Below are 288,358 nucleotides of genomic sequence, written 5' to 3'. Positions count from 1 at the left end.
CAAAACTATTTTGAAAACTTAAATCAAACCGCAAGATGTCAATTAATTGTTCAAATGATTACAAATTTGAATTTTAGAGAGACAGTGAAAATTCTAGGCCTAAGATCATCTTGAAGTAACAGTGAAAGAACTATTGTGAGAAATATATTTGATGCATATCAAGCTATTGGTTCAAAATAACGTACTAAATATTCTAATGCTACTCGACGTGTCATTACATCAACCATAATGAGCAAGAAAATAAAAAAAGATAGTTTGATAAGAAAAACAAGTAAATCATTAAATGTTAGTAGAACAACATTAAGTAAAGCATTACAAAGGTGAGAAAAAATAGAGGGACCTAACAATAATTCTCTTTGGGCATTCTTGGGTAGACTACCATGCAAAGACAAGGTTGTTGTTGATGCACTAAGAACATTAATTGAAATTTTTTGGCATGACAACACAAGAGTTTCACCCAACCAAAGAGATGTTGTTAGAAGGTGAATCAGGTCTACAAATCATGAGCCACATGCCGAACACTATTTGGATATGACTCAAACTAAATTTTATGAAAGATTCATTCAAAAGTTTCCTCAAATAAAAATTTCTCAAAGATTTTTTGAAATGGCAAAACCTTTTTATATTAAGATTAATCATGTACGCACCACGTGTTGTTGTAGGATGCATATTGAATTTTCCATGCACTATGATATTTTTCATCATATTTGTTCTACTTTGCACACTAACGATGTTTTGCAGGATTGCAATATACAAGCACCTCCTAACTCGGTAAGCGAATTTATTTCAAGTGTGCTATGTAATAGACATGATGGTTGCATTTATTATAAGATGCCTTGTTTAGAAGGTTTTTGTGCTATATGTGGTGGTTTGCAACATTTACCAAGATGTGTACATTTGGAGAGCACACATGAAATTGGTAGAAAACTAGTTTCTTTTGGAAAATACAAGACAATCACATATTGAGTTAAAGATGGAAAAGATTTGAAGAGATGTGAGCTAGTAAAAAATGATATATGTGTAGCTGAATTTATGAAAATGTTTCAAGAGAAATTAGTTTATGAGTACATAATGCATACACATAGAGCTTGATGGTTAGATGGGCAATTAAAGTTATGTAAGGACACATTTCCTCTTGGCACCATTGTCTCTATCATTGATTTTGTTAAAAATTATACAGTACAACCTCAAAATGAAGTGCAATCTATGTATTATCATTCTACACAAGTTTCTATTTTTGTACACATAACATTTATGCATGCAAATGATAGCACAAAGGAAGATAGAAAGGTTGTAAGAGATTATCACTTCTACATAAGTGATGATCTTACTCATTCATCGGAGTTTGTGTGATGTGATAAGGTCAATCATGAAAAATCTTGATTCTTGTATAATCATGGAGAATTATTTGAGTCATTATCAGGTCATAGGGGTCATAGATTGAGTCTAGATACAATTTGAGCAAAAATTATCATTATTGTCAAAAAAGTTGTCAAGCAACTTGTACATCGCGCTGATGGGTATAACTCTCGACGTTCCGACGCTTTGGGATGCACGAGAGGAGCATGTCTAGCATAAAACTGTCCACCTAGACACGCTCGTGATGTCGGTTTGTGCACATGGCAAACCGAATCAATTCTAGCCTATTCTGCAACTTTGCATTGCATGTAACTGACAGTTTTTGCAGCAAGCAAAAAATGCTACCAATTGAAAATGGCTCCGAGTCATAAAAAAATGAGATATGCCATTGTAGAGGAGCCTCACGTGCCCCACAGGTTCAAACAGATTAATCATAGGTGTCATGGATTGGAAGAAACAGTCCGTCAACGTTTGAGAATTTTTTGTACTTAGGGCACTTGAGAGATCGCGCCGGTAGGGTATGACTCTCGACGTTCCAACACTTTGGGATGCACAAGAGGAGCATGGCTAGCATAAACGTACCCACCCAGATGCGCTCGTGATGTCGGTTTGTTCACACGATGAACCAAATCAATTCTAACCTATCTTGCAACTTTGCATTGCATGCAATTGACGATTTTTGCAGCAGACGAAAAAATGCTACCAATTGAAAATGGCTCTGAGTCGTCAAAAACCGAGATAGGCCATTGTAAAGGAGCCTCACGCAACCCCATAGGTTTAAACAGATCGATCACATGTGTCCTGGATTGGAAGAAACAATCCGTCAAAGTTTGACAATTTTTTGGACTCAGGGCACTTCTGAGATCGCATCGGTAGGGTATGACTCTCGATGTTTCGACGCTTTGGGATGCACGAGAGGAGCATGCCTAGCGTAAACCTTCCCACTCGGACATGCTCGTAATGTTGGTTTATGCACACGACAACCAAAATTTGACCATTGCGAGCGTGAGGGTGCTCTCGCACCACACACATTATTGTTTATATTCATATTGTTGATTTTTGTTATTTATATTCATATTGTTGATTACATAGGCAAATATTCATTTAAATTTATAAAAGGGCAACCACCAAATACAACGAATACACAATAATGAACTAAATACAAGAAGTTTTGTAGGGTTAATTCAACATTTTAAAATTTTTATCAAATCATATTCCACGATTGAAATGTTTTATATCATAGATTTTTGTTGTTTATATTCATATTGTTGATTACATAGGCAAATGATCAATTAAATTAATAAAAGGACAACCAAAAAATACAACAAATACAAAATAATGAACTTAGTACACATTTATTGGATCGAATATCAACATTCATATATATCAAAAAAAGGCATGTCTGCCAAGTCAATACGAGTATTACAAAAATGTGGCATATACCATGTCCAAATCGATATACAATAAAAATGTAGAATATATCTACATGTATTGGTCATTCTATGATCAAAACTAACACTATATGATCCTAAACTTGTGGTGGATCATCAAAATCAAGCCTCTTCGAAGCAGTACGTGGCTTTGTAGATGGCTGCAAAACCACAATTCAAAAGCCAAGTTAAAATTATTTTGTTGAAAATAGTTCACAATCAATAACATAACTATGCATTTAACTATAATTCCTTTGCAATTGAAATGTAGATTACCTCATCGACTGGTCTAGGAGCTAATGTCTTTGCTCTCCTCTCCTTGTCACTCTTAGGAGTTTTCTTGAAGATATACTTAAAAGGATCCACGTTATGGTCGTACCACGAAGGGGTCTATTGTAGATTAAATGTACAATTAATACAATGTACTAACATAAAGATATCAAAAACACTTAAAATCTATAATATAGAGAACAATGACGTACTGGTCCCTGAGATGCTTCTCCAATGGATTGAGGATGGCTCACCATCGATGGAGAAACTGTTGCTATTACCTATACAAAAAATGATCAAAGATTAAATACAATTAATATAATGATAATTATTGTAGGTGAAAAACAATTAATGTAATATATCAAACAAAAGTGTATCGGATCCTGAGATGCTTCTCGAGTGCATAGAGGAGGGCTAGCCATTGATGAAACAACTATGGATATTTCCTGTATGAAAAAAATATAAGATTATAATATATCACAAGTTCACATGTACGTATGCATATAATCATGAAATCAAGAAAATAAAGTAGAGATACATACCTCCGCCCTCTCTTGATCCACGAGCGAATCAGGTGCACTCAACAAATCCACATAACTCAATGGCCGCTGTACATGTAAGATAGACAAAAAACACTAATCAATCTACAAACCCAAACTAATACTTGAAGTCAACATTTTCAGACAATTGTACAACTAAAAAAGTGTTCAATTACCTTCTTCCCATGTTTTGGCGTCTTCGAGGAATTCTTTTTCTTAGGACGAGGCCTAGACACGGAGGGGGTACCCTAAAAAAAAAAAATTAACATGAGATATTAGTACAGATAATATATTAAACATAATTTAAAAAATCTAAAATCAAATGACTTGCATATTTCATCAAAATAATACATAAAAAGGGTTGTACAAAATATGATACCGTATAGCCTTGTAGGCCAAAATTGATTACTAAGAGCATGATGTCATCAATTTGGAACATTTGGTCCCCTGTCAACACCTACAAACCAAAAATTGGACCAAACATTAAAGATAGTTAGTATATCTTGTAATATTTTTGAAGTCAAAGTGTACTATTCTATTTTAACATGTTACAAAATTTATACCTCAGGCATCGAAGTTGCAGCTGTAGTAACTGGGGGAGGAGTATGGGATACCGCTGCTGCATCCTAAAATGCATATTATTTGTCTTAATTTAAATTGATGTATAAATGAAAATTCATTTATGTAATTACAAATTTAAAGTGACAAATAAATAAAATGTTATGTGTATGCACCTAAAAATGGTCTGAAGATAATTAATTAAATAAGCAATTATTTATTTAATCCCCCTCCGCAATTTAATTGAATTCATTAGAACTTTGATTAAATTATCCCATTCATCTACTTATTAATAAATCTAAGGATTTATTTAATAGGTTCATTTCAATGGTCTCCTTTGATTAATTAATTCAAATTAATTAATCCTGCCCCATTAAATTCATTCCTTCTAATTCTCTAATTAATTAAAACAAATCAATTTATGAGTTGTTGATAATTAATTAGTCTTTTCCTATTATTTGAATTTTTAAATTTAAATTGCCCACATGTCTCCTAACTTCTAACCACTTGACCTAACCATCCCTCCAACCTAACCCATTCCACCTAACCTCGGGTTTACCTAATCCTATCCTATCTTGCACATTCTAACCTCCTTATCCTAACCTCTTATGGTGTGGATATTCTTCCCTTGAGACACATGGCACTTTGGCCACATGTCTCCTCCCTTGGACACTTTCCCTCTCATGAGCAAGGATGCTTGACACTTGTCACCATAGAGATGACAAGTTCCTCCAACCTCTTCTCCAACCTCCTCCAATTTCACCCTTGATATCTTCAGACTCAATCTTGACCGTTGATTCCTGCCACCTCATCCCTAGCCTTGGAAATCCTATAAATATCCCCCATTTTGGAGCACAAAGGATCCCATCTCATTTTCATCTTAGGCATTGTTACTATAGGCATATCATTTGAACATTGTTGTTATAGGCAATTGCATCTTAGATTTAGCTTAATTTGATCATTTTCTAACATAATTGTTGAATCATGTAGATTAATCAATCTCTTTTCTAGCTTAATTGCATCATCATCATAGCTTAATCATGCATATCATTGGCTTAATTAGTCTCTTGGATCAATCTAGCTTAATCAATCTCAACTTTGCATATCATTATCATTTCAAATCCTCCATCTAGGTGTAGTCAAGTCACTGGGATTGCTTATCCAAATCTGAGAGCAAATCCATACTCGCATCTCTTCGGAGGCGATAGGTCGCTTTGTCATGGTTTATCTTTCTTTTGCTTTTAATTTGCTAACCATGCTTGTAATGATCTATTGAGTGTTTGTGTTGCAGCTACTTGGTATCACACTTCATAGGCACGACATTTTGGCACCCACCGTGGGGCGGGAAATATAATTTTTGGCCTCTTAACATCATCAAATTCTCAATCTAGCAGGTTTCTGGCCGGATCTGATTCATAATTTCATATGAGATATTTTTTGCCCTCATACGAGAAGGTGAGAATTGTCGTATGATGAGGTGAGAATCATCGTACGAAATTCTACTTCTGTGTTTTCAAAACAGATTGCATTTTAGGGTTTTCATGCTTCAATTTGATTATTACTAATGATAACCGTGGTCTGTTTGTGAGTTTTTCGGTAGCCTAACTGGTTTTTGCAGGACAATTATCGAAGATTACGCTTGTCAAAGGTTCATTTCAACAAAACACATCATGACTACTAATGTATCTATTTTGCAGGTTGCCTAGGAGGACTCAACCAAACTTTATGTATTCTTTAAATTTTCTAGGCACACTTGTTTTGGCTAATAGAAATGAACAAACATGTCTTATGTGTTTTGATGATAGGCGAGTATGCTCTCACCTTTCTTAGATGATTAGAAAGCCAGACTCATCTTTTTCTTTCAATAGTGCATATGTTTAGTGGGCCTGCCCTCTTGAGTAGCCTATAAGGACAAAGCCATTAAGGCCGGTGAGAGGGGAACAACCCAAGTGGGAACGATTAACGTCAAGTACTCCAACCCACTATAAAATAAATGTGATTTGATGAAAATCAAGTCAATGCCAGTGCTCGGGAATAGCTCTCCTCTGTACTTTTGGGTATATCAAACCTTCATTTTCAAGGCTGGGAGACCTCTTAGTTGAGTTTATACCCTGGCGCGCTGAACGAATCCCTTACTAGTTCCGATTAAAATTAGAAGCTACCCAATTCACCTCCGAAAGGGGGACAATATTTGTGCAAGAGAGGTAGTAACTCTCCCAAGACACTTGCCATATCATGCCCCCATTAGCGTTTGGACTCGGATAATACGACGTTGATAATCCATTGCGTGAGACTCAATGACCATATTCTGATTAGCTATTGGGTGTGTACCTAAGTTTGCAAGAAATTTTTTTCTCTCTCAGCCAACTTCCTTAGGTAGCATACTGTGCTTGAGGTCACTTATCATATCACGTGTTTGCTGTGTCTTCGTCCCTAAAATAAAAAAAATCAGACATCTAAAAAACTGGAAAATAGAAGCAAAACATCAAACTTCATTGATAAAAAATATGTCCAAACAAAGTTTTTGTCTTTGTTCTGTCCTCTGTCATATGAGCTTGTTAGTTTGTCGTACGAAACATTTATTTCATCATCTGGTCCAGTGAGAATTGTCATACAAGTTAGTTTAGCAGAGAATTTTATGTCATCTTTCATCGTCTGGTCCAGTGGGAATTGTCATACGAGGTAGTTTGGTAGAGGATTTTGTGTCATCATTTGTCGTCTAGTTTTGTGAGAAAGATCATATGAGTTTATGTCTTGTGTCGTACAAATTTTTTGGTTTGTCGTATGAGCCAGTCTAAATTGTCGTTCGGGGTTGTATAATCCGTCGTATGAATTTATGTCTTTGTCTATCCAGAATTGTCTGTAGACACTTAAAAATAATTATTTTAATTATTTTTTAATTCCTCACATAATTAATTAATTAATTATGTTAATTAAAATTCTTCTCAATATTAATTAAATATAATTAATATTGTCACTATAGCATATGATTGATTTATTTAATAAATCAATCCCTTTCTTTATTCTTCTAAAAAATCAAATCCTCACAAATATTCCTCTTAGCTAATTAATTTCAATTAATTAGTTAACCTACATGATTCCTACAAATCATCTTCTTAATTTATCATTAACCTAATAAATTCTTCTAGAAACTCCCTAAACTCACTTAACATTATTCTTTTAGTCAAATTCTCCTACAAATATAAATCCCACCTAACATTTCCTCTAATTCCCCTCCTAATGAGTCGTTAATGGCTAATCATCATGATTAGCCACAAAGTCAACTCTTTGTCCTTTCATCCAGCCACTAGCTTTAAATGCTTTTTTTTTAGATGAATGTAAGATTTTCGAAATCTTACATTCCTCTAGGCATTTCCCTCTCCCAAGGAATTTTTAATTCCTTTTTATTCTTCTAATCCCCATAATATCTATTTTTGGAGAATTTTTAATTCCTCCAATGCATCTTGTAGAGTGTGGAGATACGAAATGCCTTTAAGGCATATTTCTTGGTCTCCACACCCTCTCTTGGACCTTGTGTGACCTCACAAGTAAATCTTAGCCCTTCATCTCGAATTCATCCTAGCCATCCGTTTTCCTCTCCTCTTCCTATAAAATAGGGTTCCATCCCTTCATTAAAAACATCTTGAAATTCAGTAAGCTTATGCTGCCCTTTTGAGCCCAGGAGATCATCTTGGCAACTTGATCATCTCATCCTTATCATTTGTGCACAATATTGGAGAGCCATCCACATCTAGCAATCAAAGGAAGATATCAAGTGGAGCATTATCAAGGGGCACCTTCACTTCATCAAGCTCAATCCGAAGGAGAAGGTAAAATAGCCAGGTGAAATGGTCTTTTTATGATATTTAACATTCTGCATGTTTATTTCGTTATGTTTTGATCAGTTTACCTTTTAAGACTATTTTTTTCCCTCTTCATTTTGGCACGCCCTGTGGGACTCACGTCCCTGAGAACTAATGTTATTGTTTTTTTTAAAAGGTTTTTATGAGTTGTGAGACACAGGTTCCAGAATAGCGCGACAGCAGAAATAAAAATATATATATATCTTTTTCGCAGGTTCCAGAATCGTGGCTCTGCATTTCTGCGCGATAGCTCCTTATTCTGTTCTGTTTCTTTTTTTTTTTTTCTGTTTCTGTTGTAGCACGACAGCTCTATTATCTGATTTGTTATTGGATTTGTTGTCTATTCTGTTTTAGTATAATCTGTGCGAAAATAGGAGAGTATGCTCTTGTCTATACAGACAATCAGAAATCCAGACTTTTCACTTTTCTATTCTATTTAGCACGACTGTATGCTCTGACTACAAGAAAGTGTGAAAATAGGAGAGTATGCTCTTGTCTATCTAGACAATCAGAAATCCGGACCTTTGACACTTTTCTATCTGTGTAGTGCTACTGTCTGCTTTGTTAATCTGTCTGAAAATTGTAGGCGCTAACTGTAGTCTGCATTTAATTTATTTATTTCCTGTTATCTGCTCTGTTTAAATATAATCTGTCAGTCTGTAGGAAAGTGTGAAAGTAGAAGAGTATGCTCTTGTCTATCTGGACAATTAGAAATCCAGACCTTTGACATTTTTTTTATTCTGTTTAGTGCGACAATTTGCTCTATTAAATTTAGGGTTTCTGTCTACTCTGTTAAATCTAGGGTTTCTATTCTGTTAAATTTAAGGTTTCTGTTCTGTTAAATATAGGGTTTCTATTTTATTAAATTTAGGGTTTTTGTTCCGTTAAATCTAAGGTTTTCCAAAAAAAAAAAGAAAAAGAGTAAATTTTTTTTCTGTTTTTTCACCATATCTTCTTTATCTTGACTCCATTTCCCTTCAAACTTCACCATATTCTCTACATTGCCATTTTTCACATTTTCTTCCCTGGAGGCCTTATCTCAAAAATCCACTTTTTGAAGCCCAAAATCTCATATTTCTCTATTTTTAGGGTTTGCCATAACTTCTTCCCTTTTCATCCAATCACCTCCAAATTTTTCCCATATTATCCATCTTCAACTTTTGCTTCTTTGTCCCTCTTGGACAAATTTTCCCATTCCTTCATCTCTCCTCCAAAATCCCCATTTTTTCACTTGCGTATCCCTTAGAAAGTGGTAAAAACCTAGTCAAACCCCATTTACCCATCAAAGCTTTCTTCAAATCCACATTTGTCATTAGTAAAAAAGTTTTTATTCATGTTTTTCTATTTATTCCCAAAAAATTAAAAAAAATTAATATTTTTGTCATTTTGTTGATTTTTTGCAGGATGCTTGTTGAAGACTATTTTTTCCAAACTACTAATCAAGTTGTTTTGCAGAACGTTTTTTGAAGACTCCATTTTTCAAACTACTAATCAAGTGGTTTTGCAGGTTGCCTAGCTGATTCAACCAAATATTGTGCATTTATTTAAATTAGGCACCTAGATATTAATTAAAATGGAATGAACCATTGTCTTATGTGTCTTTAAGAAAAGCGTAAAGGTAGGAAAGTATGCTCTCGTCTTATTAGACGATCAGAAATCTAGACCCTCCAACCTTTTCTTGTTTGATTGTGTGTTTATCTCTAGCGGGCCTGCCCTCCCAACTTACTCTTTGAGAAGGTAAGAGGGGAACGACCCAAGTGAGTACACCCGGACCTGGGGTTCCCAACTCATTATAATAAATAGGCCATTGACTACGAAAGGGTTAATGGTTGGGGCTATATGAGAGTTCACTCTCACATTGGGTGCTTAGTAGGATCCTAGAGATCTCAATCATGCTTGAGTGACTCCTAAGTTCTTGGTGCTTCGTTGGGCTATAGGCCTCAATTGCGCTTGCGCAACTTCGAAGGGTAGCTCCTAACGGGAAGACTTACTAAACACCGTGTTCATAGTGGCCAAAAACCCTCTAGTCATTGGTGCAGGAGGTCGGACCTCTGAAGCGGCCCATATTCTTACGGCCCTTAGTAGAGACACAAAGTTCGCCATGAAGAGTTTTCATGGGAATTGATGCTTGGCTGCCCCGAGAAGTGAGTGTCGTGGAGGGGAGCCAGTGGGGTCAAGCATCTAAGTGTCCGCTCTGGGTAAGCGTAGATGGGAAACCAATTGGGATTCAATGACTATTGTCCTTGCCAGCCTTAAGAATGTTGTATATGAGCATGAGTGTCTTTGAGATAATATGCATTTAATCATTGTGTTTGCTTTGTTTGATACATACTTGCCAAGAGTAGACTAAAAACACATCACTATCCCCCCAAAAAAAAAAAAACTTTGCAAAAATATTTGTCAAGACACAAACAAATTGTCCAAGTTATTATCCACACCAAGTTCAAAATTGCGTCAAAACTCTGTCCGTCCCATTTTTCATAAGCCTGAGAGAGAAGCTAAAAGTTTATCCTCTACGTCAACATTCAAGTTTGTCCCTTGAAACACCTACTATCATCCAAATCAGGGTGGTCATATCCCTTCATACAACTTGCCATTTAAATAGATCCTTCATGTTCATGCCAAAGACAACCTAGTCATCAAGTTTTCTTCTAAAACCATCACTACCATACCTTCTTCATCAATCATCCTCAAATTTCTTAAGTTCTTTCATCCACAAATTTCTTAAATCCTTTCATCACAAATTTCTTAAGTCCTTTCATCCTCAAATTTCTTAAGTCCTTTCATCACAAATTTCTTAAGTCCTTTCATCCTCAAATTTCTTAAGTCTTTTCATCACAAGTTTCTTAAGTTCTTTCATCCACAAATTTCTTAAGTCCTTTCATCCTCAAATTTCTTAAGTCCTTTCATCACAAATTTCTTAAGTCCTTTCATTCTCAAATTTCTTAAGTCCTTTCATTACAAATTCCTTAATTCTTTTCATCCTCAAATTTCTTAAGTCCTTTCATTCTCAAATTTCTTAAGTCCTTTCATCACAAGTTTCTAAAATCCTTCCATCACAAATTTTCTAAGTCATTTCATCACATTTTTCCTAAGTCTTTTCATCACAAATATCGTGTATGGTCGCAACTCGATCCCAAAAGAAAAAGATGGTTGATCAACAATATGGCATGCCAGACATTGGTGTCCTATATGAAGATCCCACGCAAGATCATACACAAAGTGGGCAACCAAGTGATCAAGATCAAAGCCAAAATCTTGACATGGTTAACCAAGATGAACTTTGTTCGGAAGTGCAAACTTTCCTAGCGGATTCTTATAACCAAGAGATGATAGAAAAATTTATTAAACACAATCTTACTACACTTCTGAAAACTCTTCTTGAACATGGAGCTCAACTTCCACCTGAATTTAATAGATCCACTCTTGTCCAACAACCACAAGGAGACCTCGCTCCCACACAAAGTGCTACACCTACTATTCAAACTCAATCAATTGCAGCCCCATCAATCATCCAAACCCAATCAATGCCACCTGCGACACCTCCCACCACGATCTCCATCCCGTCTTCTTTCTCCTTACCATCCATACCACTATCAAATCCAATCTTATCTATTCTCCAACAAACTTCTATACCACCTCCTTCTATTCAACCACATATTTCTATTCCACAAACTTCCCTTTCTCCCAACAATATCGCAAATTTTATCCAGACCGCATTCAATCCCGTCACAACAGTTGGTGGATCACAACCAACTATCACACGAACCCCAGCAACATCGGTCATCACATCCCACGTTCCCACTTCCTCATCATATCAATATATTGGTGGTGGTGCACCTTCTTTAGTTCATCCAATGCTTGGGGCAGATACAATTCATCAATATCAAAATCTACAATAAGACCTCATCAAGGAAATTCAAGACATGAAGAATATCATCAAAAACATGAAAGAAAAGACTAATAAAAGGAAAGCTTACTCATTCGAAGAGTTTTGCCCTTGTCCTTATGACCCATCTATATCAGTTGCACCGTATCCCCCCGGATTTGAGATCCCTAAATTCACCAAGTATGAAGGCAAAGGAGACCCCCGCGACCATGTCCGCGAATTCCACATCTTATGCCAAGAAGTCTCCTATAGTGACCTTTATCTTCGCAGACTCTTTCCCAAGAGCCTCACGGGAGACGCCCTGGCATGGTTCTCATCTTTACCACGAGGTTCCATTGTCTCTTTTCCAGACTTGGTGGAAAAATTTGTGGCCCACTATGCATACAACATGGGTAATGATGTTTCTATGATGGACCTATGTAATACAAAACAAAGGCCTGGAGAAACCTTTGCCAATTTCCTACAAAGATGGCGACATCTTATCAGAAAATTCTAGTGGGACATACCAGAACAACATCAAATTGAACTATTTCAAAAGAACTTGGTGCCTGAACTTTCAAGACCTTTAATATCTCAATGTATCAAATCCTTCCAAAAATTGACCGATAAGGGTGTCGCCCTCGAACGTGTCTTGTTGGAGGAAGGAACCTTGAAACATTACCAGAAGTCATCGCAAAGTTCTTCCTCTTATCATAACGACAAGCCAAAATTCTGGGCTAAAAATAAAAACATGGTCAATGATAGTGTAACTGATGTGAAGCGGGTCCAAACCGTGGCCACTCCCCCAAAATCCACCACCAATATTCATCAATTCAACAATCAAAATAATTCAAATCAATCTCAAAAACCTCACAACAATGTCTCAATCAAAGGACAACCACCCCGATCGAATAACAGGACTCCAAGAGATTTCACTCCTCTTGCTGAGCCTATTGAAGCAGTGTTTCAAAAACTTGTCTAAGCAGGTATAGTGGTTTTTCCAATCACTCGCCCGTTTGATCCCAATCAACTTAAACCAAGATGGTATAATGAAAATGAGTATTGTGAATACCATCGTATCAAGGGACATGATACACGAAAGTGTATGAAACTGAAGATCTACATACAAGATCTCATTGATAGAGGTGAGATTGAGGTAGCAAATGCAAAACCTGGTAATAACAATGACAAACTCAAAATATACCAAGAACCCTTCCCAAAGCATGATAAAGGAAAAGGATCATCATCTAACGTAATGGATTATGACTATGCTAATCATGTAACCGGTTTTGATTTTTTAATAAGTTGCATTGAACCTGCAAACAATCATGTCAATGTCATAACCATCCAAGGAGTTAATCCTCCTTCTTCCCAAAGCAGACCAAACCTGGCTAGAATAGTCATTCAAGGTGCCACGCCTTCCACCTCCCATTTCCAGAATGACTGTAATGCAACTACACGCCAAGGAAGAGTCACCATCCAAGGAGTTCCTCCCCCACCAAACCCTCCACCCATGTCTTCCACCCGCCGATATGACCTCCTTGATCAACTTGGGAAGACACCCGTGCAGATCTCCATTTTGGAACTTCTCAAGACTTCTCCAGTCCATAAAGAAATTTTGGAACAAGCCCTTCTCCAATCACGCGTTCCTGATAACATCAATGCCACCCAATTTCAAACCCTCATTGGAAACCTTGTTGCCCAGCAACACATTGTATTTAACTCCAAAGATGCTCCCGCAGATGAGGACCATAACAAACCTTTGCACATCGAAGCTCTCATCCACAAGCACAAGGTCAAACGAATCTTGATAGATGGTGGATCCGGGCTTAATCTGTGTACATACAAATTGATAAAACAATTGAGACTTTCTGAGGATCTGATAGACACATCAGGAAGGATCACAATAAAGGCATATGATGATGCAGAAAGAATTTCAAAGGGCGTGATCACCTTACCTCTTCAAGTGGGCCCCATTACAATTGAAACCCCTTGCCAAGTACTAGATCTTGATCTCCCCTACAACATTCTCCTCGAGAGGCCATAGATTCATTCCTTGCAGGCCGTACCCTCCACCTATCACCAGTGCATCAAATTCCCCTATAATGGAAGAGTGATCACTATCAAAGGTGATCCCCAACCTTTTCAATATTGCAAACTATTAGAGGGGAAGCATCCGTATCATTGCCCACTAAATAGACCTTCGCCAACGCTTCCATCTGACACATCAAATGTTGCCTCCACATCATCCCAACCAAATAATCAAATCAAGATCTTGGATAATGGCTGTGGAGAATACAAATTGGAGGACGTCTTATTAATAGGAAACCTCCCTCTTTCTCCTAAGTCATTTGGCAAACCAAAAGAGCTAAAAAAAGACCTGAAACCAGTCATGCATTGCCGAAGCACCACCTTCCAGCAATGGGGCCCACTTGATAATGAGAACCTCGAAGCAGATATCTCTTCATGGCTGTACCGGGAAGAGGACGATTATCCAACAAGAATATCCAAAGAAATGTATCTAAAAGCATTTGCCATAGTTGAAAAAATGGGTTACAAAGGACACGGTCTGGGACCAGAGGAGAAAGGAAGAAAAGCACCCATAAATCCTATCTCCTATAGATACAATAGAGGCTTGGGGTACACCCCGATGCCTAAGATTACTATCGTTGGTGCCCCTTCTAGTCCTTCTTTGGATATTGAAAGCGTTGACGAAGAGGAATTCCATGAAATGCCTTATGAATACGAGAAAGATACCTTTTTCGATGCTTACATCAATACCATCACCCCTGTAACCCCTCCCACTTCACATGAGCTACATCTTGTCCATCCTAAACTCATTGACTGGGGCCAACGAGACAAACCCAATTTAGATATCTGTGTCGACGATAATGCTCTCGTTGCTCTCCTAACAACGCAAAATATGGAAGATGGTAATAGAATTGAGGGTATTCAACTACACGAAAAGGGATACTTTGGTAGTCAAGTCAATGCCCTTATCCACAAAAAAGATAATTAAAGAAAAAGATAATAAAAGAAAAATATATGATTTCCTAGGTGAAAACCTCCCTGAGGCGCCTTTGGATGAACAAGAAATAAAAACAAAGGGCATATTTGAAAGTGAAAACCTGGAAAAGGCACTTGATGATGAGGGATTTGACCTCCCTACCATTGGTTACCTTCCACAGGACAAATCAAATTTGTTGATAGAAGAAACAGACAGCATCAACATGGGCACTGAAGTCATTCCAAAAAATGTGCTCATTGCCAAATCCCTCACCGAAATCGAGAAACAAGACTTCATCAACTTCCTTACAGAGGTTAAAATCAATTTTGCATGGTCCTATTCCGATATGCCAGGGTTGGATCCTGCCTTGGTGGTTCACAATCTCGCCATTCGCCCAGATGCAAAACCTGTAAAACAAAAACTCCGCAAAATGCACCCGCATATTGCTCTCTTGGTCAAGGCAGAACTTCAAAAGTTGTTAGACGTAGAATTTATAAAACCCATAGACTACGCTGAATGGGTCTCCAACATTGTGCCTGTCGGCAAACCTGCTGGGGGCATCCACATTTGCACAGATTTCCGAGATCTAAATATAGCTTGTCCTAAAGACGATTTCCCGCTTCCAAATATAGATATGATTGTGGATCTTACAGCAGGACATGAAATGCTATCGCTAATGGATGGGTTTTCTGGATACAACCAAATCAGGATAGCAGATGAGGATCAACATAAAACTGCATTCACAACACCATGGGGTACTTTCTGTTACCGGGTCATGCCTTTTGGCCTTAAAAATGCTGGAGCTACATATCAACAGGCAATGACAACAATTTTTCATGACCTCTTGCACAAAATTATGGAGGACTATGTGGATGATCTGTTAGGCAAATCCAAGACAAGACAAGAGCACATCCCTATTCTAAAATAGATCTTCGAAAGATTGGAAAAATACAAGTTGCGCCTAAATCCTAAAAAGTGTGTGTTTGGCGTCACATCAGGAAAACTACTAGGATTCATTGTTTCCCGCAGAGGCATTGAGGTTGATCCCGCAAAAGTAAAAGCTATTATGGAAATGCCTCCACCAAAAACTCTCAGACAACTACGTAGTCTCCAGGGAAAACTCCAGTCTATCATGCGTTTCATTTCACAGCTAGCCGACAAGTGCCATCCATTTGCACATTTGTTACGTAAAGACACAAAATTCAAATGGGATTGCCTCTGTCAAAAGGCCTTTGAAAAATTAAAAGAATATCTAGCATCACCTCCAGTTTTGATGCCACCTACCCCTGGAAAACCCCTCATTTTGTACATATGTGCTACTACAGTGGCATTGGGGGCATTGCTAGCGCAAACAGATAATCAAGGGAAGGAACACGCCATTTACTACATCAGTCGGACGCTAGTAGGATATGAACTCAACTACACCCACATCGAAAGAGCATGTTTGGCATTAGTATTCAGCACACAGAAACTACGACACTATGCTAAACAACAAGACAAAATTAATTGCTAAAATTGATCCACTTAAATATCTCCTGTCAAAAGCTGCTCTCATTGGCAGAACGGCTAAATGGGTCATGCTCTTAAGCGAGTTTGACATTGAATATGTAGACAGAAAGGCAATCAAGGGACAAGTCATTGCAGATCAACTGGCTGAAGCTCCACTTCCAGGTGACCATCCTCTTCTCACAGAATTACCAGATGAGTTCATTATGACTGTTACCACATCCTCCACATGGAAATTGTATTTTGATGGCTCCTACACTCAAAATGGATCGGGGGCAGGAATATTATTGGTCACACCTCAAGGAGATGGCATCCCCAAATCATACAAGATAGCCTTTGCATGTACTAATAACATAGCAGAATATGAGGCCCTCATCACAGGTTTACGCTTGGCTATCCATTGGAAAATAAAGGAATTACAAGTCTATGGCGATTCCCAGCTCGTCATAAAACAAGTCAATGATGAATACCAGACAAAAGATGATAAACTCCTTCCCTACCGTAACATGGTTGAAGATCTTAAGCAACATTTCATAGCAATCAAGTTTGATCAAATCCCACGAACAAATAATAGGGTTGCAGATGCAATGGCCACCATTGGCTCCCTCCTTCAAATGCCAGCACATAGTCAGAAGTGCGAGTTCTTGGTCGAGCAATTGTTTATACCAGCATACGAACTACCAGAATCTGAAATGGTGTGTGTTCTCGTTGGTCCAGAGTCCCCTTGGTACCAAGAAACCTTCGCTTTCTTCAAAGACAACACCATTCCCCCACATCTCACCAAAACCCAACAACAAACTTTCATCCGCCGATGTGCCCGTTACACCATCCTTACAGACACCTTGTTCAGAAGGCATTTTGATGGTTCCCTCCTAAGGTGTTCAAATAAACAAGAAGCCGAATGGGCATTACGCGAAGTACATGAGGGCATCTATGGGGCACACTCAAGTGGACTCACATTGGCTAAAAAACTTTTGCGAACAGGATACTATTGGCCTAAAATGGAAGAAGATGCATACAACTATGTGAAGAAATGCATCCCTTGCCAGCAACATGGTGACAAGATTCATGCATCGTCACAAGAATTGCAACCATTCATTACACCATGGCTCTTCTCGCTGTGGGGGCTCGATCTCATTGGGAAAATCCACCCTTCATCTTCCAACGGACATAAATTTATTATCACCGCCACCGAATACTTCACCAAGTGGGTAGAGGCTATCCCTCTTACTTTCACCACCAGCAAGCAAATATCCAAATTCATCTTGAATTACCTAATCTGCCGATATGGCATCCCAAAAGTTATCATCACAGATAATGGTAAACAATTTAAAAACCAGGGTGTCAAAGAACTCTGCCAAAAATTCAACATCCAACACCGCTTCTCCACTCCATATTATCCCCAAGGCAATGGCCAAGCTGAGGCTTCTAATAAAACCCTAATAAAAATCCTCAAAAAGACAGTCAATGAAGCGGGCCGTGATTGGCACCTCCAAATCCATCCTGCATTATGGGCCTACCGCACCTCCATCCGCACTCCCACAGGCGCCACTCCTTATTCCCTAGTATTTGGTTCTGAAGCTATCCTTCCCCTTGAGATCGAGATCCCCTCTCTAAGGGTATCGCTGCAAAACATCCTACCAGAGGAAGAATACAGAATTGCCCGCTTACAAGAGCTAGAATTGTTAGATGAAAGGCGCCTCAAGGCCTTGAATCATCTCCGGGTATATCAAAACCGTTTGCGCATGAGTTATCATAAAAAAGCCAGAACCCGAGAATTCCAAGTTGGTGATCTTGTCCTCATGGAGAATCAGAAAAATCTACAAGAACGAGAAAAGAAAGGCAAGTTCGAGCCTAACTGGCTTGGACCATATGTAATCACAGTGAAATATGGATCAGGAGCTTATCAATTGGCTACTCCTGAAGGCGATCCTTTGGATGATCCGATGAATATCATGCACCTCAAAAGGTTTTATGCTTAGTCCTCAGAAAGTCTTAAATTGTCAAAAAAAAAAAAAAAAATCATAAAAGAAAAAAGAAAGAAAAACAATTCGTGGCGCTATGGGCAAGTATCTTGGTGAAAACCTCTGTGCGGGTGCCAAGGTACATAACCAGATCCACTATCTATCAGGTCGATACTACAAATCATCTGCCATCCAGCCCACCCATGCACAACATTCCTTCTTTTCTGCCTCCCAATAAAACATGCGTATGATGATGAGTCTTCGCCTAAGTCATGAACAAGAAATGTCCCAGTGAAACTGAGCTTTCATGCCTTTGTATAAGCTTCAAGAAGTCTTGAGAAACAATCCCAAGTCCATCCTAGTTCTACTCTTGGCAAGAGGTATCATTTGGTCGCAAGGAAGAGACTTATTAGATTTTGTTAGATTTTTTTTTTCATATAGGCTTGCATCTTTTGCCCTACAAATGCCACTATTTACAACTGCCTGGGTTCTTCCATATCTAGGTATGTTCTGATAGGTGCATATTGGGGCATATTTCATAGTATGACATGTTTCGGATCCTTCTTGTATAAACCGCTGACCTGGTACTAGTGTTTATCAACATTTACCTTCTCGTATACAAGAGGTATCGGTGTGTTTGAGGGTTTCCTTGCACAAACCCACAACTTTGTATTAGTGTTTCTTAACACTTGCATTGTTGTGTGCAAGAAATTCCCGTTTGTCTACAGAGTCAGTCCACGCCCTGAGTTTCTCATGGCATCTTGATTTCTATAAGCAGTGGTGCAAGTCACTCAGGGCAACATCAAACTAGGTTGGCTCTCCACATTTGTTGTGCACAAAATCTCACCATCATTCCATCAAATCCTAAACTCAATAATCTCATGGAGTTCTCAATTGCCCCCATTTTCCTCCGCGGTCTCACATCTCTTATTCTTCTTTCCAAATACCTCACGACTACTTCATATATCTTCCTCATTTATCCCTTCCACCCTAATTTTTCTTCCTCTATTTTTTTTTTCCTCACATAATCAATTCTAATTCTAATCATGTCTTATACAGGATGAATCCTTCCTGAAACCAGACACTGTGATCGATCATGTCTTATATAGGATGAATCCTTCCTGAAACCAGACGTTGTGATCGATCATGTCTTATACAGGATGAATCCTTTCTGAAACCAGACGCTCTTATCATGTCTTATACAGGATGAATCCTTCCTGAAACCAAAGGAGCTGATCATGTCTTATACAGGATGAATCCTTCCTGAAACCAGACGCTCTGATCATGTCTTATACAGGACGAATCCTTCCTGAAACCAGACATTCGTTGTGATCGATCATGTCTTATACAGGATGAATCCTTCCTGAAACCAGACGTTGTGATCGATCATGTCTTATACAGGATGAATCCTTCCTGAAACCAGACGTTGTGATCGATCATGTCTTATACAGGATGAATCCTTCCTAAAACCAGACGCTCTTATCATGTCTTATACAGGATGAATCCTTTTTGAAACCAGATGTTGTGATCAATCATGTCTTATACAGGATGAATTCTTCTTGAAACCAGACTGAATCTAGATCTTATCAATCGAATCAAATCAAATCTATCGGGATATCAATTTCGCAAAACTCCAAAGATCAAATACCTCAATTGATCTCCCGAGGGGGCATCACCATACCGTAATTTATAAATCAAGAGTCAGGGCATCCTATCAAACCAATATCAACATCAAAACAAGATTATTCTTTGAATCAATGCGTCATCACACCTCGCTTCAAAGAGAGGCAAAATGTAGACACTTAAAAATAGTTATTTTAATTATTTTTTAATTCCTCACATAATTAATTAATTAATTATGTTAATTAAAATTCTTCTCAATATTAATTAAATATAATTAATATTGTCACTATAGCATATGATTGATTTATTTAATAAATCAATCCCTTTCTTTATTCTTCTAAAAAATCAAATCCTCACAAATATTCCTCTTAGCTAATTAATTTCAATTAATTAGTTAACCTACATGATTCCTACAAATCATCTTTTTAATTCATCATTAACCTAATAAATTCTTCTAGAAACTCCCTAAACTCACTTAACATTATTCTTTTAGTCAAATTCTCCTACAAATATAAATCCCACCTAACATTTCCTCTAATTCCCCTCCTATCGAGTCGTTAATGGCTAATCATCATGATTAGCGACAAAGTCAACTCTTTGTCCTTTCATCCAGCCACTAGCTTTAAATGCTCTTTTTCTAGATGAATGTAAGATTTTCAAAATCTTACATTCCTCTAGGCATTTCCCTCTCCCAAGGAATTTTTAATTCCTTTTTATTCTTCTAATCCCCATAATATCCATTTTTGGAGAATTTTTAATTCCTCCAATGCATCTTGTAGAGTGTGGAGATACGAAGTGCCTTTAAGGCATATTTCTTGGTCTCCACACCCTCTCTTGGACCTTGTGTGACCTCACAAGTAAATCTTAGCTCTTCATCTCGAATTCATCCTAGCCATCCGTTTTCCTCTCCTTTTCCTATAAAATAGGGTTCCATCCCTTCATTAAAAACATATTGAAATTCAGTAAGCTTATGCTGCCCTTTTGAGCCCAGGAGATCATCTTGGCAAGTTGATCATCTCATCCTTATCATTTGTGCACAATATTGGAGAGCCATCCACATCCAAAAATCAAAGGAGCACATCAAGTGGAGCATTATCAAGGGGCGCCTTCACTTCATCAAGCTCAATCCGAAGGAGAAGGTAAAATAGCCAGGTGAAATGGTTTTTTTATGATATTTAGCATTCTGCATGTTTATTTCGTTATGTTTTGATCTGTTTGCCTTTTAAGACTATTTTTTTCCCTCTTCATTGTCTTCTTGCATGTCTTTTTTAGATCTGTCATATTTGCTTGGTCAGTTTATAGTAAGCATAAACACTTGTTATCTGTCATTCTGTGCTTAGATTGTCTCACTTGGTCAAGGTATCATCTGTCAAATCAGATTCTAGAAATAGACACCTCAATATTTTCAAGTATTCGCCTTCAACAAGTTCAAGATCTAAACACGTCAAAGTGCATTATCACCCTCTTTGATAAACCGATCACTCAAAACATAGTTTCTCATTAGGATCTATCATCCTCTATCATGAAACTACAACGTTTGGTCAGGACAACGTTGTCCCACATCGTAGGATATATCATTCCTATTTGACTTGGTTTTATCAAAATCATCATTGTACTCCATAACCAAAGATCGAAAAACTTGCAAACTTTTTGAACACTTGAATCATCTTTTCGTGTCATATCATTTTATCACATTTACATTGATAGTTGATCACTCATCGAAACAACTTTTGGACAATCGAATCCTAGCACAATATCTAACGCACGTGTATGCCCATTTTAACTAGAGCGTAGAGACATAAGATCGCTGAAATAGAAATTGAAACATTCAAAATAGCTGAAGAGCATAGAAACATGGAATACCAAAGAAAAATACAAGAAGAAGACATAACAAGTAAGCATATCAAAGCAATCAAACAAGTCAAAAATCAAAATCCAACTATGTCAAAACCTCAGAAGGATTCAAATACATCTCCAAAGAAAGGCGGCTCTTTTATGCAACTCTTAAAGAGATCCCTAAGGGATCTTGATGAGAAAGATCACAATCGCACACCTATGTCTAACAATGGCTCATCCCCCCATATGAAAATTGATTCTCCAAAGGCATCTATTCCTACACCTCTTGAAAACTTGCAAGAATCTTCCATAGCATCCTCAACAAACAATACATCCAAAGATGAAGTTTCCCAAGGGATATCCATGATTGCCATCAAACCTATTCCAGAGGATGATATTCAAAGTCCGTCTCCTTCATATCCAAGCATTGATTCCTTGCAACATCCCCATAATACTCTCTTGCAAATTGAAGTCCTCATTCATAGAAAACTCGTTAAACGTGTCCTAATAGATGGGGGAGTTGGTTTAAACATTTGCCCATTGAGTCTTGTCCATGCTCTAGGTTATTCAGAAGATGCAGTTGATCCCCGAAAAAAGATCACATTCAAAGCATATGATGAAGAAGAGCGTTCCTCTAAAGGAATTGTGATATTATCCATCAGAGTGGGACCTTTGCAGAAAGAAACAACATGCCAAGTTATAGACTTGGACTTATCATACAACATACTCTTGGGAAGACCTTGGATACATGGCGTACAAGCTATTCCATCAACATGTCATCAGTGCCTAAAATTTCCCTATAATGGGGAGGAAATTACGATCTCAATAGACTCAAATCCGTTGCAGTGTTGTAGTAATCTAAAACTAGCTCAAGAGGTCATTGTTCCACATAACAGAGAGGAAACATTTTCAAGCACACAATCCAAGGAACAATCATTTGCATCAATTTTGTCAAGCATGGAAAAACAAATGCAGCTAAGAGATTGAGGTAACCGAGAATATTTGCTATCATGAGAAAATAGACAAGAGCAACTTGAAATTGAAAGGGAGGAAGAAGATGTAGGTGTCGATATAATTCACACGTATGCAGGGCAAACGTTAGGAACTATCCTACTTGAATTAGAATCACATTCAGTTGACTTGGACTTAATCGAGGATGATCAAGAACTCCTTGTGCGAGGTCATTCTGATGAGAGTACCATTCTAGACATTGACATACATATCGAAAACTTTGACACATCTATCATGACCCTTGATACCATCGAAACATCTCAACCTGAGGACTCTTTACCTCTAATCCACCCTGAAGCTATGGACTGGGAAAATGAAAGACATACTGTCATCGATACCTTTCCTAATGACCATGCCATATCCTTATATCTTAATGCAATCAAACCCACAACAAATTCAACCAGGGATTTCACTAACGTATCTTCGAGTCAAGTGGGTGCCAAATCTCCTAGTCGCAAAAAGAAAAATAAAGAAAACAATATCAGGTCTAATGCTGAAAACCATTTCTTGGCAACATTAGATCAGGAAAAAGTAAAAAGAAAGGACGCATCTAACAGTGAAAACCTCCTCGAGGCGCCGAAAGATGGGAGATTTGACACCTTACCTAAATTTTATCAAGAGAGGTCATCTATCCTAATAGAACCAACAGAGGCAGTTATCATGGGCACAACTGATCTACATCCAACAATCTCTCTATCAGAGCATGAAGTACATAAATATTTGAAACTCTTCAAAAGAAGGCAAATCAAAAGATGGTCATATGCAAACATTCTAGGGTTAGATCCATATCTTGTAATACATCACCCGAATATTAGTCTAGGATCAAGCATCAATAATGGAACACAATATAGATCAGGAGCAGACATTCTATTCATCACACCACAAGGTCATACAATTCCAAAGGCATATAAATTAAGCTTTCCATGTACCAACAATACGACAAAATATGAAGCTTTGGTTACAGGTATCAAAATGGCTATAAATTGGAACATTACACAACTCCAAGTCTTTGGAGACTCTCAGCTCATCATCAATCAAATTAAGGATGATTACCAAACAAAGGATGAAAATTTAATGTGTTACAAAAAGATGGTTGATGATGTCAAGAAATACTTTGTAGAAATAACTTTTCAGTAGATTCCAAGGAATGACAACAAAGCAGTAGATGCTATGGCAACACTTGCTTCTCTACTTCAGACACAGGAAAATCAATAGTGTTATGAATTCCTGGTGGAAGAGTTGTTTTACCCTACTCATAATTGTCCTAATTCCCAAACTATCTATCACATTGTTGGGCATGATTCCTCCCACTATGGCCAAACTTACACATACGTGAAAGATAATATCCTCCCTCCTGATTTATCAAAAAATCAAAAGAGAAAATTTATTCGCCAATCCTCCTATTATACTCTTGTCATGGATACCCTTTTTAAACGAGGTCTAGACGGTACTCTTTTAAGATGTCTCAAACAAGAAGGATCTGAAAAAAGCCTTAAATGAAGTCCATAACAGTATTTGTGGCACTCATTCAAGTGGTCTTACCCTTTCAAAAAAACTCATACACTTGGTCTATTATTGGCCAACTATGGAACAAGATTCTTTTCAGATAGCTAGAACATGCAAACAATGTCAGATCCATGAGAATTTGATTCATGCACCAGCACAAGAACTTCATGCTTTGGCAACATCTTGGCCTTTCTGCCAATGGGGTCTTGATCTAGTAGGAAAGATAAATCCTTCTTCATCTAATGGTCACAAATTTATCCTCGTAGCTACAAAATATTTCACAAAATGGATTGAGGCAGTACCTCTCACAAATATCACAGGAAAATAAATTGTTGCATTTATCTTGAACTACATCATCTGTCGCTATGGAATACCCATGACCATTATCACTGATAATGGGCGACCGTTCAAGAATCAGGATGTCCAAGAGCTATGTGAGAAATTCAAGATACAACACAGATTTTCCACACCCTACTATCCACAAGGAAATGGGCAAGAAAAAGCATCAAACAAAACTATTTTGAAAATACTCAAAAAGACAGTGAATGATGCTGGCAGAGATTGACATATTCAATTGAACCCTACTCTATGGGCCTACCGTACTAGTATCCGCACGCCAATAGGTGCCACCCCTTTCTCTCTTGTTTATGGATTAGAAGCAATACTGCCAATAGAAGTAGAGATGCCTTCTCTACGAGTATCATTAAAAGGTCTTATCCCAGATGAAGAACAATGAGTATCTAGATTGTAGGAGTTAAAATTGATCCATGAACGAAGACAAAATGCCTTTGATCATTTGAAGGTATATCAACAAAGAATGTGCTGAAGTTATAATCATAAGGTCAAACCACAAGTCTTTCAAGTTGGAGAACTAGTATTAAAGGAAAATCCACGAAACCAGTCAGATCGAGAAAAGAAAGGAAAGTTTGAACCAAACTAGTTAGGTCCGTTTGTGGTCACAATAGTATTTGGGTCATGAGCATATCAGCTATCAACATAGGATGTAGATCAACTCGAGGAACCCATCAATAGCATGCATCTGAAGAAGTTTTATGTCTGAAAAAGAAGAAAAATTCAAAAACACTAAAAAAATAGAAAAATCCAAAAACAATGAAAAATAAAAAAAAATCCCAAAACAGTGAAAAACAATGAAAAAATTAAAAAAATTCAAATATGAGAAAAAGTGCAATAAAAACAGATGGTGAAAACCTAGCAAACAGGCGCTCTCTATCAGCTGGCTCTTCCATCTATTGGTTCATGCATCCTTCCTCTTGCATTCATTCTTTTCCATCAACATTGTTCATATCCATAACAAAGCCTTTGTACATACGCATACATCCCGGGTGGCTTCTCGTCATTGTTTAGATCATTGGGTATATCATAATAATTTGTTTCTAGGCTTGAGGCAAAATCCTGCACCTAGCTGGGGGAAAAATTATCGATCATTTTTGAGCTTAATCAAACAGGAAGAACAATAGTCAGGCAACTCTTATCAAGCGAAAACTGAGACACATCCAATGTTGAACACGAGATCAAATTATCAACCATCAAACTATCACATGTTAGTCCAAGCACATTCACACACCTTTCAATATATGATATCTTTTGGATAATGATGTTAAAATGACTGTTCAACTTTTCTATCTTGATTTTTGCTATCATGATTTCTGAGTGACTCCAGGATGTCTCTGACTAGAGGAACAAGGAAGGAACATGATATATTTTTCTTGTCTCTTGTCTATAAATTAATCACTAAAATGTGTTCAAATTTTTCTGAGGACATGATCATTGGAGTATCATCGAAGACATTTCCAATTTGCGTATTGAAATGGTTAATATTGCCTGTTTTACGCAAGCAACACTCAGGTCATCTTGGTTCAATTATACCTAGATGCTTGTGCTAACTTCCCATATCAAAATCCAGGAAAGTAGTGCTTAGGTCATCATGGTTTAATTATACCATCAATGTTTGCACTCACTTCCCACATTTTAAAAATCTCAATGATGACAAAACACAATAGCCCAATGACTGGTCCGGTCATAGCTTTGCATTTCTTTTGCATTTTCATTCGCATTTAGCTTGCATCTCACTCTTACATGGGATCTCGCATGCTCATTTTATCCAAGGTTAAATCTATCACAAGAATCATTAAGATATCATCATAAGTGTGTACACAATCAGACTAATGACTCATCTCTCTCTCCAGATATTGTCCACCCAATGCAAATTTTATGTTACCCTCTCAACCAAACCAACATCAACATATCTGAATCTTCCTGCAACTGGATATCAACAAATCTGTTAGTTCTTTGCTCAATCAACCTTATAAATTCTATCAATCGATCGCTTCTAAATCAATTCTATCATGTCTTATACAAGATGTATCTTTTCTGGAACCAAATGTTCTGATCATGTCTTATATAGGATATATCATTCCTGAAACCATATGCTTTGATCATCTTTGTCTTATACGGGAGGTGTCATTCCTGAAACCAGACTGAATCTTGATCTTATCAATCTAATAAATCAAGCTTTATCAATAATCAAGAACCACATCACCATGATCATAGAACTCACATTTTCATCAACCAGAGTTGCAAGAATCAAATCATTTGTAATCGGGATATCAATTTTGCAAAAATTCAGACACTCAAAAAAATCAATTATCTCTGATGCTCCGCAAAGTGGAAGGATTAGTTATGATAACCAAACACAAACAACAACAAGAAACCAATTTGTTAGTGTCAGAAATCACAAGTGAAATACTATTTTAAGCAAGCATATCAAGAAAGATACTACAAAACAAATAGAAAGCTTAATGAATCTACAAAATGTAACTAAAAATCTCCATATGCTCTCTACCATCTGGTAGCTTCTCCTTCCTTGTTCCTCTCCTCTCCAAGTTCCAAATAAGTATAGCTCTCAGTAGCTTTTTGGACTATGGATGCCTTTTGGAGGTTCAAGATGAAAAATGATTTACTTATGCAATGCAAAAGCTAATATTAGATGGTATGGAGTGAAAATGATTTATTTTAATCCAAAATAACAATATATTGATGATTTATGCTAAATGCTCTCTATAAAAATGACTATAAGGTAAATGCATACAAGTTTTCAGGATCTGGATTATGAAGAAATGAGCTCTATTTATAGGAAAAATGGAGCAATGGATGGCTGAGATTGAGTAATCTCAACAAGGGTCAGGATCGAATGGTCTAAGATCCATGTAAGGACTTTCAACCCAATCCCAAGATGACAAGTGTCAACATGAGATGGGTTGAGAGGAGAGGGAAGAAGCATTAAATGCTTGACATGACCTGAGGGTTAACTTGGGAGGTAAGGTTAATGTGAGTTGAGTGAATAAATTTATTATTCAAAGAATAATGCTTTTATCCAATGGATAAAATCTTGTGCAAGAGTTAGTGAGGATAACCATGGTCAAAACAATAAATGCTTGAGGAGACACATGGGTTATATGAGGGTTGAGTTAGGGGTCAAAGTCCCTAACCATAGGTGCAAGTGGATTTAACTATAAATGGTCACGTAAGAGCCTTTAATAGTTTGGAAGATTTTAGAGGTTAACCATTTGAAGACTTAAAGCGTTAAATGCATTTCAAAGACTTTGAGGGCTTTGAGAAGTGACTCCAAGTTGCTTAGGAATGTGACAATATTTAGGGGATGGATTAGGCTAATTAGGAAGAGGTTAGAAGAGTCTAGAAGGGGTTTAGGATTGCAAGTGGGTTTGGTGGGTGAGGAAAAATAATTTTTTTATTACAATAAAATTCATTTATTTCAACAAATAGGTGCAAGCTGCATTTTTAGGAGAATGCAAGTGGGGGGATTTAATGATTTAAATAAATGTTTTATTTAATTTATTTAAAAGAGGAAAGGGGGTTAAATGAAATAAATATGATTTATTCATTTAATTGATTGTGAAATTGGTTTAATGAATTAATTGAAATACATTGAATAATTTATTTAATTAATAGGAGAATGTTTGAAGAGGAATTAATTAAATGTTAATTTAATTAACTGATGACTAGTGGTTTTTTAATCAAATAAATATCAAATATTTATTTAATTAATCTGGACAGATTTATATGATTACATTTGCCCCTCTTTGAGATGGTGTAGTTTTATCTCATCGTTTCAAAGAAAGAAAAATAGGTGTGAAGAAATATGCCCTATAAAATGTTAATTTAATGGGTGGTATTCCCCCTCAAGAGATGGGCCGAAAATTTCGAAAAATCGGGCGATCTCTCAAAAAAAAAAGAAAATTGGCTGAGAGGTAGAAGAGAAGAATTGAACAATATCAGCGAAAGAATGGAAGAAATCGGAGATAAAACGGAGAAATGGGAGGCACTGGAAGTTTACGGGGACCACGGTGGTGAGCAGGGTAAAATTAGGGTTAGGGCGGATGGTATATATGGGGGTGAAGGGATAAAAACAGGGTCATTTGCATTCACCTTCATAGTGTGTTTAGAGCTCTGATAGTGACCTTTTTGAAAGAGTGAGCAACAGTCAGGATGCCGGTACCAATAGAAGATCATCAGCTAGAGTGGGTTCATTGATTCTAGCGGCCAAATGACTACAGACCAGTGGTATTTAAAATTTAGATTTTCATGCATTTTTTATATGTTTTTTGCTTGGTCCAAGTTGAGTCAAAACAATAGCGCTAAAACTATGTTTTGGTGATGTTATCAATTTATTTAGCGTTATTGTGCCGCTATAGCGCTTTTGCATAGTGTTTTAGCGCTTTTCCAATGTGTAGCGCATTTGTATAGTTGATTTAGCGCTTTTGTGTGTTTAGCGCTATTGAGCCCTGCTTGTAGCGCTATTGTTTTTGATATGGCACTATTGCATAGTGTTTGTAGTGCTATTGGTTGTTTAGCGCTATTGTGTAGTTGGTTTAGCGCGATTGTCAACATAGTAGCGCTATTGTTGGTAGAGTAGCGCTATTGTTTGCAGAGTAGCGCTATTGTTAGGAAAATAGATGCCCCAGTGTTTTGCAAAAGAATCTCCTGATGCCAATGATGGATGGATGGAGAGGTGAGTTGTTTTGAACCATAGCAGCCCTGTTGAGACTTAGGTCATTAGGATAAATACTTGTTGGTAGTCTAGGTGTACCATGATTGTGTACCTATTGAGACCCAAAGATACTGGATCAAAGTATCTGTTGATAGTCTAGGTTTAAACTTAAGAAAGTTTGAAACAAAACAACTGATGATGATGGTTGATGTGCGTTTGTAGGAGGATCTTCCCGTCTTATAGATGTGGGAGAGACATCCAACCACACAAGTGCTACGAGATCGATTGACAAAGGCCGAGGTTGATTGCATTGCAACGACAAACCTGTACGATGTGATGTATATGCCCGTGATTCAGACGAATCGCGGTTTGATTACAACATTGGTAGAGCGGTGGCACAGTGAGACGTGTACATTTCATCTAGCACAGGGGGAGATGACTGTGACACTGGATGATGTGTGGAATATCCTACACATTCCCATTCGAGGAGAGCTGGTGACATATGACCGAGCCTGGGGGACAACAATAGTGCAATGGTTTTTTGATGAGGATGTGTTTATTCATGATGGCTCGATAGCCTAGGAGGATATAGCTGCTTGATATGAGCCACTACTGGCTGTGTTATCAGGGATTCTTGGGGGCCTGTTATGCCCAGATCGATGATCGCATGGACTGGCTGTAGGTTGGGGCTAAGTTATAGAGAAGATGATGACAGAGGGGACCCGCTTTGCACGGGGACCGTGCATTCTGTCGCACTTATATTGAGAGCTGCATGAAGTAGTATACCGAGAGGTGAGCTCATTGGGAGTGGGGATCACTCTGCTACATATCTGGGCATCGAAGCACTTACCTATGACCTGACCAGTTAGTCTGAGATTTAGGGCAATGGACCAACCCTATGTATATATGTACGGTGGTATGATGAGTTAGCCCCACCTGGGGAAGTTAGAGTGGTGGCCGCGGGCGCTTGATGATTTGGATACAGTGATCTGGAGGCCGTATATTGAGTGCGAGCCCTGTGAGGATGATGCAGAGGCCTTGCCTTATGTATTTATGACACGATACTTGATTGGTAGGACAACCTACAATGTGGAGAGATGGGTACTTGGTAGAGTATTGAGATAGTTTGGACAGAGGCAGGGATTGCCAAGTGGGTTTGGAGAGTATGCACAGGTGGTTTGAGAGAGGTTCTAGTGGGGGATAGTATTACCTTATGATCAGGCTTTGGCAGAGTTTGAGACTCTATAGGCAAGACCATGGGATATGAGGCCGGGGATTGTAGATGCAGGTGTTACTGAGGAGTACACACAGTGTATTGCGACACATCCGATTCCTTGTATATTAGATCCAACATAATATATTCCATCCTTCGAGGTGGAGAGGAGATAGAGATGGAGGAGGAGAGGAGGTCGCAGAGTGGTAGTAGGGGGACGAGGGAGAGGTGATGGAGGTGGTGGGGATGGAGGAGGTAGTAATGGAAGAGGAGGTGATGGAGGAGGAGGAGGAGTGCGTGGTGGATTTGGAGGGGGTGGTGGATTCGGAGGTGGAGGTGGGGGTGGTGGACGGTTACAGTGGAGAGGGAGAGGTGGGCAACCATTGCAGCTATCATAGGGACCTTTGATGCAGAGAAGAGTCAAATTAGGTGGCAGGGATGGAGGAGGTGGTGAGGCACCTATGGATATGAGGGAGGGAGCTACAGGTGGAGGAGATCTGTGAGATCATATGATATTAGTTTTGCAGAGTCAGCTGGAGGATATGGAGGCAGAGGTTGTAGCTAGAGATTTGCAGCTATTTGCATGAGAGTCAGAGTTGACTGTAGTGCTGGAGGAGAGAGATGATGTGGTGGAGAGATTGACGGAGCTGTAGGAGAGAGTATGGGTTGTGGTAGGAGCACAGGGTCCTACTGGGGAGGTGATGAGGGAGATTCAGCGAGCACAGGCTGAGATAGAGTATTGGCAGAGTTTATATGAGCAGGTGGTGCCAACTAGTCAGCGAGCATTGAGCTATTCATAGATGCATTGGGCGAGATCAGAGCGGTCTCAGAGGATGTAGAGCAGTGGTGGTGTGATGGGTCCTCCATGATGAGGTAGTGCAGGCGGTGCAGGGGGTAGTGGGGGAGTAGGTGGTGATGGTGGTGCAACATTTGGTCAGAGTGACATTTGAGAGAGAATTTATGTATGTTATTACATTGTCATTTTGGACTGTGTCTTGGATGGCTCTTGGTAGTTGATATTTTTGACTTCATTGTACTCTGATACATGTATGTTTTTGTGATATGATATGATATATGAGGAGATCCCATATTTTGTGATGATATGCATGTTGATGATATGTATGGATTTATGCAGGATGATGATCTATGATTTATGCTTTGATGGATACTTGTACTTTCTATATGTGTGTGTTTAGGAGATGATTCATATATGCATGTTTTTATGATGATTATTTATATGATGTCTATGTGCATGATTTTATGAATGTGATGCTAACATGTGAATGCAGGTTTATATATGCATGATGTGTTGGTGTAATGCTTTATGTATGTAATGCCATGATGATGATGTATGCATAATGAAATGATGCTAATGATGATATAGATAGTACTTGTGCTTTATGTTGATGAGATGATGATATGCAGTGATGTTTGATATGTTGAAAATGTAATGAATGGAATGATTTATGTAAATGCATCTAGATGATTTGGAATGAATGCAATATGGATAAACAAATGTATAATACAAATGTTTATGTGATGATGTCTAAATGAATGCACGGGTAAAATGTATAAACCAATGTTGAGACAAATGGTTTTTGTTATGAATCTAAAATGTTGATAAAATATGATTAAATGAAATGATATGTGATGATAATGCAAGGAAGGGGTAATGAACAACTGCACCTTAATGCAATTTAAAAAGACAATGAATGCTTTTTTGATGAATCCTAAATGAAATCGTTGTAAGATGAAATGAATGAGTATAAGAATATACTAGATGGATAGATGAATGCACTTAACTAATGGATAGGTAAATAAATGCATGCAACTAAGGAAATCTAAACACATGTATGGTAAACAAGCTTTAATGATAGTGAATGATGATTTTAAAAAGACATCTAACTATACATGTATATGGTGAAAATGGATAACAATAATAACAAAATTGAAAGGCTAAATGAATTCAACCACCAAACCCTAGCCTAACAACAACAAAGATCCACCATAACATATGAAGATTACCTAAGACAATGAAAATCAAATGAAATCACAAAGATTATACCATCACATGTCCAATAGGGTTTTGATCTCCATTCTTCCTATCTCCATTGATCTTGCTTGATATATTTGCTCTCAAATTTTATGTGCACAAGAACTCAACAAAAAATAGAATGTGGTTGCAAGTAGGATCATAGTGTAGTCAATTGATCAAGTAGTTAGCGATTAGGGTTTGATAATGAAGAAGGCATCTCCTTAAATAGAAGACACAATAAGAAATGGAGGGATAAGATTAAGAGGTGTAAAAAGGAGGTCGGCTAGGATTAGAGGGTAGGTAGAAGAAATAATAAAATAATGAAAGAGGTAAGTAGTGTAGGAATTAAGAGATGAATGACATGTGTCATGTGTAGAAAAAGCTAATGAATTAATTAAATAAATAAAGATTTATTTAATAAATAGAAGAAGTGGGATAATTAAATAAATAAAATATTTATTTAATTTAGGAAAAGGATAATTTAAATAAATAAATGTATTTATTTAAATGAGAAGTAAGGCTAGAAGAGGATAAATGAATTAATTAAATAAATAAAGATTTATTTAATTAATAGAAGAATTAGGCTTAGATAATTAAATAAATAAAATATTTATTTAATTAGACTGGACAATTTTGGGTGTCTACATTTTGCCCCTCTTTGAGATAATGCGGCTTGACGCGTTGTTTCAAAGAAGATAAGATGAACTGATATAGAGTTGCCCCAAGATGGGAATGATATGCCCCCTCGAGAGATTGGATGAAAATGTCTGAAAAGAGTGCAGACAATCTCTCGATAAGAAAGATGGGATAGAATGGACTGACCGAATAAAGTGACAGAGTCACGGGATAAAGAAGACTGACTCAGGAAATGAAGGCTAAGGCTAGGGTAGGCTATAAGATAGACCACGGGGGAAAATACATCCTCATTGTCATCTACACCTTCACGAGATCAAAGTGTAGAGTGAGAAAAGAGCAGTAGTAGTCAGCAGTGATGGCTTTCGTTCATAGATTCGACCGTGTTCGCCGATTTCAGAGGCCAGCAAAGGCAGGAGAGTCGGTAAGTACCACCAAACCTCCTTGTACTTTGACGCATTTAATTTTGTCATTAATACATGTCAAATAGGGTAATAAATGCGCTTAGACTAGGGTCCAAAAAGTGTCAAAAAATGTTTAGGCACGTCTGCGTTGGTGCCAGGCGCGTCTGTGTTTGTGCCAGGCGCGTCTATGTCTAGACCCGCGTCTGTGTCAAATGCGGCCGCGTCTGTGCTGTTCAGGCATGTTTGTGTCTCCCCGGCGCGTCTGTGCATGGCATAGGCATGTCTGTATCAAGAAGGCGCGTCTGCATTTTTCAGGCGCGTCTATGCAGTCTTTGAGCGCGTTTATGTCATGTAAGCGCGTTTGCGTTTGAAAAGTGTGAATTTTTGTCTTCTAGGTCAAATCGGCAGTTCTGTGATGAACATACGTTGTCGATTGGATAAGCTGCTGAGAGGATACACTCAAGCAGGTCCTCTAGGGAAGACTAGAATAGATCAAGGCACTTTGTGATGAATAGTGAGTACCAAGAGAGAGTACTTTGTGATGAACAAGGAGTACTGAAATATGAGCAGCACTTTGTGATGAACAGGGAGTACTGAAATATGAGCAGCACTTTGTGATGAACAGGGAGTGCAAATGTGAGCAACACTTTGTGATAAACAGTGAGTGTCACATACGTAGTACTTTGTGATGAACAGGGAGTACCACTAAGATATATAGCAACACTTTGTGATGAACAGTGAGTGTCACTAGGATAGATAGGCATAGACATTTAGATAGCAAGTAGCATTTTGTGATAAACAGTGAATGCCACTATGACCGACATGATTTGATTTGTTTGACTGCAGGAGTACTTGCCGATGCTGGAGTTATGGGAGAGATTCCCGTTGACGCAGAGGTTGCGACCTGAGTTTTTGTTTGAGGACAGAGCTGCCATCGAGGAGATGGGGTTGAGACATGTGCTGTATGTGCCTGAGTTTCAGGCAAACATGGGTTTTCTGACTGCGCTGGCTGAGAGATGGCACTCAGAGACGTGCACATTCCATTTGCCGATGGGTGAGATGACCGTCACCCTTGAGGATATATACAGGATACTGTGGGTGCCAATTGATAGGGATCTAATCCCATACGATCGAGATGGAGACCAGGAGGCATTGAGACGGGTATTTCAGGACCCTGGATTGGAGATGCGGGCAGGACACGTGGCATGGGACACCATGACAGTCACAGGGTTAGCATTGCCGACAGTGATCGGAGGAGCTATCAGTGGATTCCTGTGTCCGGACAGGGCGACACGGGGGTTGCTGTGGGCTGGGGGGAGCACTGGAGACACTGGTGACGCAACACACCAGATATGCGTGGGGACCATGTGTGCTGGCCCATTTGTATTACGATCTTCACCAGTTTGTTTATCATGGATTAGTGGGATTGGGCTGTGGAGTGACACTGCTGCAGGTATGGGCCTACGAGCATCTGTCGATTACCCGACCGATACACTTTAGGGGCAGGGGTCATGGACACAGCTTTGTACATTTGTATGACATGATCACATCACAGCCACGGATTGGTAGGTTAGAGCATTGGCGGTGGGTGATTGACGACATTGATGTGGTCATATGGAGACCATATCTAGGCTATGAGGAGTGGGAGGATGATGCAGTTGAACTGCCTTACACCTTTCGGAGTAGGTATCTGATTGGGCGGACGCCCTATGTGCTAGAGAGACAGCTTGTGGACAGGGTTTGCAGGCAGTATGGCAGGATCCAGAGGATGCCACGAGGCTTGGGCATGTATGCCCACACAGTCAGAGATCAGGCACAGTTTGGGCCGTTACTGTCATATGATTAGGCAGTTACGCAGCTAGTAGAGATGGTGCCCCTACCCTGAGACATGTGGCCTGAGATCGAGGACGCCGGGATGGATGCTGAGTATACAGCATATTGGGCAGAGCATCCATTCCCCCGATCGATAGATCCAGAAGAGGCACTGGAGGGAGATGGTGGTGGTGAGGAGGATGATGATGGAGGCGATGGGGGTAGAGGCCGACAGAGGAGTAGTTGGAGAGAGGCGGGTTGCACCTCAGAGGGAGGGTGGAGAGGAGAGGCAGGCTCGGGTGGTGAGGGGTCACGGTGGATTGCCTTTACAGGTGCCAGCAGCATAGGGTCCCAGGTAGGTACAGATACAGGGACAGGGACAGGTGCCAGTACAGGCACAGGAGTAGGGACTGAGACAAGTACCCGTATAGGCACCAGTATAGGTACAGGTACAGGCACAGGGGTAGGCACCCGTAGAGGGGGAGCCGCAGGCAGAGGCAGAGGGGGTTGACCTAGTGGAGGCTGAGCTGCTGGATTTGAGAGAGACCTGCCAGGGTCAGGCAGATGAGATTCAGGAGCTGGAGAGGGAGAGGGATTGGCTCAGGAGACAGCTCAGAGATACTGAGTGGGAGAGAGATCGGGCGATTCAGCGCTACACAGAGGCTGAGACAACGCTGAGGGCGGGGAGACAGGCAACTGAGGACATAGGGGCAGGATATGCTTATGTCCTGTAGGCAAGAGAGGAGATAGCCTACTGGAGGGACCTCTACTATGGTGTAGTGCTAGTAGATCAGTGGGCAAGGAGCTTCTATAGACCGTCGCATACATCGACAGCTACGGGAGGGAGTCGGAGGAGGCAGACATCTAGTGGTGGGGTCATGGGTCCTCCACCAGCACCAGATAGAGGAGACAGGCAGGATGATCCTGGGGCAGGTCCTTCAGGGGCTTAGATTCCATCGAGGCCAGGCGGTTTCGAGGGAGGGAGTTCATCATAGCCATAGAGGGCTCCCCTTTGTATCAGTTTTGTACCATTTTTGTATTGTAGACACCTGCGGGTGATTGCAGCCATATGATAAGTGGTATGATTTTGGTATAGAGTCGCCTTGAGGAGTTATAAAGAGGATACCAGCTCCTGCCCCATGCTGTGTGTATGAGCCGTCAAAGTACAGTTGCCATGGCTTTGCATGTGATATTGTTAAAATGGATTCATCTGGAAATTCTGAATTTAGAGGAGCATCATCAATCATGGGGGCATCTGCTAACTGATCTGCGATGGCTTGTCCTTTTATTGCCTTTCTGTCCACATACTCGATGTCAAATTCACTCAGGATCATTACCCATTTGGCCAGTCGCCCAGTAAGTGTTGCTTTATTGAGAAGGTATTTTAATGGATCAATTCTTGCAACCAACTTAGTCTTATGAGTGAGCATGTAATGTCATAATTTCTGTGAAGCAAAGACCATGGCGAGACATGCACACTCGATTGGTGTGTAGTTTAGCTCATATCCCACCAATGTGTGACTAATATAGTATACGGCCTTTTCCTTGCCCCCAGCAATTTGTTGTGCTAGGAGTGCCCCCAGTGCTGTTGGAGTAGTTGATATGTATAGTAATAGAGGCTGATCTAGAACTGGTGGCATCAAAACTGGCGGATTCAAAAGATAATCTTTGAGCGTTTGAAAAGCCTATTGACAGTTATCATCCCATTTAAATTTGATGTTTTTATGTAGCAAGTGCTGAAAAGGATTACACTTATCTGCAAGTTGTGCTATGAATCTCCGTATAGACTAGAGTCTCCCTTGTAAGGATCGAAGTTGACTGATATTTCTGGGTGGTGGCATGTCCAAGATGGCCTTGACTTTTGTTGGATCGGCTTCAATTCCTCTTTTGGACACAATGAATCCTAGGAGCTTCCTGGAGGTTACTCCAAAGACACATTTCTTGGGGTTTAATCTTACTTTGTATTTTTCCAACCGATCAAAGATGACTGAAAGTATGTCCAAATGTGTATTTCTGTCTATTGATTTACCCAAGAGATTGTCAACATAATCTTCCATAGTTACGTGCATGAGATCATGAAAGATAGTAGTCATTTCTCTTTGATATGTAGCACTTGCATTTTTTAGTCCGAAGGGCATGACATTCCAGCAGAAAGTTCCCCAAGGACAAGTGAATGATGTTTTGTGTTGATCCTCGGGTGCGATCCTTATTTGATTATAACTAGAAAATCCATCCATCAATGATAACATTTCGTGACCTACCGTGAGATCGACAATCAGGTCAATATTCGGTAATGGGAAGTCATCCTTTGGACAAGCTTTATTGATGTCTCTGAAATCTGTACATATTCTGATGCTGTGATCTGGTTTACTGACAGGTACTAAATTGGAGATCCATTCAGGATAATCAATGGGGCGTATGAATCCGACATCCAATAATTTTTCCAGCTCTGCTTTGACTAGTAATGCCACTTGTGGATGCATTTTTCTTAATTTCTGTTTCACTGGCTTTGCCCCCGGTTTGATTGTCAAATGATGCATTACCAAATCCAGATCTAGTCTAGGCATATCAGCGTATGACCATGCAAAGTTGATTTGTCGTTCTTTGAAGAAGCTTATGAATTTTGACCTTTCGGACTCTGTCAATGATTTAACTAGGAATATATTGTGCGGAACCTCTTCTGTACCAATGTTTGTCTTGATAGTCTCCTCTACCAACATGGATGACTTTTCCACATATGATGCTAGGAGAATGTCGAGCCTTCCATCTTCGGGTGCCTCAGAGAGGTTTTCGCCCTTAGATACGTCCTTTCTTTTTACTTTTTTGGGATCAGATAGTGCCACAGTGTGGTTTTCGCCATAAGACCTTTGGTTTGTTCTTATTTTCACATTTTTGCGACTGGAAGGTCCGACACCCTCGCGAAAATATGCCATGTTGTTGAGTTCTATAGTGTATCCTGCTTTATGGTCCCCAGGGGGGAGATCATATCGTATGCCAAGATAGTCAATAACAGCTTCATCATTTTGGAATGTGTCAAACTGTGCTACTCCTTCATGATCCCAGTCAATGAGTTGGTGGTGAACAAGCGGAAGGCCTTTAATGTCTTCAAAGTTTGCGGGACTAAGAGTGAAGATGCAGTTATATTCGGGTATGTCAAGGTGATTATTGATGTCATCGATGGCACTCTCCTCATCAGTTTCGATCGTGAGCGAATCCAAATTGTCATTACTAGTAGCGCATTCTGGGACAGGTGTTCTCATCCTATGTGATTTCAACCTAGAACCTTGAGACAAAGACTATATGGAATCCTCATGGGTTGTTTCTTGACCAACTCTGAATTCTTTATAAAATTCCTCTTCTTCTGTGGGTTCATCTGGTTCTCTGAATGTCTTGGTGAGCTCATAATCACTAGAGGATTTGTCTGAACCCCATTCCCATTCGTTGGAGTCTGTAGAATAGCTATCTTCTTGTTGAATTTTGGCAGTTTTGATTTGTAATGCTTCTTCTGTCCTTTTAGTGTGGATCTTGGAAGTCAGAAAACCAAGTCCCTTCGAGCGTTCCCTTTTTACAGTCAATTCAGGTTGTAAAGGTTCTATGATGCCTTCCTTTCGTAACCCAAGAGGGCTTTTTTCATCATACCCGAATTTTTGTAGAATCTTGAAGCCTTTGCCATATTTCTCATAGGGTATATTGATGTGATCTTGTGTGTCATCTTCAATGTCTTTGTATAGCATTTTGTATAAACCTTCCTCTTCTAGTTCGCCCCATCTTTGAAAGGTAGTAGGGTCCCATTTGAATACCATGATGGATATTTGCTTGTTAGGATGTGGTCTTCCATATTCTTTTGGAGAACTCATGACTTGTCGTAAGTACATGGTCTGATTTAAAGTGTATTCTCCCATGCCTTTGTCCTGAAATTTGCCCTTAAGCTCACCTTGTTTTGATGTCAAAGGTTTCAATGACTCAGGATCAATGTACGTCGAAGAAGGAACAGCTTCACGATTACTGGGAATGATGGTCTCGGTATGTGATCTCAGGTTATTGCAATATATGAACAGATTAGGATCACCGTTAACTGTTACTTCGACTCCATTGTGAAGAAACTTAATGCATTGGTGATATGTCGATGGGACCACCCTCATTTCATGAATCCAAGGACGTCCTAGCAATATATTATAAGTGAGGTCTAGATCTAGGACTTGACAAACCACATCCTTTGTAACTGGTCCAATTCTTAGACACCATTAGTGAACTTCCCACATAGACACCATTAGTACATGCCTTAGAACTTCATTGGAATAATTCGCAGAAGACATACAAACAATGCTTAGGAACCATCCCGTCCACTCTAATCACTTGTGGATATCCCAGAGTAGCGTAGGAACATGATATAAATGAACAAATAACCTACAAATCAACCAAGTACTTGATAGCTTAAACAAAATTTTCTTGTCAAAGAAAATGTCATCTTGTCTTTGTTTTGGTAAGGAAGGATGCATCCTTGTTAAGACAGTTAGCCTGTCGATGTTGAGTGTTTGGTTGATGTGATAAGTGGTCGTCGTTTGAGTATTTCACAATGTTTGTTTGGTATCTACTTAAAAAGAATATGTACAAAGGCGTTGCCATGTTTTTGTTTGATTTTTCATGTTTTCTGACATTTTGTGGATTTTGTGAGTGTTTTTGAATGTTTTTGGTATTTTGTGAAATAGTTTTGAATGAAGAACTCAATAAATCACAAGTAATGCAGAATCCACTTCCATCAAATAGGTTCAGGGCATTGCCCCCAATTTAGATATGATTATGAAAAAGCAAGATGCAAGATGCATGAAGTACTACCCTTGATTGTAGATCAATAACAAGCCATGGTTTGGACTGATGGATGTGTGGATAAAATAAATATGATCGCAACAAGTCGGAAAGACAATGGAGCCATAACCTTTACGAGTGGCACCTGTTTGCCAGGTTTTCACCATCACACTTACCCAAGGTGCCAACAGAGTGGTTGTTCACCGTTTGGATGCATGATTTTTCTTTACTATTTTGATTTTTTTGTATTTTCTTCAAGACATTTATCTTAATGTTTTTGGTGTTTTTTCTGATATGTATGGGAGCCTAATGCTTTGTACAACTTATGTGTAAAATTGTTTGAGGTGCATGCTGTTGATTGGTTTTGCTAGCGGTTCTCCTTTTGAGGTAGCCAACTGATATGCCCCGGACCCAAATACAACGGTGATAACATATGGACCCAACCAGTTTGATTCAAACTTTCCCTGATGTTCTCTGTTTGGTTGGTTACGGGGATTTTCTCGAAGAATAGGATCTCCTACCTCAAATTTTTGAGGTCAAAGTCCCTAACCATGGGTGCAAGTGGATTTAACCATAAATGGTTTGGAAGACTTTAGAGGTTAACCATTTGAAGACTTAAATCGTTAAATGCCTTTCAAAGACTTTGAGGGCTTTGAGAAGTGACTCCAAGTTGCTAGGAATGTGACAATATTTAGGGGATGGATTAGGCTAATTAGGAAGGGGTTAGAAGAGTCTAGAAGGGGTTTAGGATTGCAAGTTGGTTTGGTGGGTGAGGGAAAATAGATTTTTTATTAAAATAAAATTCATTTATTTCAACAAATAGGTGCAAGTTGCATTTTTAGGAGAATGAAAGTGGGGTGATTTAATGATTTAAATAAATGTTTTATTTAATTTATTTAAAAGAGGAAAGGAGGTTAAATGAAATAAATATAATTTATTCATTTAATTGATTGTGAATTTGGTTTAATGAAATAATTGAAATAAATTGAATAATTTATTTAATTAATAGGAGAATGTTCGAAGAGGAATTAATTAAATGTTAATTTAATTAACTGATGACTAGTGGATTTTTAATCAAATAAATATCAAATATTTATTTAATTAATTTGGACAGATTTATGTGATTACAATCTCAATTGATCTCTCGAGGGGGCATCATTGTACCACAATTTATCAATCAATGTTTGGGGCATCCATATGGAACCAATATCATCATCAAAATGAGATTATTCTTTGAATCAACACGTCATCACACCTCGCTTCAAAGAGGGGAAAAATGTATGCACCTACAAATGGTCTGAAGATAATTAATTAAATAAGCAATTATTTAATTAATCCCCCTCCCCAATTTAATTGAATTAATTAGAAATTTGATTAAATTATCCCATTCATCTACTTATTAATAAATCTAAGGATTTATTTAATAGGTTCATTTCAATGGTCTCCTTTGATTAATTAATTCAAATTAATTAATCCCCCCATCAAATTCATTCCTTTTAATCCTCTAATTAATTAAAACAAATCCATTTATGAGTTGTTGAAAATTAATTAGTCTTTTCCTATTATTTGAATTTTTAAATTCAAATTGCCCACATGCCTCCTAACTTCTAACCACTTGACCTAACCATCCCTCCAACCTAACCCATTCCACCTAACCCTATCCTATCTTGCACATTCTAACCTCCTTATCCTAACCTCTTATGGTGTGGACATTCTTCCCTTGAGACACATGACACTTTGGCCATATGTCTCCTCCCTTGGTCACTTGCCCTCTCATGAGCAAGGCTCCTTGACACTTGTCACCACAGAGATGACAAGTGTCCCTTCCTCCAACCTCTTCTCCAACCTCCTCCAATTTCACCCTTGATATCTTCAGACTCAATCTTGATTGTTGATTCCTGCCACCTCATCCCTGGCCTCAGAAATCCTATAAATATCCCCCATTTTGGAGCACAAAGGATCCCATTTCATTTTCATCTTAGGCATTGTTACTATAGGCATACCATTTGAGAATTGTTGTTATAAGCAATGGCATCTTAGATTTAGCTTAATTTGATCATTTTCTAGCATAATTGTTGAATCATATAGATGAATCAATCTCTTTTCTAGCTTAATTGCATCATCATCATAGCTTAATCATGCATATCATTAGCTTAATTAGTCTCTTGGATCAATCTAGCTTAATTAATCTCATCTTTGCATATCATTATCATTTCAAATCCTCCATCTAGGTGTAGTCAATTCACTAGGAATTCTTATCCAGATCTAAGAGCAAATCTAGACTTGCATCTCTTAGGAGACGATAGGTCACTTTGTCATGGTTTATCTTTTTTTATCTTTTGATTTGCCAACAATGCTTGTAATGATCTATTGAGTGTTTGTGTTGTAGCTACAAGTATCACACTTCACAGGAACAACACTATGAATTCAAATCAACACACTTGTGTGTGTCGCTAATGGGCAAACACCATGTCCATCAACTCATTTGTCAATGCAAAATCCTCAGTCGTGTGGGCCTGACATCTACTCCCGCAAATAGTGCACAAACAAGATGTGGATCTATCTGCACTGACCGCATCATCTATCCCTAAGCATATCTCTGAGAAACTGACACACATATGCTGAATGGGCTCTCTGTCGCCACCTAGAGAAACTAATGGCTCATCATCCAGTACAATAGGGTGTGCTAACGAAGTCCCATGTTGGATGATGGCACCAGTCAATTCTATGGTTGCCTGAAGAGTCTGTAGCTCCATCGACTCTTTCAGCTCTACTGGGACAACCTGATGCACCTTGGGTTGGGTGCTAGGGGGTGACAACTCTCCGGGGCTACTCGCCTACGGGCTCTAGGTCTGTCTTGGGTAGAGCCACCACCTCTACCATGGAACTCTTTCATGTCAAAATAGTTTGGCCGCACATTGAGCACAAACTCACAGTATACTTTTCTCAAAAAATACAATGGCACTTGATAATTATTACAAGGTGGATCATCAAAGACCATCCACCACCTCTACCAAAAAAGATTCTTCATCTGCACATTGGTACACCAATGTATGAGAAACCTCTTTGCTTTAAGAGGTAACGACTGACCAGTTTTAGGATCAACAAAAATGGCACATATTTGTTGTTTACTAATATTTTTGTTTTTCACTCCCTCGTATGATAACCCATCAGCATAGTATTGACGACACCTATCCCTAAAGTTTTCCCATTTTATAATTTGTGTGGAAACAACTATGACACCACTAGCTAATGTCGAAACAACTATGACACCACTAGCTAATGTTTTTAGGCTAGTGGTGAGGGATTTATGATGCTCAAGTTCAAATGTTTTCAATTTATCAATCAATCTATTGATTTTAGATGTATTTTTCCCTAACGGATTAATTAATTGCTCTTGTGTTTCAGGTGTGTAGTCAAAAAGAGGAATTGGGGGTGTATCTTGTGGATTTTTAGGAGCCGTATTTTGTTGTTCTTGTTGTGGATTATTGGAATATGGTTTTTGAAACAAAAAATGAAAAAACCTAATCAAAATTAATGAAATTAAATTTAAAATGTAAAAAAAATTAAACAAACGGGAAAGAAAGACAAAAATTAACAAAAACTAACCTTGATCCATAGTGTCTGGAGGAGAAATGAGGCACCCCGTTCACGGTTTGGCGGAGAAAATGAGGAAAAAAACATGGTTGTCATGGGAAAATAAGACCCAGTTTTTTTTAAAAAACTTTTTTTGACAGGTAATGCGTATGCGGTCCTTTAGGGCTTATTAGTGCGTACGTGCTCATTTTCCTAAAAGTAGCGCGTACGCACTCACTTTCCTAAAGCTAGCGCATACACGCTACCTTTTCTAGGCTCGAAACAACGGACCTAAGCGCGCAAGCGGTGATTTCAAATTTTATAACCACGTACGTGCTACTTGTTTTTTCATGTTTTTTTTGGGTGATGTCCACTTTTATGACCACCATCTTTGTGCACATACCCTGTTAGATTATTAATTATTTACAAATGGGAGTTATTGAAAATGTGTGACTAGTGTAGCCACCCTTCCTCTTATATTTAAGTAGGTTCTCTCTCATTTGAGATGTGTATGATTTTGGAGATTTATAGTGAGTTGTATCACTATTCACAAGAGGTATTATTGGCTAGTAGATGTATTGGAGGAGTATCCCGAGGCTATACAAATCATTTCTACAAGTTATGCTAGAAGATATATAAAACTTGTTGAAAAACTAATTTATGCAAAATCAACATATGTGCAAGGCCATTTGAGCTATGTATCTAATGTGCCTTCTCTATTGTTTTAAAATCAATTCATCAAGGCCAAGTAAGACAAATTCTAAGTATTCCTTTTATAGGTGATATTTTCAAGAATATTTCATATTTTTTTCTAAAATATTTATAATGCATAGGATCGTGATTTGACAACCATTTGATTATTAGGTGATTATGATGTTTAAGTATTAAATTTTATAGTCTCATTAACTCAATAATTGTTCTATTATAAAATAACTATATCATCAAAAACTTTTTAGTATCAATTCTATAGAATGTTATGCTTATTTTAATATTTTGTTATCCGTTATTCAAGTAAAAAGATGAGCTTTTTAAAAGACATAAGTCATGACCTTTGTCGCCCTCCTCTCACATGAATTGAATGTGTTGCCTTAATCAATACATTAAAAATCTTCAAATTATATCCGTATCATCATTCAATTTAGATCCTTTAAATGAACAAATATAATAAGAAATATCCAATCAAAAAATTAATGATTTTAAATTCTACACAATAAAATTAGACAAAAGTTACGAACTATCTCATAAACTAGTCTCGTAAATGACTTTGATTTTATCTGTATTTTTTTTTCCTCTATTCATAATCATAACCTTATCTAATTTTAAAAAATATAAATATTCATTTAAATTAAAATCTTAAACCACCTTTGATATAAACTCTCAAATCAACAAATATCAAAGTTAATATCAATTTGATGAAGTTAATATCAATTTGATGCAGACTAAATGGACTACTAAATTGTAATGATGACATCAAGATGTAGTCCAATCCATTTTCTTATGGCCCATGTTATTTCACAATTGATTTCTCTTTTCTTAAATCCAAACATCACTTTTCTCATTTGATTTTGATTGAGCTCTTATGTGATGTTGTGGCAATTGGGACTAGGTTTGCCCCTGATGGCCTAAATTTATGGCTTAGAATTCATTGAATTTTTTTTATGAAACTCTTAAAGAAAGTGGCATGTAAATTTAGTTTGAACAACACGATAGAATACCTAAAATGTTTTGAGCACATAGGAATCGAGTGCATATAATAAGTCATCAGTAGTTCAATTTAATTTTTTCCTTCAATATATCTACTGTTTTCATTGGCACTGAATGCCGATGGTAGCTTCTGAACTTAATAGAATTTTGGTTAATAAAGAGGCTCTAGATTTATTTGGTTGTATGCAGCGCACCTATCTCATAAAGTTCTAGGGGAATCGAGAATTATACAAGGTGTATTATGTTTTATTAAAAGAAAGAAATTAAGTATCATAGAAAATTTAATTTATTCATACGTTTTTTAAACTTGAAACATAAAGTATATTATAGTTTTGATTTTAAGTTTTTTTTTTTTTGCTTTGACATCAACTTGAAATCTCTTATTATGATCATAGGTGAGATAGTTTCTATTGATTTGAGAATTAAATGAAAACTCAAATATTTCTAGTTAAAGGGAAAGTTAAAGGGAATCTATTAAAGTAGCCTTCAATGAACTGGTCGAGGCCAACGTGTTTACCTACCCCCTCACATAATCCTCCTGACAAAAATCAACCTAAGCCCTTGAAATATAAGGAGGATAAATATTGTGATTATCATTGAATCAAAGGTCATGTCACAAGAAAGTGTGTGGAATCAAAATATTATATCCAACAACTTATAGATAGTGGTGACCATCTGCCTCCTCACACAATAAATACATGGGGATCTATCAAAACTCATTCCCTAAAATAATTCAATAATGCACATATATAAAGCAAAATCAAGGATATGATTCCCACACACAAAACATCCATTGGCATAAGATCCCTAACAATTACAATTTGGTTGGCTACATTGATAAATCTAATGAATGGGTTCAAACCATCAAAATAAATGTCATCACTACTCAATGTAGCAAAGTCGCCATCCAAGGCTCATCTACCATTCTTAAAAATAAATACAAACTTATCAACCATATTGAGTATAAAAATACCTAGATATCTATCCTTATATAACTTCAAACATCCCTTATTAATAGGGATATTTTAAATCAAATCCTCCAAGAATCTAATTGTCAATGACATTGATTCTTCATATGTCCAAGCCCTAGTCAGTCATATTTCTACTAATCATTACCTCACTTTAACTCATAATTAATTTCCTTCTATTGATTCATCATTCAACCATCCCTTTCACACTAATTTTTTTATACCCAAACATAAAATAAAGTGAGTGCTCATAGGCAACAAGCCTAGCCTAAATATTTTTAAACGTTAGTTGGTGCGACATTTGGGATATCTAACAGAACCTTTGGGCCTCAAAATATTAACATCAAAGCTTGTGATAATTGAAAGAGAGAATACATTAAAACTTGATTCATGTTATTGAGGTAGCAACCTCATTCCAACATACCTTATATCATATACTTAAAACTTGATTTTTCCTTACAATCTCCTCCTTGGTCAACCACATCTTTATATCATACATTTCATCCCATCTAGTTACTATTAGTGCCTCAAATTTTCATATGATGGTCTGCAAGTTATTATTCTTGGTGGCCCGCATCTCTTCTAGTACTTTAATATATTGAAAAGCTAATATGAGGAATTCCACTCTTGTCCAAGTTTTGAGGTCATTCCCAAATCTACCTCCAAAAAATTTGATTCATACATTGATTGTAATGATCTACCATGTCCCCTTCCTCTTCTCCACCTACACAATAAAAATACCTCAAATCTACATTCAAATACCTTATAAAGGATGTGGAGGGTATAAGATCCATGAGTTCCTCCATGTCACTAAATTACCCATCTCCCTCCAATTATTTCGTCAACCTAGACCTAAAATCTACGATCCCTTTCTTTTATTGCAATGTGGGCCCATTATCTTTGTCTTTAGTGGGTACTTTTTTTTTATCGATAAAAGTTTAATTTTATTAATAAACTTGGGTTTTGAACTTGGTCAGAACTATATGGGGCTACAAGCAGGGAGCCTTGTCCCCATAAAATAAAGCAAAAAAAGAAAAAAAACCCTAAAATAGGTCACGAGATTACAACTTCTACTATGGTCCATCTAGACTGTGCATGAAGCAACAAGTTGCAGGGGTCCTCTTGCTTTAGCTTTTTATCTTTTTTTCCTTTTACCACTTTCCAACCATCCTCCACCTCTGTTGCACTCTACAATACATCTTGACCACAAAGATGTTTAAATGGTGCTCCCTCCTTTGTTACCTTTTCCCTCATCCTTTGCTTCGCATCCCTGAGGCCCACCTGCTCTGCTTCACCTTGTACCTCCTTAATAGGTTTATGGATCATCTCCCCATCAACTTCCTTTTGCATGATGCCATAGCTAGAAACATGACCCATTGTTGGGACACACCCAACATTATCTATTTTTCCCCCTTTGGTCTTTGAGGAATCTACTCTCTTCTTATCCTTTGAATTTACATCCTCCTTTCCTGGAGCGGCCTCTTGTAAATTCTCCTCACCTTTCTCCATCGAATAATGATTAGGGGAGGCATCCCTACACCAAGAAGTCTACATGCTCTGTCCATATTCGTCAAAATTGGCTACCATATGCCCTGTTTGATAGCATCTCCTACATCGAAAAGGCAAGACTTCATAGTCCACTGGCAACACTAAAGAACCCCTTGTATATTTCAATACTACTTCCGCTAGAATGGGATTCTTCAAATCCATCTCTACAAGGATGCGAGCATAGGTAGTATGCATAAACTCTAATGATCCATCATCTATCCCCAAAAATTTACCTAAAGCATTACCAATAGCTTTAAAGAAGGATTTAAACTAGTACTGTAGAGGGAGGTTGGGGAGCCTTACCCAAATCAGGATCTTAATAAGACCAAATGATCTAGTGAGAGGATTGAAGTCTAGATGCCATGGCTTTAGGAAAATAATGTGCTTCTCCAATTCCACAAAAAATCACACAAAATTTTCTTTCTATCCTACAAATTATCAAACACCACAACAAAGAAACCACTAGCTCTAGGCTATATCTACACACCCTCTTCCAAAATAGGGCTCCAATGTTCTGTAATCCATCTATGCAGCTGACCTAGACTAGGACAAAAGCCTTGAAAGCACCCTATTAAACCTAAGTCTACAAAAAATTCTCATTTACCAAAACTCCAATGCCATCCCCCAAACTCACCATAGGTCTATCAACAACTTGCACAAATTGAAGCAAGTCTTGAGCCACTAAACTAGATTCACTAGACTGTCCATGTCCAACCACATGTTCCCTCCTTTTTACTTCAACCTCCTATTTCAAATGTGTCTTATTCCAAGCCATTTTATTCCAGCTCGAATTTTCCCTCAATCCAGCTTTAGATGAAGAACGCCCGTCGTAGTCCCCATTGCCTATTGTTTTCTTCTTGTTGTTTGAATTCTTGATAACTGAGGAGTAGGAGGTGATTCCTAGAGCACCTGCAGCCAAATGCAGCTTAGTCTTGGGTCACACACACCACCAGTCACCTCATTGAACCCCATTGTTCTATAAAAATAAAATCCTAGGGCACAAAGACATCTGAAGCGATGACATCGCAACAACTCCATCTTTAGTGGGTACTTAGACGATGAAGGCAAACAAATTTGATCCTCCATGCTTATATAAATATGAAGAGTAGGGATCCTAATTCAAGAAAACATTTATCATATTCCATTATGTTTGTGTCATCACATGAACTATAAAGATAAATGTATTAGCCTCCACAGGAAAGGCATCCTTGACCTTATAGATCAGCCAAAAAATGATGGTACCACCAACCTAGGCTATGGTACCTATTATGAGTATTAAAATTCTCTTGTTGACTTTCTTGATGAATTTTGGCACACCTCTTCTAGCCTTGATAGTAATGAGATGCATGACATTACTAGTACTTGTAAGGAGCCTTCTTTGAGCTTATTCCATGGAAATGTTATCCTTTCTATCTCTCTTGACCTACAATTTCCCAAAGGCATTAATTGGGACCAATATGAGCCTTCCACCTTTAACACATTCTAAAATGTAAATGGCATCCTAAAAATCATGCAATTCCACAACTATACACCACCACGAGACAATAAAAAAGGCTTTGAGATCCTATTGAATGCATCGGTGTGCTTTGGCAAACAAGAAGAGTCTTCCAATCCTAAGGAGACATTTGAGCCTATTCCTAACATAAAAATACCTATCAATGATGAACTCCAATTTTTTTAAGCACTTGAACTCTCTAATATGAGTTTTCTTCCTTAACGGAAAAACTAGAGATATCAATTTGGGATTAGAAGAAGACCCTATATTCACACAGCTAAATACCACTTTGCAACTTGAAATAAACAAAAACATCTCTATATTGATTTGATAATTTCTTGATATATTTTCATGTTCTTATATTGTCATGATAGCCTTGGACCAATCCTTAGCCATTCACCGCCTTGTGTTGTGATTTGTGTTAGTTTTAATGTACCATCTACCTTGTAAATTCTATGATATGATTCCAACATCCTTGGAAATTTTACTAAGGCACTTAGGGTGTATTTGAAAAATAATTTATAATACATTCATAAGGGTTGATGAGTTCCAACGATAAAGGTGACTTGTGGATAAAAATATTTAATATTATTTTTCTTACATGTGGATGCCTAGAATGGGATTATTAATGACAAGGGAAGTGGACAAATGAGTGACCATTGGTCTTCTTCAAGTGGGCACTTGGAAGAGACAACAATTGTCTCTTGGAATTCAATTATTTATTGCATTTCATGTAATTTTTATCTTCCATGTTTGGGTGCCCAAGTTGGAGGGAAAGTATTGGAGCCAAAATTGGCATCCTTTTGCATTCCAAGGAGGCAACCCAAGGGAGAGGAACAAGGACATGCTGAGATATAAGGAGGTTTTTCACAGGTATATAGGTGCTTTCTTGCTAGGGAAAAAGAGGAGAACATAAGTGAATGCAAAGTAATCATATTTATTTGTTGATAATGCATACTTTGCCTCTCTTCTTGGTGGAGTTTTAAATTCCTAGAATGGATTCTCCCCGTGATGCTCTTATGTTGACAATTTGTGCCTCTTTGTTACTATCTTATGGTGATGTTATGATTTATTTATTTATATTATAAGTTTACATAAGGTTTTGTTAATAAGAATGATATGTATTGGATTTATAGCATTATAAAGAAGAATGATCTAAGCATGGTATTTCTATATTAAGGAAACTTAATTTCAGATTTGCATATATATGTTTCAAATTTTCATATATAAGTTTCAAATTTTCGTGTTGCAGTAGTTGAAGCCTTCTATCTCATCCTTTGATTGGTTATTTGGATATATATGAATTTTAAACCTTTGGTATTAGAAACTATATATTTCTCATCATTTGATCTCAAAGCTAAAGGTTAACTAGTTCTAGGTACTCGTCTATTGATTTCTTATCCTAGCAAGCTCATGGGAATTTGTTAGAAGGAATTAAAGGCTGTTGAAGACTTATGGATTTGCAATGAATGTTCAGAGTTAACTTTGTTTTGCAATTTTGTAGATTGGTGTGAGATTAGCTAAGAAAACTAGGCATAATGGAAACAACAATGAGACATGAATATAAATGAAAATTAAGAGTGATGTATTGAGGTGAGTGGATACATTAGGAGAGGAGTGGAGGTGTATATAAAGGGCAAATATCCTAACTACCACCATACCTAACTTCACACATGGGCATAAATACCTTCCAACTAGTAAGATGCCACATAACCTAACCTAACAATGATTACACACCATCACCCTCTTCAAAATAGCTTATGTGAGGAAAAAGGGTGGATCCTAGCATCAAATCCTAACCAAGTACCTGAGTATAATTCACCTTATAAAGAAGAGGAGAAAACCCTATGGGAAAAAAAATCCCCCTAAATAAGGGAAAACATGCTCTCTAATGCATGAGGAGTAAAAATCCCTATATGAGGAAAAAATTCCTTCCCATAAGAGAGAAGAAGGATAGATGTCATGCATAACCCCTCAATGTAGAATCTTCTAAAGTGATGATAGATTCTTGATAATGAATGTTGAATTTGATCCAATCCTAGCAAACAACATTCCTCCCCTTAATAAGAAATAGAACCATGGAAGTATGCAAGTTATCTCCCCAATCCTTAAAGGAATTTGAGGAAAGAAAACTCAACATGAATGAAGCATTGAAACTCTACTCAAGTATCTCCATGTCGATGCCAAAAGGTACCATAGTCAAATCAAGTCTTCTAGACCATGATAATGACTATGGAAATATAAAATCTAATGAAGGTGAATGTTTATCATAGCCCAAAGAAAATGGCGACACATCCAAATGCTGCTAAAATGTCTCCACACCAATGCCAAAATGTGACAAATAATGATGTAGAGAAGAAACAAGAGGGTTTGAAGATGCATCCAAAATAATGGAAGAAGACAATTTAGCTCCATAAGAGCTATCAAGAAAAAGGAAATAAATATCCTCAATGGTGTCCTCCAAGTCTATAATGTGGGACTCTACAAACAAATATGCAATGTCTAGTAGAAATATTTCCCAATGAGTTGTCTCTAGAAGGTTAAAATGAACCTGTATGTTGAAACACTAGAAAATCTCAAAGAAGCATCATTGAACTCAGAAGTAGAAATAGTAGATGTAGAGTCCTCAATTGGAGGAGATGAAGTGTCATCAACTAGAGGAGATGAAATGTCTTCAATTGTGACAATTTGTGGAGGAGCAATGTATTTCAATTGATCACTCCCTAAGGATGTGTCCACATAATCTAGGACAATAAGTGTCTCAGTGAAGGGAACGTCATGATTAGATGAAGATTCAAGATCTCCAAACAACTCCTAGATAATGGTCTAAGAAGTGAAAGTGCACTCAATGTTCTCTATATGATGAAGACATCCCTCTTATACTATAATACCTATTAGTCCACAAACCTTTCCATATTTGTTAAACCACTTGTTCTTCTCATATTCATCATGTGGATCAAGAACGAGTCTAAGAAGATAGGGTAGTAGAACACACTCACAATGGTGATCCAGTATCCCTTGTTTCCAAGCCATATAGTTCTCTAAATTAATTTTGACAACAAAAGGATGAAATTGTGGTTTTGACATGATGCACCCCCAAAAGTGGAAATTTATCTTAGTTTATGATACATAAATCATATCCTATGATTGTATCAATTAGTTTGAAACTAAAGAAATTTAAGAAGTGTGGATGAAAATAAGATGCAACACACATTACACCCCCTTAATTCAATGTTAGAGACCCCTCTTACAATAGACACTATATAAGTGTAGTGCACATGCATGACCAATTGGACCAAAAAATGACACTTGATAATGAGAATGCAAAATCTTCTTCATTAGATCGGACATGAAAGAAATCCATTTAACAAAAAATGACTCTCAAATTCAAACTACCAAACAAAAGTTAGCTAATTTTAATTTTTCCCTCTATACCTAATATAGCATTACAAAAAATTAAAATGCTTTTACAATTTCAATTGAAGATGATGAGAAAAATAGATAGAGTATTGTGACAAGTCAAAACAAATTCAAATGCATAGGCTGTCCAAATTTAAAATTTGAACATTCTCTCTTCCCCCAAATTGCTCATGTATCCAATCTAGCTAAATTGACCCTAATGAAAAAGAAAATTTAAATTTCCAACAAATATTTTATCACCCAAGTGCCCAAAATTCTGAAGTTCCACACAAATTTGGCAAATTTTAGACACCATTCACAAACTGGCATGCTACCAAACAAAGTGGCAAAAAGTTAGACAAATTCAAGACAAATCTAACACCAAAGTGAAATAATTTGTTGAGATTGTGCAATCAACTGGCAAGTCACCCTCAAATAACTAGAATTGAAGATCAACTTATTGCTTGTCCTAATTGTAAACAAATACAACTTGTTGGTCACTAGAAACTTTGGAATTTATCTTCCCATCCAAATATAAATAAAATAGATACAAATCCATATCCTTGGTTCAAACCATAAAGTTTTTAGTTCCTCATGGCGGTTTCGAACCTAGGCTAGATAGGGGGTTTGGTAGGCCATGGAACCCCTGAGGATATTCCCAGAGATCCCTCGTTAGTTGTTCAGAGATCCCATAGAAGTCAAGGCTTTCAAAAATCAGTGCGGTTCCAAAATCAACATTTATATCAGGCCCCCTCTAGACGAAAGACTTATTGGACAGATACCCAAATGCCCTTGAGTGCTTAGGGAAAGAAGAATTAGACTTTTCAAAGGCATTCCTGGTTGGATACTCAGACAAGTTTCCCCCCATTGAGAAAAGCCCTCCCTCGCTGGTCTAGCAAAGCTCAGAATGTAAGCTCTTCAAATCACTTAAACTTAGATTCCTAGGCTAAGAAAGTGGCAATAGGCCCAAATAACATCCCAATTTCAGCTAGGGCTCAGAAATGCTCTTCATCCAAGGCATCTTTGTTCTATAATCATGATGGTCACCAAAATATGCAAGCTTGTCCATTAGCTACACCCACCTTGTCTTTTAGGGGCACTAAGGCATTGAGTTTCAAAAAATCATCTTCTCATCAACCGACTCCTAACTTTGTTTGTAAGAAGTAGAAATGGAGCGGGAAATCCATGGGTAGCAAACTTTTTGTTCTACCTTTGAAATCAATGAACCCCATGATTTCTCGACTCAAAGAAAATGCCTTTTTTGCTCAATGGTGTGGTATAGGTGGGAATAGCAAAGATATAACCTCATGGTGGTTGTCTTCGTTTCCAGGCTTGATTTCAATCAGACAACTTGAGAATGATTTCTTTCTTCTAGAATGTGTTGATTCATCTCTAAAGAAAACAATCACAGAGGGCTGCCCTTTGTTCTTCCAAGGGTCGACATTTCTCTTTATAGACTGGAAACCAGGCTTTGACCTGACGAAACATAGATTTGAGAAATCCCCCGTCTGGTTGTATTTAGTGGGCCTCCCATCTGAGTTCTAGTGCCTGGAGGCTTTGCTGAAAATAGGTGATGCCTTAGGATCCCTAGTGGGTATTGAGGCGGATTTTCTAAAAGGCCTTAAAGGAGATGTAGCAAATATCTATGTGGAGATTGACCTTAAAAAAGGCTGCTATAGCGATTTAGAAATTATTTAAAAAATGGCTAGATGGAAATAGAAAGTGAGAAGGATGGGAAAGGAAATCCCTGGCAAATGTATCCTTCAGAGTCAAATAGTCAAAAATAACTCAGTGGCAGTTTCAATGGGCGCTATCCACCTTACACACCAGCCTGTAGAACTAACTACTACTGAGCAAGAAGGTCAGAAGTTGGTCAGGGATGAGGAAAATCTATTGGTATCAACTGCAATGGTTGTAGACTAAACATGTAAGAATGCTATTCAACAGTTTCAAGATAGAGATCACGTTTCTACACTTGTGTCTTCAGCTCCTCTACACTCACTGCTTCCATACACTCCTAGATCAAATCATCTATCTAAAGGGATTCCAGGCGAGTTGACACATTGTAGCACAGGTATGGCCTCTCAGTCTTCTCTTCCTTCTCCTTCTAGTTGTCCTCCTCTTATACTTTCCCCGATTATCAAGATTCAATCTCAAAAAGATGTTAGAAGTCTGTTTGGTAAAACAAAATCTCCTTCCCTGACCAGAGGAGCATTTAATATCTTCTCCCAGCCTCCTGCAAAGGTCCCAAAAAAGAAAAATAGCTTAAGGCGAAATAAGCATAGAGGATCCCTACATCAAATTAAGCCCACTAAAAAACCTATGCAAATTGCTAAAATACCGCAGGAAGAGGATATCATTGAAAATGATCTTAAAGGTGATTTGGAAGATGACCAGGATCCACTTCTATCTGATGGTGAGATTTACTCTTCCTCAAATTTACCCACCTCAGAATAGTTTCTTAATCTTTCGGTGGAAAATCCAAATCCATTCTTGTTGTCTGCATCTTTAGCTCCTCATGATTTGGTTTCTTCCTTGGACCAGAATGCAAAGAAACTTCTTCAGGATCTTATGGTTCAAGATGAAGATCCAGATTCCATTTTAGATACCCCTCTAGCAGTCGTGTACTTTGAGGTTAAAGAAAAAAGGAAAGTAGGCCTGCATCAGAACCATAAGGGATTGGAGAAACCAAAATTTGGCTCTTCCCCTCCTAAGAAGGGTCACAAATCCCTTATTGAAGCCATATCTTTAGATGGTGTTGTGGAGAATTAATCAAAACTCCAAGATCTATGGAAAATAGGGAAGGGGAATCTCCTTCCTGAACAACAATGAAAATCTTATCCTGGAATGTCAATGCCCCTAACAAACAAAGGGTGATAAAAAGAAGGATTCTTTTGGTCAGTGCAAACATCATTTTTTTGCAAGAAACTAAACTGGAAAGTAAGCAAGCAGTCACATTTGGAAGTGGAATTAGCCCCCAATTTCATATGTCTTTGCAATTGACAGTGGCTTTAGAAGGGGCTTTAGGAGGCTTAATGATTATCTGGAAGCCTTCCCAAGTTAAAGTTGGGGGTATTGCTTTAAATAGAAATTGGATTCTGGCTAAAGTGTTTGACCTCCAAACTAATAATATCTTCTTTGTTATAAACACTTATGGCCCAGCTTCACCACTCAAAAAATGACTTATGGTCTTCTTTAGATGTAGTCTTGTCCTCATTAATTAAGGAACAACTTTTTATAGGAGGAGACTTCAATGCTATAAGAAGAGCTTTTGATTAAAGGGGAGGATTAATCTGCTTAGGTGGATCTCAACAAGATTTCAATGACTGGATAGATAGGAATGGTCTCTTGGAAATTGACTCAGGTGATTTGTTCACTTGGACAAACAAAAGGAAATGATTTAGTAACATAGTGGAAAAAAAAGATAGATTCTTTTGCCAAGGAGATCTGAGACTTTTTCCATTTTCCCCCTCCTATTTTGTTATCCCTTGCTCAGGATCAGATCATTATCCCATTTTGCTTTCTTTGCTTGGCAATACGAATAATTGTAGAGCCCGATTTAGGTTTGAGAACATGTGGATGAAAGATCCAAACTTTCTCACTTTGATAGAAAACTGGTGGAAGGAAGAATCTTTTGAAGGTTCAAAAATCTTTTACTTTACTGCTAAACTGAAATTTGTAAAGCAAAAATTGCTTCAATGGAACTCACAACATTTCAAGAATATCTTCTCAACAAAAAGACTCATAGAAGAAAGAATGGCATCACTAAATGATAAGATCATCCTAGAGGGAATGGACCAGGAATCCTTTCAGCAAGAAAAGAAGCTTCTCTTGGAATATGATGATATCTTATCTAAAGAAGAAATCTTCTGGAAACAAAAATCTAGAGAGAATTGGCATAGAATGGGAGACAAAAATACCAAGTTTTTTCATAATGTAAAAAAGATTAGAAGGGGTTAGAATTGGATATCAAAATTGGAATCTAAGGATAATCAAATTACAAAGGACCTTGATGAGATAAAGAAAGAAACCACCACTTTCTTCTTTAATCTTTTAAATAACCTAGATGGATCTCAATTGTCTGAGCAAAAAAAGATGTTGGAAATGATCCCCAAGATTATCACAGATGAGCAGAATCAAAATCTTAACGAGAGAATTAAGATGGACGAAGTATTTCAAGCCCTTAATCAACTTCCCTCGGGTAAAGCTCCTGGGCCGGATGGTTTTCCTGTGGATTTTTTCAAGAAGTGTTGGCATATTTTAGGTCAGGATCTTGTAGAAGCTCTAGAATTCTCAAGAAGATCAGGAATAATTCTTAAGGAAGTAAACAACACGTTTATAGCCCTCATTCCAAAGAAGGAGAATGCATTAAACTTAGGAGATTTCAGACCCATTTCTCTATGCAGTACAGTTTAAAAAATCCTTTCAAAAGTCATGACGAACAAAATGAAGCCCCTCATGGAAACTATTATATCAGAAGAACATACAGGGTTTGTTCCAAGCCGCTCAATTCTTGATTGGGCAATAATAGCGCAAGAAGCAATCCACACTCTTCAAAGCACAAAAAGACCAAGTATGATTATAAAAGTAGATATATCAAAAGCTTATGATAGTGTAGATTGGCGCTTCCTTTGCAAGGTTATGCCAAGCTTTTAGCTTTGCAAAACAATGGATTGACTGGGTGTTCGAATGCATCTCCACTCCTAAATTTTCAATTCTGGTAAATGGAAAGCCAAAAGGTTCCTTTTCTCCTTCAAGGGGGATCAGACAAGGAGATCATATCTCTCCTTTTCTCTATATAATAATGGAGGAGGTACTGTGAAGGACAATTAAAAAAAGCCATCTGAATAATCTTTTAGAGGGAATCAAAGTAACTAGGAACTTTGGAGTTACACACCAACAATTTGTAGATGATAATCTCCTTTTGGGGGCAACAAAAATCAAAGAAGCAACCCACCTAAAACAGATATTAGAAACCTATGGGAAAGCTTCAGGTCAAATAAGAAACAAGGATAAGTCGAAGTTCTATTTCTTCTTTACCTCTAAACTCTTGCAGACTAAAATACTTAGAATTCTAGATTGCAGTGAAGGTTCTCTCCCTTGTATCCATCTGGGCATTCCAATTGATCAAGGTGTGAGGAATACTAAATCTTGGGATCCTTTAAAGCTAAAGGTGGATCTGACCTCAAATTCTTGGAAAGGAAAATGGCTGTCTTGGGCGGGCAGACTAGTGATGATTCAAGCAGTGGTCTTGACTCTTCCCATTTATCCATTATCCATCCTATCCATCTCAACAAGTGCCAATGCATTTTTAATTAAGAAGATGATAAACTTTTTTTAGCAAAATACTGAGGAAAAACATAAAATTGCCTTAATTGCATGGGAAAAAATAATCAAGCCTAAGATCCTAGGGGGTTTAGGCATTAAGGGTCTTAAATTGCAAAACAAAGCTTTAGGGGCCAAACTAGTATGGAAGTTCATAAAGAATCCTAATACCACATGGGTCAGAATGCTAGTGTATACACATAAAAATGACTATGAGCAATTAAATAAATATTTTATATTTATTTAATGATTTTTCTTCTATTAAATAGTTAATTTGAAAAGATTAATTTATTTAATTCATTTTCATGTCTTTCTATTAATTAATATTTTATTAATTAATTCATCTATCCTATTCCTCTAATTAATTAAATATCTAATATTTAATTATCCTCTTATCCAAGTTAATTAAATATCTAATATTTAATTATCTCCTCCAATCAATTAACTATCCAATATTTAATAGTTATTCTCCTATCCTATAGTCTCAAATATTAAATAAATTCCTAAATTATTTAATCTTTCTTTCCCAACTCACCTTCCATCTCCACTTCATCTTTCCTTTGCCAACTCATCAAACATGTGGCTAAGGAAATTAATATTTCTTAAATATTAATTCATCATTTATCTTCAACTCCAAACTTAATGAAAATTGAGTACGTACACATATTTCATAACCATTTACTATATTCTCTCCAACACCCCCTACATCTTAGGAAGGACTTGAGTCCACTTGTCCTCTCATGCCTAAATCTTCTCCAACCATCCCTAGATTCTCTCAGTCAGCAACCCAGTCAAGGTGAGATGAGTGACACTTGTCTTCTCCTTCCCCCTTTCTCTCAACCTTCACCTTTGCTCACAACCATCCAAATCTGTAGATCTGATCATGACCGTTGATTTGAGCCACATCATCTCATCCTCTCAAAGTCTATAAAATCAAGAGCTTCAGTTGAGAGAGAGTTAGTCTTCAAATCAACTTTTGTATCCATGAGTTTTACTCTTGAAGAAAATAGAAAATAGCAAATAACATTATCATTTAGCATAATCATGTAGTATTGCATATCATAGTATCAGTTAACTACAAGTTATCAGTCCATTCTTCATATGCCATCTTGGAAGCCATCAATGCATTGTCTGAGAGCACACCATCTGCAACCAGGAACAGTGGAGTTAGGACACAATGAGACATAAGCCATGAAGGTAATATTAGTATTTTTATTTCATATGTATTTCATTTAGTTTCATTGGTTGAGTTTGGATTTCCTGTAGCATTTCCATTTGTATTTTGTGAAACTAACTTATTGCAGGAAGCATTCTGAGGATGAAATTCAAGTCAACCCATTTTGGCACCCATTGTGGGGCTCATGGACCTTCAATATACCTTTAAAAATCTTGCAAAAAGTAAAATTAATGCATTTGTAATGTAGATTCACGCATGTGTGAATTCTGACAGTGCTTTTGTTCTGTAGGTTAGCACATTTGCATCCTAGGTTAGTGCATTTGCACCATAGGTTAGCGCATAAGCATTTTAGGTTAGCGCTTTTGTCTTAAAGTCTGTGCATTTGCATCATAGGTTCACACATATGTGTCCTAGGTTAACGCATTTGTCAAAGAAGTCATGCTTTTGTATCCATAGAGCAACGCTTTTGCAGTCTAGGTTAGCACTTTTGACCTACATGTTAGCGCTTTTGAGCAGGACGATAACGCATATGTTAGATTAGCACTTCTATTTACAAACTGACAAAATTTTCTTGCAGGTCCGAATGTCCAAGAAATCAGATTTTTCAGATGGTATTTAAGGCAAATTTTATGCATTTCCTCATCTAGTTAATTAAAAGCCTTATTTTGGGAAGTAACATATCATATCTTGTTCATTTAGTTTAACTAAGAGGATGAATTGACAGCATGCAACTTGCATTTTTAGTAACTTCTCTAAAATAGTTGCACATAGACTTTTAGGAAGGCTAAAATAAACACCATTCTTGTTGGAGCAACATCTCCAAATAGGACTTAGCCAACAATTGCTTTGAAAGGATTAAAAAGAACACTTATATTCCATGTCTCGAAAGTGGTAGGTATATGCTCTCCCCTTGATTGGGTGACCACAAAGCCAAACCCACTCTTTTATGCTTTTTTTTAAAATTTCAAGCAATTAAATCCTTTAGAGGGCCTACCTTCCCAAGCTACCTTGAGGGGGCCAGTGAGAAGGGAACGACCTAAAGTGGAAACAGGCTAATACCGAGTCCTTCCGATCCACTATAAATAAATCGTGTTTGTGACGAAAGTCCCAAACAACATGTGTTGATAAGTTCATACCGACACTATGTTTCCCCATAAACCCTATAGAGCGTAACCTCTATAGGCTGGGAACCTTCTGTATTTATAGAGCTGAAAGCACCACATGTATGGCCACATGACTGGAAGCCTTTACTAAAAACCACTTGTACTAGTTGCCAAAATCCTTTTAGTTGTTGGCACAGGAGGTCGAACCTCTGAAGTGGCTCACATACATACGGTTCCTAGTAGAGATATAAAGTTTGCCATGTGGAGTTTCATGGAAATTGGTTCTTGGATGCCCCGGAGAAGTGAGTGTCGAGGGTGGAGCCACTGGGGTCAAGCATCTAAATATCCACTTTGAATAGCATAGCCTCGGGGGAAACCCCATGTGAGATTCAACAACTATTATCTCAGCCTGCCATAGGATTTGTACTTGCTTGTGCATTTTTTTTATTAAACATTGTGTCTTCTATGTCTGTAACATGTTCCAAATGGTAAAAAATTGAAGAAAATTATCATCTACAAGTGAGCAAAAATCCAACAAATTGCTGAAAAAGTTTGATCAAAAGAGTAATACAATAGCTTTCCAATACTTGAAACACCAGATCAAAACCAGAGTGTCAAAACATCAGTATCAAAATAATTCTTGAAGTAGGTTTGTCTCTAAACCATCACATATTTTTTCAAACTAGCTCAACAACTAGGTCACTAATCCCATAGGTTATTCCCAAGAAGTTCTATAAACATCAACATTCAACAAGCTATTGATTCAAACATCTTAAGTGCAAAAATTAACATCCATTGTCAAGCCTCTCATTAGGATAATCAAATCCTCTATCACAAAGCTTGACCAATCTATACTAGGTTCCTAATCTTGGATATATCTTTCCTATTTTGAACCTAGGTTATATCAAAACAAAAATTGCACCAACATTGGAATCAAACAAACTTGTAAATTGTCAAATGCTTATATGACTTTTAAGTATCACCTTAAGAAAAGAAAACCCAGTTATAAAGCTACTCAGAAAAGGATAAGATTCTTGTATATCAACCGCAAGATCTTATTGAAAAATAGGACATTCCTACATCGTCTTCATCACTACTTACGTGGCTACGGTATAGAATTTGATGGTGAAATTTTGCAAAGACGTCCTTTTCAACAAAGCAACACTCTATCCCAACGAACAAACAATAGTGGTAAAATCAACAAGGCATATCTTCCTAAACCAATAATCACCTATTGACTTTGTCCTTTGGAAATTTCAAAAACTTTGAAATAATCACATGCCAGTTTGGACTAGAGCCTAATACGAACAACTTAGAAAACAACAAATGGAGGAAGAAGATAACCCTGAATTCCAAACTTTTGGATTTACCGTTGTTGACGAAGAAGCAGTCAATAGCACCATTAGAGACCTCGAGCAAGATTTCAAATTTGATAGGCTAATGGAAAAATTGTTGGCAAAACAAAAAGAAAAATATCTCTTGATGTTGGCAAAATATGGAGCTAAACTACCACAAGACTTTAACATAGAAAGCTTGGAACAAGATGCAGAGGCAACTAACACCCAAAACACAGATGAGCCAAATAATGAATATGTGAACAAAGAAAGCAATGAAGAAGCAAGGAAAGAAAGGGATGACAAAAGAAAAGAGTGTAGTGATAAGAGAAATCATGAAGAGACAAGGAGGAACTATGTGGATAATCCATTGTCAAACCTTACTCAACAAATAAAAACTCTACAACAACAGATACAAGACATGCAAAATGGGACAAGCTCCAAGAAGTATTCATTAGAAGATATATGCCCATATCCTTTTGATAAAAATCTGAATATGATACCATTTCTGCAACATTGGGAGATTCCTAAATATGACAAATACGATGGAAAATCTGATCCTCAAGATCACATTAGGGAGTTTTGTACTATGAGCATGGAATTTGCTCATGATGAAACTTACCTTATGCGTCTTTTTCCTAGGAGTTTAAATGGACAATCAAAGGAGTGGTTTTCAAGATTACCATCTAGAATCAAATCTTTTGAAGAACTTGTGAATAGATTTATTTCACAATACTCCTACAATATAAGGAATGAAATAACGATGCTGGATCTCTGCAATGTTAAACAAAAGAATGGTGGATCCCTTATGATCTTCTTGCAACGATGGAAACACATATTTAATAGGTATCCCTGAGATGTACTCGATCAAGGAAAAATGGACATATTCATTGATAATCTTATCAATGAAATGAGTTATCGACTAAGGATGCAATGTCCTCCCTCTTTTGCCAAAATGATTGAGAATGGTCTGAAAATAGAGAACGCAATGGTAAAGAAAGGGGAACTAAAACTTTACAATAATTCATACAACAACAACAACAACAACAACAACAACAACAATGACAAACCCAAGTTCTGGTCAAAGAATAGGAATGCCAACAATGAAGGGAATGACGATAATAGTACTACAAAACAACAACAACCAATTTTTAATCTATCAAGTCAAATCCCAAGAAATAACAATCAAGAAAACAATAAAGCCAAGTCCTTTTTCTCCAATCCTCGGAGGAAATTCACAAACATTGGAGAACCTTTAGAATCAACTCTAAAAAATCTACTTGCCAACAAATTGATTGTTTTACTAGAAGCAAGAAGTTATGAACCACCGGTCAAGCCAAATTGGTGGAATGACAATCATTTTTGCAATTACCATTGGAATAAAGGACACCTAACAAATGATTTTCAGAGATTGAAACACCTTATCCAAGATCTAATCGATAATGGAACCATCACAGTGGATAGCCATAAGACAAATGAATCACATCTGGCTTTCAAAACTCCACTTCCGAATTATGGCAAAGGTGAATCATCCTAATTAAAAGATGACAAAGGAAAGGCCAAAGTGAATTACACTTATACATATGATGATGTGGTAAATGTGATAATTGTTAAAGACAATCCATCTTCAGAACCAATCAATGTTATTACGAGAAGCAAAGCAAAGGTTACCTTTCCAGGTATAGCAAAAGACCCAACATCCAATTCACAACAATACAATCTAGTAGAGCAATTACAAAGAATACCCGCTCAAATATCAATTCTGGAACTTCTCAAGGTTTCACCTATGCATAAGGAAATTTTGGAGAAAGCTTTAGTGGAAATAACAGTTTCAAAAGATTTGGATGTAGATCAGTTCCAAAACATGGTAGGACACCTTATAGCTCCTCATTCCTTATCATTTTCTAAAAATGATGACGCATCCTTACAACATCCTCACAATGCTCCCTTACATATTGAAGTCTCCATTAATAAAACTCGTGTTAAACGTGTACTCATAGATGGAGGAGCTGGCTTAAACATTTGTGCATTAAGTTTGATAAAAGCTTTGGGATATTCAGCAAATGCAGTAGACCCGAAAAAGAAAATAACCATCAAGACTTATGATGAAGAAGAACGTTCTTCTAAAGGAACTATACTACCAATAAGAATAGGACCCGTGGAAAGGGATACATTGTGTCAGGTTTTAGACTTGAACCTCTATTACAACATTCTTCTAGGACAACCATGGATTCACAAGATGCAAGCAATTCCTTCTACATATCATCAATGTGTGAAATTTCCTCATGAAGGAAAAGAGATCACTATAATTGCAGTTTCCAGTCAATATTGCAATAATTTGAAGCCAACACAAGATACAAGAGTTCCACATAACAGAGAATCAGTGTATCCTACCGAAGAAATTCAAGAAAAGTTATGGGAAACTTTTGAAGAAAAGCTCAAGTTAAATGATGAGGGAATGGGAAAATATTCTTTGCATAATTTTCCAATTTCCCCTAAGTCATATGGAAAGCCTACATATATTCAATCAAAGACATCAGAAAGATCAAAACATATGTTTAAAGGAACATTTGTTAGTGTTGGGACTCTTGAAAAGGAAGATGATGACAAAGACATTCTTGGTTGGTTGTACAAGGATGAAGATAAAACTATAGCAATAGCAGCAGAAGTCAACATTCCCATAAAACAATATGGCAAAGGATATGAAATCATGCAAAAAATGGGATATGAAGTAAAAGGACCAATTGACAAGCAACATCAAGGTATTTCAGAACCTATTTGTCCGCACTCACAATCCACAAAAGATAAATCCAGGCTTGGATATCTCAAATCCACTCAAAGGCGACATAATCATCAACAACAAAAGTGGAAAAATAAATCAGTTTCTAAAGAAGAAAATTGGCAAGAAAAGCTACATCAAGCGGCCAAAATAGTAACCAATAAACAAAAGAAGCAAGAAGAACATGAAAAGGAAGAAGAGGAGATTACCATCAAAGGTAAAGAAAAATCTTGTCAAACAAAAGCAAAATCTGAACAAGATATTCCAGAAGCAGTAAAAATAGAGATGATAGAAATCAAGGAACTTTTTGCACCATACGACATTCCAGTATGGTATAGTGGAGTAATCTTAGACCAGGATTCAGAGATAGATTCAAATGAGTATGAATGGGGTCCAGATGTCTTATCTACTACATCAAGTAAAGAACATAATGAAGACCAAGAAGCTATCACGAAAGAAGACTTGTCTATTACATAACAAAAGATGCAGTTAGAAAGAAGACAAGAAAAAATCAGAATTCAGAGAAAAGAGGCATATGCAAAAAGGAAAGAGAATGAAAAAAATAAAGAAGTGATGCCACAAGAAATACAAAGAAGGACAGATCAAGCATCTAAAAATACAATATGCTCATTAAAAGTGGAACAAGATGTATCCAGATGTGGTAGAATCGTAGAAGAACTAAGAGATAGTCAATTTGGATTGACTATTAGTCCAGAAGAAGTTGAGTTTGAAAGGAGACAAAATCTAGCAAAAGAATCCTCTTTATCATGTACACAAGTATGTCAAATCCAAAATGCAAATGAGGTCAATCAAGAAGGAATTTGCAGTATTAAAGATGTGTGTATTGATATAATCCATTCATTTAAGGGACTAACGCCAGTTGAAGAACCACTTGAGTGTGAACTACAAAATGCTAACATTGATTTTGTTAGGACTAATTCAGAGATGCTTGAGAAAGACAATTCTAAAAAAAAAAAATCTATGACAGTACCTATTCTATGCCAAATTATGATCATTATGTCATGAACGTTGAAACACCTAATGATGACAGTGATTATGATTTACCCCATCTTCATCCTGAACTAATTGATTGGGATAATTTAGACAACCTTGAATTGAATGTCTTTTCCAATGATCATGACTTAGCTATGTACCTTAACGTTGTTGAACCCATCCATCCTAAGATATCTTCCATTGCAGAATCAAGTGATGTTTCTCGTAGTCAAGAGAATGCCAAAATTTCCAGTCACAAAAACGAAATAAAACAAGGAAAGAGACCTATTGTTGAAAACCATTTCATGGCAACACTAGATCAATCAAAAGGGAAAACAAAGGATGTATGTAATGGTGAAAACCTCTTTGAGGTGCCAGAAGATGGAAAGTTTGACATTCTTCCTGCATATTTTCAAGAGAGATCTGCTATCCTGATAGAACCAATAGAAGCCGTAAACATTGGTACATCAAAGGATCCTAAAATACTTCATTTTGCTGCCTCATTATCAGCAAAAGAGAGAAAAGAATACATGGAATTCTTTAAGAAAAGACAAACAAATTTTGCTTGGTCTTATGCAGATATGCTAGGACTTAATCCAGATCTTATCATGCATCATCTGAATGTGGAATTAAAAGAAAAACTAGTTAAGCAGAAGCTAAGAAAGATGCATCCGCACATTGCTCTTCTTGTAAAAACCGAGCTAAAGAAACTATTAGAAGTGGGTTTCATAAGACTTGTTGCTTATCCAGAATGGGTTTCAAGTATTGTACCAGTGTCAAAGCTAGATAAGAGCCTAAGGATCTGTACAGATTTTAGAGATCTGAATAAAGCATGTCCAAAAGATGATTTCCCACTACCAAACATTGATATCATAGTAGACTTATCAGCAGGACATAAGATGTTCTCATTAATGGATGGCTTCTCAGGATATAATCAAATAAGAATTGCACCTGAAGATCAAGAGAAGACAACTTTCAGTTGTGCATGGGGAACATATTGTTGGAATGTTATGCCATTTGGGCTTAAGAATGCAGGAGCGACTTATCAAAGGGTTATGATGACAATTTTCCATGATATGATGCATACATTTATGGAAGATTATGTCGATGACATACTTGCAAAACACATACAAGACAAGAACATTTGAACATTTTAAGTAAGATTTTTGATAGGCTGGAAAGATATCAATTGAGATTAAATCCAAAGAAATGTGCATTTGGGGTAACCTCTGGAAAGCTTCTTGGGTACATTATATCAGCTCGTGGCATTGAAGTAGATCCTAAAAAAGTCAAAGCTATCATGGAGATGGAGTCACCTAGGAACATAAGTCAATTGCGATCTTTACAAGGAAGATTGCAATCAATCAGGAGATTTGTTTCTCAGTTGGTAGATAGATGCCTTACATTTACTCATCTTCTACATAAAAATGTTCCATTTAAATGGGATCTAAAATGTGAAGAAGCTTTCTTGCAAATAAAAGAATATCTTATGAGTCCTCCAGTACTGATATCACCAACCAAAGGGAAACCATTGTTACTCTATGTCTCAGCAACAAGTGTATCATTAGGCACTCTCCTAGCCCAACATGATGATGAAGGAAAAGAAAGAGCAATTTATTATATTAGTAGAACACTTGTTGGCTATGAATTAAATTATTCCTCAATCGAAAAGACATGTCTAGCAGTTGTATTTGCAACTCAGAAGCTGTGATATTATATGTTGGTTCATTCTATGAAACTAATAGCAAAGATAGATCCTCTCAAATATTTGTTGAGTAAGTCAACATTGACAGGGAGACTAGCCAAATGGGTTATGATATTGAGTGAATTTGACATAGAATATGTTGATTGGAAAGCTATCAAGGGACAAGTCATCACTGATCAATTGGTTCATGCACCTCTACAAAATGATATGCCTTTGCACATTGAATTTTCTGATGCAGATATTTTGATAGTAAATATAAACTTTTGGGAATTGTAGTTTGATGGTTCTTATACATAATATGGATCAGGCACATGAATCTTTTTCATCACACCTCAAGGACACACAATTTCGAAACCGTATTTCCATGCACCAATAATACTGCAGAGTATGAAGCATTGGCTATAGGGCTTAAAATAGCCATTGAATGGAATGTCAAAGAACTACATGTCTATGGTGATTCACAACTTATCATCAACCAAATAAATGATGAATATCAAACAAAGGATGATAAGCTTATGCCATACAAACAACTGGTAGAGAAGTTTAAAGAACACTTTAAAGAAATATCATTCACCCAGATTCCAAGAAATGAGAATAAAGTAGCAGATGCAATGGCTACAATAGAATCTCTCTTGCAAAATAAGGAGAATCAACAACATTACAAATTTCTCATGGAAGATATCTTAACCCCTACCATTCAATCCCAACATACCTATCGAATTTGCCATATATCAGGAACCAGTCAATCCTTATACGGTCAAACTTATCAGTATTTAAAAGGTCATATCCTTCCTCTTGAATTATCTCATAATCAGAGAAGAAATTTTATTTACCAGTCCTCTCGCTATACTATTATTGCTGATATCCTATATAGGTGTGGTCTAGATGGTACTTTGTTGAGATGTCTTGAAAAAGATGAATCTGAGAGAGTCCTTAATGACATTCATGCAGGTATTTGTGGGACACACTCAAGTGGTTTAACATTGGCTAGGAAACTTCTTCGTATGGGTTAATTTTGGCCTACTATGGAAAGAGATTCATTTACATATGCTAGAAAATGTAAACAATGTTAGATCCATGGAAATCTCATTCATGCTCCAGCACAAGAGTTATATCTGATGATAGGATCATAGCCATTTTCACAATGGGGCCTTGATTTGGTAGGAAAGATCAATCCCTCATCTTCTAATGGACATAAATTTATTCTGATTGCTACTGAATATTTTAGTAAGTGGATTGAAGCAGTGCCTTTGACAACAGTGATAGGAAAACAAATATCATCATTCATTTTGAATTATATAATCTGTCGCTATGGAGTTCCTATGACCATTATCACTGATAATGGAAGACCATTCAAAAATCAAGATGTGAGAGAGCTATGTGAACAGTTTCATATCCAACATAGGTTATCTACTCCATATTATCCATAAGGAAATGGTCAAGCTGAGGCATCAAACAAAACTATCTTGAAAATCTTGAAGAAAACAGTCAATGAAGCTGGAAAAGACTGGCACATTCAGCTAAATCCTGCTCTTTGGGCATACCGAACTAGCGTCTACACTCCAACAGGGGCAAATCCATATTTTTTGGTCTATGGATCTGTAGCGTCCTAAAATTGTGAAACTTGCAATTTTGACCGCATTTGGGTCTTCACGATGGCGATGCAACACGAAACCTGAATGGAGACCCCGAAACTTGTTCACGACATCAAAAACTGCATTTTTCCAGCACCCTGCCTGATCCCTCCTTGCACCCTGCTGTCCCGGGAGGTGGGACCAGAGCGCCTAGTGCCCTGGTCCTTCAGGACCAGGGTGCCCAGCGCCCTGGTCCCTGGCCCTATTTTGGGCCCGGTCTCCTATGGGGCTTCAGGTCTTTTTGTTTGCAAATTGGAAAATTATCTTTCCTTGTCGGCCCAAGGTCGGAAAAATCAGTCTATCAGCCCTAATTGACGAGTATATAAGCTACTTTTCCTCTCCCATTTGGGTAGATGAAAAGAAGAAGGACATATGTGTACAAGACGTGGAAACGATACTCAAACATTCAAGCATTCAAGCATTCAAGCATTCCTTCAAGCAATTGATCATTCCAAGTCTCCATTCAAGGCTAAGTGTTGCATTCAAAACAAGGATTCAACCATTGAAGAGGAGATCACATACTACAACATACAACATACAACATACAACATACAACAACATCTATACCTTCACACATAAGGATACAAACATCCTTACAACAAGGTATTAGTACTTGTTTTACATTACAATCATTTACATTTACAACATTTCTCATTTCTTGGTTAATTCCAAAACTGGGGTTTGACCTAAGGGCAAACCCCTAATCCCAAACCCCCCAATCATCTTCGCTTTTTTGTGTGTAGGTTGCAGGTACGCGGCTGAAATTGAAGATCTGGAATCCTTGTGCAGAGACGAACAGATCCCCCTTCGTTTCGCGGATTTTTCGGAGGACTGTGTGCACGCCGGGCGCCATCGTCCCGTCAAATTTCATTCAAATTTGTAGGACAGTGCCGTCTTGACATTTTACTGCTAATTCCAGGTCTACAGCTTCATCCTATATCCCTATCTCAGTTTATAAGTGAATCTTTCTCACTTTCTATGCATTCCTAGCTTAATCATTCTATCTACATTCTTTACAAAAGAGGGTAGCCTTGCTGTCTTAACCCTTGAAACTCATTTAGAATCCAATCTTGCATTGTGTGGGATTGGATCTTGTGGGTTTCAACCCCTCTTTTGAATGTAAAGTCTCCCCTAAGTGAAAACCGTCAATCCTAGTAACCTCCCTTCTCTCTCCTCAGAGTTGGAAGAGGGGAGAGCAACTAGGGTTCGATTTTCCGCTTTACATTTTGGTGAACCCGACGTGAACATCCTTTCTGATTATTCATGGTTAGATCTGGAAATTGGATGCCTTGACTACATTTCCATGTTTGATCTTTTGCAAATTTTAGAGGTTAATTGCATAAAAACCCTAAATTTTCTTTTTAGTAATTGAGCTTGCGAAATGTTTAATTATTGATGCTTGTTTCAGATCTACCCTTCTATTGCAAATTGTCAATTCATATTTGTGGTTTAATTCTAAAAATTAAGTGGTTAAGTGTCAAAACCCTAATTTTTGAAACCCTCTTGATTCAACCTTTGTCCGACAATTTCACTGATCAAAACATCTCCAAATCAGTTGTAACTTTGGATTCCGCAACAAAATCATAATATCTTTCATCCCTGAAAATTTGGAAAAAAGTTGCGAGGACCGTGTGCACTCCGAGCGCCATCGTCCCCGACATTTTTTTCAAAATTTCGGGAGCTAGATCTTACTGTATTTTTCTGCTAAAATCCAGAATTTTGGCTGATTTTATCAATTATAACACTTTCAAAATTACAGTCAAAGTTGGTCTAGTGATTGCTTGGATTAAGGCTCCTAATCATTCAAAAATTGTTGAAATTGAAATTTTGTGTCAAAATTGTGTTCTTACTGTCCTAAATCTGAAAAGTTTGTTTGCATTCATTCGAAATTTCAGTGCTTTATTCAGATTCTTGCAATTTGTGACTTTTGAAATTAAGTGCTTAATTACAACAACTTTGATTTCCGCTTTCAAAATTGAATTTTGCGTGAAATTGAGTCAACTTTTAAAATTCAAAACTTGCATTGCTTTTGGTATTCCCTCTAAAATCATAAAATTCAAAATTTCAGTTTCCCTCTCTTTTTCAAAATTCAAATTTTGCATTTTTTGACAATCTAGGTAGGGTTCAATTTTGAGATTGCAACTTTAATTTGGCCTATCTACAGATCGTAAAATCACTCAATTTTTTCAGGTTAGCTTTAAAATCATCATAACTTTCATCCCTGCAAATTTCGAAAAAAGTTGCGAGGACCGTGTGCACTCCGAGCGCCACGGTCCCTGACATTTTTTCTGAAATTTCGGGAGATTGTCGTGATTGCATTTAACAGCTTAAATCTAGGAGATTGGCTGATTTTACTGAAATTTGCTACCTCTAAATTCAAAATCTTCTCTCCCTCTCTAGTGCATGAGTTTTACAACAATAAGTCCTACTTACACTATTCCCGTTAGATGAAGCCCTAGAATTAAGTCTTTCCGAGGTTTAATTACTGAGGAGATGGAACCTAATTTGAATAGCCTTTTTAACGAGGACATGGGTAATTCCTCTAATCCTCCTAATGATGAAGAAGCTCTCCCTGAGGTTTCTGTAGAACAACTTGCGAAATTGGATAACCAATTTGACGATTTTCGACAATGGATGTCTCAAGAATACCCCGATAGTCAAGCTCTTCCTTTAATTGAGGGTCTAAAACATATGCTTCAAAGTGATAAGAATGGAATTGATATTTTGCGTGGTATTGCACACATTGTGGATTCGAATGTGATGCCTATAAAGAGTTGTGCCGAAACTTTAGGTTATACACAACCTCCCACTCAAGTCAATCATTATATTCCTTTGACAACTTCTATTGCTAGCATACCTACCTTTACATCAAACATAATGGCTACTTCTATACAAGACATTCCGCCTATGATCACCAGTCATGGGGGCAATCCTTCCTCTTCAATTAATCCTCTTCTTTCATTCAATCCGACTTCTGCATTCATTCCTTCAATGAGTGTTCCTATTACATCTCCACAAATGAACATGACGCAAGGGGGCAATTCATTCAACCATTCCATTCCTCCTTGTAGTGTTCCTCCTTTCCAATCCTCTCCTATGACTAACTATCATAGTGTCCTGCCACCTTACCTTACTCTTTACCTTCTTTCAATAACATAACACCTCCATCTCAATCTAACACATCTAATATGAATTCTTCAACTGAAGCGACCATTAACAATCTTGCACAAACTGTCTCTTCTTTACAGCAACAAATTGCCTCTATGAATCAATCTAAGTTTAGTGTGCCCACATTTGATGTTGCCAGCCCACTTTCTCTTGACATTTTTTGAGCTATCCCTCCTAAACATGTTGAAATCCCGCATTTGGAGCTCTATAATGGTAAAGGTGATCCTCTAACACATGTTAAGACTTTTCAAACAATCTGTACTGATTTTGCTTATGACCAAAGGTTGCTTGCAAAACTGTTTACTAGAACATTGAGAGATAAAGCCCTACAATGGTATTGCTCGTTGCCTTCTTATTCTATTACTTCTTTCGAACAACTTGCAAATGCTTTCATTCAACAATTTCAAAACAATATAAGTCCTAAAGTTACTTTGATTGATTTAATGCATTGTAAACAAGGTGTTAAAGAAAAAGTGACCGATTTCATTGGTAGATATAAGCATTTGTATGCTCAAATTTCTTTTCCAGTGCCTGACAATGATATTCAAAGAATCTTTATTTCTAATTTACAAAAAGATATTCGAGACAAACTTCTATTTTCTGAGCTTACTTCTTTCCAACAGTTGTGTGCAACTCTTCACAATTATCAACTGACTGTGAGTCAAAGGGAACAATCACATCCTATGGCTCCGAGTGATAAGGGTGATAGCAGTCAACAACCATTTGGGAAGTTTAAAACGAACAGAGATTCCATCAAATTCAATAAAAACATCATCAACAACAATGTGAATGCAACATCAGGTGTGCCTCCTATTTCTAAGTTTTTCAAGAAAGAAAGAAAGTATACTCCTTTGAATGAATCATTGCATAGTATTATGAATAAATTATTGGAACAAAATGTGCTTACTCTTCCTCCTGTAAGGCAAATTGATCCTGCAAAGATTAATTCACCCTATTTTGATAGCAAATCTTTTTGTCAATTTCATCATCAACCTGGGCATGACACTGAAAAATGTTTTGCTTTAAAGGGTAAAATTCAAGATTTGATTGATAATAATACTATCTCTGTTTCTGGAGTGAATGATAAAGGCAACACATCTGTAGCTCCTCCTAACCAAAATCTTCAGATTTTTACTGATCCATTACCTTCTCATACCTCTAATGCGATTGAGGCTAATGATTCCTCTTTCTCATCTGATGGTCTTGTGTCTATGACTCCGAATGTGATTAACTTTGTAGAGCAGCAAGAAAACCCTAAAGAACCTTCCATCACTGTTGATTCTAGTGAAACTATCAGAGCACCTGATGGTCCTTTATACATAGTTACAAAAGTCAAGAATACACCTTGCCGTGGAATGCTTATTGATCCTTCGTACATGGTTAATGTTATTATTGAAGAATTTCTTTTTACTTTGCAATTGAGTCAAGTGATCTATGACAAAACAGATGTGATTGTGAAATTATTTGATGCATTTTCTTCTCCTGCAATTGGTTCTATTACATTACCTATTGAGGTCCATAACAAATCCCTTGATGTGAACTTTGCTATTATTCCTTCATCTGAATAATTTCGTGTGAAGCTTGGCTATCCTTGGCTATCTTCCATGAAAGCTATTGCTTCTCCTATTCATAAATGTTTGAAATTTCCCCATAATGGTGAAGTTGTTACTATCAATCATAGTCTCTTTAAACCAGCTAAAAGAACTTCTAGCGTTCCTATTGATTATTTTTGGCCTAAACAATTCCAATATCTTCCTCCGCGAAGTGATCATCTTTTCAAATCTTATCAAAAGTGGAAAACAGATATGATCCTATCTCTAAGTGAACCTAGAACACCCAAACTTGATATTCCTATCGTTCTTGAGAAGGAAGTTCTTCCTTTGAAAGATAAAACTAATGTCTTTCCTCAAGAAGATTCCCAACCCATCCCTATGGATGTAACCATGTCTATGCCTAATAAACTTTCTAAAAGTAGACCTATACCTCCTCGTCATGATGGACTTGGTCTCCTTCCTAAACCAAATATTCCTCCTTTATATGGAGCAGTTCCTCCTCCTTCCTTTTATAGAGAGAAGAGACCTTCCTCTTCTCCTATTATCCAGCCTAAGAGACCACAACCTAAACACCCAAGTGATAAGGATGAGAACATTCCTCCTCCTCAATCTTCTCCACTTCCTACTAAGACTAGACGAAATCGTTCTGCACGTGAACGCCGACGAAAGCGTCGTCTTAGGGCTCAAGCAGCTTCTTCTCACACTTTACAATCTCCAAAAACACCTTCAACAAGCATTATTCCATTTTCTCCTCAATCAGAAATTGAGCCAAGATCTCCTAAACATAAGATGCATGATGGTCTTGATCCTGTGCGAGTTAAAGATGCTATTTTTATAAATCTTGATGATGCTATAGATGAAAATGTTATTCATGATGAAAATGTTACTCCTCTTGCTTCTGATAGTGAATATGAACTTGTTGATATTGATAACCATTTATCTAACGAATTTTCTAAAGCACTTATCCTAGCTCCTAGACAAGAACAACGTGGCTTGGAACATGAACATAGCCCTTGTTTGGATCTTGTGATAGCTCCATCTCCTATGTTGGATGTTCCTCCTCTAGCGTGTTCCCTGCCTTCCCGAAACATTGATCAGCAAGATCGGGGGGTAGATGACGTGCTAGACTAGTTTCATTAGCATAGTAGATTCTCTCCTCCTCTCTTTTGTTACTTCTTCTATATGTTATTCTCATTCTTCTATTTGTTGTCCTTAGTGTTGTCTACTTGAGGACGATGCAAAGCATTGAGATCTCTTTTGGTCTCTCTCATGTTGACTCAAAAGACACATGTGTTCCCTTCTTCTAGGTGACCTTCCTTGATTGGGGAATGAAGAACAATTATGCATACATACATATGATATACATGACTTATCATACAGCATACTGACCCCGAGGAAAGTGAAGTCACCTCGTTCTTTGTGTTTTGTGTCTATTATCCTTGGGTTTATCTCACACTTGGAGGCTAAATCTTTGTGATAACGTGCTCCTTTCCTTTCTCATTTCTTATGTGTATCACTACCTTAAAGCAATCACCCCCGTTGAGGCGTGTGCGATCGCTTTAACGTAGGGGGGCATACACCCCATCTATCCCTTCAGGATACTTGAAAATTTCTTGGCGAACTTAGCTTTGCCTTGAAAATTTTTGGTATTTCTCTTGCATGACTCATAGTGAGGGAACCTTACTACTGACAGTCATGGTTCTCCCTCGTGATCTTCCCTTTTACTTTGTCAATCGAATTCGTAAGATCCTTAGTCCACTGGGGGCTTAGTGTGTCTTGCCTCCTTGACATGGTGAAAGTCTTTCAATGTTGTTTCCTTGTACTTTATCGGAAGTATGAGCATACATACTCCCGCTAAAGTGGGGGCTAAATGTAGCGTCCTAAAATTGCGACACTTGCAATTTCGACCGCATTTGGGTCTTCACGATGGCGATGCAACACGGAACCTGAATGGAGACCCCGAAACTTGTTCACGACATCAAAACTGCATTTTTCCAGCACCCTGCCTGATCCGTCCTTGCACCTTGCTGTCCTGGGAGGTGGGACCAGAGCGCCCAGCGCCCTGGTCCCCCAGGACCATGGCGCCCAGCGCCCTGGTCCCTGGCCCTATTTTGGGCCCGGTCTCCTATGGGGCTTCGGGTCTTTTTGTTTGCAAATTGGAAAATTATCTTTCCTTGTCGGCCCAAGGTCGGAAAAATCAGTCTGTCAGCCCTAATTGACAAGTATATAAGCTACTTTTCCTCTCCCATTTGGGTAGATGAAAAGAAGAAGGACATATGAGTACAAGACGTGGAAACGATACTCAAACATTCAAGTATTCAAGCATTCAAGCATTCAAACATTCCTTCAAGCAATTGATCATTCCAAGTCTCCATTCAAGGCTAAGTGTTGCATTCAAGACAAGGATTCAACCATTGAAGAGGAGATCACATACTACAACATACAACATACAACATACAACAACATCTATACCTTCGCACATAAGGATACAAACATCCTTACAACAAGGTATTAGTACTTGTTTTACATTACAATCATTTGCATTTAGAGCATTTCTCATTTCTTGGTTAATTCCAAAACCGGGGTTTGACTTAAGGGCAAACTCCTAATCCCTAACCCCCCAATTGTCTTCGCTTTTCTGTGTGTAGGTTGCAGGTACGCGGCTGAAATTGAAGATCTGGAATCCTTGTGCAGAGACGAACAGATCCCCCTTCGTTTCGCGGATTTTTCAGAGGACCGTGTGCACGCCGGGTGCCATCGTCCCGTCAAATTTCGTTCAAATTTACAGGACAGCGCCGTCTCGACATTTTACTACTAATTCCAGGTCTGCAGCTTCATCCTATATCCCTATCTCAATTTATAAGCGAATCTTTCTCACTTTCTATGCATTCCTAGCTTAATCATTCTATCTACATTCTTTACAAAAGAGGGTAGCCTTGCTGTCTTAACCCTTGAAACTCATTTAGAATCCAATCTTGCATTGTGTGGGATTGGATCTTGTGGGTTTCAACCCCTCTTTTGAATGTAAAGTCTCCCCTAAGTGAAAACCGTCAATCCTAGTAACCTCCCTTCTCTCTCCTCAGAGTTGGAAGAGGGGAGAGCAACTAGGGTTCGATTTTCCGCTTTACAGGATCAGAAGCCATATTACCTATAGAAGTAGAGATACCTTCTCTATGAGTATCCTTGCAAGGTCTTATACCAGAAGAAGAACAACGAGTCTCTCGACTCCAGGAACTAGAACTGATTCAGGAATGTCGCCAAAATGCAATAGAACATTTGAAAGTATACCAACAAAGAATGTCAAGAAGCTATAACCACAGAGTCAAGGCACGTATTTTCCAGATTGGAGATATAGTTCTAAGGGAGAATCCAAGAAATCACTAAGACCAGGAAAATAAGGGAAAATTTGAACCGAATTGGCTAGGACCTTTTGTCATAGTAGCAACATGTAGATCAGGAGCATACAAGTTATATACCCCTGAAGGTGATTTGTTTGCTGAACCTATCAATTCTATACATCTCAAGAAATTCTATGCTTGAGATTTAAAGTCCTGAAAAAATCAACAAAAAGCATATAAAGACCTGAAAAAAATCAATAAAAAGCATATAAAATCCAAAAGATAAATAAAAATACAATAAATTTAGATGGTGAAAACTTGGTAAACAGGCGCTATCTAAAAAGTGAGTTCCTCCATCTATGAGATCGCTTTGCACACCTATCTACTTTATCCTATCGCATCTATCGCCTCCATCTATCTTAGGTTATCTATTCCATCTTTCGCATTCATCACTCTAAACCATTTAGCAAGAAATATGCAACTTACCAACAGTTATCAACCTTTGACATACTTGTCGTAGTCACTGCCATATATTTTATCAAAATCAATCATATTTGCATTTGTATCCCGCCATGGTTTGAATCTTGATCAATTCATACATCCATAATAAATTTTTGTTTCCATTGGGGGCAAAATCCTAATTCTTTTTGCTAAGGTGATATTTTAAAGCTTTGAAAATCTCAAAACATTTGGAAAACTTAGAAAAACCAAAAACACCTAGGATTTTGAAACAGATAACGAGCAACAAAGCAACGGAAATCAAGGCATTTCATCAACAATTGAATTGTGAAACTTAAAAACCAAGAATCAACCAACAAGTTATAAAGGATTATCAAAGATCATTAATCAAAATGATTATATCAGTTAATGACCATAAGAACATGTGAATGACATGCAAGATTCAATGTTTATATCATGATTTTATTGCTAATCATGTACTCTATGCGACTCAAGGATGTCCATGACTAGAGAAGCTATGATGAAGCATGATTATTTTCTTTGATTATTGTCTTTGGTTTATCTCTTACTAAAGTATGTTTTTGTCTAAGGATATGATCGACAAAAGATCAAGGAGGACATTCCAAGGCATGCATGAAAGGGGATAATCCTTGTCTGTTCTGCAAGCAATACTCAAGTCAACTTGATTCATTATATCACGTTGCTTGTATTAACTTGATATATCAAAATCCATGTAAGGAATACTCAGGTTATCTTGAATCATTATGTCAAGTTTCTTGTATTTTCTTACAACATTTTAAATCTCAATGATGAAATCAAAGCACTGTTACAAAGATAGCATATGAAGAATGACAGTACAATTTTTAGTTAGCTCATTATTCGTTTGAATTATAAGCATTCATTTGTCAGTTACATTATAAGCATATCATTTTCATTAACAGATCAACGGTCATAAATAAAGATTGAGTATACTTGGACAAACAAAAACAATTTGCATTTGATCATTATAGGTGCATTCATCTTTAGAATCATTTCAATCACCATCCATTTTCATTTAGTTGCATTTTAATCATTGCATTAGTTTGTATTTCAATTAAGTGCATTTCATTCATCGTATAGTGTATCATCATTATTATTTGCATTATCATTCCATTAACGATCATTTAGTTGCATCTTTACACTTAGATTCGTGATCATTATAAGCATTACATATAAACTCAAAAACATTTCATGTAGATCATTTGCATTTACATCATCATAAATAAAAAACAAATCAATCAATCATTCATTTGCATTTCCATATAGATCATTACATTTACATCATTTACATCTCAATTAACTTAGTAATCATTTTCATTTGCATCCAAGATCATCAAAATCGAAAATCAAAGAAGCATTTATCATTACATCATCATATCATCATCTATCTAATCATTGCATCCATATAATCAAAGCATATAGATCATCATAAAATAGAGTGCATAATAAATATCATCATCATATAGAATCCATGTTTGCATATAGATCATCATAAAACAATAAAAGTCCAAGTATATAATGATATCACATCAAAAGTACAAAGTCCCATCAATACAAATCAAGTCAAGAATCATGACTGCCTCTTGATTCTGTGGGTCTAACACCTGGATCACCTAGATCACCTGCACCAACATCATCATCTAATGGAATCATTCTTCACTTTAATATCTTCATCATTCATTCAACTATCATCTATCAAGTCTTATACAGGATGTATCTTTCTTGAAACCAGACGTTTTGATCATGTATCATGTCTTATATAGGATGTATCTTTCCTGAAACCAGACATTTTGATCATCTATCATGTCTTATATAGGATGTATCTTTCTTGATACCAGACATTTTGATCATCTTTTGTTTTAAATGAGATGTATCCTTCCTAAAACCAGACTTGATCTCAATCCAATCAATCTTATCAATCTAATTCATCTAATCAATCTGCAATATATTCACTCATCTATCTTTCATATAACATTATTCTTCTATCGAGAGGTCATTCATTCTTTTAATGCACAAATGATCTCTCGAGGGGGCATCATCATCAAATCGGTATTTGGGGCACACAATCAGGATTTTCAATCTCTATCAGGCGCATTATCGAGACTTGATTTAATCTTTGAAACAATGTTATCTTGACATCATTTCAAAGAGGGGCAAAATGTATACACATAAAAATGGATATGAGCAATTACATAAATATTTTATATTTATTTAATGATTTTTCTTCTATTAAATAGTTAATTTGAAAAGATTAATTTATTTAAATCATTTTTGTGTCTTTCTATTAATTAATATTTTATTAATTAATTAATCTATCCTATTCCTCTAATTAATTAAATATCTAATATTTAATTATTCTTTTAACTAAGTTAATTAAATATGTAATATTTAATTATCTCCTCCAATCAGTTAAATATCCAATATTTAATAGTCATTCTCCTATCCTATAGTCTCAAATATTTAATAAATTCCTAAATTATTTAATCTTTCTTTTCCAACTCACCTTCCATCTCCACTTCATCTTTCCTTTGCCAACTCATCAAACATGTGGCTAAGGAAATTAATATTTCTTAAATATTAATTCATCATTTATCTTCAACTCCAAACTTAATGAAAATTGCGTACATACACATATTTCATAACCATTTACTATATTCTCTCCAACACCCCCTACATCTTAGGAAGGACTTGAGTCCACTTGTCCTCTCATGTCTAAATCTTCTCCAACCATCCCTAGATTCTCTTAGTTAGCAACCCAGTCAAGGTGAGATGAGTGACACTTGTCTTCTCCTTCCCCCTTTCTCTCAACGTTCACCTTTGCTCACAGCCATCCAAATCTGCAGATTTGATCATGACCGTTGATCTGAGCCACATCATCTCATCCTCTCAAAGTCTATAAAATCAAGAGCTTCAGTTGAGAGAGAGTTAGTCTTCAAATCAACTTTCGTATCCATGAGTTTTAATCTTGAAGCAAATAGAAAATAGCAAATAACATTATCATTTAGCATAATCATTTTAGCATAATCATGTAGTATTGCATATCATAGTATCAGTTAACTACAAGTTATCAGTCCATTCTTCATATGCCATCTTGGAAGCCATCGGTGCATTGTCTGAGAGCATACCATCTGCAACCAGGAACAGTGGAGTTAGGACACAATGAGACATAAGCCATGAAGGTAATATTAGTATTTTTATTTCATATGTATTTCATGTAGTTTCATTGGTTGAGCTTGGATTTCCTGTAGCATTTCCATTTGTATTTTGTGAAACTAACTTATTGCGGGAAGCATTCTGAGGATGAAATTCAAGTCGACACAGCTAGCAACCAAGTATTTACTAGATCAAGATCCTCTCAACCTTCTAAGAACAGGTATATTCCCCAAGGGATCGAGAACTTGGAATTTTATTATCTCTTGCAGAAATTTGATTTTAGAACAGATTACATGGGACATTCATGATGGATTATCAAGTCTTTTTTGGGAGGATTCTTGGGGAGGCTATCCATCTATTGTGAGCTTCCTTAACATTCCCATAATAGAGAACTGACTTAAGCATCATTGGGGTGTTCAAGTGAGAGATTATTTGATTGAGGATGACCCACCCAGCTTTCAAAGTTGGAGGTGGAGATCATTGGAAGGAGTACCAACTTCAGGGGAAGATTTAGATCAACTCTCAGAACTCCTAAAAACAAGAGATATCAATCCAAGAAGGGGGAAAGAATCTTTAATGTGGGCATCTTCTAAAACAGGGCAGTATAATCCTAAAGATGGCTACAAAGTGCTAGCTTGCAATCCTGATCAAGATCACCTAGATATTCCAAAGAAGCTATTTTGGAGCTCCAAGGTCATTCCTAAGGCAAAGATTTTTGCATGGCTAGCCTATCAAAGGAATATCTTAACTGCATAAAAGTTCACAAAAATGGGGTATGAAGGACCCTCAAGGTGCATTATGTGTAAAGCTCAGGCAGAGACAGTGGATCATCTCCTGTTGAATTGCCCCTTTGTATCCAAATGCTGGAGATGGCTCTGTGCTAAACTTGGGTTGATCACAACTCTACCTAATGACATTGAATCCCTCTTTCAAAGCTGGCCTCTTCCAAGTAAGGAGAGCTCCTTGAGCATAATTTTGGAAGTATCCCCATCATGTGTAGTCTAGGAAATTTGGAAGGAGAGAAACCACAGGTTATTTGATGACAAATTCACAAGATTAGAATCCATCCTAAATTCAATTGAATTGGTTATAGTGGATATAGTCAACTGCAAGACAACCTTCTCTTTGGAACTACCTAAAGCTTTCTCCTCATGGGATGAAAGCATTAGGAAAAACTGGCATGGAATTAGGATTCTTCCTTCCTTTGGGCAAAGAAACAATAAATGAAATGATGCTACTTGGTCCCCTCCAAATCCTGGTTGGCTAAAACTAAACTTTAATGGTGCTTCTAGAGGCAATCCGTGCCCTTCAGGCATAGGATATGTAATCAGAGATCACACATGATCAATTCTAGGGAAAATGGCAAAGTCGATTCCTTCGGACACAAATAACATAGCAGAATTCAAAGCATTGCAATTTGGATTGATAGATTGCATTAAGCATGGCTTAAAAAACTTTTTAGTGGAGGGTGATTCAGAGATAGCAATACATGCAATCAAGATTAAAAAAACTCAAAATTGGAGATTGCAGGGAATCTTAGACAATATAATAGCAAGCCTGGAAAGAATTGAGCATTATGAAGAAAGCATATCTATAGAGAAGCAAACTCAGAGGCAAATGCTCTCTCGAAAATTGCTGCCTAAGGAATCTACATCTACAGGTGAGATCAGGGAAATTTGCCTATTGGCATAGCAAATCATGTTAATTGACAATGCAAACATTAAATTTCTTCTTGGCAGTCAAGTGAAACGGCTACATCCCATTCCAAATTTAAAATGCAAACCTACCTTTTTTGGGTAGAGTGGGTCCAGATTTAGTGATGTCACCCAAATCGCAGTTCTTAGCTACGCTTCCCCTGAACCACTTTTCGATACCTAGTTGGCAAAGTTGTCAAATCTAGTTAAGGATTGTGTAGCCCGAACAACTGATTTGGCATGTTAGGGACAAACATCTTCTGCCATCATAGTTGGCGAATTAAATGCAGTTTTGCCCCTCATAATTTGACGTAAAAGAGCATGCCCGCCTATTTCTCCGTATTGCCTTCTGCTAGTCACTATCATTTTCTTGCCATTTTCATGCCAAAGCTCTGTTTTTCCATTTCCCTTCTTGTTTGATAGCCTGCAATTTCTTATCATGTCGATAGAGCCTCCATTTGGGAAGATTACAGACCTGAGGCTGAAGCGCCTCCTTCTCCACTCAGAATTCCCTGTTATATTGGCCATGAAGATGATTTTGGGTAGCGGGCATCTGAACAGAGACGAGTATCCCCGTGATAACACTAGCATTTCCTCCACGTTTGTCGCTTCTTTGTTGGATTTAAAACTTGCAAAGCAAGCATTTTGGAACCTCACAAAGAAGCTATTCCCGAAAGAGATTCTCCAAGAGCTTCAAGAAATCCTAAACAAGGCTATCCATGATTCAGGAGCTCCTCGGCCTGGTGACAAAATTTTGTTTAATGCTCATGGTGAGCTAATCAACTACTACCCTTTTTTACTGGATTTGAAAGGAAAGGACCTCGATAGACACAGGGTCTTTGCCGGAGTAGGCCTTGGCTACCTTAAATGGCGGTTTCTGGGGGAAAATTCAGAAGACCTGGGCAGAGAAGATGACCTTATCCAATTTGCTAGACTTAATGGCCTCCTGCCTATGAAAGTAGAAGATGAGAGTCCTCAGGCGGAGCAGGCATGCAGGAGCGGTTCTAGCAGGGGTTGTCGTGGGTCTAGACATGGCTGTGGCCGTCCCCCGAGTAGAGGCCGTGGGAGAGTGAGAAATGCGACTCCTCAATCTGAAGCCTCCAACGAAATAGCGAGCTAGGTTCCCAATTGAGATCTGTTTAAAGTTTTTTCTAACTGTTTTAGACTTTCGAATGAGTAATTTTGGCTTTAAATAGTATAATCTCTGTTAATTTGGCAGTAGAGAATCTGCCACTTAGACTCTTTACAGTTTTTAACTATCTTAAGACTGTATATGTTAGGATTGGAAGGATACTACATGCTTGGTATGGTCTGCTTGTCTGGTTGCTCTCCTTCTTGAATTTTCAGAAGGCTCATAGATGCTCCCAGCAAGAATTTTGATAATTATCTACTAGTCATGACAGCACTGTATTTTGCATAATTAATATTAATATAAATCTGACCCTACCTTTGCTGATAAAAAAAAATAGATACAAATCCAATGAACAAAGGCAAATTCAAATTACTTTCAGGTTAATGTCCAAATTTGGGCACAAAAGAAGCCGCAGGTTAAAATTTACAACAAATATTTCAATGCCAAATATGGAGGCACTAAGGTTGTAAGCTGGAAACGATTTCAATGGTAAAGCATTAAATGCTTAGAATGAAGGTCGCTCTACAGAAAAGGGCCGCCAATGTGAGTTTGATCTGCGAGGGAGGGAGTCGAACTGAACCGTCCCAACAAAGAGGATTTAAAACACCTGAAAGGAAGTCGATAGTGGTGAATTGAAGTTTCAAATGCAAATGAAAATGAACAAAAGAGCTCCGCAAAAAACATAGCAGTAGATTAAAACTAAACATTCACGCTAAACACATCAAAGGATAAAAAACTGCAAGTCAATTTTGCAAATGAACAAAAATTTCTGCCAAATAACTACAAATAAGGCGGAAATATTTTTATATCCACACCAAAAAGGAGGATTATTTGCAAGTTAACGCAAATCTCTAGAAGTTTCTACAAATATAGACTACAAATATTACTAGCGGTGCAATGGTAACAGTGATTACTTGAGTAATATATTAAAGGGTACAAAGTCATATCATAGAAGAACTGTATTTATTAGTGATAATTATTTGTAATATTAATGAATTGGTTTTTTCATTTTTTGTCGTTATTTTGTTGTGTTGCAAATCTTAATTTTCAATTGTCATATTTTTTTTTAAGGTTTTTTTCAAAGAGATTGTATTGACACTCTAGTTTTGTTAATTTTTGCAAATTAATATTAATCTAGAAGGCTTTCTTTTCCTCACTTCTATGAATTTTTTTACTTGTCATGGAATCCAATTATTTATGTTTGGTAATTGGATATAAATTATGGATATTTTATAAAAATATCTTTTTTGGGCATGTCAATAGTTTTGAAATATTTTTTATGATGCTATTTTTGGTAATATATTTGTCCCAGATATTGTTGATAATTGATCATCTTTTATGCCAACTCTAATCATCATAGTCTAAGTGACAATTAGTTTTAAGGAAGTAAAACTTACAATGATTTATTGCTAAATTTTTATGCTTTTAACGATGACAAAAGCCAGTAATGAATAAATATTTTTTTTGTTAGTTATGATTATTCATAGTTTAGTTGTTGCATTGAGTACTAGTGTTGTGTATGTAACGACTTCTATACATTCTATTTGATCTTATTAATATCAGAAGTCATTTCTTCAAGTATGTGATTGACACAACAATAGTAGATTTGGTGCTTAACTTTTTAAAATTTAAATATTTAATGACACTCATGCAATTATTTTCATCATTAGATACCATTGAATATCATCCATATAGCATTTAATTGTTGCACCACTTCATACATATCAAAAACAAAATTGTAGAAAGAAACCTAATAATTTTTTCTAGGGCCCTCTCTCTTTTATTTATATATTATATTGGCATAACTGTTGCGCTTCCCTTTATTACATTCTGTTGAAAATGGCATCCACCATCTTGTGCAACATAACCAATGGTAATGGAAGAGTGGTCTTCCACTTGTAACAATTGTGAAAAAATCTATTACTTGAGAACTATTCTAGGAATGTGTAGTGTCGTAAATTGTACACCCTTGCTAGGGTGGTACAATTTCACACTTAGTTTAGCACTTGCCTTAGTGTGTTTGCATCTTGCATTGTTATTTCCCTTTAAGCAATTATTTAATTTAATTAAATTTAAAGTCACGTTTCATCACTCCCCACATCATAAAATTGGGCCTACCCTAAGCGTGCCCCTTTTCATTTTATTCCTCCAGTAAATCATTTAATCATAGACCCTAATTATGTCCTATTTCGACCTTTAAGGCCTGATTTCGCATATCAAAACATCTTGAAATCAGCTGTAACTTTGGGATTCGCTCTTATATCATCATATCTAACAACCCTGAAAAATTTGGAGAAAAGTTGGTCAGACCGTGGTGGGAGTGCACATGGTCCTCGACTTTTTTTTCGAAATTTCGAGAGCACAATTCTATGATATTAGAATGCTTAAATTCAAAAGATTGGTGGGAAATTCAATTCCTCGGTCGGCCTAAAGACATGATTAAGAAGAAATTAATATCTAGGGTTTCATACATAAGAGCTCTCTTTCTTCATTTGAAGGCATCTGAGATCTATCTAATAAAAAGGAATCGAATCTAGGAAAAAGCTATTGGAGCAAGCATAAGGATCCTTCTATGTAGTGAAAGAGAAGCCTATTTGGAGTCTTCAACAACATTCAACAACATTCATCAAGCATCTGTCAAGCATTCATCATCAATTAGGAGCCTTGAAGACATTGAAGAGTAATATGAGATCTAGTGGCAATACCTCTCCCCTGGGGATCGGTATGATTTCATGTCTTTGTATGAGCTTCTTTACATTAACTTGCATATTTACATTCATGCTTTAGATCATTTAGCATATTTGGTTTGAAGCATTGTCATTTAAATTCACATTTACATTTAGGGTTTACTCTCATGCGTAGGGTAGCTCTAGTTTCTTTCATTTTAGGATCTTGCATACACACAAGGTTCTAGAACACAAAATTTCAGTACAATATCGGTTATTTGTAGAGGTGGAAATCATCGATACAGGGGTTTGAGATAGCCACCCAAACCTTCCCTTTTTAGTTGCAGGTACAGAAATAGGTGCTCGGAGATAGTTTCAGATCAAGAAAAGGCACTGGAACCACCCAAAGGTCTCAAATTTGCAGAAAAATGTCAAGGAAAGGGGCCTGGAAACCTGGTCCCCCTCAAAATTAGTCATTTTCAATAGGTTTCAGCTTCAGGACCTTCAAATTCCATCTCTCCAGGTACAACTCTCTGTCAGATTCTCAGGGACAGTGGCGTGACACCCTGGTCCTGGTCAGTTTGGCTCAGTTTGCAACATTAGGTACACATCCAAAATCCTCCCCCTTTCATTCTTTTAGTATCTCAGTTTCAGATTTGCAGGTTTGTGTAATTTCAAGTTCATTTGTGCTTTATTCTTCGTCTCCTAGTCAAGTTGGTCATTCAAACCCTAGTTTTTCTCATCATTTGCAACAAGAGGAATAGAAACCCTTCGAGATAGTCCTTGGCTCTCTCTTTCTCACAAGAAGTATCCAAAGTTAACTATCTCCCTAGGCTCTTTTGTATTCCCAATGTCTTGGCAAAAGTGGGATTAGGTCCTAGTCACCCGATCTTGCTTTTCCCGCCTCCTCATTTTGGTGAACTCAGCATGAATCCAACCTTCTTCAATTTTGATTTATTTTCTCATATTTGAGTATTTTTTTCTATTTCAAATTCAAATTTACATTTACATGTTTCAATTTCTTGCAAATTTAAAAAATTTAGAGGTTAATTTTGTTAAAACCCTATTTTTTTTCAATTCAAAATTGTACTTGTGGATAGCTTAATTTGGATCATTAATTTCAGATCTAATTTTGGAACATATTTCACTCATAAATTTCATTTTCTAAATCAACATTTAGAGTGCTTGCATTGGTTAAAATTGAACATTTCCTTCTATTTTGCATATGTTATCATTTGAAAGAGGAATTTTTTTTGTCATGATGCATTCATTTCCTAAATATGATAATGAGTTAGCTTCCCTTTTTTCAAATTTTCCCTTTGTTAAAGAACCTTCTTGTATCTATGACAACATTTTAGTGCCTAAGAGAGTTGTTACCAACCCTTCAAAACTCTCCCATGCTCTAAGGATAAAGATTTGAAGAGTGATCTAGACAATTCACCTAAAATGTGCCCTTCCCATCTAGCTATCTTAGAGGAAGAGGATGATATCCTAAACACCTTTCTTAATGTTACCTTACCTTACCTACATGATGCCTCTCTAAGTGAAAAGGTATTAATGGAAATTGACTTATCTTCTCCTAAATTTGGTCTTACCAATGAGGGCATGTTAGTGCAACAAGAGGTTATGAGCACTTCTTTCGAATATCTCCTTTGTAAGAATGGATCTTTGGAGAAAGATGTTCATCTCCCTCCTAAAGAATATTCCCCTCATGAGGATCATTTTGTGCAAGGAAATGGTAATATCCCTACTTTTCCTAGTGATGGCATTTCCTCTTTTGACTTCAACAAAATTCCCACTAGAGATGATGCATTAGTGAGATATTCTTCTCCTTGCCCCGAAGCTTGTCTTACCCATGAAGATGCCTTAGGAAAAGAAGATGAAATCATAATCAATTTCCTTAATTCTCCCTCCCCTAAAGATCTTATTGAACCTATTTTGAGGCAAGAGGATGAGTTAAACACATGTAGTGATGCTCTCCCTCCTAAGGAGGAAGAATTAATGAACAATGTTATCCCTTCTCCCAAAATTGGGAATAACAATAAGGACATCTTTGTGCAAGATATTTCTAATACTTTTTTCAAAGACCTCACTATTTGGGATGAACCATTAGAAGAAGGTGTTGATTATTCTCTACCCTATGAGAGTAACCCCCTTGATAGCATCTCACCTCCCATAATTCTCAATCACTTTCCCTCTAAAGGTAAAGCATCTCCTTCTCCCCAACTAGGTTCTACTCATAAGGATACCTTATTTCAAGAAGAGATTGTGACATCTCTTCCAAAGATCTCCCTCTTAAAGGTGAGACTTTAGAGAGTAATGTTGATCCTTCTCCTAGAGAGTCTATTCCCCATGTAGATCCTTTGTTGATAGAGGGTGATATGACCTTTCCTACTAATACTTTTCCTCCTAAAACATACCTTTGATATTCCTAAACCATCTTCAATCAATTTGATACATGTGAATGAAACACCTAATAAAACCCTCTTCATAGTTCAAGGTGCTTGTCCTTCTCAAAATTCCCAAGGTAAGCCTATCTTAGTGGTTCAAGGTGGTTATGCCAATGATTCATTTTGTACTCCTAAGAAACCTATTCTTACTGTGCAAGGAGGTTATCCTACTAAGAGATCTCATGAGTATGCTAAGAAAATGATTGAAGAGAAATATCATACAGTTGCTCATACCTACAACACAAGAAACAATAGGAAACCTAATCCTCTTCCAGTTACCCCAACTTCACTCGCTCCCTCTCAACCTACTCTTCCACAAGTACCTCATATATCAACCCTTAGTAAGGAGTATGATCTCATTGAACAACTTAAAGCTACTCTTGCCAAGATTTCTATTTAGGATTTGGTTCAAACTTCACCTTCTTATCATGGGATGTTACAAGATGCTTTGAAAAACTTAGATGTCCCACCTGCAGTGACACCTAATAACATGACTGCTTTCATTGATCCCATGAATAAACCTAAAGCTCAAATTCTATTCACACAAGATGAGTTACCTTCTCGTGAAATTCAACACCAATATGATCCTCTTATGACTGTGGTTATTATCAATGATAGTGCTATAAAATGAACCCTTGTGGATAATGGATATGGCCTTAATGTTTGTGGTGTAGACCTATTGGATAAGATTAAAGTGGATCGTTCTATCATCAAACCTAATTCTCTTAATATTTGCGGCTTTGATAATGTTACTAAACAATGTCTAGGTGTCATAACCTTGCCTATTAGGGTAGGTCCTTTTGTGTTACCTACACCTATTCATGTTATGCTTAGTAATTTGACATATTACCTTCTATTAGGGAGATCTTGGATTCATAGCATGCAAGCTTTACCCTCAACTTTGCATAGGCAAGTCATGTTCATTTATAACAATATGACATACACCTTATTAGCTGATACCAAACTTCAAGAACCATTAAAACCTGGATCTTCTTGTTCAACTACTTCCCATTCTTCTCCTAATCCTGCTACTTCTTCAAATACATCTATTTCCTTTAATGATGTTGTTCCTTCCAGTACTCCTAATTCTTTTACTCAATTGGAATCTCCTCCCAAGGATATCTTTTCTCCCGAAGGAGTGCTCTCAAATGATGATTGGGGATCTCTAGACTTTACCCCTACTTTTATAGGAGAGTATAGAGTATATTGGAAAGGATCTAATACTGTGAAGGAGATATCTAAGGAGGAACCTAAAGAAAAACCCATTTTGTCTAAACAACTAAGTAACCACTTTGTGGCTGCTTCTAATTCAAATAATTCTTTAAATCCTTCATCTAATTCATATAGCAATGAGACCTATGAGGCATCACCATCTCTTTTAGATTTGGCATCCCTTTATGGCCTTGGTTTTCACATTTTAGCTAAGAGTGGATATATTGGCGATGGTTGTGGCGCAACTAAACAAGGAATTGAAGTTCATTTAGAACATAATACACATGAAGCTTCATTTGGACTTGGATATAATCCCTCTAATCCCACCAAATCATCTAAAAGACCATCTCTCAATGTGAATGCTATATTTAGTAGTGATGATGACCTCACCTCAATCAAATCATCTTTTACTTCTTTCAACACTCATCCATTTGATAAGGAAATTTTGGTGATGAACAAATCTCTTTATGAATCTCCTCAAGAGATTTCTAATCCCACTTATGAGACTTTATTTTCTACTCATTCTAAAATCCCTTTTTCTAGGAATAGGGCTCTAATGAATTATACTTATCCCTCTCCTAATATTTATTGTGTGCAAGAAAAGTATGACTTAGTGGCCTATTATTCTCCTATAAACTTCTCTCTTTCTAAATAATTTTTAACATTCATCATCTTATACATGTTTTTAATCTCACTTATAGTAGAGCATTTAATATATCATATTCAAATACCTCATTCAATCTATCATGTCTTTAAATAACATTAATGGCTATTATGTTGCTCCTCATTATGTAACATTGGTAGCTCACTTATTAGGGGTTCATTGTCATTCATGATGGTACAATTTCATGTGCAATCATACTTATTTGAAGAAACATAATAGTCTGTTTCTATCTCATCTCTTCTCCCTATATATAAGGGGCAAGAGTGATTTCAAACATCTCTCCTTATTGAGATTAAAATTCCCCCTTTGTGAAGTAATGTCTTCTATAAAGATTTCTTATTGATTATAGAGGTGTATTCATATTTGAATTCCTTCTCTCATGTTGGAAAAAGCATCCCTAATGGGGATCTTAAGTACATATCCTTAATTGGGACCTCCTCCTTGGTGTTGGAAGTCTCTGGTCATTCATCAATTTCTTTTCTTCATTGACTAGTATCTTTTATAATAAACCCTTATATTTTGTGCATGTGCATATCCCTCATGAGGATATCTTGCCTTCTTTTAGAAGAGTATTGCTATAAATAATCTCTCCTTGATGTAATTTCAATCCTCCATTCTTTTCCAATTTCTTTTATGGAGTTGCATTTTTGGATTATATTTCTTCCATTTGTTTCCATTTAAATTTTTCATCTTGTGTTAGAGAGCTCTGAAATCCTCACACTTTTTGTTGTGTTGGAATTGAGGTTTAGTCCTCTTTCTTACCAAATGATTCTCCATTAGTTTTTTTTATCTTGTATCAAATCTTCTTGTGAGCATTTGTCATCAATCTTCTTTCACAATTCGATATGATAAACATGATACTCTGTTTCAACTCACTAAAATTAACAAGCCGAAAGAGGGAGGGTATATAGCTACCCTTGAATTTTCATCACCTTCCTTAGTAAGCATTTAGGTGATTTTGTGATTTTATCTAACATGTAGTTTTGTAGGGTGCGGTTCTTGACCGTGTACTACAAATACCGCTGGGGGCTTCCTCCGACAACTTGTGGATATATCTTTTTTCATGAATATTTAATTTTATTTACTTTATCTTGCATATGTATGTAGTGTCATATGACCGCTAAAGTGGGGGCTAAATGTAGTGTCGTAAATTGTACACCCTTGCTAGGGTGGTGCAATTTCACACTTAGCTTAGCACTCGCTTTAGAGTGTTTGCATCTTGCATTGTTATTTCCCTTTAAGCATTTATTTAATTAATTTATGTAAATCTAAAGTCATGTTTCATCACTTTACATGTTATAAAGTTGGGCCCTTTACCCTAAGCGTGCCCCTTTTCATTTTATTCCTCCAGTAAATCATTTAATCATAAACCCTAATTATGTCCTATTTCGACCTTTAAGGCTTGATTTCACATATCAAAGCATCTTTAAATCAGCTGTAACTTTGGGTTTTGCTCTAATATCATCATATATAATGGCCCTAAAAATTTGGTGAAAATTTAGTCGAACTGTGGCGGGAGTGCACATGGTCCTCGACTTTTTTTCCGAAATTTTGGGAGCACAATTCTATGATATTATATTGCTTAACCCCAAAATATTGGTGGTAAATTAAATTCCTAGGTTGGCCTAAAGACATAGTCAAATTGAAATTAAGATCTAGGGCTTCATACATAAGAGCTCTCTTTCTTCATTTGAAGGCATCTGAGATCTATCTAATCAAAAGGAATCAAATCTAGGAAAAAAGCTATTGGAGAAAGCTTAAGGAGCCTTCTATGTAGTGAAAGAGAAGCCTATGTGGAGTCTTTGACAAAATTCAATAACATTCATCAAGAATTTTTCAAGAATTCATCATCAATTAGGAGCCTTGAAGACATTGAAAAGTAATAGGAGATCTAGTGGCAATACCTCTCCCTAGGGGATCAGTATGATTTCATGTTATTTTCATGTCTTTGTATGACTTCTTTACATCAACTTGCATATTTAAATTCATGCTTTAGATCATTTAACATATTTGGTTTGAAGCATTGTCATTTACATTCACATTTATATTTAGGGTTTACTCTCATGCGTAGGGTAGCTCTAGTTTCTTTCATTTTAGGATTTTGCATACACACAAGGTTCTAGCACACACATTTTCAGTATATTATCGACTATTTGTGGAGGTAAAAATCACCAACACATGGGTTTGACTGAGGAAAAACCCTATATAGCCACCCAAACCTTCCCTTTTAAGTTGTAGGTGCAGAAACAAGTGCCCGAAGATAGTTTCAGATCAAGAAAATGCACTGGAATGACCCATAGGTCTCAAATTTGCAGAAAAATGTTAAAGACAGGGGTGTGGCACCCTGGTCCCCCTCAAAATCAGTCATTTTCAATAGGTTTCAGCTTCAGGACCTTTAGATTCTATCTCTCTCCAATTACAACCCTCTGTTAGATTCTCAAGGACAGTGGCATGGCACCCTGGTCTTGGTCAGTTTGGCTCAGTTTGCAGCATCAGGTACACATCCAAAATCCTCCCCTTTTCATTCTTTCAATATCTCAGTTTCAGATCTACAATTTTGTGTAATTTCAAGTTCATTTGTGCTTTATTCTTTATCTCCTTATCTAGTTGATCATTCAAGCCCTAGTTTTTCTCATCATTTGCAACAAGAGGAATAGAAACCCTAAGAGATAGTCCTTGGATCTCTCTTTCTCACAAGGAGTAGCCAAAGTGATCTATTTCCCTAGGCTCTTTTGTATTCCCAATGTGTTGGCAAAAGTGGGATTAGGTCCTGGTCACCCGATCTCGCTTTTCCTGCCTCCACAGAATGAATAGTTTTTAATCACTTTTATATCTGTTTTTTGCACTCATTTTCATTGGTAAAGGCACCAAAGGAAAGTGCAACTTACATTCTAGTTTTTAATCCATTCTATTAGCTTTTGAACTTAAAAGGTTTTTGATTAATATTGAGGCTTTGAATATATTTGGCTGTAACAACTTCTATACATTCTATTTGATCTTTTTAATATCATGTCATTTCAACAAATATGTGATTGACCCAACAATCATGGATTTGGACTCTAAATTTTTAAAATTTAAATATTTAATGACACTCATGCGATTATTTTCATCATTAGATACCATTGAATATCATCCGACATTATAGTGATGTAACATAGAACCTGTCCATGTCAGTTTTGAAAAAGGAGACTTTGATGTTCTTCATTTTGAGCTTCAGTTTTTGTGCTTTCCCGACAATGCCTAAGCAAAAAACTGGTGTTAGACTTGCAACATTCGACATGACACATCACACAAAATTAGTGGGGTTCCCCAACAATCAACTAATAAATTTATGTAGATATTCAAGCTAATTTCATGAATACTTGTAAATATAAAAAATTAAGCAAATTTCTACAACTTTTTTTAAATATTGCATAAATCTTTGCAAATATGAGAGTGACTTTGACAAATATTAGCAAATCAATGAAAAAAAGTGCAATATTTTTTCAAATAGAAACAAATTTTTCAAAATTTTCATGAATTTGTAATATTTCAATATTATAGTAAACTTTGCAAGTATCTCTCAAATTTACAACAAAGGTGCAAAATTCACCATTAATTTGCTATCTTCACTCCTCATATCAATGAAATGACATAATTTATAGTCACACTTCAAATCTCCATGAAGAAATTGGATGCAAATTCATTTACATCTCCATTGCACTAGACAAAGCTCTAATATCATGTGAGACTATCCAAGAAAACTAGACATAATGAAAATAACAAAGAGAGAGAAATGCAAAGAAAAATAAAGAGTGATAAATTAAGTGAGGTGAATGGTTATGTTAGGAGAGGAGTGGAGATGTATATAAAGGAAAAATATCCTACCTACCACCCTACCTAACTTACCACATGGCCATAACTACTTGCCAACCAAGCAAGATGCCATTGAAGCAAGCCACCCAAGCACCAAAGCATGATTATACATCAACAATTGGAAGCCATGGATATTATCAATGCGATTTATGTTGGGCATCAAAATCTCATGGTTGTGGATCTTCATGGATTTGTTTAGTTTTTGGTAACTACGAGCTTCTGTTTGACAATATGTCTGTATCCTCACATTTGGTGGTTTTGTTCCTTTACCATGTGGTCATGTGTAGAGAAGGTGTTCATGTTGGATGGGTACTTTTGAAATGCTAGTCACATGGAGAAACAATTGCTATTTAGACTACATAATGGAATTCTTATGTTGTCTTCATGGTTTTAGCACTTGGTTACATAAAAGACTCGAAGGTAAGCTATTAATATCTTTGTGAATTGTGGAGTTGATATGTTTCATATGATATAAGCTCTTGGACAACTTGGTTTTCCTATTGGGTTGTAGTTTCTCTTATTTTTAGTTTTGGGTTTGTAGATTAGTGCTATTTCCATTGTTTAGATGACATGTATGATGTGGATGTATAGATGTTTAAGTGTATTTAAAATTTACAAAGATGGTTTTATAGGTTTCACATGTCAACAAAAACCTATGGTGTGTAGATCTGTGATAAGATTGTATCTGGTTTCCTAGATGAAGATAATTACAAGTTTGCATGGCTACTTGAAAGGTTATTATCGAGCTATGGTTACTCATATATGAATTTATTTTAAAAACTAGGTCTAACATTGATCCTTGTGTTTGGGTCTTGTAAATCCACATGTTATGACTTATTGTCTGATGATATGAGGAAAGAATAAGGATCTGATAGAATACTAAGAGGGGGGGGGGGGGTGAATCAGTATACTCAAAAATTGATACAAACTCCCAAACTCAAAATAAACTTATCAACAAGATAGTTCTATCAAGATAATGTCTCAAAGATTACCAACATCAACCGGTTTAATTGTTATACCAACTTAACAGTAAACAACTTCAATCTTGTAAACATCAACAATGCTTAATCAAATATCAACATATTCATCTCTCAATGCTTCCAGTTATCATGCCATATCACAATAGTTAAGTAGTTAATCAAATCAACAAATAAGATCATAACCACAAAAACATTCACCACTTGACACAAATATTTATACGTGGAAAACCCAAATAGGTAAAAACCATAGTGAGATGAGACTCACAAGGATAGCTATCTGAACTCTTCTGAAGTTCACCCTGTTGGGAGCCAAGCCTATTAAAGCTTTACAATAAGTCCTCTTAAGAAGTAATTCTGGTTAGGAATCACCTGGTTAGAGGATTTTACAAATATGCCTTGATGAAAAGCACAATACCTTGTTAGGAGTAACCTCGCTGGAGGATTTGAGAATCCAAACTAATGGACCACCTTGTTAGAGGATTTAATAAGTAACCGAGCTTGTTAGAGCTTACCCGGTTAGGGGATTTTGATTTCTGCTGTAATTGTTAGAAAACAATAGGTTTTCTTGATCTGTCTGAATAGAACTACATTTGCTTGATCAGATCCTTCTTAAGCTTCAATCCGCCTTTACATAAATTGCAAATCCATCCACCGGTTTGGCAACCACACACTCAACTAATTTCTGCCAACTTTGCCAACATTTTTACAAACAACTTCATCGACCTTAAATACAAATCAACTGGGTTGGTAATACAACAAAAAACCTATGAGGAGCTGGGTAATGAGGAAGAAAGTGGAGATAATGAGCCTGGTCAAGAAAGCCCTACCCTCAGCGAATGCCCTGATAAGGACAATAGCCATTTGATGGAAGAAGCAGAACCCAAGGATAACGAGGAAACTGGGGGGAATTTTGAGAAGGACCTAACTAAGGACAGAGATAGTGAGGACAAGGAAAGTGCTGGTAAAGGGCTTATCCTGGATAACCTCAAGAAGCTTTCTGAGGCTAGAATGGATTTCGATAGATGGACCTATGAGACCCTGAAAAACCTAGATAAGTAAAGGATAAAAATGGATGAAAAGAGGGAGGATGAAAACAAAGAGCAGATTAATTGGAAGCAGGAAATGGAGAATAAGGTAAAATTGCTGGAAGAGGGAAAAGAAGCGATGAAAAATCTGATGGGAGTTATCCCAAGTATCCTTACTACTGGCACTAAAAACCTGGAGGATATCACCAAGGTCATTGACCATACTCCTAAATCGGTCGTGGATCTTGACCAGGAGGAAGAGACCATCTAGACTGGAAGTGGTGATGCTACACAGGTGGGTGGTACTGCGAAGAGAACCAGGGCCAGTATCAAGAAAGTTGTGGCTGCTTCACCAAAGGATCCCCCCAACCTCAAAGACAACATCAAAGAGCTGTATGAAAATAGAAACACCCTGGCTAAAGCCCTGGAAAAAAATTGAATGCTGGAAGGCCTGCTGGCTTTATGGGGCTTTTTGGGGTTTTCTCCGATTTTCTGCTAGTTTTTTTGTGGTTTTGTTCTTTTTTGTTTCTCGTAGCTTTGCTGTTTAAGTTCTGCTTGTAAAGGGTTTCAGGCCCCCTTCAAAACCTACTTTTTCCTTAATAAAAAACACAACAAAAACCCTAATTCTCATCATCGAGATTACAAACAAGTCGGTACAATCTTGACCATTAGAAATCATAACAATCTCTTCACATTCTTCAAGAAAATTCCAACTGCTCCATGTGTTGGCGTTTGATGAACCGGTATGTTGGCATATGATGATTTGATGATATGATGATAATGTATGTTGTCATTGATGTCAATAAGTGCAGGTGAACCGGTATGAATATTGGAATAAGTTGTTACTAATGTTCAAGTTGGAGAACTGGTATGAAGAGATGTAGTGAACCGATGTTAGGGTTTCACTAAGTGTGACTACCAGTTGGTAATATCAGCTCTAGGGTTTCCAGTTTGGCAATCTATCTTATGTGATGCAACCGGTGACATTCTATGATGAGCTAGCTAAGAGATAAGGATGAGATTGAGATGCCACGTCAGTTTTGTGCACGTGAAGGATTTCCTTGAGGATCTTGCATGTGAAGATCAATTGCATTAAATGTATACCTCGGGAATGAACATTCTTCTTAGTAGTATGTGAAGAGAGCATGATAGGTTACTGATTTCCATATGCGGTGGAGAATGGACGATGCAGAATGACTTGCGATTTGTTTGAGATTGTTTCATTCTATGCAACGTGTTTTGAACGGTTAGGATTGGACCGCCTGTAATTGTAAACCTAAATGTTTAGGGTTTATGCTACCAACCTAATTGTTGTCTATAAGGTCGATGATGTTTGGTATTGTTTGTGTTGGCAAATGTTGTGTTTTTATCCGAGTGATGAGATACTTGCCAGACTAGTGAGTGGAAAACTGCAGAGTGTGATTGCAGAGTAGAGGAATTGAAAAGGATTTGCCTTAGCATGTAGTGTTGTTATCAGATAAGAGCTTTACCTATTGTCTTCTAACCATTTCAATAGTTGGAAAATCCCTTTATCGAGTATTTTTAACAGGCTGATTGTAAATCCTCTAACCAGGTGACTCAAGATCATTGAGTTCTTCAAATCCTCTAGCAAGGTAACCTTTAACAGGGTTTCAACCTTTAACAGGGTATATAGCCATCCCTTAACTGGGTGATCATTAACAGGATCGGTTCCTAACAAAACCTTATTATAAAGTATTTAACTAGACTATGATCCTAACAGAGCGAGCTTCAAAAGAGTTCAAAAACAAGCTTGTGGGTATTCATCCCCACTGTGGTTTTTCCCATTTGGGTTTCCATGTGAAAAATCTGTGTGTCATGAGTTGTGCATTTTTCATGTGATGATTCAACAGTCTTTGTTTAGATGTATATGCATGCAAAGTTAATGGTTTTGGTATTACTGATACAACACATGCATGAGTATATTGGTGAAGTAGTTATCAAGTGTTGAATGATATTTGAAGTATTCAGTTTTACTGGTTTAGATGTCTGAAGTCTTATTGTGTTTAACTGGTATTGCCATGGTTAAGTTCAGTGATGAAGACAACCAGTTAGAATTGTTTTAACTTGATAAGTTGTGGAGAAGTTTTTGTATATACTGATTCACCCCCCCTCTTAGTACCATTTAGGATATTTGTTGTTCATCATTATTCATCACCATGATCACTACTTCATCGGACTTGTAACTCATCACACGTTATGTATTTGATGCAATCCACTTTGCTCCTTTCCAAGACAATCAAACACTCCAAATCAATCTGAACTTATCCTCACACAATGATCACACATGTCTCCATCATTACCACTCAACATCAGATCTTAAACCAACAAACTTGATTGGTTAGGGTTTAACACAAAACAACTGGTAGGGTTTACTGGTTTACATAACATAGAAATGTTTAACCTTATACACCGATTCAACTTACAAACTACCATATACCAGTTTACAACATCTTCCACAAAGTTTATCATACCGGTTACAACACAAAAGCAATATCATGAATATCATTCACCGGTTCAATTGACATCAATGACAACATATCATTAATGCAATCTACATGCAAAATGCCAACAATCCAAAAATACCAACATTGTCTTCATTAAATTGCATGATACTAATGTGAGGTTGAATCTATTTTTAGTCATTTGAGATTGAAATATTGGCTATTTATTTCACTTTTGAGATGTTGCCTATGTGTAAATATTGTAATATTATTTGATGTGGATTCTATTTGGTAGGCCTTACTCTTGGTCACCATTATTACATTAGTATGTTTATTATAGTGATTTAGGGTTTTTTGGGAGTGATTGATATACTTGTTCACCTAAATCTTAGCAATAATTATGACGCATGAGAAGCTTTGTTCACATTTGGTGGAGTTTTACTAGGTCGTATTTTAGCATTCCTATCTTTTTGTGCCCGACATTCTTGATCTAGCCCAATTTAACATTTCATTCCATCTTATTCCCATTTTGGACCGTAAGTCTGAATTTGGGGCAACATTGGAGGGAGAAATGAGGGTGACTTGCTCCTGGGAGCAAGCCAATCAGGGCACCTTCCTCCCTGATGTTTGGCTCCAAACTTGAACCACTTAACGGTCAGCTTGATTGAGTGAGAAATCATTTCTTGTGTTAGCTTGCTCTGAGTTTTGCCCCGAAATGCTTGGGAGAGGTATATAAGCAAGGTATCCTCCCTCATTTTGAGAAAGCACACATGGACTAGACAATATAGACACAAAATGAGACAATTCAATTCAAGAGAAAGAGATCAAGCATTAAGACATTGAAGAATAGGAGTAATTTATAGATTTATGAATTTGTGATGGCATACATGATCTTCTATTCCCAAATTTAGCCATATTCAAGTCAACATCAACATCTTCATGAGCATTTTGATACCAAGAAGGATTATTTAGGTAAAACATTCCAGTTTTAGTTCTAGCCTCTACTACCTAAGAACACACTTTCAATTCAATTCAATTTCAAGGCCAATTCCTAAAACTGAGGTTTGACTTAGGCAAAACCCTTTCTACCCAACATTTTCTCTCTTTTTCTGTGTGTGGGAACATGCGACGAACCTATGAAAATCAGTACAAGGAAGAAGGAGGAAATCTACAGTCTGGAATTCATCAGAGCTAAAATTGTCGGTCATGGGCTAAGAATGGTGCCTTTTTCTCTGAATCAGGTTGAGTGGGGCTCCTTGCTCCCTTCACCTCTCCCTGAAATTCAAACTGTAGGCTAGTTATAGTCTTCTCTAGCAGTTATTTATTTGGAATCTATTTGTCAATTCTTTGTCTTCTTGCACATGCTGAAAATTATCATTTCAACCTATTGGACCTACTTCTTGCATTCTTTTATTATAGTTGGCATAGTCATATTCCCCTCATAGTGAAGAATCATTGCATCCACTTTGTGCTTAAATCATCTTAAGCAAGTGGATAATTCTCCTTCCAATGTCTCAGTGGGAATGAAATAGATTCCTTGTTTGCATGCATATATCCATGAATCCTATTTCCCCCACCTATCATGTATAGTATGCTTTATCTTCATTGTTTTGAGATTTAATTTTTTTTTGTTGCAGTGTGTAGTAGTCCATGTATTATATTCAATTAGAAGACTAATGATATTATATAATGTTTGTTGGTGTGATGGATGGGATCTTGCTTAATATTTCATCTATAGTGAGAGTTCATTAACATCTTGGGTTTCATTGATAGGAGATGATTATCATCGTGTCTAGAGAGATATTTTATATGGTTCAATGGGAGCTTTGATAGTGATGTGGATTCATCATTTGATGATGGATTATTATCTTCATTTGTTTTGACATATAGACATCTTGGTTTACGATGAAGGAATCTTGAGTATTTGGGAAGGTGTCAATTTATGATAAGCTCTTTGGAGCATATAATATTTCTTTGAGATTTAGATCATGAAGTCCTGATATGTGGTTGATTCTAAAGATGGAGCTTTGATAATGGTCTTATTGGTTCTCTTTGGGGTTGAGTATTAATAATTTGATTGGAGCTTCATGATCTTGTAGAATCATTTAAATTTGGCATGGAATTTTGTCGGATACTCATGGAGACTAGAGAAGGCTTGGGTGAGGATAAGAGATCACTTGTTTATGAATATTGTATGTTGATATGATTACTCTTTGACTGAGGATCATATACCTGGTTATGGATGTGAATCCATTATGGAGCTAAAGAAAGACAATATTGTTATTTATTGTTTAAAGATTAAATTGCTTGGTGTCCTATGTAGATGATGATCTTGTAGCTCACTCTTGGTCTAGTCATAGTTGAATGATTTGAGAGGTAATACCGTTTGATTATTAGATGCATTGTTTATTTTATATTTTTCCTTCTTATATGAGTTAGTCTTGAATATAAAATTATGAGGACTTGTTAAGAATAAGATGCATGTTTTTATGGATTTCTATTGTTCTGTTTGTTGTGGTATTGACCCATGAATCTAGTTATGATGACTTATGTGGACAAATATAGGAAATGGTTTGTGAATTTGGACATATTTCATTTGTTTTGTGGATGATTGGTTTGTTTGATTCACCTTTGATATGAGAGGTTTACATCTTCAGTCATGTTTTCATTTGATTTGAATGTTAGATGTTCATATCCTTTGATTTTGGAAACAATGAAAGCAATAATACTTTACACAACTTGGTAAATGTTATTTCAGAACAAGGGTATGGTTTGATTCATAGGTTCTATCTTTGGTCTTGTTATTTTTTCTAGATTTTTAAGTTCACATGGTTGAGCGTGAAGAACTTGTGAGAGATATGGAGACTAGTGGTGAGAGAGATATTGCAACATAATTCTTTGGAAGATTTTCATATCATTACATATTTTCTTGGCACTATGTAATAAATGAGTTAGTGAGATCCTCTACATGTGAAGTATTGTAAATAGATTTTGTATATTTTCATTTATTTTAATAATTTACATTACTAGTGTAGTGGAAGTTTCTAGATACATGTCCAATTATCCTCTTTGATATCTTTGTTTTATGATTACTAATGTGATGATGAGTTTGTATGTTTCATTTCCTTGGGATCTATGACTTATGGAATTATGTGGGTTGGTCACCCATTTAGTTATAGTGGGATGACTTGGATGTGGATTGTATATATCTATGATATTATTCCAATGTTAATGCAAACTTTGTTAGTTTGTGTTATCTTCTAGAATCACACCTTGCTAAATCCAAGCATAGCATTCTAATGACACAATGGAAACAACCTTAAAGATTGAGACCTTTGCAAGTGAGGTTGAGACTCTGGAGAAGTTCAACTTCCTTTCTAATCTAGATGCTGAATATTGGTCCAACCCTACTCTAGTCTTATTTTATTAGCATACAAGAGGAAATATAGAGAAATAATACAAAAAATTAAAGGGTTGTGATGCACCAAGACTAGAATAGTATGCTTTTTGCTACTTAAAACAACACAATGAATCAATGGGACAATATTGAACATGCATAGTTCTTAATTCCACTTTTTATAGGGGTACATATGAAATTTAAGGTCTGGTGGGGAAAGGTAGGTATAATTAACTCAATGTATAGTCATAAAAAATACTAGAGACAAAATTAGACATAGAGGTATGAATAAATTACACAACAATCCAATGAGAGAAGAGGGGAACAAACTATTCTTGTTCATATAATGCCATGAGCATATTAAAATTGAAAAATGCATAAGATTATAGTGTCTACCAGAGAAACTAAGAATAAAAAACCCTTTACAATGAGGTTTAATACCCTATGTATTATTTTTGCATGTTAGAAACATAAAGAAAAATAAGGACCTAAAACCCTAGCTCCATGTAACTCCTATAATATCTAATAGAAGCCCCATTAAATTTGATCTTGGATGATCAAAGAGTCTAAATAATGTTGCAAATGTGATGTTTTGATTGATTGAAAAATAGGTTTTAAGGACCCGAAACCATTACAACATAGTTAGAAAGAAAGCTGAGAAAATAGAGTCCACAAACAGAGCGTCTGGTCAAAAGACCAGCGAACAAAAAAAATAGCTAAACAACAAAAAACAACAAATAACCCAAGGAGACACTACATAGTAATTTTCTTTAGCAGATCCTCTGCCTTAGTCACCAACTCATTATAGGTCACCCCAACTACTTTTAGCTCCTCTAGGTCCTTATTCACTTTCTTTTCCTTCCTCTTTCCACAGGTGCGGGTTCTGGGACCTTGGGCTTCCCCTATTCCTTCTACATCGAGGTCAATTTCCTGGGTTTCCTTTTTGTCATCAAGCTTGCTGATGAGGGTATGAGTGTTGTTGGCTGAGATTTTCAGAATGCTGAGGCTCTACTCCGCAATGTTCTTGAGGCACTCCTCTATCTTGTCCACTTTGGCGACTGTGTCCGAAAGCATTTTTTCACTAGTTTCCTCCAGGGTTTTTCTATCCTGTATCTCCTTTTCAATTTTCTCAAACCGGGGATTAAAGGCATCTCTGATGTCTTCCGCTTTAGCAATTGTGTTCTTCAGATCTTCGATATAATCGGCCATAGTGTTCCCCTCTCCAATGTTAATGGTCTCTAAGATTAGGACTCTGTTGCAGAGTTTTTTGTACTCATCCATAGTTTTCTTATTCCCATCAATAAGCCATTCTATGGTTTTCATAAAACCCTTCAAGGCCTCGGGAGGAGGACCAGGAGAATGAGTCACTTTTCCAGGGGTTATCTGTTCATCTTTAGAGATATGGAGGGTAGAAATAGTGTCGGCGGCCCTGAGAGTCTCCTCCATAGTCTCCATATCCAGGCTTTGTTCAGCTTCCAGGGTCCTTGTTTGCTTGTCCTCTTTCGGTTCCTTGCCGGTCTCCTCCGGTTCTTTGCCAAACTCCTCTATTTTCTTTTGCTTCTTCCTAGGCTGGGCTTGGTTCTTACTTTTTTCCTTCAACACCCCCTTAGGGTTCTTCTTCTCCTCAAGGAAATCAGAGTACTCTTCTTCCGAAGAAATACTAATCAAGGGTTTGCTTTGGGGTTTTTTGCTCTTAGAAGAAGAGGGTCTTGATTTCCTCTTCTTACTACTCTAATACTCTGAGTTGTCAGAGCTTTCCTCATTATCAGTCGAGGAATCATTGTCTGATTCCTCCTCCTCTGAGAAATTAGAATCAGACATTTCTTCTTCCAAATCCATAAAGAGCTGCATTCAGTTGATTTTACTAGCCTTTAAATGGTCATAAATGAGGACCATAAGTCCCTGGTGCATTGCAGTATCACCCCAAGGATTTTCTTTATAGGCTTTTAGGGAGGCATTTATAGAACAGAGCAAGAAGTAAGGGAAATTCACCTTATCATTATGTCTAAAATGATTTAAGAGGACAAAATGATACCCATATACTTTCATAAACCTACCATCTAGAGTTAGATACCTCATTAAAACAAAGAGAATTTCCCGCTAGGGTTTTGCAAAAGCCCTAGGCGGGTAATAGGTTTTACTCAACTTTACTAGTCTTTTCTTCTCTTTCTTTGTGACCGGGTACCTTTCAATGGCTTCCCTACTTATCTTCCTATCTCTGTAGGAGTTGCAACCTCCCTTTTGAGTCCCATAGCTTTAGCTATTAAATCTTCATCAATTTCCACCAGTTGGTCGCCCATTTTAAGCTTGCCCTTCTTCTAATTTTTGTAGAAGAAGCTAGTTATCTTTCCATCACGGCCATGGAGTCTCTCAATGAAGCTCGAAAGACCACCCTTCTGCAAAATTTCCCACACCTCCTCTTTCTATTTCCACTCCTTGCAACTGCTTGGCTCATATCTTCTCCTATTTCCACCCATGGTGTCGTTTCTCACAGCCAAGTTTAGATTATAGAACTGGTGAAATAGAAAGCTTTTCGAAGTTAAAACAAAAACCCAGAAAGCATGCATAGCATTAATGATCTGATGGGTTATAATGCACGTTCTGCTAGCTTTGATGTTATAATGAGTAATTCCCTCATTATCGAAGTAACTCAAAGTGCTTACTTCAGTACTTATCATAATTGCCCTGTCAATCAAGAGTCTTTGGGGTACTTCGATATCTTTCATTAATTATGATTTGTCTGACATCTTCGGGGAGACCACTCTCACCTGTCCACGTGGTAATAGTCTCATTCTTAACCGCCACGTTTGCAGCCCAATCAGTAGAACAGTTGGCCTCCTGATAAATATGGGATATGTGGCATTTTTTGAAGGTTCTAATGATATCGATGGCAGAAAAAATTATATTGTGAATCAACCAAGAGGGCTTTGAGGTCCCATTGAGACACTTACTTATATTATTGGAATCCCCTTCTATCCAGAGATAGGGATAGTTCCATTTTTTGGCTAGAATAATGCCTTGAAGGGCTGCCATAGCTTCCGCTTTATGATTGGTTTGAATGCCAATAGGGACAGCAATCATACCTTTGCAAATGCCTCTGTTGTCTCTGAGAATAGCTCCACAGCCCGAGGGACCTAGGTTTCCTTTGGCTGCTCCATCAAAATTGATTTTGAGCCAACCTTGGGGAGAGGTTTGCCATTTAACTTCAAGCCTTTTATTGTAGCTGATATTATGACCATCAGTGATCTTCATATTCCAAGCTCTTAAGATGTTTGACTCCAAGGAGTTGTTAGAGTAACAAGAGACCTCCATAGTTCCCATATTTTCCTGAATAGCCCTTTGAATTTTCTGAAAAACAATGTCTTGATTTAAGGACACATCCCTGAATATTCGGTTGTTTCTTTCCTTCCAAAGACCCCACAAAATGTGTGGAAGAGAGAGCTGCCACATACATCTCAGAAAAGAGTTGGTCCAATGAATTTGCTAGGAAGAGAACAAATCTCTGATGTTATTGGGAAACACCCAAGCTAGACTAAAGCTCTTGAGGAAGCTTTCCCAAACAGAGGTTGAGAAAGAGCAGTGGAGGGCAAGATGGTCCACTGACTTCCCCTTGAAAGCATAGCACACACCTATTTGGAAGGGCAAAACATCTGCATTTAAGGTTGTCAACAGTAAGGATCTTATTCTGGAGAATAGTCCAGGAGAACAAATTGATTTTGGGAGTGAGACCTTTTAACCAATCTTTAGACCAGAAGGGATTCATAGGAGGGGAGGGGGAGAGGATACAATACATCAAAGATACAGTAAAAATACCTTTGGGGTTATATTTCTAGATCAGGAAATCCTCTTCCTTATTCAGCCAAATAGCAGACAATTGGGTTTTGAGCTTAGAGAGACTAGGATGAATACTATCAATGTTTTGCCAGTTGTTCCCATCCCAGTAATCTGCCACTAAGGTACCAAAAGAGCCAATACAGGAGGGGGCATGGGAAGCCCACTCATAGAAATCCATAAGGGGTTTGTCAAAAAGCCAGGGATCCTCCCAGAATCTAAATTTTCTGCCATTTCCAAGTTTCCATGTCACACCTTTAGCAATCACATCTTTACATTTAGAAACATGGTTCCAGATATGGGATCCATTTATGCTGAGATCCGAATTAAGAAAAGAAGAAAGAGAAGAGGAAAGAAGAGAATACTTACTTCTCCAAATTTTGCACCATTCAGAATCAAAGTGAAACCATCTCCAAGCTTGTTTAGACAAGAGAGATTCATTTAAAGTGCGAATCCTCCTGAGCCCCAGACCACCTTTGCTTTTTGGCTTGCAGACCTGATCCCATGCCACCAAGGACATTCTTTGCTTTTTCTCAACCCCAGACCATAGGAATCTTCTTTGAATTTTCTCAATAGCTTCAGCATACTTGACTGGAATTCTGAATAAGCTAAGAGCATAAATGGGAATACTTTGAAGAGTGGCCTTAAGGAGAAGGAGCTTACCAGCTTGACTTAAGAGAGCCCCTTTCCAACCTGCAAGTTTTTTGTGAAATTTATCAACCAGCGAACTCCAATAGGAGTCAGGAGGGGCAATCCCCATGGGGAGACCAAGGTAGGTAGCAGGAAGGTCAGCAATCTTACACTTCAGAATTTTGCTGATCCTTTGTTGTCTTCTCTCTGGGGTATTAATGAAAAAGACATCACTTTTGGCTCAGTTAATAAGCTACCCCGTAGCAGAAGCATATTTACACAAGGTACTCTTCAGAAATTTAGCTTCTAAGATTCTTGATTCCCCCATAATTATTGTATCATCAACAAACTACTGGTGTGAACAAATAAGGTCAATAGAAGAAGGTTGGAGGCCCTTAAAGGATCCTATCTGCACCAAGTTTTCCATGGTCCGACCAAAGCATTCTGCCATAATAATGAAAAGGATGGGGGAGATAGGATCTCCTTGCCTAAGACCTCTCGAAGCTTGGAAAAAGGTTGAAGGAGAACCATTCACAAGAACAACAAAGGACACAAAAGTGGTAAGTTGGGAGAAAAGATCCACAACTCTTGGGGCAAACCCAAAGGAAGTGAGAACTTTCTGAAGAAGAGTCCAGTCAACCCTATCGTAGGCTTTGGTGAGGTCGAGCTTAAGGATGAGACCCTGCTTCTTCTCTTTAACAAGAGAGTGAATATTCTCATGAACAGTAATAATGGAATCGAGAATTTGTCTTCCAGGAACAAACCCATTCTGGTAGTGTTTAATTAAAGCTAGGAGAATAGACAAGAGTCTAGAAGTCAGGACCTTAGATATGATCTTGTAAAAGGAATTGCAGGGGCTAATAGGTCTGAACTTGTCCAAAGAATCAACACCTTGAATCTTGGGGATGAGAGCAATAAAAGTACCATTGATTTCCTTCAAGAGTTTTCTAGCCCCAAAGAATTCCTTAACCCCATTAGCAACATCAGTCCCAATAATGTCCCAAAACTCTTGAAAAAAGAGCATTGGGACTCCATCAGGACCAGGAGCTTTGTTTCCATCAAAGGAGAAAACAACATTTTTAATTTCTAAGGTGGAAGGAATGGAAGAGAGAAATACATTATTTTGGTTATCAATGAGACGAGGAATGTTCTAAAGAAAAGAGGACTGAGCTTCAGCATCCAAACTTTGATCCCTCGTTAGGAGGTATGAGAAATACCTCTTAGCTTCATTCCTTATTTCATCTTCCTTGACCAACTCCCCACTGTCCACAACTAACTTGTTCATCCTGTTGGCTGCGTTATGTTTGATGGTTGACATATGGAAGAATCTTGTATTCCTGTCTCCTTCCTTGAGCCACATGCATCTCAATCTCTGCTTCCAGAACATTTCCTCTTTAGCAATAATGTCATGGTATTTCTTAAGAATCTCATTCTCCTCAGCAATAGAAACAGTACTGAAACCATCCTTCTGGATCTGGTCCTGTATTTCTATAAGGTTTTCCTGAATTTTACTCTTAGCCTCAAATATATTCCCAAAGCTGTTCTTATTCCAGATTTGAATGTTGTCCTTCACACTTTTGAGCTTCTTAACAACTTTGAACATTGTTGTTCCCTCAACTTGGATACTCCACCATTTTTGAATATATTTTTTAATGTCGGGGTGAAGAGTCCACATTTTTTCAAATCTAAAGGGATAGTTTTTTCTTCTATTGATCAGATCAGCATTGAAAGTGATTGGAAATTGATCAGAACCAACCTGAATATGTGCAGACAAAGAACATAAATACTGACTGTACCAATCATAAAAAATTAGAGTTTGGTCAAGGCGCACTTGAATAAGGTCATTACCATTTCTTCTATTTGTCCAAGTGAAATTACAACCCTGTATCTCCAAATCGTTAAGAGCTAGGGAATAAATAAAATCCATGAGGGCCATCCTACTTTCTAGCTGAGGAGGACTACCTCCAAATTTTTCCTCCTCTTTCAAAGGCATATTGAAATCCCCCATAACCATCCAACTTATATTTTTGAAACTTTCCCTAGCCTGTCTAATCATTTTCCAAAAAGAGTTTCTAGCCTTTAAGGTATTAGGAGCATAAATGTTTGTGAGAACCCATGAAAAACCATCTTTAAGATGCTCAAATTTAATACAAGAAAAATTACTTTCCTAAATAATGACCTGGCCTTTAACAGTGTTAAGATTCCAGATGGTTGCAATGCCTCCAGAAGCACCCTCAGAACTTCCCCCACTAATATTACCATTTTTGAAGAACTTCAAAGATTCAACTTTTTCTTTACTCATTTTGGTTTCTTGAATAAGAAAAATGTCAGGATTGCTATGTCTTATCATATTCCTTATAATATCATGTTTATCTGGATTGTTTAGACCCCTTATGTTCCAAGAAATTATCTTCATAGTTACTTACCAATTCCCAGCTCCTTGAGAGTTTTTTGAGTTCCATCTGCTATGTTCTTGCTGGCCTCCATATCTCTAACTTTGTGGTTAGAGGGTCATCTTGGGGAAGAGGAGATGTATCCCACATCAACTTGAGCTATTCTGCTGGATTTCCTAATCAGGGATGTCGAGGGTGTTGCTGCTTTTTTACTCCTGTGTTTAGGCTACTTCCATTCCATTTCTGACACAGGAGCCACTTCCGGATTGATGAGGATTTTGGAAATTTCATCTTCATTACCCCATTTAGGAGTTCTGGACTCAGTTGAAATAGTGTTTGCTGTTCTTGAGTTCTGATCCGAATCCGAGAGACTCAATCCCAAAATTGCACACTTTTGGGCTTTTTGAATTTCAAAACTAGGTATGGCTACAGAAGAGTCTATCCTTTCAACTTGTGGATTTGGGATCTCACCTTCCTCAGGTTGATAGTCTCTAGCTTCCACTGCCTTGTTTTCATATGTGTCATCAACCACTTCATCTTTCACTTTTGGAGGATCATTCTAATCATTCAAATCCTTTTTCTGAGTTGTTTTTATGGGACTAGCTTTGGTTGTTTCATTTCTATCTGCTTCCTGTACCATGGGACTGAAGATAGAGTTTGAGGCTTCCTTATGTTCCCCCAAAGGAGAAAAGGGATTGGAATTTTCTTCCTTATTTTCTGTGTTTTTAACTTGCCACACCTGTTTCTCTGGCATATTCTAGCTTTCAATATGAGGTTTTAACTGATTAGGCTCCGCCTTTTGCTTTTTTGGGCAAGATTTTGCCCAATGACCTACCTTTTTATAGTGGAAACATGCAAAAGGAATAGTTTCATATTTATATGTTGCTTCCAGGTTCCCAGTTTTTAAACTAGATCAATCTGTTTTGACATATCTACCTCAGGGGCTACTCCAACACAAAACCTTGCATGGGTTAATCTTCTTTTTGAAGCAGTGACTGGGTCTATAGAGAGCAGCTCACCAAAAGAACTTGCTATTCCAGAGAAGATGCTTTCTGCCCAATATTCAAGAGGCAATCCTGGGAGTTTTATCCAAATTGGAACCTGTGCCAGAAGAGAATCATTCATATTTAATTTTGGATGCCATTTTCTTAGAACCAGGGTTGTCTTTCCCACCATCCAGGGACTCCTGCACAAGATCTTAACGTTATCTTCTTCACACAAAAAAGAGAAAGACAGAAGACCTTTGGGTAGTGCCGAGACCTCAACGTTTCCTTTAAGGGCCCATTTTTTATTAACAAAGGCCCTAACAACTTCAATATTTGGGCGCGGACCCATAAATTTCCCTACCAAGGAGTTCGACATACTATTGATATTATGGTCCAGAACCTGGTCAGGGATGGAGATAGCAAACCTACCACCAGAAGGGTTAGAAATGTTCTTAACAGGAGGAAGGGAGGATTTACCAGTTGGTCTAGATCCAAAAAGGGAAGACCATTTTTTCCCCTCCCTCCCGTTATCCACGAGGTCAACTAGTGGCATGTGCCCCCCATTGGACCCTTCCCCCAGATGCCTAGAAGAATCCACTGTCATGACAAATAGAGTACCATTGGACTGTGAGTCAGCAACAGGAACTAGGAAGTCTGGGGGCTTGTCCTTATCGTCAATAGGACCAGCACCATTGATCTGGCCGCTCTCGCCATTGGAATCCCACCTTGCTGGAAATTTGAGCTCCCGCTCCCGCTCCTCCCATCATGTTTCCTTAACCTATCCTATTTGCAAATGTGATGTTAATGATCACGATTAGTTTCCATTGATGGTTTTCATTAATGCCAACACTTGGCTTGGAGCTGGTGATCCGAAAGTTGTGTTCCCAGAATCTCTAGTGCTCTAGAAGATGTGTTTGAGTTGATATTCTATTTGCTTGTGTTGATGGTGATCTTGATTTCTATATTTATAGGATATGATGTCGATTGATTGTATTCATGTGTATCTTGGTTCCATTCTTATTTTTATTGTATTGGATAGTGCTACTTTGGGTCCAGATTAGGTCCAAAATTCAAGAATGAGTGATGACATTTGTGTAGTGTGTGAGTCATGATTCAGGTCTAGAATTTGTGATGGATGTAACATGTTTATCTGACCGTTGATGTGTGTTGTGGTATGGTCTACTTCTCATTCCTTCCCACCACCAAAATGTTTAGTGTTGACCTAAGATCTCTGTCTTGGCTGAATTAGAAGATTATGTTTCCTGAAGATAGTATAAATATGTGGATGATCTGAATGAGGTATTGTGGCACTTTTTGGAAGATATTGTAGACTGAAAAGGAAAAATCTGATTGGTGCTGATGTGTGAAGTGTGTGACTAGTATTGAGGCACCAAAAGTAGTCTGGTATTGCAGATTGTATATCAGTGGTGGATTCACTTTTTCTTTCTTCTTTATTCAACATTGAGCCTTTTTTTGGGTAGTAAGGCCACCTGCAATGAGAATTCTGGCATTAATCCACCCATTGTAAAAATAACCTTAACCGATGTTTTATAATGAGAACGAAAATTCTCCATAGTTTTTCCCTTCTTGGGTTTTCCACATCATATCTATTGTTCATTGTGTGAGTTGTGTTGTGTATGTGCTTTCATGTTATATCCACATTTAGTAATTCTATTGGTTACCATCAATGTGTAAAAGGATTGAACAAATTATTTTTGTTATCAACTGATTCAACCCCCCTCTTAGTTTCTCGGATATTTAATAATTGGTATTAGAGATTTTGTTCCTTGGAGAAGAGCTTAACCACTTGAGGTAGATCTTAATCTAATGGTACATAAACTAACCATTCCTATCTTTAAAGGATCTGACTATAGCTTTTGGAAAGTGAAGATGAGAGGTTATCTAATCTCCTTGGGTTACAATACTTGGAGAGATGTGGAAACTAAGTATGTTGAATTGGAAAATGGTCTTACCATTCTTGATGAGATTCATGCTTATAAAGAGAACGAAAAGGCAAGGCATGCAATCTTTAGTGCTTTATCAAAGACTGAATTGACAAAGATTATTTCATTGAATAATGATTATGAGGTTTAAGAAAATTTGAGAGATATCTATGAAGGAAATGACAAAGTTAAATTATCAAAGAAACTATCAGGTAAGCGCAGATATGATAACTTGAAAATGGAAGAAAGAGAAGATATAACAAGCTATTTTTAGAAGGTTGACAGTGTAGTAAATGAAATCAGAGAACTTGGTGGCACCTTGATAGATGAATATATAATTGAGAAGATCCTAATGTCTCTATCGAAAAGCTACAGTGACAAGATCTTTTCTATAGAGGAAACCTATGATCTGAAGAAGTTTACTAAGGAGCAGCTCTATGGCACTTTATTAGCATTTGAGATAAGGAAGTTTGGAAAAGACTAAGATAAATTTGGGACTATCTTCAAATCATCTGAGGATGATCCAGAAGATGAAATTTCAAATGAGATGGAAGCAAACTTTGTAAGGAAACTAAAGAAAGGCACCAACAAATACAAAGGTATGATACCTCTTAAATGCTTTAGATGTGGAAAGATTGGTCATATAGCTACTAGATGCCCAGAAAAAGGATCAAGGAAAAAGTTTAGACAAGGTAAAGAAAAGTTTATTATGAGAGCCCACTATGTTAAATATGATGCTATTATTTTAGATGATGAATCAGACTATGAAGATGACAATAGTTTGTTTTTTATAGAAAAAAGATGAACCTAAGATTGATGTTCCTAAGACTATCTCTACTACTTTACATGCTTAGAGAGATAGAAATGAATGGCCAATCGATAGTGTATTTTAAAATCATATGACTAGTGATGAGAGTAAGTTTGTAAAACTTGAAAAGTATGATGGTAGTTCTATTAGGTTCAAAGATGATCAGACAACACAAATTGTGGGAATCAGGTCTATTTCTTTTGATGGAAAAAATAATATTGACAATGTTTACTATGTGAGGGGTTTACATCATAATCTCTTGAATGTTAAGAAAATGTGCAAAAATGGTTACAATATTGTTTTTCAAGATGATGGTTGTGAGATCCGGAGGGGATACAGGGTTGTTATTGCAACAAGGAAAAGAACTAGTGGAAACATGTATCTGCTACGAGGAGCTACAAAGAATTGTTTGTTATCTCAAATCAATGATAGCTAGCTCTAACATTGAAGGACGTGTTATATCAATTTTGACAACTTGGTAAAGATTAGTTCATCAAGTTCAGTGAGAGATTTTTTGAGGCCGACCAAACCGAATAACAAAATTTGCAAAGAATGTGAAGTCAAAAAGTGAAAGAAAGGAACATACAAAGGAAAGGAGCAGTCGTCTATTGGATTGTTGGACTTAGTGCACACAGACCTATGTGATCCTACCAAAATGAGGAGTATGCAAGGTGAGAAATATTTCATGTTGTTGATTGATGATTATTCTAGAATGTCATGGGTTAAATTTCTAAGAGAGAAGTCAGAAGCATTAGACAAATTCAAGATATTCAAGGCTAGAGTTAAAAATGAAGTTGATAGAAAAATTAAGTGTTTGAGGTTTGAAAAAGGAGGAGAATTTACTTCTGATGAGTTTAAGAACTTTTGTGAGAAACATGGTATTAGAAGGTAGTTGTCTGTCCCTAAGACACCACAACAAAATGGTGTAGTGGAGAGTATGAATCAAACTATATAAGAAGCAGCTAGAACTATGATTAAAGGAGAAGAACTCTTGGACGTCTATTGGAGAGAAGCAATTCACACAATAGTCTACACTCTTAACACAACTCTTTATAAAAAAAGACATGGAATGAAATCATATGAGCTATGGCATGGAATTGCGATAGTGAAATATTTCAAGGTATTTGGAAGCTCAAGTGCTATATACAAAGAGATGAAGATAATCTTGGAAAATTTGACAATAGAGTAGATGAAGGCATATTATTAGGATATTATGCAAGGAGCAAGGCATACCGGTGTTACAACAAAAGGCTAAACAAGATTGTTGAAAGTGCAAATGTGAAGGTTGATGAAGAATCTTCTAAAGATTCTGATAAATTGGCAGGTTATTATAAAGTGGAAAATTGGAGAACCTTAGCCAATTCACCACTTGAGGGGTGGAGGACTTGCTAAGCTCAATTTTCACTTAGGGAAAATTTACATTTAAAAGAGGGGTTGAATCTAGTAGATCCAATCCTAAATGATGTAAGGATTGAATACTAATCAGATTGGTAAAATTGAAATGTAGTTGACCTCTTTTTTAAGTTGAATAGATAAAGTACTGAAATTGAAGACAAAATAGGCAGAAACAATGAGCTATAGATCCAAGATTCAGTCATGCACCTGGATATGGGAATTTTGAGATGATTTGGAGCTTCTCTACAAAATCCGACAAAAGTTGCAAGGACCGTGTGTTTGGACAAAGGTGCCCTTCTGTCGGTCCTCCAAACTTTCATGCATCAAAAAGGGTTTTTCCATCTCTACAAATAAATCTTAATTCCAAAAGTACAACTACACACCTGTTTCCTATACACGAAAAGAAGGAGAAAGGGGTTGGGAAAAGGGGTTTGTCTTAGTGAAATCCCGGTTTAGAATCAACCTTGAATAAAATACTGTAAATACTTGAAATAAATGATGGAAATATATACCTTCAAATCCACAATAGATGGTGATGATTATTTTCTTCTTAGATGTAATCACATATGTTGAATGAAATTGCATGAACATGAAAAAACCCTAACATACACACATGCTTGCAAATGAATGATGAAATAATGTTTCTCCAATGGATGAATAAAGAGTATGCAACCTTTAAGATCTCTAAAGCTTCTTGATGATAAATCCTGCAATGCTTGAATGCTTGACTATAGTTCTTCTTGCCTTATGATCGCATATCTTGCTATTAATGTGTTATTATTATTATCAAAATGAGAGGGGAAGACCTCCTTATATACTTGCTTGTCGTTAATTGTTTTAATTTTCAAACATAGGCCAACATAGGGGATTTATTTCCAACTCACAATTCAAATAGGACCAAGGGGGAGGGGCCTCAAGATAGGTCCTACCTACAGATGACCGGGGTGTGGCACACTGGTCCTACCCTAGTTTGGGCTAGGATCAAAGGGCTATGCAAGTTGTAAGATGCAAAACTGAAGTTTGGTTGCATAAAAGAGACATAAACAAGTCTCGATCGAGCATGGGGATGAGACCGGGAAGGTGAGGGCCCCAAATACGGTCAACATTGCAAGGGATGCAATTTTAAGATGCTACATTTAGCCCCCATTTTAGCAGGAGTATGAGCTTATGTAAATACTCATGGTAAAGTAGAAGAGAGAGGAATGAAGAAGAGGAATGCAAGAGCAAGATCACAAGGAGTATAAGATGTCACTAATTTTGAGGAATAAAGCCCTCAATCTTAGGATCTCAACTCACTCAAATGTATACAAGGGCACACAAAAGAAAACAAACAAAGACAAACAAAGACAACAAGACAACAAAGGCTAGGACACAAAGACACACAAGACCAAAAAGATAAAGATTAGAAACAAGACCTCAAGCCAACTAGCCAAAGAGACCTAGATATCAAAATGTCTCAATAACTAATATCCTTCTTGAAAATGCTAGCTCATGCACATAAAATATCACATAAAAGAGCAAGACAAGCATCATGCATGAACAATTAATACAAATGCTATGAGTTTGTGAGAGGAAGGAGAGAGAAAGCATGGATACAATGAGAGAGAGAGGACATGCACTACTCACCCCTAGATAATTTTATGTAGGTGATCCATGTGGGGAGGAAAGTAAGAATAGTCTAGCTGTTTTTAGCTAGTTCCACCCATACTCATGCATGTGTGCAAGTGATGTATGGTTTCAAGTATATGGCACCTTGTGTAAGGGTCTTTGCTTTGTTTTTGAGTGTGCTTCAACCTATTTAAGACATGTAATGTAAATGCAAATTCCAAGGGGTGATTATGTATGTGCAAATGTGTAAATGCCAAGCGGCAAAGATACATGCCTGGTTTCAAGGCCATCCCATTTAAGACTGTTGTTTTTGGTGATGTGTTAACCCTATCTAAGACATATACCGAATGTTACATTCAATTTTGAGTGTGAAACATCTCACTCTAAGAGTTTTTACTCTAGTTCCAAGAATGAACACCCTGTTTAAGACATGCAAAAATGATATGCAAGAGAATAGTACAATATGGTACGAGGGGAGCGATGTGGGTGCCCCACCTTAATATGCCAAAATAGTTGTATGTTGATGTCTTAAGGAAGATAGAAATAAGGATACCTAACCTTCAACACCAAGGAGATATCCTTTAAGCAACAATGTTTTAAATCCAAGCTAGAGAGGGGATACTCTTCAAGTGAGGATAAGATAGTTGAAAAAGAGATGTATTGAAACAAGTGTAAAGGAGATCCTTGGAGGATAAGATATATTTTATCAAAATACATCTACCTCCAGGAGGAGCTATCTTGAACAAACATAACATCTTCTACCAAACGAAGGAAGGAGAAAAAGAATCTATACCTCCCCCCTATTGCTAGGTGAAAGAGATTCTTGATGAAGGATGACATACTTTTGACCCAATATGAGGGCTAAGTTTATGATAGATATAGATTGCTACCCAATGACATACTTTTCCCCCTTCCAATTTTTGCAACACAAATTTAATTATGTGCCCAGTTTTGTGTAAAGCACAGAGTTTGATTTTTACTACAATGTTTTATTTATGGTTTAAAATCATTGTATATTATGTTATTCTAATTATAGGTTTTTTTAATCGCTTTGTGATTAAAATAATTTGTTATTAAAATTAAATTTATGTATATTATTTTATATATATAATTGTGAGTTGCTTAATATAGTTAAATTTTCATAAATATAATTATATTTATTAAATATAGTTATATTTGTCAAAGGTGGATATAATTGATAAATGAGTTATATTTTGGTAAAATTAAAAGTATTTATATCAACACATGCTTTGTATTTAATTCTTAAAAGAATTGATTTGGCACAATTTGCAAATGAATGTCTATTGGTTAAATTAGTTGTTTGGGAAAAACTTATTGGAATAATGTTATAAAGGGGAATGTTGTGCTTTATGTTTGAATTGTTCTACTAAATGAGTCGTGTCTAAAGAGATAAACTTGTTAAACTGTTATGGCCTTGTTTTTTACATTTTAATTCCCTTGAAGTGGTCTTGTGATGTGAGTTGACATGTTTTGTTACTTGAAATACCTCTAGCGGTTCATCCCTTGTAGAGGTTATAAGAGGCCAAGTATGTAGCAGCTGTGCTTGAAACTCCATGTAATGATTATTGGCTTGTGTTTATTTAATATGCCTTGGAGTTATTTTTGAGTATGTGTAGTGTCATAAGGGAGAGTGGCTTCCAAGTGGGGGTCAGGGCCTAAAGTGCCTACCGGGATAACCCATTAGAAGCTGGCTTAATAAGTGATAACCTAATAATGTATTAGGGGATTCAATAGTTTATAACATTAAACAATAATAATGTGCCCCACTCATGGTTGAGTGCTTGTAAAGACTCGGGATGCAGTGGGAAGGTCTTGAATGGTAGGATCAACTACCTTGTCTTGTCAAAAGGTAAGTTGGCACTGTAGGAGACTTGAATAGGGGCAAGGGTCGAGAGAAGCTTCCAAGATAACCCAAGATGGGGGTTGGGGCCTATGGAGACCTGCCAGGATAACCTATCTCAAGATATACGATGACACTCTTCCCTTGTGTACACTTATGTTCAATTTGTGTTGCAACACCTAGATCTTACTTTTGGGAGTTGTATATATATATATATATATATATATATATATATATATATATATGTTATGTGGTTTACCCGATGGTAATGTGACTGACCATGTGTTGTTTATCTTTGTTTTGTGGTATTTCTTGAGGACCTTGTGATTATCTCCTAGAATGGAGGGGTTGTCCTTTTGGTCCACATTGTCGGGTGGTAGTGCTCTTTTTTCTTCCATCAAGGATTTTGTACCAGTCTTGTGTGGATGGCTTCTTTTTTATTCCATCTTGTTCTCATTGAGTTGGTCAACTTAGTATCTCCATATGGCGTTCTATGTATCTACCTTGTTGTATCTCTATGTATTGATGTAACTGATGTTATTTATGCCTACATAAAAAGTGATGTAACATAATGTACTCATGATGTAATTTGATGTAAATACAATGAAACTTAGTGGATAGGATTGTATTTTTGTAATTGAAAATGATGGTTCTAAACAATTAAATGTTTCATTTGTTTCAAAAATGGTTATGTTATGTAATGTTTTGTATGAATCTTAATCTTGTTGAAATGAATTAATTTAGTAATTTAATTACTTTAATTCATGAATGCACTAGATGTAAGCTTTAGATGGATTAATGTTCTTTAATGATGTATGGTTAGATTTAGTAACCACATAGAGAAACCCTAGGGAAAGTTGTAGAAGTCTTTTGCTTGTGCAATAAACTTTAAGCTTACTCTTTTAAGTAGTTGAATACTTGTTAAATTTTTTTTTTAAAATTATTTGCACTCTATTTCAAGCTGTTAGTTAGATCCTTGGTTTCTTGGCAAGGCATTACGTTTGGTATCAGAGCCAGGTTCCAACACTGGGTACTCTAGTTTCATATGAACCCATTCAATTGGTTTAGTTCCTTAACCCTAATGTGTCTATATCCCTTAATTGTGTCCTTGTTTTGAATCTTAAACTCACTTCTTATGGTGTTTTATTTAGGAAGATGTCTGGCAGAGGTCAAGGTAGGGGTCGTGGAAGTGGTCATATGGCCACTTGTCAAAACCCTTCACCTCAAGTTTCCCATGAGAGTGATAAGGAAGAGAAACATCAGTCAGATCACCTGAGTGAGCAGAGGGGCGTGAGTCAATATAGTGGTCAGCATAATGGTCAACCTAGTGTTCTGCAAGAGCCAAAGGGGGATCAGTTGCATCAGTTGCTTCAAGAGGTCCTTGTCTGATTAGGACCTGGATAGGAGAATGCTTAGTAGGAGGATATTCAACATGGGGAATCACATCAGTTTGAGCATGTGGTTAGGGAGAGAGAGATCTCCTAGGAGAGGTAATGCAATGGACTAGGAGGCTATTTTAGTAGCTCACATGAGGGATCTTATGAGATCTCATCCTCCTACCTTTGACGGTTTTGGAAGTGTATTGGAGGCACAGGTGTGGTTGATCGACTTGGATAGGTGTTTTGTCATGCATATGTATGGAAACAACACCAATGCGAGATGCATCATTATGCATCTTAGAGGATTTTCTTCAACATGGTGGTGGCTGGAGGAACAAAAGATTAATGTGGATATAGGTTTAGTGTCATGGGAGTTATTTCTGAAGAGATCCAAAGATTGTTTTTTGTCATACCATTAGAGGCAACATTGTGCAAATGAGTTTCACAAGTTTAAACAATTGACTATGTCTATATAGCAGTATGAGCACAAATTCTTTGAGCTCAAACAATATGTAGGTGTCAGTAATGATGAGGAGATGTTAATGCTATTGGTGCCCCCAAATGGGGTTTACACTGCAAGAAGATAGAAACCAAGTTGATTCTTTGGATTATCTATGGAGAAGCCAACTCCAACTATCAAAATTTCCAAGAACTTGGACCAACATATGACAAGGATTCTTCTAATCCTCCTACACTTTGGAATCTGCAAAACCAAGAGGGTGATCCTATGGTGAATTCATAATCTCTACGCCATACTTATAATTTTCACCAAAATTAAGTAGAATATCTCAAATACATGCTCAACAATAGGGAGAATTCTCAAGGATGGCAAATCCTTCAGTGATCCTCAACCTAAATGGAGATTGAGATGGTCAAAAAATACAACAACATATAAATAAAATGAAAAGTATTCTGATAATTGACAATTGTGTAACAAACACAAATGAACAAAGCAGAAAACAGACTGTAAGGACTTATAACAAACTATGAGCAGTGCCTTCTTCCATCGGGCACTTGAATTCAACAGATATAAATGTATTACAATAGAATTAATATAATAGCATTTATATCTTAAGAAAACATTGCCTTACAATACTTCCTATCTACAATCCCAACCTAGACTACTTATCAAATCCCTGAACAAGCCCTATCACTTTGCAATTTTTTTTTAGCATTTAATTGATCTCTTAGATCAAAGCATAAACAAAAACTACATACATCATAACAATGCATTAAATGAAAGAAATCCTTGATTACATTGATGAATACTAAAAGTACTAAGAGGGGGGGGGGAATTAGTATGCCAAAAATCTCTGTAAACAAATTCCTAAACAGTTTAATAGATAACTGGTACAACAGATTCACTAATAAACCGGTTAAGATAAATGCAAACCAAATAGAAAACAAAGCATTCACCCACAAGAGCACAATCACCATAACACAAGATATTTGACGTAGAAACCCAAATGGGAAAAACCACAGTGAGCAGAAACTCACAAGTAACTATCTGCAGAATAGTAACCAAACCGATTAAGGTCATACAATGTTCTTCACCAGAAAAGATCCTGTTAGGAATCTAAATCTCTGTTAGGAGATAAGTCCTGTTAAAGACTACCTTGTTAAAGGATTTCAGATCCATAGTTGTGAACCACCTTGTTAGAGGATTTACAAAGGCTTCGTTGAGCCTACCCGGTTAAGGGCTCTAGACTTGTCGAAGATGTGAGTAATCAACAAGTGAATGATCTAGCTAATAGCACAGTCTACTTAATTAGATCCTTGATAGCTCCTTGTTAATGCATTTCAGCATTACTTCAGTCTTCAATATCTCCACACTCTATCTCTTCAATGATCACACATAAAACCCTCATATCATATCACATCACATGCAAACCCTAGCCATGATGTCCTTATAAAGGAATCTAATTTCATGTTGATCCAATGGGATTAGACTGCAAGTTCCTAGGTTCAGTGCATCTAGACACATTTGGTAACATGACACAAAAACACCGCCAAAGTGTCGGTGGATGATAACTCATCACACATTATAGTAATATCGGTTGGTAACTCATCACAGAGTAATACCAGCTAATACAATATACTAATTACTGGTTTGACAAAAATGAAGACTGGAAAATTGTAGTGTTCCGATCAAGAGTTAACTACCGCTTGGTTCCTTCATACCGCTTGAGATCCTCACACCACTTGGGATCCTCACACTGCTTACAATCTGTGACCGGTGAACCATTCTTTACAAAACACTGATAGCCTAAAGACTATACATTCAATGATATACAAGACCAGTTGGAACAATTACTAGTTGAGCATAACTCATACATCAAGAAAGTGTGTGTCCATCAATGACAATGAAAACATCATCGTAATGCCAACAATCTCCCCCTTTGGCATTGATGGCAACACTTAGGAAAATTTTGACATCTAAGTGTTTTACAATAACAAGGAAAAAATGATGTTATAAACAAAATTACTCCCCCTAAGCATATGCATTCCTTCCTTTGCAAAAATTACAATTAAGTGCATGAAATGGTAACATTCACCAAAATTTTACTCTACATTACTCCCCCTTTTCCAACAATGACAAAGTAATGCAAAGTAACCCCCGTTTCCTTATATAAAAATAGAGTAAATGTTCATGACAATAGGGAATGAAATTTCTCAAAAATAGATTTAAAGTCCTGCATAAAAGTTTTCATGGCCAATGTCCATGACTCAATTAATGAGGTAGCAACCGCACTTTCAGTCTTCATCTGGAAAGTTAGTTCTTCCATGGCATCAACGGTACTCATCTCTTGAGTTACCGTGATATCTTCTAGATTGAGAAAACATTTCTGAAGAATCTGCAGTCTCGGCAATAGGAGTAGTTGAAGCTCCTGCAAATCTTTAACTCCTATTTCTGATCTCTAAGTCCATCTTGTCAATTTGAAGCTGATAATGATGAACTGTTTGGCCATAGGTAGTGAAGGAATCATATAGAATCTTGAATTTGCTGATATATGCCTGTAACTCCGATTGGAGTTGAGCTTTCTGCTTAAGCACATCATCACAGAATAGATAGGGTGGGCAGATTTTACTTAACAATAAGTTACCTTCACCCATAGCAACACTGATGTCCTTTTGTTGCTTCAGTAACTGAGTCCTCAGTTCATTCAGTTGCTTGACTAAGGCAACATTAAGTGCCTTTTCATGCTTCTTCTTGGCATTTGCTTCAGCAACATCTTCCAGGCATTGCACCTGGTCCTCCACAAAGGTACACAGAATTTTAAGCATGGACAAAGAGGAATCGGTACTGAGGAGGTTGCTACCAAGAATCAGACTAGTAAGGGTGTCAACTGCAGTTTGTATGACATCCCTTTCCTTCTTCCTTCGCAACTCTTCTAGTCTCCCCTATGCTAGTTTGATGCCTTGTAGCAGCTCAGACTCATCTATTGATTGCAGATCAAGAGGACTAGTGATATCAACATGTTTGGGTTGATCACCGGTTACCTTAGGAGTCTCTACTTGTGTGTTCTTCTCTTCTTCCTTCTCCTCTTCTTCTTTTTTCTTGTCCTCTTCTTTCTTCTTGTCCTCTTCTATCTTTTTCTTCTCCTCTTCTTTCCTCTTCTCCTCTTCTTTCCTCTTTTCCTCTTCTTTCCTCTTCTCCTCTTCTTTCTTCTTCTCCTCTTCTTTCTTTTTCTCCTCTTCTTTCCTCTTCTCTTCTTCTTTCTTTTTCTCTTCCTCTTTCCTCTTATCTTCCTCTTGTTTCTTTTTCTCTTCCTCTTTCCTCTTGTCTTCCTCTTGTTTCTTTTTCTCTTCCTCTTTCCTCTTGATTTCTTCTTGTCTATCTTTTTCCTCTTGCTCTTTTCTCTTCTTCTCTTCCTCTTTCCTTTTCTCTTCATCTGCTTTCTCTTTTTCCTGTTTATCTTTTTCAGCCTTTTCCTTGTCAGGGGTGACATCCTCAACATCTAATGTATCCACATCAATGGGATCATTTTGCTTTGTCATTATTTCACCTTGACCATAAAATGTCTCATCCGGTTTTCTTGTGGATAGGTTAGGTTCTTGTTCAGCCTTCTTAGTGGCTTTAGCTACTTGGTGCATTTTGACAGCAGCTTTAGCATGTAGATGTGTGTCTTTTACCACTTCAGAGGCTTTGCCTTCTAGTAATTTGAGTCTTCTTCTTCTCATGAAGAAAATGCCTTTGTTCTTATCCATGATTTCAAATAATTCAGAGTTTGAGGCATCAGGGAAGTACTCTGCAAAAAATTTCTCCCTGATCTCCTGTTCTCTCTCAATGGCAATGCATCATTTATTATCCAAAGAATTGTATAAAGAATTTGATGTAACCGATCTAATCTCAGATGGCGACCGATCATTAATACATAAGTATTTAATGATTTCCTATTCTACCTCCTCTTTTACATTATCATTAAAATCATCAAAATGTTCTTTCAAATCCTCAAGCACTTTCCTCTTAATATTCTTTAGAGTCCTCTGACAATGTGTCATTGTCTTATAAGAGGAAATATCTATATTTACCGGTGCTGAAGTTGCAGGAATATTACCGGTGGACTTTTCCTTCTTGCTTGTTTGCCTTGTCTTCTTTGTTTGAGTTTCTGGTTCAGTGTCCTCTAACTCCGGTGAGTTGTTTCTGGTTTTTCGCTTCCTCTCGAACACCTTCTCAGGTTTCTTCTTAGCAGGTGACCGCTTGGTCACTTTTGGACTAACAGAGGTAACCGGTGCAAATGCCGATGGTACTGCTTTGTCCTTTTTGTGTTTTGGTTCTTCAATCGGTGTGACCCTCTCCAAGTAGGTACCGGTTCTCTTTTTCTTGGCATCTAGTGGTGAGGCAATTAGGGTAGAGGCATACCCAATCAGCATGTCCTTCACCACTTCATAACCCATAGGTTCAACTGCTTCCTTTCTTGGTTCCACTGCTTCCATTATACATTCATCTACCTTTATTGTGAAGCAAATGTCATCTTTATAATCCTTCACAATATCATCAGATATCCTCATTCTTTGGTTCATTTTCTGCTTGAATTCATTGAAATACTTGTTTAGAACCTTAGGATATCTAGTTCCTACTGCTTGTAGACTTTCCTTAATCTGTTTGGGAACCAGTTGGTCAGCAAACCATTGACCATCACCTACTCCAGGGAAATAGCCTTGAAAGTAGAAGAATAAACTGACCAGAAGTTGCCCAAACCTGAACTTCAGTGAATTATCTTGTTTGATGGATTTCAGGTTCAACATCAATTACTTTTGCAAATAGGTACATAGGTCAAAAGAGGTGTTTTCCTTAATCATTCTGTAAGTGGTATTCACTACAACAACAAGGACAAAATTCATTCTACTAGCATAGAATAACTTGTAGCCAATCAACATACAAGCATATTTTACTAGATCATCTTTGATGGTGTTGACAGTCATCGCTCGTTGGTCACTCATAGAACCGGTGAGCTTTGTCATTTCTGATTTGGTGACCTTTCGAAGAGTTGGCACCTCTCCAACATTACAGAAACTAGTGACAGCATGAATCGCTTCAGGTGTGATATCATGCATCCGCTCAAGGTACATCTTGTCACCATGTACCCTGATAAGGATTATGCAAATGTGTTGTTCTGTGAACTCTTCCAAAAAATACACCGCATTATGCAGTTTCATCTTCTCTAGGATACTGTATTCCAGTTTGATCTTCTTATCATCCCCACAGAACATACTTAGCTAGGAATGAATCACTAGGCATCCTAGATCTTCCAATTTACAATCTATGTACGCTGAAATGTCTCCCTCTACAATAACTTTGATGGGCATCTAGGATAGGGCATTATATTCTATTTTCTTTTAGAGAAATTTGGCTGAATCTACAGGTACACTAGAATTGGAGTGCGATGAAGAAGCCATGAGCAAATGATAAGCAATAATTTTGAGAAATACCTTCCCAATCCAAAATTTAGGGTTTGCTAATGTCACTCATAATACACCACTTCGGTTGTTGGATCACCGCTTAGTGTTCTTCACTGATAGATAGAAGAAGATTGTTGGATTCCTCTACAAGATTTTTGAATTCACTTTGAATCGCTAGATGAATTGCTCTTTGTTGCTCTTCTCTTGAAAAATTCTTCTTTCGGAAGCTGATAAGTGAAAATGATGACAAAAATCCCTTTTAAACAAGTTCTCACCTACCACAATAAATGCATCACTGTTAGGGTATAAACCCTAATTTTTCCTTTCACCGCTTCATATCTTCTATCAACTGATAGGTAACACATATCGGTAAGGGTCTTTACCGATATAAACTGGGGGTTCAAAACATTTCACTGATATTTTCCCCCTAAGCTTTTCTGAAGCTTAGTTTTCCGGTTCAGAGACTTCCACACTAGGTGCAGAAACTGGTTCATTTTGTGACTGTCCTTCTGATTTCTTTCTCCAAGTTTTATTCATATCTGCTTGAAAGGTTTCAACATTAATCTTCCCTTCTGGAGTGATTGGTACAACCTCTGATAAGTTCTTTCTCAGTCTGCATGTTCTGGTAGTGTGACCCAATTTGTTGCAATCATAGCATACCATTCCAAGTGTTCTCCATGGTCTGTTATTCATACTTCCATTCTTCCTTCTGCATATTGCAGCAGTGTGTCCACTACCACGACATACCAAACAAGTTTCTCTCCAACTAGTTGTCACTTCATAACCAACTAACTGATGGTCATAGGTATTGTACCGGTTGGGATTCTGGTTCACAGAAAGTTCTGGAATAACTCCTTGAGTCCTTGGAGGATATCTTCCAATGTTGTGCAAAACAGACCTGCATTCAAATTTTCTATGCCCAAACTTGTTGCATGCATAATAGTTTCCATTGAATCTATTTGATCTAGGCATATTATTTTGAAAATAAGGAAAATTGTTGTAGACCTTGCTTCTACACACATTGGCAGTATGTCCCTCTTTCAGATAATTAAAGCAAACATGTTTAAATTTTTGCTTACCTTTATCCTTGGATGTTAGTTGCTTCTTTGATGTTTCAACTTTTGTTCTAGAGGTTTCACCTTTCTCATTCCCAGAGAAACCAAGCCCAGTGGTATCCTTTACTGGCTTTGCTGATTCTAGCTTTTGCTCTAGCTTAGCAACACTTTGATTGAATTTGGCAAGAATCTCCTTTGACTCAGTAAGTTCCATGGAAATGGTAGCATTGGATTCCATCAAGGTTGCATTCTCAGAAATAGCCATGTTTAGTTCACCTTGCATTTCTTCTTTTTCCACCTTACTTTCCTGGAGATGAGCGGTAAGGGTACTGATTTCTTTCTTCAGCTTGGAGATCTCAAAATCTCTATGTTTTACCAGGTTTTCAGCTTTCCTTCTGTTTTCAAGCTCTTGACTCATTTTGATAGTCAGTCCTTCCAACTCCCTTCTTAGATTGAGTTTAGATTCATTCAATTTTTCAACTTCTTCAACTAGGGCATCCATGTCAGCTTCATCAGAAGAGCTATTTTCAGTAAGTTCCACCAGTTTCTCAGCATGCTCTCTTCTCTTGGCCAAAGAGGCTTTATACTTGAATTTGAGTTCATCATAGTCTCTCTCAGCCTGAGTGAGACGATGAGTAAGTTCTCTCACATTGTATTCCCCCATATCTCTTTCCAAGTGGTTAGACTTATAGAAAGGTAGGGGCTGATACCAATTGATGAATACTAAGAGGGGGGGGGTGAATTAGTATGCCAAAAATCTCTATAAACAAATTCCTAAATAGTTTAACAGATAACTGGTATAGCAGATTCACTAATAAATCGGTTAAGATAAATGCAAACCAAATAGAAAACAAAGCATTCACCCACAAGAGCACAATCACCATAACACAAGATATTTGACGTGGAAACCCAAATGGGAAAAACCACGGTGAGCAGAAACTCACAAGTAACTATCTTCAGAATAGTAACCAGACCGGTTAAGGTCATACAATGTTCTTCACCAAAATAGATCCTTTTAGGAATCTAGATCTCTGTTAGGAGATAAGTCCTGTTAAAGACTACCTTGTTAAAGGATTTCAGATCCACAGTTGTGAACCACCTTGTTAGAGGATTTAAAAAGGCTTCGCTGAGCCTACCCAGATAAGGGCTCTAGACTTGTTGAAGATGTGAGTAATCAACAAGTGAATGATCTAGCTAATAGCACAGTCTGCTTAATTAGATCCTTGACAACTCCTTGTTAAAGTATTTCAGCATTACTTTAGTCTTCAATATCTCCACACTCTATCTCTTCAATGATCGCACATAAAGCCCTCATAATATATCACATCACATGCAAACCCTAGCCATGATGTCCTTATAAAGGAATATGATTTCATGTCGGTCCAATAAAATTAGACTGCAAGTTCCTAGGTTCAGTGCTTCTAGACACATTTGGTAACATGACACAAAAACACCGCCAAAGTGTTGGTGGATGATAACTCATCACACATTATAGTAATACCGGTTGGTAACTCATCACAGAGTAATACCGGTTAATACAATATACCCATTACCGGTTTGACTAAAATGAAGACTGGAAAATTGTAGTGTTCTGATCAAGAGTTAACTACCGCTTGGTTCCTTCCTATTGCTCGAGATCCTCGCACTGCTTGGGATCCTCGCACCGCTTACAATTTGTGACTGGTGAACCATTCTCTGCAAAACATCGATAGTCTAAAGACTATACATTCAATGATATACAAGACCGGTTGGAACAATTACCGGTTGAGCATAATTCATACATCAAGAAAGTGTGTGTCCATCAATGACAATCAAAACATCATCATAATGCCAACATACATTTCATTCAAAAGATGATAGAATTGCACAATAGAGATAAATAGATCAAAATTATATTTCCTTTTGAATTAATTTCCTATTTCTGTCATAAAGTGATCTACATATAACTCCTTCAAGAACTGGCAATAAACTAGACACAAGACTCTTATCTATTGCTCTGCAAAATCATTACAATTGCTCATTTCCACCTAAAACTTGCTACAGGAACCTATGATTCTGAATATTAGGAAGTACTAAGTATAGAGACCAAATTTAGAACCTTGTCTCTTGGCCTTGAATTCCTTTTTATAGAAATAAGGCAGCAAAACAAGCTACCGGCTAGAGGAGACACCTGTCATTCAAAAGTGACCAGTTACCTATAATTTAGTTACAAAACATTCCATTTAAGGAATGTCATGACCAAGACCAAATATCTATAACTGATTCATTATAGCACTTTATGCACCTTTTCTTCCCTTTTTTTGTTGTCGTTGAAGATCTGGAACAGGCCCACCTTTTTGATGCTCATGTCCAAAAAGTGAATGCTGCAAAGAATCAAAACCACCTGCCAGACTGTCACATCACATAGTTAGCTAACCATTTGATGTTCTCATTCATCCTTTAAATAAATTACTCCATTTAGCATATTCCTTGAATCTAACGACCATTTGAAACTCATTACCTCATCAACTTTTTCCCTATATGGAGTATACTTAACTGCCTCTTGATTTGCCTCCCTTTCAAACGATTCAAAAAATGTGCGTGTGAATATTATCTTATCCATGTTGTCATCCAGCATGGTAATATCTAAATCATCACAAATCAAGTCCACCCAATTGCCCCATTTTCACCCTCAATACCTGGCAAAAGCGTTTCATTCAATTCACTTAAAGTTCTCATCAACTCTCTTATTTTTCTTTCTATATTATCTGGCAACATTCAGGCTTCCTGCATTGATTTTACCAACAAATAACTTGGTTGAAGTGTAGGTGGCCTCTCAGCATGGTACTTTGAAGCCATTGACATTATTCTGAGCTTGTTCCTCCTTTGTAACCACTTTGTGAACAAAGGGATTCCTACCTCTTTATCTTTTTCAAAACTTTGAATATCATTAAACAATAAAGAATATAAAGAATGAATACTATTCAATCTACTATCTACTTTCTCATTCAAATGAGTCAACACAGAGCTAAATATCTCCCTCTGCTTGATGGCAAACTGATTTTTTGACTCTTTTAGCTTTTGTTCTAACTCATTGACTCTCTCCAAAATTTGAGTTCTTGTTGGGTCAATAGATCTAGTGGGCCCAGTTTCCTCATCAAAATATGGTACTAGTGGTGTGATTGGAGTATCACTCTCACTATCAAATTGGACCAGTGCATCTAAATGTGAGACTGGTGGAGATCTAGATGTTGACGGGACTGATACAATTGAAGGAACTGAAGAAGGTGCTCCTAGTTGTTTCTGCTCAAGAAGTTGAACTTTAGTCTGTAGCTCTACACATCTTTGTTGAATTGAATTGTAATCATTAACAAGCTTCTCAAATTTCTTCATTAGTTCCTGGTTTTCCTTAGTCTCCCTTTTTGAAGTTTCATGGGCCAATTTGGCCACATCAACAACTAATTTTGAGGCCTCAACATTTGATGTATCAGAGGCTCTCTTTACAATGAGGCTTCTTTTAGGTTTGGATTTATATCATTTATATCAAGCCTCCTAGGCCCTTGTTCTAGTGACCATATCTCCAAGGTTTCTTAATCATCTACAAAATCCGATCCTTTTAATGCCAGCCTTGCTTCTTCTTTTGAATTGAATTATTGGTCTTTTGATTTTCTGAATGGGACATCAGCTATGTCCCATTCAGGAAGAGTCAAAATACCAGCTTGATTTACAATCATTATGCCTTCATCTGCAATGATTACTTTAAATTCCTCCATCATTTCACTCTTGACTTCTTCTGGATTTTCTTGGTCAGAGTTGTCTTGTCTTTGGGCAATCCTCTCAACACTCCTCTTATATTCATTTATCTTCGTCTTCCACACTAATTGAAGAAATATCGAGCTTTTTACAAAAGCTTCATCCTCAATAAATTTATGGCATGAATCATTCCTGGCATCTCTAAAAGCTCTTCCTTGAACATCCAGAGGAGTGAGGTCTAATTCCAAAGTGGGTGGCATGGGAGGAATACCAATCTGCATTTCTATATTTGTAATTTCAATGGTATCCTCATCTTGTTGTTCCTAAAAATATTGCTCTTCTCCTTGCTCTTCAATTTCTCTTGGAGGTGAAAAAGGCACATTTGGTGGTGAGGGACTCCTGTCTGAATCTTCAAGATCAATGATCTTGATCCCTTTTAAAGGTCCAACCTAAACCTTTGGGGCTGGCTCTACCTTCACTATTTTATTTGCTTTCTTTTTCACCAAATTTCCATTGTCACTACCACTGCCACTCTCTTCTTCACTACTCTCCTCATCTCTTATTATTTTTATCACAATACCACCCCTTGGAGGGAGCACATAACTATGTCTATTTTATTCTAGCCTGTTGGCATTTGCATGAAGATTGCATTAATGATTTGTTATGTTGTCATTGATGTCAATTAAATGGTAATGATATTGTTATAATGTTGTTTTGTAAACGGTAGGAAGAGCTAGTGAAGGGAACTGTAATTGATAGGTAAGTTTGTGGAGTGAAACGATATTGCTAAGTATTGGAGAGTTGAATCGGTAAACCCTGCCTGTTGTTTTGATAAACCCTAACCGATTAAGTTTGGTGAATTAGTTATATTGGTTTATTATCTGATGATGAGCAATAATTATTATGCCATGTATGCATATTGTATGAGGAGACTTTCAAAATGTTTTTGGCACATTGAGTTAGTGTTTTTATATTGGGAATAAGCAAGTATATGCATGTAATGCAAAGTACGTGATGACTTACTGAGCTTGATGAAGCGGTGATCAAGGAGAAGTCAAGGCTTTCTTGAATGATGTGCAGAGATTGTTATGTAATCCAACGGTCATACCTAAACCGACTTGTTTGTAATCTCTATGAGGGAATTAGGTTTTTGTTGTGTTACCGACCTAATTGATTTATTTATAAGGTCGATGAGTTGTTTTGTTTAGAGAGTTGGCAAAGTTGTAATTGAGTGTGTAGTTATCGAACTAGATGATGTATCTGTAGTTTGTGTAAAAGAAGATAAGAGCATGAAAATGATTAGAACAAGCAAGTGTAGTGCTATTCGAACAGATCAGCAAACTCCTATTGTTTTTTAACAATTACAACAATAAAATCCCCTAACTGGGTAAGCCCTAACAAGCTTCAATATTCAAATCCTCTAACCAGGTGATCCATTAGCTTGGATTTTAAATCCTTTACCAAGGTTACTCCTTAGAGGGTATTGTTTCTAACAAGGCATTATAGTCAATCCCTTAATCAGGTGGTCCCTAACATGATCTATTCTTAATAGGAATTTTTGTAAAAGCTTTAATAGGCTTGGCTCCTAATAGGGCGAACTTCAGAAGAGTTCAGATAGTTATCTTGTGAGTCTCATCTCACCATGGTTTTTCCCATTTGGGTTTCCATGTCAAAAATATTGTGTCAAGTGGTGAATGTTTTTGTGGTTATGTTTCTATGGTTGAATTCCTTAACTACTTAATCCACTTTGATAAGTTATGTTAACCGGCAACAATATGAAATAAGGTTTTACTTATGTTAAGTAAAAGTATTTGGATGTTTGTGAGTTTCAAGTTGTTTATTGTTAATCTATTGTAATAGTCAACCAATTTAACTTGACAATGATATTGCATTTTTAGTTCAGTGGTTTAACTTGTCAATTCAAAGTTTACTTTGAGAGGTTTTTTTTGAGTAAGGTGAAAGTTTCAATAGCTGACCGGATCCTTATTCTTTTATCATACCATCAATTGGTAGCAGAACACATCTCAGGTCCTCTAAGGTCTAAGCCAAACAACTTGAGGTAAAGATCTTGTTGAACATGATGAAGAAGGAAGGTCCGAAGTTTAACAGAGAGAACTATAGAATATGGAGTGACAGAATAAATATTTATATCAAGAGTCTTGGAAATCAATACTAGGAACATGTTAATACTCAATATGTTGCACCTAGTGGGATTATGACTGATGATCAGAAGAAAGAGCAACAAGAAAACAACCAAGCACTGAAGGCTATTATCAATTCTTTGTCTAATGCAAAATATGTTGATGTCTATGGTCTGGAGACTGTACATGAGGTATGGAAGAAACTTGAAGAGATTTATAGCGGTGATGAACATGTGAAGATTGCTAAGGAAGAGTGTTTAAGAGGAAAGTTTGATGACATGTGGATGGCTGAAGGTGAGAATATCCAACAATATGGTCAGAGGATAAAATAGATAGTTCGAGACTTCAAGAGTGCTTGTGGTAAAATGGATGGTACCATAATAGTTAGTAAGGTGTTGAGAACCCTGCTACCGGTCTACACTATCCAAGTTGCAACCATTCAGGAGCTAAAGTCAATTGACAAAACCAAGGTAACCCTTGACTCCATCATTGGTAAGCTTACTACTTTTGAATTAAATGGTTATGATGGTAGTATTCAGAAATCTAAATGAACATTTAGAGCTTCAGTTTCTAACCCATCTATGAGGAAAAGTAGAGATATCAGTCACTGTCATGAATCTAGATCTAGCAGAGAAAATGATGATGAAGACAATTTGGTTGAGCTTGAAGCATTGTTGGCCAAGCGATTGCCCAGAGGTACCAGTAAATACAGAGGTAAATTACCTTTGAAATGTTTTGCATGCAACAAGATTGGACACATTGTTGCTAACTGTCCTAATGGTGATAATGAGCACAAGTGAGAGAAGTTCAAGAAGTACAAAGGAAAAGGAAAAAGAGATTGTCTTATTGCAGTTGATGGTGGTATCACTGATGAGGAATCTGAAGGTGATGCTAATGAAGACATTTTCTTTGTAGCCATTAAAGAGGAGACATCTTATCAAAAAGCTTTAGTTTCTTGCATGGATAATTTTGATGATTGGATTATTGATAGTGGTTGTTCACATCACATGACCGGTGACCAGAGAAAATTTCTTTCTTTGAAGGAATTTGATGATGGAGTTGTAAGATTTGGTAATGACTCACCCTGCATCATTAAAGGTAAGGGAACTATTTCTCTTAATGGGAAGAGCATTGTAGATGATGTATACTGGGTTGAAGGTCTAAAGCACAATCTTTTGAGTGTTTCTCAAGTCAATGACAGAGGACACCCATTGGAGTTTAAGAATGGTATGTGCAAAATCTATGGGAGCAAAGGTGAGTTGATTGCAACCGGAAAATAGAATAAAGGTAACCTATTTTGCCTGAATCCTAAAGTCAGCAACAATTTAATTGCTATAATGGATGATTGTTGGCTTTGGCATAGGAGATTTTGTCATTTAAATTTTGATAACATTGTTAAATTGAGTAAGTCCAAGATAGTGAGAGGTTTGCCTCAATTGGACAAACCGGTGAATGCTCTATCTAAGGAATGTCACTTGGGAAAGATGACATCCTCAACTATTAAGAGCAAGTCTTTTTTAGCAGAACATCTGTTAGATTTGGTTCATACAGACCTCTGTGGACCAATAAGGACTAAAATTATTCAAGGTGATAGATATTTCATGATCTTCACTTATGATTTCTCAAGAATGATGTGAGTCACATTCTTGAAGGATAAAATAGAAGCATTTAGTAAATTCAAGTCATTCAAGGCCTTAGCTGAAAAGGAGACTGGTAAGAAGATAAAGTGTCTCAGGACTGATCAAGGCAGTGAATTTACTTTTGAGGAATTCACTAGATATTGTGAAGATAATGATATCAAACGGTAGCTTTCTGCATTGAGGACAACACAACAGAATAGTATTGTAGAGAGAAACAATCGGTTAGTTGTTGAAGCTGCTAGGACAATGTTGATACAAGGAGGTGTAGCAAAAAATTTCTAGAGAGAAGCTATTAGCACAGTTGTCTACACAATGAACTGGATTTTGGTAAAAAGAGGTAAGGATAAGATTCCTTATGAATATTGGTATGGTAGATCACCTAATGTTGGTTATTTCAAGATATTTGGTAGCAATTGTTTTATTAAGGGAGGTGACTATGTTAGTAAGTTTGAGGCTAAAAGTGATGAAGGAACATATCTTGGTTATTCCACCAAGAGTAAAGCCTACAAATGTTACAACAACCAAACACAGAGAATCATTGAGAGTGTTGATGTTCGAGTGGATGAGTATCCTGAAGTCTTAGGAGAAACCAGTGTGGAGAAAAAGGATGAAGATCCTTGCATTTTGTTTTTGGAACCAGAACTTGTGAAACTTGAAACTGGTAAAGTAAATGCTGATGTATTAGTTCAACTAGAACATGTAGACTTTGAAGAAGATGATGATAATGAAGAAGATGGACCTGAAGATAATGATTGTGTTATTCTGAGGTATGTGAGACTCAATCACAATCCTGACAAGATTATTAGAGATAAGGATGTTGGAGTACTAACCAGAAGAAGAATTAGAGAGAATTCTTGCATGATCTCCACTATTGAGCTTAGAACTACTAAGGAAGCATTTGGAGATGATAATTGGGTCAAAGATATGGAGGAGAAGCTTGATCAAATTGAGAAGAACAATACATGGACCCTAGTACCTCGACCGGTGAATAAAAATGTGATAGGTACTAAGTGGGTTTTTCAGGAACAAGCTGAATGAAGATGGTGTAGTAGTCTGAAACATAGCTAGATTGGTTTGCAAAGGTTATGCACAAGAAGAAGGAGAAGATAATGGTGAGAAGTTTGCACCAGTTGCTAGACTGGAAGGTGTCATAAATTTATTGGCATTTGCAGCTCATAAGGGATTCAAAGTATATCAGATGCATGTGAAGTATGCATTTTTGAACGAAATACTAGAAGAAGTATACATTGAGCAGCCAGATGGTTATGCTTTAACTGATATAAAAAACATGGTATGTAAGTTGCACAAGGCACTATATGGATTAAAGCAAGCACTGAGAGCATGGTATGAAAGGGTTCATTCACACCTGATGAAGATAGGTTTTCAGAGAACCAGTGAAGATAGCAACATATATCTCAAATTTGAAGGAGATAAGATACTAGTTAGTGAAGTATTTGTGGATGATATCATATTTGGAGAAAATGATGACATGAGCAATGACTTTGCAAATGAAATGAAAAGTGAGTTTGAAATGTCTCTAGTGGGAGAGATAAATTTTTTTATAAGCTTACAAATACAACATGAAGAGTGGTATTTTCATTACACAGTCTAAGTATGTGAAAGAGGTATTGAAGATATTTGGTATGAGTGACTGTAAACCAGTTGGGACACCAATGGTTACAGGTTGTAAGTTGTCTAAGGAAGATGATGCCACATCTATTGATGAAAAAGAGTACAGGTCAATGATTGGAAAATTGCACTATGTTGTTCATAGTAGACCAGATATAGCTCATGCAGTTGGTCTAGTTGCTAGATTTCAAAAGAATCCTAAGGAAACACATTTGATAGCAACCAAGAGGATATTCAGATATTTGAAAGGTATTGTTGACTATGGATTATGGTATCCATATGAAGGTAACTTTGACTTGAAGGTGTCTACATATGCAGATTGGGTAGGTAATATTGATGATAGGAAAAGCACAAACAATGGAGCATTCTTTCTGGGAGGAAGACTTATTTCATGGAGTATCAAGAAGTAGAGTTGTATATCACAGTCTACTGTTGAAGCTGAGTATGTTGCTGCTTATATGAATTGTACCCAAGCTATCTAGATGAGGCACATTTTGGAAGGTTTCAAGATGAAGTTTATAGAACTTGTAAAGATTTTATGTGACAATACCAATGCCATAAATATTTCCAAGAACCCTATTTTGCACGCACAAACCAAGCATATTGAATTGAAGTATCATTTCTTGAGGGAAAAAGTGCAGAGTAAAGATGTGATCTTGGAGCATGTTTCTACCAAGGAGCAGCTTGCAGATATCTTTTCTAAACCTCTATCTAAGACTACTTTTGAGTATCTTAGAAGTCAGCTAGGGGTTGTACCTCTTCCTGAGGTGAATTGAGCATGATATAGATTACATCAATCTCGGAGCTACTTGGAGAATTTTACAGCAGGATTGGTGTAGAAGCGAAGTTATTCCACAAGGGGAGCATCAAGTTGCAGGTTGTTGATGCTCATCAGTGAGTTTGACATTGCATGTTTTACTTTCAATTTGGCATTGTTGTCAAAGGGGGAGAAGAACTATGTGATTTTTGGAGATGAATAATTGTATGATTGATAGATAGAAGATCTATAGTTGGTAGCTGAAGCAAAGCTGAAGACAAGGAGAGTACATGGTAAAATGTAAACCAGGATTTCTATTCACAATCACAACAATCAATGGTATTGATATTTGTATTACCATCAATTCCAAAGGGGGAGATTGTTGGTATTTGCATCAAGATTGCATTAATGATTTGTTATGTTATCATTGATGTCAATTAACTAGTAATGGTATTGTTATAATGTTGTTTTGTAACCAGTAGGAAGAGCTAGTGAAGGGAATTGTAACCGGTAGGTAAGTTTGTTGAGTGAACCAGTTTTGCTAAGTATTGGAGAATTGAACTGGTAAACCCTACCTATTGTTTTGATAAACCCTAATCGATTAAGTTTGGTGAACTGGTTATATTGGTTTATGATCTAATGATGAGTTGTAATGATTATGACACATATGCATATTGTATGAGGAGAGTTTCAAAGTGTTTTTGGCATGTTGAGTTAATGTTTTTATCTTGAGAATGAGAAAGTATATTGCATGTAATGCAAAGTGTGTGATGAGTTATTGAGCTCAATGAAGTGGTGATCAATGAGAAGTCAAGGCTTTCTTGAATGATGTGCAGAGATTGTTATGTAATCCAACGGTCATACCTGAACTGACTTGTTTGTAATCTCTATGAGAGAATTAGGTTTTTGTTGTGTTACCAACCTAATTGATTTGTTTGTAAGGCTGATGAGTTTTTTTGTTTAGAGAGTTGGCAAAGTTGTAATTGAGTGTGTGGTTGTCGAACTGGATGATGTATCTGCAGTTTGTGTAAAAACATATAAGAGCATGAAAAGGATCTAAACAAGCGAGTGTAGTGCTATTATAACAGATCAACAAACTCCTATTGTTTTTTAACAATTACAACAGTAAAATCCCCTAATCGGGTAAGCTCTAACAAGCTTCACTATTCAAATCCTCTAACCAAGTGATCCATTAGCTTGGATTTTAAATCCTTTACCAAGGTTATTCCTCACAGGGTATTGCTTCTAACAAGGCATTATAGTCAATCCCTTAACTGGGTGGTCCCTAATAGGATCCGTTCTTAACAAGACTTTTTGTAAAAGTTTTAACAGGCTTGGCTCCTAATAGGGCGAACTTTAGAAGAGTTCAGATAGTTATCTTGTGAGAGGGTCATCTCATCGTGGTTTTTCCCATTTGGGTTTCCACGTCAAAAATATTGTGTTAAGTGTTGAATGTTTTTGTGGTTATGTTTCTATGGTTGAATTGCTTAACTACTTAATCCACTTTGATAAGTTATGGTAACCGACAACAATCTAAAATAAGGTTTTACTTATGTCAAGTAAAAGTATTTGGATGTTTGTGAGTTTCAAGTTGTTTATTGTTAATCTATTATAACAGTCAACTGGTTTAACTTGATAGTTTATTTTGACAATGGTATTGTATTTATAGTTCAGTGGTTTAAATTATCAATTCAAAGTTTACTTTGAGAGGTTGTTTCTAAGTTGAAAGTTTATATCAGTTTTTCTATCTATTGATTCACCCCCCCTCTCAGTAGCTAACTGAATCCTTATTCTTTCATCATACCAGCATAGCCCATCTATCCTATGAGGTGGAGGAGGAGGTGAACTTGGTTGTTTCATCCTCATTTGGTGAATTAGGGCTACTTCTTCAGGTGTGATGGGTGTAGATTGTTGCATTCTTCTTCTTTCAAATTGATGGTCGTGGGTTTCCTCAAGTCTGGTTTTCTTCTCTTTCAATGCAAATCAACTCATCAAAATTATTCATAACAAAATCCATTTTGGAATAGAATGGAGTGAAGTTTCTTAATGGATCATAACTAGGATCCATTTTCTGTATAATTGTACATAGCTTCTTGAAATCTATCCACTTTTACTTCCTCCAATCTTGGGTGGTGCAATCAAATTCACTTCTAATTATATCTTCAGGAAAATTGTGCTCATGAGGCAATGAACCTCCTTTTATTCTTTGCCTAAAAAAATTGTAGAATCCCTCTGGGTCACTGTGCTTGACTATGTTGACCCCCAAATGATATGGTGCAAAGAGTTTATCAAAATGCACATACCCCCTTTCATAATTGCAAAGTATGGAATAACAGTGTAATCAGGGAAAATAGTTCCATTACCCTTACCTTTCAATTCCTTGTCATGAATACAGACTATTTTCTAGATTACTTCAACAAAACCTAACTTCAAAGGAACATTAAAAGGTAGTACATGTGGCTGACCAAGGAAACCATAAACTTTGATAACTATGTTGACTGGATAGGGGATAATGGCCCCCTAATTATGCTTAATTTTCATCATTGGTAGCCTTTCCTTTGGTCTTAGAAAATCATGTAGTTGTGTAGGAATCCTTGGTGGATTCACTATCAATATTTTCTTCAATCTGGAAGCAAAACCATTATCAAATCTCACAAAACTGGCCTCCTATCTATCTGATGACATATCCTTACTCCATAGCTGCACTGATCTCTCAACATTACCAATTGTTCTAAGATTCATGGTACCTTCAAAATAATCTGCATTTCTATATAAGAACATATGCATTAACAATGAGTACCAATAAAAATGATAGTTAAATACATCATTCTTAATATCTAGCAATCCCTCATGAATATTTTCTTCAAGATATGGTACAAAATCAAAAATCACTGTGGAATAAGGATGTTGAATCTGAATAGCCATATACATGAAATTTGGTGGCATTAATCTAATAGGGTTGAAACCTAGAACTTGGCACAAAGAAAAGAAAGTGGTCTATAAATATTTGGCGAAAGCACCAATAGGAAAAGGCTCCACTGAACTTGGGCCAATGTGGTATGTTGTGTTTCCTACTTTCACCAAATGGGTTGGGAGAAGGTTGGATTTGATAAAACCTTTCATTCTGTAGTACTCAGCCTTTATTTCATTCAAATCCACTTGAACCAAGAGGGTAAACGTTTCATACAAATTAAAAATTTCCCAAACCTCCTCCCTTCAGTCTGTCAACAAAATTTCTCCATCGTTCCCCCTTATTACTCTTGAGACAGGTTCATATCTATCTACAATTTCCTTGAGAACGTCGACGTCCATGAACGCATTGGGCACCACCAACTTGCCCAAGTCATATTTCCATGCACTTCAGAATGGAGACTACAAATTCCTCTATCCATATAATAATTTAAACATATCCACCCCAGTCATGGGTACCCTAACATTGGAAATAGTATATGCTTTATCAACCAACCCTTGTCCTAGGGTTTTACCTTGTATAAGCCTCTACCCCTAATACATCATTTATTGAGGGTTACAATTAGTCAAGAAAGTCATCAAACAAATTCCTTTTCAAATAATTTATCTGTCATGAGTGATTCCATGAGGGATCTATCCTACCTAATTAGGGCCTTTTCTAACAATTATCGACAAATGGAGAAGGGAAACTAGGGCTTAACACAAGATTTAAGAATCTACATCACAGAAAATGAAAAATCTCACCCCTTTTATGCCAAGATTTTTTAACCCTACAATAATTCAAAATCCTTTCACCACAATCTCATGCAATCTATAGCTTTCAATGGATTTGAAAACACAAAAGGGGAATTTGACAACTTATTGCTTTATACACATCGGGTGAACCTCAATTTTGCACTGCAAGAACTTGTTCAGATCTCCTTTGGCTCTGGAATCACCTTCTGGTCACTACTGAATTGCTTTGTAAATCAAGAATGATCCTAAAAAGGTCTTTATTATCATTTTGAAACCAAGTGTCGATGTCTTGTCTGCCATTACTACTCACGCAAGTGGTAAATGACTCAAATTCGTATTTGAACCAAGTTTGAAACTAGACTATTGATTTTCTCCACGATGGCATATCACACAATTCATATTGGTCAATCTGACATTGACCATCTGTTGTGCCAAGAAGATGCATCAAAGCATGAAATGGCACCTCCAACTCATCATCAAAGGGCATTTGGCATAACTGATGCAGTTGAAGGATAATGACTGAACTAGTAGAGGATAAGAAGACTAAGATTTTGTGGTTAGATGACATGATCACTTATTTGTGTTGTCATTGATGGCAATTGATGTGAAATTATGTTTTATGATGATCATTGATATTTTCTGATGTTTGGTGTTTCATATAAGTGATTTGGTTTAGCGGAGACAAGGTTTATCAATAGAGAGCTAAAGTTTGTGAAATAGGACTTTAACAGGTAAAACTAAAATGTTTTGCTTGAATCAGGCGATCGGTAATGTTTGGTGATTTGAGGTTTGAATGGTGAAATTCTATCATGGAAAAGAGTATCTGACCGAAACAACATCTTGTGATGATTACTGGAAGGCATGTTTTAAATTTATGATGAAGTTTTGTTAAGGTTTTAGTAGGGTTTAAGGATCGGTGAAGATATCATCAAACTGGTAATGATTTTTGAATGTCAGTGATTGATGGTGAGTCTACATGAAGAAGATAACATGGCACAACCCGCATGAAAATATTTGAATGGTATTTTGGCATGAATTAAGGAAGAATTTCTTGGGAATCTCCAAAACGATTAGTAGAGTGTTTTAAGGTTTAACTTTGATGTATATCGGATTTTTGTGATGAGTTACGATCAACCAACGGTTGATATTGCATTATAATTTGATGTAATTGATCTGAGATGATCTCTTATGATTTGTATTGTAATTCATGATGTGATTTAGGGTTTAGTGGCTGACCTAGTTGAGATGGCTCTTTATGTTGACACAATTGATGTTCATTGTGTCAGTGGTTTAGAGAATGTGTTGAGCCATCCAAGTGAAGTGTGAGATTTTCCTAAGAGTTGTAGAGCATTGAGCATAACTGGATCTGATTTAGCAAGTAGAGAAGTGCAAGTAACATATCATTTTCTTGCTATTGTTCCCTAACAGTTGCAGCAGATTAAATCCCTTAATCGGGTAGGTCCTAACATGCCTTAAACATTTAAGTCCCCTAATAGGGCAGCTCTCAAAAGAGTGTTCAATCCTCTCACAAGGTTGATCCTAACAGGTCATCAAGCTCCTAACTAGGCTGCTAGGAAAATCCCTTAACCGGGTGACTCCTAACAGAGTTTGCTCCTAATAGGGCGTATTGTAAGCTCCTAACGGGGCTAAGCTCCTAACATGGTGTACTTGAAAAGAGTACAAATACTTGTGGGTACCAACTCCCATCGTGGTTTTTCCCATTTGGGTTTCCACATCAAAAACTTATGGTGTTCATGTGTGGAATGTTTTTCATGTGATGTTCTTGTTTATGTTTCATTTCATGCATTATTTTTGAGACACCGGTTATGTTGTTTTATCAGAAGTTTATCAGAGGTTACCGGCACTGATAAGAAGTTATTAGAGAAAGTATTTGATCTGATTGATAAGGTTGATAAGTTGGTATATGATCAAATTGATATAATTGCTTAAGTGGTGAAACTATTGATAGTTGTGATAAATAATTTGATAAATGTGATAAGCAAATCTGATCAAGAGGTTGTTTGATCTAATTAAGGAAGTTGGGATATTTGTTAAATGGTTTGAGATCTGATATAAGTTTGGTTTTAATTTAAAGTTTCAAATTGTCTTAATATTGATTCACCCCCCCCTCTCAGTATTAATCGGATCCTCATAGGATTAACATCCTCTTCATTGTCATCAGTGGCCCCCACCATTTGGCTTATCTTGGTCCACCCTAGACACGTGGCATCATCTTGTGATTTCATGATCATTATCTCCCAAGCATGTTTGACCGCAGGGTAGCAAGGGCCGCCAGATCTGTTCAAACTTTATCATGCTGGCCATGGTGTTCACCTTCTCTATCCATTTAAAAATCGAGCACTTTTTTTGACCAAGATTAAAAGATCTCCATCCATTAAAACATGTGTAGATAATAAGAAACATTAGTAGCCAACTGTTACCACAAATACATCAGCAAAATAATTAAGTTTGGACTTAGGAAATTTTATGAGGCCGATGAAATATTTAAAGGGGACCCGCCTAGGAGAATCAAAGCACAGACTTAGGAAAACAAAAGAGCTGCCAAACAAATTAATGCCTAGGACATAAAAAGGCCCTACCAACATTACTAGAACCCTCATACTTAAGTAAAAAAGGTAATGCAAAATCATAACCAATTTATAGGTTTTAACCAAGAGTTAAACAAAATGCATAAAAACCTAAACCCTAAGCCTAAAGTGCAAGATAAAGAGCAAGATAAAATCCAAATGACCAATATTTCACCTAAGGCATGAAAAAAATTTGCTAGGTCATTTTTGGGGCTATCAAGTGCAGCATTTCATTAGGGGTCTGAATGACCGCATTAGTGGAGGAGTCTGTGTTTTTGAGTTGAAAACCATGGAGATAGTTGTAGCAAAGGCTCGATTGGTGGAACAAAATTTGACCTCGGCTCTAGGTGGGCAGGTTGATGTACAGATTGGTAGTGCACCATTCATAGGATTTGGGGCTAGAGGTGGCCAATCTCATGCTGCAAGGCTCTCTAGGAATTTTTAGGCACCCGCTAAGGGTGGACAGTAGCAGTGGCGATTCCAGCCGAAACAAAAGAGTTTTCAGGGGCGTCGTGGGGGCAATCCTCAGTACAAGAAGGGTAGACACTGGCAGTGGGCCAAATAGAGTTTTCCTAGTCATCCTACTCAGAGTGCACCACATGCTTCCAGTAGGGACATTTTTCAACAATCTAGTGCACCAGCTAGGAGTAGAGAATCTGGTAGAGGTGGATGTTTTTCTTATGGTTAGTATGGTCACATAGCTACATATTTACCTCAGAGGTCATCTCAAGTAGCAAGTTAGAGACTTGCAATGTCAATGCCTATAGTTGGGGATGTCAATAGATTCAACCAAGTATTCACAACAATTGATAACTACTAGGTAGAGCATTAGGGGATCATGATTGAGACCACAGGTGTGTTTGGTGGTATATATGTTTCTATACTTTTTGATTCGGGTGCCTCAAACTTGTTTATAGATTCTTCTATTACGGAGTGGTTTGGGCTCGTGTATGATAGACAAGCGGATAGGTGGTAAGTTGAGATGGATATCATTTCTTGAGTGGTTGTAGATTCCTTCATTCTAAGGAGTGAGTTGGACTTAGGACCCTTTTCTACCATAGTTGACCTTCGTTTCATTCCTTTGGGATTATATGGAGTTGTTTTCAGGGATAACTTTAACAAACCACCCCCCGGGCAAAAGTGTAAAATCCTGGCGAATCAGACATTAATTTTGGGGGAAAATTTTCATATTGATCGTGATTTTTTTTTCAAAATAGGGAAAAAATTTATTTTGTATTGGCAATTTTTTCTAGGGTATGAAAAATTTCATAAATTTCTGGCGAATAATACCTTGTTCTATGGGGAAAATATATATTGTAGGAGGCAAATATTTTTTGTTTAAAGGAACAAATATATAATTATATGGGCGAAAGATTTTACTCCGAAGGAAAAATTATTTAAATGTATTGGCAATTTTTATCCACCGCTTGAAAATTATTTAATTTGTTTGGCTAAAATTTTGTTATTTATGGAAAAATATATAATTTATTGGCAATTTCATGAATTCATTGCCATTAATAAACAAGACACATCACATCACATCACATCAGTACATCACATTGAGTCTGGACTCTGCACAATGCATCAATAAGCACGACCTCTTTGACATATGAAGGGTGACACGTACCTAAAATCCATCATTGATTTTTAAACCGTTTGATGATCATAGATCAATGGCTGAAGTTTTATTTCAGCCCAATTTTCTGAAGAGAACATAGTTAACCAGAAAGTGCCCGAAATGGAATTGGATTCAATAGACACGTATCAAATGTCATGATCGATAATTTTGATCATTTAATATATGTCTAGTCACTAATTGCAATCCACTATGTCCCCATGACTTCCAATTTGGTACTTGCCAACTTGGTACTAGTTTATAGTTGTTTCTAATTTCGCACACTAATGCATTTATGGGAAAGATTTGCAGAGATATGAAAGATTTAAAAATTTATAAAGGAACTAATATGGTTAGAGAAGTAATTATTACAATCAAGAGCTTCAACTATTTATATACGATCTCTGCTTCTTTCATCGTCAATTAACCTTTTGTATTTGGTAGATAAATCATCGGAGCTCGTGGTATTTAAATTCTACCTCTGGTTTAGGTCTATAGGGTCAGGTTGTTTAATTTGGTAATCTGATTTCTCAAGATGGACACTCCTAGCTGCTTGAGAAACATTTATGTGGAGGACCAGAGGGCCTTTTTGGGCTCCGTTAAAGACCCAACCCTCCAATTAGCCTGCAAGGAGGTTGGGATGTTCACCAATGAGGCTGTGTGGATGGTGCTAGGCAAAGACTTTCTGCATAACAAAAATATATATCGTATTAACACAGACATTAAATCTCGGTTCTTGGTGTCACTTCTGGACCTTGAAGGAGACAAGGTGGATATGTTGATGCTGTTAAGGAAGGTATTTAAGGAAGACTTCCTTGGAGATGATGTTACTATTGTCATCCTTGCAGAAGTAGGGGTGGGGATCCCTTGGGTGAGTGAATTAACCAAGCTTCTCCTCCCTAACCAAACAATGTCATTGGCCAGGTAACCGTTTATTTTAAACCTGAATGCAAAGTAGTTGACACGTCACAAGAAATGGGCGAGGGTTGGAAGGGGATTTCTCCGGAAATGGTTTCTCCTAGACGACTTTCCAAACTACAGTTGGCTTGAATAATTATCTCAACTTATGTTGTCTAAAGAATTCTACATGGAGGGAGGGCCAGATTTTTAGGGTAAACCATCCACTACCTGTGCCCTAGCCCCGACCCCCTAGAGTTTTTTTTTTGGCTATGGCCTCGTAACCTCACAGGCTTAGTGGCTCATTCATTTTGGCTTTAAAGTTTTTGAGGGACTCAAGTCTTAGACAGGTGAAAATTATAAATTTTCAAAACATAAATATTAATGATAATTTTGTAAATTCCAATTCGTTTCAGTTTGCCTCTTATGGATATAAAAATGCTTTCTATTTCATTTTATTAATGAGAGTTTTGCAAATGTTTTTTGTCTATGAGCTATGCTATTTCAGTATTTTGTTAAACAATGGAAATAAATTTAATACTATGATCCTTTTTATGTAATGCTTCTTCCTCTATATTTAATATATATAAAAAAATCCAATTCATTCCATTAATTATTTGTACATTGATTATGGTTGATTATAATTTTATAAATATAAAAAAAAGATGTTTATCTCGCGAAAAACAAGTGAATTAAAAGTCCAACTTACTTGTTGTTGAAGTTTTGAACTAGTGCATGTGTGGGTTGGTACTGGGTACATGCTATGATTTATAGATAAGATTTTATCATAATGAAGAAATTTGAGACATTTATGAAGTGTAGATGGGATCGCTTTCATGGAAGAGAAAGAAGGATGTCCCAACTTCACACAAAATTGATTTGATGTAGGAATGATAGCAAAAATGACATCTAAGCACTTAGTACCAACCTTAACAGGGAGATTAATAGAACCTATAGTAGGACAAGAGAAACCATCAAAGATCTTAACCACTAAATCAAATTTATCATATGTTACTTCATGCAATTGTAAAGTATAAAGATATTCTTAAGTTATTACATTCACCAATAGCATACATGTTGGATCAATCATCAATGAGAACCCCTCATGAGAGTATGTATTTGATCTTTGCAATGATATATAGACTTATAGTGGGCCATCATGTGTTTCAATAGTCTCACTAGGATCAAAGGTCACTAGAAGAAAATTCAAGATTCTAGACTCAATTAGAGAACAAGATTAAACTCAATTAGATCAATGGCTTAGGGTGGATTTTTCATAGAGGCTATAAACTTTGTTGTAAATACAATCATATAATTTTTTTATATTCTTTATTTGATTATTAAATTAATTTAAACTAAATTAAATTAAAATTATATTAAATTGAAATTTATATTAAACTAAATTTATGTTGAACTTTTATATATATTTTTAGTCTTTATTTATTTATTTAATTAAATTAAATTAAAATTTATATTACACTAAATTTATGTTGAACTTTTATATATATTTTTAAACTATTTTTTAAAATTCTATATCGTAAACATATTTTTAAAGAATTTTGTTAAACTTTAAATTTATATTTTAGATTTAATAGTGAATGTTTTCTTTTTTATATTAAACTTTTACCTTTCAAATTGTATATCAAAATTGTATATTTTTGTTTAGTTATTTTTTTAATTCTAGAATCTAAGTTTCACGTTCTATACTATTTTTGTATTTCATATTTTTACAAATAATATTAACATTATATTTAATAGTTATCTCAAACTATTGCACATCTTTAAATGACTCTTATTATGGGACCCACAACAACTAACAACGGGTACCATCGTCTATTCGATGAGCACAGATCAACGACTTAGGGTGGATTTTGGCCCAAATGTGGGAAGTGAACACATTTGTGAGAACTTTGCCCAAAATTGAACACTTTACATTTAATTAAATATAATTAAGTCTATAAAGCTCTATTTCAGGTGGAAGTTGAAAATGATTAAACTGACTTATAAAATAGTCCCAAAAAGTGACTTGAGTGTGGTGACATGCTCGAAAAATGGCAAAAGTCATGGGACCCATGACAACTGACAACAGATATCATCGTCTGTTGGATGAGCATAGATCAATGACTTAGGGTGGATTTCAGCCCGATTGTGGGAAGTGAACACATTTGTGAGAACTTCACCCAAAATTGAACATTTTACTTTTAATCAAATATAATTAAGTCTATAAAGCTCTATTTTGGGCTAAAGTTGAAGGATTAAAAAGACTTAAAAAACAATTTAGAAAAGTGACTCAAGTGTGGTGACGTGCTCAAAAAATGGCAAAATTCATGGGACCCATGACAAATGACAACATATACCATCATCTGTTAGATGAGTACAGATCAACGGCTTAGGGTGGATTTCGGCCCGAATGTGTGAAGTGAACACATTTGTGAGAACTTCACCCAGAATTGAATGTTTTACATTTAATTAAATATAATTAAGTCTGTAAAGCTCTATTTAGGGCGAAAGTTGAAGGATTAAAAAGACTTAAAAATAGTCCAGAAAAGTGACTCGAGTGCGGTGACGTGCCCGAAAAATGGCAAAAGTCATGGGACCCACAACAACTGACAACGTATACCATCATCTTTTGGATGAGCATAGATCAACAACGTAGGGTGGATTTCGACCCGAATGTAGGAAGTGAACACATTTGTGAGAACTTCATCCGAAATTGAATGTTTTACATCTAATGTCCTCAGAATTTAGACTGAATTGATGAATATTTTGTCCTTCACCGGCGAATAGATATTAATAATAATTAATAAAATTACAACATGATTCTAGACATTTTGCCCTTTAGGTATTACTTTTGTACTTTTCAGTGTTTTCAAAATAAGTGACTCATAAATCATAATCATATTTCATTTCATGGACAAACCAGTAAATCAAGGGAGATTTAGAAATGACTACTAGATTGAGGAATGCAAGTTACAACAAAGACTGTCTACGCCAATCTAGTGAAATAGAAATTTCGGGTAAAATCTAGAACACCTACATCTTGCCTTTTTTACTTTTTTAATCTTGTGGTTCAATTTGAGAGTTAGCATTTTCAAGTTTGTATCTAGCATTATTTTTAATTATTAACAATTACAGTGATGGGAAAATAGGAAGCAATAGTTCAATAGGAAGCCAAGTGAAGAAAAAAAAATGTTCGGTTAAAACACCAAGTTTCACTAATGAATACCATGATATTTATGAACCTTTTATCCATGGTGAAAAGTGTATCATAAATATTAGATATGCATTGTCTAGTAAGGTGGCAAATCCAACCATGGAAAAATTTACTATTTTCAAGACAATGTTAAAACAAAGAACAAACAAAATCACATCGTGGGATGCTAGATTGGGAAGCATGGTGTTACCTGAAGTATTCCCTTGCCCTGATTTTGTCATGGTCTGCGCTGAAAATTATGATGAAGATAAAAAATCAATTGTCAATAAAAAAATACAAAAGAGGAAATTCTATCCATAAACGTGGGAGAATTTGCTCATTTGTTGAACCTAGGGTTTGAAGCACAAAACTCAAACATCCAAATTGACCTAGGAAAGTTGGCAAAGAATTATGAGAATCTCAATCCAAGTCACAGAGATTCATTTATCAGAGCTCTAATAATGCATGGTACTTCATTGGATCAGAATCATAAGCCTCCTTATGATTCTAACATTTTTGTTCCATGGGTTGGGATACTATTTCCTTGTTGACATTTTGCCTAGGATTGGAAAATGATAGGGAAATGGGTGCAACCCTTCTTGAAATGATTTATAATATCCATTGTGTATCTCAGCCTGTAAGATATAATTTTGTTGAGCACGTTGTTCAATCCATGCAAAAACAATTACTAATGATCAAAAAAGGTTCTTGTAAGACATTTAGGTTCTCATCCTACTTGTGTTATCTCCTTCTATCCAGGTATCGTGCAATATTCGAGACCAACAATCTTCAAATTGTGAACTATAAGATTGATGAGATGACTTAGAACAAAACAGAGTGTCAAATATATGAATGGACACCAAAGATAAGGATGCATGATAACAAAAATAACTACAACCATTTTGTAGACCTCTTTTTGGCACCAATGTATAATGAAATTACAAGCACTCCAATGCCTAGATTGCCTATGTCTTGTAGAGATTGCATTCAACTCGGAATTTAAATACAATTGGCTGACTAGTTCTTCATGGAAGAATACATTGTGTTAAGGTTTTATGGATCAATAGTAAAACCATACAGACTTCCAATACATGTGACATTTAGAGGGTATTTGCATTGGAATATGTACAACAGTTGGAGAGCACATATAGGCACTTTTATGGTCAGCAAAAGAAGAGCATATTTCCTTCCTTGCCTTTCTCATGTGGAGGGTTCACATTTGAGAGAAATGCATTCAATGTGGCACATGATTTTTTGATAGTTTTTAGCTTTGGTGATGAGGGTCTCTGGCAGTATGATCCAATTGGTGTAGTTCAATCAAATCTTAAGAAAAATGGGAACTCTTCAGCGTTATGTCAACATGAAATTAAATCATTCCTAGAAAAGCTTAGAAACATGGACTCCTAGGATGAGGTAAAAAAAGAGATGGAGAAAATTGCCGCTGACAATAACATCTCAACAGAAGAAATGTCATCACAAATTATGGCATTGCACACACAAAGGACAACAGAGGAGGGCCAAGGAATCCAAAATAGGAGGTCGTACAATTTCTACCAAAAATCTGCTAATCCATCTAACAAATCTATTCCCAAATCAATTTTGCAATAATGTAAAGAAATTTATTGGACTCAAACCAAAATAAATGATTTTTGGACTATGAGGCAGAATCTCGGTGAACCAAAGACCAGTGCAAAATTTGAGTCCATCGATGAGGATGAAGAGTTTAGAAAATTGTGGAATATGGAGCACCCCACAACACCATATGACAGGAGCGAAGATGATGATGAGTATGAGGTTGAGCCTACTCCAACAACTACTATAGTCCCTAAAATATTAGGTGAATTCAATGAGTCCATGAAAGAAAAATATAGCAAAGGGGCAAACATTGTGGAAAAAATGAGTTTTGAAGGTGGTGGTCTAGGTCCTAGAGGAGAAGATATTTGGTATCCACTTGAGGTATAACTTCCATCAAACTCAAAATCTAAAGCTCCTGTTAAACCAGTCATTGGACTTGATTCTTCAGATTCATCACGAGAAGGTACTACTCATTACCCTCAGGGTCCACCTACATTTGTTTCAGGTTCAAATCCACAACCACCACCACATCATGGTATTCCCATTGGTGGTGAATCAAGTGCCACTGCCATTGGTGGGGAATCTAGGGATAGTATTCCTATTAGTGTTCAGTCAAGTGCCACTACGATTGGTGGGGTTGGCATGGGTACTACTACTGATACTAGTTGTCTTGGTGTTGGATAAGGGCAACAACAAAATATCTCTAGCAAGAGGCCACTAGTGGTAGATACTCATACTATTTAAAATCCTATATCAAGTGCCACTAATACTACAAATCTATCATTTGCAGCTTCAAATCACACACCTCAAAAGATTATAAAAACTACACATGAAAGTGACAGTGGGACAAGTTTGAGAATGGTTGTTGGTAATCCTAGTAATGCATTAGTTAAAACCACAAGCATAAGTGGAACTGGAGCCTCTCTTATTCCTATTTCACTTTTCAAACATTCAATTGCTTCAGCAAGCCCAGATTTTCAATTTTGTGATTACTATGAAAAATTTGAACACACAACAAATGCAAATAAAGAAAAAAAGAGAGCATTTCATAAGGTTGCCCTAACTGAAGTTTTAGACCAACAGCTTGCAAGGAACAGGGTATTTCCAACATATGACCCACACAAAGATATGATGGAGTTCATGGTTGTTATGCCCCCAATAAAGATAAAAATCCACCACATAGTCAGATAGATCCCTCTGAGTTTCAAGTTAGCACCCTCCAAATGGATTTTTCCAAAGTACATAATGTGGACAAAATTAATGTGTCAAAAAGAACTAAGGAAGTGGTCTACACTTCATTGCTAAAGGTGGAGAGAGAAAAAAATAAACTAGAGAAACAAATAGAACAGTTACTAGCAAATGAAAAAATCAAAGAGGAAAGCAATAGATAAGAAGTGCAATGATTTACAGAAAAGGATAAAAAATTCAAGCTCTGCAATAGAAATTATAGAGCAGGAAAAGATGGATACATAATTGAAGGGCTTGAGAGAAAAACTGGCTAAAAGCAATAAAAAAATTGACGAGGAAAGAGCCAGTTTTCAAAAATTATACAAAAGTTATGAGTTTGTTTCTGCCGAAATAAGAAAAATACAGGACCTATTGGATCATGAGAAGGAAAAGGCAAAACATTTGGAAGAGGAAGTAGAGGAAGAAAGAAAAAAATGTGCAGAAATGAAAGAAGACCTGCACAATGCAAATGATAAAATTAAAACTTTGGAGGATAGATTGAATGATAATATGAAAAATACAACAAAGTATATACAAGAAAATATTTGGGGGCAAATAATTCAGAGGAGTGATAAGTTGTATGAATGGTTTGAATTGAATGAAAGTCTGAGATTAATTTATATGAAACTCAAAGGGCACATTGAGAAGAGCATACATGTTTATTCAAAAGAGGATATGGCAAAACAGATTCTGCAAGTAGTCTACAGTACCAGTGATAACTACTTGGCATCCAAGGGAATTAAGAGCTGCATTGATGCCACAATTAAGACATCATCTATCTTTCAAAACTACCAGAAACTAAGGGAAACATTAGAAGTTATGGATAAATGTGGCAAAAAGATATTGAAGCTGCAAGAAAAGACAACTACTTTGATTAAACTTGGTTTGCCTAAGACCATTGACCCATCAAATAAATTCATTGGAAAAGAAGCTTGCAAAAAGAAATGGAGATAAAAATGAAGTCTGATTTAGACTTGCTTCCTAAGAACACAACTCCCCAAAGCTTTCTGGAATTCATCCAACCATTTACAACTCTGAATGCAGTATTGGGTGAAACAGTGATGTCAAGTCACTCTTCTAAATATGGATTGTTGATGAAGTTGCAGTTGACTTTCCATAGTTTAAATAATATTGACCTTCCATCAGATGAAGAGTGGAACACCCTACAAAAACTGGCACAAAAATCTTTAGAATCATAGTATGTATTGCACAGTTTTATGCTTTTGCATTTGATTTCAAGGTTTTATGTTTTTTCTGTTTGGGATTTGGCATCGCTTGAATAAGTCTATTTTATGAACAGGGAAAAACCAGCACTTTCTATTGCTAAATTGCTAATCCAGCCTATGAATCTATGATGCACAGTGCAAAACTTCAGCCTATAAATTTTTATTCTCATATTCTCCCAGGTTTTAACATTTCTGCATTTCTCTATTTCTGATTACTAGGTTTTGGGCACTGCTATTATATATATTTAATTTGTCATGGCTTGAATTAATATTTAATTTTGAACTCTGTTTTTTGAATAGGAGACATCAGACATGTAGCAGATGTTAAATTGCTAATCCGGCCTATGATGGCCATGCAAATTTGTGTTGAGTTTGTGATTTTGATGTTGAGCCTTCACATGTTGCAATTCGACCTGAAGCTATGGGTTCTCCCTTCTTTCTATAAAAGGGAATTCAGGGTCATTTGCAAAGGGTTCTGAAACGTTGTATTGACTTTTGCATGGAGAATCACACAGAGTGGTGTATTGAATGAATTCTATCATATGGCTACATTTTGAAAGAATTAATGAAAATCTAAGTTCTCAAACATCTTTAAATAAACATCTTTGTATCAATAAACACATTATGGTATTTAATGATGCTATTTTAAATATGGAAATAGAAAGTTGAAAAATACAATTACAAATCAATATTAAATTCTAATTGCAAAAAGTTAACAGACTCATAAAATATCATCAAGTTATCAACCATAATAATATGCTTTTGTAATATGAATGATGAGATACAGTAATAAGATTAATAAATACCACTCTCTTAGAGTTTTCATTCATCCTCATCAAATTCAGAGCTTTCTTGATTCTTGTCTGTGTTTTCTTCACTCTGAGTCTGCATACGTTCATTGAACTGCATCTCAATGCTACCAGTAGGTCCAGTACATGAGTCAATAGTCCCACTGGCACTTTGGTTTGAAGTATTGCCCAAACCTCTTCTTTCACATTTGGACCTCCAGATTTGCAGTGCCCTATCGTAAGGAAAAGTGTGGACATCATACCTAGATGTATAGAGCCTTAAGCAATTTTCCAAATTTTTGTCTAGTTCATTTCTTAGCTTTGATTTTAGGAACCCCAAAGCACTGAAAACTCTCTCATCTTCCACCAAACCCAATATCATGGTAAGACATAAATCGAAAAGCTTCAAATATTCTGGCATTGAATCACACAACACTGCATTCTCAGTTATATATTTCCAAAGCCTTGTTACTGATCCCTCTTCGCGGGGGTTCTCCATAGTGCCATATTGTTCTCTCATAGTGTATGCAAAATGAGATGATTTCTCTCAAAGATGATTTTCATCTAATATTCCATTTATAGTTACTCCATTCAATTATCTGTATATGCAAAATTGTTTTATCAAAGTCAGTAGCTTACATTGAAAGTCAGCTGCACTGTTGAGGCTCCAATATTGAGGAAACACAATAGACATGGCTTCAAGTAGGTTGTCAGGAGGGAATCTGCTTCTAATTTCTGAGGAAAGATCATAGGCAATTTTCTTCACAAAAGTAGTTACAATCTCAACAATCTTGTTGAAATCTTCCCTTGTAACTCTTGCTAGTTGCTTCTTGGGGCGCTTTCCTGGTTCCTCAGGGTCAACCATGGCATAGAAGTGAATTGGTATCTCAACTCCCCATACATTGGCACATACCTCCCCATTTGCACCGATTTGTAAAAATGTATCAGGATTGTTCAAATTTGTGAGTGTCTGCCACTTAATAAATTTTTCATCAAATAGTGTTAGTTGATTTTGATAGAGTTTGTCAAGGGTCATGCATGCCATCTTATGCAGCATAGCATATTCTACCATATACAAAGCTCTTTTTTGGGTAGCCTTCATAATATTCCTCATTTCCTCTAGCATGGGCAGAAGAGTTGCTAAAGTTAAGAGTGTCTCTAGATTACTTAACCTCTGAAGAAGGTTAGGAAATTTTGGTTGCTCTGATTCATCGTGAGTTATGTGAAATAGTCCAATCAAGGATGGATATTCTAAAAAAAATCGATGTGCTGGACCATCCAAAGAGATCCATCTGGTAGCATTATCCTTGAGAGCTTGTTCCCATCAGTTATTCCATTAGCAAAGTGTTGAAATTCCATAAATCGCTTGGGACTTAGACAGAAGTGTGAATAGAGCTCTCTGATTAAAATTTTAATTTTTTTTACTGAAGCATACTTGCTCACAATTCCAAAAGCTAGATTCATTCTGTGAGCCATGCAATGAATTACAGTAATGTACGGTGCAAATGAAGTTTCAATCTTTGTACAAAAACCATTCCTATGACCTTGCATTACTGAAGCTCCATCTGCTCCAACACACACCAATTTTTTGGCAACCATCATGTCATCCATACCTCCATATTCAATTAAACTTCCCTTTACTAGTTGAAATAAATTTTCCATTGTCGCACTCTCCTTCATTTTAGTAACAAATAGTAGATGAGGTTGGAGGGCATGATTCTGTACAGTATAAATATCCATGCATACCCATGAAGTATTGTCTACTATCGTAACTTCGTCTAAATAAAATCTAATAAAGTTTGACTCTCTTATTTTTTCCTTTACATCTTTTTTTCAACCTCAGCAAGACACCTTGCCCATTCCCATCCACTGTTTACTAACCAGTGTCTATTAGGATAGTTAGGAACTTTCAAAAAGTGTAATAAACCACTAATTGATGGGAAATATGTCATAGCACGCCCTCTGCTCAAAATATAAAAAACAACGCTTAACTGAACAACTTTTCTTAGTTGTTCTATTTGCATTGCTTTTTCAAAACTAGCTTCAATGGAACCTTTAACTTCAGCAGACTTGGTCTGTATTTTCTCATGAAAATAATACTCTTTGGAATTCCTCACATGCTTACATTCCTCCTTTGTTTTCCATCTTATTACTGATTTTTCAACTCCATCTATCATTTGTTTTTCATAAACTTTACCCATATGCTTTTCCATGGTGTCAAATTTTACCCGCAACCTAATTTCCTTGTTATGTTTCCAAGTGCAAATCTTACACCTACATTTTATTGGAGGCTCACCTTCAATTGGATTCTCCACTGGTTCAATGAATGGATACTTTGATGCCCAATTAATTTGAAAATTCCTCACTGACATATCCCACTCCCGATCCTTTTTTTATTGTGGTTCATCCTTTTTTGATCTGGCTTTTCTTTTCCCCTTCCGTGCATTATCATCAATGGCATTATCACCCAAGTCGATTATATCATTCCGGCTAACTTGGGCATCTACTAGATAATCTTCTTCAACACCATCCTAATCTAAGATATCAAGTTTGTAGTCGTCTTCAACATGCGGTGTAGGTTGTGAATTTTGTACTTGTACTTGTGATGATGTACCTTCCTGATTTTCACCACAATCTTTTCCAAAGCCAAAGTACGAAGACAATATTCTTCTTTTTGTTGGCCTCTCATAGCCTTCCCCACATTCAACTTTCCTACCCTTCTTCCTGTTCGACATCTCCAATGAAATAAAAGTTGCCAAAAAAATATCAATTTGTTGAAGAAGCAATAATAGACTATAAAGTATAATATATGTTTCATTGGCCCTACGACCTACAATCTAGATGTCTGAGGTCTAAATGTCCCGGATGACCACTTGGCACTAGTGGGTCCCCACTAAATAAAAATGAACTCAACAAAGCAAACAAATATAGATAAATTATGAATAATATTATAACACTTAAAAAATATGATCGCTCACCTTTAGGTCACTAGCAGTTGCCAATGTAGTCAACAACAATGATTTTCCTTGGTAGGAAACTTTGCTATTGATTAGAATTCAGAGCCTAGAACCCACCAGATTATGTAGAGATAGATCTGATCTTTGCATGTATTTATACCAATCCTTATATGGTGAATTCTGTGGCAATTTTATATGGTATACAAATATTTGGCGAACCCCACGTAACCATAAAACGACTTACGTAATTTTCAAGGCGATTATGGGTCGTCCAAATAACTGGCAAATACAATATAGTTGGCAAAAGTTGGGGTGAATGGAGACACGCATCGGCAAAATGTCTAGCGAATTGGGTCCTCCTGGCTAACAAATCTTCATATTCCTATAGGTGAATTATGGTCGTCTATTAAGGCAACCTCAAAGAGTGTAGGCGAAAAAATTAAATTCACAGTGTGTCCACCGTATATTGTATTGGCAAAATCCTCGCATAGAAACATTTAATTACATAAAACATATGGCGATCGGGCCATGAATTTGATAGAAATTGATAATGTTCTGGCGACATGGCCACCCCCAGTCGGTACAAAATATTCGACATTTCCCAAGTTGCTGACATGAAAAATTCGCCATTGGCGAATATTCATCACTAAAGTAATCTCCGGTTGTTTTGGGGATGGATTGGTTAGCGTTGCATAGAGCTTGTGTTAATTGTCAACAAAAGATAGTGCAATGTGTAGATGACAATGGTAGGAGAGTGGAGATAGCGGGGATTCATAGACCTATATCTATCTGTATGATCTTCTCTATGCAGCTTAAGTGATGTATATGTCAAGGGTGTCAGTTGTTTGTAGTTTCCCTTAAGAACTTGAATGAGGAGAAACATAGGGATGAATCCTTGGATAGTCACCCTCTTCTTCGGGAGTATGTTGATGTTTTCCCTAGTCACATTCTGGGTATGCCTCTGAAGCAAGACATAGATTTCCGTATTGAGCTAGTTCCTAGAGTAGAACTTATTTTGAGAGCTCTGTATCAGATGACCACTCAGGAGTTGAGTGAGTTGAAGTTGCAGATTGAGGAGTTGTTGGCCAAGGGTTTCATTTGTCCTAGCATATCTCCATGGGGTGCACCAGTAATATTTATGAAAAAATAAGGATGGTTGTCTTTGAATATGTATTGATTACCGACAGCTGAATAAATTGACTATCAAAAATTGGTATCCTTTGGCCAGAATAGATGATCTATTCAACCAGGTTGAGAGAGCCAAGGTGTTTAAGATCAACCTAAAATCAGGATATCATCAACTACATATCTATAAGACTTCTTTTTGTACTTGATATAGACACTACGAGTTCATAATGGTTATGTTTGGGTTGACGAACGCACCTTCAGTTTTCATGAGTTTGATGAATGGGGTTTTCCACACTTATCTAGATCGGTTCATCCTTGTGTTCTTGGATGACATATTTATTTACTCTATAACCATGTAGGAGCATGAGGACCACTTGAAGAAGGTTTTGCAGTGCTTGAGGGAGAACTAGTTATATGCCAATTTGGCAAAGTGTGAGTTCTTCCAGTCTGAGGTGAAATATCTTGGACATGTGGTTTTAGGAGAGGGGATAGCCATGGATCCTTTTAAGATCCAAGTTGTTGTAGATTGGCCAGCACCGACTAATGTTTATAAGGTTCAAATTTTTATGGGATTGGTCAAGTATTATCATCATTTTGTTCAAAATTTCTCTCGGATAGCTCACCCGATCACTTCGCTTCAAAGGAAAGGGAAGAAATTTATTTGGTCGGAGCAATGTGAATCAGCCTTTCATACTATTAAGTAGATTCTTGTTAATGCACCGATTTTAGTAGTCCCTAATCCATCTAGAGACTTCATAGTTTGTATAGATGCCTCTCTAAAAGGCATAGGAGTAGTGCTTATGTAGGATGGTTGTGTGATTGACTATTAGTCTCGCAAACTCAAAGATCACAAGTTGAACTATCCTACACATGACCTGGAGTTGGCATTCATAGTTCATGCATTGGTCAAGTGGCAACATTTCCTATTAGGGTTTTTATTTGAGTTTCATAGTGATCATCATAGCTTGCAATACATATTTACTCAGTCAAACCTGAATGCCCAACAGTGTAGGTGGATGGAGCTCCTTTGTGAATATGATTTTGAGGTTCAGTATATTTAGGGGAAAGAGAATGTGGTGGTGGATTCTTTGAGTCAGAGACAACATGATGTTGCAGCGTTGACCCTTGGTGTGGATTTCAAGGATAAAATTCTTAAGGCCCTTCTGAGAGATGCATGGTATCAAGAGGTTAGAGTTCAGTTAGAAGCTGGGAGGCCACTGGAAGGTAGGTATTTTGGATATATCCTTGAGGCAAATGATCTTCTTCGACATCTGGGATGGATCTATGTACCTCTATTGGAGGGACTTCGTAAGTTGATTATGACTGAGGCCCATCATGCACCTTACTAAGCACATCTTGGTGTCAAGAAGATGCACACTGACTTGAGATAGATTTATCATTGAGCTGCTATGAGACAAGATATTGTAGACTTTGTTTATAAATGTTTAGAGTGTCAGTGAGTAAAGGTCGAGCACTAGCATCCTATAGGGCTATTACAACCTAATTTGGTTCCAGAGTGGAAGTGGAACATTATTTTTATGGACTTTATAGTAGGTTTGTCAGTATCTCCTCGTCATCATGATGCCATCATGGTCACTATTGATAGATTGACCAAAGTTACTCATTTCACCCCTATAAGGTCTTTTTATATAGCAACAGTAGTAGCTCGAGTGTTCATGGAAGGTGTGGTAAGATTGCATGGGATCCCTCAGTGGATCCTATCAAATAGAGATCTTGTTTTCATGTCAGTATTATGGGCATCACTGAACATGCCTTGGTGACTCAGTTGAACTTTAGTTCTTCTTATCATCTTGAGACTGATGGTCAAATCGAGTGAGTGAATTAGGTATTGGAGGACATGCTTCACATATATGTTATGGATCAGCAGTCGTGTTGGGAAGACTACCTTTATCTAGTTGATTTTGCATATAACAATTCATAGTATGGTCATCCTTGCTACACTCCTCTAAGTTGGGATCGTTTGGAGAACAGGGTGTGTATAGGTCTAGATATGCTTCAAGAGATGGAGCAATAGGTTGAGCGAATTCATGAGAATTTGGTGGTAGCACATGATAGACAATAAATATGCCAATTCTCATAGAGTGGATCATCGGTTTTCCGTTGGTGACAAAGTATTCCTGAGAGTGTGCCCACAAAAGAGTCCAATCCATTATGGAAAGGGTTCTAAGTTGGCACCTCATTTTGTTGGCCCTTTTGAGATCCTTAAGAGGATAGGACATGTTGCCTACCATCTGGCCTTGCCACCGAGCCTCTCTTGCATCCATGATGTCTTTCATGTTACTATTCTTAGGCAATAGCATCCTAATGTGAAGGATGTTCTTGATTGGAATGCATTGTAGGTCGATGACATACACCTTTCTTTGGAGCTCGTGTGCATTCTTCAATGTCGGGGTTTGACCCTCAGAGGTCAAACTATAGAGAAGGTAAGGGTCCTACGGGACCCAAATGATGACACTTCAGCTACTTGGGAGGATGTGATGAGGATGAGAGATCTTTACCTGTACCTGTTTATAGGCTTCCAGGAATAAGCCTAGTTTTAGGGGGGAGGATGTAATGCCCCTCCCTTGATCAGACTTTATTTTGCTACCTAGTTTGACTCCAGTGGACTTTTTCTTTTTGTTTGTGTGGTTTGGATGATACTCTATCATGAGATGACATTAATACAATACTTGGATGTTGCCTTTGGTTATTTATGCATTATATTTTATGGATGTTAGATGTGGTTTTATTTGTGTTACTGACCATGGACTAACATATGTGCTTTATGTATGGAATATTTATTGTGAATGACTTCATTTTTATGATTGAGTCTATATGGGGTGAGAGGAGATGATTTTTCGTCACTCGCTTTAGTGAGACATATAACGTCATGACTTTCCTCCACCGGTGTGCCTATAAATGTTGGATATATATGTATGTATGTTTCTTGATGATGCAGGTTTGTAGGTACAAGGCATCGACTTCACTTGGTTCCATAGGTCTAAGTGTGCCTATATTATCTCAATGAAAATTTTTTTATGGAGATAGTCATAAGACCCAATTATGTCATGCTTATCCATACTTGACTTAGAGCATTGTTAGTTGTCATGTTAGCCTTATTGGGTCACCAATTCACCACTTAGGCAATAAACTGATGTTTTGATTGTGGTATGTGTTTACTTATGTTAATTTTGGGTTATGTTTTATGTTTTGTTAAGCTTTATTATTTTTATTTAATTTTGCTCGTGATTGAAGATTAATATAATTGATTATTATTACTAATGAGTAATAATTAATTATGTGTATGTATTAAGTATTAAAGTAGATATAATACTTTGTGTATTAATTAATTAATATTTAGTTGTTAAATTAATTAATTAATATTAAGATTAAATAAAAGCTTTATTGATTTATTTATGAGGTTGTATTTTAATGTGTGAATAAATTTAATTATATATTAAAATTAATTGATTATTAGATTCTTTAGAATTTTTAACTAATTAATTGGAAATTTTCTTAAAAGGGAAGGTTTCTGTAGCGTCATAAATTGTACGCACTCGCTAGGGTGGTACAATTTCACACCTAGTTTAGCACCCGCCTTAGTGCATTTTACATTCTGCATTGCATTTCTCCTTTAGCACTTAATTAATCAAATTAATTAGGTCTAAGGTCCTATTTCATCATCCTTTGCATCATAAAGTTGGGCCCTTTCACTAAAGCGCGCCCTTCGCATTTTATTCCTCCTATACATCATTCAGTCAAAAACCCTAATTAAGTCCTATTTCGAACTTGGGGGCTTGGTTTCTGGGTCAAAACATCTCGAAATCACCTGTAACTTCAGGATTCTCTCTAAAATCATCATATCCGACGGCCCTGAAAATTTGGTGAAAAGTTGTCGGGACCGTGGCGCCCGGAGTGCACATGGTCCCGAACATTTTTCTTGAAATTTTGGGAGCATGATCCAATCATAAAATAAAGCTTAACCCCAAGAAATTGGTGGGATATTCAATCTCTAGGTCGGCCAAAAGACAAAATTACGACCTAGGGTTTCCTACATAAGAGCTCTCTTTCTTCATTTGAAGAGATCAGATTTTTGTTTTCAGGAACTTCATATGCAGCGAAAGAGCAGATCTTTGAAGACTTCAACAACATTCAAAATCCTTCTATCAAGCATCTATCAATTTCATTCCTTCACTTAGGGCTTGGAAGACATTGAAGAACAATAGGAGATTACCGACTGAAGATTGGCTTGTACTCCTCCCTTGAGGGTTGGGTATGATTTCATGTTGTTTTCATGTCTTTGTATAAGCTTTAATACATCATTTATTCATGCTTTAGATCACATTGCATCTTGATTTAGAGCATTTACATTATCATTTACAAGCAATCAGGGTTTACTTTCTAGGTTGCTCTAGTTTGCTTTCTTGCATTTTTGGACCTTGCACACACACTAGGTCTACACACACAATACATTTTACAAACAACTTGGCTATTCGTGGAGGTGGAAATCACCGAAGCGGGGGTTTAACTAAGGCAAAACCCTATATAGCCGCCCATACACCCTTTTTCAGATATTATTGCAGGTTTCGAGATTCGGATGACGCTGTGGGATACAGATCCGAAGAGAGAAGGTTGAGACAACACTCTGTATCAAATTGCAGAGCAGAAGACTAGGACAGGGGCGCTGGGCGCCCTAGTCCTGCCAAGACAGGGGCACTGGGCACCCTGGTCCCTGGGACAGAGGTGCTAGGTGCCCTGGTCCTCCGAACAGACAGCTTTCAGACAGCTTTCCGATAGTGTTTCAGAGTGCGGAACAACAGTTTCCGGTGCAGTTTTCAGGACAGTGGTGCCCGCGCTCCCGTCCCGAACATTTTCAGTCTGATTTTGACTCCAGGTACACATCTGCATTCTTATTTCATCCTTGTATTTACAACTGTTCATTGTTTCATCTCAATTCTGCAATCTTGTTATTAGTTCCTACTTGCATTTTGGGATTAGGGTTTGAACTTGTATCACTTTAACTTTCAATTTCAACAAGGGAATAGAAATCCTAATAGATATCCCGTGGCTCTCTCTTTCACAAAAAGAAGTAGCCAATTGTGCGATATCTCTAGGCTCTTTCGTATTCCGTAATGTGTGTCAAAAGGTAGGATTAGGGCATGTTAACCTAGTCTCGCTTTTTCCCCTACACATTTTGGTGAACCCGACGTGAATCTATCATTTCTTCCTCTTGCATTGCATTTGTTAGATCTAGATCTAGATTTAGTGTGTTTTCATTTCATTTTCATTAAAAGAGAAAGAAAAAAAAAAAAAAAAAGAGTGTGTTTCTTTGCATTGTGTGTTTAAATTTTATGCAATCTTTTCAAAATGTTAGATTTTTATTTGCAAAATGTTCATACTTTTGATGATTATTATGAGTATAGCCAAGATGAATTAGATGAAGCTTTAGATGAGTTTTTAAACCCTAAAGATGCCAAACCTTCATTTTACCAAAAACTCATAAACCTTGTTACTATGCCATTTAGGTGTGATGAGAAAGATAAGTCGAATGATTCCTCTCAAGGATACATTCCTATCAACTCTTCTCTTGAATCTAGTAACATGGTTGTTTTCAATAATCCCCTCTATGAGGAGATGTCTCCTTTTGAATCAAAAGACAAACCTTTTAAGTGATATGATCATGCTTTGTTGGATGATGCTCTTGATGACTTTGTGGCTTTGTCGAAATCTTTAAACAAGAACAAGACCTCTAAATTGGTTAACATGATAAATTTGAATGAATATAACAAGCCTCTCTTTGAAGTCCAAGGTGCTTATCCTTCTCCCACCTTTAAAATTCCTAAATCACCTCTCCTTACTGTCCAAGGAAGGTATGATCATGATTCCTTTCGTACCCCGAATAAACCAATCATCACTGTGCAAGGAAGAAAACCTATAAGTCCTTACAGTTATGCTAAGCAAATAACTAGATAGAGTTATCATGCGGTTGCCCATACTTATCACACCAGAAATAATAGGCAACCTAATCCTCCTCCTGTTATTCCAATTTCCCTTCCTAATCCTCAACCGATTCTTCCTCAAGCTCCCCGTATTTCGCAAGTTATGGGTAAGGAATATGATCTCATAGAACAACTTAAAGCTACCCCTGCTAAGATATCCCTTTGGGATTTGATTCAAACTTCTTCCGCTCATCATGGAATGTTACAAGATGCCTTGAAAGATTTGAATGTTCCTCCACCGAATACATCTAGTAGTATAGCATCTTTGGTTAACTCTGTGATGAATCCTAAAGCTCAAATTGTGTTTACCCAAGATGAGTTGCCTACTAGTGAAATTCAACAACAATGTGATCCCTTGATGATTGTGGTTATCATGAAAGACACCGCTATAAGACGAACACTAGTAGATAATGGCTCTGGCCTTAATGTGTGTAGCATTAATCTATTGCATAAGATGAATGTGGATACATCTCTTATTGAGCCTGACTCTCGTCCCATTCGTGGCTTTGACAATGTGGCTAAGACTTCATTAGGTATCATCACCTTACCTCTCACAGTGGGACCCGTTACTTTGCCTACTCCTATCCATGTTATGTCGGGAAATTTAACATATAACTTGTTATTAGGGAGGCCTTGGATTCACAGCATGCAAGCTGTCCCCTCTACATTGCATAGACAAGTTAAATTTATCTACAACAATAAGACATATACTTTGATAGGTGACACTAATTTTCAAGCTTGTCTACAAACATCTAATTCCAAAGGAGATTCTTCTAAGCCATCCTTGTCTAGTGATGACTCTTTAAACAAGAAACCTATCGATGAGTCTTCACTCTCCGATGATCAAAATTCTTTGGATGAGTCCGGAGCTCCTGAAGAAGATCCTTCTCGACTTGAAACTACACATAAGAAGGATTTTGATCCTGAGAAGGTTCTCGCAGAAGATGATTGGGGATCTCTTGATTTTAACCCTACCTTTGTAGGTGAATATAAGGTTCCTTCTAGAGAAATTAAACTTGAAAAGAAGGAAGAAGCTGAAAATCATAAAGTTGAAAAGAAAGAAGAAGCTAAAAATCAATCAACCTTACCTGAATCTATGAGTAATAATTTTGTGGCTGCTTCTCAAACTTCTTCTCCTCACACCTATAATTATGAAGAGTTTGATTCTTTGTCTTATGAAAAACCACCTTCTCTTCCTGAAATGGCTGATCGTTATGGTCATGGTTTTCGCATTTTTGCTAAGCATGGGTATCATGGAAAAGGTTGTGGTGCTAATGAACAAGGGATAAGAGTTCCTCTAGAGACTAATTTTCAACATTATGCCTTTGGACTTGGCTATAATCCTTGCAGACGTACTAAAGCTTCTAAAAGACCATGCATTAGTGTTAATACTATCTCTACATCTTTATCAATACAACACCCTGAGTATATTGATGGGGATCCTACGGGTGATTGTGCTTTGGATATCTTCCCTACCGACGATGCTTTAGCTAAGTTCTTGGGAGCCTATGACACTCTTCCTCGTTATCATCACAATAGGGGACTCCCTTATTGTTTGAACACTGAAGCTTATTTTGGAAAAGAGATTGATAACGATAAGATTGTGAAAGAATTCCCTCAGTTAAAGGATACTCCTCAACAAAGTAATCTTCTCATAAGTGAAACCACTGATGTTAAGATGGATCCTTGCAATAAAGAGAAAGTTATTAAAATTGGAAAATGTTTGGATGAAGAGGAATAGAAACAATATGAAGAACTATTGCATGAATTCCCTGAGATCTTTGCTTGGACATATTCTGACATGCCTGGTATAGATCCTAAAATTGTTACTCATAATATTGTCTTAGTTCCTGATGCTAAGCCCGTGAAACAAAAGATTCAAAAAATGAATCCTAAGGTGGCTCTGCTTGTTAAGGCTGAGATTGAAAAATTATTGGAGGCTGGATTTATCCGCCCTATTGACTATTCCCCATGGATTTCAAATATTGTCGCTGTGGCTAAACCAGACAACAAAATAAGAATGTGTACTGACTTTCGGGATCTAAATAAGGCTTCTTTAAAAGATGATTTCCCTCTTCCAAATATTGACATGATAGTTGATTCTACGACAGGACATGCCTTGTTATCCTTCATGGATGGATTTTCAGGATACAATCAAATTTTCATAAACCCTCAAGATCAATTCAAAACCGCTTTCACCACTCCTTGGGGTACGTTTTGTTGGATAATGATGCCTTTTGGACTTAAAAATGTCGGTGCAACTTATCAACGAGCGATGACCCTTATCTTTCATGATTATATGCATAAGATTTTAGAAGATTATGTTGATGATATTTTAGCCAAATCCTTTCTTCGCATAGATCATGTTAAAATCCTTCGTCAAATCTTTGAAAGAATTCGTAAATATCACATGCGCTTGAATCCCCGAAAATGTGTTTTTGGTGTGGATAGTGGAAAACTACTAGGATTCATAGTTTCGCATCGTGGGATTGAGGTGGACACTAAGAAAATAGATGCTATTGTCAACATGCCACCTCCTAGAAATGTGTCTCAACTTAAAAGCTTACAAGGAAAGATTCAAGCTATTCGTAGGTTCGTGTCTCAGCTTGCGGATCGTACCTTTCCTTTTACTCAACTACTTAAAAAGGATATCACTTTTCAATGGAATGAGGATTGTCAGCAAGCATTTGAAGATTTAAAAGTGTATTTGGCTAGTCCTCCTATTCTTCAACCTGTCGAACCTTCTAAACCCTTCCTTCTGTATACAGCTGCTTCTTCTCAGGCTCTCACAGAATTGTTAGCACAACATGATAAAGATGGTAAGGAATGTCCGGTTTATTACATAAGTTGTACCTTACTCGATTATGAGACCCGATATTCTGCGATAGAAAGACAATGCTTGGCCATGGTGTTTGCGACTCAGAAATTGAGACATTATCTTTTAAATTCTGAAGTCCATGTCATGGTAAAGTTTGATCCTTTGAAGCATCTTTTCTCTAAAACTAATTTATCAGGACGTCTAGCTAAGTGGGTTATGATGTTAACTGAATTTGACCTTAAATTTGTTTCACAAAGAGCAATTAAAGGACAAGCGTTGACCGATCACTTAGTTGAGGCCCCTTCACCTTTCTCCTTCCCTAACCCTGAGTCTTTTCCTGATGACTTCATTCTTTCTATAGAGAAAGATGAAACTTGGGAGTTATACTTTGATGGCTCTAAGTGTCGTACGGGATCGGGGGCAGGTGTTGTTTTGATTTCTCCTACAAAGAAACCTATTCCCTTATCATATCGTCTAAATTTCCTGTGTACCAATAACATTGCTGAGTATGAGGCTCTTATAGCGGGACTAAAAGCAGCCTTAGCTCTGAATATAAAACACATACATATTTATGGAGATTCTCAATTGATTATAAGACAAGTAACAGGACTGTATCAAGCAAAACAAGACAAATTATCACAATATAAAGACCTTGCTATCTCTTTATTACAAAATTTCGATTCTTATACCATGGAACCCGTTCCTCGAAAGGATAATCGACATGCGGACGCAATGGCATGTGTGGCTTCTCTTGTATCTTTAGAGGACCCTGTGGTTGATCTTAAATTTGTGATTCACAACCTTATTTCTCTAGCTATTGTAGATGATTCTAGCTTGGTAACATGTTGTGACTTTGTAAATTCAGATGAATGGTTCTCACATATCGTAAGATATTTGACCGATGGTACCTTTCCTGATTCCGCTAATAGAAACACTAGGGCTAGAATCCGCAAGCTGTCTGCTAGGTATATCATCCTTTCTAATGTTCTTTACCAAAGGGGTTATGATGGTCTTCTCCTTCGTTGTCTTAACAAATTAGAAATCCCCGTTGCTCTTGAAGAGGCACATTCAGGTGCCTGTGGGGGGAATTTTGGGGGCAAATCCTTAGTTCATAGATTGTTTCGTATGGGATACTATTGGCAAACTATGCAGAAGGATTCCTTTTCATTTGTTAAGAAATGTCATCAATGTCAACAACACAATAATCTGATTCATGCTCCTGCCCAAGAACTTCATTCTCAAGTAGCTTCTTGGCCTTTCTCTGCATGGGGTTTGGATCTTATTGGTAAAATCTCTCCTCCTTCATCTCAAGGACACACCTTCATTATAACCGCAACAGATTACTTTACGAAGTGGGTAGAAGCTATTCCCCTTCGCTCTACTACTACTGAAGTGATTTGTCAATTTCTTCTAGAAAACATTATTTCTCGATTTGGGATACCTTCCACTATAATCTTAGATAATGGGACATCGTTTAAGAACAAGGACGTGAAGAAATTCCTTGAGAAGTATCATATCAAACATCGATTTTCTACACTGTATTATCCTCAGTCAAATGGTCAAGCTGAATCATCCAATAAGATAATTGAACAAATTCTTCGCAAAACCGTGAATAAGCATGGTAAGGATTGGAGTAACCAGCTAATCTATGCTCTTTGGGCCTACTGAATGAGTGTACGAATTGCTACGGGAACTACTCCTTATAATCTTGTTTATGGTGCTGACGCTATTATGCCCTTAGAATTAGAGATTCCATCACTTAGGGTTTCTCTCAAAGGTATAGTAGACGATGACTCTTATAGAGAACAACGACTTCAACAGCTTGAGATGCTTGATGAACAGCATATAAACGCTCTTGAGCATATTCAAGCGTATCACAAAACTCTACAACGAAGCTATAATGATAAGGTTATTCAATGTTCCTTCTCGGTAGGTGACTTAGTCCTCTATGAGAATCAGCGCAATGTGAATGCCTTACCTGCAGAAAAGAGAAAATTTAGTCCTAATTGGCTTGGACCATATATCGTTATTGAGGATTATGGATCAGGTGCTTACAAAATAGTAGATGTAGACGGTACACCTCTTAAAGAACCTATCAATGCCATGCACTTGCGTAGATATTATGCTTAATTCATCATTCTTCACCTATCTTCTTTTCAATTCTTCAACATTGGATAATATGTTAGTATCTCCTACTTAGAGCAAAATAGAATTAAATGTTATGGTGTTTAATCTATATTGCTTCGTTCCTGACAAGCGTGTCTTCTTACTTTATAGTTTGTCTTGAATTCATTTATGTAAATTGTAAAAGATTTACATTCCCATTATGCTAGCATATTATACAATGTCTTTATGTGTTAAGTAGAATCGTATCATGTTGTGTTTAAGTTCAAAATTAAATCACATTAGTTATATGATTCTTAGACTTAATGCATATTTCTTCCTTATCATCAATGTTGTACTTGATTAAATATTTTAATTAAGTCACGCATGTATCAATTTAATCATGGAGCATTGAGAAATCAATCACATGGAAATTAAATTCTGAACATACATGTACATTTACCAAATGTATTAGATTTAATCAAAACAAAATACACATTGTTTTAAGCATTAAAGATAACACATTTGAGATAAAAGAGAAGCATGTATATATACATATATATATATGTGTGGATCGTATACAAACATAGGTCACTGTATATCCAAAATATGACCTCTCCTACATCATAAAATCATCTCCTATCCCTAGGGCTAGTGGCTGGAGAGTGTCGACTGGACGCTCCCTCCTGATCTGGCCGTGAGGGTGGACCCATGGGTGTGTAGCGTGATATAGACCGTGAGTGACTCCGAGAGGAACTCCTACGATCCCTATCCATAAGGATCATGCGATAGGTGGTAGCCTCGGCCTGAGCCGCTGCTAGATCTCGCCGCGCTTGCTGGAGGTCCTTTGATATGACTCTCTCTCTCTGCTGCGCCTGCTGGAGGTCCTCTGATAGGACTCTCTCTCTCTCCCTCCATATATCTGCCTGTACTCGGAATGGGGAAAACAAATCCTCATGCCGACCCGCGTTCCCCTAAGGCCTATAGGCAATCTGTGAGGAACTAGGGATCTATGCTATCATGGAAATGTCTATCATTGCCTGCTGAATCAGGGAACGCCATTCCTGCACATTAGCTGTAGCAGTAGAACAGATTTTTGTTAGTACCATTCTATATCATCAAAACATTAATCAATCAATATAAACCTACTATACCTGGATCTCCCTCACGCCAGTAGGGATCATGATATGGTAGCATATGTGCCTGGGAACTGCTAGGTTCCCCTCGCTCAAATGATCTGTGCATGATGGGTGTAGGCTGGACGGTACTAGGAATAGGTCTCCGTATCGCCTCATGTTCCCCCTGTTGGGGAATAAGAGGTGGATCTAGAGCTATGGTATCGTCTCTTGAGTGGTGGGGAGCTGCATCCGACTCCTCCTCATCATCTCTATCCTCCTCCTCATCGTCCTCCTCATCATCCTCATCATCGTCCTCATCCACATCATCACCTGCATCCTCCTCATCCTCCTCTCTATCTGTATCCTCCTCCTCCTACTCCTCGGCACTGGGCTGATCACCTGAAGGTGGATCAGGATCTCCCGCCTCCTCATGACCCTCTCCCTCCTCTGGCTCCTCTGACTTGGATCCCTGGTCCTCGTCTCGATCTCCATGTCTCCATGGGCCTGAATAGCCTGTCGGATAATCTGGTGGAAAGATAGGACCTGGATATGATCTCATAAACCATGAGATGTACCTGCGCTGTGCTCCAGGCTCTGCAGAGTAATCAGTGACTACATCCTGATTAGATCCCTCTAAGTCTGTCATCTCGATGTCATCTATCGTCGGTCTGGCTACTGCTCTAGGTCTGGGAAGGACTAGTGAGTGTCAAGTATAGATGGGCACATCGGCTGGAACACACTGCTCTAGCCCAAACTGCCTCCGTACTCGATCAAAGTAGAATGGGACTATGATGTGTGAATATCATCCCCGCAATAGGCGGTTCCTCTATAGGCATGCTAACTATCTCTCCATACCATCCCATCTGTGCATCCGTAGGTAAGGTCTCCACACTGTCACCTCGACTGTCAGTCTGTCAAAAATCACTCTCCAATGTAACAAATCTCCAAATCTCCACTCGCTGGTAAGTGGATAAGCAAACACCCTAGGTCGCTCGCTCGCTGTACTCAGTGGAAAGCCGACGGGCCTGGTGCATGTGAAGTGCTCTAAAATCCACACCTGCAGAAGTGTGCATGTCATCAAACTGAACCCCTATTCGAATACATACTCCTCAAGGTCATGATAGAGATATGCAAGCATACTCCGACCCCAGGCATACACTCTCCTGTGTCTCTCCATCACTCTGATACACCATGTGAGACCCCCGTGCATGTGTGTCCCTTGCCCATTAGGGCAGACGGCTAGTGCTATGATGGCTATCATAAGGCGTCTCAGAAGTGGTACCTTCCTCGTAGGATGTAAGAGTCAGCTGACCATAATGCGACCTCTTGTCTCACTCGGCATGACTCTCCCTATGCAATACATCTGCTCTCTCTGATGATCCTCCGCTGACCGATCGGTCGCGTATGTAACTGTCGCTCCTCTGATAGGAAGATGAAGTATACGTACACATCCTCAAGTGTGACCGTCAGCTCTCCTACTAGAAGGTGAAAAGTGCATGTGTCAGGATCCCATCGCTCCATCAGTGCCATCAGCATCGCAGGATGAAATCAAATGGCCGGCATGAGAATCACATACCACAATCCCACAATCGATAGGGTGTCTCTCTCTGACTGAGTCAGCCATGGAATCTGATCTCGCAAACTGCGAAGAATATGTCCCGCTGTATGCTCTCTCATGTACGGGAGACCCTGCAACACAAAAACATGACCGTAATCAGTACTCGATAATCAAAATCGCTAATGCAAACTGTCGCACATCGTATGTTAGCCCTAAAACCTCTCACCGAGCCCTGATTGGGGACCATGGCACCCTGTTAGGGACCATGGCACCCTGAGGGGACCATGGCGCCCTGAAGGGACCATGGCGCCCCTGTCAGGGACCATGGCACCCTGGGGGGACCAGGGTGCCCCACAGGGACCATGGCGCCTTGGGTGGGCCCCGGTCAGCCTTCAAGGCCGCATACGATCACGGAAAAGTCAAAATGTGAAAAAATCAAAAGTCAAACGTTCAGTCAACTCACCTCGTCCAGTGGCTCATCATCGATCACGGCCTGGCGCAGGATCTCAATCCTCGTGGGACGCTCCGGTCGTCGTGAAGGCATGATGACGACTATGTGGGCTCCGCTGCACTGAATAGTATTCTGAAATCAACAAAGTGACAAATGCAAGTGTCACTTTCAAGGTATATACTCTCGTTTGTTTATCTCTACTTTTTGAAACCCTAATTTTACCCTATCATTCATTTTATCATAACTTGGGTTTGAGAGATGTGATTTTCGAGCTGTTTGTTGCATTGGAATCATATTTTCCTTCTCTTACTCTCGGGATGTTCCAAAAAGTGCTCTGATGAAGCCTATTTAGTGAATACCCCTCATCAATACTCTATTACACAATTTGTCACAAGTAAACATGCTACCCTGTTTCACCTCCCTAATAAGCAAGTCGAAACAGGGGGGGGCATATAGCTACTCACAAATTTCATCACTTTCCTTAGTAAGCATTAGGTGATTTTGTGATCTAACGTGTGTTTTGTAGGGTGCGGTTCCTAATTGTGTACTGCAGATACCGCTGGGGGCTTCATTCGACAACTTATGGATATATCCTTTTTCAAATAATGTTTACTTTTCTGTACTTTAGCTTGCATATGCACGTAGTACTCATATGACCGCTAAAGTGGGGGCTAAATGTAGCATCGTAAATTATACGCACTCGCTAGGGTGGTACAATTTCACACCTAGTTTAGCACCCGCCTTAGTGCATTTTACATTCTACATTGCATTTCTCCTTTAGCACTTAATTAATCAAATTAATTAGGTCTAAGGTCCTATTTCATCATCCTTTGCATCATAAAGTTGGGCCCTTTCACTAAAGCGCGCCCTTCACATTTTATTCCTCCTATACATCATTCAGTCAAAAACCCTGATTAAGTCCTATTTCGAACTTGGGGGCTTGGTTTCGGGGTCAAAACATCTTGAAATCACCTGTAACTTTGGGATTCTCTCTAAAATCATCATATCCGACGGCCCTGAAAATTTGGTGAAAAGTTGTCGGGACCGTGGCGCCCGGAGTGCACATGGTCCCGAACATTTTTCCCAAAATTTTGGGAGCACGATCCAATCATAAAATAAAGCTTAACCCCAAGAAATTGGCGGGATATTCAATCTCTAGGTCGGCCAAAAGATGAAATTACGACCTAGGGTTTCCTACATAAGAGCTCTCTTTCTTCATTTGAAGAGATCGGATTTTTGTTTTCAGGAACTTCATATGCAGCGAAAGAGAAGATCTTTGAAGACTTCAACAAAATTCAACATCCTTCTATCAAGCATCTATCAATTTCATTCCTTCACTTAGGGCTTGGAAGACATTGAAGAACAATAGGAGATTACCGACTGAAGATTGGCTTGTACTCCTCCCTTGAGGGTTGGGTATGATTTCATGTTGTTTTCATGTCTTTGTATAAGCTTTAATACATCATTTATTCATGCTTTAGATCACATTGCATCTTGATTTAGAGCATTTACATTATCATTTACAAGCAATTAGGGTTTACTTTCTAGGTTGCTCTAGTTTGCTTTCTTGCATTTTTGGACCTTGCACACACACTAGGTCTGCACACACAATACATTTTACAAACAACTTGGCTATTCGTGGAGGTGGAAATCACGGAAGCGGGGGTTTGACTAAGGCAAAACCCTATATAGCTGCCCATACACCCTTTTTCAGATATTATTGCAGGTTTCGGGATTCGGACGATGCCGCGGGATACAGATCCGGAGAGAGAAGGTCAAGACAGCACTCTGTATCAAATTGCAGAGCAGAAGACTGGGACAGGGGTGTTGGGCGCCCTGGTCCTGCCAGGATAGGGGCGTTGAGCACCCTGGTCCCTGGGACAGAGGCGCTAGGTGCCCTGGTCCTCCGGACAGACAGCTTTCAGACAGCTTTCCGACAGTGTTTCAGAGTGCGGAACGACAGTTTCCGGTGCAGTTTTCAGGACAGTGGCGCCCGCGCTCCCATCCCGAACATTTTCAGTCTGATTTTGACTCTGGGTACACATTTGCATTCTTATTTCATCCTTGTATTTACAGCTGTTCATTGTTTAATCTCAATTCTGTAATTGTTATTAGTTCCTACTTGCATTTTGGGATTAGGGTTTGAACTTGTATCACTTTAACTTTCAATTTCAACAAGGGAATAGAAATCCTAATAGATATCCCGTGGCTCTCTCTTTCACAAAAAGAAGTAGCCAATTGTGCGATATCTCTAGGCTCTTTCGTATTCCGTAATGTGTGTCAAAAGGTAGGATTAGGGCATGTTAACCTAGTCTCGCTTTTTCCCCTACACAGTTTCTTTTTTATATTTTGTGTGCGCTGTGTTTTGGGGAAGTTTCCATTCCCCAGATATATTTTTTGAGTAATCCCCATTATATTCTAGAAAATTTCCAGAATAAAGTATTCTTTTCATTGTTGTTTCTTTTGCGGATTGTTTTGGGGAATTGTTTTTGGAAGGAAGGATTTATGCAGAGGTTGGAATTATTTTGGTGTTGGGGTTGTTGTGAGTGTCATGGATTGGAATTGGTGACTCTTCTACAGTTATCTTTACCAGAATTGCAATTGAAGGTAGGAGTTTTTAGAATCCCTTGTGTGTGTATTTTGAAAAAAAAAAATTGTTGATGAATTGTTGTTGTGTGTAAATTGATTATTTTTTTAGTCTATTGTTGAAAGAAGATTAATTCTTGGTTTTATGAGTTTTCTGGGTTGTTGCTTTCTATTTGGGAAAATCTTCTAAGAAATCATATTTTGTTCTTGATTCATAGTCATAATCTTTATATTTATTATAGAAAAAAAAAAAAAATCTTATGGTAAATTTTGGAAATCTAGAGTAGATTATTTTGTGACTGTGATTCGTTTGATTGGTAATTTTATTTATTATTTCCTTAAAGAATATATATATTTAATTATTAAAATTATTGCTATGAGTATCCTAAGAATTTTATGATTCTGCAATTTTGGTTTCATTATTTATAAATGTTAAAATTTTATTATGAAATTGGGGTTTTAAAAAAAATCAAGGTTCAAATTGTTATTGATTTATTTTTCTTTTTAAGTTGTTGGTCGTGGGTTTTGGCTTTACCCACAGTCGTCGGAAGCCATAGCCCATGTTGATCTACCCACAAGTCATGGGAGGCTATAGCCGATGTTGTGGGTTGGCCTTGCCCACAGACTGTGGGAAGCCTTACCCATGTTGTGGGATGGCTTCTCCCACAGCCGTCGGGAGGTCAATGCCCACAGTCATAGGTATTTACCACATCTTTTCTCCCTTTCAATTTTTGCAGTGCAAATTTAATTATGCGCCCAGTTTTGTGTAAAGCGTAGAGTTTGATTTTTACTACACTGTTTTATTTATAGTTTAAAATCACTATATATTGTGTTATTCTAATTACAATTTTTTTAATCGCTTTGTGATTTAAATAATTTTTTATTTAAATTAATTTTTTGTATATATATATATACATACATATATACATATATACATATATATATACATACATATATACATATATATATATACATATACATATACATATACATATACATATACATATATACATATATATGTATATGTATATACATATATATATATGTATATACATATCTATATATGTATATACATATATATATATATATATGTATATACATATATATATATCTATATACATATATATATATCTATATACATATATGTATATATATGTATATATATATATGTATATATATATATATATACATACATATATATGTGTATATATATGTATATAATTGTGAGTTTTGTCAAAGGTGGATATAATTGATAAATGAGTTATATTTTCGCAAAAATAAAAGTATTTAGATTAATACATGATTTGTATTTAATTCTTAAAATAATTGATTTGGCGTAGTTTGCAAAATGAATGTCTATTGGTTAAATTTTATGTTTGGGAAAAACTTATTGGAATAATGTTATAAAGGGGAATGTTGTGCTTTATGTTTGAATTGTTCTAGTAAATGAGTCATGTCTGAAGAGTTAAACTTGTTAAAGTGTTATGACCTTTTTTTTTACTTCTTAATTCCCTTCAAGTGGTCTCGTGATGTGATTTGACCTATTTTATTACTTGTAATACATCTAGTGGTTCATCTCTTGTAGAGGTTGTAAGAGGCCAATTATGTAGCAATTGTGCTTGAAACTCCATGTGATGATTATTGTCTTGTGTTTATTTATGCCTTCGATTTATTTTTATGTTTAGTGTCATAAGGGAGAGTGGATTCCGTTGGACACAATGGATCACTGAGAGGGGGGTGAATCAATGATTTAAACACTTTTTCTTCAACAAGGATATACCGGTAATATATAAAACAAACTGAGTGCTAACTGGTAGCTCAAATAGTGCAAACTAGTGTTTGAAATGATTTTCTATAACATCAACATAACTCATACACAAGAATGCATCACACAACACCAGATATACGAGGAAAACCCAATGTGGGAAAAACCTCAGTGAGAATAGTTGTTGGAGATCTTCTGCTCCAATCCAGCCTCACAATGTAAAGATGTGATTATAATTTTAGGGCACCAAACCAAGGAGCATTAACCCCTAATTTATGAGCACCAACTCAAAGGAGAACCAACCCCTACACAATTTATAGGCTACAACCTAAAGGAGCTACAACCCCTGCACCAAGAACCAACTCAGTGAAAGCAATATAAAACTCAATTATACAAATGAGATCCCTGTTGTAAAAGAAGTTTTGCAACCTTACAATATTCTACTCTGTCAGTTTCAACCTTACCATTCTGTGTTTCCTCCACACACTCTGCAACTTTGCTTTGTTATTGATTCTAACTTTTCTAAGTCCCCTCTAACAATGTCTTCACAATTCAACTCAAACTGATCACTCTTTATCAGATATTGCTTCCCTCAGATTTTCACCTTTGCATCTTATGCTAACTCTGTCAGTTTGTTCCTTACACCAGTTTACCCTACTTATCCTTATCGGTATAGTCCTCTCTCATAAACACTTCAAGTTCTTTTCTCTTTGGCTCTCTAACAAAAATTCCACACTTACCTTCACTCCTCAACAACATCAATCATAGTCTCAATTCATCATATTTAATCTTGAGCTTTCCCGCCAAAACTCAATTCAAACTAAGGGCGGTTAGGGTTTCTTTCTCCCAACCAAATCTGCATCTGATCTGATCTGATCCCTCTTGGATCGATCACTTGCATTGGTGGAATGAATCTATATATATTTTGATCATACCAATGCATATTTGCTAAAGATAGCAACCCCAACCATGATTTTTGACCTTGAAATCTGTTGACTCATTTATGACCTAGTTGTTTCCTTCTCGAGGTCCTCTTGCAATCTGATTTCTTTGCTTTGATCTAGGCACCAACAACTCCTTGATCATTCTTTGTCATTCATTCTTCCTCAATCCACATCAATCTATTATTGACCCATGAATTTTGGTTGTTTCATTAATGTCGACTATCTGTTCCAACAAACATATCGATGGAAACTTCACTAACCTCTCCATGCTCACCACCTCAGCTCCACATGGCATCACATCAATATACACTTAGCTCACCAACACAAGATCCATTTACACTTGAACATTAAACAAACTCATACTGGTGCGAACCCTTACTGGTGAGACCTTCTCCTTTTGCTAATCGATAGTGCACACTACACTGGTAGTGCATCTTCACCTTCAGTGGTTTGTGATCATTTTAACATTCTGCCTCTTCATCATAAATAGGTAACCAACCTTCAAAATTGGTTTATTCTCTACCGGTTATCACTCAACATACTAACACACACATGTATCTCACCTCATACCGGTGAAGTCACTAATAGTCTCAATACCTACTTGTCTTCCAACATACTAGTTGACAAGCCTTCATGTTAATCTTCCTTATGTCAGTTGAATATTAATCATACAAGGTTGACATACTATTGATATGTGGTGACTGATCAGCAAAGGGACGACTTTGTTTATTTCCCTAAAAAACATGTTATAAGTGGTTGGGATGCTTAAGGCATTATAAGGTTGATGCACTATTTTTGTTGGTTAATAAGAAAGATTGGACGGTTGCGTATGGTGGACGTAACCCATTCTAGGTGAACCACGTTAAATCTCTGTGTTATCTGTGTCTTGTTTTATTCCTTTATCTTTTGTATTTAAATCTGCATATAATTGTTAGTTCATATTTGCTTCGGATTTGCTTAAAACCCTAACAATTGGTATTAGAGTGAGGTTTTTTGTAAATTGGTAGGACTTTCAGTTTTGAGTTGGAGAAATGGAGGATTCCAAATTCAAGGTCGAAAAGTTTAACGGACAGAATTATTAGTTATGAAAAATGCAGATGGAGGATTACCTGTATCAAAAGGATTTGTGGCGGCCATTGGAAGGAAAGGCAAAGAAAGTGACCATAATGGCAGATGAAGAGTGGGACATTTTAGATAGAAAGGCACTGGGATCCATTCAATTGTGCCTTGCATCGTCTGTAGCTTTCAATATAACAAAAGTAAAAATGGTTGTAGATTTGATGGTGACATTGGCTAAGTTGTATGAGAAACTCTCGACTTCGAATAAGGTATTTCTTATGAAGCATTTGATTAATTTGAAAATGAGTGAGGGAGGATCTGTAGCGGGGCACTTAAATGAATTTAATACAATTACCAGTCAATTGTCTTCAGTAAAAATTACTTTTACAGAAGAGGTTAGGGCTCTCCTGATTTTATGTTCTCTGCCAGAAAGCTGGAATAGCTTGGTTATGGTTGTAAGTAACTCTATCTTGCATAAAAATAATTTTATATTTGATGATATTGTTGGTGTTATCCTAAGCGAGGAAATGCAAAGGAAAAGCACAGGTGAGACTCCAACATCATCAAGTAATATTTTGAATGTGGAGAATAGAGGAAGATCAAAGGAAAAAGGAAAAGGCCCTGGGAATGAGAAGTCATGAGGGAAGTCAAAAAAAGGACGCTCTCAATCTAGAGGAAAGAAAGATTGTTGGTACTGCACAAAGCCTGATCATCTAAAGAAAGACTATTGGTCTCAGAAAAACAAAGAAGGAGACAAAAATGAAAATGACAGTAAGGAAGCTAATATTGCAAGTAATACTTTACAAGATGCTTTAATCTTATGTTTAGATAATGTTAATGATTCTTGGGTAATAGATTTTGGGGCTTCATTTCATGCTACACCCCATAGAATATATTTTCTAGATTATGTTCAAGGTGATTTTGGATAGGTATATTTGGGTGATGATGAGCCCTATCAAATTGTTGGAAAGGGAAAGATAAAGATCAAGTTGCAAAATGGAAATGACTGGTTTCTGTATGTGGGAAAAATGGATTAATAAAACTAAATATGTGAAAATTTATGATAAATATCAATCCACACACACACACAGGACTTCTTGGTGCAAGCTATGGAGTAACGACGTGTTACTCAGCTTTCCAAGGAGGGTCCCATGGTTCTCTATCTCACAATGTCCCTCAAACCAACGTTTTTGCTCTCAGATTACTGAGCAAAATGGTTTAGGGATGGCAAATATGAGAACGAGAGATGCTTTGATAAATTTTAATATGAAATCGATGCTAAGCTATGTATGATCTTAGAAATGCAATAAACTAGATGATAAGATGACAAGGTTAGTATGAATACTATCCTAGCATACTATATTTAGTCTATGATTGAGCTAAAATGATAAAGAAATTAATCTAAACATGCATATTTAGTCTAATTTATGATCTAAAAGAGGCTAAATGATGAGCATATATGAAATGAAAGCTTGAAAGAATTTGAGCATAAGTGTGATGCTTCAAATTTGAAAGATGATTCTAAAAATGGAGGAATGAGAGCTCTATTTATAGCACAAACAGGGTAATGGATGGTCAGGATTGAAAGGTTCAATCAAGGGCCAAGTTTGAAAGTTAGGGATCCATGTGTACAATTTGCATCAATGAAATGATGACAAGTGTTCACATAAGATTGGGTTGAAAGAAGAGGTTGGAGGCATTAAAGGCCTGAGAAGACCTCATGGTTATCTAAAGGCTAAGGGTCAAGTCTAAGTTAGGTTTACCCAATGAATTAGGATCTAATCCAAAGATAAACCTTTGTGCAAATGATTAAGAGATAATCATGGTCAAAGCATTAATGACCTGATGAGACCCTTGGGTTGGATAGAGGTTGAGTCAAAACAAATGTTTTAACCATGTGGGAGGGTTTGAAATAACCATTAATGGTTATTGGAGACTTTGGGGATTAAGTGGTTGAAGGTTGGAAGCCTTCAATGGTTTTCAAAGACTTTGGGGTTTTTGGTGGTTGAAGGTTGAAAACCTTCAATGGTTATCCAAGACTTTGGGCCATTTGAGAAGTGACCTCCCTTTGCTTAGGGATGTGACAAAGTTTAGAGGGGGTTTAGGTTAATTAGAATTGGTTAGAAGATTCTAGAAGGGATTAGGAAGGGGTTTGGGATTTTGCAAGTGGATGGGGGATAATAGGATTTAATTGATTTAATTGATTTTCATTCAATTTGGTTGCAATTAAATAAATTTGATTTATTCAATTTAGGATAACTATTTAATTAAATTTGAATTTAATTAAAAGTGGCTGGGGGGATTTAATTGAATAAAATGATTTATTCATTAAATGGGTAGTGAATTTTATTTAGATAAATCGAGCAATTTACTTAATAAAATAGAAGAATGTGAATAATTTAATTAAACTGGATTTAATTAAATAGAAAAATGAACATAAAATATTCATTTAGGAATGTGGTCATTTTTATACGTCTACATTTTGCCCCTCTTTGAAGTGACGTGTGTGCACATGTTATTTCAAAGAAAAATGATTGTTTTTGTGTTTTTATGATCAAATGCAATTTTTGTGTCGCTCTTTTGATTTGCCAGTCATGCCCCAGATTTGATGTGATGCCCCAGATTCGATATTTGATGTGATGCCCCCTCGGGAGATGAATCAATATATATATTTTTTTTTTGGAAAAATTTTTGAGTTAAATTGATGAAGTTCGTATGATGTGTAGGATTTTGTGCATGTAAAAAGTGTGTAAATTGATTCATCTCCCGATAAATTACAAATGTTTTGGTATAGGGGAGACCGCGACCATATTACAGGCCCAGTTAGCTAACCCTAATTTTATTTTCCTCCTATAAAAGGGGAAAAGGGCTTGAGTTAGATTCATTTGTGCTTGTTGACTTTGAAGAAAAGAGAATTTTCTCTGGAGAGAAAATGCCTATTCCCTACCACAAACACCGTTTCGAGCGCGTTCGGAGGTACCGGAGACCAGTCGCGCGTGGACCACCAGTAAGTCAATGTTTTTGACCCCTTTTTGATTTTTTATTTTGTCGTTTTTAGGTGTTTTTTGAATTTTCAAAGTCGGACAAATCGTTTTAGCGCGTGTAAGGCGCATTTTAGCGCATACGCAATGCGAAGTAGCGCATAGAAGTCAGTTTAGTTGTTGCGTCCGAAATGATTTTGATAGCGCATAGGTCGTTTAGGTTAACGCATCTATGTAGAATAGCGCAGGTAATGCGTTTAGTAGCGCTTTGGAAGAACAGGGTAGCGCGTAGGTCTAACCTAGCGCATAGGAGGCATAGAAGTTCGCATCGAACATGGAGTTTAGCGCGTAGGCATAACCTAGCGCATAGGGCTAAAAGGGTAGCGCCTGGGCAAAGGGATTTAGCACGTAGGACTAGCCTAGCGCATAGGATGAAAAAGGAAGCGCTTAGGGAAGACAGATTAGCGCGTAGAATTAGTCTAGCACATAGGTTAGTTTGGGTAGCGCATGAAAAGAAAATATTAGCGCGTAGACAAAGTCTAGCGCATAGGCCAAATTAGGTAGCGCATATATAGAATCTAGCGCATAAGGGAGATAGGTTAGCGCTTAGGACAAGCAGCCTAGCGCATGGGTCTGTTTTAGCGCATTTAAGGTCTGTTTTAGCGCATCCATGAAAAATTTGTGTTTTGGCCATTTTGAAAAGTTGTGTTTTTGCGTGCCTGTCGCGTTTTTGATGCACGTATCCAATATGAGTATTTGTATAACTTGTTTTGATGTGAATGTTTCCAAGTTATGTATAGATATCAAGCTATTTGTGTTGATCAGAACATGATTTATTTGTGTTATCTGTTTTAAGTTCAAATGTGTATGAAAGCCTGAGTTGTTTTACAAGCCGATATGGGTTGGAAACTTGAATTGTTTTACAAGCTGATATGGGTGGGAAACTTGAGTTGTTTTACAAGTTTGTGATTGTGGTACTTGAGTTGTTTTACAAGTTTTGATATGGTTTTTGAGAACTTGAGTTGTTTTACAAGTTGATATGAAATGATAGGTTTTTGAACTTTGATTGTAGATGAGCAAATTTGTTTCATATTTTTTATGTAAGTTTTATTTTGATATCTTTTTGTTGATGTGGAATCTGATATTGGATATGTTTTGTTTGTTGACAGGAGCGATTGGGCATTGTGCAGTCGAGGGAGAGATTCCCGAGACCATGGACATTGATACCACGTCTGTCACAGGTAGACCTGGACATTATTGAGCGATGCGGATTGACCTCGCTTCTGGATATGCCTCGGTTCACTGTGAACCAGGGACTGTTGACAGCATTGGCAGAGAGGTGGCACAGTGACACAAACACCTTTCATTTTGCCACAGGAGAGATGACAGTGACACCAGAGGACTGTTATCGCATCCTGCGCATTCCTGTGGTCGGAGCTATATTGCCCTATGAGCAGACGGAGAAGGGCGGCACAGAGGCACTGCGTCGGATTTTTCATGATGAGAGTGTCTGCGGTTATGAGATCCCGTGGCAGGAGTTCCTGGATCTGGATTATGCACCGCTACCATCTGTATTGGCAGGATTTATTGGAGGATTCCTTTGTCCTGATCGCAGGTCAAAGGGATTTTCAGTGGGATGGGGGCTAGTTCTGGAGCAGATGGTTACTCAGGGACAGAGATTTGCATGGGGGTCAGCGATGTTGGCCCACCTTTACAGGAGTTTGCATGAGGTAGTATACCTCGGATATAGCAGTTTATCAGCAGGGGTGACCCTCTTACAGGTATGGTGTTGGGAGCACATTCCAGCAGCTAGGCCACTGGCAGACAGAGATAGGCCCGTAGGGGCGGCTTATGCCTATGGTTATAGAGGCCTAGTTGTCTAGCGTAAGCTGGGAAAACTAGAGCACTGGAGGAGGGTATTTGACGATATAGATACAGTCACCTGGAGACCGTATACAGACTGTGAGGTGTGGGCAGAGGATGGGATGGAGATGCCTTTCGTTTTCATGACGAGGTATCTGATCGGGAGGACTCCATTCGTTATAGAGCGGTTTTTGGTTACCCGAGTTTTGAGGCAGTTCGGGAGATAGCAGGGGATTCCGCAGGGGGCGTGCTTATACGCACGACGGCAATAGGATGTGGCCGATTGGGGGCCGACCATTGACAGTGTCGTTTCTATTGAGGAGTTTACCGGTTTGGCTGGATAGATCTGGGACTATGCCCCAGAGATACAGGATGCTGGCATGACGGACGAGTTTGCTCGTTTATTTGCTGCTCGGGCTGTTGCGAGGATCTCAGATCCAAAGGAGATGAGACCGGCTTTTGATTCGGATGGAGAGGAGGGAGACAGGGGAGATGAGGGGGATGATGGGGATGATGGTGGAGATAGAGGGAAGAGGAGCAGGAGAGGTGTGCAGAGGGTAGTACGGCAGGGCTGGATTGAGAGGGGGAGGGGAGGATTGGCCATTGGAGCTGGGAGAGAGGGGAGAGTTACAGAGGTACTAGTGGCAGTGGGAGGAGAGGAGGAGGTGGGGAGACCAGTACAGAGGAGGAGGATAGATATACTCCCACCTCCCGTACCCAGGACAGGCCGAGTGGGGGGAGTGGCGCCAGCACAGGTACCACTACGGGTTCGAGTGCCGCGTCACGTAGAGGACGTTTAGATCCGGACTCTTCAGATCACTGTGCAGCAGCTGCAGGCACAGATTTTGACTTATCAGAGGCAGATTTCTCAGTTGACCACTGAGAGAGATACCGAGATGGAGCGGCGGGGTCGAGCAGAGGAGGCCTTGGCGACCGTACAGAGAGCAGCGGCGGGTGGTCCCTTGAGAGACACCCTGAGAGAGCTGACACGGAGTGTTCAGGAGGCTGCATATTACAGGCGTCACTATGAGGAGGCGGTTCCTAGAGAGTGGCATGTTGTGAGCTTTGCACAGTTGAGATCGAGTCGATCTCGAACTGCTGGGACACGATCGGAGAGCCGTGGAGTGACAGGGCCAGCGGGACAGGACCCTCCTGCCGATCCGGGTGCGAGTGTTTCAGGAGCTAGACAGGATCCTCCTGGAGATCCAGGAGCAGGTGCATCAGGAGCTAGACCATCTCCATCAGGGGATAGTCATACTTGAGAGACATGGTCTCTATTGTATTTTGAGCATTGTATTCTTTATACTGGACACAGTTTTGACACATTTGTAGATTTTGATCATTTTTTGAGAGATATATATATAGAGCACCATTTTTGACCGATGTGATGTGTTTATGGATGCATGTTTTATGTGTGCTACAGGATGTATGTTTTTATGTAATGTTGATATATATGATGTAATGTGTGATGCAGGGTGTATGTTTTTATATGCTGTGAGATGTATCTTGAAAATGAGATGTATGATTTTAATAGGCTGCTACATGTAAGATAAGAATGTTTGTGAAAGGATGTAATAATGATGCAAAATGATATGTAAAAATGATGTAAGAATGATATGCAACTAATCGTAAAATGTTATGCAACTAATTGTAAAATGATATGCAACTAATTGTTTTTGGATCATCTCTCATTCTGTATTTGCCATCCGATATAACCATTTAGTTGCTTTCTTTGTAAATATCATCATGGAGCTTTTCTTGATTTTTGGATATGTTGAAAATTTATACAAGCATAATGGTATAATTGAACCATAATGACCTGAGTAAAATTTACATGATTTTTATTTTTGCAAGATAGCACAAGCATCAAGGTATAATTGAACCAGGACGACCTGAGTGCGTATTGCGTAAACATACAAGATTAGATCATTTATATGTGTGAAATGGAATCAGGCCTTTAGTGATATGGATCACGTCTCGAGGCAAATATCCACACAGTACAAGTGATCGCCTCCCAGACAGAAGACTAAGAAAATGTTGGAAGTTCCTCATGATCTCTGGCTTTGAAGCTTTTGATGAGATAAGGAGAAGATTCCAATTTATTTAAAAAGTTCAACATGCAAAATAATCAAGACTTTAATGCGATAATGCAACATTTTAGTACTTCAGAAAATCATCCATCCTTAAGTTTCTTGTGTATTGTTCGTGTTTTGGTTGTTTGTGATGAAGTGTGTTTGTTGGATGTCCTGTGTCTGAGGTTTTACAATAGTTGGAATGTCTTTGAATGTTTGCAAGTTTTTGAACAGTTTAATGCCCCTAGATGAGTGTTCGTCTGGATATGATTATGTACAGTGATTTCCAAGCCATGGTGAAATGCGCTAAGAAAATAGATACAGATGGATAACTCAGGATAGTGACTACGCTAAGTATGTCCTGGATGGATAGATGCTAAGTGTCGGGCAATGGCCGATAGTGTTTTGATGAATAAATTGACATGGATATAGATAAAGGAGCCGGCCTTTCACAAGGGTGCCTGTTTACCAGGTTTTCACCATTTGTTTTTATTGTACTTTGTATTTTGACTTTTTCTGGATTTTTTATTTTTTTGTTTGTTTTTGGCGTTTTCCGTGCACTACGCTACCTTAAGTATAGTACTTCTTTAGATGAATGTTGTTAGTTGGATCATCAAGCACATCTCCTTCAGAATTTGTTAGCTGATAGGCACCTGATCCATAGACTGAAATGATGACATAGGGACCCAACCAGTTAGGTTCAAATTTCCCTTTCTTTTCTCTATCTTGCTGGTTTCTTAGATTTTCTTTTAGGACTAGATCACCAACCTTGAAGTTACAAGGAATGACCTTATGATTGTAGCTCCTGCACATGCGTTGCTGATATGCTTTGAGATGAGTATAAGCATGTTGGCGTCTTTCATCTAATAGTTCCAATTCTTGCAGTCGGTTGACTCGATACTCTTCATTTGGAATCAAACCTTTCAAAGAGACTCTAAGAGATGGAATTTCTACCTCCAAGGGTAAAATAGCCTCTGATCCATATACTAAGGAATATGGTGTTGCCCCTGTAGGTGTGCGGATGCTAGTCCTGTAGGCCCAAAGAGCTGGATTGAGTTGTACATGCCAATCTTTGCCTGCATCATTCACCGTTTTCTTGAGGATTTTTAGGATCGTTTTGTTAGATGCTTCTGCCTGACCATTTCCTTGTGGATAGTATGGTGTAGAAAATCGATGCTAGATTTTGAATTTTTCACATAGTTCCTGCACATCTTGGTTTTTGAAAGGTCGTCCATTATCTGTGATGATTGAACTTGGAATACCATATCTGCAGATCAGATAATTTACGATAAAAGAGGCAATTTGTTTCCCAGTCACTGTGGTCATGGGAACTGCTTCGATCCATTTGGTATAGTATTATGTTGCGGTTATGATGAACTTGTGTCCATTTGAAGATGAAGGATGTATTTTGCCTACTAGATCCAATCCCCACTGACAAAAGGGCCAGGATGTGGTAAATGGTTGCAGTTCCTGTGCTGGTGCATGTATCAGATTGCCATGGATTTGGCATTTAGGACATTTCTTGGCGAAATGATATGAGTCTTTCTCCATTGTAGGCCAGTAGTATCCCATTCGTAGAAGCTTTTTAGCAAGAGTAGTGCCACTCGAATGTGTGCCACAAATACCTTCGTGAAGCTCATGTAAAGCTGAATCAAGATCATTACGATCAAGACAAAGAAGAAGAGTACCATCTAGACCTCGACGATATAAGGTATTAGCGGTAAGGGTGTAACAGGCAGCTTGTCGGATAAAGTTACGTTTTTGGTTACGGGATTGGTCAATGGGTAAGATATTATGCTTGAGGTAGTCGTATATTGGTCCATATAACGGAGAATCTGAACCGGTTAAGGCATATATAACATGGGATTCAGAGTGGTCATAGGCGGGGGAGAACAGTTGCTCTACTAGGAACTCATAACGACTCTGTTGTTCTGGAATTTGTAGTAATGAAGCGATCGTAGCCATTGCATCGGCTGCTTTGTTATTTAACCTTGGTATTTGTTTAAAGGTGATGTGCACAAAATACTGCTTGAAGTCATCCACCATCCGTTTGTAGGGTAGTAGCTTATCATCCTTTGTCTGATAGTTGTTGTTGATCTGATTGATGACCAATTGTGAGTCTCCATAGACTTTTAATTCTATGATTTTCCATTCGACAGCCATTTTGATGCCTATGACCAATGCTTCATATTCAGCCATATTATTTGTACATGGAAACATAAGCCTGTATGATCTCGGCATAGTGTGTCCTTTAGGGGTGATGAATAGAATGCCGGCCCCTGAACCATGTTGTGTATAGGATCCATCAAAGTATAGGGTCCATTGTTTGGAGGAGAGAGCAAAAACATCCCTGTCTGGAAAGTCAACGTCCATGGTTTGTTTTCCTGGTAGCGGTGCTTCAGCCAGCTGATCTGCAATTGCTTGTCCTTTGATGACTTGTCTTTCTGTGTAGTGGATGTCAAATTCACTGAGAATCATAACCCATTTAGCCAATCGGCCTGTGAGAGCTGCCTTGCTGAGTAGATACTTGGGAGGATCAATTTTGGCTACTAGCTTGATAGTGTGTGCTAGCATATAATGTCGGAACTTTTGAGATGCAAAAACAACTGTTAGGCAAGCATTTTCAATGAATGTATAATTGAGCTCATAGCCATTCAATGTTCTACTGATGTAATATATGGCGTGTTCCTTTCCTTGTTGATCTTCTTGTGCCAATAATGCCCCCAGTGAAACATCTGTCGTTGATATATACAATATAAGAGGCTTTCCTGCAATTGGTAGTACTAGGACTGGTGGATTCATCAGGTACTGTTTAATTTGGTAAAAAGATTCTGCACATTTAGTCTCCCATTTGAATGGCACATTTTTATGTAGCAAGTGGTTAAATGGCAGACTTTTATCTACTAGTTGAGCGATGAATCGCCTGATTGATTGAAGTCGCCCTTGGAGAGATCGAAGTTGACTGATATTCTTTGGTGGTGGCATATCCATGATGGCTTGTACCTTTGCTGGATCAACTTCAATACCTTTAGCTGAGACGATGTAACCTAGTAACTTGCCTGATGTAACCCCGAAGACACACTTCTTAGGGTTGAGTCGGACTTTGAATTTCTGCAATCGATCAAAGATCTTTGTTAGGATGCCAAGATGTTCAGCTCTGGTGAAAGATTTTGCTAGTAAATCATCCACATAGTCTTCCATGAATGTGTGCATCATATCATGAAATATTGTTGTCATTGCTCTTTGATAAGTGGCTCCGGCATTCTTTAAGCCAAAAGGCATAACATTCCAACAGTAAGTTCCCCAAGGACAGGTGAATGCTGTTTTGTCTTGATCTTCAGGAGCTATTTTGATTTGATTATAGCCTGAGAAACCGTCCATTAATGAGAGCATTGCATGGCCTGCTGTGAGATCTACAATTATATCAATACTTGGCAGAGGAAAGTCATCCTTTGGGCAAGCTTTATTGACATCTCTGAAGTCGGTGCATATTCTAATACTACCATCGGGTTTTGAGACTGGAACAATGTTAGAAATCCATTCTGCATAGTCAATAGGTCGGATGAATCCGACATCTAATAATTTCTTTAATTCCATTTTGACCATGAGTACTATCTGTGGATTCATCTTTCGTAGTTTCTGCTTGATTGGCTTGACCCCCGTAGAGATGGACAAGTGATGCATGATTAGGTGTGGATCCACTCCAGGCATATCAGCATATGACCAGGCAAAGTTAATTTGCTATCCTTTAAAGAAGATGATGAATGCCGATCTTTCCTCCTCTGTTAGAGATTCTGCAAGGTGAATGTTTCTGGCTGCTTCAGTGGTACCAATGTTGATTGATTGAGTGGGCTCAATCAATATGGGTGATCGTTCATGAAAATGTTCAGGAAGAGTGTCAAGTCTCCCATCATTAGGTGCCTGAAAAAGGTTTTCACCCTCAGATGCGTCCTTTATTTTTACTTTTTTGGGATCCATTGCTGCCATTGACTGGCTTTCAGCATTAGATTCATTATTTGATTCATTTTTGCGACTGAGAGACTTGGCACTCCCTGAAGAACAAACGTCGTTATGCGGTTCACTGGCAGAGCCTGTTTCGGGATTTACGGTACATAGGTAGTGGATAATAGATTCATCATCTGGAAAAATTGGGATATCATGAGTCTCAGGTTCAGTCCAGTCGATGAGATCAGGGAAGACAAGTGGTAAGGAATCATTGGGCGGGTCAAGTTCAGCTACTGTAAGTGTTAGAATAGAGTTATCATCGTGATGGGTCTTGTTTTTAAAGAAATTTAGGGTTTTATCGAGGTCTTCGATGTTATCATCTTCTACATAGACTTGTTCGTAATATTTCTGTTCGCTTTCCTGAACATCATAGATATGTTGTGGTCCAAATTCGAGAGGTCTATCTTCTGCGTTATGTTCTTCTTGAGAAATGGATATGAAATCAGTATCATCGGGGATATTTGTAGTAGTATCAGAGCAGGTACCCCATTCATATTCATTTGAATCTGTCTCATAGGCATCATCCCAAATTCTATCTGTGTTGTAGACAGGTATGTTGTATGGCGAAAATAAATCCTTGATGATAGATACTATTTTGACATTCTGTGTTGATTCTGTATCTGATCCATCTTCTACATTCTGGATTTGTTCATAGATTGTGCTTCCTCGGGGAGGAATGATGGGTGCTTGTGATGATAGGATTGGTTCTTGAGCCACTGGTGTGTGAATATGAGCCACTGCTGCAAATATGGCCTTCTTATGATTCAAAAGTTTTTCCTGATGTATCTTCTGATCTTGACGTTCTCTTGCCTTACGGATTGTTTCTGCTGATTCAAAGAGAGCTTCCTGCCATGATTCTTCTTTGTATTTCTTCTTTTCTTTCCATTGAGGTTTTGCATTTGTATGTGGCGGCCTTTTTAATAAGAAAGTGAATTTAGAACCTAATCCTGCTTTATTTCTACTAGGTTGTGAAGGAAGATCTATAGGTTCAGTGACTCCTTCTTGGCGTTTCCCAATAGGTCCTTTACCGCCATATCCCATTTGTTTCATGATCAAGTAGCCTTTTCCATACAAGTGTGTTGGTAGAACAATGTCTAGAGCGGCCGCTCTATTAGCTTCTTCTTCATCTTTGTATAGCCAGTTAAGAACATCTTTATCTTCTGATTCATGTGTTAGAGTCCCCAATTGGATGAAGGTACCATCAAATTTAGCTATGGGCTGAGTTGCCAGATGTGTTGATAGAGTAGGTAAACCATGCGATCTAGGTGATGTTGGCAATCTGGTCAAACACAAAGGCTCCATAGAGTATTCGCCCATGCCTTGGTCTTTGATTTGCATTTTCTGTTTGAAATCTCCCCATAAGGAGTTGGATTTTACGGTTGGTGGATCAAATGTTGGAGACCGCTGCTTTTCTCTGTTATAAGGAACCAAACTGTCTTGGGCTGCCCCCATTGCATTGCAATGTTGAAATGGATTGTGATCAGCTGATATGGAGATTTCCTGTCCATCATAAGGAAATTTGACACACTGGTGGTATGTAGAAGGTACTGCTTGCATTTCATGTATCCAGGGTCGGCCTAATAAGATATTATAGGTGAGATCAATATCTAAAACTTGACATATAGTATCTTTTTGCACTGGTCCTACCTGAATAGGCAATATCATTGTTCCTTTAGAGGACCTTTCCTCATCATCATATGCTTTTATGGTAATCTTTTTACAAGGATCAATAGATTCTTCTGAGAAACCTAGTGCACGGATAAGCTTTAAAGTACATATATTAAGTCCGGCTCCTCCATCTATTAAGACTCTTTTGACACGGTGTTTGCAAACAATGACTTCAATATGTAGAGGAGTATTATGCGGATGACTCAATGAAGTATTATCATGCTCTGAGAAGGTGAGGTTATGAGACTCTATCATGTGGGCCACCATAGCTTGAAATCTGTCTGTATCCAGATTTTGAGGTACATTTGTTTCTAAGAGTGCTTGCTCCAATATGTCTTTGTGTCTTGGAGATAGTTTCAACAATTCCAGGATAGATATCTGAGCCGGAGTCTTGCGCAGTTGATTAACTAAGTCGTATTGGATGTTTGGTGTGGTAGTTGGAGGTGCAGTATGTCCCTTCAAGACATATTTCTGAGTCTGGGTTGTTACATTGACAGATTCATGATCACATTTATCTCGAATGGTTATAACATTGACTTGATGGTCTTCAGCTGATATGTGATTGATTGTGTTGTTGTAGATGTGATTAATACGAGCTCCACGGGTATCATTTGAAGTGGATGCTCCATCTTTGTTATAATTTGGAAGAGGATCTTTGAAGGCTTCATGATCATTATTTGTTTTGAGACCATCCACCGTTAAGTCACCTTGATCAATCATGTCTTGGATTATGTGTTTCAATCTCATGCACTCGTTTGTTCTATGACCTTTGTTTCGATGAAAATCACAATAGTGTGAATCATTCCACCAAAGTGGTTTGATTGGGGGTTCATAATTGTTGATTGGAGGTAAAGAAAGAACCCTGTTTGCTAACAGCTCTCTGAATGCGGACTCTAATGATTGGCCCAATGGTGTGAAGATACGCTTATGGAAATTGTTGGTGTTGTTGCGTGAATTGTTGTTAGGCCCTGGATTCAGGTTTTTGTTTTGATTATCATTGGCATTGTTGGTATTGAGTTGTCCTTGAGCATTGTTTGGTGCATATGTGTTAGTACTGGGAGTAGTATTTTTAGGATTTTTTGTATTTTGAGTATTTCCTGATAAGGCAAGCACTGGCTGTTTAGATTTAAGATCATATGATTCATTGTTGCCTTCGTTTTTGTTTCGAGTCCAAAATCGAGTTTTGTCTAGATTGGTATTGTTTTGGTTATTGTAGTTTGATGAGTTCGTTCCTTCTTTGTAGAACTTGAGTGTTCCCTTTTTGACACAAGCTTCCTCTACTTGGATTCCATTTTCGATTAATTTGTCAAAAGATGGTATGCATTGAAGTTTGAGTCTGTAACTCATTTCCCCATTCAAGTTATCAATGAAGATTTCCATTTTCTCTTTTTCAGGAATATCTCGAGGATATCTTGATACCATGCGTCGCCAACGTTGAAGGAATAACATAAATGTTTCATTGATCTTTTGTTTGGTGTTGCAGATATCTAACATGGTTATGACATGTTGGATGTTGTAAGAATAATGGGTGATGAACTTGTTAACCAATTCGTCAAATGATCTAACAGGTGGTGTAATCTTGGATAACCATTCCATTGTTTGTCCTCCCAGGCTTCTTGGGAATAACCTCATCAGATACGTGTCATTATGAGCAAATTCAAGACTCATAGTACAAAATTCTCGAACATGATCTCGAGGATCACCTTTCCCATCATATTTATCAAATTTGGGAATATCTGAGTTTGGAGGAAAAGGTATCATGTTTAAGCTTCTGTCAAATGGATAAGGACAGATTTCGTTTATAGAGTACCGCACTGTTGTCCCTTGTTGCATATCGTGTATTTGTCTTTGCAACATTTGCATTTGTTGAGTAAGAGCAACCAAGGGCGCATTATCTTGCCGAGAGAAGAGTTCTTCCCTCGTATTTGTTCTCAACTGAAAAGGTGCAGTAAATGGTATGCGTTGTTCTGGGGTTTCAAATACAGGTACTCGCATTTCTGGTATATGTTGTTCTGGAATATGTTGTTCAGGTATGCGAGTCTCTTCTTCCCTTTGTTGTTCTTGATATGTGTATTGTTGAGATCTTGTTTGAAAGACGTTTGCATCGAAATCTTCAAGAAGTTTGACACCTTTGCTTGTAAGCATAAGTAGATATTTTTCTTTATCATTTTCCATGAGTTTTTCAATGAGTTTTGGAATGAAGGATTTTCTTGGCATTCTTGAAGAATTGCGTCAGTAATTTCAGGATCTTCTGAGGATGGAACTTCAAAAGGATTTGATAATCTGCGATTCATACTTGATTCCGCGGGTGTCTCGCTTTGTTTGTTTCGTTGAGAGCGAGTGACAGGCATTTCAATAGAAACTTTCAGTGATGAAAGGAACAAAGTCCTCGTTGATGTTTTGCTCTGGCGTTGGTGGTTCTGATCTAGATGTGTTATATGTGATGCACTCGTCGGGCAGGAATGCTGGATTGATCTTTCCTCCGCGGTTTATCTTTTGATTAAAAGCAGACTTTTGACAGTATGCTCTTGTTTTCAGGGGTTCTTTGTCAAATTCGCTGGATTTGTTTTGGATATAACGTTTGACGTGATGAAGAAATACCCGATGGGATTTGAAGAGTTGACGATTGATGTATAAAAATTTATTTCTCTTGATGAATTTGGAAAAGCTCGGTTGCTGTTTCTTCAACGTGATGTTGCGATAGAGGTTCTTTCTTCTCAGAATGACGTGATTAGTCATGCATGAGTGATCAATGATTTCCTTTGATTTGTTTTGGATTTAGTTGATTCTTGTTTTGAAAATTTCAAATCTTACTTTATCAGGATGAAGGTTTAGCTGCCCCTTCACGATAAAGCGTGTCAAATGATATGGATAAGAGTTTCGCGCTCTGGAAACTGGATTTGACAATTTGGAAAATTTCTAGACAAGTGTTTTTGAGATAAGATCCGTAAGATATTTAAAGGATTGAATTGACACTAATGATGAAAAGTTTCCGAATTATGATAGGAAAGACGTCCTCTAATGCTCGATTCGTTTTTAGATTTGGACAACCTTGTTTAACACAAATTTGACTTGAGAAATAGTTTTATGGCTTGCTTTTGTCACTTGGGTTTGATAAAAGACGTGTTTTGATGAAAAACTGTGTTTGAAATATTTTTGAGATTTTCAAAATTTTTGGTGTTTCCAACTCTCTGTTTTTCTCCTTTTTCTCACACGCTAAAACAGGTGTTCAATGCACTAGTAAATTTTCTCAATGCGCTAAAACTATTTACCCACGCACTACTCTGCCCCTGGTTATGCGCTAAAATATTGATTCTGGAAAATTTTGTTTTGTTGACTGTGAAATATGCACGCGCTAGACTGTATTTTGCACGCGCTGACTGGTTTGGCTAATGCGCTAAAACAGGAATTCGATGCGCTAAGCTGTTTGTTCCACGTGCTAAAACAGGCTGTTTTGAAATTTGCTGTGAAGTTTTTTTGGAGAATCACGCGCTATACTGTGACTTTCACGCGCTATATGTTTCTGTTAATGCGCTAAAAGATTCCTAACACACGCTAGAATATGTTTTGTACGCGCTAAAAGATTGGTTTCTATTTTTCTTTTCAATTGAAATGCTACTGTTTTTGTGGTATGCGCTATTTTGTTCTGCAGATGCGCTAAAATAACTGTTTGACGCGCTAATATGTTGTTCCTACGCGCTAAACTGTCCTGATTTTTCCTTTTGGTGTCTTTGTAATGTTTTTGACTTTTGTTGAGAGAATTTTTAAGTAGGATGGATGATTTTTTGAAATACAAAATGTAAGCACGACACACAAAGTACAATCATTTTACTTAATCTAACATAAAGTGTATGTTCTGTCGAGGATGTGTTCAAATCCCCAATGTTTTAACAGGTTGGATACAAGATAAACACTTCAGAAAGACTCTTTATTCAAGGGTCATAAGCAACATCATAGCTCACTAGTCTCGATACTCCGTTAGCTCAAACAGCCGTGTCACCCCCTAGAGGGCGCCCGTTTTTTTGCTTTTTGCCAGAAGTTAACCCAAAGTGAATTGCTTCACAGTTGAGTAGTTATCTTGGGAGATATATGGTGAGTAATCTTGTGGGCGGATTCTTCCCCACCCTTGCACTATGATGTTACAAATGTTTGGATACTGACTCAGCTCAAAGTTTGTAATGTTAAGGTTTTTAATCAGGCTTCCCATTCGGCCGTCAGTGATAAACTCCCTCAGGAGGCTTCCCAACCTTTAGAACAAAGGCTTTACGTATCTCAAGGATACTGGGGGAAGGCTAATCGCTGCGCGCAACCGTTGAAAAGGACTTTCGTCACTTTCCACATTTGATTATAGTGGGTTGGAATTCTTGGCGTCAAAGTCGTTCCCCACTTAGGTCATTCCCTTCACACCGGCTATAAACGGCTTTAAGAGTTGAGTGCAACTCCTCGGGAAGGCAGGCCTGCTAAAGGATTTATTGCTTGAATTAAAGAAAGCTTTAAGAGTGGTTTGGCTTTTTGGTCACCCAGTTAAGGGGAGAGCATATACCTTCCACTTTCGATACACGGCAAATAAGTTTGTTCGTTTTAACTTCCAAGACAATAATTTGCTAACTTCTAATTGGAGATGTTGCTCCAACAAGCATGGTGTTCTTTTTAAGCCTTTATAGCAATAATTATCTAATCTATGGAAAATAGATCGTCAACAAAGCAAATTTTGATTTTCGAGGTCAACAAAAAGAAAAACGTTTTGCTTGTAAAAACAAATCTCCTCGCTTTTCCTGCAAGAAACTTGTTAAAATTCCTGCAAAAAGAAATTGGTTAGTTTGTTTCGAGGGACTTCCACAAGTCTAAAATTTTTTTTTTTTATTCGGTTACAAAATCTTTTTGTTGGTTTTGTTTGCGATGCGCTACAGAACAAACTATACGCGCTACAATACTCGGTAAATGCGCTACTGTTCCGTTTTCGTGCGCTATTCTGTTTCCCGGATGCCCTACTCTGTGGTTCCGACGCGCTAATTTATGGTTTGGTTTTCTCACGGTCTGTTATTTGGGAAATTTTAAATTTCAATGCGCTAACTGTCTGTTGAAATGCGCTAGAAGATGGAGTCTAAGCGCTAATATTTTGGGCCGATGCGCTAATCTATCAGGTAGACGCGTTGATCTGTGGTTTGGTTTTTCCGCGGTCTGTTGTCGGGAAATGTTGAATTTCAATGCGCTAACTGTCTGTTGACACGCGCTGGAATATGGAGGTGAAGCGCTAACACTTTGGGTCCATGCACTAATCTGTCAGGTAGACGCGCTGATCTGTGTTTCGCCGGCGTCGACACCTACAGGAAAATTTGTCAATAGTGTTATGCACTAAGGAACAGTTTGAACGCGCTAAACAGTAGGCTAGAAGCGCTAAACTGTTAGGTGGATGCGCTAAAATGTTTTTTAGACGCACCAATTCTAGTTTCCCGCGTACCTGCAAAAGTCTTCAAATTCAAAAAATCATAGGTTATTGGGGTGCGTGCCCCACGGTGGGCGCCAGAAATGTATGTGGGAAAAATGGATTAATAAAACTAAATATGTGAAAATTTATGATAAATATCAATCCACACACACACACAGGACTTCTTGGTGCAAGCTATGGAGTAACGACGTGTTACTCAACTTTCCAAGGAGGGTCCCATGGTTCTCTATCTCACAATGTCCCTCAAACCAACGTTTTTGCTCTCAGATTACTGAGCAAAATGGTTTAGGGATGGCAAATATGAGAACGAGAGATGCTTTGATAAATTTTAATATGAAATCGATGCTAAGCTATGTATGATCTTAGAAATGCAATAAACTAGATGATAAGATGACAAGGTTAGTATGAATACTATCCTAGCATACTATATTTAGTCTATGATTGAGCTAAAATGATAAAGAAATTAATCTAAACATGCATATTTAGTCTAATTTATGATCTAAAAGAGGCTAAATGATGAGCATATATGAAATGAAAGCTTGAAAGAATTTGAGCATAAGTGTGATGCTTCAAATTTGAAAGATGATTCTAAAAATGGAGGAATGAGAGCTCTATTTATAACACAAACAAGGTAATGGATGGTCAGGATTGAAAGGTTCAATCAAGGGCCAAGTTTGAAAGTTGGGGATCCATGTGTACAATTTGCATCAATGAAATGATGACAAGTGTCCACATAAGATTGGGTTGAAAGAAGAGGTTGGAGGCATTAAAGGCCTGAGAAGACCTCATGGTTATCTAAAGGCTAAGGGTCAAGTCTAAGTTAGGTTTACCCAATGAATTAGGATCTAATCCAAAGATAAACCTTTGTGCAAATGATTAAGAGATAATCATGGTCAAAGCATTAATGACCTGATGAGACCCTTGGGTTGGATAGAGGTTGAGTCAAAACAAATGTTTTAACCATGTGGGAGGGTTTGAAATAACCATTAATGGTTATTGGAGACGTTGGGGATTAAGTGGTTGAAGGTTGGAAGCCTTCAATGGTTTTCAAAGACTTTGGGGTTTTTGGTGGTTGAAGGTTGAAAACCTTCAATGGTTATCCAAGACTTTGGGCCATTTGAGAAGTGACCTCCCTTTGCTTAGGGATGTGACAAAGTTTAGAGGGGGTTTAGGTTAATTAGAATTGGTTAGAAGATTTTAGAAGGGATTAGGAAGGGGTTTGGGATTTTGCAAGTGGATGGGGGATAATAGGATTTAATTGATTTAATTGATTTTCATTCAATTTGGTTGCAATTAAATAAATTTGATTTATTCAATTTAGGATAACTATTTAATTAAATTTGAATTTAATTAAAAGTGGCTAGGGGGATTTAATTGAATAAAATGATTTATTCATTAAATGGGTAGTGAATTTTATTTAGATAAATCGAGCAATTTACTTAATAAAATAGAAGAATGTGAATAATTTAATTAAACTGGATTTAATTAAATAGAAAAATGAACATAAAATATTCACTTAGGAATGTGGTCATTTTTATACGTCTACAGTTTCTACAGGAGGTAAGACATGTTCCTAATTTAAGAAGAAATTTAATTTCTGCAGGGCAACTAGGTAGTGAAGGTTGCATAGTTACCTTCTCAGACAGTATCTGGAAGGTCACTAAAGGATCAGTAGTAGTAGCTAAAGGTGTGAAGGTAGGCACATTATATCTGTGTATTGGTAACACTTACTCTACCTTAGCTGCTACAGATAAAGTTACTGCATGGACAACAACAATAGATATTGCAAGAACAGATTTGATAATGTGGCACCATAGGCTTGGGCACATGAGTGAGAAAGGGATGAAAATCCTTCACTCCAAAAATCTATTGCCAGGACTAAAGAAGATTGATTTAGAGTTATGTGAAAACTGTGTTTATGGTAAACAGAAAAGAGTCAGATTTCTCAAGGTTGGGAAAGAGAAGAAGAGTGAGAAGTTAGAGCTTGTGCATTCAGATGTATGGGGACCGATTCAAGTATCATCTCTTGGTGGCTTTTGTTATTATGTTATTTTTATTGATGAATCAACCAGAAAAACATGAGTATATTTCCTAAAACAAAAATTAGATGTTTTTGAAACTTTTAAGAAATGGAAAGCTTTGGTTGAGAGTAAGACAGAAAAAAAGTTGAAGTGTCTTAGATCGGATAATGGAGGTGAGTATTGTAGAAAAGCATTTGAAGATTACTGCTCCTTAAATGGGATTAGAAAGCAGAAGACAGTTCCAGGAACTCCATAGGAAAATGGTGTGTTAGAAAGAATGAATAGGACTATCATGGAACACGCGAGGAGCATGAGATTCATGCTGGATTGCCCTTACATTTTTGGGCAGATGTTGTACATACTACTATCTATTTGATAAATAGAGGACCTTCAATCCCTTTGGATGGTGGTATTCTAGAGGAGGCATGGATTGGTAAAAAGGTAAATTATTCTTTTCTGAAAACCTTTGGTTGTGAAGTTTTTGTCCATGTTGATAAAGAAAACAGAACCAAGCTTGATGCTAAATCTCAGAAATGTACCTTCATTGGATATGGGATAGATGAATATGGCTATCAGTTATGGGATTTTGAAAATAAGAAAATAATTAGAAGTAGAGATGTTATATTCAATGAGAAGGTTATGTATAAAGAACAGATGCAGGAAAAGAAGCATGAAGAGGACAGACAAGAATATGTGGTGTTGGATGATATTTGTGAAAATGAAATGCCACAGGTACCTAATGCTCAGCAACAAAAGATTGTCCCACAAACTCCTGCAAGTGTTAGATGTTATACAAGGTCAAGTAGACCCCCTAAAAGATTTCCTTCCTCTTTGTATTCTATTTTATTAACTGATTCTAGTGAACCAGAAGAATATGAAGAAGCAATGCAGGTGGATGCCAAACAACACTGGGAGCTAGGCATGAAAGAGATGGACTCCTTGATGAAAAATAAGACTTTGGACTTAGTCCCTTTACCTACAGAAAAAAGAGCGTTGCCCAACAAATGGGTTTATAGGCTGAAGGAGGAGGAAGGAGGTCAGAAAAGATATAAGGCCAGACTTGTGGTAAAAGGTTTTGCACAGAAAAAGGGTATAGATTATGATGAAATATTTTCTCTAGTTGTAAAAATGACTTCAATTAGAACTGTACTTAGTCTTGTGGCTGCAGATGATTTACATCTTGACCAATTAGATGTCAAAATAGCTTTTCTCAATGGAGATTTGGAGGAGAAAATTTACATGTTGCAACTACAGGGATATGAGGTCAAAGGTAAGGAGAACTTTGTGTGCGGGTTGAAGAAAAGTTTGTATGCTCTAAAGCAAGCACCCCAACAATGGTATTTGAAATTTGATAGTTTCATGGCTAAACACGGTTATCATAGATGTCATTCTGATCATTGTATATATTTTAAGAGATTGGATATTGACAGTTATATTATCCTGTTTCTTTATGTTGATGACATGCTTGTTGTTGGGTCTAACATGCAACATATAAATGATCTTAAACATAAATTAGCCAAGTCATTTTCTATGAAGGATTTGGGTGCAGCTAAGCAAATTCTTGGTATGAGGATTACACCGGACAAGAAAAATAGAACCTTGAATTTGTCCCAAAGTGAGTATATAAAGAAAGTGTTGAAAAGATTTAACATACAGGATGCAAAAGCAATTAGTACACCTTTGGATAGTCATTTCAAATTGACTAAGGAGATGTGCCCAAAGGCATAGGAAGAGGTAAATAAAATGTCTAACATCCCATATTTATCAGCTGTTGGTAGTCTGATGTATGCAATGGTATGCACAAGGCCAAATATTGCACATGTAGTGGGAGTTGTGAGCAGATTTATGAGTAATCCGGGTATGGAACATTGGAATGCTGTGAAATGGATTCTTCGGTATTTGAAAGGAACTACTATGAAGGCATTATGTTTCAAAGGATCTAATGCTTCTCTGAGTGGATTTGTTGACTCTGATCTGGTAGGTGATATTGATTCATGGAGGAGTACTACAGGGTATATTTTTACTATAGGGGGAACTACAGCCAGTTAGATTTCTAGGCTGCAAAAGTTTGTTGCACTTTCAACCACTGAAGCTGAGTATGTTGCTGCTACAGAAGCCAACAAGGAGATGATTTGGTTACAATGTTTTCTAGAGGAATTAGGTCAGACACAAGAGGATCGCCCATTGTATACTAATAGACAGAGTGCCATTCATCTTGCGAAAAACTCTGCTTTTCATTCAAGGACAAAGCACATTTAGCTCAGGTACCACTTCATTCAGACTGTTTTGGAGGAGGGTCAATTATGGCTTGAGAAGATTCACACAAGTGAGAATCCTGCCGATATGTTCACGAAGGCAGTTCCACAGGAGAAGCTGATTTCTTCATCAATTTTTGTTGGTCTTGTTGATTGATAATTGTGGAATTTATACTAGTCGAGTCCTAGAGTTTTATCCAGCGGATGTTGTAAGTACAGTTGTGTCATCTAGTATCAAACTCCAAGTGGGAGATTGTTTGGTGTGGAGCCTGATTAGTCTCCAAGTGGGAGATTGTTGATATGTGGTGATTGGTCAGCAAAGTACTATACACTCAGTACGTATTCTTGCTGGGGTTTGGGGCTGGGCCGGGCCTCGGGAAAGCGGGTGGTAGCTCGCTACAAGGGTTCGGGGGCAACAACCCCCTAGAAAAAAAAAATGGACTTTTTTGTTGATGAAAACTGACATTGTAATAAAACCCTAAAAGGGCTGACTTTGTTTGTTGCCCTAAAAACACATGTTATAAGTTCATATTTGCTTCGAATCTGCTTGAAACCCTAACACATACCTCTACCGGTTGATATCAATGACAAATCAATGCCAACAATCTCCCCCTTTGGAATTGATGTCAACATTGTCTTTTCTTGTTTCTCTCTCCCTTTGACAGCAATGGCAAAGGGAACCTTAGTCTGACACCAATAATCTCTCCCTTGACTACATCCAGTTAAGACACACTCTCCCCTATGTACATGCATCCTCTTATGCATTTAAGTGATTCCAAATGGTGGGACAACTCCCATATTTTGTCTCAAGTACTCAAATGGGCCCAAATGAAGTGGCTTGGTAAATATGTTAGCAATTTGTGCACTAGTTGGAACATATTCTACTATGACCTCCTTATCTGCTACCTTCTCCCTCAAGAAGTGATACTTGATTGTAATGTGTTTTGTTCTTGAGTGCATTAATGGATTCTTTGAGATATTTATTGCACTTGAGTTATCACACCGAATTGGAATGGGATCCGAGATCTCCACCTGTATGCCCTTCAATGTCTACTTCATCCATAGCACTTGTGAGCAACATGTAACAGTTGTTATATAATTTGCCTCAGCAATAAATAATGATATTGAATCTTGCTTCTTGTTGTGCCATGATACTAACTGGTCTCCTAAGTAGAAAGCACCTCCACTTGTACTTTTCTAGTCATCAATACTTCTTGTCCAATCTGCATCAGTATAAGCCTGCAAAGAGAAGTCTCGTTTCTTTGGATACCACAGGCCATAGTTGATAATTCCTTGCAGATATCTGAAGATTCTTCTAACTGCATTTAGGTGAGACTATTTAGGAGCATCTTGGAGTCTTGCTACCATGCAAACAGCTTGTACAATATCTGGTCTTCATCTAATCTGTAAATTCTTTGCACATGATGTCCTTCTCTCCACCAAAGATAATATCATCCACATTTACAACAACTATAATCATGTGATCCCTATTTACCTTGACATACAAGTTACTATCTGCATTCCATTTCCGAAATCCTTGCTCCTTCAAGTATTTGTCCAACTAGGAATACCATGGTCTGGGAGCTTGCTTGAAGCCATACATGGCTTTCTTTAACCGGCATACAAAACTCTCATCTTCATGCAACAAGTACCCTTCTGGTTGTTCCATATACACCTTATCTTCAAGTTTACCATTGATAAAGGTAGATTCTACATCCATCTAATACACTTTATATCCCTTATAGGCTGAGAAGGCTAAAAACATTCTTATTGCCTCTAACTTAGCAATCGGTGCAAATTTTCCTTCAAAGTCAATACCTTCCACTTGAGCATACCCTTTGCAAACCAACCTTGCTTTATGCCAGACTATCTTACCTTCTTCATTCATCTTGTTTCAGTAAACCCATTTGGTACCTATGACATTCTTGTATGCTGGTCTAGGGACAAGTTCCCAACTCTGATTTTTCTCAATTTGTCTCAACTCTTCATCCATGGCATCTACCAACTTATCACTTTTGTTAGCTTCATCAAAAGTTTTGGGCTCTACTTTAGTCATCAGGCATAAATTTACTTGCTTGCTTTCTCGGGCTAATCTCCTTCTGGTCGACACACCTTCATTCCTATCTCCTATGATTTGTTCTTCCGGATGATTCTTCTGCACATACCAATTGGGGATCTTGTTTGGTGCATCTTCTACCGGACCATTGTCAGCTTGATCTTAATATTCAATATCTGAATCATCAATGTAAGGTGTTGGTGCAGATTTTCCTCTATGTGAGTCTTCATCTATTTTCTCATTTACACTTTCAACCACCTTTCTCAATCTCTTGTTGTAGTATTTGTAGGCTTTATTGTTGGTTGAGTATCCTAGAAGATTCCTTCATCACTCCAGGAATCAAAACTTCCTAGTCCATCAACATCTTTCTTGATGAAGCACTTACTTCCAAACACCCTGAAGTGCTTGAGTGATGGTTTCCTTTCATACCATAACTCATAAGGAGTCATTATACTATTCACTCTTAACTGTAACCGATTTAATGTGTAGACTGTAGTATGGATTGCTTCCTTCCAATATATATCCGGTATGTTGGCCTTATTCAAAATTATCCTAGCCATCTCTTTCACTATCCTATTTTTCCTCTCTACCAACCCATTTTGTTTAGGTGTCCTTGCAACTGAATATTGTCTTCGGATTCCATGTCTCTCACAGTAGTCAACAAAGTCATTGGAAGACTCCACCCTAGTCTGATATTAAGCATTTAACCCGGTACCCACTTTCATTTTCTACCATCTTCCTGAAAATTTTGAATCTCTCAAATGTTTGTGATGTATCATGTAGGAAGGTTACCCAAGTCATTCTTGAGTAGTCATCTATGAGAAACATGAAATACCTTTCACTGGCTAGTGCTCTTGTCCTTGTTGGCCCGCATAAGTTTGTATGTATCAACTCCAAAGGTCTTGAGGTGTTATATTCCTTTGTTTTCAGGTTGACCTTTGCTTGCTTACCTCTGACACATTCATCACATAATGTGCTTGCCGGTTTTATGATCAGAGGTATGTTTCTCACACACCGGTTCTTTCTTATCTTAACTATATTATCAAAGTTCACATGGCCTAATCTTTGGTGCCACAACCAGCTTTCATCAACTTGTCCCATAATGCATTGGGACTCATAACATTCCTTCAGATTGTAGACATTACCATCTGCTCTCTTTCCTTCTGCTACAACCTGACTGATACTTTGCTTTCTTATCTAACAACCAGTAGAGTTAAATGTAAACTTGTACCCTTTGTCACACATCTAACTTACACTCAACAGGTTATGCTTCAGTCCTTCCACATAGTACACATCATGATCCTTGAGCTTTCCATCAATATTCAGTGTACCCCGACCTTTGATCTTGATGGAGTTTTCACCAAACTAGATTGAACCACCATTCCAATCATCAATCTTGATGAACTTTTTCTTGTCTTTGGTCATGTGATTTGAGCAACCACTATCAAGTACCCACAGATTCCTCCTTTTAGCATGTAGAGCAGTCTGCACAATCAGGCTGGACTCTATCTTGTTTTTCTCCTTCTCTACCCAAATCGGTTTCTTTTCTTTTTTTCCCTCTTCTGTCACTTTGTGTTTTGGTTTTGTTTCTAACTTCTCATTTAGTACTATTTTCTTTTTCTTGTCAGTTCTCAGCTTACAATACCTTTGTATGTGACCAAAATTTTGACACTTATAACATTTCACATTAGCATTGCAAGATGTACTCAAGGCATTCTTGTAGGACATTAACATAATACTCCTACATTCATAATTCTTGTGACCAAACTCATTGCAATTATAACATGTGACATTTGTACTTTGTAATGTAGGGAATGAGTATCTACTCTCAAAATTAGGTTTTAAATTTATCTTCCTACGATTTTCCATTTTATAACCAAACGTATTACATCGATGACAATAGCCATGAAAATTTGGAACATACCGGTTTGGTTGTCTTAAACCTGCAAATGGCTTCCTCGTTGGGGGTCTTCCTTTCATGCTACTAACTCTGGTGAATCCTTCATGATCAACACTTGCATTTCTCCTTGGATCTGCATGTTGATACATTTAATATGATCTTCGATTCATTGATTGAGTATACTAGTTTGTGTGGCGGTTTCTAGCAACATTTTCATGTGTCATCTTATCGGTATCCTTGCTTACCGTGAATGTCTTCTTCTTTTCATCTTCATTTGAAGAGGTGAATTGTATCTCCTTATTGGATGTGACTTTGTTGTTTTAACTTTGACCTTCTTGAAAACGTAAGTCACCTTTATCTTTAGATTGCTTCTGTTTGCTCAACATCTTGTCTAGGGCTTCATTGTTGCCTTCATATTTGCTTCTCACTTTTATTTATTCCTGAATTTTCTCTAATTCCTTCCATAGTTTCACTATTTCTGCTTCCACATTCTGATGATCCTTTTCCTTTTCACTCAAATCGGTAGCCTCAATCAATGAGATTTTGGGCTTCAAAAAGTGGATTTTTGGGATAAGGCCTCCAAGGAAGGAAATGTGGAAAATGGCAATACGGAGAATTTGGTGAAGTTTGGAGGAAAATGGAGTCAAGATAAAGAAGATATGGCAAAAAAATAGAATAATTTTTTTTTTTGTTAACCTTAGATTTAGATTTAACAGGGCAGATAGAAACCCTAAATTTAACAGAGCAAATAGAAACCCTAGATTTAACAAGGCAGACAGAAACACTAAATTTAATAGAGCGAACAGAAACCCTATATTTAACAGAGCAGACAAAAACCCTGGATTTAACAGAACAAACAGAAACCCTAGATTTAACAGAACAGACAAAAACCCTGGATTTAACAAAGCAAACAGAAACCCTAGATTTAATAGAATAAACAACCTCACTAAACAGAATAAAAAAAATGTCAAAGGTTTGGATTTCTGATTGTCTAGATAGACAAGAGCATACTCTCCTACTTTCACACTTTCCTGTGGTCAGACAGATTATGATTAAACAGAGTAGATAACACAAAATGAAAAAAAAATGCAGACTATTGTTAGTGCTTAACAAATTTTAGACATATTAACAAAGCAGACAGTTGCTCTAAACAGATATAAAAGTGCCAAAAATCTGGATTTCTGATTGCCTAGATAGACAAGAGCATACTCTCCTATTTTCACACTTTCTTGCGGTTAGAGCATACAGTCATGCTAAACAGAATAGAAAAGTGCCAAAGGTTCAGAGTTTTGATTGTCTATATAGACAAGAGCATACTCTCTTACTTTCACATAGATTATAACTAAACAGAACAGATAACAGAGCTGTCATGCTGAAACAGAAATAGCAAATAAACAGAAAATAGAAAAATAAAAGAATAAGGAGGAGTTGTCGCGCAGAAATGCAGAGCTGCTATTCTGGAACCTGCGAAAAAGATAATTTTTTTTTTCTGCAGTCATACTATTCTGGAACCTGCGTCTCACAACTCACAAAAACCTAAAAAAAACATTAGTTCTTAGGGACGTGGGTCCCACCGGGCATGCCAAAATGAAGAGGGGAAAACAGATTTGAAGGTCAAATGATCAAAACATAACGAAATAAATATGCATAATGCTAAAATATCATTAAAAGACCATTTCACCTTGCTATTTCACCTTCTCCTTTGGATTGAGCTTGATGAAGTGAAGGCGCCCCTTGATAATGCTCCACTTGATGTGCTCCTTTGATTGCTAGATGTGGATGGCTCTCCAATGTTGTGCACAAATGGAATGGATTTGAAAAATGATAAGGATGAGATGATCAAGTTGCCAAGATGATTTTCTGGGCTCAAAAGGGCAGCATAAGCTTACTGGATTTCAAGATGTTTTGAATGAAGGGATGGAGCCCTATTTTATAGGAAGAGGAGAGGAAAACGAATGGCTAGGATGAATTTGAGATGAAGGGCTAAGATTTACTTGTGAGCTCACACAAGCTCCAAGAGAGGGTGTGGAGACCAAGAAATATGCCTTAAAGGCATTTCGTATACAAGGTACATTGGAGGAATTAAAAATTCTCCAAAAAAGATGGGGATTGGAGGAATAAAAAAGAATTAAAAATTCCTTGGGAGAGGGAATGCCTGGAGGAATGTGAGATTTCAAAAATCTTACATTCACCTAGGAAAAGAGTATTTAAAAGTAAGAAGTTGACTTTGTGGCTAATCATGTTGATTAGCCATTAACGATTCATTAAGAGGGAAATTAGAGGAAATGTTAGGTGGGATTAATATTTGTAGGAGAATTTGACTAGGAGATAGAATGAGTGGAGGGAATAAAAAATTAGAAGAATAATGTTAAGTGAGTTTAGGGAGTTTCTAGAAGAATGAATTAAGAAGATGATTTGTAGGAATCATGTAGGTTAACTAATTAATTAAAATTAATTAGTTAAGAGGAAGATTTGTGAGGATTTGATTTTTTTAGAAGAATAAAGAAAGGGATTAAATAAATCAATTATATGTTATAGTGAGAATATTAATTATATTTAATTTATATTGAGCAGAATTTGAATTAACATAATTAATTAATTAATTATGTGAGGAATTAAAAATAATTAAAATAATTATTTTTAAGTGTCTACATTTTGCCCCTCTTTGAAGCGAGGTGTGATGACACATTAATTCAAAGAATAATCTTATTTTGATGCTTATATTGGTTTGATAGGATGCCCTAGCTCTTGATTTATAGATTACGGTATGGTGATGCCCCCTCGGGAGATCAATTGAGGTATTCGATCTTTGGAGTTTTGCGAAATTGATATCCCGATAGATTTGATTTGATTCGATTGATAAGATCTAGATTCAGTCTGGTTTCAAGAAGAATTCATCCTGTATAAGACAAAGATCATCAAAGTGTCTAGTTTCAGGAAGGATTCATCCTGTATAAGACATGATTGATCACAATATCTCATTTCAGAAAGGATTCATCCTGTATAAGACGTGATTCGAGTGTCTAGTTTCAGGAAGGATACATCCTGTATAAGACATGACTGATCACAACGTCTGGTTTCAGGAAGGATTCATCCTGTATAAGACATGATCAAATCACAACGTCTAGTTTTAGGAAGGATTCATCCTGTATAAGACATGATCGAAGTGTTTGGTTTCTGGAAGGATACATCCTATATAAGACATGATTGATCACAACATCTGGTTTCAGGAAGGATTCACCCTGTATAAGACATGATCAGATCACAACGTCTGGTTTCAAGAAGGATTCGTCCTGTATAAGACATGATTGATCACAACGTCTGGTTTCAGGAAGGATTCATCCTATATAAGACATGATCAGATCATAACATTTGGTTTCAAGAAGGATTCATCCTGTATAAGACATGATTGATCACAACATCTGGTTTCAGGAAGGATTCATCCTGTATAAGACATGATCAGATCACAACATCTAGTTTCAGGAAGGATTCATCCTGTATAAGACATGATTGATCACAACATCTGGTTTCAAGAAGGATTCATCCTATATAAGACATGATCAGAGTGTCTGGTTTCAGGAAGGATACATCTTGTATAAGACATGAATCAAAATCAGAGTTGATTATGTGAGGAAAAAAAATAGAGGAAGAAAAATTAAGGTGGAAGGGATAGACGAGGAACAAATATGAAGCAGTCGTGAGGTATTTGGAAAGAAGAATATGAGATGCGAGACCGCGGAGGAAAATGGGGGCAATTGAGAACTCCATGGGATTATTGAGTTTAATATTTGATGGAATGATGGTGAGATTTTGTGCACAACAAATGTGGAGAGCCAACCTAGTTTGATGTTGCCCTGAGTGACTTGTACCATTGATTATAGAAATCAGGATGCCATGAGAAATGCAGGGCATGGAGTGACTCTGTAGACAAATGGGAATTTCTTGCACACAACAATGCGAGTGTTAAGAAACACTAATAGAAAGTTGTGGGTTCGTGCAAGGAAACCCTCAAACACACCGATACCTCTTGTACACAGGAAGGTAAGTGTTGATAAACACTAGTACCAGGTCGCCGATTTATACAAGAAGGATCCAAAACATGTCATACTATGAAATATGCCCCAATATGCACCTATCATAACGTACCTGGATATGGAAGAACCCAGGTAGTCATAAATAGTGGCAGTCATAGGGCAAAAGATGCAAGCCTATATGAAAAGATCTAACAAAATCTAACAAGTCTCTTCCTTGCGACCACATGATACCTCTTGCCAAGAGTAGAACTAGGATGGATTTGGGATTGTTTCTCAAGACTTCTTGAAGCTTACACACAAAGGCATAAAATCTCAGTTTCAATGGAACATTCCTTGTTCATGACTCGGGTGAAGACTCATCATCATACACATATTTTATTGGGAGGCGGAAAAGAAGGAATGTTACGCATGGGTGGGCTGGATGGCAGATGATTTGTAGTATCGACATGATAGATAGTGGATCTAGTTATTTACCTTGGCGTCTACACAGAGGTTTTCACCAAGGTACTTGTCCATAGCACCACCACGTGGTTTTCACTAATGGACGAATTGTTTTTCTTTCTTTTCTTGATTTTTTTATTTTTTTTATTTTTTTTTGACTATTTAAGACTTTCTGAGGACTAAGCATAAAATCTTTTGAGGTGCATGATATTCATTGGATCATCCAAAGGATCACCTTTAGGAGTAGCCAACTGATAAGCTCCTGATCCATATTTCATTGTGATTACATATGGTCCAAGCCAATTAGACTCAAACTTGCCTTTCTTTTCTCTTTCTTGTAGATTTTTCTGATTCTCCATGAGGACAAGATCACCAACTTGGAATTATTGGGTTCTAACTTTTTTATGATAACTCATGCGTAGATGATTTTGATATACCCGAAGATGATTCAAGACCTTGAGGCGCCTTTCATCTAACAATTCTAGCTCTTGTAAGTGGGCAATTCTGTATTCTTCCTCTGGTAGGATGTTTTGCAGCGATACCCTTAGAGATGGGATCTCGATCTCAAGGGGAAGGATGGCTTCAGAACCAAATACTAGGGAATAAGGAGTGGCACCTATGGGGGTGCGGATGGAGGTGTGGTAGGCCCACAATGCAGGATGCATTTGGAGGTGCCAATCACGGCCTGCTTCATTGACTGTCTTTTTGAGGATTTTTATTAGGGTTTTATTAGAAGCCTCAGCTTGGCCATTGCCTTGGGGGTAATATGGAGTGGAGAAGCAGTGTTGGATGTTGAATTTTTGGCAGAGTTCTTTGACATCCTGGTTCTTAAATTATTTACCATTATCTATGATGATAACTTTTGGCATGCCATATCAGCAGATTAGGTAGTTCAGGATGAATTTGGATATTTGCTTGCCAGTGGTGAAAGTAAGAGGCATAGCCTCTACCCACTTGGTGAAGTATTTGGTGGTGATGATAATGAATTTATGTCCATTGGAAGATGAAGGGTGGATTTTCCCAATGAGATTGAGCCCCCATTGTGAGAAGGGCCATGGTGTAATGAATGGTTGCAATTCTTGTGACGATGCATGAATCTTGTCACCATGTTTCTAACAAGGGATGCATTTCTTCACATAATTGTATGCATCTTCTTCCATTTTAGGCCAATAGTATCCTGTTCTCAAAATTTTTTTAGCTAATGTGAGTCCACTTGAGTGTGCCCCATAGATACCCTTGTGTACTTCGTGTAATACCCATTATGCTTCTTGTTTATCTAAACACCTTAGGAGGGAACCATCAAAATGCCTTCTAAACAAGGTGTCTACAAGGATGGTGTAATGGGCACATCGACGGATGAAGGTTTGTTGTTGGGTTTTGGTGAGGTGTGGGGGAATGGTGTTGTCTTTGAGGAAAGTGAAGGTTTCTTGGTACCAAGGGGACTCGGGACCAACAAGAACACACACCATTTCAGACTTTGGTAGGTCGTATGCCAATATAAACAATTGCTCGACCAAGAACTCACACTTCTAACTGTGTACTGGCATTTGAAAGAGGGAGCCAATGGTGGCCATTGCATCTGCAGCCCTGTTGTTTGTTCATGGGATTTGGTCAAACTTGATTGTCATGAAATGTTGCTTAAGATCTTCAACCATGGTACAGTAGTGAAGGAGTTTACCATCTTTTGTCTGGTATTCATCATTGACTTGTTTTATGATGAGTTGGGAATTGCCATAGACTTGTAATTCCTTTATTTTCTAGTGGATAGCCAAACGTAAACCTGTGATGAGGGCCTTGTATTCTGCTATGTTATTGGTACATGCAAAGGCTATCTTGTATGATTTGGGGATGCCATCTCCTTGAGGTGTGACCAATAATATTCCTGCCCCCGATCCATTTTGAGTGTAGGAGCCATCAAAATACAATTTCCATGTGGAGGATGTGGTAACGGTCATAATGAACTCATCTGGTAATTCTGTGAGAAGAGGATGGTCGCCTAGAAGTGGAGCTTCAACCAACTGATCTGCAATGACTTGTCCCTTAATTGCCTTTTTGTCCACATATTCAATGTCAAACTCGTTTAAGAGCATGACCCATTTGGCGGTTCTGCCAGTGAAAGCAGCTTTGGACAAGAAATATTTAAGTGGATCAATTTTAGCAATTAATTTTGTCTTATTATTTAGCGTATAGTGTCGTAGTTTCTGTGTGCTGAACACTAATGCCAAACATGCTCTTTCAATGGGGGTGTAATTGAGTTCATATCCTACCAAGGTTTGACTGATGTAGTAAATGGTGTGCTCCTTCCCTTGATCATCTGTCTGTGCCAATAATGCCCCCAATGCTACTGCAGTAGCGCATATATACAAAATAAGGGGTTTCCCAGGAGTAGGAGGCATCAATACCGGAGGTGATGCTAGATATTCTTTTAGTTTCTCAAAGGCCTTTTGGCATAAGCAGTCCCATTTGAATTTTGTGTCCTTGCGCAGGAGGTGTGCAAATGGATGGCACTTATCTGCTAGTTGTGAAATGAAACGTCTCACGGACTGGAGTTTTCCCTGGAGACTGTGCAGTTGTCTTAGAGTTTTTGGTGGAGGCATTTCCATAATAGCTTTTACCTTTTCGGGATCAACCTCGATGCCTTTGTAGGAAACAATGAATCCTAATAGTTTTCCCGATGTGATGCCAAACACACACTTTTTGGGATTTAGGCGCAGCTTTTATTTTTCCAATCTTTCGAAGATCTGTTTTAGAATGGGGATGTGTTCTTGTCTTGTCTTGGATTTTCCTAGTAGATCATCCACGTAGTCCTCCATAATTTTGTGCAAGAGGTCATGAAAAATTGTTGTCATTGCCCGTTAATACATAGCTCCAGCATTTTTAAGGCCAAAAGGCATGACCCGGTAACAGAAGGTACCCCATGCTGTTGTGAATGCAATTTTATGTTGATCCTCATCTGCTATCCTAATTTGGTTGTATCTAGAAAACCCATTCATTAGCAATAACATTTCATGTCCTATTGTAAGGTCTACAATCATGTCTATATTGGGGAGTGGGAAATCATCTTTAAGACAAGCTATATTTAGAACTCGAAAATATGTGCAGATGCGGATGCCCCCAGCAGGTTTGCTGACAGGTATAATGTTGGATACCCATTCAGCATAATCTATTGGTTTGATAAATTTCACGTTTAACAACTTTTGAAGTTCTGCCTTGGCCAGGAGTGCAATATGTGGGTGCATTTTGCGCAATTTTTGTTTTACAGGTTTTGCATTTGGGCGGATGGCAAGATTGTGAACCACTAAGGCAAGGTCCAACCCTGGCATATCAGAATAGGACCATGCAAAATTGATTTTTACCTCTATAAGGAAGTTGATGAAGTCTTGTTTCTCGATTTCTGTGAGGGATTTAGCAATGAGAACATTTTTCGGAATGACCTCGGTGCCCATGTTTATGCTATCTGTTTCTTCTATCAACAAATTTGATTTGTCCTATGGAAGGTAACCAATGGTAGGGAGGTCAAATCCCTCATCGTCAAGTGCCTTTTCCAGGTTTTCACTTTCAGATACGCCCTTTGTTTTTATTTCTTGTTCATCCAAAGGCGCCTCAGGGAGGTTTTCACCTAGGGAATCATATCTTTTTTTTATTATCTTTTTTGTGGCTAAGGGCATTGACTTGACTACCAAAGTATCCCTTTTCATGTAGTTGAATACCCTCGATTCTGTGACAATCTTCCATATTTTGCACTGTTAGGAGAGCAATGAGAGCATTATCATCAGCGCAGATATCTAAAGTGGGTTTGTCTCATTGGCCCCAGTCAATGAGTTCAGGATGGACAAGATGTAGCTCATGTGAAGTGGGAGGGGTTATGGGGGTGATGGTATTGATATAAGCGTCCAAGAAGATATCTTTCTCATATTCATAAGGCATTTCATGAAATTCCTCTTCGTCAACGCTTTCGATATCCAAAGAAGGACTAGAAGGGGTACCAGCGATAGTAATCTTAGGCACCAGGGTGTACCCCAAGCCTCTGTTGTATCTGTAGGAGATAGGATTTATGGGTGTTTTTCTTCCTTTCTCCTCTAGTCCCAAGTCGTGTCCTTTGTAACCCATTTTTTCAACTATGGCAGATGCTTTTGGGTACATTTCTTTGGATATTCTTGTTGGATCTTCATCTTCTTCCTGGTATAGCCATGAAGAGATATCTGCTTCGAGGCTCTCATTATCAAGTGGGCTCCATTGCTGGAAGGTGGTGTTTTGGCATTGCATGACTAGTTTTGGGTCCTTTTTTATCTCTTTTGGTTTGCCAAATGACTTAGGAGAGAGAGGGAGGTTGCCTATTAATAAGACATCCTCCAATTTGTATTCTCCACAACCATTGTCTAAGATCTTGATTTGATTATCTGGTTGGGATGATGTGGAGGAAACATTTGATGTGTTAGATGGAGGCGTTGGCAAGGGTCTATTTAGTGGGCAATGATATGAATGCTTCCCCTCTAATAGTTTGCAATATTGAAAAGGTTGGGGATCACCTTTGATAGTGATCACTCTGTAGCGTCCTAAAATTGCGACACTTGCAATTTTGACTGCATTTGGGTCTTCACGATGGCGACGCAACACTGAACCTGAATGGAGACCCCGAAACCTGATTATGACACTGAAAACTGCATTTTCTTGCACCCTAGCCTGAACCTCCTTTGCACCCTGCTGTCCCGGGAGGTGGGACCAGAGTGCCCAGCGCCCTGGTCCCCCAGGACCATGGCGCCTAGCGCCCTGGTCCCTGGGTCCTATTTTGGGCCCGGTCTCTTTTGGACTTCGGGTCTTTATGTTTGCAAATTGGAAAATTATCTTTCCTGGTCGGCCTAAGGTCGGGAAAATCAGTCTATCAGCCCTAATTGGCAAGTATATAAACTACATTTTCCTCTTTCATTCGACATGATGGAAAAAGTGTGGAAATTATACTCAAGCATTCAAGCATTCCTTCAAGCAATTGATCATTTCAAGTCTCCATTCAAGGCTAAGTGTTGCATTCAAGACAAGGATTCAACCATTGAAGAGGAGATCACTTACTACATACTACTACAACATACAATATACAACATCTATACCTTCGCACATAAGGATACAAACATCCTTACAACAAGGTATTAGTACTTGTTTTACATTACAGACATTTACATTTACAACATTGCTCATTTCATGGTTAATTCCAAAACCGGGGTTTGACCTAAAGGCAAACCCCTAATCCCTAACCCCCCAATCGTCTTCGCTTTTCTGTGTGTAGGTTGCAGGTACGCGGCTGAAATTGAAGATCTGGAATCCTTGTGCAGAGACGAATAGATCCCCCTTCGTTTCGCGGATTTTTCGGAGGACCGTGGCGCTCGGGCGCCATCGTCCCGACAACTTTCGCTCAAATTTGCAGGACAGCGCCGTATCGACATTTTACTGCTAATTCCAGGTCCGCAACTTCATACTGTATTCCTATCTCAGTTTATAAGCGAATCTTTCTCACTTTCTATGCATTCCTAGCTTAATTCTTCTATGCACATTCTTTACAAAAGAGGGTAGCCTTGCTGTCATAACCCTTGAAACTCATTTAGCATCCAATCTTGCATTGCGTGGGATTGGATCTTGTGGGTTTCAACCCCTCTTTTGAATGTAAAGTCTCTCCCCTAAGTGAAAACCATCAACCCTAGTGAATCTCCCTTCTCTCTCCTTGGAGTTGGAAGAGGGGAGAGCAACTAGGGTTCGATCGCGATTTTCCGCTTTACATTTTGGTGAACCCGACGTGAACATCCTTTCTGATTATTCATAGTTAGATCTGAAAATTGGATTCCTTGATTACATTTCCATGTTTGATCTTTTGCAAAATTTTAGAGGTTAATTGCATAAAAACCCTAAATTTTCTTTTTAGTAATTAAGCTTGTGAAATGTCTAAATGTTAATGCTTGTTTCAGATCTGCCCTTCTATTACAAATTATCAATTCATATTTGTGCTTTAATTTTGAAAATTAAGTGGTTAAGTGTCAAAACCCTAATTTTTGAAACCCTCTTGATTCAACCTTTGTCCGACAATTTCACTGATCAAAACATCTCCAAATCAGCTGTAACTTTGGATTCCGCAATAAAATCACAATATCTTTCATCCCTGAAAATTTGGAAAAAAGTTGCGAGGACCGTGTGCACTCCGAGCGCCATCGTCCCCGACATTTTTTCCGAAATTTCGGGAGCTAGATCTTACTGTATTTTCCTGCTAAAATCCAGAATTTTGGCTGATTTTATCAATCATAACACTTTCAAAATTAAAGTCAAAGTTGGTCTAGTGATTGCTTGGATTGAAGCTTCTAATTATTCAAAAATCATTGAAACTGAAATTTTGTGTCAAAATTGTGTTCTTACTGTCCTAAATCTGAAAAGTGTGTTTGCATTCATTAAAAATTTCAGTGCTTTATTCAAATTTTTGCAATTTGTGACTTTTAAAATTAAGTGCTTAATTACAACAACTTTGATTTCCGCTTTTAAAATTGAATTTTGCGTGAAATTGAGTCAACTTTCAAATTTCAAAACTTACATTGCTTTTGGTATTCCCTCTAAAATCAGAAAATTCAAAATTTCAGTTTCCCTCTCTTTTTCAAAATTCAAATTTTGCATTTTTCGACAATCTTGGTAGGGTTCAATTTTGAGATTGCAACTTTAATTTGGCCTATCTACAGATCGTAAAACCACTCAATTTTTTCAGGTTAGCTCTAAAATCATCATAACTTTCATCCCTGCAAATTTCGAAAAAAGTTGCTGGGACCGTGTGCACTCCGAAGTGCCACGGTCCCTGACATTTTTTCTGAAATTTCGGGAGATTGTCCTGATTGTATTTAACAGCTTAAATCCAGAAGATTGGCTGATTTTACTGAAAATTGTTACCTCTAAAATCAAAATTTTCTCTCCCTCTCTAGTGCATGAGTTTTACAACAATAAGCCCTACTTACACTATTCCCGTTAGACGAAGCCGTAGAATTAAGTCTTTTCGAGGTTTAATTACTGAGGAGATGGAACCTAATTTGAATAGCCTTTTTAACGAGGACATGGGTAATTCCTCTAATCCTCCTAATGATGAAGAAGCTCTCCATGAGGTTTCTGAAGAACAACTTTCAAAATTGGATAACCAATTTGACGATTTTCGACAATGGATGTCTCAAGAATACCCCGATAGTCAAGCTCTTCCTTTAATTGAGGGTCTAAAACGTATGCTTCAAAGTGATAAGAATGGAATTGATATTTTGCGTGGTATTGCACACATTGTGGATTTGAATGTGATTCCTATGAAGAGTTGTGCTGAAAATTTGGGTTATACACAACCTCCTACTCAAGTCAATCATTCTATTCCTTTGATGACTTCTATTGCTAGCATACCTACCTTTACATGAAACATAATGGCTACTTCTACACAAGACATTCCTCCTGTGATCACCAGTCATGGGGGCAACCCTTCTTCTTCAATTAACCCTCTTCCTTCATTCAATCCGATTTCTTCATTCATCCCTTCAATGAGTGTTCCTATTACATCTCCACAAATGAACATGATGCAAGGGGGCAATTCATTTAACCATTCCATTCCTCCTTGTAGTGTTCCTCCTGTCCAATCATCTCCTATGACTAATTATCATAGAGTCCCACCACCTTACTCTTTACCTTCTTTCAATAACATAACACCTCCATCTCAATCTAACACATCTAATATGAATTCTTCGACTGAAGCGACCATTAACAATCTTGCACAAACTGTCTCTTCTTTACAGCAACAAATTGCCTCTATGAATCAATCTAAGTTTAGTGTGCCCACATTTGATGTTGCGAGCCCACTTTCTCTTGACATTGTTCGAGCTATCCCTCCTAAACATGTTGAAATCCCGCATTTGGAGCTTTATAATGGTAAAGGTGATCCTCTAACACATGTTAAGACCTTTCAAACAATATGTACTGATTTTTCTTATGACCAAAGGTTGCTTGCAAAACTGTTCACTAGAACATTAAGAGACAAAGCCCTACAATGGTATTGCTCCTTGCCTTCTTATTCTATTACTTCTTTCGAACAACTTGCAAATGCTTTCATTCAACAATTTCAAAACAATATAAGTCCTAAAGTTACTTTGATTGATTTAATGCATTGTAAACAAGGTGTTAAAGAAAAAGTGACTGATTTCATTGGTAGATATAAGCATTTGTATGCTCAAATTTCTTTTCCAGTGCCTGACAATGATATTCAAAGAATCTTTATTTCTAATTTACAAAAAGATATCCGAGACAAACTTCTGTTTTCTGAGTTTACTTCTTTCCAACAATTGTGTGCAACTCTTCACAATTATCAACTGACTGTGAGTCAAATGGAACAATCACATCCTATGGCTCCGAGTGATAAGGGTGATAGCAGTCAACAACCATTTGGGAAGTTTAAACCGAACAAAGATTCCATCAAATTCAATGAAAACATCATCAACAACAATGTGAATGCAGCATCAGGTGTGCCTCCTATTTCTAAATTTTTCAAGAAAGAAAGAAAGTATACTCCTTTGAATGAATCATTGCATAGTATTATGAATAAGTTATTGGAACAAAATGTGCTTACTCTTCCTCCTATAAGGCAAATTGATCCTGCAAAGATTACTTCACCTTATTTTGATAACAAAGCTTTTTGTCAATTTCATCGTTAGCCTGGGCATGATACTGAAAAATGTTTTTCTTTAAAGGGTAAAATTCAAGATTTGATTGATAATAATACTATTTCTGTTTCTGGAGTGAATGATAAAGGCAATACATCTGTAGCTCCTCCTAATCAAAATCTTCAGATTTTCACTGATCCATTACCTTCTCATACCTCTAATGCAATTGAGGCTAATGATTCCTCTCTCTCATCTGATGGTCTTGTGTCTATGACTCCGAATGTGATTAACTTTGTAGAGCAGCAAGAAATCCCTAAAGAACCTTCCATCACATTTGATTCCAGTGAAACCATTAGGGCACTTGATGGTCCTTTATACATAGTTGCAAAAGTCAAGAATACACCTTGCCATGGAGTGCTTATTGATCCTTCGTGCATGATTAATGTTATTACTGAAGAATTTCTTTTTACTTTGCAATTGAATCAAGTGATCTATGACAAAACACATGTGATTGTGAAACTATTTGATGCATTTTCTTCTCCTGCAATTGGTTCTATTACATTGCCTATTGAGGTCCATAACAAATCCCTTGATGTGAACTTTGCTATTATTCCATCTTCCGAACAATTTCGTGTGAAGCTTGGCTATCCTTGGCTATCTTCCATGAAAGCTATTGCTTCTCCTATTCATAAGTGTTTGAAATTTCCCCATAATGGTGAAGTTGTTACTGTCAATCATAGTCACTTTAAACCAGCTGAAAGAACTTCTAGCATTCCTATTGATTACTTTTGAACTAAACAATTCCAATCTCTTCCTCCGCGAAGTGATCATCTTTTCAAATCTTATCAAAAGTGGAAAAAAGATATGATCCTATCTCTAAGTGAACCTAGAACACCCAAACTTGATATTCCTATCATTCTTGAGAAGGAGGTTCTTCCTTTGAAAGATAAAACTAATGTCTTTCCTCAAGAAGATTCCCAACCCATCCCTATGGATGTGACTATGCCTATATCTAATAAACTTTCTAAGAGTAGACCTATACCTCCTCGTCATGATGGACTTGGTCTCCTTCCTAAACCAAATATTCCTCCTTTGTAAGGAGCAGTCCCTCCTCCTTCTTTTTATAGAGAGAAGAGACCTTCTTCTTCTCCTATTATCCAGCCTAAGAGACCACAACCTAAACACCCAAGTGATAAGGATGAGAACATTCCTCCTCCTCAATCTTCTCCACTTCCTACTAAGACTAGATGAAATCGTTCTGCACGTGAACACCGACGAAAGCATCGTCTTAGAGCTCAAGCAGCTGCTTCTCAAACTTTGCAATCTCCAAAAACACCTTCAACAAGCATTATTCCATTTTCTCCAAAATCTCCAAAACATAAGATACATGATGGTCTTGATCCTGTGCGAATTAAAGACCCTATTTTTATAAATCTTGATGATGCTATAGATGAAAATGTTATTCATGATGAAAATGTTACTCCTCTTGCTTCTGATAGTGAATATGAACTTGTTGATATTGATAACCATTTATCTAATGAATTTTCTAAAGCACTTATCCTAGCTCCTAGACAAGAACAGCGTGGCTTGGAACATGAACATAGCCCTTGTTTGGATCTTGTGATAGCTCCATCTACTGTGTTGAATGTTCCTCCTCTAGCGTGTTCCCTGCCTTCCCGAAACATTGATCAGCAAGATCGGGGGGTAGATGACGTGCTAGACTAGTTACATTAGCATAGCAGATTATCTCCTCCTCTCTTGTGTTACTTCTTCTATATGTTATTCTCATTCTTCTATTTGTTGTCCTTGGTGTTGTCTACTTGAGGACGATGCAAAGCATTGAGATCTCTTTTGGTCTCTCTCATGTTGACTCAAAAGACACATGTGTTCCCTTCTTCTAGGTGACCTTCCTTGATTGGGGAATGAAGAACAATTATGCATATATACATATGATATACATGAATTATCATACAACATACTGACCCCGAGGAAAGCGAAGTTACCTTGTGCTTTGTGTTTTGTGTCTATTATCCTTGGGTTTATCTCACACTTGGGGGCTAAATCCTTGCGATAACGTGCTCCTTTCCTTTCTCATTTCTTATGTGTATCACTACGTTAAAACAATCACCCCCGTTGAGGCGTGTGTGATCGCTTTAACGTAGGGGGGCATACACCTTGTCTATCCCTTCAAGATACATGAAAATTTCTTGGAGAACTCAGCTTTGCCTTGAAAATTTTTGGTATTTCTCTTGCATGACTCATAGTGAGGGAACCTTACTACTGACAGTCATGGTTCTCCCTCGTGATCTTCCCTTTTACTTTGTCAATCGAAGTCGTAAGATCCTTAGTCCACTGGGGGCTTGGTGTGTCTTGCCTCCTTGACATGGTGAAAGTTTTTCAATGTTGTTTCCTTGTACTTTACCAGAAGTATGAGCATACGCCTATACTCCCGCTAAAGTGGGCGCTAAATGTAGCATCCTAAAATTGTGACACTTGCAATTTCGACTTTTGGGTCTTCACGATGGCGACGCAACACTGAACCTGAATGGAGACCCCGAAACCTGATTATGACACTGAAAACTGCATTTTCTTGCACCCTGGCCTGAACCTCCTTTGCACCCTGCTGTCCCGGGAGGTGAGACTAGAGTGCCCAGCACCCTGGTCCCTTGGTCCTATTTTGGGCCCGGTCTCTTTTGGACTTCGGGTCTTTATGTTTGCAAATTGGAAAATTATCTTTCCTGGTCGGCCTAAGGTCGGGAAAATCAGTCTATCAGCCCTAATTGGCAAGTATATAAACTACATTTTCCTCTTTCATTCGACATGATGGAAAAAGCGTGGAAATTATACTCAAGCATTCAAGCATTCAAGAATTCCTTCAAGCAATTGATCATTTCAAGTCTCCATTCAAGGCTAAGTGTTGCATTCAAGACAAGGATTCAACCATTGAAGAGGAGATCACTTACTACATACTACTACAACATACAATATACAACATCTATACCTTCGCACATAAGGATACAAACATCCTTAAAACAAGGTATTAGTACTTGTTTTACATTACAGACATTTACATTTACAGCGTTGCTCATTTCTTGGTTAATTCCAAAACCGGGGTTTGACCTAAAGGCAAACCCCTAATCCCTAACCCCCCAATCGTCTTCGCTTTTCTGTGTGTAGGTTGCAGGTACGTGGCTGAAATTGAAGATCTGGAATCCTTGTGCAGAGACGAACAGATCCCCCTTCATTTCGCGGATTTTTCGGAGGACCGTGGCGCTCGGGCGCCATCGTCCCGACAACTTTCGCTCAAATTTGCAGGACAGCGCCGTATCGACATTTTACTGCTAATTCCAGGTCCGCAACTTCATACTGTATTCCTATCTCAGTTTATAAGCGAATCTTTCTCACTTTCTATGCATTCCTAGCTTAATTCTTCTATGCACATTCTTTACAAAAGAGGGTAGCCTTGCTGTCATAACCCTTGAAACTCATTTAGCATCCAATCTTGCATTGCGTGGGATTGGATCTTGTGGGTTTCAACCCCTCTTTTGAATGTAAAGTCTCTCCCCTAAGTGAAAACCATCAACCCTAGTGAATCTCCCTTCTCTCTCCTTGGAGTTGGAAGAGGGGAGAGCAACTAGGGTTCGATCGCGATTTTCCGCTTTACATTTTGGTGAACCCGACGTGAACATCCTTTCTGATTATTCATAGTTAGATCTGAAAATTGGATTCCTTGATTACATTTCCATGTTTGATCTTTTGCAAAATTTTAGAGGTTAATTGCATAAAAACCCTAAATTTTCTTTTTAGTAATTAAGCTTGTGAAATGTCTAAATGTTAATGCTTGTTTCAGATCTGCCCTTCTATTACAAATTATCAATTCATATTTGTGCTTTAATTTTGAAAATTAAGTGGTTAAGTGTCAAAACCCTAATTTTTGAAACCCTCTTGATTCAACCTTTGTCCGACAATTTCACTGATCAAAACATCTCCAAATCAGCTGTAACTTTGGGGTCAAATGGGCGAGTGATTGGAAAAACCACTACACCTACTTGGACAAGTTTTTGAAACACCACTTCAATAGGCTCAACCAAAGGAGTGAAATCTCTTGGAGTCCTGTTATTCGATCAGGGTGGTCGTCCCTGGATTGAGACATTATTGTGAGGTTTTTTGGATTGATTTGGATTGTCTCGATTATTGAATTGATGATTATTGGTGGTGGATTTTGGGGGAGTGACCATGGTTTGGACCCGCTTTGCGTCAGTTATACCATCATTGACCACATTTTTGTTTTTGGACCAGAATTTTGGCTTGTTGTTATAATAAGAGGAAGAACTTTGTGTCAACTTCTGGTAATGTTTCAAAGTTCCTTCTTCCAACAAGACACATTCGAGGGCAAGGCCCTTATCGGTCAATGTTTGGAAGGATTTGATGCATTGGGATATTAAGGGTCTTGAAAGTTCAGGCACCAAGTTCTTTTGGAATAGTTCAATTTGATGTTGTTCTGGCATGTCCCACTGGAATTTCTTGATAAGATGTCACCATCTTTGTAAGAAATTGGTGAAGGTTTCTCTGGGCCTTTGTTTTGTATTACATAGGTCCATCATAAAAACATCATTACCCATGTTGTATGCATAGTGGGCCACAAATTTTTCTGCCAAGTCTGGAAAAGAGACAATGGAACCTTGTGGTAGAGATGAGAACCATGCCAGGGCGTCTCTCGTGAGACTCTTGGGAAAGAGTCTATGAAGATAAAGGTCACTATAGGAGACTTCTTGGCATAAGATGTGGAATTATCGAACATGATCGCGGGGGTCTCCTTTGCCTTCATACTTGGTGAATTTAAGAATCTCAAATCCCGGGGGATATGGTGCAACTGATATAGACGAATCGTAAGGACAAGGGCAAAAATCTTTGAATGAGTAAGTTTTTCTGTTATTAGTCCTTTGTTTCATGTCCTTGATGATATTTTTCATGTCTTAAATTTCCTTGATGAGGTCTTGTTGTGGGCTTTGATAATGGTGAAGTGTATTTGCCCCAAGAATTGGATGAGCCAAAGAAGGTGCACCACCACCAATATATTAATATGATGAGGAGGTGGGAATGTGGGATGTGATGACCGATGTTACTAGGGTTTGAGTGACAGTTGGTTGTGGTCTGCAAACGGTTGTGATGGGATTGAATACGGCCTGGATAAAATTTGTGACATTGTTGGGAGGAAGGGAAGTTTGTGGAATAGAAATTTGTGGTTGAATAGAAGGAGGTGGTATAGAAGTTTGTTGGAGAATGGATGAGATCGGATTTGATAGTGGTATGGATGGTAAGGAAGAAGAAGGTGGGATGGAGACCACGGTGGGAGGTACCGCGGGTGGCATTGATTGAGCTTGGATGATTGATGGGGCTGCAATTGATTGAGTTTGAATAGTAGGTGCAGCACTTTGTGTGGGAGCGAGGTCTCCTTGTGGTTGTTGGGTGAGAGCGGATCTATTAAATTCAAGCGGAAGTTGAGCTCCATGTTCAAGGAGAGTTTTTAGAAGTGTAGTAGGATTGTGTTTAATAAACTTTTCCATCATCTCTTGGTTATAAGAATCCGCTAGGAAAGTTTGCACTTCCAGACAAAGTTCATCTTGGTTAACCATGTCAAGATTTTGACTTTGATCTTGATCGCTAGGTTGCCCACTTTGTGTATGATCTTGTGTGAGATCTTTATATAGGACATCAATGTTCGGCATGCCATATTGTTGTTCAGCCATCTTTTTCTTTTGGGATCGAGTTGTGACCATACATGATATTTGTGATGAAAAGACTTATGAAAAATGTGATGAAAGGACTTAAGAAATTTATGATGAAAGGATTTAAGAAATTTGTGATGAAAGAATTTAAGAAATTTGAGGATGAAAGGACTTAAGAAATTTGTGATGAAAGGATTTAAGAAATTTGAGGATGAAAGGACTTAAAAAATTTGTGATGAAAGGATTTAAGAATTTTGAGGATGAAAAGACTTAAGAAATTTGTGATGAAAGGATTTGAAAAATTTGTGATGAAAGGACTTGAGAAATTTGTGATGAAAGGATTTAAGAAATTTGTGATGAAAGGATTCAAAAAAATTGAGGATGAAAGGATTTGAGAAATTTGTGATGAAAGGATTTAAGAAAATTGAGGATGAAAGGATTTAAGAAATTTGAGGATGTTTGATGAAGAAGGTATGGTAGTGATGGTTTAGAAGAAACTTGATAACTAGGTTGTCTTTGACATGAATACGACTTAATGGAGGATTGATTTGAATGGCAAGTTGTATGAAGGGATATGACCACCCTGAATTGGATGATAGTTGGTGTTTCAAAGGACAAACTTGAATGTTGATGGAGATGACGGACTCTTAGCTTCTCTCTTAGGCTTATGAAAAATGGGATGGACAGAGTTTTGATGCAATTTTGGACTTTGTGTGGGTAATGACTTGGACAATTGTTTGTGTCTTGACAAATGTTTTTGCAAAATGTTTGGGGATAGTGATGTGTTTTTAGTCTATTCTTGGAAAGTATGTATCAAACAAAGCAAACACAGTGATCAAATGCATATTATATCAAAGACACTCATGCTCATATACAACATTCTTAAGGTTGGCAAGGACAATAGTCATTGAATCCCAATTGGTTTCCCATCTACGTTTACCTAGAGCGAACATTTAGATGCTTGACCCCACTGGCTCCCCTCCACGGCACTCACTTCTCCGGGCAGCAAAGCATCAATTCCCATGAAAACTCCTCATAGCGAACTTTGTGTCTCTACTAAGGGTCGTAAGAATATGGGCCACTTCAGAGGTCTGACCTCCTGCACCAATGACTAGAAGGTTTTTGGCCACTATGAACAAGGTGTTTAGTAAGTCTTCACATTAGGAGCTACCCGTCCAAGTTGCGCAAGCGCAATTGAGGCCTATAGCCCAACGAAACACTAAGAACTTAGTAGTCATGCAAGCATGATTGAGATCTCTAGGATCCTACTAAGCACCTAATGTGAGAGTGAACTCTCATATAGCCCCAACCATTAACCCTTTCATAGTCAATGGCCTATTTATTATAGTGAGTTGGGAACCTCAGGTTCGGGTGTACTCACTTGGGTCATTCCCCTCTTACCTTCTCAAAGAGCAAGTTGGGAGGGCAGGCCCACTAAAGGTAAACACACAATCAAACAAGAAAAGGTTGGAGGGTCTGGATTTCTAATCGTCTAGTAAGACGAGAGCATACTTTCCTACCTTTACGCTTTTCTTAAAGACACATAAGACAATGGTTCATTCCATTTTAATTAATATCTAGGTGCCTAATTTAAATAAATGCACAATATTTGGTTGAATCAGCTAGGCAACCTACAAAACCACTTGATTAGTAGTTTGAAAAATGGAGTCTTCAAAAAGCGTCCTGCAAAATAACTTGATTAGTAGTTTGGAAAAACAAAGTCTTCAACAAGCGTCTTGCAAAAAATAGCAAAATGACAAAAATATTGATTTTTTTGATTTTTTGGGAATGAATAGAAAAACATGAATAAATTTTTTTTACTAATGACAAATGTGGGTTTGAAGAAAGCTTTGATGGGTAAATGGGGTTTGACTAGGTTTTTGCCATTTTCCAAGGGATAGGCAAGCGAAAAATAGGGATTTGGGAGGAGAGATGAAGGAATGGGAAAATTTGTCCAAGAGGGACAAAGAAGCAAAAGTTGGAGACGGATAATATGAGAAAAATTTGGAGGTGATTGGATAAAAGGGGAAGGAGTTATGACAAACCCTAAAAATAGAGAAATATGAGATTTTGGGCTTCAAAAAGTGGATTTTTGGGATAAGGCCTCCAAGGAAGGAAATGTGGAAAATGGCAATGCGGAGAATCTGGTGAAGTTTGGAAGAAAATGGAGTTGAGATAAAGAAGATATGGCAAAAAAATAGAATAATTTATTTTATTTTTTTTGTTAACCTTAGATTTAGATTTAACAGGGCAGACAGAAACCCTAAATTTAACAGAGCAAATAGAAACCCTAGATTTAACAGGGCAGACATAAACCCTAAATTTAATAGAGCAAACAGAAACCCTAGATTTAACAAAGCAGACAGAAACCCTGGATTTAACAGAGCAAACAGAAACCATAGATTTAACAGAATAGACAGAAACCCTGGATTTAACAAAGCAAACAAAAACCCTAGATTTAACAAAACAGATAGCCTCACTAAACAGAATTTAAAAAAATGCCAAAGGTTTGGATTTTTGATTGTCTAGATAGACAAGAGCATACTCTCCTATTTTCACACTTTCCTGTGGTCAGACAAATTATGATTAAACAGAGCAGATAACACGAAATGAAAAGAAAATACAGACTATTGTTAGTGCCTAGCAAATTTCAGACATAGAACAGAGCAGACAGTTGCACTAAATAGATAGAAAAGTGCCAAAAATTTGGATTTCTGATTGCCTAGATAGACAAGAGCATACTCTCTTATTTTCACACTTTCTTGCAGTTAGAGCATACAGTCGTGCTAAACAGAATAGAAAAGTGTCAAAGGTTCGGATTTCTAATTGTCTACATAGACAAGAGCATGCTCTCCTACTTTCACACAAATTATAAATAAATAGAATAGATAACAGAGTTGTCGTGCTGAAATAGAAACAACAAATAAACAAAAAACAAAAAAGTAAAAGAATAAGAAGTTGTCGCGCAGAAATGCTGAGTCGCTATTCTGGAACCTGCGAAAAAGATAATTTTTTTTCTGCAGTCGCGCTATTTTGGAACCTACGTCTCACAACTCACAAAAACCTAAAAAAAAACATTAGTTCTTAGGGACGTGGGTCCCACCGAGCATGCCAAAATGAAGAGGGGAAAACAGATTTGAAGGTCAAATGATCAAAACATAACGAAATAAACATGCAGAATGCTAAAATATCATTAAAAGACCATTTCACCTTGCTATTTTACCTTCTCCTTCGGATTGAGCTTGATGAAGTGAAGGGGCCCCTTGATAATGCTCCACTTGATGTGCTCCTTTGATTGCTAGATGTGGATGGCTCTCCAATGTTGTGCACAAATGGAATGGATTTGAAAAATGATAAGGATGAGATGATCAAGTTGCCAAGATGATTTCCTAGGCTCAAAAGGGCAGCATAAGCTTACTGGATTTCAAGATGTTTTGAATGAAGGGATGGAGCCCTATTTTATAGGAAGAGGAGAGGAAAACGAATGGCTAGGATGAATTTGAGATGAAGGGCTAAGATTTACTTGTGAGCTCACACAAGCTCCAAGAGAGGGTGTGGAGACCAAGAAATATGTCTTAAAGGCATTTCGTATACAAGGTGCATTGGAGGAATTAAAAATTCTCCAAAAAAGGATATTATGGGGATTGGAGGAATAAAAAAGAATTAAAAATTCCTTGGGAGAGGGAATCCCTGGAGGAATGTGAGATTTCGAAAATCTTACATTCACCTAGGAAAAGAGTATTTAAAAGTAAGAAGTTGACTTTGTGGCTAATCATGTTGATTAGCCATTAACGATTCATTAAGAGGGGAATTAGAGGAAATGTTAGGTGGGATTAATATTTGTAGGAGAATTTGACTAGGAGAGAGAATGAGTGGAGGGAATAAAAAATAAGAAAAATAATGTTAAGTGAGTTTAGGGAGTTTCTAGAAGAATGAATTAAGGAGATGATTTTTAGGAATCATGTAGGTTAACTAATTAATTGAAATTAATTAGCTAAGAGGAAGATTTGTGAGGATTTGATTTTTTTAGAAGAATAAAGAAAGGGATTAAATAAATCAATCATATGTTATAGTGACAATATTAATTATATTTAATTAATATTGAGAGGAATTTGAATTAACATAATTAATTAATTAATTATGTGAGGAATTAAAAATAATTAAAATAATTATTTTTAAGTGTCTACACTACCACCTCATCTTTTATTTATTCTCCAAGCCCTCTAATGGTATTTTTTGTGTCACCAATCCTTTGGAGATAGCTAGCAATCTTTTCTTCATCTCTCATCTTCAAACCCTCAAGTTGTGCTCTCAGTGTCTACAACTTGGCTTCCTTCACATTAGCATCGCCTTCAAATATCTTCTGCAACTTATCTCAAGTTTCTTTTGCAAAGGAGTATTGCATGACTTTAACAAACTCATTACCAAATAACCCACTAAGAATGGAATTTGTATCTTTGGCATTATTCTCATATTCCTTTTTAGCATTTGGATCAGTAGGGAGATTATTAGGGATTGTCTACCCATTCACAATCGACAGCCATATATCACAACCTGGAGAGGACAAATATGTTTCCATTCTTCTACTCCAAAATGCATAGTTGACACCATCAAACATAAGGGCTTTTAAGGAGGCAGATTCATTTCTTGCCATTGTGAACACTTGATAGGATCTACCCATGCTATAGAAGGCTTTGACAAAATAGGGTACCTATGCTCTGATACCAATTGTTGGACACAATGGATCACTGAGAGGGGGGTGAATTAGTGATTTAAACACTTTTTATTCAATAGTAATATATAAAACAAACTGAGTGCTAACCGGTAGCTCAAACAGTGCAAACTAAGTGTTTGAAATGATTTTCTATAATATCAACATAACTCATACACAAGAATGCATCACACAACACCAGATATATGAGGAAAACCCAATGTGGGAAAAACCTTAGTGAGAATAGCTGCTAGAGATCTTCTGCTCCAATCCAGCCTCACAATGTAAAGATGTGATTAAAATTTTAGGGCACCAACTCAAGGAGCATCAAATCCTAATTTATGAGCACAAACCCCTACACAATTTGTAGGCTACAACCTAAAGGAGCTACAACCCCTGCACTAAGAACCAACTCAGTGAAAACAATATAAGACTCAGCTATACAAATGAGATCCCGATTGCAAAAGAAGTTTTGCAACCTTATAATATTCTACTCTGTCGGTTTCAACCTTATCGTTCTATGTTTCCTCCACACACTTTGCAACTTTGCTTTGTTTTTTATTCTAACTTTTCTAAGTCCCCTCTAACAATGTCTTCACAATTTAACTCACACTGATCACTCTTTATCAGATGTCATTTCCCTCAGATTTTCACCTCTGCATCCTATGCTAACTCCATCGGTTTGTTCCTTACACCAATTTACCCTGCTTCTCCTTATCAGTACAGTCCTCTCTCATAAACACTTCAAGTGTTTTTCTCTTCGGCTCTCAGACAACAATTTCACACTTACCTTCACTCCTTAGTAGCACCAATCACAGTCTCAAGTTATCATATTTAATCTTGAGCTTTCCTGCCAAAACTCAATTCAAACTAAGGGCGGTTAGGGTTTCCTTCTCCCAACCAAATCTGCATCTGATCCGATCCATCTTGGATCGATCACTTGCATTGGAGGAATGAATTTGTACGCGTTTTGATTATACCAATGCATATTTGTTAAAGATAGCAATTCTGACCATGATTTTTATCCTTGAAATCTGTCAGCTCATTTATGACCCAACTATTTCCTTCTCGAGGTCCTTTTGCAATCTGATTTATTTGCTTTGATCTAGGCACCAACAACTCCCTGATCATTCTATGTCATTGATTCTTCCTCAAGCCGCATCAATCTGTTATTGACCCATGATTTTTGGTTGTTTCATTAATGTCGACTATCTATTCCAACAACCATGTCGATGGAAACTTCACTGACCTCTACATGTATGCCACCTCAACCCCACATGGCATCACATCGGTATACACTCAACTCGCCAACACAAGATCGGTTTACACTTGAACATTCAACAAACTCATACCAGTACGAACCCTTATCGATGAGAGCTTCTCCTTCTATTAACCGGTAGTGCACACTACACCAATAGAACATGTTCACCTTCGATGGTGTGATCATTTTAACATTCTGCCTCTTCATCATAAACAATAAGCCAGCCTTCAAAACCAGTTTATGCTCTACCAGTTATTACTCATCATGCTAACACACACATTCATCTCACCTCATACCGATGAAGTCACTGATAGTCTCAATACCTACTTGTCTTCCACCATATCGGTTGACAAGCCTTCATGTTAATCTTCCTTATGTTGTTTCAATCTTCTTCATACCAGGTTGACATACCTCTATCGATAGCCTGCAATATTGGTTGACATCAATGATAACCTAATAATGTATTAGGGGATTGGTTAGTTTTTAACATTAAATAAGACTAATATTCCATGCTCATGGTTGAGTTCTTGTAAAGACTCAGGATGCAGTGGGAAGGCCTGGAATGGAAAGATCAACTACCTTGTCTTCTTGAAAGGTAAGTTGGCACCGTAGGAGACTTGAATAGGGGTCGGGGGTAAGGAGAGTCTATCAGGATAACCTAGGATGGGGGTCTTGGCCTATGGAGACCTACCAGGATAACCTATCTGAAGCTATACCATGACACTCTTCCCTCGTGTACACTTGTGTTCAGTTTGTGTTGCAACACCTGGATCTTACTTGTTGGAGTTGTATTTGTATGTATATATGTTATGTGGTTTACCTGATGGTAATATTGTATGGTATGTATATATGATGTGTTAGGATTTTGTCAAGTAATGATGTTGAGATACCCTAGGGAATGGATTTGCATTGTATCAATTTATTTAGAAATTGTGTTAATGATTAAATTGTCAATTTGCTTGCGTAATATGATTCTATGGATATGTTCATGTTGATTTATGTATTAATGTAAATTGTTAATGGTGCATTGATGAATATTGGTAGTAATTTTGCATTAATGGAATGTTAGAAATAGCATAGAAGTGATAGTTACCTTTAAAAAAAAAAGTATCTCTATTTGCTACTTAGTTCATTAATTTCTCTAGGGTATTTTGGTGGGCATTACATCTAGTATCAGAGCTCATGTTGTAAACATTGGGATCTTTGGTTAAGGTTGTTGCTCCTAGTCGTGTGTGGTGTGCTATAATGTTCTCTTTGACTTGAGTTGAATTATTTGAGATTTGTGTTGGAAAATGTCATTGGAACCTTGGATATCTTATATGCCTATTCTTTGTGTTTTCTCCCTAAACCTTTCTAGAAATAATACTTGTGTGCAATATGTGTATTCATTTCTTATGCATGCCTCCTAGATGTGAGTGATGTCTATGTGATTCTATATAGTCTTGCTTACTTTATAATTTCTAGTGCTTACCTGAATATTAGAGGTTGTTTTCCCTATATAAATGATTATGCTATAGAATGAGAGAAAATTTTGTTTCCTCTTAACTAATTAGCTTGTTACATTGATTTTTGTATGAATAGTAAGATGAAGTGTTTATATTATGCATATAAGAATGATTTAGTGAAGATCATGATGTGAAATTGAAGAGCTTGTATGGGATGCACCTATATATAAGAAAATAGTAGCTTAATGATGCCCATCTCCTTCATTTATTCTCCTATGTAAAATGTAAGGAAGTCAGCTAGTGAAGTGTGGGTACCAAATAGAACTTTTGGGTGTATATATATGTGTGTGATTCTGCATTTAAGAAAAGATTGTTTAAGTAAATCATATCTTTCGATAAGGACTTGAGATTTCTATCTACATTTGTATTGTTAGGAGACCATATGGGAGGTTGAATTTGCGCACTTAGAAAATGATGTAAATAGTTGTATGGTACGATAAATATAGCATATTTAGGAAATTCAAATTGTCCTTGCATAATTATTGTGTGCATATATTTATTGTTTGACAATTCTTTTCTCCCTCTTCTCCATCCATTTGAGTATATGATTCAAGGTGCTTAAGAAGTTTATTGATGCTATATAGAAATTTTTGAATAATCATAGATGAGTATGATTTTGTACACCTTAAAAAGGAAAGTTTGGATGGAATAAAAATTTCTTTGAAGACTAAGATTTATGCATTGCATCCATGATTCTCATTTAAAAGAAGAGTTAGTTGAATAGAATATCTCTTGCATGAATAATGTCAAAAGTTTAACAAAATAGTGGGCTAAAGGACCATGTTATAGTATACATGTTGAATAAATTAAAATTGGTGTATTGCATGTATAGTATAGGAAAATTTGGAAATTATAGCATTATGTCTTTACTTGGTTTGGTAAGATAAGACTTATATTTGTGAAGGAGTTGTGTGGTTTTGATGAAATGTATTGCTTGATTGAATGGATAGATTAAGGAAAGACGCTACCTCCTTACCCTATTCAAATTTTAGGGAAGTGCTTGCTCAATGAAATCCAATAGGATGAATTGATAATGGATTGTCAGACATTGCAATATGTTCCTTAATGACAAATTTCCTTGAATTACTCATAATATTTAGTGTACAAAAGAATATAGTTAAGGGTTGAAGGGAGATGAGTTGAATAGAACAATGTATGTATGAATGTATTTGAATTTATGTGAAATTAAATGTAAATGAAATACATGGTTGCAAGGCTATGATCTTTAGTTTTATGTAATATAAGTAAATAATCCAGTTAATGGTATGTTAAGGAAATGATCATAGGAGACAGGAGTAGGAGTAATCAAAGTTTGATATTAAATTTCATTTGGAGATTAAGTAATGAGATCCATTTCTTATGAGTAATTTACTTGTGTAAATATATGATTGATTAAATTTGTTCAATGACATCATGTAGACTATTGTTATCTTCTATATGCTATTTATTGTGCAATAAGAGGAAATGGTGAATATTGCAGTACATCATCGATTGATTAGTTGAGTTTTTGATATCTATCTCTATTGTAACTCGGTAAGTGTGGTAATTTATTAGATAGGATATCTTCAATATTAATCATGTCATTAGTATATTCCTTGTGTGTATGAAATACTTTATTTCCTCCTTGCATATGTCTCCTTTCATGAAGAATATTTTCTTAGACTTTCGTAAAGACTGTATTGCATTAAAATGATAAAATGAATATAGATATACCAATAAATATATGGTTTTAAAAGTTTGGCATACACTCTCTAACACATTTAGGTATTTAACCCTTGGGTGTTGTGTAGCGGTTACTCCCTTTGGCGTGACTGAAATTGGTCACCTCGTAATGTAGATTTGGATAAGTTGGCTATTTTGCCTCAAGTTATTTTGTGATTTGTGCTAGCATCATTGAAGTTAAATTGATTTTGGGATTTTGTAATATTATTCTTTTATCTATTTTTTATGTGGTGGCACTTGTCACACTTTGCTTCTTGACTAATTCTGTCAGCAATGTTTGTGATCTAATATTGGTTTTGATGACCCTTTCTTTTTGGACTTTCTCTTGTGTTGTTGTTGTTGTTGTCTTTTGTGATTGTTCTATATGTTGGTTATTGTGGGCCCTCATTTTGTGTGAAGTATTATCTCTATCATATTTATTTTGAACCTCTAATGGTGTGTGTGCAAGGGAGGACACCGCAAAGAAGTGCACTAGACATAGTGAACAATTAGATAATGTTAGTATCAGATGAGTAAATGAAATATAAGATAAAAGTGCATTTGGATTCGATAATTTTGTAATATATGAAATATTTAAATGCAAAAGAACTATTGTGAGTACTTTTAAACAATTTGATTGGATGAAATATGTGTTGAATGTTTGTATCAAAGTAGCGTAGCAGAAGTGTGGTAGAAAATGAAAACTTTGAATACTGTAAATCTTGTTTTTCATAGGATATAGATTTCGGCTAATTATGAGATTATTTTGATCTTATTCGGTCTTGAAGGAAGTTTATTCAAATTTACTCAAATAAATGTATGACATGTGGCTTCTTTAATAATATAAGGATGTTTATATGTGTAGAGTATTGTGTAAAATGTATATTTATCTTCTTAATTGCGCGCAACTAGATGTTAAAGGAGTGTTTCCATGCTTGAAATGGTGTGAGTTATTATTATTTTTGCTTATAATACTAATTCGATGATAGGAATTATAGTTTTTGTCTTGCAAAATGTGGTTAAATAAAGTTCACTTGAAGATATTATAATGATTTAGCATGCTTATTGTAACTAGTAAGAGTTTTTTAACTTGTTTTATCTCTTATGTAATGCATTCACTTGAATAATTGAAGCATAGTAGGGAAACTTTTCTTGTTATTATCTTACTTTGAGCTAGGAAATGTTTTGAGATAAGATGTTCTAATGGTTGATGAATCCTCTAGTCAGGAGATTATGTATATTGTTTGTAAATGTTCTACAGGAAATATATAATTTGGTTATGTTCAAAAGAAGTTTTAGATTAACATGTACATCTTCATCTTAAGCTTGCGACTTCAAGGAGTAAGTCGATGTTTAGGGGGGGATGTAGTGCCCCTCACTGACTCATCCTTTATGAGAGAATGTGATAAACACTTTTAGATTTGTGCTCTGATAGTCTCTTTGATATTAGTGGATTTATTATGATTTATGTGGATGAAGTTATGTCCTAGACTAATATGTTTGTCATGACCTGATTCAAACCACCTAGTTAGAGAAATTTTTTTTCTCAGATACTTATAGTGTTAACATTATTATGCTAATAATTAGATGTAATGACATTTTTTTGATAATAAAGTAATTAATGGTGTTACATACTATTAATGATGCTTAATGACATTTTAGTTATTTAATGATGATGTTTGATGTTATTAATAATTTTGTTAAATTTTTAATTGTAATGACGTATATAATGCATTTTATCGTGATTTGACGTCTTTTTGTCGAGTGTGAGGTGATTGCAGGTTTGACTGTCGAAGGCGGACATATGATTGAGGAGGGGTTTTCTAGCTTGCCGACAATGATTTATGAAATGAGACCTTGTGCAAAACGCAAATTAAATAAATTAGACTTAGAAAATTAAAATAAATAAATCAATTGAAGAATTAAATAAAATAAATAAAACATAATAATTAATTTATTCAAAAATTGGATTATTAAAAAAATAATAATAATAAATTTAAAGGTAATAGCTCGTAAATTATAATATTTAAAATATAAAAAACTTGCATGCATGGGTTAAAATATTAGATTAGAAAAATAATAAATGATTGAAAGATGAATTATTAAAATTTATAAGAAAATTATTAAACGACATGCATAATAATAATCATGTGTGATTTGATATTAAAAAAAAATTGAAAATTAATAAAAGATTAAAAGATTAATTAATTTTGTTTTTTTTGTCTTCAGACATGTAGTGTCGCAGTTAAAACGCTTCGTTGGTGAAGCGGCCATCAAGGTTCAAACCCCTGTTGGGCCATTGTGCTCACATGCCTTGTGTCTTCGTTGGGCCATTGTGCTCATGGGTTTGAACAAGTGAAGTGTGGGGATGAGGTCCCCCGGTTGTGGCCTCACCGGTTCATAGCTCCGGGTCAAAAGTGTTTCATGTGGAGCCGGAGGGCGTGTCATGCCAGCGTCGTCGATCAAGTTAAAATGTTTACCACACATTAAAAAAAAAAGATTAATTAAATTTTAAAAACTAAAATAAAACTTTGAACGCATGAGACATGCAAATTAATTAAAATTCCCAATATAGTTTGTTATAATTCATGCATTTTGAAAGAAATCTTACATGTATTGAATTATTAATTTTAGTGATATCAATTATAAATCTAGGGGCGACTATCATATTCCTCACATCCCGATCTGGCTCAAACTTCTATTTTTTTTTTTATCTTCAGTGATAATTTTGGTCGGCAAGTTCAATTGGGAGGGAGGTTGACTACCACCTAAGTTTTAAATGTTGAATTTTCAAGGTAATTGTATTGTTGTTGTATGTCGTCCCTTTTCTGGCTTCCTAAATATATTGTATTTCTTTGCATATAGTATTAATATTCCCTCGGTTCAGACAATTTGTAGTTTTGAAGGTTTAACGAGTGATTGTGTCGAGCCGAAAGTGGCAAAGCCATAAGGATTCAGGATAAACAAAGCACATTGCCTTAACTCTCATTCTCGCTGCACAACAATAGTATAGGGGGAAACAATCTACATATGGTTAATGTTTTAGGCGCCACCCCTTCTTCTTCATTACTCTTTGAATGCATCACTGTTCTTTTATTCTCTACTTGCCATATACAATTTTGGTCACACTATTCCCTCCAGGTTGGACATCGATTCTTCCTGGAATCAATTTGGTTAAATCTCCTCATTTATTCTTAGTAATTTGTGTTAATTATTTTGATCTACATGTTAGGAGAATAACTCTCCTCCCCTTCCCACCATGTCTGGATAGAGTGCCACATGGGTTTCAATAGGACTGCAAACACTACTCACCCTTCCCTCTAGAATCGTTCTTCTTCATTGGGTGATTGCCAATCCAACGCCTGGTCCAAGCCTAGTCAACAAGTCTTATGGAAGCTCGATTTATGGATAGACACAGTTTTTGTATCATCTTTTTGCCCCCCACTGTCATCCATCCATATTGATCAACTCTAGAGTTTAAGGGTAGCGATAGGAGTTGGGTTGCACAAATACACCTTCTCTCCACCCATCTTCCTTCACCACACCTTCTCAATTGCAAGAAATCGGTCTTCTAAAAGGTGATGTGATAGGAAATTATTTTTGCCAAGCTAAATCACCCTCTCACCTAATCTACTCCTCCACATGCCTCCCACTTAGGGTTTGTAGAGAATGTAGTATGGAAAGGGGGCATTATGTTTTTTTTCTAGCAGGTATAAGAACGCCTTTCTACTCCTACTCCCATGCCAAGCTCTCCTCTTCTCCTTTCTACAAACCCCTTACTCTACCAAAAGAAAAAAAACTCCCTCCTCATTGTTCCAAAAATGTGCCTAGTATAGTTAGGTAAAATTGTTAAATAAGGGGGAGAATCCTCATCTAATCAACTTAGCAAAAATACCTCACCTTTCAAGTTTTATTTTGCAAATTTCAAAAACGAAAACATAATGTCTGGGAAGTGAATTATTAGGTTGGGTTTGTAGATCCAGATTTGAAAACAATTAGTCATCTATCCTCCATTCTAGCAACTAGAGAGCTTCTACAGGTAAGAACGAATTAAAGGAGTGGTCAATCCATTGATCGTCGTCAAGTTGACTTGCATGTTTATTTCATCCTTTCGATTATCTTTATCTTAATCTAATTTTAGTTTTTTCAAATTCTAAAAAATAGACTAATTTGTGATATGAGATTATTAGGTTGAGTCTACTCGACTCCTAGGGAATCTAAGAAGGGTATATTATATATAGTGCTACAATTAATTAGGTATCCTCTTTTCAACTCTACAGTTTTCCTTAGTAAGGTTGATTCTCCAACTAGGTAGTATTGTTTTGTTTACATTTTATTATTTATTTAAATTGAAACCTTATAATATATTATTTCAATAAATGGGAATTGAGGTAAGATCTTAAATCGACGCATAGAGAATTTTGGACATCTTTCTTTGTTTTCATTCTCATGGAGTAATGTTGAATGGTGGCTCCTTTTGCATCCAAACCCTAGTTTTTTGGGGTTTTTACCAAGGAGTGAGGAAGAAAATTCAATTGCTCCTCAACCATAGAACTTCAAGACCTCAAACCAACTTTAAATGAAAGGTGATTTACTGCTAAAACCGTTTCAAGACATCAGCCCTTCCAGAAGTGTGTACAAATTTGTACCAAGGCCAAGAACACAAGAAAAAGTAGTAAAAATGATAGTTTCAGATTGGTAGGAAGCATAAATTTCATTCAAAGTCTCAATATAACCTTTAGGAATCATTCCTCGGGATTAAATAAGGCTAAGGAATCCTTCCAACCACTTCCCAATGTACAAAATGTAACCAACTAGTCTTTGGGTAACCACAACTCAAAAAGTTACAAAATTGCCTATGACAACATAGCAACTTTTGACAAATTATGACATCAGACACTTTCCTTCATATCAAAGGTTACAAAGTGGACACACAACATCTCTAGGACCCCTAGACACCAAAAACATAAATAAAATTCCCATACAAGGCTTGTGACCAAGTATACAACTTTGGAGTCTTATGGCTTATTACATAGTATTGGTAGCATTGGACCTACCATATCCATCTAGGACCTATACAAGAAACCTTCAAGGCAACACATTATGTTGCATTCAAACACATGTTGCAAAGATGCTAGCACACCCTTGATTGCCCCTACACCATACTCCCCTGGACAAGAAAACTCAAGTCCCTTGAGTTGTCAACTGGGTGATTGAGGTGCCATGCTTGATAATATCACTTTTAGACATCCAAGTAGCTTCAGACTCAGGAAGGTCCTTCCACTTGACCAAGTAGTCCTTGTAGACCCCTCTTTTGGTTTTTTTGATCACTTTGGAATCAAGGATACTCTCCAACTCCAATGGTTTTCTCAGTGGAAAATCCTTCACCCAATCCACATCCTCTTCCACAAGAGAAGAACCAGGTGTTGCATCAGGTAAAGGACCCTTGAAGGATGTCAAATCACATACATTAAAAATGGGAGAGATCCCCAAATTTGGTGGAAGTTCATCCTCATAAGCATTGTTACCAAATTTGTGAACCACCCGAAGACGTCCTATCTTTTTCATGAGCATCTTAGAGGTTTGGCCCTTGGGAAACCTTTCCTTCCTTAAGTAGGCCATTACCAAATCTCCTACCTAAAACTAAACACCCGTCCTCTTAACATCTGCCCTGGGTTTGTATTTTTCTACACTTTTGTGAAGTGAAGCCTTCACTTGATCATGGATCTCCTTCATAATGATGGTAAAGTCCTCTCCATGAGCACTCCTTCTTTCCATGCCTCCAAGGTCTCTAAGTTCAAGTATCCCTCTAAGATGTAATCCGTACACAACTTCAAATGGGCTTCTCCCTATACTTATATTAATTGAATCATTATATTCATATTCAACTTGTCCAATCACAAAATCCCAACTTTATCCATGATGCTCGGTAAGACATCTAAGAAGATTGCCAAGAGATATATTAACCACCTCAGTTTGGCCATCAGTCTGAGGATGATATGCTGAAGAAAATGAAAGATTGGTACCCAATTTATTCCAGAGAGTCCTCCAAAAATGACCCACAAACTTGGAGTCTCTATCAGTGACAATATTGAGAGGTAGACCATGTATCCTTACAACTTCTTTGAATAAGAGACTTGCAATATGAGATGCATCATTTGTGCATTTACATGGCATGAAATGAGCCATCTTGATGAACCTATCAACAATGAAAAAGACACTATCTAACCCCCTAGAAGTTTTGGGCAAACCAAGTACAAAATCCATACTAAGGCTTTCCCAAGGCCTAGTAGGAATCGGTAAAGGTTGATAAAACCGAGAATTAATAGAAAATCCTTTTGCCCTTTGACAAATGGGGAAATTTTTTATAAATTTCCTCACCTCTCCTTGCTTCTTAGGCCAAATGTAAAACCTTGATACCTGCTCCAAAGTTTTATCCAAACCAAAATGACCGCCAAGGCTGCCATTGTTCTTTTCCCTAATGATATTCTCCCTAATAGAGCATTGAGGAATACATAGTTGATGCCCCTTAAATATAAATCTATCATGCAACATGAAAGGAATCGGGACACTTAGTGCAAACATCATAGGCATCCTTAAAATCTTTATCCTCCTTATACATGAGTTTAAGAGAATCAACACCAACACTTTGGCATTGGATTTCTTGGATAGTGAGTACTCCCCTACTCAAGGCATCTACAACCTTATTAGACACACCCTTCTTATGATTGATAGTAAAAGAGTAAGGTTGGATTTGTTCAACCCACTTGATATGCCTCTTATTCAACTTCTCCTACCCATTAAGGAAACTCAATGCATGGTTATCAATGTAAACAATGAACTCTTTTGGAAGAAGGTAATGATGCTACTTTTTAAGTGCTTGTACCATATCATAGAGCTCCAAATAATAGTTTGAGTATCTTTTCTTAGCCTCATTCAACTTCTCTAAAAATAATTCCACTATATGCCCTTCTTGGCTAAGAACTACACCTATTGCCTGCTTGTTTGCATCACATTCAACTGTAAAAAGTTAATCAAAATAAGGGAGCCTCAAGGTGGGAATTTTTTCAACCTTCCTCTTCAAGATCTCAAAGCTTTTGGATTCCCTCTCTATCCATTCAAACCTACATTTGATTCCTCATTTTATAGTATTAAGAATGGGAGCACAAATATGACTAAAACCCCTGATGAATTTCCTATAAAAAAAAGCCAATCCATGAAAGCTCCTAACATCCCCTACTATTCTAGGTGTAGGCCAATTGACAATAGCTTCAACCTTTGAAGGATCCATTTTTAAACATGCCTTAGAAACCACAAAGCCTAGATACACCAACTTAGTTTTCATGAATTCACACTTCTCAAGGTTGATTACCAGTTTCTCCTCATGAAGCCTCCTCAAAACCTGATCCAAATTCTTCAAATGCTCCTCCTTGGACCTGCTAAACACCAATATTTCATCAAGATAAATAATAACAAATTTTCCAATAAAGTCAACCAATACCTCATTCATGAGGCGCATAAAGGTACTAGGTGCATTCATGAGCCCAAAGGACATCACCAACCATTCATATAAACCTTCATTTATCTTAAAGGAACTCTTCCACTCATTACCAAGTCTGATTTTGATCTGATGATAACCTGATTTCAAATCAATCTTTGAAAAGTAGCAAGATCCCCCAAGATAGTCCATTAGGTCTTCAATCCTAGGCATAGGAAATTGGTACCTAATTGTGATCTTGTTAATGGCTCTAGAATCAATGCACATTCTCCATGTTCCATATTTTTTTGGTTCCAACATAGTAGGTACAAAACATGGACTTAAACTCTTCCTAATCAACCCCATGTCCAATAGTTCTTGCACTTGTCTTGATATCTCCTCATTTTGTTTGGGAGTCATCTTGTAGGTAGCTTTGTTAAGTAAGGTTACATCAGGGATCAAATCAATTTGATGATTGAGTTCTCTGATTGGAGGCAAGTTATCAGGCATGTCTTTGGCTACAACTCCTTCATATCTATCCAACATGGCTTGTACTTCACTAGGAACCTCTCTCTTTGCACCATTCTCTTGTTGAGGTTTATCCTTTGGGTATAAGACTAAAGCATAGACTTGGGTCTCCTCTTTCTTAAGGACATCTGAAAACTCTTTCCCACTAATCATCATGACACTTGGACTAACAATATTCTCTTCCCCTTGATCGGGTAAGGGTTCCATCCTAAATTTCTTACCATTCTTAGAGATGACATACACATTCTTTTCCCCATCATATTGGGCTTTAACATCATACTGCCAAGGGTGGCCTAACAACAAATGACAAGCATCCATAGGAAGGATATCACATAAGATCCTATCCTTATAGTATCCTAGTTCAAAATCCACCCAAGTTTGTTCATCTACCACTACATGTTGCCCCTTGTTAAGCTAAGACACCCTATAAAGAATCACATGTGGTAACCTTTTCAATTTTAACTTCTCTACCATTTCTAAAGCAAAAATATTCTCAATGGATCCAGAATCTACAATCACCTTACAAACCTTACCATGAGACTTACAAGTAGTCTTGAAGAGTGACTTTCTTTGTGGTGGCTCCTTGCATTGGGGTACCTTCAATAATGTCCTCCTTCACATGAGGATTTCTCCATCCAAGATGGGACCTGCATTTCCCTAGGGTGAATTGATACTTTGTCCATCATCCTCTTGCACATTTACTAGTGAAAACACTAGGACCTCTGCCTTGACTTCCTTGCCTACCCCTACCAAAAGGTCTCCTTCCCCCTCTAAATCCTCCATTCTTGTTGTTGAACTCTCCATTGGAATCTTTCTAGTTAGTGTCTCCATTTTTTAAAGGAGTATTTCTTCCTCCATAGCCACCTCTACCTCTGAAATTCCTACCTCCCCTTCCTCTATTGTTTTTCTCTCCTCTTCTCCTTATCTTATCTTCCACTCTCAATGCCAATTGAAAACATTTGTGCATAGTGTCCGGAGCCATGATGTTGATCTCATCTTGGATGTTTTTCCTTAACCCATTCAGGTATCTAGCCACCTTCTCCGCCTCTTCTTCATGCTTCTTTGACCTAAGACTTAGTTTGTGAAATTCTTCAGTATATGCATTCACATCCAACTCCCTTTGTCTAAGATTTTTCAACTTCTTGTACATTTGAACCTCATAATCTATTGGCAGGAATTGATCTTTGATTTTTCTATTCATCCTCTCCCAAGAGGATATCTTCTTCTTCCCTATATTCATCCTTTCTTCTTGCAACATTGTCCACCACAACAAGGAAGACCCCTTGAGTCTAGAATTTTCCAAACTCGCTCTTTTCTCCTCTGGAACTTCTTTGTATTCAAAGTGGTTATTGAGTGCTTCTATCCATTCAAGCACATCTTCTCCATTCAAGCTACCACTATAAATAGGTAAAATTTCTACATTGTCCCTGTTTACTGATTTCAAAGCATCCAAGAACATCTTTTTATCAGGTGCCATATTCTAAGGGATGGCCTCTTGCTCTTCATTCTCCTCCTCTGATTCATCATCACAAGTTTTGTCCTTTCCCTTGGTCGGTCCAGTCTCTTTGAGTTTCTCTTCAAGCAACTACTCTACCATCTTCTTGATGGCCTCTAGGTTCATTGCCTTAGGAGGCATTGTATCAACCTCTCCTCCAAATTCTGAGTCTAACATACACTATTCCACCCTTGGTATAGCTCTGATACCACTATGATGTAGAGGGTTTGGTGCGAATGAGCAAATTCTTTGGTTTCTTTTTAAGGGTCAACACTTGGCACCATCCAATGGTCAAATCTCTCCAACCTTCCAAAGGTTATCAATCTTGTCCTTGATCCTTCACAAGGATCAATCTTCTTAGGACAACTTAGTTTCTCTATGAGACTCCTACTCCTTTATACTCAACCCCTAAACCAAGACACCTCACAACCCCCAAGCCCTTTGCCAACATGATATTTTGTTCAAATTGTGGAATTTATCATATGTGAGTGTTTGCACATGTTTTAAATGGTATTTTAATTTACCTTGACCCCTTTGATAGGTATTTTCAATTCCTTTATGCCTTTTGTCCTTAGGGACCTAGGAAATAAGGCTACAAGCAATTAGCCCTCCATTTGTACTTTTCCCACTTTATCTACCAAATTATGTGAACAACACCCTAAAAAAAATTTATATTCAAGTACCCTTTTGGACACTCTAAAGGATTTCAAAGTTCTGCATCTGGGTTTTGAGTGCAAGTGTTCAAACCCTATTGTGCCTATTTTGGTCTAGTTTGCCGGTATAGAGCTTTAGGTCTCTAAACCTTCACCAGTAAAGTGGAAATGAAGTTAGGTATCTTGGAGGGGGTATTCACATGCCTAAGGGTCCTCTCCATGCAAGATTTTACCACCATTATGTCCACTACCTGAAGGATTCAATCAATTCCTCTCTGCACAGACTTGTCACATGGGTAATGTCAAGTCTAGGGCATCACTCCAAAAATTCAAGGAGAGATATTATGCTCCCCCAAAAAATAAAATCAATGATTATACATGGTAATCCAACATTCCCTATGGTTTTAGACCTTTCCCATAGAGGAATGTTGAATGGTGGATCCTTTTGAATCAAACCCTAGTTTTTTGGGGTTTTTACCAAGCAGAGAGGAAGAAAATTCAATTGCTCATCAACCACAGAACTTCAAGACCTCAAAGCAACTTAAAATGAAAGGTGATTCACTACTACAATTTTTACAAGACATCATCCCTTCTAGAAGTTCATACAAATCAGTACCAAGGCCAAGAACACAAGAAAAAGCAGTAAAAATGACAGTTTCAGATTGGTAGGAAGTATAAATTTCATTCAAAGTCTCAATATAACCTTTGGGAATCATTCCTCAAGCTTAAATAAGGCTAAATCCTTCCAACCACTTCCCAATGTACAAAATGTAACCAACTAGCCGCTGGGTAACCACAACTCAAAAAGTTGCAAAATTGCCTAATGACAACATAGCAACTTTTGACAAATTATGACATCACACACTTGCCTTCATATCAAAGGTTACAAAGTGGACACACAAAATCTCTAGGACCCCTAGACACCAAAAACATAAATAAAATTCCCATACAAGGCTTGTGACCAAGTATATAACTTTGGAGTTATAGCTTATTACATAGTATTGGTAGCATTGGACCTACCATATCCATCTAGGGCCTATACAAGAAACCTTCAAGGAAACATATTATGTTGCATTCAAACACATGTTGCATAGATGCTAGCACACCCTTCAATGTCCCTACACCAAGTCCCCTTTGCCATTTTTGTCAAAGGGGGAGAAGAATTATGTAGTATATCAGATACTACATGTCTGAGAATCCATGGACTATACAAAGGGGAAGATTTGGATCACACAAAGGAGGAGAAATATTATGTAGTATTCGATACTACATGAGTTGACATCAATGCTAAAGTGGGAGATTGTTGGCATTGTGTTATCATTTATTTCAATCAGGATGGGATGGATACCGGTAGAAGAGATGTATATGCAACACTATCATGGATGAATACAAGATAAGATATCTTTGATATCACCTTGTGTTGCAGAACACTGGTAAGGTAAGGGAGAGAATGTCATTCAGAGGAATGATCACTGAGGCCACCGGTACACAAGTTAGTGTCTGACTTGTGCGGACAAAATGCAAAGATTATTGATACAGTCTATCACTGGTAAGGAAAAGATGTCAACTGGTAAGTGTTGTGTTGACAGTGAGTAGTGGCCAACCGACATGCTCATGACTAATGTACAAGCAAGATGGGAAAGGTACTTGAGCTATTTTTTGTGATGAAGAGGTAGAATGTTACCTAAATCACATCAACACAGGAAGAGGAAGATGTATAGGTCACCAGTATGTTGTGTGGTTACAAAACAGTGGGACTCCCACCGGATTAAAGATGCAGTCACCATGTGAACAGATGATGGAAAATGAATGTACCCACACCGAATCACATGTTCCTGTTTGAAGATATGTTGCAGAAACAAGGAAGCCACATGAGTGGGTTGTAAGATGCAGATGACAAGGACTCACTCCCATCGGTAAGTGGAGCTTATCTCCTATTATACATAGTGTGCATCATAGTTCTATGAGATAAAGAAGGAGAGGTAGAAGGCAGGTGTTTGAAGGCTCACACCAGATCTATCGGTGAATCACAAGGATGCATCAAGTGCATGAAATCAGGGATATGCATTGGACCAACAAAGATGGCATGTTGAGTTTCCAGTACAGATGAAGGATGATGGGTTTGTCAACTTGACAAACTAGTAGAGGTGATGTATGGTCTATTGATGAAGAAGGCAAGGTTGTGAAGCTACAGATAGAGGACAATGACCAAAGTGAAGATGGAATCAGTTGAAGGTTGATGACATGGTGTCATCAAGAGTGTTTACCTATATGTAAGTCCACGGGTAATATGGACAAGGTGCAGATGCCAAAGACCTCCCATTTGATGAAGATAAACATAAGGTAGGTTAGCAAGAGTGCTAACCGGTTGATTATTCCACAGGAAGAGAAGTAGAGTAGAAGGTTGATGACAAACCGACTTTAGAGTTTAATCGGCAAGGTTAGTAAGCCAATAGTTGAACCCGGTATTGGCATTGGTTAGTGATCCAATCCATACTAACACAATTGTTCAAGAAAATGTGGATGTCAACATGGATGCCATGTGGAGCTAAAGTGGCAAGATCGTAGAGGTCGGTGAAGTGTCGTGTAGGGATAGGTGTTTCTACAGTTGTGCATTTAATATGGAGCCTATGATTTGTGGATCGGATTAGAACTATGCGGCTCGAGGAAGAGTGAATGATAGAGAAAGATTAGGGAGTTTTTGGAACCTAAATTGAAGAAAGGAAATTAGATTGTTGAAGGACCTCAAGAAGGAAACAATTGAGATATTTATCGTGTTTTGACAGATGCAGGTCGAGATACAACATCATGTTTTCTATGTTTAAAAAATGTGTATTGGAAGGCACGTTAACGACAGTGATGCGCAGATAACTGTCTTGGAGATTAGATCGGATAAGATCTGATTGGATTTGGTTTGCCTCGAGGTTGATGAGGAAATCCTAACTGCTTGTGATTTGAATTGGCTTTTGGTGGGAAAACCATGCTATAAATATGCAAGCCAAAGATATTATTAAGTGCTCTTGAAGGAGAGAGTATTGTCACTAGATGTAGGAGTGTTTCTGCATGTAAAGTTAAATCACTCAAGTTCTCATCAAGGAGATATAGAAGAGATTGTGTATGAGGGAGAACTAGGTTGAAGTGTTCAACCATCGGCAGTGAGAAAATCGATTGTGATCATATCGACAGAGAAGAAGTGCAGAAGACTGCAGAGCAGGCAAGCATAGAACTGACAGAGTGGAGTACTGGTGGACAGCAACAGAGCAGTGGAGAGAAGAGGCAACCAGAGGAGAGAATCGATAGAGAGAGAACTAGCAGTGAACTAGACAAGAGAACTCGTAGAGAGATTTGAAGAAGTGTTACAAAATCCATTTGTAACAAGGCTATTAACTTGTAAATGAATATGTTTTGTATTCACTGAGTTGGAGCTCGGTGCAGGGGTTGTAGCTCCTTGGGTCGGTGCCCTAAATCAGGGGTTGGTGCTCCTTGGGTTGGTGCCCTAAAATCAGGGGTTGGTGCTCCTTGGGTTGGTGCCCTAAACATTGTAATCAGAGATTGATTATGAGGCTGGATTGGAGTAGTAGTCTACAACAACATTTCTCACTAAGGTTTTTCCCATCTTGGGTTTTCCTCATATATGCTAGTGTTATGTGATGTTACTCTTGTGTGAATGCATTTGTGATTAGTCTCCTCACTAATTGGTAAGTTTGCATTAAGTTAGATCTGATAACCGATATGCACACATAGGATAGTTAAAGGGAAAGTTAGAGAACCACTGATTCACCCCCCTCTCAGTGGTGCATTGTGTCTAACAGGTGAACATCCTTGTTTTGTATTTTTGAGATATATCATAAATTTAATATGATAAAAAAAGAAATATGATGGGATAGTTCACAAAATAATAATATGTAATTGGATGGGTCTCATGATAATTAAAGAGTGATAAGATGGGCAGGATGCGTAGGTCACCTGAGTTATCTAGAAGGATAGATTATCTCCATATACACATATTTTAATTGAAATTTGTTAATATTAGCTCTTAAAAACTAATATCTGGGCATTAGGCAATGTTTTCGGTAAGTAGGAAATCATAGCTATAGACCAACATTTTGTGATCACTGTAAAGTTAACATTGTATTTTTTTATTATTACATAATCTCCTATGGCTAGTGAATATAAATATATTTAAATAGTAAATAATGATAACCTCTTAGACATATACATTAATTAATGAATTCTAATTGGATGAAGGAATGATGTGAATATAGAAGTGATTTATGGTATGCATTTTCTAACATGATTCATTTTGCATATCTAATCATTGGTGTATAGATGTTTTATTCATTGCACATTGAGATTTTATTATAAGGATGCATTATTGTTTCAGATGTAGTAATACATAGAGACGATGTCTCTTCCTAGTGAGGAAGGATGTCACGACCCGATTCAAACCACCTAGTTAGAGATTACTATTTTTCTTAGATACTTATATTGTTAACATTATTATGTTAATAATTAGGAGTAATGACATTGTTTTGATAATAGAGTAACTAAAGATGTTAGATGCTATTTATGATACTTAGTGACATTTTAGTTATTTAATGATGATGTTTAATGTTATTAATAATTTTGTTATATTTTTAATTGTAATGGTGTACATATAATGCATTTTATTGTGATTTGACATCTTTTTGTCGAGTGTGAGGTGGTTGAAGGTTTGACCATCGAAGGCAGACATATGATCGAGGAGTGGTTTTCTAGCTTGCCGACAGTGATTTACGAAATAGGACCTTGTGCAAAATGTAAATTAAATAATAATAATTAAATAAATTAGACTTAGAAAATTAAATTAAATAAATAAAATGTAATAATTAATTTATTCAAAAATTGGATTATTAAAAATAATAATAATAAATTTAAAGGTTATAGTCCATAAATTATATTATTTAAAATATAAAAATTGCATGCGTCGGTTAAAATATTAGATTAGAAAAATAATAAATGATTGAAAGATGAATTATATAAATTTACAAGAAAATTATTAAACGACATGCATAATAATAATCATGCATGGTTTTCATATTTATAAAATTAAAAATTAATAAAATATTAAAAGATAAATTAAATTTCGAAAACTAAAATTAAACTTTGAATGCATGAGCCATGCAAATTAATTAAAACTCCCAATATAGTTTCTTATAATTCATGCATTTTGAAAGAAATCTTACATGCATTGAATTATTAATTTTAGCGATATCAATTGTAAATCTAGAGGCGACTATCATATTCCTCGCGTCCCGATCTAGCTCAAACTTCTCTTGTCTTTGATCTTCGGTGATAATTTTGGTCGGCAAGTTCGATTGGGAGGGAGGTGGACTAGCACCTGGGTTTTTAACATTGAATTTTCAAGGTAACTATATTGTTGATGTATACCACCCCTTTTTTGGCTTTCTAAATATCTTGTATTTCTTTGCATTAGTATTATTAATCCCTCGATTCAGACAATTTGTAGTTTTGAAGGTTTAATGAGTGATTGTGTTGAGTTGGAAGTGGCAAAGCCATAAGGATTCGGGATAAACAGAGCACACTGCCTTCACTCTCATTCTGGCGGCACAACAATAGTATAAGAGGAAACAATCTACATATGGTTAATGTTTTAGGCACCACCCCTTTTTCTTCATTACTCTTTGAATGCATCGTTCTTCTTTTATTCTCTACTTTCCATATACAATTTTGGGCACGCTATTCCCTCCAGGCTAGACATACATTCTTCTTGGAATCAATTTGATTAAATCCCCTCATCTATTCTCAATAATTTGTGTTAATCATTATGATCTGCATGTTAGGATAATAACTTTCCTCCCCTACCCACCATGTCTGGCTAGAGTGCCACGTGGGTTTCAACAGCTCTGCAAACACCATTCACCCTTCCCTATGGAATCTTTGTTCTTCATTGGGTGATTGCCAGTCTAATTCCTGGTCCAAGCCTAGTTAGCAAGTCTTATGGGGGTTCTATTTGTGGATAGAAACAATTTGTGTATCATCTTTTTGCCACTCACTGCCAGCCATCCATATCGACCAACTCTGGAGTGTAAGGGTAGCGATAGGAGTTGGGTTGCACAAATACGCCTTCTCACCACCCATATTACTCGACCATGCCATCTCAATTGCAAGAAATCAGTCTTCTAATAGGTGATGTGATGGGAAATTGTTTTTGCCAAGCTAAATCGCCCTCTCACCTAATCTACTCCTTCCCACGCCTCCCACTTAGGGTTTGCAGAGAATGTAGTATGGAAAGGGGCATTATGTTTTTTTTCCAGCGGGTATAAGAACGCCTTTCTACTCCTGCTCCCATTCCAAGCTCTCCTCTTCTCCTTTCTACAAACCCCTTACTCTGCCAAAAGAAAAAAAACTCCCCCCTCATTGTTCCAAAAATGTGCCTAGTATAGTTAGGTAAAATTTTTATATAAGGGGGAGAATCCTCATCTAATCAACTTAGAAAAAATACCTCACCTTTCACGTTTTATTCTGCAAATTTCAATTACCAAAACATAATCCCTGGGAAGCGAATTAGTAGGTTGGGTTTGTAGATCCAGATTTGAAAACAATCACCCTTCTATCCTCCATTCTAGCAACTAGAGAGCTTCTACAGGTAAGAACAAAATAAAGGAGTGGTCAATCCATTGATCATCATCAAGTTGACTTGCATGTTTATTTCATCCTTTCTACTATCTTTATCTTAATTTGATTTTAGTTTTTTTAAATTCTAAAAAATAGACTAATTTGTGATATGAGATGATTAGGTTGAGTCTACTCGACTCCTAGGGAATCTTAGAAGGGTATCTTATATATAGTGCTACAATTAATTGAGTATCATCTTTTCAACTCTAGAGTTTTCCTCAATAAGGTTGATTCTTCAATTGGTTAGTATTGTTTTGTTTACATTTTATTATTTATTTAAATTGAAACCTTATAATAGATTATTTCGATAAATGGGAATTGAGGTAAGATCTTAAAGTCGCGCATAGAGAATCTTGGACATCTTTCTATGTTTTCCTTCTACGTAATTGTTTGGATATGCTGCTAACAAATAGTTTGCATGTGGTACCATTATGAATATTGGGGGTTTTAGATTGACTTACATTTAGTTGTATCAAGTCTTGATTCTTTAATATATATAAGTTTAGATTAATTATTGAAATTTTGGAAAAAGATTATATAATAATTATTGATTAATCCAGGAGGGGTTAATTAAATTCTTTGGTCTGAGATGGATGCTTTTGGAAAAGTGTGCTTGATTATGGGTTAACCAGGGAAGGGTGATTTTTTTGCCTCCCCAATAAGGTTAAAACTTGGTCGAGTAATTAATTTATCCCTGCCATAACACATGTAGTTAGCTCAATGGGATGGGTTGTTATTTCTACATGCATACACAGGTTCCACTCATGCCAGTTGGTTCCAACTTGCTAGGATAATTCATTGTGAGGCATGGGAACTTATCACGAGTATTGGAAATCTTATGCTTCATTTCGTTGGGTGGATAAAATCCCTGGGTCATATGTATGTTCTCTAGTTTGCAGGTTGGAGGTTTGTCCAAGGGCAACGAAGACGACGACACATCCGAAGATAAAGAATCAGAAAATTCAAATAAATTTTATAATAATTAAATGATATATAATGTATCTTACTTGTAAATTGACCATAAAGGTGGCATGTAAAAGTTATGTAAAAGACTTGAAAGGTCCATGATGTAATGCAACGAAAAGTTACCATGCAATGTAATTAATAGAAAGAAAAGAAAAAAAACTACTAACCCACAAACATGCATGATTTACTTTCCGTAGATTAAATTTTTAACTTTACATGTTAGTTTAATTTCGTGATAACTCATGCAGCTTTACTTATACATGTATGCATGCACTCAAATTTTAAAATCGTTAATTTAATTATGATGCATACTTTATAGATTAAGCATGTTATTGTCCTGCACACATTAATCCACGTTTGCTACAATGCATTTAGTTTGCATGTTAGATGTGATCCGTATGGAACCCAAGTTTCTTTATTGTTTGCATGACAATTAACATGAATTTCACATGTGCATTAATGGAAAATCTAATCTATGTGTGATTGTGAGTTACTATGGTGGTTAAATTCGAGTTAGGGTCCTTACAATGTTGATCAGGCTTATGCACTCACTATTCATGTATGGATTATATTGCTTATGAGATTGTGATGTTATCTTGATTATGCTAACCCTATTCCATAATTATGATGATAATTGAGTTGATGATTGTGACTGTCTTCTAGTGTCTTCGTGATAGGGACGATGTCATACCACTCATTGTGAGCACGATATGGCATTGCAATTCTCTATCACTTGCCTGATCATTTATGATATATATGTATCGTACATATGTGGTATTGTATTTTAGTGGTGGATACAGGATTGAAGGTACTAGACATCGACTCCACCTAGTCTCACAGGTCTGAATGTGTCTTATCCCAATGGCAAGTTGTCAAAGATGGCATGTGTTTCCCTCTCATACTTTAGGCTTAAGTTGATACCCTTGTCAATTAGTGTCTTGGCTTGAGTCGTTGGTCTGCATCATGTGGTATGTTGTTCAACCTTATGTTGGGTTGCCTTGTGAATTTGTGTTTATTTATTAATTAATAATTAATCAGTTTATATAGTTTATTTAGTATTAAATTAAATTAATAGATGGCATTAATATTTGATATTAATGTGTGAATTATTATTAATAGAGATTTATTATTTATTGATGTTAATTTCATGAATTTGTTTTTACTTGATGATTTTATATTACTATTATTTTATGGTCTAATGTTTAATTGAATATCTATTATATGAGCTTTTGATTTATTGAATTATTATTTATTTATTTATTTATTTATTATTGTTTGAGTATTTATGTGTATTTGTACATTTATTTATTTATTATTTATTTACTGTTTAATTACTGGTTGAAGCATTTATGCTATTCCGTACATTTACTTATTCATTATCTATTTTCCTTATTTGTTTATTGTTTATTTATTTATTTATTTATCTTCTTTCTTGTTTATTTATTTATTTATCTTATTTATTGTTTATTTATTTATTGTTGGGTTATTTATTGTTTATCTAATTATTTATTGTTTGGATTATTTGTTTATTTATTTGTTATTATTTATGTACCTGCCCCTTATTATGATTGGCCCACTTGGGAGTTGTGATTGTGGGGATATTATTATTTAATTGTTTGTTTATTTATATTATTTATGCTTTATATTTAATTGGAATATTTATTTATAATGCCTTTGATTTATTTTATTGGGCTTTAATTTATTATTATTGTTTATTATATTATTATTACATTCTCTTGTTACTAATTGAGTAATTAAATATTATGTTTATACCTACCATATTGTTTTATTGGTTGAGATTTGAGGTTAAGTAAATAATATTTGTATATATTTACCTTGAATTTAGGTAGGGTTGGTATGATTAATAATATTTTTAATTATTTTGATGTCGGTCATGATGGGTTAGGGTTTTGGATTAATTTTTATATATTGAGTTTTCTGAGTTTTGTTGGGGGTTGGCTTGCTGGAGATTATTTCATTATTGTGAAATTCATGATTTGGCTTGGGTTTGAATTTGGAATTGGAGCTTGGATTCGCGATTGCACTTCATCAAATTTCATTGTCTATTTTCCACTATTACTAGGTTAGAGGGTTTATCCTTCTTTGCAATTATTTTTGAAAAGTTTGTTTGGAAAAGATTATCTACAGGAAATTTTGGGTTGCTAAGAAATTTAAATAAATCAATTATAAATGTGTTGATTGGGATTATTGTATTCTTTAGTTTAAATTTTTAGAAATCCTTGTTGTGAATTTGTGGGTGTTTAGGAATTGTTGGTGTCACGAAATCTTTGTTTAGTCAGTTGTGTGTTCTGCAGTAATTGTTGTATGTGCGACAGAACCCTGTGTAAGCATCACAATGTCGTGAAAGCGTTGTTAAGTCCATTATGTGTTCTACAGTAATTGTTGTATGTGTGAAACCCTGTGTAAGCGTCACAGTATCACGAAAGCACTGTTTAGTCCATTATGCGTTCTATAGTAATTGTTGTATGTGTGACAGAACCCTGTGTAAGCGTCACAGTGTCACAAAAGTGTTGTTTAGTTTGTTATGTGTTCTGCAGTAATTGTTGTATGTGCAACAGAACCCTGTGTAAGCATCACAAAGTCGCGAAAGCACTGTTTATTCCATTATGTGTTCTACAGTTGTTGATGTATGTGTGATAGAACCCTGTGTAAGTGTCGCAGTGTGGTGAAAGCATTGTTTAGTCCATTATGTGTTATGTAGTTGTTGATGTATGTGTGACAGAACCCTATGTAAGCATCGCAGTGTGGTGAAACCATTGTTTAGTCCATTATGTGTTCTGTAGTAATTGTTGTATGTATGATAGAACCCTGTGTGAGCATCGCAGTGTTGCGAATGCATTGTTTAACCTGCTAGATGTTTTGCAGTAACTATTATATGCACGACAAAACCCTGTGAATATGTTGAAGTGTCATAAACACATTGTTTGATTTTGTACTGTTGTTTTGGCTTTTTGAGTCATATTTTTGGGTTTGTTTTTTGTACCAAAGGCTATTGTTGGTATCCTTGTGATTCTTAGAGTTGCATATTAATCAAATCTGGTTATTTTTCTTGATTTTTATCACTGGCAAGATGTATCTTGCCTTGTTGTTGAGGATGTATTGTATTAGCTCCAGCAAGATGGTATATTTCTTGTTGTGGAGGATTTCTTATGATGGCTCTAGAAAGATGAGCATGCCTTGTTGTTGAGGAATATATATATATATATATATATATATATATATATATTGATTTGGTTGAGCAAGAAGGTAATGCCTTGCTCTTGTTTATTGAATTGATTTGGTTTAATGTTGAGGCCTCTTGATTTATCTTGTTGGCTTAATGTCTCTTGTTATGCTTCACATTTGCATTTGTGCATGTTGATGTTATTTGTGATTCAGTTATGCAAGCCTTCTTGTTGTTATTATGATTTATGTTTCACCCCGAGGTCTTGGTCCATGGTTAGGGAGAGTGGGCTCTTGCATGTGTAGGATCGGGGTCATGAGAAATAGGATTCTAAGAGGTTCCTTGTAAGGATTCTTAGGGTCTAGACCTGTCATGGAACCACATGGAGAGTTTTCTTTAAATTTGCAAGTGTAACCATAATAATTAATTAGTGGGTTGGGTAATTAGGACTCACCTAATAAGATAATAATCTGATTTTTGGCCCCACCTCATTGCCCTTGAGTAAAGACTCGGGATGAGCTTGGGAAGACTATAGAGGCAGTTAACCAAACTCCCTTGATTGGTTCCAAGGTTGAGATAGTTCCACATGTCTATTAGGGTGTGGCTTGGCCCCTTCTATTGTGAGGGTAGCATGTGATGACACTCTTTCCCTACATGTGTCCATGATCCTTATGCCTTGATTATTGGTACGCCTTTGAGATTTTTATGCTTTCTATTTAGCCTTGTATGGTGAATTGGTTTATTGCATTTGTGGTTATTGTGGTGTCTATGTCCTTTGGTTGTTAGGTGTCAGCCTAGGTCTAGAGTGTGTGTGGGACCTTATGTCATCTCCTAGTTGTTCCTATTGGTTCCACATGGCCTTCTTCCATTGGGATATTCCTCTTCTTGGATGTTAGCATGCGTGGATTCGATTCTTGAATTCTTCCTCATGTGAATATTCTTTGGAGTTGATTTCTATGCACTTGAAAAAAGAAACATTGTATCATGATGCTTTGTATTTGTAAAAGATTATGTATCTTCATATGGGTGATGATGTAATTGAGAAAGGGATGATGTAATAGTTAGGTGAAGTTATTATGGTACATTCATTGAAGTATTGGATATTCATTATTTAATGTTAGATTATGAGTCCTATGTTGATAAGAAAGAGTTATTGTGTATGCATTTGAATTGTATTGAAATTGTAAGATGGGATTGTATGTATGATATTATGGAAATTAAGTTGGAAGAATAGTAGTTGCTTTTATAGATCTTGTTTAAGAAATGGAAGTTATCTAGATGAAATGGATTATGTTACGTAAATAAGATAGTTATCTTAGAGATATGTAATGAAACTTGAAATAATAATCTAGTCCTATAGAAGATATTGGTTATACAAATTATGATGTTTTTATGGTGAATGAAAGAAAGGATATTAGGAGTATTTGACTTGGTAGTTTCTAAAATAATCTAAAGAGTATGCTAAGTGACTAAGTTATATAAATGTGTTAAGGATTTCTTATAGTTGTATGGAAAGTAAATGGATAGATAGATAATAGAATATGATGTTTTAAGATGGATATGGATTTGTTAGGATTTTGTCTAGTAATGACATTGAGATACCCTAGGGAATGGATTTGCATTGTATCAGTTTATATAGAGATTGTGTTAATGATTAAATGGTCATTCTGCTTGTGTAATATGATTATATGGATATGTTCATGTTGATTAATGCATTCATTTAAATTGTTAATGGTGCATTGATGAATATTGGTAGTAATGTTGAATTAATGGATTGTTAGAAATAGCATAGAAGTAATAGTTACCTTTTAAAAAAATTAATCTCTATTTGTTAGTTAGTTTGTTAATTTCTCTAGGGTATTTTGGTGGGAATTATAGTACTAGTCTTGTGTGGATGGCTTCTTTTTTATTCCAGCTTGTTCTCATGGAGTTGGTCAGCTCAATATCTTCAAATGGTTTTCTATGTATCTACCTTATTGTATCTATATGTATTGATGTAACCAATGTTATATATGCCTATGTGGCAAGTGACGTAACATGATGTACTCGTGATGTAACTTGATGTAAATACAATGAAACTTAGTGGATAGGATTTTATTTTTGTAATTGAAAAATGATGGTTTTAAACAATTAAATGTTTCATTTGTTTCAAAAATGGTTATGTAATGTAATATTTTGTATAAATATTTATCTTGTTGAAATGAATTACTTTAGTAATTTAATTGTTTTAATTCATCAATTCACTAGATGTAATCTATAGATGGATTAATGTTGTTTAATGATGTATGGATAGATTTAGTAACCACGTAGAGAAACCCTAGGGGAGAGTTGTAGAAGTCTTCCACTTGTACAATAAAATTTAAGCATACTCTTTTAAGTAGTTGAATACTAGTTAAATGTTTGTTTTTTTAAAACTATTTGCACTCTATTTCAAGTTGTTAGTTAGATCCTTTAGGGTTTTTGGGCAAGGCATTACATAAACAAGGAGATCTATTGATCAAATAGAAAGTGGTACCTATAACTTCCACCCAAAATAATCTATCAAAATTAGCACCACTTAACATGCTCCTACATTTTTCCATCAAGGTTCGGCTCATTATTTATTCTAACCCATTTTATTGGGAAGTATAAGGAATAGTCTTTTACCAAAGAACCATTACATGCTTACAAAACTCATCAAATTCTATGGAATAATATTCACCCCCATCATCAAATCTCAACACTTTTATCTTATATTATGATTTCTTCTTAACTAATGCCTTAAATTCCTTAAAATTAGTGAAAACTTAAAATTTAGAATGCATAAAATAAATCCATGTGTACCTTAAGACATCATCAATAAAAGATATATAATATCAAGATTTAAAAGAGTCAACATCCACTAGACCACATGCATCTGAATGAACAATTTCTAATGGTCTCTTTGCCATATAAGTTCCTTGAGGAAATTATGATCTATTCTATTTACCAAACAAACAATGCTCACAAAAATCATTTTTACCAACTAAATAATTAGAAATATTGTCAACCAAATTTTTATTAAGAATGGTGTTAAGACCATTTTCATGAATTTTACTATTCTATAGTGCCACAACATACATGCATGTTTAGTGTTAATCACATTAACAAAGTTACAAAAAGTAGAGGCATTTAGCCTTAACAAATCCCCTATCCAAGATCCTTTAGCTAGCACCAAACTCCATCTTGCTAACATGCAACTAGACTTGTCAAATGTCACATGCATTCCAAAATCAATCAACTTACTTCCTAAAATTGAATCTCTAGCTAATTATAGAATTTTCAAAACATTGTTAAGAGTTTTAATCCTCCCATTATTGAAACATAACTTTACCTTTCCCTTACCAATAGTTGTCTTCATGTTGTTATCACCAAGGAAATCATCTTCCCCATCACATTCTTTGTATGTAGAAAACCACTCTTTGTGAAGAGTCATGTGGTAGGTAGAACATAAATCAATAAGCCAATCATCATTACTTATAGTGTTAGCTGAAATAAACAAATCAATAGAATCATCATTAGAGGAATTTTCTATGGAGAAATCAAAATTGTTTTTCTTATTCTTACACTTCATCTTGGCATGTCCTCTTTTACCATGATTCTAACACTTCTCTCTTCTTGGGGGTTTTAAAATGTCCCTTAGACTTATCCCTCATTTTATCCCCTAAGACAACATTAATGTAATTTATCATTGTTTCTTTTGTAAGAAGTATTCCAATGATGTTGTCCAGTTTTGGCTTTGCATTAGCATTGCCAATGACAACAATTAGATTTTTTCAATATTCAGGCAAATAACAAAGGAATAAGATATTTATTCCCATATTATAACTTAACACCTACTAATGCAAGTTGACTTATAAACAAGTTAAATACATTTAAATTATATGCAATTGAATCACCATCTTCCATTGTTAAAGAATATAACCATCTTTCAAGATATAATTTATTTGAAAACAAATTAGTTTGATAAATATCACCTATCCTCTTCAACAACTTGTACACAAGGTCTTCTATGGAAACATTCAAGAGGATGAAATCCATAAGATGCAATTGAATGGCTCCCTGTGTCTTATTCTCCAACTTCTTTGAATCTTTATCAAACATTGTAGATGGATTTGTTTCTTGTGAAACTAACAACCACTTATCTATTTATTGTAGGATATCCTTCATCTTTAATTTATACATCTCATAGCTAGTTCCATTGAATTTTTTAATATATCGATGAGAGGTAGTGGAAATGGTTTACAATCCACTTCAAAAATCCATAGAAGACCACACAAAAAAAGCTCCCACAATAGCCAAAAAGCATTCAACACTTAATAAAATGGTCCCCCTCTCAAAAAAATCATTAACTTTGATACCAAATGTTGATCAACCCATTAGTATCTTCCTATATGTAAGAACTCAACATAAAACTACCATTTCATGGCTTAAATTTATAGAAACTTGTGGGAGGGAAAACCATTGTGGTCACTTGAAGCAAGAAGAATGAAACCACCTACAAAAAATACACATTTAGGATAACAAAAGACCAAATAATATTCACAGTATAAGGAAGTTATAGTGATGGAACAGCTTCCTACACTAATCTTGAGAGGAGGGTTATGCAAAAAATGTATAGATCTTTATAACAATTATATGAACTTAAAATAAATAAACATAAATAGCACGCATACCATAACATAGTGATTTACATGGGGGAAACCCTTTTGGGAGAAGAAACCCACACTCCAAAAGTTGCACAATATATTATTCTAAAATTAAAAATATATTAAAATATACTTGCAAAGCAAGCTTCTTAGAGGAGTATTACAAATAGAGATCCAAAGGCAAATCAACAACTATCAGACTAACAAAATATATCACAATACACCATCGTAATACAATACCCTCATAAAATAGGGTTGTCTTCTAGGGAAAATAAAGAACATAAAATATCCAATGTTAGATCTATGACCTAATGCTAAACGATCGAGATTCACGATAATAAATTATAAATGAAATTTTATCTTAGGCACTACTCCTGAAAACTACCACTAGGGCACACTGCCCTCAGTCCCCAACCAATCAGAGGACTAGATCTTGCAATAGGAGTATCCTCCTTGAAAGCCCCATGCTCATGTATCAACAATATCCTTTTATCAATATACCTTTTTATTATTTCAAGGTTGAGACACCATTTTCCTAACACACGACTCCAACATGGATGCCTATCGCATAGCCAATAAATCCTTAGCATCTTAGATGCTCCAAAACCCTCTCATTACTCTTCCAATCACACAATAGATAATATTTCACCTTCCAATATTGGGTGCCCAACTCATGAGTCTTCTTATTCCCAAAAGTGGACACCTAGGAGGTATCTTATCCAATTTTGATTTGTAATTGTCACCAACACATGTTTACCTATTTAAGATGCAATAACTATTTTCCATAGAACACAAATATTAAATGTTTTCCCTTTCATGCTCACTATTACACTTTCCAAGAAACATGGAGATAAGAATGGAATAGGAATGTGTGGTCCTTGTTTTCATTTTACATAAAAACGGGATAACTCCTATGAATGTTTCTCAAAATTTATCCTCTTTTCTCTTAAGTTGAGTAATGAGGTATTTTTGTCGTCTCATTTTTCCTCAAATACTCAGTATTCAATGTTGAAATTCCCTCCATTTTGTTAAAATTTCAAAATTTTACCTTAAAAGTTAAGTTTCCTATTTTGGTGTGAAGTCAGGTTTTAAACCCGATCTTGCACCATTTTTAGCTTTATGGTGTCAAGTCGAGTTTTAAACCTAACCTTGCACCATGGCTATCACCTCAGGTCTCAATCAGACTCATAAGTCCGATTTACACCATGTGTAACATTATAGTAAAAAATGGACTTATGAGTCTGATTAACACCTTAATGATGCAGGATTTCACATTTATTGTTTTAAGGAATTTGACTTATATCAAGTCTCTTTGATTCCCTTATATTATTGATTTATACTCTTTTTTATTTTCATTATTCTTCATTGAGTGCTGAGTGGCTTTCAAATATCGGATTGTTCAAATTCCCCGGTATGTCTTTTGTTTGACATCTCTTTGTGTTTGGAAATATGTATTATCGATTTCTTGTCATGCCCTATTGTTTCGGCATGAACCAGGTTTGAAACCCGACACATATCAAAGATTTATCTTGGATATGTGTCAGATTTCAATTCTGACCCTGTCCTTTTTTTATTATTTTCATGGATTTTATCTCTTTGAGGTGTGTAGCGAGACTGTGTGTCCATCATACACCATAGATTTTCCCTCTTTCTAGTGTGTGTTAAGCACACAACCCCACCACCCACTGTATTTCCCTTGCCATTGGTTGGTAACAATCACCATTATCTTTGACTGTGGTGGTGATTTGGGTTATAACCCTAACCACCATAGTTATATTATATGTGTATTGCTTTAAGTTCTTCATGGTCTCGGTCAAGATTGTAACCTCTCCCGACACCACCTTTAGATTTTCTCCATGGTGTCGGTCGGGGTTGTAACCCCGCCCGACATCATTCTTGATTATTTTGTTGTGTTTACTCGATTAGGTGTAAATTGGGGTTATATCCCTGATTCACACCAAAATGACTTTCCTAAGTGTAAATCGGGGATGTAACCCTGCTTTGCACCAAATTAAAAAAAAAATTAATATCTTGGTGTATTTCAGGGATACAAACCCGATATACACCTATTTTAATTTTATGCTTTATATGAAGTGCAAATCAGACTTCTAAGTCTGATATGCACTTGTTGTTTATTTTACACTTATATTAAGTGCAAATCAAACTTATAAGTCTGATTTGCACCTAATCCACACACTTATAAATTTATGTTTTTTGACCAATTTGTGATTGATTGATGGTTTTATCCTATCAAATAAAGATTCCTATGGAGGCTAATTGTCTCAAATAATGATTTTTTCATGTTGTAGCGCATTTATTGAAAATAAGAAAGCCTCCATTGAGTAAGAAATCAATGAAGTCCAAGAAGTGGGATATTTATACATTTTTTTCGCCTTCATTTGTATCATCCAATATTAACAATATCATGGATATAGAGATTGGTCATGTAGATCTTGATGAATTTCTAAAAAGAGTAAAGAAGCCATCGATATCTTATAAAATAGAGCCCACCATCAATAGTGAAATACATTTAGTGGGTAGCCTTTCTTATGTCTACACAAAATCCAAATTTTGTGTTGGCCCTAGCCAGATCCTACCACTAGATCAGTGAAGGATGCAAATGGAAAGAAGACACTCATCAAGCTTGATGAGGATTTCTTTGATACAATCTTCAAATGTTCACCTATAGATCAATATGTTGATATTGACATGCAATAAGTAGTGGCTTATCTTGATAAAAACTCAGATAAGTGCAGGAAGGATATGAATGAAAATTGGTTAAAGAACCCTATGCCTACAATTGCAAGGTGGCTAGAGACTCTTCCAGGTTGTGATTTCATTGAGGAGGTCAATGATCTTATTACTCTTCTCAGTAGAGTAAAAGGCCTCCCTACTTCTAATACTTACCACAAGTGGGTGTATCAGTACATTCATATTATCAAGCAAAATAAGAAGAAGATCTATTGGGGAAAGTAGATTGCAGATGCTCTATGTGGACAATTGACCAAGGTTCCCACCACCTTGAAATTCTATACGACTTCTTATCTTGTCTATGCAGCCACCTTGATGAGGCATTTTCAAGGTGTATCTACCACTTTCAAGGTGTATCTACCACAAGTGCCAAGATTCATGTTCATGTATACAAGTACTTCACTCTGTTAACTATCAAGGAGAGTTTACACAATTTTAGGAGGGTCAATGATGCCTTCTTTTCTCACTATATGTACTTATTTGATAAGGAGCTTTAGAACAAGAGAGTATTAGATGAGGCTTGGAAGGTTTTGAGTGCATATGGTTGTATTTTCCTACAATTCCGCACATTTACATATATCAGGATTAGATGCTTTGATAGAGAACCCTTCATGCTCCCAAGGTATCCCTCAAACAAGATCAACCTTATGGAGATGGCTCACCAAATGATATCAATTCATGAGCATTAGTTTGAAGCTCATAAGACATGTCTCAAGTTCTCCACTACCATAGGGAGATATTCCATCAATTCTATCTACAAGGCTCATACCATGGAAGAGGAGATGAGAAGAGTAACTATGAGATTCTTCAAAGCTAGGAGGTATTTTGACTACAGGGGAATGAAAAATAAAATCAAGAAGAGTTACACTCATTTCCACCAAATTGAAGATGTATAGATTGATTGTAGGATAGAAGAGGATATTTAAAGACTTAACTATTGTCATCTGATAGTACAACAAATTGAGAATTTTGATCTTGTTGATGTTCCTGAGAATCTTGAAGAGAATGGAGACATCCTAGATCCTATATATGAAAAGAACAAGATTGTTGGATCACCTTTGTCTCTTATTTAATGGTCCCAAAAGGAGAATACTTCAATAAGGGCCAAGTTCTAGAGAATTTTTGATAATACCAATATTTGGTTGAATCTGCATGGTGTTCAACTAAATCCTTTCCAAACTAAATCATTTGAAAGATTTTTGAATTGAGGACCAAAAACAGACAAGATCCTGCAGCTCCTAAAGGTGCAAAATTCAAGTTCACCATTGGAAAGGGTAAAACCCAAGCTGACTCTTCAACTCAAGAGACTCAAGTCTAGGATGAAGTTGAAGGAGAAGAAGAGGAAAATCAAGATGAACAAATACAAAAAAAAGATGAACTAGAGAAAAAGAAGGAACAAGAGTGTTGGCATTAACAAAATTGGTTAATCTAGTGAACTAGTTTATTAGCTGAGATTTGTCATTGATGAAAAACACTGACTAGTGGAGTAGTATCGGTGGAGTGGTGTATCTCAGTAGAAGAGGTGATGGCTTGTAAACAACATATATCATCAGAGATAGATGATCAAGGATCAATAGGCTCAAGGGAAGACAGACTAAGCTAACCAGTTTGTAATTCAAGAAGATCGATGTTCAAGTCAGATCTTCGAGATTGGCTATTTTCATGATGATGAAGTCACAAAAGGTGACTTAGGCAAGAAGGCTTGAGTTTCTATGCAAACTGGAACCTCATTGGCAAACAAGAAAAGAGGCCTAATAGAAATAATGCAAACTGGTAATGAAGAGCGCAATGGTATACCAGTAGACCAATGAAGTAGAAGGAAGATAGGTGGTCACCGTAAATCTTAGAGCGATGATCAGTTACACAGTTGCAATGGCAAAAGGTGAGTTGGTGAGTTTGTGTCAATCCCAAACTAAAGGTTAGTGAAGTCAACTTCAGTCATCATGCAGTTAGGACATGATTACTTACGAAATTTTTGGTTCGCATTTAAAAGACTGGACTCAACCAGAAGTCACTATTTTTGGGGAATGCAGTGGAAAATTTGGTTGGGTAGTTGGTGGAATTATTGCAGGGCACCAGAGAAAGAGCGAAAGAATCTGAATTTGAAATCTACCAAAATTTGTGATTGCATTGATTAAGGAAACACTTGAAGGCAACGCCAGAGAGTGTACAAAGTATTTTTGAGTTCATACAAAACTTCTTGATCAAAAAAATTTCAAAGAGAAGATCCTATGAGAGGTGATCCAGAGTGCAGAGTGAAGAGAGAGGAAGTGCTAAATGTTTTAGCAAAGTAGGAGTGTGTGTGAAGTAGATTAGCAGAGTGCAGAACCAAAGGTATGAGTAGAGGACCGACAGAGTGCAAAGTCGAGGGTATAAGCAGAGAACCGGTGTAGTGCAGAGCAGACACAAACGATGCAGATAAAGTATAATTTTTATTGTGATCTAATCAAGCTATCAGTAGTTATTCCAGCAAATCAACTTCTTGTTGCTTTCTAACCATTGCAACTCAAATCCCTTAACCGAGTGACATCTTAAATGATGATCCTAAGTCCTTTAATTAGGTTACCTTTAACAGGGTAAAGGCACTAACAAGCCTTAAATAAAATCCCTTAACGCAGTGGCACCCAATAGTGTCTTTGTAATCTCCTAACAAGGATGGCTCCTCACCGGGCATACTCCAAAAGAGTACAAATTTTGTGAGTTTCTACTCACACTGTGGTTTCCTCCCATTTGGGTTTCCATGAGATAAATCTTGGTGTTACTGTGTATCTTTTCATGCATGCATTTTCTTTTGCAATAACTATTTGTATTGATGAATATTAAGTTAGTGCAGACATAAGTTAAAAGGTTTTCATTTTGTAAAACTGGTAAAGTATTGATTCACCCTCCCCTCTCAGCACCGATTGGGACTAACAATTGGTATCAGAGCTTTGGCCCTTAGATTCAGAAGAGATTAATAGCTTAAGGAAAGATCCAAGATGATGCGAAAGGAGGGTCCTAAGTTCTCTAAGGAGAATTACACCTTATGGTGTGGTAGAATGAAGCTCTACCTAAGAACCCTAGGAGATCAATACTGGAATCATGTAATTATAGAATACAATGAACCTACAAGGGTTCTCACTATAGATCAAATCGAAGAAAGGCAAGACAACACTACAACTATGGATCTGATTGCTAGCACTTTGTCTGATAATGAGTATGTTGAGGTTCAAGATCTAAAAACAACCTATGAGATGTGGAATAAGTTGAAGGCTATTTATGGAGGAGATTCTCGTGTTCAAAAAGCTAAGGTGGACAGCTTGAGAGGCAAATTTGATGAGATGAAGATGCAAGAAGGAGAAAATATAGAACAATATAGAAAAAGAATAAAGGATGTAGTAAATTCCATCAGAAGTGCTAGAGGAAATCTCGAAGAAGATGATGTGGTCAGCAAAATATTAAGAACCTTGCTACCACAATATGTCAGAAAAAGACTGGACTCAACCAAAAGTAACTATTTTGGGGGGATGCAGTGGCAAATTTGGTTGAGTAGTTGGTGGAATTATTGCAAGCCATGCAGAGAAAGAGCGGGAGAATTTGAATTTGAAATCTATTTAAATATGTGATTGCATTGATTAAGGAAATACCTGAGGGCGATGGCAGAGTGTATAAAGTATTTTTGAGTTCATACAAAACTTCTTGATCAAAAAATTTGCAAAGAGCAAATCCTATGAGAGGCGATCCAAAGTGCAGAGTGAAGAGAGAGGAAGTGCTAAATGTTTTAGCAAAGTAGAGTGTGTGTGAAGTAGATCAGCAGAGTGTAGAGCTGAAGGTATGAGCAGAGGACCAATAGAGTGTAGAGCCGAGGGTATAAGCAAAGAACTAGTGTAGTGCAGAGCAGACACAATCGGTACAATTAGAGTGTAATTTTCATTATGATCTGATCAAGCTATCAATATCTATTCCAGTAGATCAACTTCCTATTGCTTTTTAACCATTGCAACTCAAATCCCTTAACCGGGTGAACTTTAACAAGTCCTTGTAAAATCCCTTAACCAGGTGACATCTTAAATGATGATCCTAAGTCCTTTAATCGGGCTACCTTTAATAGGGTAAAGGCACTAACAGGCCTTAAATAAATTCCCTTAACTGGGTGACATCTTAAATGATGATCCTAAGTCCATTTATCAGACTATCTTTAACAGGGTAAAGGCACTAACAAGCCTTAAATAAAATCCCTTAATCGGGTGGCACCTAACAATGTCTTTATCAGACTATCTTTAACAGGGTAAAGGCACTAACAGGCCTTAAATAAAATCCCTTAATCGGGTGGCACCTAACAGTGTCTTTGTAATCTCCTAATAGGGATGGCTCCTCATCGAGCATACTCCAGAAGAGTATAAATTTTGTGAGTTTCTACTCACATTGTGGTTTTCTCCCATTTGGGTTTCCACAAGATAAATCTTGGTGTTACTGTGTATCTTTTCATGCATGCATGTTCTTCTACAATAACTATTTGTATTGATGAATATTAAGTTAGTGTAGACATAAGTTAAAAGGTTTTCATTTTGTAAAACTGGTAAAGTGTTGATTCACCCTCCCCTCTCAGGACCAATTGGGACTAACAATTGGTATCAGAGCTTTGGTCCTTAGATTCAGAATAGATTAATAGCTTAAGGAAAGATCCAAGATGGTGCGAAAGGAGGGTCCTAAGTTCTCTAAGGAGAATTACACCTTATGGTGTGGTAGAATGAAGCTCTACCTAAGCACCCTAGGAGATCAATAATGGAATCATGTAATCATAGAATACAATGAACCTACAGGGGTTGTCACTACAGGTCAAATCAAAGAAAGGAAAGACAACACTGTAACTATGGATCTGATTGCTAGCACTTTGTCTGATAATGAGTATGATGAGGTTCAAGATCTGAAAACAACCTATGAGATGTGGAATAAGTTGAAGACTATTTGTGGAGGAGATCCTTGTGTTCAAAAAGCTAAGGTGGATAGCTTGAGAGGCAAATTTGATGAGATGAGGATGCAAGAAGGAGAAAATATAGAACAATATAGAAAAAGAATAAAGGATGTAGTAAATTCCATCAGAAGTGTTGGAGGAAATCTCGAAGAAGATGATGTGGTCAGTAAAATATTAAGAACCTTGCTACCACAATATGCCATAAGGGTTTTTGCAATTCAAGAACTCGGATCCTTGGGAACAGTTAGTGTTTCACTTGACTCACTGATCGAAAAGTTGACTGCCTTTGAATGAAGCAACTATGATAACAGTGTACCAAAGATTGATGTTGAATTCAAAGCTTTAATGATACATGCACCAACAAGGACAAGAAAAGAAATTGAAAATAGTTCTACTACAAGAACCAGTCATTCTCATGAAAGTGACAACCTGTTATCTGAAGAACAGGAACAAGATGAGATTGAAGCTCTATTAGCAAGAAGGTTGCCAAGAGGAAAAGGAAAGTATAAAGGTAAACTTCCTTTGAAGTGTTTCTCTTGCAATAGAATAGGTCATATTGCATCCAGATGTCCTGACAATGATAGGAAGGATAATTTTAGAAGCTACAAAGACAAGAGCAAGAAGGAGTGTTATCTTCCAGAAGAAGGAGTTACCGATGAAGAATGTGAAGGACATGATGGAGATGGAATTGCATTTGTAGTGGTAAAGGAAGATAACGCAAAGGAAAGTGATATGGCACTAATCTCTAGTTCAAACCAGTGTGGAGACTGCATAATTTCCAGTGGTTGTACTCACCACATGACTAGTGACAGAAATGAATTCCTCAGCATGGAGGATTGTAATGGAGGAACGGTGAGATTCGGCAATGATGCTCCTTGTGCAGTAAAAGGTAAGGGATCTATAGCCCTCAATGATAAAACAAATTGTGAAGATGTTTATTGGGTAGAAGGGTTAAAATATAGTCTGTTAAGTGTTGCACAACTTAACAATAAGGGTTACCAGTTGGAATTTAATGAAAGATTATACAAAATAAATGACAAATCAGGAAGTATGATTGCTATCGGTAAACAATCTAGAGGTAATCTATTTCATCTAGACACCACCATAGGTAGTTGTCTAATGGAAAAGGTAGAAGACAGCTGGTTGTGGCACAAAAGAGTGTTTCATGTTAACTATGATAGCATAGAAAAAGTCAGTAAAATGAAGTCTGTCAGAGGCATGCCTAATATTATGAAACCTGAAAAATGTTATGTGTAAAGAATGCCAACTAGGAAAGTTGATCGGGTCTAGTTTCAGCAACAAATCTTATTCATCTGAAAATGTGTTGGACTTAGTTCATATAGACTTGTGTGGTCCTATGAGAACCAAGAGTTTCTATGGGGATCAGTATTTCATGTTGTTTGTAGATGACTTCTCAAGAATGATGTGGGTTAGAAAAATCTGAAGCCTTTCACATGTTTAAGGTCTTCGAGGCTTGAGTAGAGAGAGGAATCGGTAAGAATCTAAAGTGTCTGAGATCAGATAGAGGAGGAGAGTTCACCTCTCAAGATTTTATGAATTACTGTGAAGAACAGGGGATTATGAGACAAATATTCACACCCATAACACCTCAGCAGAATGAGGTTGCTGAAAGAAGGAACAAAACTCTAATTGATTGTGAGAGGACTCTGATGATGCAAAAGGATATTCCACATATCTTCTAGAGAGAAGCAACAAGAATTGTTGTCTACACCTTGAACCGGATACAGGTGAAGAAAGGGACAAATAAAACTCCCTATGAATTATGATGTGGATACTCACCTAATGTCAGTTATTTCAAAGTATTGGGAAGTAGGTTCTATATCAAGAGAGATGAGTACTCTGGAAAGTTTGATCCCAAGAGTGATTAAGGAACCTTCTTAGGTTACTCCATAAAGAGTAAAGCATACCGATGTTTGAACAAAAGGACCAATAAGATTGTGGAGAGTGCCAATGTCAGAGTAGATGAGTTCTCTGAGAAAAATGAATAGGACAGCAAAAGTGAACCAGAGGATTATCAAGGATTCGAGTACATTGTACCAGTCAAACCTATTGAAGAAAATCATGTTGTAGTGGAAAATAAAGAAACATGTAAAGTAGAACCTGCACAATCGGTAGAAGAAGCTCCAAGAAATGAACCAGTACTAGCAGGATATGTCAGAAACAATCACTCTGCTGAAAATATCATTGGTGACAAAGATGCAAGAGTATTGACTAGAAGAAGAGCAAGAGAGAATGCATGTCTGCTCTCCAAAATTGAGCTCAAAACAGAAAAGGAGGCTCTAAAAGATGAATATTAGATCAAAGCCATGGAGGAGGAACTGGAACAGATTGAGAAAAATGAAACTTGGACTCTAGTGCCTAGACCAGAGAACAAAAATGTGATAGGCACCAAATGGGTGTTTAGAAACAAAATGGATGAAACTGGTCAAGTAGTAAGAAACAAAGCAAGGTTAGTCTACAAAGGGTATGCTCAGGAAGAAGGTTTTTATTATAATGAAACCTTTACATCGATGGCCAAGTTGGAAGGGGTCATAATCTTTCTTGCTTATGTTTCTTACAAGAAATTAAAAGTTTACCAAATGGATGTCAAATTGGCAATCTTAAATGATTTTTTAGAAGAAGAAGTGTACATAGAGCAACCAGAAGGGTTTGTATCAGAAGATGGAAGAGACATAGTATGCAGGTTAAAGAAGGCTCTATATCGGCTAAAACAAGCACCAAGAGCTTGTTATGAGAGGCTACACTCATATCTATTAAGCATAAGGTACATGAGAACCAGTAACAACAGTAACTTGTATTTGAAGACCGAAGAAGAAGGAAAACATCTGATTGCAGAAATTTTTGTAGATGATATCATCTTTGGAGGAGATGATGAGATGAGCAGAGGTTTTGCAGAACAAATGCAGCAAGAGTTTGAAATGTCCATGATCAGTGAAATAAAACTCTTCATTGGTATGCAAGTATCCCAACTAAAGAATGGTATATTCATTTGCCAGACCAAGTAAATAAGGGAAATATTAAAGACTTTTGGAATGGAAGATTGCAAACCTATTGGAACTCATGAAGATTGCAAGCTCTCCAAAAATAATGAGGCTCATGAAGTGAGTGAGACACTTTACCAATCCATGATCGGTAAGTTGCAGTATGCAGTATACAGTAGATTGGACATAGCACAAGTTGTTGGATTGGCTGCTAGATCTACAGCAAATCCGAAAGAGACTCACCTAGTGGCAGTCAAGAGAATATTTAGATACCTCAAGGGGACTAATGAGTATGGTCTCTAGTATCCATATAAAGGTGATTTCAACTTAAGTGTCTTCACTGATGCAGATTGGGTAGGAAACATTGATGACAAAAAGAGCACCAATGGAGGTGCATTCTTTCTTGGAGATAGGATTGTGTCATGGATAAGCATGAAACAAAATTGCATCTCTCAATCCACAGCTGAGGCAGAGTATGTGTCTGCTGCAATCAACTGCACACAGGTAGTATGGATCAAGCAATTATTGGAAGGTATCCAAGAAAATGTGACTAAACTTGTGGTGATTCACTGTGACAACACCAGTTCCATCGACATATCCAAGAATGCAGTGATGCATTCCAAGGCAAAGCATATGGCTATCAAATATCACTGCCTCAGGGAACATGTTCAAGAAAAGGAAGTGAGGTTGGAATATATACCAATAAAAGAGCAAGTGGTTGATATCTTCACCAAGCCACTATAGAAGGATACCTTTGAATACCTCAGAGGTAAGCTAAGGGTAATACCCCTACCTGCATTAAAATAAGTGAAAAGAGGCTCTAGATCAATCTGGTATGATTTCTTTAGGAAAAACTTCTAAGACTAGATTGATAAGTGTGGACTACTCCAGTTAGGGGGAGCAGTCTTGTAAGTGTAATGAAATACATCTTTGGCATTTTTGTCAAAGGGGGAGATATCATTATAGTGTTTGATTATTGGTAAGTAGTGTTGATCAAAAGCTGCTGAAGTAGAGGGTTGCCAGAAGTGGTCAGGATGGTTTGTTGAAAACAGGTATTGCCAGTGTTAGGGGGAGATATTCATTACTCAAAGTAGTAGTAATGACTGGTACAAAAATAAATAAAGAAATGAAGAAAGTACAAAAAGGAGCAATTGATAAGACAAATTCGAAAGTGTGGCCATCAATGCCAAAGGGGGAGATTGTTGGCATTGACAAAACCGGTTAATCCAGTGAATCAGTTTATTAGCTGAGATTTATCATTGATGACCAACACTGACCGGTGGAGTAGTACCGGTGGAGTGGTGTATCTCAGTAGTAGAGGTGATGGCTTGTAAACAACATACAACATCAGAGATAGATGATCAAAGCTCAATAGGCTCAAGGGAAGACATACTAAGCTAACCGGTCTGTCATTCAAGAAGATCAGTGTTAACATCAAATCTTCAAGATTGGCCATTTTGATGATGATGAAGTCACAGAAGGTGACTTAGGCAAGAAGGCTTGAGGTTATATGCAAACTGGAACCTCATTGGCAAACAGGAAAAAAAGAGGCCTGATAGAAATACTGCAAACCAGTATCAAAGGATGAACCAGAAATGAAGAGCACAGTGGTATACTGGTAGACCGATGAAGCAAAAGGAAGATAGGTGGTCACTATAAATCTTAGAGTAATGATCAGTTACATATTTGTGATGGAAAAAGATGAGCTGGTGAGTTTGTATTAACGCCAAACTAAAGGTTGGTGAAGTCAACTTTAGTCATCGTGCAGTTAGGCCATGATTACTTGCGGATTTTCTCATTCGCATTTAAAAGACTGGACTCAACCAGAAGTCACTATTTTGGGGGGATACAGTGGCAAATTTGGTTGAGTAGTTGGTGGAATTATTGCAAGGTGTGTAGAGAAAGAGTGGGAGAATTTGAATTTGAAATCTATTGAAATGTGTGACTGCATTGATTAAGGAAATACCTAAAGGCGATGGCAGAGAGTGTATAAAGTATTTTTGAGTTCATACAAAACTTCTTGATCAAAAAATTTGCAAAGAGTAGATCCTGTGAGAGGCGATCCAAAGTGCAGAGTGAAGAGAGAGGAAGTGTTAAATGCTTTGGCAGAGCAGAGTGTGTGTGAAGTAGATCGGTAGAGTGTAGAGCCGAAGGTATGAGCAGAGGACTAGCAGAGTGTAGAGCCGAGGGTATAAGCAGAGAACTAGTGTAGTGCAAAGCAGACACAATTGGTGCGGTTAGAGTATAATTTTCATTATGATCTGATCAAGCTATCAATATCTATTCTAGCAGATAAACTTCTTGTTGCTTTCTAACCATTGCAACTCAAATCCCTTAACCGGGTGGACTTTAACAGGTCCCTATAAAATCCCTTAATCGGGTGACATCTTAAATGATGATCCTAAGTCCTTTAATCAGGCTACCTTTAACAGGGTAAAGGCATTAACAGGCCTTAAATAAAATCCCTTAACTGGGTGACATCTTAAATGATGATCCTAAGTCCTTTTATCAGACTACCCTTAACAAGGTAAAGGCAATAACAGGCCTTAAATAAAATCCCTTAACTGGGTGGCACCTAACAGTGTCTTTGTAATCTCCTAACAGGGATGGCTCCTCATCGAGCATACTCTAGAAGAGTACAATTTTTGTGAGTTTCTACTCACACCGTGGTTTTCTCCCATTTGGATTTCCACGAGATAAATCTTGGTGTTACTGTGTATCTTTTCATGCATGCATATTCTTCTACAATAATTGTTTGTATTGATTAATATTAAGTTAGCGCAAACTTAAGTTAAAAGGTTTTAATTTTGTAAAACTGGTAAAGTGTTGATTCACCCCTCCCCTCTCAGCATCAGTTGGGACTAACAAAGAGGAAGGAGAATCTGATGAAGAGGTGTTACCTAAAATCACAAGTACTTCCCAATCTAAAGACGTGCACGAAGGTATGCCTCTTACATCATGTGATATCATAGGTTCTACTTCAGTCTCTATTACTGATATTCCTTTAGATTTCACTGCCATTTTCATCCCAAGCTCCTGAAATTCATGTTATTCCTTCCACTTCCACAAGTGAGTTTTCCCTAGATACACCTCAGGACAACCTTGATATCGTGTTCATTCCCAATTTTTGTGAGGTAACTTCTTCTATGTTAGAAGATTTTGATAAATTCATTTTAGAAACCCAAGTTCCTCAATTTTCTACCACTCTAAATGCACCCGCCATTGTTACCTCAACTCCACCCGTTTTACAGCAAGTATTCAATCTCAAGAGTTGGCAACACAAGTTTTGACTACTCGAGAGGATGATGATGCTTCTTTTCCACCCTGGCTAGTGTCTAACACTCCTAAGAAAAAGAAGCAAGCCATCTCTCCATATGACTTTGATTTTAGTCAATCGGTGCTTGTTGAGCCCAAGGTCACAAAGAAGGCCAAGACTTTGTTCACATTGAGAATAAACCCATCCAAAAATGAACATGTAGAAATGGTAATTCCTCCTCTGGACACAGACTTGGATTAAGTGCATTCCATATATTATGTCATCAAAATAATTGATTTGGGCAAACAAAAACATGAGGGTATAGTTGAATATGCTCAAAATTATTTCTAGCATCTTGTGGTAACATTTAATGAGGAGAAAGTTAAGAAAGATAACTTGAAGAAACATGTTAATCAACTCACAGAGGTCCTAATCAAGATTACCAAATCATCAAAGGTAATCAAGTCAGTCACTTCTTCAGTGGATGAGAAAATTGTTAAGCAAGTTGAACAAGTCAATTCTCACAGGAGAACAGTTGGCGAATGGATGGATAGACTACTGAGCGAAGGAACCCATTGTTAAGCAGGTTGAACAAGTCAATTCTCACAGGAGAACAGTTGGCGAATGGATGGATAGACTACTGAGCGAAGGAACCCATCTCCTATGTTCAACAATTACTCTTGTAAACAATTTGGAGGAGGTGAAAATTAAAACTGAGAAAACTTTGAATTTGTTTTCTAATGAATTGAAAGCACGTGAGAAGGACTTTGACTCCTGGTTGAAGTTATCACAAGTCACAAGTCACACTAAAGGACCTGATCTGGAATAGATGAAAGTAGTTATACAAAAGTTCAAGGAATTCATGAAGTAGGTTCAGAATGGAGGGTCTGGTGACACTTAGTAATTTTCATAGAAGATTCATTTTTAAATAAGACATTGACACCTCAAGTGTCATTTTGTATTTAGTTTTTGCACATAGGCAATGCACGAGTCCAAACTCAATTAGGACTCTTCTTTGAATTAGTCATAGATATTCCTAATTTCATGTTGTACCTCTCTCCAATATATATGAGTTTGCTCATTGTAATTCATATCTATTATCTTTAATCTATATGTCGAAACTCTGTCAAAGTGAAGTGAAAAAGTGAAACTTTGTGTTCCTATTGTGATTTTGCAAACTTGATGAAATAAGAAGAAAACTTTTGCATCCATACTTTGTGTTGATTCATTTGTGATTTATGGTGAGAGTGTTCTTATGTCATTCTAGTTATAAATTTTTATTTTACTCAAGTAAAGGTGTGTTGAGAGAATATTGTTAAAGTGTAGAGACAATTGTTATCTTGTGAACTTTGTGTCATCTTGATTCTTGTTATTAGTATTAGGAACTGGTGATTGTGATATCATTTTTGAAGAATTTGCGCTTCATATTGGTATTTTCAAGTTAAAGTTAGTTGATATATATTAAGGTTACACTTTAAAGACTTTGTGCTTTATTGTGTCATCTTGGAAAGGAAATAATAACTTGAAGACTTTGAGCTTCATATTATCATTTGACAAAAGCATTATCAAAAGTGAAATTAAGGATCAGTTTAAAGACTTTGTGCTATACTTTTATTTCCTTAATTAACACATTAGGTTACAAAAAAATTTGTAAAAAGGTTGATAGGATAGCAATGAGTTTTAAGACTTTGAGCTTAAGCACTCCTTCTCGTCCTAGTGAAGGAACTAAGGACATAGTGCCTTTATAGAAACTTTGGTTCTTTTCTTATCTACGTTATATCATTCTTCCATTTTTGGTTAATTTATAACAAAGAAATTGTAATAATTATTGTTTCTCTATATTGTAAATTCTTTCCTGAAAAGGGAGGAAAAGAATAACATCTATCTTAAAAAAAAAGAAGATAGGATGATGTACCACCCATGTTAGAATAGAAATTAAAATTGTATCCTATTTTATTAGGATAGAGTAGTGAATCATAGGGGGAGACTTCCCTTAAGAATCAGGAGAGATTTAATCTCGTGTTGTTGTGTTTGAAACCATAATTTTTTAAACTCTTCTAATTTGCAAAATTTTCAACCAATAGAATGCAAGGTTAATGTCACATCTCCTAGCATAATTGATATGAGAAAATATAAGTTGGTTTTTTCTTTGTCAATTTTTTCTTGAGTATGCTTTATATGGACCTTTAAGTGCTCATTATACTCCAAGGTATCAAAAAAGCTAAAAAAATCAAAGTATTTGGGTTATTTAGGTGAATTCCTTATGGTCTATTTGTGTTGTTGGCTTGTTAGGTTGTCAAGGTTAGCGAAAACTTTAGTGGCAAATATTTGCCAATTGGTGAATAAGTTGGACCAAATGGGGTGGCCGGATCGCCCCAAATTTATCAATTTTTGGTCAAATGCATTTCAATTCACCTTCATTTTTTTTAATTTTTTGTATCCATTTAAATTTTTTGCCAATAGATTCCACATTTTCACAATGGTCTATTTAATATTTTCACCTGCAATTTCAAAGGTGTGCCTTAATTCATCGCTATATTTACCAAAATCCATCAATTGTTCAATTTGCATGAGGACCCAATGTTAGAATCAGAAATCACTGAGAGGGGGGGTGAACCGGTGATCTACCGGAAATTAAAACTGCAAACTTATTCTTTATCCACTGGTTAACAATGCATAATAAATATGAACATAAACATGCAACAATAAAAGCAAAAATCCACAACACCAAATTTTTTACATGGAAACCCGGAAAGGGAAAAATCACGGTGGGGCTGGAACCCACAATATTCATATGCTATGGTCAGGAGTACATAAATATTACATAGATGGGGAATGCACTTGCATTTAGGCTTACTGGCTAGATCTCACTGCTCAATTACAATTTCTCGGAAGGCTGACTACCTTACAATATGATTACAATGAGAATTTTCAATGGAATGAACTCATAAATAGCATCTTACTATGCAAAATTGAGTTTTGATTAGGCTTTGTATCACTGACTATCTCTTCTCTATTTATTACTGTGTTCTAGTCTCAGTCAATTATCGGTTGATATGAAACCAAAATACGCACAGGAAACTATGCTCAAATTTACCAAAAATAATCACCAAACACTTAACACATCATAACATACTAAAATCAACCGCTACAATGATCTTATATATCCGGTCTCACCACAAAAATAATCTCCTTCAAGTCAGCCTTAATAGATGTAATATGTAGATGAAGTTGGCTCCAATCTCAAACACATCATAGCACCAGACTAAAGTATTGAAACCACATGCTTCCTAAAGGTCCTACCAAACATAGAGATCACAAAAATAATCACCACAAACATTGCAAACACTGAAGATGATTCTGGATCAACGCATTATGAAAATACCCTATTTTGCCATGTTTTGTCGATTAATTGTCTATCGGTTACCTCCATCTTTCGAATAATCTAAATCACGACTGTCGGATCAAATCACCATAAAGAGTTGACATAAATGACAACCCTAAACAACTAATCAATCACCAAAAGTCTCCTAAAATCACTAGATGAGTGTCAATTGCCAACACCCAATTCACCTGACATTTAAAGAAGTGTGTCTTAAGTCTTCGTAATATTCACCAATACCATTAATTATTCAAGGTTCTAGTAAGATTGATTTCGCCGATTGAATTATAAGTCCATCCAATCGATGGTCCATAATTGCCTAGTAAATTACAATGTATATGTTTTGTCGAGGTTTGATTCACCCTACATTTCCATAAGATGTGTTAGAATGAAGTGGGATTCACCAAATATTTGTATACCTTTTAAAATTCTCGTTGAATTCGCTAAATATGAATTGGTATAAGATTGAATGAAAGATCAAATTTATTTTTAAACAATTGGTTGGTTCTGAGCTCTCCATTTGGATCAATAACCAAGATATAGACAAGAACAACCATTGTTGCATTGTCAAGTGCTAGTGCTACTCACATAGAATCTAAAGGTAAGTGATCATTTCTTTAAAGTGTTATAATATTCTTTATCTCAATGTGTTTACAATTTAAATTCATTTAAGTAGGGAGACCTTGGACATCTAGATTCTAGGCCCTAGTCGCAATGAATCCTATAGTCTATTATTGATTCTTTAAAAAGTAGATAGTTTTTTGCAGCCTTTATCTCATTGGAGACATGTCAAATGGGAAGAAGGGTAAGACTCTTGAATATGGTGAAGGCCAAGAGAAGCCAACAAAATGCAGAACCTTAAATTCTTACTTTAGCAATGTTTGTGGTCAAAAGGATGAAGGTACATCATCACAACTACCACATTCACAACTTACACCAAATATTAAAGAAGGTGATGAATGTGGTATCTCATATGAAAATGAAGCAGAAGATCTAGTAGATACATAGGATAGTGGGAATGAGATAATCGACTTGGTTGACAATGTCATAGATGGTGATGATGCACAAAAGGGTAAAATAAAATCCAAATAAAAAATGGGTCAGGAGTGGGATATGGGGAGGCATTTTAAAATTGATTGGGTGTCAAAGTATCAATTCATTGAACCAATGGAGAATCCAAAGAAAGGTGGCCCTCCAATAGATTTCAGGTGTAAGATTTTTAGTTGGAAATACAAAAAGGAGAAGAGGTTGCAGTTGAATCTTGACATCTTAGAAAAGCATATCGGCAAATTTTATGAAAAACAAATCATAGATGAAATTAAAAAATAAGTGATAAGATGGAAACAAAGGAGCAATGTCAGCATGTTGAGTGTACCTTATAATATGATGTGCATTTGAAAATGCAGGTAAAGCTCGTTGAATGTGGAAGCTCTCTTGCAACTATTTTTGGCAAGGCAATGGCAGTAGCACAACTAGGAAAAATTGTTCAGTTGAGTGTTGTTTTTTATATTTTGACTAGAGGGCGTCCTATGAAAGACTACCCAAAAATTAGTACTTTATTATACTTTTTGGGAGTTCCTAACTATCCTAACAGTCACTTGTCATTGAACAGTGGATAGGAATGGGCAAGTTGTCTTGTTGAGGTTGAAAAACAAGATATAAAGGAAAAAATAAGAGAGTCAAACTTTATTGCATTGTCTTTGGACAAAGTTATGGAAATAGATAATATGTCTTGGGTATTTACGCATGTTTATACTGTACAAAATCATGTCTGCCAACCTCATCTACTATGTGTTTCTAAATTGAAGGAGAGTGTGACAACAAAAAATCTATTTAAACTAGTTAATAATTCTTTAATTGAATATGGAGGTATAGATGACTTGACAATTGCAAAAAAGTTGATATGTGTAGGAGCGAATGGTGCTTCAGTAATGCAAGTTCATAGGAATGGTTTTTGCATAAATCTACAAACTTCTTGTTCACCCTACATGACTGTCATTCATTGCATGGCCCACAAAATGAATATAACTTTTAAAATTATGAGCAAGTATCCTCTGGTAGAAAATGTTGAAGATTTAGTTAAAGATCTCTACTCATACTTCTATCAAAGTCCCGAATGGTTTCTTGTTGGTGCAGGAGGTCAAACCTCCAAATCCACACCACATTGTACCATTCAAAGTGAGATAGATGTCTCTTAGTTCATAAGATCTTTGGATCTTCTGGGTATGAGATTCCGGTATGCCCAAGAAGTGAGTATCATGGTGAGGGATATAGTGCTACCAGATCTCTATCTATCCTATTTGTCTAGGTATATGGACAAATCCAAGTGAGGATTCAACAAGAAGAATCCACTTTCCTGCCTAGGTTGTATGTTTTTTGTGTGTCTTCTATTGTGCAAACCAGTAAATTTTGTCATATCAAGATAATTTAGGTCCTCATTTTTACGCTTGTCTCAAGCATTGCCTTGGTCAATATCTTATCGCTTCTTGATATCTTACCAAGTTAGACAAAGTCCAAAATTTCCAAATTCACCAAAAATTTGACCAAATCAACCAAAATTCACATCAAACTATCAAACCTGAGTTTTGCCATTTGCATTTCTGAATTTCACCATCTCCACCTCTAATTCACTGTCTGCATTACTAAGGGTTGAAGTATCCATCTACGCTTCATTGTCTCTACCTCTATTTCAATGTCTCCAGCAAAACTAAATTCTCAATCAGTCCCCATCCATGCGACATAAACCCAAGTCTCTTAAACATTTCAAGAGCTTCATTTACCATCAAGTCAAGAAAAATAAACCTAACCACAACCAAATACTTAAGCATCAAATTTTATTGTGCAAGAACTAAAAACTCTTGCTAAAATATCGTATCTTTTTACACCATTTTCACAACTATCTACATGGTTATGGTAGGGAGTTTCATGAAGAACCCTTAATAACTTGAGCTTTAAATCAGAGGCTTACCTTATCCTAATCACTTAATAAGAGTGGTCATATTTCACTGTCTCTCCTTCCCCAACTAGAAATCACCTATTGAGTCATTTTGTGTCTAGGGTAACCTTTCCTCCCCTTTCTTCATTTCATCCATCCGTCACCACTTTTTCTTCACCCTCAAGGACTTAGCACATCAATCTAATCAACTTTTTATCTCAATCAATCAATCAAACATCAAACCCAAGGTCACCACTTCACAAAGTCTGATTTATAACTTTAACATTTATCAATCCCCAACTAGCTTTGTGCTTGAGAAAGGATCTATCTCAAGTATTTTTCTTAATTGATCCTAATCATATGGGTTGATCCAAACCCTAATGCATTACTTAATTTTTCTTAGGAACATAGTCTATCCTAAGTAGAAGAAGGCTAGATCAAATCATAATCCTAAGGTCTAAGTTAGCCTAGCTTGGTTGTTTGTTACCGTGCTTGGCACACGTTATTGACCCCTACACCACACCTAAAGTTCTAATCCAAAGACTAAGGTATTATTCTAATCTAAATAAATTGTGTCCTAATACAAAGATCATCCAATCAAAAATTTGTTGTCTTACATAATAAAGTCTATCAAACCAATTTCAAGTCATCATCTTTGGTCTTAGGTTTACCCATGCATGGTCTTGACTCGCGCTCAAAAAGAAAAAATGTTCATTGGGTTACCCAACCCTGATCTTTACATTAACCATGATGCCCACTTCGACACAAACTATATTGACCAACCTAAACACTCTTGATGGTTGAAAACTTTTGTGGAAGATCCTTACAATTACGAAATGATGGAAAAGCTTGTCAAAGTTAATCTAGGTGATTTCTTAGTTGAAACTATCAAACAAGGGGCACGTTTGCCACCTGACTTTGATCGATCCATCCTTGACACTCCTACAGAATGTGAACTTGGTAACTGACCTCTTCTTTGTACCATTCTTTATCCACCACTTGCAACTTCCACACTAGTGACTTTTTCACCTACTAACACTTCTAATCCCCCCATCTTTCAACCTCCTAGGTTATTTGCACCTCTTCACTATTTTGCCAACTTTGTAAACGCTATCTTGCCACCTATTAGCACCATTATCCCTTCATAACCCTTAGTCACATCACAACCCCCTATCTCCTCCCGTCAATATATTGGTGGTGGTATACCAGTTGTCTCCACACACATCCCAAGCTCTAACACAAGTTAGTACATCCCTAATGTCCAAAATTAGCAACCTGATCTCATGAGAGAAATCAAAGAGATGAAGGATCTTATCAAAAACCTCGAGGATGGAACACATAAGAAATCATACAAATTTGAGTAAATTTGTCCCTATCCCTATGATCCTTCTATTTCAATGGCTCCACATCCCCCTAGTTTCAAAATGCCTAAATTTGAGAAATATAAAGGCTAAGGGGACCCTAGAGAACATGTGTGAGAATTTTACATAGCCTATCAAGAGGTCTTTTATAGTGTTGTCTACTTGTATGTCGACTTTTTCCCAAAAGAGTCTTAATGGATGTTCCCTCACTTGGTTCTTGGATTTACCTCATAGCTCCATCAATTCGTTCTCGGGCCTTGTAGAAAATTTTGTGTCCCATTATGAATATAACATTGAAAATGATGTCTCTATGATGGACCTTTGCAACACAAAGTAGAGGCTTTGAGAGAGTTTTGCCAACTTCTTGCAAAGATGGTGACACGTCATCAAGAAATTCCCTTGGGACATCCCAGAATCTTACCAAATTGAGTTGTTACAATGCATCTTAGTGCAAAATTGTCATGTCCTTTGACTTGTTAGTGTCTTGAGTCCTTTGAAAAAGTTACTAAGAAGGGTATAGAATTATAAAGAGTTCTCCTAGATAAAGGTACTCTAAAATCTTATCAGAAAAACTCCCAAGGCCCCTCTTCATCTAATGACAAGCCTAGGTTTTGGTCCAAGAATAAAAATGTTGTCAATTATGGAGTGACCGATGCCAAGCATGTCCAAACCCAACACCATGAATAACCAATTCAACAACCAATATTAGCCTCACAATGACATCTGAATTCAAGGTCGCTCCTCTCATCCCAACAACCAACGCCGGTATGAGTATACTCTTCTTGCCGAACCTAGACAAGTCATCTTCCAAAATCTTCTCAAGGTCAGTGCTATTGTCTTCTTGATGACTCAACCTTGTGAGGCTAATCAACCAAAACCTAGATGGTATAATGAGAATGAATACTATGACTACCATTGCATTTAGGGCCATGATAAACAAAAGTGTATGAACCTTAAGAATTATGTCTGGGACTTGATTGACAAAGCTGACATTGAGGTTTTGGTTGCTAAGCCTGGTAATTTAAATGACAAGCTTAAAATTTATTATGACCCCTTCCCTAAACATGGTAAGGATAAAATCTCATCATCTCATGAGGTCCATTATGATTACACCAACCACAACACATAATTAAATTCCTTGGTAGGTAACATTGAACTTGTTGACACACATGTTAAAAAAATTACCATGCAAGGAGTTGACCCTACATTGACACCTCACTGACCAAGAGTTGCCATTTAGGGAGTCCCACCTTCTCAGCAACCCAACAGACCCATTCAAGCCAAGATCGTTATCCAAGGTGCTTCACCCTCTACCTCATCTTTCTAGAATGACTGAAACATCACCACTCACATATGAAGAGTAACTATCCAATGATCTCCTCCTCCCCCTCCAAAAGATTCCAAATCATCCACCAACTATTACAATATCCTTAACCATCTTGGAAATATGCATGCACAGAACTCCATCCTTGAGATTCTCAAGACCTCGCTCGTACATAAAGAGATCCTTGAATAGGCCCTCCTGGAATCTTGTGTCCCTGACAAAATCAACATTTCTCAATTTCAAGACCCTATAAAGGTAACCTTGTCGCATTACACCATCTCATCTTCATTTCCAAAGATGCTCCATCTATTAATTTGTTTCATGATAAACCCCTCCATATTGAAGCTACTGTACATAAACATAAAATAAAGAAAGCCCTTATAGATGGTGGATCTAGACTAAATCTTTGTACATATAAATTGATCAAACAACTAGCTAATTCTGAAGACTTGGTTGACAAATCTGGTAAAATCTCAATAAAAGCATATGATGATGTAGAACAGGTCTCCAAAGGCACCACCACATTAACTCTTCAAGTGGCCCCTGCAACAGTGGAAACTACCTGTCTGAACCTTGATCTCCCCTATAACATCCTCCTTAGTCATCCATGGATCCATTCCACTCAAGCCATTTCATCCACTTACCATCAATGCCTTAATTTCCCTTACAATGGTAGATAAATTACAATCTTGGCTAGTCCATGACCTTTCTAGTAATATAAACTCCTTGAAGGAAAAAAAACCCTTCCATTGTTTGCTCAATATACCCACACTACCACCACCATCTTACACTTCCAATATCACATCCACCTCCTCCCAACCTAAGATCAAGGTCAAGATAGTTAAAATAGATGTGGAGAATACACCCTTCAAAATATACTCTATGTGGGACATCTCCCTCCTCCAAATCCTATGGTAGACCTAATGAAATTGATATTCAAAAGAAATCTAAAATCAAATAAAAAAACCACCCTCTAATAGTGGAGTCCACATGACAAAGAGAATCTTGAAACTGATGTCACATCCTCTCTCTATAGAAAGGAGAATGAAGCACCGACAAACTTTCCTAAGGAAATGTATCCCGAGGCATTGGCTATGGTAGACAAGATGAGATATAAAGGACATTGTCTCAAACCTAAGGAATAAGGCAAGAAAGCACCCATCTCACTGAAATCATACAAATACAATTGGGGCTCGGGTTACTCCCATGTGTCTAAGCTCACCATCGCAGATGCTCTAATAGACCCTCCTTCTGACATCGAAGACTCTTGCAAAGAGGAATTCCACAAAATGTCTTTCAAATACCTTGATGACCTTTTTGAAAATGCTTGTGTAAACACCATCACCCCTATCACTCCTTCCACCCAATTAGACCTACAACTTCTATACCTAAAACTCATTGATTGGGACCAACAAGGACCACTGGCTCTTGGCATATGTGCTAATGATCATGCCCTCTTGGCATTGTTTAATATGTGTGACCTTGAAAATCACATGACTGTAAATGGCATCCAACTGAACAAGGAGGAACACTTTGGTAGTCTAGTCAACTCCCTTAGTCACAAAAGTGAAAACAAAAAGAAATATCAAAATTCCCTTGGTGAAAACCTTCTTGAGGCACCTTTGGATGTAGAAAAAGTAAAAATAAAGATAAGGGACTTGACCCGCATACCATGTTTCTTCTACTGCCAGAAAGATCATCACTCCTCATTGAAGAAATCTACTCCATCAACATGGGAACAAAAGACAATACAAAGAATGTTCTTGTTGCTAAGACCCTCACAGATCAAGAAAAGCATAACACTATAAACTTCCTTAAAGAGATGCAAATCAACTTTTCCTGGTCTTATGCAAACATGCCAAGCTTGGATCCAGAGCTAGTAGTACACAACCTTACAGTCTGACTAGATGTAAAGGTAATAAAATAGAAACTTTGTAAGATGCATCCTTAGATTACCCTACTTGTGAAAGTATAATTACAAAAGATGCTTGATGTCAGCTTCATCAGGCCCATTGACTATTCTGAGTGGGTCTCCAATATTGTACCTATTGGCAAGCCTAATGGGGGAATATGCATTTGTATAGACTTTAGAGATCTTAAGGATGATTTCCCCCTACCTAACATTGACATGATTTTGGACCTTACGATTGGGCACAAGATTTTGTCTTTAATGGATGGTTTATTTGGTTTAAACCAAATCAAAATTGTAGAAGAAAATTAGCATTAACAATATTTACTACTCGTTGGGGAACATTTTGTTATTGAGTCATGCCCTTTGGACTAAACAATGCAGGTGCAACTCATCAGAGAGTGATGACAACTATCTTTCAAGACCTACTACATGACATCATAGAAGATTATGAGGATGATCTCCTGTGAAATTCAAAGACACATGAAGAACATATCCCTATCTTGAGAAGAAACTTTGAAAGACTAGAAAAATGCAAGCTTCGACTCAACCCTAAAAACTATGTCTTTGAGGTCACATCTGGAAAAATATTGGGATTCATTGTCTCTCATAGAGGAATCAAAGTAGATCCATCTAAAGTCAAAGAAATCATGGAAATGCCTCCCTCTAAGACAATAAGGAAGCTTCATAGTTTACAAGGCAAGATTCAATCCATCTGTCAATTTATAAAATAACTCATAGATAAGTATCATCCATTTGCACATCTCTTACACAAAGACACCAAGTTTTAGTGGGATTGTTTGTGCCAAAAATCTTTTGACAAACTGAAAGAGTATTTGGCATCCCCTCCAGTACTAAAGTCGCCTATCTAGGACAACCACTTATTTTGTACATATAAGAAACTTTAGTCGCTCTAGGGGCATTACTTGCACAAACTGATGACTAAGGGAAAGAACGTGCAATCTACTACATCAATCGTACCCTTGTTGGATATGAGTTGAATTTCACTCCCATAGAATGAGCATGCCTTACACTGGTCTTTAAAACTTATAAGCTTCGACACTACATTCTTAATCACAAGACCAAGCTCATAGCAAAGATTGATCCCCTCAAGTACTTGTTATCAAGGTTTTCCCTCACAGGACATACAACTAAATGGGTTATACTAGTGAGTGAGTTTGACATAGAGTATGTAGACCTAAAAGCTATTAAATGATAAATCATAGGTGATGAGTTGGCCAATGATCCCCTTCAAGGAGATCATCCCCTCATTGCAGAATATATGAATGATTCTATCACGACACTTACATAGTCCACTAAATGGCAGTTGTATTTTGATGACTCTTGTACACAACATGGATCGCAGGCAAGCATTTTTGTAATCACCCTCTAAGGTGACTTTATACCCAAGTCCTACAAGATATCCTTTGCATGTACAAAAAACATTGCAAAGTATGAAGCCCTTATTGTTGGACTTCACCTGGCTATCCAATGGAAAATTAATGACCTATAAGTCTATGGAGACTCCCAACTTATCATTAAGCAGGTAAATGATGAGTATCAAACCAAAGATGAAAAGTTTCTTCCTTACCATCGCATTGTGGAGGATTTTAAGCAGCACTTCACTAGCACTAAGTTAGAGTAGGTTCCAAGGACCAACAACAGAGCTGCAAACCCTATGGATACTATCAGTTCCCTCTTGCAAATGCAGGAAAACATTCAGAAATGTGAATTTCTGGTCAAGCATCTTCTTGTCCCAACATACGATGTCCTTGAGTCCAACATGGTGTGTGTCCTTGTTGGTCCTGATTCACCTTGGTATCAAGAAACATATTCTTATCTTCGTGATAATACTATTCCCCCTTACCTCACCAAAACCTAACAATAGACCTTCATCAGTCGATCTGCCCATTACACAATCCTTGGTGATACCCTATTTCCAAGGCACTTTTATGAAACCCTCCTACTGTGTTTAGAAAAATAGGATGTTGAACAAGCATTATGTGAGGTACACAAAAGTATCTACGTGGCACACTCAAGTGGCCTCACTCTGGCTAAGAATCTCTTGCACACTTGATATTACTAGTTCAGAATGGAACAAGACACTTATCACTATGGTAAGAAATGTGTTCCTTGTTGGAAACATGGTGATAAGATACATCCATCATCTTAGGATCTGCAACCATTCATCACACCCTGGCCCTTCTCAAAGTGGGGGCTTAATCTCATTAGAAAAATCCATCCCATATCATTTAATGGCCACAAGTTCATAATAACCACCACTGAGTATTTCACAAAGTGGGTGGAAGCCATACCACTCACCTTTACTACTGGCAAAAAAATGCTAAGTTTATCCTGAACTACTTAATCTATCAATATGGAAATCCTAAAGCTATTATTATAGACAATGATAAACCTTTCAAGAATCGGGACATTTAAGAGCTATGCATGAAATTTTTCATCCAACACTACTTCTTCACTCCATATTACCCACAAGGAAATGGTCAAGCTAAGGCTTCAAACAAAGCTCTCATTAAAATTATAAAAAATACAGTCAATGAAGCTGGCCATGATTATCACTCACAACTCCATCCTACACTTTGGGCCTACCACACAAGCATCCATACCCCTATAGGAGCCATGCAATACTCTCTAGTCTTTGGTTCTGAATATGTTCTCCCGCTTGAGATTGAGATCCCTTCACTTCAAGTATCACTATAGAACATCCTCCCAGATGAAGAGTATGGAGTGGCTAGGCTGCAAGCGCTTGAATTGTTAGATGTACAATGTCTCGAGGCCTTGAATTATCTATGGGTCTATTAGAATTGCCTTTGACTAAGCTACAACAAGAAAAATAGGACCACATAATTTGACATTGGTGACCTTGTGCTCATGGAGAATCCCAAGAATCTTCAGGGTTGAGAAAAGAAAGGCAAGTTTGAGCCTAATTGGCTTGGACCGCCTGTCATCATTGCAAAGCATGGCTCTGGAGCTTATCAGTTGGCTACACATGAAGGAGAACCCCTGGATCAACCCATGAACATCATAAATCTAAATAATTTATATGCCTAGTCTTCAGAGTATAGCCAATTTCTCAAAGATCAAAAAAAGCTCAAAAAACTCAAAAAATCATAAAAATACAAAAAAAATGAAAAAAGAAAAAAAAGTAAATAAAAATCATTTCATCCATTTGTGAAAACCACTCTGTGGCACTACACACAAGTACCTTGGTGAAAACCTATTTAGAGGCATCAAGGTAAATAAGTCAGATCTAGTATCTATTTGGACACTCATCACATTCACTTGCATCATTTTTGCTTCACATCCATTTTGCTTATGCATATCTATATCCCTTTACTATCTATGTAGACCCTCTTTCATTGGTTGTTCACCAATATCCTTACATTCATCCCTCATCCCCACTCCCTCCTCTTGAGATGATGAGATATACTCCAAACCTTGAATAAGGATTGTCCCAATACACTAAGCTTTTATCCCATCACACTGAGCGTTCCCCCATATTCTGAGCTTTTCCCGCTAATCTGAGATTTTTTTGACTTGCACGTCAACTAAACACCCATCCACACTATCCTATAAAATCTTAGTGATGATACCCATATCTTCTTACACTTTCTCATCCATCCAATCTATTACCTACATTTTGGTCCCATCAATTACCTTTACCCATCAAGATTCATCATCCCCATGTCTGGCAGTCAATTGAAGTCCCCATCCTGCTCTTGGAAAGAGATATCAGTTCTAGCCATGTTTATGTCATTTGCATGATTATTTTTTTTTGCTTTTATTTTCACTTTGTGTCCTATGACTAGTCTTATCTAGGGCTACCTCGATCATTCTATATCTTGGTATGTCTCAGGTTGTTGAATACTAGGGCACGATTTTGTGGTATGGTGTGTTTGATGGTTTCTCTTGTACAATCTAATAGTAGCACATCTACACCATCATTAGTGTTTCCAAACCTATGTAAATTAAGATACCTAGTGTCTGAGAGTCTAGTCCACACCTTGGATATTCACAACATCCTGATTCCTATAATCAATGGTGTAGATAATCCCTGGCAATATCAAAACTAGGTTTGCTCTCCACATCTACACAACAAAAAATTCCAATCACCCACTCATTTCATTTCATCCACTTACTCTAGAAACTTCAATTTCTTCATTCCACTTCTACCTTCTCCTTCTTCTATCCAATCTATTTCATTATATCATTGTTGGCACATCACAAAAATTATCCATCTCCATTTTGCATCGGGTGCATTTCACTTGCATTTCCCTCATTGGTCCCATTTACATTCGGTTGCATTGAATGGTAAATTTCATTGCATTCATGTCATTTTATGAAATTCATTCCCATGTAGTTGCATATTGATGTATAACTAGGTTCTTTTGCATTATTAATTTAGGGTGTATTACATATCATGTATGCCTAGGGTTCATTTGCATTATCCATTTTACATATTAGAATCATTTTCATATATCATTTGCATCTCATTTATTTGCATATCACTTTTATCCATTTAGGCTCACTTTAATCCCTTTGCACGTCATTAAAATTCATTTCCACCTTACATCCATTATAATTCATTTAGGAAGCACGTTAGTTCATTGTAAAGTCCATATTATTTAGATTCATTCTTATTCATTTTTCATTACACTTAAATCCATTTTCATTCACATAGCATTTGCATATCATATATTCATTTTTATCTATTTTTGCATATCATGTAGGTTCATTTTACATATCATTATAGTTAATTTTCACATCATTATTACAAGTATGCATACTATAACTATTCTCATTATTTTTATATTCACTTATCATTTTAGTTACATATCAATGCATATCATCTCATCTCATAAGATAACACTCATTGTGTATATTACATCCATAGAATACACATCATACATAAATAAATCACATCAAATTTTCACATTATACATGAGGCATCTTACATATATAAACAATCAAGTTAGACATTGTCACAACATATACATAACATGGATCATCATGTCATATATATCATATACTGGCATCACAAATACATCCATCTTGCATCCACAATATGATAGGAGCATATCACATACAAAAAAACATAAAACAAATCATAAACATATGCATATATTCACCTTACATCACAAATATGTTTGCTAGGAAATCATGATCATCATAATCATCAAATCATCATCTATAATATCATGGATCATAATAAATGTCCATCAATAAAGTAAATCAGTAAATCACTGCCAAAACTAATGAGCCATCTCATATATATATATATATATATATATATATATATATATATATATATATATACATATATATATATATAAAATAATGTGTCCAGTCATAATATAATGAAAATAATCTTCTCGAATGGTCAAAATGTCATAAAACTAGAGCTAACTAGTGCTCTCTCTATCTCCTACCCCTGGATTTTCCCACCCACTGGATAGTCCTGCTAGAGGTCATTGAGGTTCTCTCATCCACACTAACTCAATAGATGTCTGTGATTGGATCTATCATGTCTATGTCCTCTCTACAAAATTGGGTTTCCACTGGTCAGGAGGGGACTGCATCCTTATATAATCCATGGTAATATTGAGCCTCTCGTAGGGCTCTCTCTTTCACTCTTCATGCATCCATGGCCTCTGCAAAAATTGGCATCATCTACCCTGGTGCTAGTGCTCATCAAGCCAAGTCTCTCTCTCCCTAGAGGTGGATGGCATTTTCCTCCACCCTAGTCAACCTTTCCCTCAATCCCTCCTCCTTCATCTCTAGATCATCTATCTGCTAAAGCATCTCCCCACCCCGAGCTACCTCTAGCATCTCTGATGTGGTATCGGCCTCTTTCCGAAGGGCACCCTTGTCTATCTTCATTACTTCTAAATCCAACTGCAGAAAATCCCTCTCTCTCCTTAGTCTATCAACATTTGCATGCAGGTTGTCAGCTCATGCCTGCTCTAGGTCTTCCCTCCCCTCTCTTTTCCTACATCATCCTTGAGGCTCACTTCATGGGCTCTTTCTATATCCTACTCCAAAATGGTCCAATCCAAAATGACCTACGGTACCATGAGAACATGTCCCTATCCCTGTGTGGTTGTAGTTATACAAGCATTTGTGCTACCACTGGAGCCTGAACTTGTACTGGCACCTGTGTCTATCCCTATCCTCCAGCTCTCCTGGCTCCTCTCCTAAGGACCCTCCTCCTACCTTTGTCTCTCCCTTCCCATCCTCTTCCTACCCCTGCCTCTCCTACCC

This window comes from Cryptomeria japonica, unplaced genomic scaffold (assembly GCF_030272615.1).
Source record: "Cryptomeria japonica unplaced genomic scaffold, Sugi_1.0 HiC_scaffold_17, whole genome shotgun sequence".
Classification (NCBI taxonomy): Eukaryota; Viridiplantae; Streptophyta; class Pinopsida; order Cupressales; family Cupressaceae; genus Cryptomeria; species Cryptomeria japonica.
Note: the sequence above shows the minus strand (reverse complement) of the source record.